Source organism: Sinohyriopsis cumingii, chromosome 4, assembly GCF_028554795.1.
Source record: "Sinohyriopsis cumingii isolate HCF-2022 chromosome 4, ASM2855479v2, whole genome shotgun sequence".
NCBI lineage: Eukaryota > Metazoa > Mollusca > Bivalvia > Unionida > Unionidae > Sinohyriopsis > Sinohyriopsis cumingii.
Genome location: NC_142964.1, coordinates 108,558,233 through 108,830,466, shown reverse-complemented (window position 1 = coordinate 108,830,466; position 272,234 = coordinate 108,558,233). Strand labels below are relative to the sequence as shown.

Here is a 272,234-nt window from a genome sequence, read left to right as displayed (position 1 = left end):
CAACAAACCAAAAACTCAACAAAGTGTTCAGAATTTGTCAGATATTAACAACATGCAAAAAAGTGAATTCAAAACATTTACCTATTCGAGAAAGTTTGCTGAGATGTATTTTGAGATGATGCACTAATAAGAAACATTATTGTACATCTCTCCAACATCCAACACTTTATAAATAATGGAAGGTTATCAGTGGGACTGTATCAGAAATGTACCTTCTTACGGAAAATATATCTAAAAGATTTAATCTATCTGACAAAATAACAACAAAGCCAAAGCTCGAATACTCAGTAAACTTAGACTAATGATAGTACAAGTCGGCCGTATTTGCAACAACTGTGTGATGCCAGAAATAAATATATATGTTTGTGCTCTATACCCATTATATGACAACCAGTGAATAAAAGTGAGAACAGTAAAATGAATACCAATATGGAAAATGCTATTGAAAAGTATATCATCTGAAATAATTCATTATTCTGCCAAAGATGTACACTATTCCATTGAAGCAATAACAAAAAGAAAGATCTTATCGGTTATAGTTACCCAGGGTTGGTTGGAGATATCAAGCATTTTTCATCCAGGAGTATGAACACACTAGATACCGTAGATTGTGAATAATAACGAATTTCCTTCGGAAATTACTATGCACTGATTTTGTTACTAATTCATACTGGTAAAACGTCTGTCGATTGTTTGTTATTTGCTTAAATGTTTATTTCCCCTCAAATTACACATACAGCAATTATCTTTTAAGCCGCATTGTCCTTATGCCAAAATGTACATGTGAATGCCTAACGGCATGCTCTTTGTCATGTGCTAATTATTTCAACCAGTACAATATCCAGTTTTAAAATATCAGCTTCTGATATTATTTGGATAGATTGTCATTTTATCTACTTTGCAGGAAGGAAAAGGCGTTACGTACATAAGTAAATAATGTATAGCTTAGTGTACTTGATATCTTGTCCCCACCTGGAGATCTCGTGAAGAGAAGTTTTTAAAAATATTAACTTCGGTCCAAAATTTCCCATATTTTGTTACGTATGCTACAAACCTGAATATTTTAGGAATACAAAATCTAGATATAATAATTACCTGTTGAAACATTTGCAAGAAGAACAACAGAAGCAGAACTAAGTAACTTAATAATGTTCATCTCGGCTCTGATCCGACTTGGAACTGGAATATCCTCCTGCTGACAGGCTTTACTAAGTCTACATATATACCAAATTTCACTACCAGGAAGTGTTGATTTATTTGCACGGCTGTCTTTAAATGTTAACCAACCATCTCACTTATTCATTGCAATTGAATTTGAGCTGGTCACCAATAACGAAATCAAAACAATGAATGCATATATTGATTGGCATCTATTAAAAAGCTATAAGGCGTGTTGAGGTATTCCACAAGCTCTTAAGTGATTGATTGTCTACAAGATAACGTGCAACTCCTGGTTTTTTTTCGAATGTCTTTTTTGTGCTCACGAAATATCTACCGGGGACCATAAAGTTTTCCCGATAACTGCAATGTTTCACGTCCTGTTCGTGTCACTTTCATTATCGTCTAATACCTTTTTATATAAATGTTAGGATTGAAATAAAGTATTGTATGAAGATTTACTTACAAACACCAAGCTGAAGTTCCATTTTCGTTTCTGTTTGGAAAACGTAAAATAAATTTTGCCAGTTCTTGTCTGTTACATTGCCCTTTAACTGCATGATATGGGTGTATGGACACATTTCTCGTCTGTGCTTGACTTTCACATCGTGCTATTTGCAGGACACCTTCGAATAAACAAATGTGTTAAAACTGAGTGTGGATTTTAAGCCAGTTTCAAACCACAAATATCGAACAAGTTTCTTTGCCCTTTTCAATTTATTGGTGATTCAAAAAGTGTCACAAGGGAGAAAACTACTCAAGCAGGAGGGGTCTCAAATCTGGATACCACTAAATGAAGACGGGAGCTTGGAAATTTAAAATTATTATAGTGTATGCTCCCAACAATTTCTTGCGACACCATCTTTCTCACCATGTTTAACTGATACGTGCGCGTATCTGGGTCATCTTTACATTACCAAGCATCCCATTAGCCAACTTCACTCAGTTGTGCCCTTTTTTTTAAAACGGTTCCACATGGGAACAATAAGTCACACGAAAAGATTAATTTGCAGCTATGATATTGAATCGTAACTAAAAACACAAGTGTTCAACGATATGAGTTATACGACGGGATACTCTCTAGTAGTTTATAGCAAAACTATAATATTTTTTTTTGCCTAATTAAAATAATTTAAACCATGCATCAAAACAAATCAGTCTCTAATTATGCAATTGGTTTACAGTGAGCGGAAGTTCTGCACCCGCAAACTTGAAACGAGAGCATTGATAGATCATTAATTTACATTGTTTCTTGACAGATCTATATTGTATTTTAAGTAACACACACCCACACATACATGCATACATACATACATACATACATACATACATACATACATACATACATACATATTTGAAATTGGTCTTAAAATTGTAGAATCATATCAGATGCTTAATCCTTGAAAATACTGTTGGAAGGATATTGGACCAGTTTTAGACGTGGAGCTTCATTACTTGCATCTGAGACTGGAACGTTTCTAACTATTTAAGACAATTGAATAGCAATGATATAATTAGTAAGCTTGTACATACATTCAAGTACGTTCAGCAGTAAAACCTAGCTGCAACACATCTATCCAAGGTTACTCATCGTTTTATTGATCATTACACATAATTAATTATTCCTCTGATTGAAGGGAAGTGTTGTACTTATTCTGCTGAGTATTAGTATCGTGAAGTTTATGTGATTTTGTCAGACTGACAATTTGGATCTTTGTCACAAATGAATCCGTTATTTATTGTATGATTACAGTGTTGAATATATGTAGAATATAGTTACAGCAAATGTCGGTTGCCATGATACAATTTGGATGTTTGTACTCTACAACCATTATATACATACGAGTAAATAAAGAACTGACCTGAACGTTTAATCCAATTTTGTGAAGAAAATAGAAGTTATTTAAAAGTTTATCTGCGTGTGTGCGATTTTGTTTGATTTGAGTTGACCGCATGCCATAGCTGTGTTTAGCGTGGTAACGACATTGAATATGAATGACAAACTCTTTGCATTTAGTATTGTGCAAAGAATTCCAGTCATGAAGTTTAATCCTGTCTTGCTAAGGTAAGTGTAACTGCAGACAACAGTTCTTCCTGTTCTAACTGCTGAGTAACATGACGCAGACTTTGCCTTGCAATATTGATTTTTCCAGGAAGTTATGACAAAGACTCGAGTCATGGATTTGAAGAAACGAATATATATATATATATATATATATATATATATATATATATATATATATATATATATATATATATATATATATATATATATATATATATATATATATATATATATATATATATATATATATATATATATATATATATATATATATATATATACTCACACACACAGATATGTGCGTGTGTGTGTCTGTGTCTGTGTCTGTGTTTCTACACCACACACTAATTATACTATATTTATTACCATATATTTTGTCTTGTCGGCCAGCAAGGAAGTACCGTGTAGCGTCTCTTCTATCTATATTTCGAAATCCAATAGCATATGAATTTTGACAATTTTATCGCTTTTCTTGGCTATGTCGTTTAACGATACTCCAAAAATGACGTAGATTGCAAACCAAAACCTGCAAATTATGTCGGTAATTACACATTCGCACAAAGGTTCATTGTACAAGTCCTCATTTATTTCTCATAGAAATCATTCCAACAATACACATATCAAGTGTCAATGTCATTAGTAGATATACATTTGGAATTTGATTCGTGAGCAATGTACGATATTTGATTCGGTTATGTACACTAGCCTCACTTTTGGGTTCTACGGAACCCTCACATGCAGCATTTAAGTCCTTGCTTTCCATCTGGTTTATATTTTTAGTATTTAAGGCATTTTACTCCCATCTACCGTGTGTAGCCTTGAGCAAGGCTCATTAACATATTTGCCTAGGTACGACATTGTTCAAATTGCCATTAAAAGCGAATAACCCAAAACATTACGATTTAAGTATGACACCTCGATACGGGAAGACAGACCATGATAGTATTTGCGCAGAATAAAAAATACACGATACAATAGGCAGTCCGGAATAACGACTCTGGATACATTACTAAGTCTTGAAAATATGATACAATATCTAGTCCACAGAAGCGGTCGCAAGCGAAACTCCCATCCAGCGTACGCCTTGGACGAATACCATTTCTTGTCCTTTTGCCGTTATTATTCATATCACAGATTCAAGTATTTTGATCAAATAGGTAGACAGCAAGGGCTACAGAGAACGCAGTTTACTTGCAAAATTCGCTTTTAATGCAAGCCCGATACTCTGCTGCAATTCGTTCCCTTTTTTGCTTTTGTTTTCAAGGGCGAGCTAAAGCTACTTGGAAATCATAACACTACCGTTTTGCGTGTCTATACGTATGTTAAATACAACCTAATGAAGATAAAGACCAGCTACATAAACTTTGATACGCACAGCTTTAATGGCGTGCTTGTGATAGCTTGATTAATCAAACAAATTAAACATTTCATAATTGTCCGTGTTCGATGTGATTTGATATTGCGATTCAGCGGTATACATAAAATTTGAAAATCCTCAAAACCTAAACCTCAATGTACAGGAATTCCCTCCAATTGACATTCAATTTTAGTCCGGAAGTTTTCCTTCTTTAAAAATACCATTTCTCCCCGAAAAACCGAAACCCTTAAACTCCGAGTACCGAAACAAATTTCTATCCCAAATTCCAATTTTACTCTTAAAAAAACCGATGAAACCAAAACCTAATGTAAACTTGGAGTATATATTTTAGCTGCTCGTTTTCTGGCACTCTGGAACAGACCCATTATTGTACATGTATTGACATGTATTGTATTAGTTAATTATGTGAGATTAACCCTTGACAATGCCCAAGTGGCACGCAAGGTTAAAACAATACTTGTTACGCGCGCCGACACATATTACGGCTGACATCAGTCTAATCTGAAGTCTTTGCAGTATACAAAAGAGCTAGCTTTTAAAGCTATTTACTGGAACTGGTTATCACGAAACATTTTACATCACGATATAGAGCAGTATGTTTGAACATACCGCGACACGTAGCATGGTATTCCACGGTATTTCTGAAGATACCTTGATACGTACCATTGTGTACCGCAATTATATTAGGGACATCAATTTAATTATCTGGGGTAGAGGCTTGACACCTTTTAATGAAAAATCTCAGTCTGTAACTAACTGGAGTAAATATCACATGATGATTTGCAGGAAGCTAACAACATATTATATCCATTACATTACTTGAAGAAGGAAATTATTTTGAGATGAAAGAAGAAATATCTCAGCTGAAATGAAAATTGCAACTCACCGACATTACATAATAGTAGATGAATTTGCTATGTGTAACTTAATTGTTGTATAAGTTGTAACCTAAAAGCTATAAATAAAGTGGGGTGATTAAGCTTACATTACAGCTGACTCCCTGTAAAAGACACTGTGCTGACATTAGAGAAGTTGTTGATAAAAGAAGGAATTGTTGACACTGAATCCTACAATTTACAACTATAATATAAAACAGACATGAAAACTTTGAGATGTCAACACCCGGGCAAGATATTTCTAAGAGAGAGAGAGAGAGAGAGAGAGAGAGAGAGAGAGAGAGTCAGGAAACATCCAATAAACATAAAACGCACTTACTCAGCAAACGAGAAAATATTGGTGAACTACAGATCTTGCGTGATTAAACCCGAAAACTAGTCCTCATGTGAAAATCGAATGATGATTCGCAGTTATACAACATAATGCATATCCGTAACACATTTATTTACGTTAATAAATAACTGAAAAGTAACACATTAATTTATTAATCCCTATTTCCTTCTAAATTTGACTTGGCCCTAATATCAGAACATCCATTTAGCACAACCTTATTATATGTGACACGTGGAACTTGTGATTAAAGGATCATAAATATAATTATATTTGTAATATTTAAAATTTGGGGGAAAAACAATTCTGTTTTGTAAAAAAAATATGATTTATGAATCATTTGGTCGAGAACAGCGAAGACAAAATGTTAATAGCACTAATTTGCAACGTGAGTACTGTGGAATTTCATTGCATTCGTTCTTAACGGAAACTACCGTCGTACCGTTATAGTGAAAAGGTACCGTGGTACATATCACCGGAAAAATGGTCGCGGTAAAACAGTATGCAGGTAATACCACGCGCCTGTACTACTTACATGTATTGTAGGTAAGCCAATTGAGTAGAACTATGTTGATCTGCTGGTTATCTAACTGTGATTGATGCCATTCATTTGTTTACATGATCAAAATAATGTTGTTTGCTTGTTTGCTTTTTCATTAAAGATCAGGCATTTATTAACGAGACATACGGCCTCTCTTTTGGTGCTTTGCGGGCGGAGACAGACAAAGCAGTATTCTAAAGGCAAGATTTACTCAATTGATTTTCAATGCAGAAAAATCAATACATGCAGGTATTTAAGAAACAATGGCTGTCTTTTGTCTTTATTCGCATGTCGAGATGTTAGAACAAGCAGCTAAGTGTCGTAGGATTGAACTTTCCTTACAGGATAAAATTAGTCTGATTAGTGAGTATGATTCTGTGCCAAGACCTAAAGTGAAGAGAAAAGAAGAACTATTCGGCAAAGAAACAGCTACAGTTTAAGATATTCTAAAGAAAATAAAAATCTACAATGTTGAATTTGAAAAGAATATTAACGCAAATAAGCGTCGTTTCAAGAATGCCTACACATTATTATCAATAACTGCAATTTAAAGGTAATATAAAAACTTATTTCGGGAGTATCCAGTTACCATCAATATGTTGACGCACTATTCACAAGATGCATATTAAGTTAACGCAAATTTCTACATTTTTTCAAGGAAATTAAATGCTTTCTCATTTATGCATGGTTACACCCATTTATGTGAGTTCTTTGAACAACTTATGAAAAGTTTGCTCATTACATTATGTCCTAATCTAGAACAGCCAATTTTGGCCATAATGAGAAAATGCACAGTATAAACTGATCTACATCACGTTTATTTCACCCATACTTAAATGACCTCGCTACACTGATACGATGATATATGAATTATCGACCACTGTTCACAGAGAAATTTCTGCACCACCCACTTACTTCCTATCAAAATTACAATCTAGATTACATTCTCCCGGGGAAAATTGCTCAAGGATCACCTCTCCTCTAGATAGAGTTTTATTTTGACGCAAGAGTAATAAATACCCCGACCATTACAGTAGCTTGCAAAAAATAAACTGAAACGTAAACTATTCAGCAAAGCATGTCATTTATAAATATGTTAAAACATTTTCTGGTGTTACGTACTGGCTCCGTTGCTCTAAAATGTCTTAAATGTGCCACTGGAGATAAGTTGCATAATCAGGAGCCCCGAGTGAACGAGTGGTCTAAAGCGCTCTCCGTTACAGATCACTGCCATCTCACCTCTGTCTGCGTGGGTTAAAGTCTCAGATTAGGTCAATGTGGGTTTGTGAGACAGCTTCCAGTAGCTCCTCGTGGGTCGGTGGTTCTTTCCCGGGTTCTTCCTCCACCATTAATACTGGCCGCCATGTATAGCCTATCTTGTGCTGATAAATGGCGTTAAACCCTACAACAACAACAACAACAACAGCAACAACAAACTGCATAATCATATTTGCCGGTCTTCTGGAGCTGTTCGTGATTTTTACCTTGCACGTAGGCAAAAATTGAAATAAACCTATATGACTGCTCCAATATATGTGATTACACAAACAACCACTCTGTTGAAATACATACTGATGAGGAAACAGACAATAAATAAACAAAATAATAGCCAGAACTGTAGTGATCATATTTTCTAATCTTCATAGAGTACAACAATTACAAGTCATTGACGGACGTCGAAATTTGAAAACGATTTCCCTTATATAAGCATATAGACCGTGCATCAACTGAAATAAATTGTTCGGCGGCATGGAATTCAAATATGAAGCGGCATGCAAAAAGCAGATACACTTGAATTATTGGGACCAATATTTGCACAGGATCAAGTTGCTATAACAGATAATCCATATGGGATGCTACTATAACCACTTACATGGGTTCATAATATACATATACTAAGAGGTGCAAGAAAAACTGACATATTTGCATTATTGTGATGAACAAAACCGCCGTTGTATAGCATCTGCTAGCTGCAGAGCATGTTCCTGAAAAAGTACAACAATCACAAGTACCTGCATTTAAATTTCATACGCGTAGTAATGAATTAAAAAATCACGCGACAACTATTGCATACACACACATACAAAAACTAACTGAAGACGCTCGACAACTGTTGTCAAATAAATTTTTTGGAATTACATTGGTGTTACAAAGCTCTATCCCCTCTGGAGTTAATCACATATTTTTAATGCACATTTGGTTATGCAACTTTATCGAAAGTCATCAAATAAGGATGTATTTAAAACTACACATCTGTAGATTCACAGAGGTGTCATCACAATCCTGAACCGTACACATACTAAGGTCATTCATGAAGAAAATTGACAAAGGAACTGACAATATTCTCGAGACGTTCTAAAAATATTCTAATGTTCGATCAGAATGGACTTTTGACTGATACTTACAAGTCAAGCAACATATCTCTCCATATCAGCCATTTCGTGGATCCAGTTACATACCAACACCAAAGTCGATTGCACCAAGGTCAGTGATAAAGGTTAAAAACTTTATTGCTCGATGTTTCAATGGGTGATTTTGTCTTCATTGCATCAAGCGAGTGATAATAATAATTAGCCTCAAAATTACCATCAATACTTAGGTTAATTCAACTTTGGTAAAATTGAACGACTTAACCCATCTATTATGCTTAATGTGTTACCTTGGGATAAAGGGTTTAATCTGCTTGAACTATTCCAACATGGACAGAGTGAACGAACCCAGTCAATCTGATTAAAATCAGATCTCTAATATTATTCATGAAGATCTGAGAGCGACCGCTCTGAGGTCATGTTTTGGCAACTTATGTCATTACCATAATCGCTCATTTTATCAGCCAATCCGATGAAGTTTTATATCTCTGGAGACTGCAGTGTTCATGAGGAGCATGTATGTGTACCGAACCATTTAATTCACTTTCATATTATTGGAAGCTGCATTTCCATCTGTTAATTCAAAGGTCACTAGAACATTACCCCATGTAGGATTGCGGATATCTGATTTTAGTCAGATTGCAAGCCAATTAAATTTGTTGCTGAGAAATATGATTGGTACAGAATCGCAATCGCACTACGTATGGATACAAAATCTCGCCTGGTGTCTTAGCTGACACATGCAGAAGTTGCTTGCATCACTCCTAACAACTACTCACTGACAATGCCTTTTACTAGAGTGGGATCAGTGCAAAACCGCAGAGGAATATATTATAACAAACAGGGAAAAAATATATTCAAATTTACTGCCGTGGAACGAACAATGAAAGTCCCTTGTTTCACCGTCATGGACTTTCAGTTACCGCCTCTTAACCCTGAAGTAAAGAGGCGAACGCGCTCAACAACCATACAGTAAATACCACACAAGTTGCTAAACACGTCCAATGCGGGGTTTGTTATACAGCAGTTAGGCGTGATGGGCAAACTAAACCACCAAGATTGTATGGTGACAAGGACTCGGTTGAAGTTTGTCTTAAAACGCTTGATGCTACAGCAAAATCTATTCGACACGCAGCTCGATTGAACCGCTGACATTATTGTGACCTGCGATGATATTAATAAGTTTTCCACAGCCAGTCATCGCAGGATCTGTGAAACAGGTTTTGATGGGATTGAAAGTTCCAAAATCCATTACCATTATCACATCACTGGTGCATACAGTAGAGCTGCACATCACAGAAGGAATTTACGATTGTGAATTGACCCAAACAAAAGAAGACAAAACGCGGTAGAGCTGCAAAATCTGCATGGGTATGATGATTAGTTGATTATATAAACGGTAGTGTCGGTGTCAAGGCACCAATGAGTGTTTTCCCAATAACATGGAAAAATGCATGACATTTCGGCTGTGCCAATTAAAGTTCATCGATTCGTTATAGTTCCAGAAGTCGTTATTTCAAACGTTTGTGACTAATCTGGCAGTGGAAAACTTCAAAATTATCAGTCGATATTGTGCCACCGACACTGACCTGTTAACGAGAAAAGGTGTTTACCCATACTACTAAATGAGAGATTGGGACAAATTTGCTGAGCTCAGTTGCCACCAAAGGAAGCGTATAATTCGCCGCTGTCACGTGAAGAGATTTCAGAAAATGATTATAAACATGCAAAGTTTTGTCGCTATTCGATTGCAAAAACATTGGTGACTGTCACGATCTATATCTGCGCACTGTTGTGCTTTTGCTCACTGATGTGTTTGAGAACTTTTTTTTTACATTGCCATGTACATATATAAGCTCGATCCCGCAAATTAGTTCTCATCACCTGGAATGGCTTAGGATCTGTTTTTGTCAAAGTTCAAGTTACTAACCGATATTAACCAACATCTGATTATCGAACGCTTACTTCTGGATGGAATATCAATATTGAGTCATCGGTAAACAGTCCAAACATAGCGGTGTATGACCCCGTTGCCCTATGACTGGGCGATGACACAGCCGTTACCTGTCTTTGGGTTTCAGTGGATTGATCAGTCACACGTTGACATACAAAATCACGTTCGCGATTACATCAACAGTGACCACGGACACTTTATTGAAGTTAATCTGGGATATCCTGAACGGCTTCACTGTGCTCTTAACGATTTGACAACAACGAGTTTCCAAAAGGACATCCGTTGTATAGAAACACTAATAAAAATATTGTTGGTATGTATAAGGATGAAGATTAGGGTAAACCAATCGAAGAAAATTTGGGACTGTTACTTAAAATGTATTCAATAGTGGTTTGATCTGGTAAAATCACTAAGAAATGTTAAGGAGTCCAACCGTGGTTGCGCAAAAAGTTCGTCCTGATGACATTTACGTACAATGTCTTCGCCAGCGATATGAATTAGGACATACAGAAAATATTATACTGTCTTAGAAAATCGCATGGATGTTTACCGATTTACCAAACTAAGTTTGTCACCTCTTGATACCATGCGATGTATACTTGCTACGAAATCAGCACCTAAGCGTACGGACACCATGCGATTCTGGACCATCTCATGATTTATATTATGCTCTAGTACATTCTGAATCGCAAAGCGATACATTAACTTGTTAAAGTAATTCTTGGTGACACTTCCGTATTCTCTGGAACGACTGCAATTGCTCTAGTAAATATGCTCGATCGTGTGGCTTTTCTGCTCGTTTAGAAATAGGCTCCAAATGGTAAAGTGTTGCTTGTCTTGGGGTATCAATCCGTTCCGACATTGTAATTACACATAAGCGGACGACACAGGGGCTGTAGCACGATGTTGTCCTCGTTCTAACATTCCAGGTTCATACAGGTATCAGACAAAATTATTTCGGGTGGTTCCTACGGTGCTTCCTCTGATATCATCGGTCGGTTGTTACAATGCAGTCGAATATCAAGCCGTTTAGCAGGTCCACAGCTATTGTACTCAGCATATGTTTTTTTACCATTATATTTGCTCCATGGTGTTCCCTGTAGCATTGTTAAGCTGCAAAATCAACGCGGTGAATTGTTTTATACCCTAAAAATCTACGGCTGATGGAGCTGCGTATTCCAATGTATGTAAAACCTTTTGCTCCGCATCGAACAAAAATTTCACTCAGCACGACTTGATCATTACGTGTTTGAACTCTTATTGGTTTAGAAAGCGAGATTTCGTGCGATATCGCAGTCAGCATGAGGATATGATTATGTAATATACCAGTAGTATTATTCAATGGCATCAAGAAAAAGAAAATTTACAGATTTTGGCGTCATGGACTTTTCTATACGAACAACACCTAAACCCTCAAAGCATGGAACCAATTCTGTTTCCACACCCAGATTTTGCGCTGATCATTAGTCCAGCGGGATAAAGGAAAATGCAACTGTTGTTAAATATGATTTTACGATAGTCGGCTGACGAATAACCGTGTTATGATGTTTTGAAAGATTTTCATAAATCGTTGAATGACAATGTCCAACGGAATTAAAGTGTCTTTAAGTGGCAACGCCACTGTTGATTTCTTTTGTATAATCAATGAAGCACATACAATTGATGTTTGGATGTAAGTGAAAATGCTCTTGTAATGTACGACCATATGATATCTGAGCACCAAATCAAACCCGTTAAATATTTTTACAAGGTCTTGCAAATATTTATTGGATTAGACGGGGGATGAATATCTTTATATGTTTGCACGAATCAGTATATTGTTGTTACTATTCATATAACTAGGAGGTCTGGACATGAACGTGTCGCACAAAATATCGTAAGGGTTTGGATAAAACAATCTAAAAATCAGAACAATCATGAACATAAAAATGTACGCCTGTGATTTTATAGTGGAATTTGAAAACCCACGATGTACATTTGCTCGTGAGCACCATAATCTAATTGATACACTTTTTTGCAGGTCGTAAACATGTCAAAGTCATGTTGTAGTCTAGACAAACTGCACGAGAAGACACCCAACGGGCTTTGAACAAACATTTTGCACCGCTAATTAAACTATCAAAATAAATTACTGAACGTGCCGAAGATATTATAAAGACAACAAGCACAGCAAAGATGTTAAACAGCTCACCAAGCAATCTTCACAAAATAATATATACATTGCTCTGAGCAGACACAGCAACTGAAAAGAGTACATGATAAAAAATTACGATCAAAGACACATGATACATACATACATATTGAATGACTTAAATGTTATTCAGAGAGTATACTGGAAAGAAGGAAGCTACATGTGAACAGTGGAATCATTTTGTAAAACCGCATTATTCATTTGCGAGCTGAAGAACGGAAGATGGCGAATCTGTAAGGCAAGAATATATGGATCTTTGTATACCTGGACCAGTAATACCCACGCAACCACGACAAGAATTGCAAGACAACAATATAAATTTCTAAGTCGACAAGACGTTTTTCAGCAAAAACTACGCAACACTAACACATTTTTTTCCTAAAAAGTGAAGATCGCGCGCCTCAAAATATTCTACAAGAACATTAATTGGAAATATTCTCATTTGGCTGAAGCAAATATAACTTAATTGCCTCAATGTTGCTATAATTTTCCAAATCTAGTATGATGCAATTGCACAAGACCAGTGGAACATTTCCAATACTTGCAGCAATTTGAGCGTTTTGTAGCAGAGACTCTGGCGGCTGAAGAAACGGCCGCCTTCGAGGCTGTCGGAACAATGTCTGGGATGACGATGGAAAAGTCAGTTGGCGGAAACAATGCACCATTTTTCTCTAGGTTGAACTGGTAGGTCTATAACAAAGAAAAAGGTCTTTGATTACAAGGATCACGTCGTCAAATGCTATTGGGCAGAGGTCTTCGATTACCTGGTAAGACACTCAGAAGTCCCCGCCGTTAACCAATCTTAATTATTCAGTATGGTAAAATCAGTCAAGTATTTTCGCTGATTCCATATCCGAAATCAACTTGCATCGATTGTGCCACGCACACCTAAAGCTGGGATCGACAACCTAGCTTTGACAACAGGACCTGACACGAATTGGGTTGCATATATGTGACACCTCAGCGTCGCTTGCATTTTGACTTATATGGAATTGCACCACCTGTTGAAGTTGTTAATTATTTAACGCAACGCGGACATAGTTGTCTACCATTATATTATTCGACTATACCTGTACTTAAAGTATACTATAACGGAAATCCCAAACTATTCTTATATTCATCAATGGCATTGTCAGCAAAATATGAAATTCAGTTTGTAGCATTTGAGATCTTTCCACTCAGATACTTAATTGCCTTTTGTGTTTGTGTTTAAGATTAAATTTATCATTACATATAGGTAATGCATTCTGACAATGGTGATGAGGTCAATGAAGTTACTGACGGTGTGTTAAACAGATGGGCAGAGGATACTATCTTTGACGATAGTTTTGTCCCACTTGTCGACAAATATCTGCGTGAGGAGTGTTACCAGACTATCATATACAATGAAATATAATCTTGTTAGGAGTCAAATAAATATTGATTCATTGGACCATCCTGATATGCAAGTACCAGCTCGACGCCTGCTTGAAGTACCTAAAATTGCTCAAGCGTTGACTGTAGCACCAGGTGCAAAATCACTCCAGGATTTTTTCTACCACGATCACGTGGACTTATCAATTTACCTCACATCGGTCACCTTTTCCATCGATTTAGTAAAACCAAACTTTAACTCAACTGAGAAAAAATAGATATCGACTTTTATTCACCAAGGACACACTTGTTCGTGCAACATTCTTCGGACGACGGCGAAAGCGATCGTGTCAAGGACCAGACACGGGTGCAACTAGTATATTTTTAATGATCGTAATTCTATACCCTAAGAGAGTAAAGATGTTGAAAACGTAAATATTCTTCAGACAGAGGTTTTCTATAATTGTATCAACGTGAACAAATAATCGAAGCGGAGCAACAGCTGAAAGATGAAATCGTCAAGAGAACCGCGATGTTCGTGAAATACAAATGCGCTTGTTTGATGGTAGATGCTATTTATGGTCTTGCACCGGCAACAACTGATTGTTCTTGATGTTCATTTTTTTAATGAAGGTACGAGGTTGACGCCGCTGAATTCAATAATCGGAGAAGGATATGAGCTAATATACACTTCAAGATGTCGCAAAGGCAATAACAATGCTAAACAGTCCTTCTAGATTGTAGAATAATTTATCAGGTGGTTGTTAATTGAATTTTTTTAAAAGAGCACACCGGATGAGCCAAATCACTTTCTCTTCCTGAATCAATGCTCCACCAACTGATACATCATTGGCATGAACATGCATGTTAAATAATTGACTGAACTTTGGGTCTGCAAGAACCGGTTCTCCATTGCCTATGGCCTTTAGTTTGTAAAAGGATTTATGACATTTGTCAGACTTATACAACTGTCATTTCTTAGTCTACGAATTTGTCAGGGACTCGGGAAATATGGAAAAATTTGAACAAATTCTTGATAATATTAGCCATACCCAAACATTGCCTTAGTCGCTTTATACTATGAAGCAATGGGAATTCAGATATAGACTTGACCTTAATTTCTACAAGTTCACTTGACTGTGTTCCACGATATGTCCAAAGATATGTCACAAGCACAGCAGAATTCAATTTTACCAAAATTAATTTTCAAATTTGCATCACTGAGTCAATCTATGAATTACCAAATGGTTACCAAATGATTCTTTAGATATCTTTGTGGATAATACCGCGTCAAAATTATCTACACAAAATATAACATGTTTATTAAACACTAGAATGTTGATTGATAAATTTTCATACCGCGCAACATTACTTTATATTGATAAAGTACACACAGAGTTGCAAATGTCGTAATTTTGTTTGTTCTTTACTTGAGTGGAATTTGCCAGAATCCTTTTAAGAGCACAACGTTGGCGACATATTTTGCATTTACACTTGTATCGATTTATTAATTTATTTTTGGCATTGGAAATGGGTCTGTTTTGTGCCACGGTAGACTTTTCTATAGTCAGTCACATACGGAATGTATTGTACGGCTTAGGCACAAGAATACATGGTGAAGTCTAGTTACTTTTACTTGGTCCTATAAACCCATTCCCCGGTAAATACTGAAGTTGTGTTTTCCAGTTTGAGATTATTCATCCTATAAGGATTATGCATAATATACAATCTCCACGTCATGAGAGATTATGTTCGTTCGCTCTGGAACATCTGGAAACATGTGCTCATATTCGATTAATAGTTGCTTTAATTAACCCCGTTCGTGTCATTGCACATGAGAACGTTTGTTATGAAGATTATCCAATATTTCTAAATTTCGAACATTGGTTAAAGGAAAGCAGCAACAGTCAGATTGCATTCCATCATTTAGATCCCCACTGTCTGGGACTGATGTAAATACATTGAGTGAATGATTAATTGTGCTGTCTTTGCTACAATACTCTTTTAACATATTTATATGAAAACGTTGTTTTGTTTTCCTTCTTTCCAGGAGTGCTGATGATATCATTTAGTAATTTTCGTTCTTTCAATTGTAAAAGATCACAAAAGATTTTGAGGTATGGGCAAGTGAGACAGAATTCAATCAAAAGGTTAAAACATCACGTACTTTCTATCTCTCTCATAGCTTAATTTTATTTCAGACTGAGTAGGGTACCTCTCAAGCCTTCGACAACTTGTATTTGAATTCAGAGTCATTGACAAGAAGGTTAATCTTGAAGTCATCATTTGAAAGACTTTTAGCGCGAAAGGATTAAAACCCTATGATTCTTGAACAGATTCCTTAACACCAAACATAGTAAATGAACACCCTCATCCCAATCTATTCTTGTAAGAAACCAATGTGACCAAATTATATTCAAGTTTGATGAAATATTTCCAAAGCCTTTTGACTTTCAGAGTGATAGACGGAATATTTAAACTGTTGATTGCCTTTTTAATGCATAATTTGTTAAACATTTTGAAACATTAATCAGACTGGGCAAATTTAGGATGGCCAAAACATGTAACGTTCTCAAAGCTTTTATTATGGGTTTAGAAATAATATTTCTCAAAGTAACTTATTTTGGAAATTTTGTGGACTCACACATTTAGTTCAACACGTATTTGTTGCCTGACTTGATATTAGGTAAAGACTAGGCACAGTGTATCAATATTCTGCTAAATGGTTCGTCAAATGAGGAAATAGGTTGAACATGATCGTTCGGTATCTTTTAAATGGGTTTTTCTACTATTTGACAAGTATGACAGCATCAGCATCTGCAGTATTTACAATTACCACTTTTAATATTCGGCCAATAAAACTGATTCGAGATCGTGTGATAAATCTTACTGACTCCTAAATGACCAGCAAATGGATTTTCATGCGTTAGAGTTAGAGAGTAATGTCAGTATGATTTCAGAACAACAATTTGATACATATCGGACCACTGGTCACTCGTCATAGGTCCTGAGACTAAGTGTGATGCCAAATTGGCACAATGGAGAGGAATATTAACAAAGTCGTACTCTAATTTCAGAATAAGAGTATTTTCATTAAAAGAGGACTTTACAGAAAATGGCAGATTACCATTTGTAACCTATTTTGGGGCTATGATCACATTTCCATACCTTTCCATCTAACAACCTTTGTTTCCGTCAGCAAACCCTTGTATTTTGAGTTTCTAGCGTGTTACCAGCACCCCCTAGTGGCTTTAAAAGGACAGTATTCGTTGCACTTGTAAACACTTATTAAAAACAACAACAAAAATTATTACTCGTAAAAAAACAAAAATGCTAACTTGTTTGGTATCTAGCAATGCTCAGCCCCATAAGAGCATACCAGGCAAACAAGATTTATCTAAATGCGGACATTCTTTCAATGTTTGAGAAGACTAAAGCATGACAAACTTTTCAGAAATTACCCACTTCAGACCAGATGCTGGTTGTCGCATAATTTATCTCGAAATGATGTATAAGGCTAAATACATCCCTGGATGTCTAGTTTCTTAACATCATGCAACAGTATATCTTTTTTGATGAAAACGATTTCATATTGTTAAAGCTATTAAATTCTAATGTGTATCTGTAATCCCAATTTAACAGACAACGAAATTCCTTATTACATTTTCTTCGTTAATTCTATATCAGTTTAAAATTATCTAGCTTTTATTAAAGTGTATACCAATCATAGGGCCTGTTTCGTGTCACAAGATATTAGCGTCGATTAGAAGTTGTATCATAAGTACTTGTGCGCAGATTGCAGACCAGTATATATTTTTTATGCCTCTTTAAGCAAACACTCGTAAGAATAGCAACAATACCAGCATAATAAAATGGGTGAATGTTACTGCGACATAAGTCGAGTGGGGATATAAAGTTGTTTAGATTAGAATTAATTTTCCAAATCTTGATATTGGTCTTAGTGGAATCAATTTTATTTATTTAAATCATTCATTGGAATTACAACGTGGCCATTCATATTTTTGGACTAAGTCACTATCGTAGAATTACTTTAAAATCGTTTAAAGACATTTTGGATTATATCATTGTGATGCATCAAGACTGTTCGCACATCAACACTATTTAAGGCTATTGGTACATCAGTATATACAAGAATTGAATTAATTCGGAGCATACTGGAATTCATTTGGAATATTCTATACATTTGGACGTCCGATAGAACTCATTAGGGATTTAATGTACACGACTGTAAGTTCCTTTTGAATTTACATTTTTGTATTCTAGGGAAATAAATGCCTTTGCTGAATTTTACTAACTGTGTTGGGTTTCACTCTTTTAAGTTACTTAGTACAAAACTATCAGCTTCAGATGTGGATCATTAAATATAGGCGTTGAGAGCAATAAACATTTTCTAAATATATTATTCAAGAAAACGAAATCTCCAATCAAGGACATTTTAGGCATCCTGTATATAATCTTTAAACCAGACGTTTATGAACATATTGGCTTGTGTAATTTTATACCACGTATTAATTTATGGTAGGCCGTGAGTTACTGGATAATCCAAGTAAACTAATAATGATAATACACTGGAGCAAAAATCACAGTCTTTGTTATATGCTGACGAGGCCGAATTGTACAATGGCTGCCTCGTGTGTACGCAGACTCCAGATGAAATTCATCAAGCCGCGAATGCTTTTTGTTTTTCCAATGCGCTATTATGCTTAGAATAGGGAAGCAAAATTATGTAACTATTTACATTTTCTGTGTGAATAATCACAAAGCACAGCAGAACATAAACGGTAAACCGTGGTCAACGCGGTGGATTCAGTAAGAAATCTGCAACTATCATATGTTATACAGACTACACACGCATTACTTCTTGATAACCAGTGCGTTTAATTGCAAAAGAAAAGGAAACTTGCTTGATATCGAGCGAATAACTTATTCATTTGATATCGTGGGTGAAAAATAAAAGGATTTTCAACAGGTGATTTCGCCACGTGTGAATAAAAAACCCTAGCTTTTCCAACCAATCGATGAAATGTATCCATTATTCACTCGTCGCAAGCAAATATCCTCTATTTACATAATGCTTATAGGTGAATATTTCATGCATGCTTATCTGAATAGCAGACATACAGGAAATAAAAATGTCGAGCTGCTTTGTCATACTATCACGATGTTAGAAACCATGGAAATGATAAAACTAAGAAGAATCATTAAAGCAAATAATTATGCATTACAAGTAATTACTAGTACAACACACCAACTTATTTTAAAATACAGTTCTGTAAAGGATAATAATAGAAGCACTGTGTGTGTGTGTGTGTGTGTTTACACAGTGTAATACTTTTCAAATTTGTTAATAGAGATCCTTAACGACGAGTCTGCCCACATCTACAAAACATAACTTGCAATATCTCATTGTGTCTGTACAATTCTGTAAAACTATTTTTCTATTGCAAACATTCATGCTGTCATTTACAAAAGTTCACTCAGTACACACTATGTACGTATGTCTATTTTTAAGGAGGGTAGTTTTATATTTAAGATTAGCATTTTTTTAAATCGGCTTAGCAGGCAAATGTTTGTATTGTGTCGTTTGGGGAAATGATTCATACCTTTTGGTTTCAATGTCATTGGATTACATACAGATGGCATGAACCTTAGCAGGAAAGATTCGTTGGTTAATGATCTATTCATTTGGATCACACATATGTTTTTAAATTGCATCATTAAAATTAGGGGAGTTTTAACTATAAGAAAATATATGTAATTGACGACGATGTGTTTTCGTATCAACTCTTCCTGGTCCTTATCTCTATCTCGCATGAAAACGTAACATAAAAGATATGCAAAAACACGTGTCTAAACCATATTTTAACGTGAAAAATGTTTGACTAAGAAGCATTTAGTAAATGTCACTATATAGTTGTGTTTAAAGAAAACGGTGCTATACTTGAATAACACTTGGTTTTAATGTCTCGTTGAAAGAAACGTTATTACATGTCTTTTTACAATTTTATTCAACGATTTTGGACGCACGCTAACATGTGCATTTATGCGTTTTGAATGTCTTATGTACTACAGTTTTATGACTAGCCGGGATTCAAATACAGTATCGAGATTCCCTTTTAGGGCCTCAATTGTCTGAGAATAGATTCGAATTTTGCTGCTATAGCTAGTCCATTAACAGACTAAACTAGCAAAGGGCAACACAGTAAAGGCTTTGGGGAATAGTGTGAAGAATAGTAAAGAAAAATAGATCAGTGCATCAGTCTAATGTTGCCAGAAATGGATAAATAATTTGCATTGAGAAATGATGCAGCAAAATACAGGATTAGCGGCAATTTTGCTACGGAACAAGAAATAGCAATGTTACCCATTGCTTATACAATTAGACAATAGCTTCCTCTCGAGCAACTCTACTCCATGATCGAAAAATATTATTTGGCATAGGTGTGGGGAATAGGAATGTTTTGCTCCTAACTTTTAAGGAGTGAATTTGTCCTTCAAACGAACCACCAACCTCTCGAGTATTTAAAATAGCATTTCTAAAAAGGTTTGTCCCTTTTTAGGGTGGGAGGTATTGTCATGGAATTGTGTTGATGTATAATATCACGAGTAACTTAATTCATTTAAATGTTGCATGTATTAAGGATGAAAAAATGTTAGAAATCTTCAAGTTCTATAAGATTATTCTTGTCAAATGCAGATTCACATATCAACAAGATAATAATGATAAACTTGCACAGTAGTTCCGATGAAAGGATTGTATATCTAAGATAAAACTCCACTGTAATGCATTATTAGGGTTTGGACGCGGAAAACGAAAATGCCGCTGTCTAAGTTGATGGTTCCGGAAGCCGTGGCCGATATCTCGCGCGCTGCACTTTTGCACGAGGAAGAAAATGACTCGTCCTTGTGCACGACCGCCGAGAAAATCCTATCCAGTACCCTGAAGAAAAAAATATGGGACAAGAGCTTGAAATTTGTGCGAAAGGAAGTGATTATGTATCGGCAATTTACATATTTTGAGGGGAAAACGTTCCAGCACATAGATCCAATATTTTAGGTTACTTGTGTAGGAAACTGACGAATAACAAGGTAATTGCCGAATTATAAAAGCCCATCGTGAATACCGATGTATCACGCTTCTGTCGATCAAGCGATGTGTACCTCAAACTGTTAAAATGTGCGTTTTGAATTTTTATGTACTACAGTTTTGTGACTAGCCGGAATTCAATCGCAGTATCGAGATTCCCTTTTAAGGCCCAAATTGTCTGAGAATATATTCGAATTTCGCTGCTATAGCTAGTCCGTTAACAGACTAAACTAGCAAAGGGCAACACAATAAAGGCTTTGGGGAATAGTGTGAAGAATCGTAATGAAAAATAGATCAGTGCATCAATCTAATGTTGCCAGATATGGATAAATAATTTGCATTGAGAACTGATGCACCAAATAGAGGATTAGCAGCAGTTTTGCTACGGAGCAAGAAAGAGTAATGTTACCCATTAGGTCACAATTAGTATTTCCTAAAATGAACCATTAACTAATGAAAATAAAACCTTCTAGAATGATCTAATGAGCTTTGTTTATTTACAACACAATAAGCTATAAAATTCACTTAGGAAACTCTAAAAGCCCGACTCAGATAAATATTTGCTCCATCATTTTTACCTGATTAATAATCCTGATATTAAGCTCATGCACAATGCAAATAATGAGGCTATTATTAGTTGAGCAGCAGAGAGGGTGAACAGACCATAGAATTCCGACAAAACAAATAAAACAAACAAATAAAATCATCTCGTAGAAAGGTCAAGATTTTACAAATGAACTTTTCCTTGAGATGTTTTATTTCTGTAATGGACGATTGTACTAATAAAACCTCAGTTCGAAATAGTAGCTAAAAAAATAAAGTACTCTACGTGTTTATTTATTTTTTGTTTATTTTTTTGACGACCAACGTTGGTAGGTACCCTCTCTGCTGCTATTAATTTACCACCATACCAAGTTTGATGAATATTTTTCAACGCGTTCTCGCTGTCGTTTTTCCTCATCTGTTTCATCTTTATTTGTTTTATCTTTATTTGTTCTATGTTTCAAGTAATATTCAAGTTCTGATGGTGGTTTTTCTATTTTTGGATTTATGTTCTTTCTGTGTTTATAATATATCATCAAACTTCGATATCGATCTCCACCGTAATTTTTGCAAATCTGATATAATCCTCTAACACCGTTGTTACAACCAACACAATTTCGTGGACCAGCATGAAGGTTTTTCTTTATAAGATAATTATGTTTCTTGCAATATTCTCCACGGCACCTTTTGTTGCATTTATCTGTTGTTCCTTGACGCAGCCACGCACAGTTGTTCATTATATTAATGATATCTGTTTAATTAAATTTAATTTTATCATCACCCCTGTTACCCAAATATTTTATCAAGACCCACACGATATCTTGTTCTTGGATCATGTAAATTCATTGTTATAAATCCATGCGGAGTAGCTTGCGCTCGTGAGAAGAAATTTTTGAATTTAATTATATCCATGTCACCACCACACCAAGTTTGATGAATATTTCGCAACGTGTGTGTGTCTACGCCATTAAACACAACTAAAATGTTGCAGTTGTCTCTGATCACCTTCGGAATTTGTGTATATCGTTGAGTAACATAGATCACGTCTGTATTTTTATGTCTACCTCGGGAAAATATTCTGGCTGGATTTGATTGTTTATCTAGCATCACATCGTCGTATACAACTAAATTATTAATAAATCCGTCTATGGAATCTACGGATGGTGCTTCATTAATATCGGTTATAAAGTCTATAACATCATTATCTTCATCCAGTAATCGTGCGTTTTCATTGAAATCTTTAAGTACATCATAACATCGTTGATCATCAACGGATGGTGCTTCTAAATATAATTTATCCCATTTCAACCATCTCATTATCAGATTAAGTAATAATTGCGTCTTACCCGATCCAGATGGTCCTATGATAATCATTCTGATGGAGTTCGGTAGCGCAGGATGGTGTTTAACTGGCTCTCGTTGCCGAGTTGCTGAGAAATCAATTATATCCATATATATTATAACATGAATTTATATTGTTTACGCTGTAAAGTTAAAACTCCAACTACTGATTTAGCTACGGTTACAACAAAAAATAAAAAAATAGCGTACGGTGGAAAATGTTCTATATGCGGTAGAAAGAAATTTTCGTTTTTACCTAATAAGCGCGGTGGTGATATTGCTAATTTGATGTCAAAGTTTCCAGGTGCTCCATGGGCTAAATACAGCGGAGAAAAACATCTACCAGGATATAATTATTGCGGTCCTGGTACCAGACTTGATATCAGGCTCGATAATCAGGATCAACCAAAACCAGGCGAGGAACCAATAAATGTTATTGATCGAGCTTGTCATGCTCATGATGTAGCTTATAAAAGTCAAAATCTACAACATAGGCATATTGCAGATGTGAAATTAATTCATGCATTAAATTCTATAAAAAATAAAAATATTAGAGAATCATTAGCTAATTGGTTAGTAAGATCCTCGATGAAAGGTAAATTAGCGCTTGGAGCTGGTAATTAATAATGGAATTAATTTATTATTCACCAAGAGGATACTGGAGAGGCAAAGCAGCAATTGGTAAACTCGCTGATGCAGCAGCGGTTAAACATTCTACTGCTAAAGCGTGGTTGTCCAGGCAGGCAATATGGCAAATTTATCTACCACGTCCTAAACAAATTCAGTACGCGTATTTCGATGTCAGTGTTCCTAATGAAGTTCATCAAGCTGATATTCTGTTTTTACCGCATGATACTGTGCGTGGAAAAACATACAAGTACGCGTTAACCGTAGTTGATGTTGCAAGTAGATATAAAGAAGCAGAGCCGATATCAGCGAAAACATCATCTGAAGTAGCCGATGCGTTTGAACGAATTTATCAACGAGGACTCGGACCACAAGGTGGTCTGCGATGGCCACAGCTACTACAGGTTGATCCTGGTAAGGAATTTCTTGGTCCAGTATCATCGCTGATGAAACGACATAATACCAAAATACGACGAGGTCATACTGCAATTCACCGTGATCAAGCAATTGTTGAGCGATTTAATCGAACACTTGCTGAGCGGTTATTTGGATATCAATACGCGAGGGAATTTATTCAGGATAAAAGATCTCGCGAATGGGTGGCAAGATTACCAGGCGTGATAGCTGCATTAAATAATGAGATCACACGAACAACCAACATGAAACCCATTAGCGCGGTCACAAAAAAAAATATACCAACACAACGAAAAGATGTTGGAAAACAAAAAATATTAGGTGATGTCACAGTCAGATATTTATATGAGCCTGGTGAACTTGAAGGTGGTAAACGAAGAGCGACTGATCCTATTTGGAGTGTTACCACACACAAAATATCTACCGTGACAAGATCCACTGGGAGAAACGCAGGCGTTTCCAGACCTGCAATCTACAGACTAGATTCGGCTGCTCCTCAACGTGGATTTACACGTGAACAACTACAAATAATTCCCGCGGATACACAACTACCACCGCGATCACTTAACTAGCACCCAAGGCGCTAGCGCCTCTACGTCGATTACACTCAAGACAGGTTAACATGGTATTTTCTCGTGTATGACCGCGACTATTATCTTTTCTATCTACGGTGAATTGTCTTGAATCATTACTCGAATATCGCCATAACATTATACAATTACAACTTGCGCAATGATTGTTCTGCTGCTGTTTTAACTCAATAATAAATTCAACATCAAGATCAAAGTCGTGTTTATTTTTTTTATCAGATTGTTTGTATCCGATTAATTTTTTTCTTATTATATCATCATCGATGATGTTAAATTTATCACCGATTTCAGGAATTATAATTCTACGTAATTGAGATATATTTCTGACCCTCGATACCGCTAAATAAACTAAATTTGACCACTCGATGCGATCGTCTACAATCCAGACTCGTGTATCAGAAATAGTTAATCCCTGAGACGAGTGGATTGTCATAGCGTATCCCAACACCCATGGAGATTTGTCAGCGTGTATTGCATCTTCGACCACACTGATATCAACGGCGACAATATCATTTAATACGAGATTCTGTTTCCTTGACTCTGTCAAGGGTCCTGGAATATCGACATTGATATTTTGTTTTCGTGTATCTGATGGCCTATAACACAACGGTACGGGTAGTTCTGAATATTTTTCTTTATGTAGTTGAAATAACTGTTGTTGTAAAGCGTCTCTGATTATTTTTCTACTTGCTACGATCAAATCGGTGGGTCTCCATAATTTCAAAAAATCACTCATTGATGTCTCTGAGATCACTCCACGTATTATTTCACACTGAATTTTGTTTGATTGTAATCTGATTAATTTTTTAAACTCCCTCAAATTTGCATCAAGAGCTCTATGATCATCATCTATTTCTTCGTAATAATCAACGAAATTTTTTAACCAATCATGTGGAGATGGTCCAACAAAAGGCGGCGGTTGACCATGATCGCCACACATTATTATAGCGGTATTTTTCGTCAACAACCAATCAAGAAACGTTTTTAATGTATCCAATGACACCGTGCATATCTCATCCCAAATAATTATTTTAGGTATATATTTTTCTCCCATCCGTTCAGGAGTCCATGTATCTCCGCGCCACCGAAAGAAACTATGATACGTACACGATTGTACTTGCCGCTGTTTCATCTCACGTGCAAGTCTATGTGTGGGTGTCAGCACGATTATATCTGAATTTCTAAAAACATTAATCGTTCGAGTTGTTTTGCCGCATCCACCAGGTCCATTAAGATATACTGTCTTATATCTGGTTATTGGATCACTCAACGATGGTGCTTTCGACATTTCTGATATTTTATTACCCCTACGATAAAAATCTCTCATTGGAACATCTGCTGATTCTGTATAATTGTGTAATAGTTCCTTTTTTATTCTCCACGAACCCCATCGTTCATCATTACTTGTAAATTTCATAACAGATTCTAAATATTTACTTGAAATATAAAACGAATCTGTTGCGACTCTGACTGCGGTCTCAGGAAATCTATTAATCATCGATAATAAATTTATAGAAACATAACCCAACATGGAAGATCTTAGATGAGTATATTGTGGGGATACGTCATTTATGTAACTAACGATCGTACCTAATTTTGTTCCGTCGGATAAATAAACATTTTCTCGATTTACAAATATTTTTTCGCTGTTGTGTCAGCGATTATAAAATCGTACTCGGCATCATCTAAAATTAATCGTGCGTGATGTCTTTTATAATCATATGTACCACCTTGAGTAAATTTACCTATAATTTTTCTACCGAGATCTTTTGCGGTTTTGAGTTTATTAGGAATATCATCTTCGGAAACATCAGGACATTTTTCCTTAAACTCGCTGATAACTTCAGAATCTGACATGGGCAACCAAACTTTGGTCTGTGCATGATATGATATAATTGCCTCACTGACCACCAACGATGTCAGTATCGCACAATCTAGCATATATCGTAACAAAACTATAGGTGCCCAACGTTTTTCACAAAAATGTCTACCAAACCAAACATAACAAATCTTGTGAAGATTTTCGTTAAACTCGAATGATTCAATACAGGCGAATCCAGTCAGATCAAAATCAGGTAATGGTCCATTAATTGCCACTCGCGTCATCTCGTTTGTTGGGTGACCAAATCTTTCAAAGTACACAGAACAATCTCCGTATCCTAGAAAACTTCCTGGATAACATGCAACCATATCAACCGAAATAACATCATTGTAATTGTATTTGGTATTCCATAATCCGCCATGTCCATATTCGACGCAACTTGCGCGTACGTCCTCGAGTAAATCAAATCGTGTTGGTTTCCATGAATTTCGTTCTCTGGCGAAATGAGCCGCAACAGATGGAACGGTAAAACAATTAGTTAGTAATTTGTCAGTATTTTCCGCGTGCTTGCACTGTAAAAACTTCGCGAGATTTTTCATCTCGTCATGGAGGGATTCTGTGCGATATATTTCACCGTTTGGTTTGACAAACTGATCAAATTCACCTTCTTCATTACTTTTAAATAACCATACCGATACAGGATCGGTTTTACTTAATTCGTTGATAAAATCAAACATATCTGTGGGGTAAAATCTAAGAGTTCGATCACGTGGAAATATTGTTACTGCGTTAGTCCATGCGTGCGCGTTATGATCGATAATATTTATTGGAGCTCCTTTCGATTTATATTTCGATTGGTACAGTACTTCTCCCGTTATTGTCGCCACAGTTATTGGAAATTTTAATATCTTTTCTAACTCAGCAACATCTTTTATTGTAGCACGGTATCCTTAACTGAATCAGCCCACGAGTTTATTTTTTCACGCCTTAAATCAGTTAATCCATTTCCACGCATCGCGTTTGTAAAGTGTTCTATTACTCGTTCGGCTACACAATTTAACCTTGAAAATTTCATCGGCGCTAGTTTATCAACGTTGGGTTTTTTATTTATCTCATAGATTCCATAAATAACCGCTGTTACAGGATACGCTCGCTCATAATACGGTTTGTCAATACCCGTCAGTAGACCCGGTCTGGAATTTTTACTTAATATGACAGTTTTATTATTGCCAAGGACAGGATCATATTTGTCACGGATAATCCAACTACCTGTTTCTGTTAATACAATAAATTTTACTCTGAAGAAATATTTTTGATTGCCCTCGTATTCAGCGATGTAGTTAATGATAGTTGCCGCTCGCTTGTCGTTCATTGTGGCGTCCGTGACTTTGTCGACACTGACTTTGTCAGTGTTGCGTATGATCTTGAACGTTGACCACGTATGAGATGCACCATCCGTGTAAAATTCTTTCTTGGCGTCGTGAATTTTCGAGATCAGACTTTTATTTTTCGGATCAACCAAATCTCGCACTGGCAAGTCAGAAGATAATCTGTCAAGGTTGAATTTATATTCAACAGGCCGAGTTTGGGATAATTTCTCAAACTCGTTCATATAATTAAAACAAATATTTAAATAAAGAAAATTATATATATATATATATATATATATATATATATATATATATATATATATATATATATATATATATATATATATATATATATATATATATATATATATATATATATATATATATATATATATATATATATATATATATATATATATATATATATATATATATATATATATATATATATATATATATATATATATATATATATATATATATATATATACAATGTCTCAATGCAGATGGTTGATGATCGGCTCAGTAAATCGATGCAACAAATCCTGCAGAAAGGAATTTTGTTGGATGCACTTACAAAACATACGACGAGGAAGTCTAGGACCAATACCATGTCTGCGGTGTGGTATTGGAGTGCGAGGAAAAACAGAAATATGTGGAAAGTGCGGCGGAAAACGGTTCAGAGAACTTAAAAGATATTATGACAAAAAAATAATAGCGGTGAAAACGCTATAAAATCCGTGGAAGATTATATATCAAGATTTCAGACAAACAATGATTTAAACGAATAATATTATTATAATGGAGCAAAATATATTTCTCCCACATCCTGTCATAACAAACTATGAAACAAATATTAATGGTGTCATCAGACACTGCAAGTTGAAGGGACAAGCTGGTTGTATTAATAATCATGGTTATCTAAGGTTTACTGCTGGGGGGAGAAAACATTATCTATGTCATAGATTTACGTATGAATGTCATAATGGGATGATCAATGACGGTCTTGTTATTGATCATATTGACGGGGATACTCAAAATAACTCCCTACACAACCTTCGTGTTGTCACTCGAAGCGTGAACTCTGCATGTGGTAATACAGGAAGATGTAAGACAATCGGAAAGAGGGCGGTAATTTCCACAAACATAGAAACTGGCGAAAAAGTTATATTTCGTTCAATATCTTCTGCTGCGAAATATTTTGATATTCACCCACAATCAGTACAAAGAGTGGCAGAAAATATATATAAAACCACTTTCTCGAAAAAATATAAACAGAAAATTACCTTTCAGTATCAATAACTATCATCACCACATTGAATTAATTTTTTTAATTTATGTCACAGTATGTCCTCCATACACTACTGAATTTTTGATTATATAAAAGGGAGATTACTTTGTAATATATAGTTTTCTTCGTAGATGTTTGATTTTTTATGATCGTAATTAGTCAGTTTAACTAATTACATCGTAATTAATTACTCGTAGAAGTATTATTTATGGTTTTTAAATATTTCCCATCATACAACATTACGAGAAATCATGATAATGTTATTGATCCGCAAGGAAGCTGTGTAGGTACAGAACAGAAACCGTTGTCATGGTAATCGATCTGCAGGTGTGTTCATGCCACTGTTATTATTGATTCGCAGTCTGCTTAGGAAAAACGCTGTTTTATATTCAGAAACTGTTATTATTCAGAAACCGCTGTTTTATATTCAGAAACTGTTATTATTCAGAAACCGCTGTTTTATATTCAGAAACTGTTATTATTCAGAAACCGCTGTTTTAGTGTAAATATTGGTTCCTTAGCTATATAGCTTAACTATATGTTAACTTCCGAAACATATGTTCGTAACAAGGTTTGATAGCTCAATCAGTATGGTATTGGACTGTGACGCTCGCGGTCCAGGATCGAACCCCCATGGCTGACAATTTGTCGGTGGTGTGCGCATAATTGCGATTTTTATAATAGTGGGAGAACCGCAAACCCCCCCCCCCGCTCAGCAAAATTCAACCACAATATTGACTTGTGGTTGATACATATTTTCGTATCACCCACTGGATTAATTATTGTGGGTGGGATTTTGCTGAGCGTATATGTTTGTACTGTCCTTAGTTAGGTTATATGTTTGTGCCGTCCATGCATAATCTGAGCTCGCTAATACACTCGATAGGGGCTCTTCATTCATAATCTGAGCTCGCTAATACACTCGATAGGGGCTCTTCATTCATTGTATATAACCATTTCATTGTATATATGTTATGTGTATATCCTCTAAACTTGGTAGATTGCGGTGGCAAGCTACGAGTTTAATGAGGATTGTGCCGTCCTTAGTTAGTTATATGTTATGTGTATATCCTCTAAACTTGGTAGATTGCGGTGGCAAGCTACGAGTTTAATGAGGATTGTGCCGTCCTTAGTTAGTTATATGTTATGTGTATATCCTCTAAACTTGGTAGATTGCGGTGGCAAGCTACGAGTTTAATGAGGATTGTGCTGTCCTTGTGCCGTCCTTAGCTAGTTATATGTTATGTGTATATCCTCTAAACTTGGTAGATTGCGGTGGGAAGCTACGAGTTTAATGAGGATTGTGCCGTCCTCCCTCTTGGGCCTTCTAGACCGTTGTTTGGCGGGTTAGGGGCTCTCGTAGAGGGAATATTTGCCTAATGAACTTGGTAGATTGCGGTGGCAAGCTACGAGTTCTTGGTTGTGCTGTCCCTGAAACATCCCGACGAACTCGCTAAACACTCGATAGGGGTTCTAGGGATATTTTTTTTTTTATTTTAAAGATTTATATATTATATAATGAACCATGAAAATATCAATGATGTAATTGTTGCTATTAAAAAATTGAAAAAAGATGGAATTAATATATCTGATGAACTTAATCCTGAAAAAATAGTTTCTGACTTTGAGATTTTACAAGAACGTAAAACCCAGGGGACACACACACTATCATCTGAATACAGGCTCATGAAGCGGATTCAGGCGGCAATGTTTCAGTCGCTAGCTACCGTAGAAGATGATCATGTGAAGGAGTTTGTTCCTCTCTCTGCCGCCGTAGAAAGAATTAAATCGTTATTATCCCACGAGTACGAGGCAAAGAAAACGATTAGTACCCGTATAAGACTATTAAGAAAAATTATGTCAGAGAGTAACTTTGTTACTGGTGAAACGATCCAGAGTAACTTCGTTACTGGTGAAACGATCCAGAGTAGTAATTCCGATGAAGATGACTGAGATCTTTGATCAGAAATATTATTCTGAATTTGATGGGTTAGTTGGTACTTAGAATCGAAGATTCTTATTTATGCAATTTGCAATTTTGATGGGCTACTTGGTACTTAGAATCGAAGATTCTTATTTATTATTTATTTCTGAATTAATTTATTTATTTACTGAATTAATTTGTTTTTTTACTGAAATTTAACAAAATTGTGCAAATTTCTTAATTTTGACTACCATTTACCCCATCAAATTTACAAAATTGTACAAATTTCTTAATTTGACTACCATTTACCCCATCAAAAACATAAAATTGTACAAATTTCTTAATTTTGACTACCATTTACCCCATCAAAAACATAAAATTGTACAAATTTCTTAATTTTACAAATTATTTATTCACTGAATTAATTTATTTATTTCTGAATTAATTTATTTATTTACTGAATTAATTTGTTTTTTTTACTGAAATTTAACAAAATTGTGCAAATTTCTTAATTTTGACTACCATTTACCCCATCAAAAACATAAAATTGTACAAATTTCTTAATTTGAGTACCATTTACCCCATCAAATTTACAAAATTGTACAAATTTCTTAATTTGAGTACCATTTACCCCATCAAATTTACAAAATTGTACAAATTTCTTAATTTTACAAATTATTTATTTCTGAATTATTATTTATTTATAACTCTGATGGGTGAGTTGGTACTTAGAATCGAAGATTCTTATTTATGCAATTTATAACTCTGATGGGTGAGTTGGTACTTAGAATAGACGATTCTTATTTATGCGAAAATGATCAAATTTTCAGAAAAAAATAAAACATTTTAAAAAAGATGAATTACCTCATCAGATATATTTATTCGACTTTGATGCAGGAGTGCGCCGGAGTTCATCTAACTGTTCTTGTGTTAATAAGAAATCCTCGTTTCCGTGTTCATCAATGACTAAATTGTTCTGCTTTGTGAAAACGCGCGTTTTCAAGTGTATAAAGACCCTCACGTGCTGGTACATTACTGGATCTTTAAAATCAAAGATCTACGATAAAGTCTTACGACTTTACATACAGATTTATCACAAGTTCTTCTCCACGTATGTCAATTAAGCGATTAAGGTGGTCTGTGAGTTTAAAATTGATTCGTGTTAACATATTATTGTGACACCGCAGATACACAGGATTAGTTGGTTCTTGCACGATTAAACTTCCAGGGGGAACTTGTGGTGTGAACGTGTACAGGATGTATCCTTGTTGAGCCTGATTTGATCTTCCGAGATCTATTTGATAGCTGCCATCGATTACGTCACAAACTAGATTGACCGCGACCGTCGGTGTTATATTAACGATTCCCGGAGATATGTGTCTTCCGCCGCCATGTGGATCATTATCATATCTAAGAACAACTGCTGGTGGAATTAATTTTCTCCATGCATCGAGTATTTTAGGAAAAAACTCATCAATGACATCACTGACAGATTTTCTTAACTCGGTTACACTATACCCGGGAAATTTAAAATTTGGTACATCGGCTTCTGTTAATTTATATTTTTCTAACCATTTATCTCCAAAAAAATTTTCAGATGGTTCTAAACTAAGCATCGCTTGAACTATTCGGTTATTAATATATTCCATATCTGATATAAGCTGATTTAATATTTCCACACGCGTGATGATTTTTTCACGCGATGACGCTGATATGTCAAAAATATGTTCGTTAAAATATTGATTTAGTTGATCTAGTTGTTGTTTACATTCTTGATTGATTTCCTGAAAATATTTAATAATATCACTCCGATAAATAGCAAAACTATTTGCTCTTTCCCCGGAATTTTTAAAAGCCCATAACTCATCAAAATCGTGAATTAAAACCTTGCTGAGCATTGATTTATTTTTTAAAATACGTAGTTCTTCCCCGTATGATGGATTAATTTCATGATATGATTGCCTATCCTTGACATAATCAGACTTTTTCGGTTCTGGTGGTATCGGTGTTATCGGTGGTGATATTTCAGGCCAACCTAGTACGGATCTTATCGTGGATTGATAAATATCAACGGCATAATCAGGCGAGTTTATTTCAATCGTCGAGGACAGGGTGGGTTCATGAACATTAATTGATATTTTTGCTTCTTTTCCCGTTATTGATTTTATTCTACGCGCAAATTCCTCACTGATCTCTTCAATCTCATAACTGCCAGTTGGTATTCCAACAACAACCCAGTCAGGTGTTTCATCGGGTTTGTTGTTGTTAGCAAATATAAGCGAATTATTTGCTGATTAAATGATTTTGATCTGATATTTGGCCAGCTGTAATATACTCGTAATTGTGCTAGTGCTATTTCTTTTACTGGAATTTCAGTAGGAAAATTAACACTAAATTCAGGATTAATTGAACTTACCGAGATCATCGTTATCTTTGGCGGAGTTGTGTTGGTCACGATCTGCTGGAGTAATTCTGTCATTATTGATACTTGTATCTTTAATACCGATACCTTCGTCGTATATTTTGGTTATCATTGAAAATTCGAAATCAGATATAATTCCATCACTGAGACTCGCTGATAACAACGAGGATAATTTCGAGTATGCTACCGTCGCTGTATGTAATTTTATTTTGTAATCGGATAATTTTTCGTTCGTGCAAGTGCATATTTTTTTTTGTGATGATATTAAGCACACCTGCAATAGTTGTTGCTGCTGAAATACAAATAGTTACAGCTACTGGTGCCATCGTTGTCAACGCTGATAATATTACACCGGTTCCAGCAACAACAGCGGATACTGAATAAACAATCACATCAACGATAACCAATCGTCGTCGATATTTTTTTACTTTTACTGTATATTGATCGACTTGATCTTTTAGCGCCGCCTGCCATTCACGCGCTTGATTGTACCTGTATTGTGCACCATCCATATATTTTTATGCAGTAACCAATTGAGGTGTTTCAGCTACAAATTCCAAACACCACCAGTAAGATGTTGCGGTTAATTCCTTATCAGCTGCTTCCAGAATAAATATTTCTTCGGTTCCGCTATTTAATACAACAGATACAACCCCGGAAAACCTGTCGGTGGAATGACGCCATGGAAACGTTGTAAATATTTCAAATTTTGCAGCACTAAACACAGACAGCCTGTACACGCCAGTGACTGTTGCGGTATATTTGATAGTATTATTTTGCTGCGACCATGTTGCAAATCCCGATGATACCGAGCATACGATGTTTGTGATATGCCCGGGAGTTATTCCAGCTGAAATTTTAATCAAATTTGTTTTGTTGACAATCTCAGGAATTCCCGCTACGATGTCTTGCTGTGTTTGTTTGATCGTGTCTAGGTCAGTTTTGATATCAACGAGTTTCATGTCAATGACGGGAGGAGTTCCAAAGAACTTATTTATGGCATCATCGATTTTCTGAAAATTTCTTCGAAGTCTTATAAAACCGGTTACGTGAACATCATACTCGGCCCGCAGCGTGGATAGTTTTCCATCCACGTCGTCGACGTATAGTTGTTTGCGACGTCGTTGTCAGATTTTGGAGCTGTTACAGCTACTATTTTGTTTCCGTTCATGCTAAGTTCACCTGTCATTGTGTCACCGGTGTTTCTCACGCGATTAGCAACACTTTTTGCAATTTCATCTCTGATGGTTTTAAGTGACATACTTGAATCTCTGATTCTACCACCGTCAGTAAACACGGGAATATTATCTGTAACTGCACCAAGTACTCGTCGAACTATATCATTCCATTTGATATTGCTGGTTTTTAGTTTACCATATCGATCTTGAAAAATAACAACTTCATCTGGGTCAACTCCAGCCAGGTTCATGATATCAGCGAGGTCATCCTTAGTCGCATACTTCGACAGATCAACGTCGGATTTTATTTTCTTACTAGTAGAAGATCTTCCGTAGATGTTAACCATTATAATAAGACCTGTTGTTTAAAACGCCTTACGCGCAACAAATCGGTTGCTTGTATAATCGTGCACGACTTTATGTGGCGGCCTGGATGATTTTGATATAGCGTCGAGTACATTAATTACTTCACGGCCGCATATTGGCGGATCTGTAATTGTTTGTGTGGGTAGCGTTGAATACCAAACTTTATAACCAGAGGTTCCTGCGTGAAGTGGTGCGACATACTTGATAAATTCAACAGGTGGAGCTAACCCGTACGAATCAAAATAAACAATTCCACGTGGATCAACCGCGTATGATACCCAATGAGTACCAGGTCCAGAACGTTCATCGAGATTAATAATACCTGTTTCGAGTTTGTTTGGTTGTTTCGGTAATTGATCTCGCATAAAAACACCTCTAAAGGCAGATATTTTTAATTTTTTAGCGGCATTAAGTAAATCAAAATTTGATGCTGGAACGTCTAACGAAATGATCCTGGAAGCCTTAGGCCTCTTCCCCAACGAGATCCTGGCAATCTTAAGCCGCGTCCCTTTTTTTTGTATCCTTGCCCTGTTGCTTTCTTTAGTGCCATTCCAGCAGCTGTTCCAACAGCACCTAACGCGGCTGCTTTTGCTACGGCTGGAGCAGCTGCAGCTATTAATGCCGGAATGGCCGCGAGAAGTGGGAATATACCACCCGTTTTAACCATGTCTTTGATGGCGCTCGGGGAGAGATGGAATTGAACTCCAGTTTTTGATTCTAGGGCTTTATTGAAATGTTTAATCTGATTATTTGTCAACGATAATTTGTTTGGACCACCACTAATCTGATCTCGTTTTAGTGATATTTTAGTTCCGCATTTGTTGGCGGTTTTTGATTGAAGCTTTTTTACCTGACCGGGAGTCAGAGTAACATTAACATGACCATACGACATTTTTATATAAAATATATTTTTCTAAATAACACGATTAAAGATTTTCCACTGGTGCATCAACAACTCTCATTCGACCACTACCACCTTCAAGTAACATGGCCTTGTCGCTAAGTACGACCGCGATCGCTCTGTAAAAGGCACCACCAGGTGGTGGGTTAGTAACATGAGCTCGAAAGTGTATATCAACAACAGATTGTTTGGATAAATCAAGATGTTCTAGTGAAAAATAATAAATCGGATATAGACCTGTAAAATCTAATTGTGATATTTGCAAACCGGTATCTATATTTTGATCACGTCCCATGAATGACATTAAACGATGATATGCGCGCGCTACATGATTTTGTGCATAATTTAGTTGTATATTTTCTGTTGGTTCTTGATGTCCATTTATCCGTAAGGAAACTTCATTAACTCCAAGGTTATCAAATACCATATGTGATTGTTCTTGATCATTTATCCGGTCAATATTTTGCAGTGCAATAAAAATATGTCGTGGTGCAGAAACACCCTGTTGTGATGCTATATGCCATGTAAATAAACCATTAATATTGCTTTGAGCAGCATCTGTGGTTACTGTTAACCATGATAGCAATGATTTACCACCTTGATCCATAAAAGATAGTAATTTTTGTTCCTCAGTAATAGATGGAGTTATTAATGGCATCCACAATAAAAGTTTTGATATATTTACTTTACCAGCAGCAACAACACCAGCACCTCGCCAGATTGCATCATTATCATCACCTTTTCTTACGAGCACAATTGTGTGTTTAGCTCCAAAGATGACTTTTCTAACATTTCTGCAAAATCCAAAGATGTGAGATAATGGAATTGCACACGAAAAATTTCTATTATCTCCCGACAGAGCTGCTCGGCGTGTTGCAAATCCCAGGTTGTAAGTCGCACTAACACTTTTTATAATATCAAAAGCAGCACCCGGTCTGTCTTCGTGTTCAAAATCAACCGGTTGTGGATTAGATGCAGTAACTTGAGGTGTCTGTAACTTAATATACTGAACATGATCAGCGTTGTTGGTAATATCCTTAGCAAACATCATTGTTGGACCAGCCGATCTTGTAAAGTCGTCAGAATATCTCGCTAGACCAATTATTGTTGTAGCAACGTCGACATCATTCTGAATTGATTCAATATTTTTTCCATCAATCATGTATGTGGCGCCACTAAATAATGCCATAATCCCGTTGTTGACAAAACCAACACGCAAATTAGCAGCATATGGCGTATTAGCTACAACATCCGTTACAAGTCTACCTTCTACTTCAATAAACGCCTCAGCGGGCAAGAAATATCTACTTGTATCATGAACCTGTAATTCGATTCTCCCTCGCTGATTTGGTAGTCTTGCGTCATAGGAATAAAATTGATAATCACGTATACATTCATACTTAAGGACAGGTGCCTCCATATCAAATGCTGGGTCTGATTCGCGCCTGAACATTTTTATTATAGTTACCATTTTTCAAATGATGATCATCGTCGACGAAGACCGCTTCCTGCTATTAAATTTGCTGTTATATTTTTTTCTGCTTCTTCAGATATCGCCGCTAGTTTTTGATTTGCAGCTTGATTTATTATTTTACTAACATCTGCAGGCATCACCTCAGTACTTGCCAGTTTCACCGGTGGTTGGTCGCAATAATCGTGATAGTCTTTCCTTGATCGCCGAGAACGCCTTACCAGCAACATTGACAATTGCACCAGGAGCTTTATCACGAACAATATCAATAGCCTTCATCGATAATTGTTTTGCTACAGGTGCTACTTTTGGAGCTATCCTTGTAAATAATCCCTGAATGACATCACCAAGTCCATTTCCGTAAATAACACTATAGATTGGTAATCGTGAGTTTACCGCTCTAACCTGTGTGGGTTTACGATGATTATCATGCACAATCATCTTATTTTATTTACCATTTATCTAATCGCGGTGACTAATCATCAACGAGCTCATCGATAAGTTCTCGGTAAACGCCAATATCCATGATACCACCTTGAAATAGTCGCCGACAAATACCAGCTGCTTCATTGGTTATTTCTGGTGAATTATTTCCAGCTCGTTTTCCTCCTATGAGAACTTCTAACCGTGACACGTCATTGATGATATTATCAGGACATAAACCAGATCCTGTTTTAGGTTCATCTTGAGGTGTTTTAAATACTGGTGGTTGCATTACCGGAGTAAGTACTTCAGTGGTGGCCGGGGGTGAGTCACCTTCTCGAAATCCATGTGGTGAATCTATCGGTGCAAATGTTATATCCGGTGCAGAAATTTTACGTAAAGGTGAAGGAAGTTTCCGCTGGGGTGATTTAAGTGACTCTTTAGCCCTCTTAATTTCCGACTTCAACCTTTGCTGCGGCGAAGAAGATTGCTGTTGTTCTATTTGTTGCAGAGGTGGAGGAAGCTGATACTGGGAGGACTCCCCCTGTCCTAGTTGTTCTCGTCTCCCTCTAAGTCTTTTTACTTCTTCATTAAGTCTTTCAAATTCTGAACCTCTAGCTTGTTTTTTATTGTAATATACGCGATATATCCATTTAATGAAATTATCATCACCTGTTTTTTTCATAAAAGGGTTTTAAAAAATTAGATTTATTAGATATATTATCTAATATTATCTTAGGTAATTTCTCTCTTTCAGTATTTCTAATATCTTCAACAACTCCTTCGTTAAATCTTGCAATTAATTTTAAGCTCTCTCCTGCTGATTTGGATTTAGATGCAAGTTTTTTTCTCACATCGGCGACTTCAGTACGAAGTTCTCCAATACCTTCAAGTATTTCCTCGCCAACAGGTGGAGGTTGAGCTGCAGCTATGTCAGTTGGAAGGTCTCGTAAAATCTTCTTTGCCTGTTTAGTTCTTCTTGCTATTTTTTCTGATACCGGAAGAAGATCTTCTTTGATGACTGTTGTAACTTTCTCAGTAGCTGCAGTGACGGGCTTAAACAGTTTTTTAGTGTCTTCTTCGTACTCAACTCGTGCTTCTTGCTGCGCTTGTAGATTTTTTCTAAATGAGTCTCTGACAGGAAGAAATTTTTTAATTGTTTCTAATCGTTCTCGTGCTGTTCTTGCAGTATGAGATTCTGGATGTATCATTTTATTATAACATAATAATTTAATTAATATCAGCAGAAGGGGAGCAGCAGAGAGGGTACCTACCAACGTTGGTCGTCAAAAAAATAAACAAAAAATAAATAAACACGTAGAGTACTTTATTTTTTCAGCTACTATTTCGAACTGAGGTTTTATTAGTACAATCGTCCATTACAGAAATAAAACATCTCAAGGAAAAGTTCATTTGTAAAATCTTGACCTTTCTACGAGATGATTTTATTTGTTTGTTTTATTTGTTTTGTCGGAATTCTATGGTCTGTTCACCCTCTCTGCTGCTAGTTGTTTACATAAATGAAATAAAAAAGGTCAAGCAGGTCAAGCAGAAATGAACCCAATTTTGAACAAGGTCAAGTCCAAAATACAATGTTACATTACAATAGCATGTAATGAAAGAAAAATATTTTAAAAGTAACAAACAAACAATTAAATTAAATATACATAAAACAATGTTAGAAAACATGTTACAGAAACTGCAAGGCTGTACAATAGGGCTACAGTGGAAATTATTTCGCGCAGATAACTATATCACTTGTGTTTATCGCTTTGTCGGATTTTAAAATAGACTGCAAGATTGTGGAGAGATTGCCAGATAAAAGAAATAGCCTACAAGTTTCAGAATGCCTTAATTTCTGTAACCTTTTCCATATTGAGTGCTTTGTTTTCTATGTCTTACATAACATCAGCAATATATTGGATTTCAATCTGCATACCTTTAGCTATGTAATAATTGCATATGTCCATATATATAATTGTTTAGAATATTGCTTTGATAGCTGGAGTAATTGCAGTTTCTTGCTGCGATGTTGTGGGCAACATTAGTATTGGAAACGGAGGTATAATAATTAGGATTTAAGAAGTAAAATCATACAGCTTGAAACATGTACAATATCAATCCTTCACAAACTGACAAAAGTTAACTTTCAGGAAACCAGGAAGAATTATATGCCTATTAATAATCATTACATAAATAAATATAACCAAACCCCGCAATAAAACCTTAGAAAACGCGAGAGCTACACTTGAAGAGCTTTGTAATATCAGATAGTATGGAGCACGATAAACCCACTACAAATATCGGATTGGATAAGCTGTATGAACATTTAAAACGTTTGCTTCTCAATCATACATATTTATCATGAATAGAATCACATCCGGGTCTTTTTGAAGGACCAGGATGTATTAGAACTATGTCCAAAACAACGCATCTTTATTACAAGAGGATTCGCAAAGTTCTAAAGGAATTGACTTACAAATACAAATATTGAATCCTATATTATTGACAATTCTACCGCACGTGGTTCGATTGATGGATGGGTTGATGCTTTTTCAAGGACATTAGTATAATTAAACTTTATTGATAAAAAAATATTTTACATCCCTCCTTCTTTGACATTTCAATGTTACTTGAGTTGTGAATTGCACTCGAGAAATGTTCTTTATCAGGTATAATGGTGCTGTTATAATTTATTGGACTAATACATATTTTACATCCTTTTTCGAAACGTTCAATAAATGTTTTATGCCCCCTCCTTTGGGTGGTTAATGTTTTCGATGTTATTTACCTTATCGTGAAGTACTTACAACAACAAACGTCCAAATCTGAGAAAGTGTCTCTTGTATGTTAACCCAAGGTGGGAAAAATCATCCAGGAAGCAAAAGAATCTGATGATAGCATGATACATGCTAACTCTTATTCATGTCGTGGTTTTATATTTGTCAGGGTCGGGTATTGGAAGGGGTCAACACGTGATATCAACTGCCATACAGAGGATCAGATGGAAAATAAACTTGTTTGATGAGCAGTACATGTGGCAACTTTGAGCAGGTTTCAATCCTCATATCGGTTCAGTTAAGTTATTAGGTGATGTGATGTGTATATTTCAGGATTGAAGTTTTTGAAGCTGGCTATAACAGTTTTCCATAGACAAATTGATAAATTGATAATTATAAATGCCCATGATATACAATTGGTCCTAAGTAATATTAGTGCCAAACTTTTATCCACTATTGCTGCAACTACGGCCATCAAGACATTCTTGTCGTTCGTCATCGCTAATCAATTGATGAATGGTCATATTGACGTGGGGTTTAAACCAAAGTACTTAGAGTGTTCTGTAGGTCCTAAATTGAAAGTCACATGAACAACGGTGGAAAGCTTGAAAATCTTGTTATCGCTCCCACAAAAGGAAAAACGGACGTTTTCGATTGTCATTTTGGTGTAATTTGATATTTGCCCATAAATTAAGATATATGCATTTATATGGTTTTGGAGAGATTAATTAATTGGATTTAGAGTCTAATATAAATAAATAAATAAATAAATAAATATATATATATATATATATATATATATATATATATATATATATATATATATATATATATATATATATATATATATATATATATATATATATATATATTCGGTGGAGACTTTTGCAAGAAAAATTAGCAATTGGGTAAGTGGATATGCTTAAGGATTTGAATGTCAAATATACCGCTCCTGTAGCCTAGTGGTTAGAGCATCCATCTTGAATGCAGGATGTCGCGGATTCGAACCCGGCCGACTCATACCAAAAATTTGTACAAATGGTACTAACAGCTACCTCGCTAGACGCTCAGCATTAAGAGGCTGTGTTAGGACTTGTCGGCCTGGTGTCGCGATAATTTGACTGGGCGAGACATAAAGCTACATGTCTGCGCATGGTGACCTAGTGATAGACATCACTATAAACTGCCACAATGCAGACATCATAGCAATATGACTAAATAATTATTAAAGCTCCTTTAAATATCCAAATCACACACACACATATGTCATATATATCTGTATACATACATACATACATACATGCATACATACATATATATATATATATATATATATATATATATATATATATATATATATATATATATATATATATATATATATATATATATATATATATATTCAATCTTTGTCTTCTCAATATCCAATGGACGATCATAGTTCTCTGAATGTAGCATCAATGGTCTTAATCTCTATGATTTAGAAAAGCATTCACGTTCAAGGTCAGTAACAAGGGTGTCTGCATTAGCTAATCCATTGACTATACGTGTAAGAATTTCGAGGCACACTTGTTTGATGCGGCTTGCTCTAGTGGCATGGGAATGGCGGTTAATTGCATACATTAAATAGCTCTTAAACGTATTAATTTACGAGTCGTGCATGCCAATAGGCGGCATAGGACGTAAATGCAATCAGGCATGTAAGAATAGTCTGTCAAATATGGATATCCACCCATCAAATCGTAGCAAGTAGCATGCAATCATCCTCTAAACTCATTTTTTGCTTCGCCTGTGAGGATATATCCTCATTTTGTCACGAGTATGCATAAACCTGATTAACCAGCTACTGCTTTGTAAGAGGCCAATCAAAGTTTCTCTAACACGGGCATCCACATATCGATGGATAATATGGACAGTTTCATTGATGTGTATGAGATTGTTACAATTTGTTGTTGACGACGAATTTTTGTTTATGAGGAATCACGAAAACAAGGAAATCTCAGCACAGACTATATGACAAGATGACAATATCTGACCTGGAAAATGTGTGACTAAGAAGCTTTAGTTTAGATAATGCTAACTCAGTGTAAAGAAAATATTGCTATGTTTGAATGAATGTTTGTTAGTTATTTAAAAGAAAGTTGGCTGAAAGTAACTAAGAAGCCATTTTTGTTATGGGTTTGTGATGGTCGGGGTTTTCTTTGCTTGGTGGTGGTCTTGGGGTTTATAAAACGATGACTCATCCTAAGAATCATCCATTCATATATATACTGTACTTGCTCATAATCTGTGTTGCCCACATTTAGCTATGTATTTGTGTAATACCTTTAAGCGTTTTCAGATACGTGAAGATAATGGACAAAACGGGTCATGCAGTCACTATAGAAACTGCCATATCATACGCAATGCATGCTCCAAGGACTACTCACTGAATGAATTCCGACTCACTGCATAAACGGTGACTTGCACCAGTCAATTTGGTACTTAATTGTTCTTAGCAAGAAACGGCTCAAAACGACGGTGATAGCTTGCTTAAACATTTCTGAGGCTGGAACCGCAGTGTCCGGGAGTAACTTAGAATAGGCTATCACTCACCAAAATTAGGTTATTCACGCGCCACTGTTGAACTTTTACCCTATCTGGAGGTATATTTAGCAATAGTCACAAAACGACAAATTGATACACGGAACAGTCTTACTAAGGATTAAACACTGACAAATACCATGAGTTTATTTTCGCCTTAAATATAAATATATCTATGTTGACGGTTTTTAAAGTACATTGTATAGATAACGTGTTTCCCTTTTTGTTCCATAGGTCGACATGGGGCACTTGCATGCCTGTAGTGCATGCCACTGTTTAATGAGCTTTGCGAAACATGCGAGAACGTGGTGCCACAACATACCGCTGGCTGAATGCCTTGGTCACTGATATTGTCTTTTTGGAGAAATGATTTAATTTATACATCTTGATTTCAATGCCATTAGGTTACTGCCAGCTGGGCATATCATTAACAGACCATTTTCGACTGTTCATTCAGTATTTTGACTTATTCGGATAAATAACTGATAGCAAAGTTTGGTTTTCGTGTGATAGGAAGACCTCCAATTCAGGGCTTTTTTCTGCTTCTAAAGTATACATTTGTCATCGAGGACGATGTGTTTTAAATCAACTCTTCCTGGTCTTTAGCTACGAGATAATTGAGTCATTGATCTTGTGGATAGGTATTTATCATTCACATCAAGCCCTAGCATGTCGAAGAATGTATAACACGAATCTAACCATGTGGTATGGAAAATGCATGACTAAGAAGCTTTAGTTTAGGGAATGCTATCACAGCTCAATTTAAACTAAGCTGTGCTATTTGATTGAGTGTATGATTGGCTTATTCAATAAAAGTAACATTGATTGTATAACGATTTTGTGAAGTTCGTTAATAAAAAATAATAATTCAAAAATGTATCCATTCACGTATTTGTCTTTTTTCTCTATCTGTGTTGCCCACATTTAGGTATGTATTCGTATATTACTCGGAAGTGTTTGAGAACCTTGCTCATCATTGGCCAAAGCAATTATATCGTGCAGAATGTGAAATGAATGAATTCTCCACTGCAAGATGCTAGTCAAAGGTATCGATGGCAATAGTCTGTACCGAATAATTTTGCAGCAAAATAACTTTACCGTCATGCATAACAGTTATATGTTCTTCTTCGGTACCTACACATTAATTAACTGCTTACGTCCGTTCACCAAGGACAAATTCGATTTAATATGTGATTTACATTACAGTTTATGAAAGACACTACTATACCCAATCTCATTTCATAACTGAATCATAAATGAAAAGGAAAAAAGGTGAATGTTTGGGTGGGTAGACGATTTGAGTGGGCTTCTACTAACCGAAGAAACGACTGGAGCCAGAAGTTAGCTACATATAAACTATTCATTACAGAGCCACCAATATTTGCAAGATAAATATAGCCACATATATGTATAGAGGATCAAAATGAATGCAAATGTGTACAACAGTTCATATATCGAGTCATTTGTGATAGCTTTGATTAATTGTTTTTAACACAGACTCTTTCTCTCACCTGACTTACTCCTTATCTCAATGCAAAAAGTACGACACATTATAAGCATTTTGCAAACAGTTTTAGGTAGAGTTTCAAGACTGACACGCCAGATTTATACAAATTCAATATAAATACACATTACATCTATATGAATACTTTAATTTTCATTTCATACGTTTCAGTTTTGTATGCATTGATTTTAACATCCATTATCGTATTCTGTGAAAACATCAAATATATATTTCCCTTGGATTGAGATGCACGCATTACGAAACTGTGCATTTATTTATCATTCACATATAATGACGAAACGACTGCTTATAATGCCAAAACTACTGCAAATAATAAGCAAACAAAAGCATATATGATACAATTACCACATGTAAATAAAAATGCAATAAAAAAGTACGAACGACATAAAACAGTCGTGCCGTTCCATATTTATTAATCCGGATAGTATGTTATATACGTCTCTGTTGTCTCTTTTAGAGAAATAATAAGAATCATGATGCTCTACGTTCTGAATATTCTGCTATAACGTGTTTGCCTCTTTCAACCTGTCAAAACATTGAATGCTCATCGAAAGACATGATAACGTTCAATAGAATTATCACAAGCGATCCTCACTACACAGCACTAACGACAGAAACCTTTGTTAAAAATCCGTCTTCAATATTTTCCACATTCATTATTACATGTACAACCGTGATTTCCTCTCTTACATTATGATTTAATCAAAGTCATTGATAAATAAATAAAACTGACTGTAGATATTCAAATTATATAACGTCTGTGCTTATGTCTGTGTTAATCAAGCTGAGTGAGAAAACCCTCGGTTGGGATGGTCAGTTAATCTTAGACCCATCCAAAATATGGGCAGATGGTATCCGGAATTTCAGAGTTGGCCGGTTGACAGGCTCAAACCTGGCCTAGATTATGATTAATTTTCCCCTGGATACCAATATTCAACTTCCGTCCGCAAATCCCCTAATGGTACACGACTACACGGGGATATATATATATATATATATATATATATATATATATATATATATATATATATATATATATATATATGTATATGGAGCGAATGGTATATCATTGATACATCGTACATACTATACATATATTTTTTTTATCTCGCATACAAATACACATATTTGCACTTTGAATGGAGTTACGATATGCTTCTGGCACCTGTGTTTTGACCGAGTGAATGAACTCCTCACATCCCTGCGAGTGTGTCCGCTACAAAATGTACATCTAAAATTGTTCTTGTTCACAGTCACATATGAAAATTGATAAGTTGATTGTTTTCTTTTTGAGTTTCTTTTTTATTCACATTTACTAAGTCAATACAAGACACACTCATCATCATTTAAACATAAAATGTTTTTTTATGAAGAAAGTAGTTCATTACAAACACGGTTAGCTTCTTGTACACTGAATCTGAATTGTCAGGCATTCACGTACTGACCTATGGAAAATAGCGTGGAATAAAAATAAGCAAACTGACGAACCAACAAGAGGTAATTAAAATATTTTAATATATTGACAGCTCAACTAAGTCATTATTCTGCTTTAATTAACATTTCGAAAGATATTAAAATTCTTTCTCTCTCTTTCCCTCTCTCTCTCTCTCTCTCTCTCTCTCTCTACCGCCTTTTGACAGTTTGACTAAACTTTCCATCATTCATAGGTCCAGATACATTGTCGTATGACACAAGCGAAAATCCTCAACTCTCTTATTTCCATTGCTACGATAATTCAGAGAGAGAGAGAGAGAGAGAGAGAGGGTGGGGTGGGGTGGCGGTGGCGACCATTTGGACATTTTTATATTTAATAATTATAATCGAATTTTAGAACATCATGATAGGTTTAAGAAACAACAACAACAAAGCATTAAATACGCTACATCATGTGTGCCTCGTAACCGACAATTTAACATTTAGACCTAGTGTCGACTGGCTATTGCATTTAGGTGTCATTGAGATAATGAACACAGTAGATAGATCCCAAGGAAAGCGTAAACATACCATTACGACGAACCAGATTAGTGTAGGTTACTTGGTACATTGGTACAAGTAAATATATAATTTCTCATCTTGAGTAATTCTTAGAACAATACAACCATAGTATTTTGAAAAGTTAGCAAACCTGTTGATTCTACTTTCAATGCCTTTTAAAATTTTCAACGCTTAGGAAACACAAGGGCTAATGGGAATCCATTCTTTTGGGCCCTAGGTGCCTTTTGGTTCAACTGGTACAGCTTTCAGGCTGGAAGGATTCTTCTGCAGAACAAATTGAACCCAGTCAAGGACGAGGAGAAAATATTAAACAGGCCGCGTGCGAAGGGGATCGCGTAATATCAACCAAATTTGTGAGAAGCTGGGAGAAAGATTCATTATGCCAAAGAACAATATATTGAATTCTATAAATTTAATATTTCATTGCACTGAAATAGGTTTACAAAAACAGACACCGAGGCAAATTTCTGAAATACAATTACAAAAGCAAGGGCATAAAAACAAACAAACAAATACAAAAAGACACGTATCGTCAATTCATGCAAAAATAAAAAAGCATTTAAAGAATATGAAACAAAAGAAGTTTAATGATGAATCACATTTGCCAGTTCAAGAGATAGCCTTTATTGTTACGTTTCAGTTGTTTTCGTTTTTCAAATCTGTGTTTTTCACAAATAAAATATTTTAGCATATCTATAAAGTACTTTCTTTTCTTCATTTTTTATTTATTATAGTATATATCTTAAATACATGTATCAATTAAACATTTCTTTATTAAAAGTACAGTTAGAGGGTAAACACTATGGTTTGACATATCACTTAACTTAGTCACTTTGACTGTTTTACCTGAAAGCGACAATTTAACGTGTACCTGTTTTTACGGGTCTCTTTATGCATCCGACCGCCCCAGTGGCCTGGCCTAGTGGTTAGAACGCCCGCCTCCGATGCGGGAGGTCGTTGGTTCGATCCCTGGCCGTGTCAAAGCAAAGACTTATACAAATTGTACTAACAGCTGCCTTGCTTGGCGCTCAGCATTGAGAGGTTAGTGTTAGGAATGGTCGGCCTTTTGTCAGAATAATGTGACTGGGTGGGACATCAACTACATGTCTATGGCATGATGTCCCAGTGATAGACATCACTATAAACTACCACACTGCAGACATCGTAGCGATATAACTGTAAAATTGTTAAAGCTACGTTAAAAACCCAAATCACACACACACACACACACACACACACACACACTTATTCATCCGAACTATTTTGGATCCTATCTGTTAATGTTACAATAAACTATTACATGACAAACTGAATTACAAGCCTATTCATTCGCAAATTAATTACGGTGATGTTATTACGATTCTGCACTTTCAAAAATTGGTTTCTACTACTGGCTTCTATTGAGGGTACATATTGATACGAAATTCAACAAGATGAATTTCTAGAGTGAATACCCATATAAAAGTAAAATAAAGTATCCTGAAAAGAATACCCATGTAAAGATAAAGAAAAGCACTCTGAAGAGAATACCCATATCAAGGTAAAATAAAGCATCCTGAAGAGAATAACATACATACATACATACATACATACATACATACATACATACATACGCATACATGCATACATGCATGCGTGTGTGCATGCATGCATGCATGTATACATCCATCCATCCATCCATCCATCCATACATACACACATACATACATACGCACATACATATTTACATACATACATACACACATTGCACATACACATACATACATTCATACATAGATGCATACATACATACAGACAGACGGACGGACGGATGGACATGCATGCATACATACTTACATACATACATACATACATACATACATACATACATACATATATTCATACATACACACACATAAATACATACACACATACATACATACATACATACATACATACATACATACATACATACGTGTATACATAGGCGTTGTCCTGAACATAAGGTTAACATACGGAATATGTTTGAGTATTACAATCGAGGTTAAATGAATAAAGTTGTGAGTGTCATACCTTGTTGTCAGAACGTACAGTAAAATTAACTGAATGAAGTTGCAAATGTCAAAAGCATGGGGAAAGCTGAAGAGCCAGTGTAGTTATGAGAGTGGACAATTTAGTACACTATAATTTCATAGGCTCCAAATATAAACCACATCTTTGACTTTTTAAATATAACCTTTTTTAATCGTCATTGAATATACCACCGTTAAATCGATAGCGTGTCTGGCAAAGGTTTGTATTTGACGTGTGCGTCTGTCATAGTAAGGGGAATAAATCTTGCAGTCACATCTTCTTCACAGACTGCAGTTTTCACCACCAAGTTGTTTTCTCTGCATTAATGAAATATCGTATTTATGATTTTGTCAGTTATTAATTAATAGGAAAATATTCTCTCGACATATTACGTCATTGTATCTGAGGAAGAGAAAGATTCATCCATAATAAAATCAGGCCAAACTCCCTGAAAATAGATGAAAGCGAGGGAAAAATAAGAATGACATATCATAAATTAATTCCTGTTTTACGACACCTCTGCACAATAGTGGATATATGGTGCCCTCTTAAAGTAAAGGTCGAAAAAGGTGAACTGAACTGCACATCAATTAATTTAGACCAAATCTTCTTTATAAATGTATACACGAAGATAAACAATATCAATCAAAACATGCAAGATAAGAAACTTAACATATTGCGACCACCTAATTTCTTTTAGTGTCCGGATTTTTTTCTCCAGTAAATGTATCCGTGTTGACAAAACAGGGAAAGCTGCAATGTTCGACAGTCCGTAGTTGACACAAAATTTATAAATTTCTTTTATGTGTTTAAACATGACTAATGACTTGCTGCTGTAAGTATGTGTTTAAACATGACACAATTGATATAGGTCTTTTTCCAACAATAATGAAACACGAATTGGCGGGTAAATTAAGAATTATAAGTGATAGCTTCTAAATGTGTATCAGCTGCCATTAACTTCTCTCTCTCTCTCTCTCTCTCTCTCTCTCTCTCTAGATGTAGAAGAAAGCATTGCTATTTTCATTCCTATATTTGCCATTCACCAATTGGGCAATGCTTTTAGTGGTAAATATTATCATACTAGGAAAAGTTTTCTGCATATCCTAGTTCTTGTCATTAACTTCAACCACTTCAGGCGATTTCTGACAACGTAATGCCAGTCTGACGATGCCAGGAAAACAAAATACATTAAGTGGATAATTCTATATTCGTTCTTGAAGGTCGGGTGGTACCATAAACTCTTTTCCATTAGCTATACACCCTGGAATTTTTGTCTCTGTGTTCTGTTGATATCACCTCACATTGTACGTCTTGTAAGTAAGTGTCTATTATATTAGTTTCAATACTTTGCGTTGTGTAATAGCTTGCATAGATACTATTTAGCATATCGTCTTTTTCTGTATGGATTATATCGTTTACCCTATAAAATAAATCCAGGATCCCCCCCCCTTCTTAGTTCTTCCCTTTTATACAAACCTTGAGCTTTTATTTTATAATTATCTGTGAACTTTCCAGCTCTGATTAGTCTTCCTTGACTCTCTTCTTCTTCTATCTCTTTAACTCTTTTTGTCATTTGTTTATTAAATTCTTCATTTGTCGATTTACTTAACATGATTTTGATTTCATATTTTTCTCTCTTTAATTTTTACATCCTCATTTTTGAGTAGTGAATGGCTTTTCTTTTTATTATACCTTGTAGGATATCCCATTCTTCGTTAATACATTTTGTTACTTCATTCTTTATAGTATTTGTGAATTATATATCGTTTATAATTTTGTTGTTGAGCTTGCATTGTCCCGATTCCCATTTATTTCTATCTTCTATCTTTATTTCGATATATACCACTTTATGACCCGACAACTTTAAATATGTTATTTTTACATTTTCGTAAGTTCTTACATTATAATTGGTACCTGTCCTTGTTTATAATCGTTGGTAAATTCTCATCTTAATAAGTTTAATTTCTGTTTATATGATGTAATTTATGTTGTTATCATAAATTTGTTATTACTTCTTTGACTAATTTATCATTTGGTGTTAGTTCGGTTGTTCTATCTATTTCATTCTCGATCCTATTATAATCCCCTCCTATGATTACATTTTCCATGCAGTAATTTTGTAAATATACATTCAGGTTCTCAATAAAAGGTTGTTTCCATCCTCTGTTTGCCATTGTTTTATCTTTATGTGTATTGATTTACCTTTGAAAAATTCTCCCTCATCAAACTTTTCCCAGCTCATTCCCCGGTCATATTTCATTATCATCGTTACTCCTCTTCTTATATCATCATTTAGGTAGTTCTTGATAATAATTATTGAATATATGTTTTCTTCTGTAAAGTGTTTTATTTCCGTTTTAATACCATTGCGTGTTTCCTGTATCATTATTATATCCTATTCGTTTATTTGGTTAGTTTTTCTATTTTCGTTTTCACTATCCCGTTGCTGTTTATCCTAGCTATCCGGAAGTTTATTCCTTCCATTTTTCTCACACTAGACCATGTTGTCGCATCACTTAATTCTTTTAAATTTTAATTAATTGATAGATTGCTATTTAAAGTTATTTATTTAGTTATATGTTAGTAGGGCTCCGGACTCCCTCCAGAGCCACTTTTGAGTTTAGGATTTCTTTTTCCGTTATTTCCTCAATTTCCGTGTCAATTTGCTTTCTATTTCTATTTTAGCATTCCTGTCTTGTTTATCTTCACTTTCCATTTCGTTTTTATTTTCTCTTTCAATTTCCTTCTCAGAATCTGTGTCATTGTCATTGTCGTTTGTTTGCGTCTCAGTTTCTTCGGTCCGTCTGTTTTTTTCTCTTTGTTTTCTTATACGGTATCGTTGCCTTTACTTGATGAATTATCGTTTGTGTTCTTTTATTTCTCTTCTATATCTCTTGTGAGCTTAATTATCCGCTCTGGGAGGAACTTTGAATATCTTCCTCATCGTTTTCCGATGAGATATCATCTTCTCCTAAATTTAGGAGATTGAAAGGGTTAAGTGCTAGTACGCCACTTTCATTGTCGCTTAGTACGGGCTCTCCAGTTTTCTTTGGCGTGACAAAGTCTCCCAATTCAAGATCTTTGCCACCCAAAATCCCTGTCAAGTTACTACTTTTTGCTTGTGCACTGTACATTCCTGTCTTGTCCATGTTACTTTTTTTGTACAGTTTACATTTTCACATTTTGGCCATTACGTTCACTCTTTATGCAGTCTTTACTCCGCCACTACGCCAGACCTCAGTAGGAGTGAAGAGAATCTGTCAGATAATTTTGGTCTACTGGCGGCTTCGTTGAACACAATAAGGTCATTTATGTCTATGGTGTCGAAAAGATTTGCGCAATTCAATAGCTCAACATTTCTCACGTACTGAGCAAGGTTCGCCAGAGCGCTTAGGACAGCTTAGTCTATATATGTGCGAGCATGTGAAGCTGTCCACCGGCATGGCCTACATGCCGTGATCCGACCTGTTTCAATTAACAGCTGCGCCGCGGGCAAGGCGGAGGCACGCGACCATCTCCACAAGCAAAAACCATCCAATAGGTCACGCAGTTTTGCGAGTTGCCGTGGTTGAAAATGCTGACCTTTGTACACCTCGCCGTGGCATACGCGTCAGCTCGTCGCGTATGCAGAAAAATTGTTTTCGGGTTGAGCTAGCCGGAGCCTGTTAAAGTTGGAGATGGTGCTCGCCGTTAATCCAGGTCCTTGCCCCCAACGCTGCGGTTGATGAACTTTAGGGCCAGCCCAGCTAGGGCGCATAGTTGCGGCCTTGATGGTAGCTAAATACTCCGTGGTTACCGCTGTCCTAGCAGAAATAGCCAAGGACGTGAGACGAGCAAAAAGGAAAATAGAAAAAGATACCGACTTCTTTGCGATCGAAGACGGCATGGACAATTGCTTTGCGGGCCACCTGTATATGTATGTCCTGGGTGGCCCTAAGCATTATTGGACGTAAGAGCTGGACCGCAGACTGTCACCCCGGCCAATCTTCCTGGTAACAAGTTTCTCCAATTCTTAGAGGGTGAGGACTTTAAAATGTTTTTTTTTTGTAGGGCATCACATGTATATACATGCTATATGTATACATCATTTTTTTATAGAGGTCTTCGCCCCATCATATATTTACCCCCAAATTTCTCACCTTCACAAAGTTTTACGAAAATCTGGTAAAGGACTGTAACACTTCAATACTGCTGGTATTCATAACAACCTTCCTATTTATCCCATTGTTCTCAGATCAATGCTGTCAATACATCTTGTAGGAATCAAACATATCCATATGGACAAACTTTCAAATGAAAGATCGATCCCGATGCATTTAGGCGAGAACCGTAGGATCCACATCAGGACAGAAGAGGCTAGCTCCTAGTGGTCATCATTATAAAGACCGTGTATTAAGCTCTGGATTTATCGAACTCGGCTCAAAAATTTCACATAAAAATTCTACCGTTAAAATGGGCCTCTATCTATATACTGTTTGAGAGAATCCAAAATCAGAAGTTTCTAAGTAGGCGTACAATTAATACAAGGTATAGAGATAATCTATCCTCAATGTCTGTTATTCATATCTGATATCGAAAAAGCGCAACTTATTTCGATGATTCTTCTCGAAGTAATTAGTTAGGACATCCGTCGTGGTTAGACTCTATTCCATATTCATAGAATATCAAAGAAAACACCATGTCAAAGATGCATAAAGAGGGGACGTAAGGGCACAGCTCCATACGTAACATACAATATTCTCACAGCATATGCTGTACCCGGCCACATTTATTTAGCCGTGAATTTCTCAAAAGCGGCTCGACGAATTAATTTTTATGTTTTCCTACAGTTGCAACAGATCCTGAGATAGATTCTGTCCAAGAGGCGTTGAAATTAAATTCCTGTAGTGGTCAAAGTACTACAAATGATTGATATATTTGATGTTCATTGAGCGTGTTTTTCACACCAGATACTCACTGAGTGCTCCGTAATTCGCTGATTTCTCTCGAAGAAATTCCTTCTGGGTCGACGCTGATCCCTAGAGATACGATGTCAAAGATGGGTCCATGTCAAAAATATATAAATATCTTCTTATGTAGCCGACAACTTCGCGAAATCGGTTAAACAAATATTCGTCAGACTTTCCTACAGTTGGAACACATACCTAGCTAGACATTCCCGAAGAGGCGTTGAAATAAAAATATCTCAGTCGGAGTTCAGTTAGTAAACATGTATTCATACAATTGATCCACATTATGTGTGTGTTTCTCATACCTGTACCCGCAGGATGACCCTTATTTCGCTGTTTCGTCTCCACGAAATTCGTCATAACTTCCTTCGTAGTTGAGCTCTACCTCATAGAGACAAAATATTAATGAAGGGTCCAAGTCAAAACTATTCAAAGGGGGGGGGGGGAGGGTACGTAATTTACAAACAGAATACGTAATCTAAAATCGTCTTACAGCATGTGTTCTACCCGACCCTCTTTATACAGCTGCAAATGTTTCTAAATCAGCTCATCCTATTTTCTTCAAACTTTGCCTAATGTTGGAACATAACTACCTAGAAAACAGTTAAGATTAGTTGAAACGTTGAAATAAAAATCCTCTAAGTAGGTTTTCAATTGGGTCAAATTATTGCAGCAGAAACTCCCTCGTCTACAATACACCGAGTCTAGCTGTCTCGGTTTGTTTAGGAAATGTCTTTTTATTTGGATTGATACCCCGTTGAATCTCTCTGAAGATTGGTGCTCCAGCGTGCGACAGATTTGTACCCTAGCGGGATATCGTCTTATTTCTGGCTTCTTGTCGCCGACTGATTTGCTGGGTCGCTGAATCGCTTACTGGGTGTCCAGTGGTTGGCGACTGGGTCGTCAACTGAGACGCTGAATTGTCGACTTGACCGTCGTCTGGATCGCCAGGTCGTTGACTTGATTACAGAGCTCGAACTGGGTCTTGGAGTCGTTGATTGGGTCGCTTAGTCACCGACTATTCGCTGACAGGGACACTGAGTCTCCGACTTGGTTGCTGAGTAGCATACTTGGTCTCTGAGTGAGTCGCAGAATCGTCAACTGTGTTGCTGGCTGTGTCGCAGAGTCGCAGACTGGATTGCAGAGTCGTCAACTGCGTTGCTTGCCCTGTCTCAGAGTCGCCACTGGGTCACCTGTGAGTCGCAGAATCATCGTTGACTGGGTGTCCTGTGGTCGTCGGGTCGCCGACTGAGTCTCAGAGCCGTAGTGACTGTGTTGCTGACTGTGTCGCAGTTTTGGTCGCAGAGGCGCCGACTGGATCGCAATGTCGCCGACTATATCGATGACTATGTCGCAGGTTCGCCGACATATTAATCAGCTTGATCTCAGAGTCGCGACTGGGTCTAAAGACTTGGTCGCAGAGTCGCCGACTGGGTCTCTGAGTGAGTCGCATAATCGTCGACTGTGTTGCTGAGAGTGTCTCAGATCCGCCGACTGGATCATCTGTGAGTAGAAGAGTCGTTGACTGGGTGTCCTGTGGTCGTCGGGTCGCCGACTGGATCTCGGATACACCAACTAGGTCGCAGAGTCGTCGACTGTGTTGCTAACTGTGTCGCAGAGGCGCCGACTGGGTCGCAGATTTGGTCGCAAGGTCGTCAACTGGGTCGCAACATCGCTGACTGTGTCGATGACTATGTCGCAGAGTAACCGACTTGTTCGCCAGCTTAGTCTCATAGTTACTGACAGGGTCTTAAGACTTGGTCGCAGATTCGAAGACTGGATCGTAGAGTCGACAATTATGTCGCTGACTCGGTCGCAAAGTTTCCGATTGGGTCCCCGAGTGAGTCGCAGAGTCATCACCTGTGTCCTTGACTGGGTCGCACAGTCGCTGACTGTTGCCGGTAGGGTCGTGGTAGCGCGTCGTTAGTCGATCAAGATCGACACATAGAGAGACGAAAAAGTACGAAATGTTGAGACAAGAGATATCATCGGTTAAAATATGTATGGTCATCAGATTTCTGCTTTTCTTGGAAAAGCCTTGTAGCGCCTGTATCCTGGTGGACGAAAGTCTTTGTCCTTACACTTGTTAAATTCATCAGCCTAGCCTTTACTTTTCGACGAAGTACAACAAAATGTACTTGCTCCGGCGGGCGGTTATGCTGCTTCACTTGCAAGGGGAATTTTTTGCACAATACCGCTTCATAACACACCAATAAGCAGCAAGAATTGGCACGTATATATATATATATATATATATATATATATATATATATATATATATATATATATATATATATATATATATATATATATATATATATATATATATATATATATATATATATATATATATATATATATATATATATATATATATATATATATATATATATATATATATATATATATATATATATATATATATATATATATATATATATATATATATTCATTGTGCGCCCCTTATATTGCTGTTTCTTGTCGACTAAAGTCGTCAGGACCATACTTCTTTAGTGGTCTTTATCCTTTAGAGACAACATATCACTCGAACTCCTGTCTCTAGCCACGAATTCTCAAAATCGGCTTTTCTTCAAGCATTTCATTCTGTTAGACAGGGTCCCGATTTAGATACTATATAAGAGACGTTGACATTGGAGTTAAATTATTAGACTAATGATACAATCAATTAACTGTTGTCTTTTTATACACGGTTCGTACAGCCTTCTCCAACAGATATCGCTGATCCCTCTCGACGAAATACGTCAGGACTTCCTTCGTAGGTGTACTCTATCCCCTAGAGATAGTATATCATGGAAGGGTCCATGTCAAAACTCAAAACTCTAAAAAGGGGACGTAATGGCCAAACTGTGGTCATAAGATATAATCTTCTTACGAAATTTGTTGTTCACGGCCTCCTTCATCTAGCAATGAACTTCTCAAATGGGCTCGACGAATTTTCTTCAAATTTTTCGTACTGTAAGAACGGGTTCCTAACTAGATAACGTTAAAGATGCGTTGAAATCTAAATCCTCTAAGTAGAAACTCAATTGGTACAAACTATTGATACATTTATATTATGATGTGAGGTTTTTCATACCTAGTACCCAAAGGACGCCCCTTATTTCCATGATTGTTCTCGACGAAATTCGTCAGGACTTCCATCGTGAATGGACTCTATTCCCTAGAGATAACATCTCGAAGAAAGGTCCCATGTCAAAGTAATTAAGAGGAGACATAATAGCCCAACTGGATACGTCAGATATCATCTTCTTACGGCATGTATTGTACTCGACATCCTTCATCTAGTTGCGAATTTCTCGAAATTGGCTATACGAAATTTCTTTTAAGTTTTACTACTTTTAGACTGGATCACTAATTTATTTCGTTGTTTACTCTTGACGAAATTCGTCAAGATATTCTTCGTAGGTGTAATATATCCCATACAGATAGAATATCAAAGAAAGGTCCATGTAAAAACAGTACAAAGTGGTGACGTAATGGCCCAATAGTAAACGTAATATATGATCTTTAGGCGCGTGTTATGCTTGACCTGTCTTATCTAGCCGCTAATTTATCGAAATCGGCTTGACGAATTTTCTGCAAACTTTTCTAACTGTTTTAATGAGTCTTTATTTTGATACTGTAAAAGAGATGCTGAAATCAAAATCCTCTAAACTGGAGTACAATGAGTACAAATTAGTGATACAATCTATTAACATTCGCGTGATTTTATACCAGGTACTTATCGTTTGCCCCTTATTTCGTTCCGATCTCTTGACAAATTCGTCAGGACACCTGTCGTGGATGGATTCTGTCCCCTAAAGATAAATATCAAAGAAAGGTCCATGTCAAAACTCTTAAGAGTGGACGTTATGGCCCAACAATATATTTATGATTTCATCTTTCGAAGGCATTCGTTGTACTCGACTTCCCCTATCTACACGAAAAATTCTCAAAATCAGAGAGATGAATTTTCTTCAAACCTTTCCTACTGTTGGAACTGGTCCCAATTAAAATACCAACCAAGGGACGTAGAAATGAAATTCATTTCTGTTGGATTACTCTTAGTACAATCTAGTGATAGAATGTATTAACATTTTCGTATATTTCATACACAGGACATACAGGGCGCCCCTTATTGCGCTGTTTCGTCTCAGTGAAATACACCAGGACTTTCATCATTGGTGGTCGCTATCGTAAAGAAGTAAAATATCAAAGAATGATCCATATCAAACTGGAGTATAATCAGTACAAAGTAATGATACAATATATTAACATTTCGTAATTTTCATACCCGGTACCCATAGGGCGCCCATTTTCGCTGTTTCCTTTCGACGAAATTCATCAGGACTTCCTTTGTGGGTGGCCTCTATCCCCGAGATATAAAATATCAAAGTAATGTCTATGTCAAGCCTCAATGAAAATGTTACGTAGTGTTCCAAAGGTAACGTAATATAAAATCTTACTGCATGTGTTGTTCTCGATCTCCATTTTTTAGTCGCAGATCTCTCAAATTTAGCTTGAGCAACCTTATCTGTATTTTCCTGCTGTTAGAACGGGTCCACAACTAGATAATGTCCAAGAGGCATTTAAGTCAAAATCAAATAGTACAAACTATTAATACAATCTATGAATATTTTAGTGTTTTTCACAACCGGTACCCGTCGCAAAACTCTTTTTTTCGCTCTTACCACACGAAGAAATTCGTCAAGACTCCTCTAAGGACAAGACGACCGCGCAAGAGAAATCTCCAATTTCACATTTGTATGGTTGTTTGTGGTTTCCGTTTTACTTGAGTCATTAACACAACTAATTAATCCTATATCAAATTACTAAACACGTATTCCTGTCAATATCCTAAACCAGTCCTACATCAGTCTATATTCAGCTTTATATAACGCTCGTATTTCTCCAAGCAGGTTAGAATTACACCAATGCATGCCCTAAACAGCTTTCATCTGCATTAAGTGGTAACCAATAACATACTAAATTGGGAATAATGAAAGAAAACTCGGTGCGAATAAGGAATAAGTAATCAAATGTACGTGAACATTTTTGAATCGGGAATAAGTAACTGGTTAATTATTCCTTATCGAATCGGGAATAAGTACATGTCGGGAGTACATACATGTCGGCCAATACATTTAGAGGAAGAAGCAGGTAAGATAAGAACAAATAAATAAAGGGAAGTCTCTGTCAAGCTTTCGCACATACCTACGCTGGTCTAGCGGAGACTCGAAACCTTGCGTACAGAGATGAGACTTGAGTGATCAATAAAAATGAGCGTCTTATATTACTTGGCCACCCGAGCCTCGTCAGAAACGTAACAATGCAGTATAGGTTTGTTCTTATTATTATGGAGATGATTTTTCAGGCAAACTGAATAAGCACCTTTCACTAGCAAGAAACGATAAAGCCATTTCCAGTTTAGACGCCTTCACATTCACAAGATTAAATCACTTTGGAAATGGCGGTCAATGACTTTAGTTATACCCAGATCTTGCTTGCGTTATCTTCAGAACAGGTGAATCAACGTAGGATAATGCGATTGGATATCTAGCCTAAGTATGAACTAAAACTGATTGAGATGTTCCACCAATCATAAAACGCGATACAAAATTCAGTAAGAGCGTTGGGTCATTCTTCCAATCAGACTAGAGGGAAAGTGTTTTGTCACTATCAATATATATGCGTCTAGCACTCCTACGGCTTATCACTGCGGAACAGTCTGAGTCCAATACCTGAGAAAAAGAATGCATTGTTTTCGGGTGATAGTAAGATGGATACGACTAACACTGCCGCTGTAGCTTGTATTCTTCTTTCAGAAGAGGATGCCTTCAATTTAGCTTAGCTGAGTTGATTTCCTGTCGTCTCCGCAAGACATTTCCCTGCGACTTTTGTACTACTTCAACTCTTCCATCGTTGCCATTGGTAATATATATATATATATATATATATATATATATATATATATATATGTCCTTTTTTCAGCACGTTATCAATCAAAAGCGTACCATGAACGTATCGTGTTTTCGACTTATCATATTGATTTAAAATGCTTGTATTGTTTTTTATATATTTCATGGTAAACTAACTTGCTTTTGATCTTTCAATGAAACCTACTTTTTAGATTGATTTAATCTAACATTCAAATAATTTCAGAATAGCAAAATGTGGCGGAAGATGCATTAGTAATTAATAACTTATATATAATTATAAATGACTATATATAAATTACTATTGCAGATTTAAACATTATAGAGAATATTTTGATGAATTTTTTCAAACCTTTAATGATAATAATGTGTATAATGAGAGATTTTAAATACAACTCGACAACAACATAAGTTGATAATAATATTTAATATTAAAGAAAACACATAATTTAAGACAGTAGTGAAAACACGGTTTAAATATCGCAAAGGAGAGAAGAAAAGAAAAGAAATAATTTTCGATAAGCGGTTGATGTGCAGTTGAAGAAACAAATTAGTTTTAAAAAGTTGCTAAACCTGTTTCCTAATTATCACTTAAATTGTAACCAAGACTAAGATAGTTTCCACTCCTTCATACCAAATTAATTTCAGGGAAATGTGGATAATCATGTGGATACAGAAAACTGACAACCTATAAAATATTTATTTGAACTTACTGTGATACAACTACATTAAATATCCATTAGATCTTACTGTGATGCATGGACAACGTATATCTATTATAAAGTTATGTGATACAACGACAAACAATATCCATTATAATTTGCTGTGATACATTAAAAACCAATATCCATTGAACTTACTGTGATACAAATGCAACACATATCTATTAGATTTTACTGTGATACAAATTCAACACATATCTATTGGCGTTTCTGTGATACAAAGACAACAAATGTCAATAAGAACTTACTGTGATACAAACACAACAAATACAATAAAACATGTGCCATTGCGGATGATGTTTTAAGTGATGTCGATGAAAACAGTGTGAATAAAAAAGCGTTACGGTCACACCTAATTTATATTTGTTTCTTAAATGTGAAAGGAATTGCAAATTAACAGTAAATTCCCACTTGAAGAAAGTCTTAACCTATCAATTAAATAAAGTAGAAAACATTTTCCATTGTTAGTATTGGTATATATATGACATTATCGCGATACAAAGTCATTAGATGATACTGTTAATCGCGGCATACTAATATTTCTATTTGTTCAACCTGTAAAATAATACAACAGCATATTTTTCAGGCATAATTGTTAATATAGTAAGCTCTGTTTTCCTATATGTGGACAGGTTGTTTCTTTCCCAGTTGATCGTGACATTTAACTTCCTAATGTGTTAGTTGCTTTGTTTACAATTGTATGCAAAGGTGTTGCCACATGCACACTCAGTCGCTTAAGGAATTAATAGCCAAAATTATGATAAAGTTAATTTTTTGCCCCAAATTTCAATCTGCCTCTGTTGTTTGCTTCCTAATCTTTGTCTTTGAACGCACATGTATTTGTACTTATAATACGGTCACAACTTGGTCCGTCGTTTCGGCATATTTCTTACTCACCCTTGATTTTTTTTCCTAGCATTTAACGAATTATTTGAGATTGTGCATAAGCTCATGGAATCATATTCTCTCCCTCATCTGTATTTGTATAACGTCATTTGTCTCTTAGCTGGTATAGTGAATAAACAACACATGTCCATCCAATAACTATATTGGTATCATTAGTATTATTGTAAAACAAAGTATGATTTTGTTTTACACCTTACTATATCAACGCAACCAGGTAGAAATGCATTCATACATTTTATAATTCTTGTCTCCTTTAGTCGCATCGATTGATTTTCCTGTACTAATTATTAATTTTAATATGTTCCTCGTGTTGTTTTATCTCCAATCAACACTAGGCGGAATGATACATTTATTATCAATCAGGTATATTGTTTCAGATAAAATTATTTATATTCTAATAATATGCATTAGCATTAATTACAGATACTCTGACGCTGATTTGAATTTGTATATTTCAATGTAGAAGTGAAAGTAACATGTTGATTTGACTAACTCTGGTACATTTATATATATTAGATATGAATAAGATATTTGACATCCAAGGAATAATAGTCCACACTGCCCTTTAAATCTGATTCTGCCTAAATCGAATCTATCATTTTGCTCTCTGTCTGCTAATACAACCAAGTTAGTCATATCTGAAAATGTAATTATAAAAGGAAAAGTTTAATCGTTTTTATGTAAAATAATCTTTTTCAGTGTAATACATTTTTGTTTCTGATAATATTGGTACAATAGCTATTTTAAGCAGAGTGTAAAATTAGCTTTCATGACATGGCTAAGGTGTTGTAATTTGTTATATTGCATAAATATAAAATTCTTTATTTGTAGCAAATGTTTACACTATAATGCATTTAAACTAAACATTTAGAGCGTCTGCGCATTAATTATGTTTAATAAAGACTTATAAATTCATTGATCTAAGTTTGCTTATATTTTACCTGTGTTTTATATCCGTGTTTTATTGTGGGATTTTATCAGGAGTGATTTTTTCATGTTGGAAATGTTTATTTAGGTGAGCTGGACATAATACTAATTCTGTGCAAGGATTTCTTTAACGCAACGCTTTAAAATGAGAATTCTATAACCTGGTTATTCATTTTATGCTTTTCTGAACACTGCAAAGCCTCTTTAATTTATAGAGCTGATGCGTTCTTCAGTCTTATTGAAAGCAATGGCTTAGAAACTATATTATACCTATGTTTGTTTGTAAAATTGTTAAAGAAGTTATTTTCTTAGTTAATATAACATGTCGAAACTGCTTGGAAAATGATTTGCAAATATCGTCTGAAGTTTTCATTTAACTTTTTTCTATAATGATCTATGTTTATTTTACTGAAGAGAAACATATACATACACATGCAGTGGAATAAGTGCTGCTCTAAATAATGGGATCACAAATATAATGAATGATTACTTTGATCAAGTTTTAATTTTATATGAGCTTTTATATAGAATTGTTGACTGAAACAATTTCTAATAATGTGTCAATTTAACTTTGGATAACATGTCTGTGTATTTTGCATGTTCATTATAATTGATTTACACTCATTGCAATTATTACATTTCACCTTAACTTCAATAACAACGAAAACGTACAGCAATGCACTAAATGAATTTGAACATATATACCTACCTGCCAATAAAACATATATCTACCTACCTACCCATATTAAGACTCTTACAAAGTGTGTTAGTACGCATATAAGGGCATACCTTACCTATCTTTATTTACATACTAGTAAAAAAACTCAGGTTTTTCAATTGTGACTGATTGAATTATCTTTTTAACTTCCTTTATGCAAAAAGAATAATATTATGTCTTGTGAACATACTGTTTTGTGTTTATGACCACTGTACATTTAAAAAATTGTATCTTAAACGTGTCATTGTTCAATTGATACAAGGTTGTGATATTTGAGTGAGCGGGAGTTTTTTTCAGTATGTTGAATATAATTCAACTTTGGATAAGATAGATAAACTGCATAATCAAATCAGGTGAATATCATCGACACTGATGACGACGATAATAGGATAACATAGACACATACACTTATACTGTACTTAGAAAGCCATATACGTTAAATGCAATTCGAAGAATCAAAAGGCTATGGTAATATTCATAGACTTGCCAAAGAGTTGAACAACAGTAAAAAGAAAATATGAAAACATCCCAATTAAATATCATTCTTGCTCTTCGATTTCGTTCGCGATATGTCTGCATGATTGCAGAAGGGCACCACGGACAGATTCCAGAAACTGAATATCTGCGGACTGCATTTGTTTGTTGACAGCACGTTTTGGCTTGCCTTGAAGCCACACACCCTTTATTTCCTGAAAAAGAACATTTATAGCTTATTTATCGTGTCAATCTGGTATATAATCATATTATTGTTACACTTTGCAAAGCAACTTATAAAAACAAAGGAGGGAGCATGTTTTGAAAAAGCACTTTTATGGATAGATTCGAACCTCTTCTGGGGATCTTCAATGTGTCATAACGCTACGTTGACAGGAAAAAAAAACTGAACGGATGATACCATTATTTTTCAGGATTATCTGATATAGATCATGAGGTAGATACTAATTTCAGGTCATATCAAGCAAGTGCCACTCGTCAGGCAAATCCCGAATGGTAATAACACTGAAGAAGTACAATATATTAATAAGATTACAGACGGAAAATATGGTTGTTATAGTTGTTGTTGCCATTTTTCAGCACAAGATAGGCTATACATGGCGGCCAGTATTAATGGTGGAGGAAGAACCAACCCAGGAAAACCCCGGAAAGAACCACCGATCCACGAGAAGCTACCGGCAAGCTTTCTCACATATCCACGTTTGCAAAGCCCGAGACTCGAACCCACGCAGACAGACGTGAGATGGCAGTGATCCATGACGGAGAGAGCTTTAGACCACTCGGCCACTCGGGGCCCCGGAAAATATGGTGGCATTGGTGTTATTTTGTGATCTTTTTCAAGGCAGCTAAAAACAATTAAGACCTATCTTAAGATTTGTTTTATATACCATATTTGATCTCAAACACTGTCCGAAGTTGTGAAGAACAGCTGTTTTATTTATCGCATACTTTCACAAAAAGGGAATATAAACATGTCTGTAAATTACAAAGGGGTAAGCCTTTAGCAGTCCTCAGCAGAGTATTTACTTCTCTTTGAAATCAACACAACCAGTTTGTCAGGAGGATGTTTACGTCACTAATGTCTGTCTGACTAACAGAAAGGCTGTGAGGGTAACAAATCTTATAGCGTGATCTGCCAAACCAAACCAGGTATTGGTTGTATATTGAAAAGGACATGTATCAGTAACGTATTTGAAATAAAATAAAAAATAGTTAACTAGTTCATGAAAGTTATGGTGAAACGTAGAAAAGACTTAAATCATAGCACTTTGAAAAGATGATATCTGAGAGGATACAAAAGTTCATATGTTTATGATAGCCTCACTGGTACTTCATCTCATGATAAATATATCGGTTTTATAATTTTGCTTCTACAACCTCGTCGTATATGCAGCATAAGCAGAAAAGACACTTTATAGCCTAAAGAACAGATTCGATCGTTTCGGTAGACTGTCTACAAAAAATATATTCAAAGTATTTGAAACAAATATGGCCAACTTTAAATTATGGGTCAGACGTCTGACGTTGTAAAAAGCAAGCTGTGCTTATGTAACTTTGCAAATATGTTTTTGTTATTACGAAAAACACACCAAAGGTTTTTATCTACACTCATTCAGGTTGAATGCAAATTGCAAGTATTATGATATAGCAGAATTCTTAAGTACTGGTACATGTTAATAAAGGTTACTGTTGAGGATTCCCAATAGAGAAAGTCTATAATATATAGGTGACCGGGCGTTTCCAATACTATATAAATTATTTAGACTCTTTAGTAGTGTTCGCTTACTACGTATTTTCAGAAATAGAAAGTTCCCTTTCATATATCAGTTATATTGAATAAATGTTTCCCTTTCTGCGCAGATAAAGAAGATGAGTTTTAAGTTTTTGCTAAATGTCCCTTTTGAGAAACGATTACTTACTTTCAAACGTTTAATCTAATAAAAATAAATTAAGTTGTATACCCTGATAAGATAATTATTCATATATTAATATCCTACATATTTTTTCTCTCTATCTAGCAAAAATCTTTAAAAGTTACTAAGTCCGTGTATTAGCGCCATAATTATTGTTTCGTGTTTGAATTATAATTTTCATAAATGTATGGAATTTGGGTTGTTGGCCTATAATACAAGAATTCAGATTAATACTACTACTAATATTAATAATAGCAATACTACCACTACTACTACTACTACTACTACTACTAATAATAATAATAATAAAAATAATAACAATAATATTATCTCACGTCATTATCAAGGAAAATCCATATGTTGTCCGTTGTCAGATTGCCGTAGTACATCATTCTTTTGTGCAGGAAATCAACGCGTTCTGCGATTTTCCTTGTAACAAGATCTATCTGGTTGAAGTTCAAGGTACGATTCTCGATGCAAAGTAATGCGCATGTCAGCTTCCTAACATCGTTAGCATGTAGAACATCATAACTGAATATTTCATCAAGTCTTCTAATATCTGGGTTAAACGAGAAGAGGGCATAACAATAACATTTTTAGTTACAATATATATATATATATATATATATATATATATATATATATATATATATATATATATATATAGAGAGAGAGAGAGAGAGAGAGAGAGAGAGAGAGAGAGAGAGGGAGAGACAGAGAGAGAAACACGCACATGGAGTAAGTTGTCGTAGACAAAATGATTAGATGTTGATGACAAGTTGTCATATATCTATCTGGGAACGTTCGATATTTATACAGGTAGATCAATTTTAATGCGAAAAAATAAATATTTACAGTATCTTATCTTCTTTATGGTATGGGATACACACACTTAAAGCAAAGATTTGTATCAACTGAATATCTTTTGTAAGTTAAAAAATGTATTTTGAAAATTTTATTGAACCTTACACCATCTTTTGTTTCGTTATATATGTTACAGCGTTTAAAATTGTACCGTTTTGAGAAACAATATTATAATCATTGTGATTTAGAATGTAATATAAAACTCTTAAAATGATCTAATTAATTGTCGAGAGCTTACCTTCTTTTGAAATCATGTCTTGTTCGGATGTTGGCGGCACAAATTTCTAGAGAATAAGAACATGCAATGTGAGAACGGAATTACGAATATAAGGAAATGTAAAATGACGAAAACATACAGTTACATGGACGCTCCAAGTAGATCACGATACGAACCTAAACAAATGTTTATATAATTTGTTGAGCTTGCAAATAACTGAATCATTATTTTGAGATGAAGAAAAAGAGAAATCTTCATGCCAATTTGTTATAGTTATGTCACAAACAATAAGTGATTTTACCTCTCTCTTGATCACAGCAGAAAGCGTGTATAGGATCGGATTCAGCACAGAATTGATAGGTAGAATAACGACGGATGTCCATGCATACACATCCAAGGGAATGGTGTAGTTCATTAAAGCCAGGATGCCTTCCAAATTAACAGATAAAACAAATTAATAAATACATCAACTGTTTAAAATCATTGGAATGTCTCTACGGAAAACTATTAGTCATCTTTTCAGATGGGACCTTTTCAATTGCACGTACTTACGAAACCAGTTCAGAACTAAGACATGACAACAAACAGTGCAAAGAATATGTATTAACTAGTATAAGCGCTTTCGATTCACGATGAGTTTTTTTTATTAGAGTCACAATTACGAAACAGAGACAAACTAGACAAAGAACTTGCAAAGAAAACGTTGAATTTATACGATTTTAAGTAATTATGGATCTGATATAAGTATTATTTAATATAAGTATTATTTAAAAATTTGTGGATATAACGCCGTATATTTGTAAACCTTCAAACGTTTGAGATAATACTTCTGTCAATTCCATAAACGTGTAAAATTTTGTAACGTCAGTGTTCTTTTTGATGTTTAATGTTTATTTTATTTGTTTCTCTGTCGCAATTTTCCCTTTGACAATGACTCGATGAGAGTCAGTAGCGCTTAGGGTAATTAAAATTAATTAATTAACAATGTTTGCACTTTATGTTGTCAATTTCTTGCAATTATTTTAGTCAATTTCTGACACATAATGCGTCTTGCTGGATCCAGTACACCTGAATGGATGTTATTCGCCATATGATCGGTGTTCTTTGCACACACACACACACACACACACACACACACACAGAGTAAGATAATAATACCTTTGACGATTTTCCATGAATATAAATGTAACATAATAAAGTATGTCAATTAATCATTCCCATAATATGGACACTACATACTTTTTAATATTATAATATTTATTAGTTTCCATGATGTGTAAAGAATTAAATGTGTCTTTGTAACACCGTAATTAACTTAATTGTCCGTTCTTACTTTAAAAAATACTATACTTTGAAACACCCAAGGACCGTTTAGTATAAAATATTGAAAAGCCCTTTTCATTGCCAAGTCTCTTCGTAGTGTTTTATTCACTAAATTACTAAATTTGTATTTTACTTTAAAATATAAAAAGTTATTAATATCTCTTTTAATAAATAAGAAAGTGGGCCTAAAAGTTTAATTTGAGGACAATATCTTCCAATTAATAAAATGACTAGAATTTGATAAGTCTATCTGTTTTGTGTTCATTCTAGAATACAGAAACATTTACCTATTACTCCTATCGGAAACCAGCAGAGAAAGTTCGTAAACACTACCAGTAAGAGATTTCTGGCCACAGTCAAAGTCTGATCACGTGAATGTTTCTGCCTATCTAACATTGGACTCTTTGTTCGCATCGCTTTGAAAATCAGAATCTGTCCAAAGACTAACAGAAACAAAAGGAGGAAGTTTAAAGTGATGACTATTGCAAATAAATATTCCCATCCAGGCGCATCGTCTCTTGTTAGAGGAAGAACAAACCAAATGGATGTTCGAGAATAGAATTTCCCTTTAAAGTACACGTTCAGTCCCATTGGTAACACTGATAATGCAATGGCAATCAACCAAGCAAGAAATGACACAACTTTACAGATACTGGGCGTCAACTTCACTTGTCCGAAAGGGAACTTAACCACTAAAATCCTGTCTAATGTAATCAACATTACGAAGAAGATGGACGCTTCACTTGATAATGTCGATAAAACTCCTGCTGCACTGCAATATGCCCTGATTTGCGAACAATCATTGCTTGAGACAAATTCGTTTCGAAAATATGTATCAGCAACAGCCAAAATCAACAAATATATTCCCATTAGAACGTCTGCGACTATCAAATTTGCTACAAACATTCCATAGCCCATTCTCAACTGCAGGCCTAATTTCCATTTTCTGTATATGAATGAGGTAAGATTGCCTACTAGTGATAAGAGTCCTATTATCCATAACAGTACTCGCAAGCTTACATCCCGCACCAAGTCTTTGCATGAATGAAATTCATATGTTTGTGAAAGAAGACAATTTGCTTCGTTTACACTTCTCGGTTTCAAACAGCATAATTCATATTCGTCCGTTTCTAAATAATGGAGAGATGTCAGTCCACTGAATATTTCACTCTCAAAGATCTTTATTTTATTGTAACTTATCAAAAGACTTTCTAACTTCCCAAGTCCATAAAATGCTTGATTTTCTACATGAGATATTTTGTTGAATCTTAAGTCAAGTTTATTCAGTTTGTTTAGACCTTCAAATGTGTAGCTTTCTAAGAATGAAATATGCAAATGTGTGATGTTGATTTCCGATATGTTTTCTAAATCTCGAAAAGCTCCTCTCTCTATCTTCTTTAGATATATGTTATTGTCCAGTATCAATTCTTGAAGCCTTGCCAATCCCTTGAAAGTATTTTCATGAAGGACTGTAAGTGTGTTGTAAGAAATGTCTAAAGTCCTCAAATTCTTCATGGACTCAAAAATCCCAGGTTGTATTTCTTCGATCCCACTGTCCGATAAATTAACTAAAAACGCCATCGGTAGGATGAAAGGTATACTTATTTTTCCGATAGTGGAGTTGCTGAAGACTATTTTTCTTGACTCTACTGATAGTAAAGCAATTTCTGTAGCATTTATTCGACCATCCCTACAATCTACGAAGGTTCCTTGACAAATGCATGCACCAGGGCAGCTTATATTACAAAATATCTCGTCATCTCCCGCAGGACAATGTTTAAACCCATCACAAACTTGAGACGGAGGAAGGCAAATATTAGACTGATTGCATCGAAAATATCCAGGGCAGTCTCTTCCTTGATGTCCTATATGCAGACAGGAAGATTATAGAAATAAGTGTAATTGGTATATATAAATATCATTGACATGTTACGATTAATTTTAAAAAAATAATTTGCAAAATGCTTTCATCCAAACGTTTTCACAAACTATATAAGTCACAGAAAAACATGTTATACATGAGGAACGAACATAATTGTAGAAAATGTTGCATATATGTTTGTGCCATGAATAAAATTCAACTGAAAATTGTATGCTTTAAAGATAATGTGTTGTGATCAAAGGTGTGAAAATCAATTTTTCAGACGTTTTCATCACTTTAGATGAAAACATTTACCGCCTATCCTCGCTTATAAGTGGTACCCAACTCGAACCGACATAGACTTTGATCTGATGTCACGTAATATGGCGGCATATATAGGTCTGTACAGCTTACACATTTACTGGACGTTTAAGCAAGCATATAAGGTGCTAACTTATCAATTGGCATGAGCTGAACTGTTTGAAACTACTCCTACTTCTTAAAGCAAGCAGCGCACTTTAAATAATTATGATTATAAAAATCAGACCCATAACATCTTATGTTAATGATAGTGATGATCATTATCATGAATATTTCTATATTTGTATTCTAAGACACAAATAAAGACAATTGATTTACCACATTCAGCTTCGTCTTCACCATTTGGACACTGCTGCAAACCGTCACATATGAATCGTACTGCCAAACAATATGATCCTGGGCATTTCACGAAATTGTCTGGACAAATGAACGTTTCTGAAAGAGATTTCTTTGTATAATTTTGAGTTTCCACGAGAATTCGCTACTTACAATATTCTCATTATCAAAAATTATTTTTTAAAATTGTAGCCACTAAATTGATATTGCGAGGAATTGCAAGAAATATTTTTTTTTTCGAATTTAGGATGATTATATTTACCATTGGAAATTAAAGATATGTTAGAACATCATGGTGTAACGATATTATTCCACTATAAACGTTATGATAGCACATATGTCATCCAGTTTAATATTGCGCACCTATAAGGAAATATAGTCATAGCAAAACAATGCAGATGAATAACAAGGAATATCAATAAATAGTGAAATAATAATTTAATAAACAAATATATGTGCATTGACAATTAAATATATGTACTTATGTATGATAATTATATATAAATGTTGATATATCCAACATGTATACTCATTTATAATACTGGTAAGTGTAGAACTAATCACCCACATATGTTATCATTATTACGTGTGGAGCAAAATATAAAACAAATAAATGTGGAAGTAGTTCTTACCACAATGTTTGGTATGAGACATATCAGCGCAACCTACTGGCGAACCAAAACGATCCTCGTCATAAATGCAGCGTGTATTGTTTAATACAGGGTGCCCCTTGTCACACGGTATTCTTGCGTCGTCTGGATAAAATGCTAAATGGAAATTGGTTGTAAACTATCAAACATTTTAGAGGTTAAACATATTCGCTAGGATCATTGAGCCCTGGAAAATCATCAAATTTATATTTTCACATCATTCATAAACTATATTCTTCATTGAAAGATCCTAATGTATCAACATTTCGAGGTCTATGATGTTTAGTTGGGGCCGTTTAATCACATTTCCATGCGTTATGCAACAATCTATATAAATCAGACGCTGTAACAAAATTCAAGATAATTTTAAAAAATACCAAGCTATATGTACTGAAGAAACAACCTTCAAACATATAGAACCTCGATAAAATAGTATCACGAATCAGCACAAACTGCACTCGATTCTTTAAACAAAGGTCTGTTAATTTGGATACTGGCTGGATGAATGCAAGTATTATCAATTATTGCAATGATTATGCTCACATACATATACCTACATATTAAACATGCCATACTTACTTTCATTACAAACCAAAGGTCCCACTGTTATTCTTTGCTGTCTGTAAGAAGAGTTTATCAGAAAATAAATTATGACCCACGGGTATTTAGTGATGTCCTTAATACCCTGTCGAAGACCTCCATATATGACGCGTTGATATCCTTCACCTGAAGAATCTGAACCAGATTCAGAGCAGGGCCCTTCGATTTGTTTCAAACTGAAAAGACATCGATGATAAACCAATCGTTATATTTAGTTAGAGAACGTTGTAAAACACATCGTATAAAATATACGCATACCTTCTATGAAAGAATATGGTTCATATTAATGTGGCTGAATGGCATAACTTGGTTCATTGGTCTTGGGGTGTAATACATAGATACATAGGATATCAAAAATCATTAAGCTGAGAACATTAACTCCCTCACAAACATAAATACAAACATTATTATAATTATGTAGAGGTTCGATAGAAGGGAAACGTCACATAACAATTACAATTGTGTAGACGTTTCCTGCATCTTACTTGAACAACATCAGAATATATTTAATAGTGAGTAAAGGATGGTAACATTAAAATAATTCAATTTTCGTATTGTATATAGAGCCTTGCCTCATGACGTTGGATACAATACTTGTGTAACCTGTCCATTTCCTGCATATGCATTCAGGATACACGGTATTTCCTATGATATCGGCTATTTTTTGTTTTGTTACAGTACAGTCGAGCCGGATCGACTGTGTGCAATTTCTTCCCGTATTCACACTGTATCGAAAAACCTCCGGTTCGTCCGTTGGGTATATAAGTTTGTAGCTGTACGTACGAATTCCAAGTTTTTTGTAGTATTCACGTGCCTGAACAGATGTTGTCCTCACATAGTCTACATTATACACTGTACTTAGGAGAACATTTTCATTTATATGGTTGAAGTTGCACTCCACTATAAATAAAACAAACAAAATCTAGTTATGCCTCAATTATTAATTAATACATTCTTCTAGGTATGAACAATATTCTGTTGGTACATAATATTAACTGCAAACCGTCAATAAAATCGCAAATGGGGAAATTTAATGTGAATAAAAGAGGAAAATACTTGTGTGCATATCAAACGGATTGAATAAGTTCAAGAAATACATTAGATAATCGGACTAAACTTTTCGAAGCGACAATCGATATCCTTGATCAAGACTTGGCTGAATTGTCGATATCTTCATTGCATATGTTACGGAAATAATTAGTTCGTACCGCTTGGTTGACTTGATACAATATTCTAGTTACTTGGTCTGTTTAATATAAAAATAGATCCTTGACAATTATGTAAGCGGAAGTATTGTGTTCATTATTAACCTTTTTTCCGATGTTTCAGAGTTTATAAAAACTTTAAATGAAATAATCTTATGTTTCGTATGTCAAATGGAAGAGTTCATATTTATGTCATGTGAAAAGTACAATGTTTAGCAATCATAAAATCAAAACATTAGGTAAAGCATTCAATATTTAGTTTAACCGACACATTCTAGTGTTTGTAATTTCTTTCTCTTATGAATTTGTTAGATTGCATCTAAATAATTTACCATTCATTGGTGATGATGAATTTTTAAACTTCACTGCGTAAACTCCCGTGACGCGCTTGCCATTTTCCCACCAGTCCTGGCAGCCTATTGCTTCAGTTGTACAATTGTTCTCATCGTCCATGTCAGCGCAGTCATAAAATCCATCGCAGGCCCTCTCCAAGCGTATGCATGTCAAATCAGCACATCTAAACGTTGTTTTGCCTTCCTCGGCACAGTTGCCTGCAACATTAAACATTATGCTTTAAAATCAATGCAAACATGAATCAAACACAAAACACGAAACACTGTTATCAATAAGCAAATATCCATGCTGAATGTTCAATTTATAGATTTTATCAACATTATTATTTTCAATGATAAAACTTTTTTGCACCCTGACAAACTAATTTTAATAAACGGAATAAGAGCCATTACATTTGTTGTTTATCAGAATATAACTTAATAAGGATTAATATATTACTTAAACGAGATTAGAACAAGTAAAGCAATGTATAGTAAGCACGCAAAGTGGTAGAATTCCTAAATAAAAAAGATTGCATGAAAATTCTGGGATCGTCTTGTACATTCTGTAACTATTCAAAGATAGTTACGGTAGAACATGTGTTTTTGCATACTCGAGTAGAGATCATATTTATGGGCTGAAAAAATCCATTGTATTCATAAAAATTCTCAAAAATGACGCAATGGTTCTGAAACGGTTTTTTTATTAGGCAGCCATTTCCGGGATATGGGACAAAGGAAAAAGTAATGTAACAATGATCATTAGTTTAACAATAGCAATCTGAAAACGTACTGTTAGAAGCGTTCACAGGTTTCACATTATAGGCCTTTATGGCGACAAATGAAAAAGTGATATGAATGGGACTCTTAGGGAACAAGATGAGATCCCAACACATAGTTTGAATTGATCAACACTCATTCAACGTCTGACCACAGAGGGTAGGCTTTAGAAGAAGTAGTATAAGCAAGAATTTAAGTATTTTTTAAACATAACTTACTTTCCTATCTCCATTTAACGCTCCTTTGATCCCATTATCAACAAAACAAATCCCTATTAACTGTTAACTTCTCTATCATCCGTCATTGAAAATACTAACACTCCATACCACCCTTATTAGTTCTATAACAATACCTATAATGCACAAAAGAAATAAGAAATGTTTGAAATATACATATACAAAAATATACCTACATCCTGTGTCACCGAATTTCTAGATATCATTCAAAAGTTAGCCTCTATATTTTTATCATGGATAGTTTAAGTGATATTCCTTTTCGATTAGTTTAGAGCGTTAGGAAAACACCTCCAACAATGCATCAACGATTTGGAAAGGAAACACTGCACTCCTTTCCCAATTCGCCATAGAGAACGTACACTTTTCTGTTCTAATTTGGAAACTGCTGAACCAATATACACCGTACATGGAGATTTTGTTCTTGTCAAGAATATAATTTATTCTACCTTTACATTCAACTTTGGGCAGAATTTGTTGTTGTTGTTGTGCCAAAACAATAGATCAAGATAGATATACGGAGAGAAAGAGAGATGAAAATTGAATGTTTCTGTTTGAGTTTGAAAAGGTATAGCTGAAGTATATCGTACATGGAATATTTAGACCTTCTTAAGAAAACACTTTTTTTTCTGTTTCTATAAACGGGATTGTAATTCCATGAAAAGGAACGAGAATTAATATTTTGTAACGTATTACCGTCCCAGCTAGGGTACACTGATTACCCATTTGCTCAATCGGTGCCAGTTTCTTTCGTTACACAATAATCTTTGGATTTAATATTTTGTCGTAAACCATATTTTGGAAGAGGGAGAACGTGTAATTTTATATTCGAGTTTGAAAAATGCAGAACTTAAGCACATCGTACATGGATTGTTTGTACTTGTTGAGAAAGAATTTGTTCTGCCTTTACATTTAACTTTTGATAAGTTTTCATGTGCCAAGCAAAAGCTTGAGAAAGAGAGCGATATATTCAGCAAGTAAGTGAAATTAATGCTGTTATACAAAATACCAAAACAAACTTTACTTCTTAATCAACAATTTTTAATCAGCAGTGCCTACTCTAGCATAAAAAAACAAATGTAAATGGAGGACCAGAGCTAGTCTGTTCCTCTTGCTGTACGAATGATAAACAAAATGAATCTAAAACACAAAATGAATCTAAAACAATGACTAATTTACAAGGCTCACATCGTTGTCGAGTAAGAAATGATCTCAAATGATCTAGTACAGTGTCATCCATACACATTATATCTCTGTGCTAAAAGTAATAGATAGTCATACTGTTCACATGCAGCAAGCTACAGAGGAATGATGATAAAACTGAAGCCATTCTGATCACCACACAACTACATTTTCATTTATATCCTTTACCTCAAACATTATGTATGAGCAACACCAACATCAAGTTCGCACAATTAGTACGAAATCTCTGTTACCCTCAAATAGCTATTATTTCGCTCCAGAATCAAACACAAAATATGTTCTCTATACAACATTTCGTGGACTGCTTCCAGTGCAAAATAGTTATATGACCTTACCCACGAATATACCTATTCTAGATAATTTTGCTCCGCTTCTGACATTATTATTATCATTATTGTTATTATTATTATTATTATTATTAATATTATTATTATTAATACATTGACTAATAATACGACCAACTACAGAGTTATATTTTAGTATCCTTTATGTTTGTGTTTTCCGAATCTCAACAATATTGTCCACTTTTGACAGATTGAAGAGTTTTGATTTATGCCCGATATGATAGTTCGCTGGTGCTGCAATTTATATAATCTATTACGGGTTACCGTTAGACAATATGTAATCCCGCCATTTTAGCCTTATCATCATGTTCGCTTAGATGTTGAAGTCCTACAGGTGTTTTCCCTTTAATGTATTCTACCTTGTCAGACACAATATCTTGCAATCAGGTGTGCACTGACTTAAATGTCTGAAGAAATATCCCGGTATATTGACGAGATTCGTTTGTCTTGTCAATTTCGGTATTCAATCTTCGCATGATTGTTGCATATACTGAGGTAATCTGTTATTACTGAAACCCCTCTTTCTAAATGCACATGAAAACTTTAACTTTGATAGCCTTATATAAATATATTAATTGAAAGAGAATCTATTTTATAAAAGGAATGCATTTTGTTACATAAATCAGTCAATTATTTATATCATATATTGTAATAGTTTTCTAAACAAATGATATTTGACAAATGTTATTACTAATGTGAGCAAACACTTCAATTGAGGAGTTTTGGGAATACGTGTCCGGGCTCTTCCGCCACAGACATATGCGCAATAATCTGTGTAATAAACGTCTTATCCAGTTTGAATTTTATTTACTAGTAATTGACAACTAATTTTTTGATTGGTCAGATCAGTTTTGTAAGACATTGTATACATACTTTCATCTCGTTACCTGGTCTTCGGCTCCCATCAAAAGGTTTTATATCTCATTGTCATTACTTTAACCACTTTTGCCTGCCACTGTGTATCACTGGTGGTTGCTCGCATCTATGTTCTACGAAATTCAAATAGCATGCATCATGTTGTCAAATTGATGCTCCCCACCTTTTCTTCAGCTTCAAAAGTATTTCCTATTTTTTTCTGGCTCCTTTAAAATGCCATCATATTTAATATAACTAGGAATTGATTTTGATACTTTTTATGACGTTCTTTCATTATCACTAGTAGCAGTAGTAGTAGTAGTAGTAGTAGTACTAGTAGTAATATTAGTAATAGTAAAAGGAATATACTCACGGCAAAACTTTTCGTCTGAGCCATCGAGACAATTAAGTTCAGCATTGCACAGTTGTTCTTTTGATATGCATTGTCCGTTCTTGCAGCGAAACTCATTAGTCCCACATATTCTGTAATCTAAATGAAAACAATATTGCATCATGAAAGCTAGTAGATAGACATGTCATATCTTCAATGACTTTTGAGTTATATGAACTGAAGCTGATTATGTCGTAAATTGATCAATAGCTGTTCAAGAAATGGCATAGTGATAAAGTCGCAATATTTTTGTATGCTTGGCAAGTGTTTTGACATTGTCGATATATACATATCATATTACAACAAATTATGCTTAGCGTCTTACGAGTCTTCTTTTGATACGCATAATATATATGTAATAAAATAATTAAAATTATAACAAATTAATCAAATGCACGATGCACATGTGAAGTTGCTGTATAGCGGAATTTTTTCATCACCCTCCATTATAATGCTGTGTGACATTTACCCATGTATTACAGATAACAATTATTATATTTGAATTTACAAAATATCCTTGAATGTTTGAATGATTTACTTCTCGTATGCAGCATATACTCTACAATAGTTGATTCGTTCAATCATTTTCATGTGACATTGCCACTTGAAAGAGAGACATTTTAAATTGTATCCATGATTTTCTATATAATGGTATTACCACAAGATTCATCTGAGGAATCTTCGCAATCTGTAATATGGTCACAAAATTGGCTGGCACTGATACATTTTCCATTTGAACACTGGAAAGCATCGTCAGGACATCGGTGGTCAGCGTCTGCTTAAAAATAGTTTAAAAGGGAAACCGAATTTATACAATTATTACTTTGTGCCGAAAATCATAAAATACACTTCTGAAAAAGATTTTATGTCATTATGTTCTTTTCTTGAACGCCATGACATTTTCTTATTGCATTAATTACATCTGTTTGAATCCGAAAACATTGAGTGCCTTATTTTATTATATTGGTTCAATGTTTAGAAATAAAAATGGATACAATACTTACATGTTGCTTAACATTACTAATAGGTTATTTTATATACTCAAAAATTAATTATTATCTAACAAGTTCTAATTTCACAACTCACAGAATCTTCACGAAAAAAAATTGTGAAGCTATGTCTACAATGTTTATGTCTGAATTGAATTAGAAGAATACATACGAATGAAAATAAACTGTACTTCTTACAGCATTTCTAGCTTATAAAGAGCAATGGAACAATGTTCCTTTCCGATAAAAAAAACAAACAACAAACATGTTCGTCAGATAATGAAACTGCTAAAATTAAGCAATGATTTTCGTGGTATTAGGTAATAATTGTGTTCCAGTTGTCTTCAATGGTAGCCTTACATTTCCAGACCATCACGATTTTAACTGTTCGCTCAGGTTAAACATTCTATTTTAATGGTTACCTCGTTGTTAAATTCTCATTTAGTCAGCAAGGTTTATATACATATATTTGGGGATTCAAATATGTTTTACAGATATCCCATTATTTTGATCAACAGCGAAAACCTTCCATCTTTAAGACTTAAAATATGGATATAATTACATCACATATCACATATCTAAGAAAGATAATTGCCACATAAAGGATAATACAAAGGAAAGATATTACTGTATAAGATTTTATGGAACAACCTGGCCTGGTCTAGTATTCGTTAGCAAGAAATATCTTATGCACATGTTTGTATATTATACCTGTGTTAATACAATCCTGCTCATCACTTGAATCAATGCAATTAGAAATTTCATTACAATGGTAAATCAGAACAATAAATTCTTCGGATTTACATTTCCATACATGTGGTAAATTCATGTCTCTCTCGTTGCCGGGACGAACGTGCTGATTCAATGGTTCTGGCCGCCCTTAGTTTCAAAGAGAAATGATTTTTTAGAAATATTGTATGGTTATTTAAGGTGGTTGATTATTATTACATACTTCTTTCAGTTATTTTAGTATAACAGTTTCTAATACTCCCGGATATAATTATATAAAATATGATCATCTGTTTCTAGCAAAGATTGTCATTTAATAGTTTTTACGGAACTATTAGGGTGAAAACCGTTTCGAAACAGAAAATAGTCAGTTTCAGGTAATATTTAACTTTCATGCAAATGCCTACTTAATAAACGTAATACCTTTCACGATAGAATAATAGTGGGTGTTATGAAAATATTACACTTTAAAGAATACCGTGTATGGCTGCACTTATACATGCTGTAAAGATCATGCATTTAATGCACGCAAAGGACAATTGTCACCTGTTACGGGATGATTTCATGTATGTTGAGATAACTGTTTTTGTTTCAAAATAACCATTGTTAGTCAACAGATACATGTAATTTATTCTAAGTGAAAAATATAAAGCAGAAAATAAAATATAATGCAAATTGCCACATTTGTATTGAAAACATTAAACTTCAGTGTAAACTATGTTGTTGAATATTTGTGCATGAAGATAAACTGAACTATTTTGAAGATTTAAATACATTAGTCTGTGTACTTACCTGCACTGGCATTTGATGAATTGAATTCACAAATAAACATTTCTGTCACAAGTGTAGTGCATAATGTGTTCTCTATATGAGTATTCCCATCAAAGTTTTCTCCATTTAATATTGCACAGTCCCACCTTGGTAACTTGTTTGGGAATCCGTCACCCCTGTATGAAATTCATAAGATCAGATATCTATAAATCAAATTCATAGGATCCATAATATCATCTGTCTCTACCACCACTTTGTCTAAATGCATATATGTTACTTCCTCCTTGGTTGAATGTTTTCTCATATATTTATTGAACTTTGTTGCTTTACTGAAGCATATAGAAAAATAAGTGACAACATAAAAATTGATAATTCGTGTATATCCACGAGTGAAATCATAAACGAAAAGTACAGATACTGGGTCAGGTGCACATTTGCACATTTGTTCGTGATTAGATTACGCTCGTGAATTGTATGCCAGCCGTAATATGTATTATGTTCATATATTGTGACACGCTCAAACGTTCCAAAAGATGGCATTCTCCAACATTCATTGTTCATTCTGCTTGCAATTACACATTTATTGTTTGTACAAGTCAAAAGTAAATCAGCTATATACCAAAGTGAAGACATACCCGTATCTATCTAACTATCTATCTATCTATCTATCTATCTATCTATCTATATATATATATATATATATATATATATATATATATATATATATATATATATATATATATATATATATATATATATATATATATATATATATATATAAGGCAACGATTCAAGCATATTGTGGTTGCTTTTAAAGCCTTATGAAAAGTTTTCTATTTCATATTAACAAATAATAAAAGTATTTTAAAGATAAAGCCTTTAATGAGCAATGTAATTTTATTTGGGAAATTATCTTACCATGCAGAATATGCTAAAGGTTTTCCATCTAGCCAGGTAAAATCGCGTGAATCGCCTTTACTTTGCCCGTCTGTGTTTCTGTGAAAACCTTCAAACATATAAAAGTAAATATGACAACATGAAATTATGATTTGTGATTTGATGAGAAAATCTGATCATTGTTTATATATTTCCTACCCTTGGAATTAAAAGCACCTAAACTGTTTTTCCACAACAGTACCAATTCTTTCTGAAATGGTTTATTTAATAATACTGTTTTTAGCACAAATACTACTAATAGTTTAAATATTATTATAAAAATTATAAAATGTGATTAAATCAAGTAAGTCCCATTATTAAGTAAATATGTTTTCATTGATACAAAATAATAAAATACAAAAGAAAGTAGGGCTCTTTCAGATTGGATGTTTGTTACATTTTGCACCAATAAAGATTTTAAAAAACTGTTTGTAACTTTCAATGACACTATGACGTCGTGATCCTTTCTCCTATATTGTGCGAAAGACAATTATATAGTATGCTTTTGTTTGAAAAATGTTTCCAAAGTATGTTAGAATGGGAATCACCAGGGTTTTTTACTCTGAGTATTTGAAAATGGTAATGTCGTAAATGTATATATTTCATGAGACATTTTGCCTGTACAACAAATTCACGACAGGGAAACGATCGTTAACTCCCTCAAATCTATAAACAGATGAACGTTCCTACGTATTAGTTATTTTTAAATTTGTCTTTTCCAGTCTGACCCTATTATGAATACCTGTATATTACAATAATACATCATTCCATTTTTATGAATTATTTCAAATATGAATCGTTTTCTAAGAATACTTACCAGAAAGAATGGAAAGAACTAAAATGCCATCTGATATCTGCATTTATTGAGTAAAGAATGGTAATCAGTTTCCGGAAAACAACTAATCTGATGCAATGGTATATATATATATATATATATATATATATATATATATATATATATATATATATATATATATATATATATATATATATATATAAAGAATACAAATCATATAACGACTAAAATTCATTTCAAGTGTGCTGGATCCAGCAAAGGATCACGTGTGGCAGGGATTGATTAAAATAAATGCAATAAAATGACAACGAACAGTGCGCAAATATTATCTGCCTATCCAGAGCGCTTTCGACTCTAATGAGTATTTTACTTGTCGTTGTCATTTCCTCGAAACAAACACAGCCACTAAAAGTCTTCAGATTCCTATAAAGCCGCAAATTATTGGCAAGAGATCAAACAGATTCAACAAGAAATGGAATGAAATAACCAACGATTCGTCAACGACACTCACAGCCCTACTTGGGAAAACATAAATCATCAACATCTAGTCAAATCAGCAGCCATCGAATCATTAAAAACAGCAGCTGAATTCAGTTTCCACAGAGGAAAAATTGCAAACGTTTTAGTCTAAAGTAAATAAGGATCAAAAAGGATTCTCTGCAAAACTATACAAAGTCAGAGACAGAAAACTTAGAAGTCATGATCTACAACCAAATCACTTTTGCGAAGAAACTTCAGTTGACGACCTTTCTTCTAAAAACTGATGTAATTAGAAGAATAGTAAGCACTCTATATCACAAACTAATTCGACTTTTACTAACTCAGTGGTCAAAATCTCTAAGTGAGAACTTACGGAGGCAGAAATAAATCTTGTATCGATTGGTTTGAGTTTCTGTTCGCATTCAAGGACATATGACAGAGGGAAGCTGAAAAAGGAATACGAAAAGTTTAGCCGCTGAGTAAGACCCAAGGCCCATTTCGCCAACCAGAAGAAATTATAAGCTGCGACCAACCCATATTCAGAACGAAAAGTAATTGGACACCACGTAAAGTTTAATTGCAGATCTAGACGCCTTTATCAACTCAGCTGTAAACGATACTTCCAGACACATCAGCCATACTAAAAGATACTCTGATTTGACAAAGGAAGAAACATATGCCCTACACTCACTGAAAAGCAGACCTGACATCATAATTAAGCCTGCATACAAGGGTTCCGTTGTGGTCGTTATGAGTAGGGAAAACTACATAAGTGAAGCAAGTAGACAACTAAGTGACGGTAGGTTCTACCAAAAACTAGACCAGGATCCAACCAAAAGCCATCACTAATATTATTAACGAGGCGTACCAAATCGGGCACATAGACCAGCAAAGGAAAAACTATTTAAGCCCAGAAAACCAATCAGGATATCAGAATATTTGGATCATTGTATGATACCACATGTTCACAAAGTACCATCATATCTTCAGGACACGACATATTACCTCATAGAAAGCAAAACAAGCGAACCATTACTGCCAGATACATTGCTTGTTTCTTTAGACGTCACATCTTTATATACTAACATACCGTACAACGAAGGGATACAGTCGTGTAGAGTAGCATGGGAAACTAGAACTTTAGACAATCCACCTACACACTTCCTAGTCCAACTTCTGGAGCATGTCCTGAAGCTTAATAACTTGGAATTCATGGCAGAAATCTTCAACTCAAACCACGTCTTCCTGGACACAACAACCAGATTAGTAGAAAACAAACTCCATACAGACATCTACTCCAAGCCAACCAACAAACACCAGTATCTCCTCCCAAGTAGCTGTCATCCAAAACACTGCATAAGGAACATCCCATTTAGCCAGGCACTGAGGATACGCATAATTTGTTCTGACGATCATAAAAGGTCTGAAGAGCTATGTACATATTTAATTTAACGAGGCTACGACACAGACCTGAATATGGAGGCAACCCAAAGGGCTACACAAACAAACCGCGATGACCTACTAAAATATGGAAAGAAGGAAAAGGTTGATAGGATACCATTTATCATGATCTACCATCCAGACAACCCCAACATAATACAATCATCGGGAAACACTGGCCCATGATGAAATCGTCGGAAGCAATAAAGCTAATCCAACCTAACATACATGTAGGCGCCTACCGGAGACCAAAAAATCTCAAGGACATCCTCGGCAGGGGGAAACGCTAACTTCAGTCACTAATCAAGACCACCCTAGTCAAGCTGGCCCCTGTGGCAATAAAAGATGCAAAACTTGTCAACATATGATAGAGACGATGACATTTTCTAGCACAGTTAGTAGAGAAAGATTAAACATACATGGTCCAAACAAAACGTGCAAAACAGAGAATGTTATTTATCTTATCACATTTAAGATCTGTAGCCTTCAGTATGTCGGAAAAAACTGAAAAGCTTCACAAAAGGATCAGCCTCCACAGATATGATTAGATAACAAAGAAGCTGTACAGAAACCTGGTCGCAGAACACTTCTCCTCCCCTGGACACACTTTCAGTGATATAACTTATTGCTATTGCTCACAACCCCAAATGGAGTCCCAAACCAGGAAAGTAACAGGAATCTTACTGGATACGCCGACTTAAAACATTGAAACCAAGCGGTTTAAACCAAGAAGACTAGAAAAAGACAACCATACACAAATAAAATTATCTTTTGCAGCCGACACATTTTATTTTAAATGATTCTCTATATTTGCTTAATAGCCTATGATTGCAATAGCAATGAAATATCCGGGATATAATCCGTGCTTACATTAATTTACATAAACTAATAGATGTCGCTATGGCTCATTAATGTTTAGGTCAATACAAATATTTTCCAGTATCAGCAGCAAGCTGAAATAAACTAGTTGAAACATAATGTAGTTAAAAGGTTGACTTCCTGTAAAAACAGCCATGTAAAGTTTCGCAAACATAACCGTTTACTGTTTTATTTGTTTGTCTTGTCCATTTTTTGTATTTGACTTTGAAAAAGACTCATTAGAGTCGAAACCGCTAAGGATAGCTAGATACCAGTTTCGCACTGTTCGTTGTCAGTTTATATGCTCTTTAAAAAAGTAACAAAGAGAATGAAAGATGACAAGCTGTGTAAAATTTAACACATAATTTATTTCCATACAGTACACAACTGAAAATGATAACAAATAACTTACGGTATTGCGAATTAAATCCAACAAAACTCAAAATATTACATACACAAGCCCAATTAATTTAAAGGCCTGAATAAAATTCAGTAAAAAACCTGAAGAAATCTTAAAACTGAAGTTGATGACATGTCTGTGGTAGCTATCAAAGTGTTGATGCGTAAACAGTCTTTCGTTGTATCACAGTAATATAATTCAGGTTTGAGTTCAGTATAAATTCCAATGAATGTCTCTAAGAATTAAACTAGTAAACGTTTTATTTCCAGAGAAAATAAACGTTTGAATTCAATGATTTGAACAAAAAAGATTGCAGCTTAAACCTACTGGTCACAACATATAATATAAAATTTGGTATTACTAGATGTTAAAGCACAAATGACAAAGTCCTCATAATTACAAGATTATATAGTGTTCTATTTGAACACAGGTCATAATTAACATTTTCATTAAACAAATTATTATCTAATGGAACATAACCTTTTAGAATGATCCATGTTTACGAAATCAAAACCATAACCTGTGAAATTAACTTAGGAAAGTCGAAAACCCGAACTCAGATAAACATATTTACTTCTTCTATTAACAAAATTCCAGTTAGTAAGCCCATGCTCATAGAGAATAATTCAGCTCTATTAGTTATTTACATCAAATGAAAAAAAGTCAGTCAGGTCAAGCAGAAATAAATTCATTTAAGGACGAGGTTAAATTCAGCATGCAATGTTACAATATAGTAGCGTGTAATGAAATAATCTTTTTTTTGTGAAAAAAAACCAGCATACAAACAATTAATTTATATATCGTTATGGTCTAGTGTTGGCTTCTTCAGCAGAGGCTTTACAATATCAGTTTTGAAAAATGATGGGAATTCCCCGGATGAGAGAGAGGTATCAATAACATCAGTCAGTGAAGGCAATAATGGATCTAAGCACTCAATCAGCAGTGATGCTTGTGTATATATATATATATATATATATATATATATATACCAATTGTTTTCTCTCCCATCTTCTCACCCTGTTTTGCTCTCTCTCTCTCTCTTATATATATATATATATATATATATATATATATATATATATATATATATATATATATATATAATAATAATAATAATAATGAGGACTTTGTATAGCGCCTAATGTTTAGAAGTTCTAAGCGCATGACAACATTAGGCAACACCTTTAAGATAAAAAACACACATATATATATATATGGATCTGAGCACTCAAGCAGCAGTGATGTGTGTGTATATGTATATATATATATATATATATATATATATATATATATATATATATATATATATACACGATGAAGATATGTCAACATACCTATGTAAGCAACGCTAGAAAAACTAGTATGCATATGGAAATATGCCCTTGAGTGGTGAACAAGTTCTTGTGCCATTTGGAATTCTCCCTCAGTATGCAGGGTAGCGAGTCTTCCATCATGTTTACTGCGGCAAATTTCATTCGCCTGAGACCACGTGGGTTTTTGTTTATTAAACTCCATAGATAGACAAAACTTCTTGGTCATGTTATGGTCTAAAAATAAGGATAAACGTAAAGACCTGGAGTCTATCAAACTAATGGGACACTATTTAAATAGGTGACACTTAGCGACCTGACTGACCTGACACAAAGGAATATCAAATATATGCGTATTATTGATATCAATTTATCTGGCGAGTTTCCTTTCTATTCACTAGCGACTCTTAGGTGTGTGCTTCCATACTTTTTCTCTTTTATATAGCAGAATATGGTCATTCATTCGTTCTGTACGAAAAGACCAGTGATCTTCATTGAAAATATATGGTAGGTCTTGTAAATTATGAACAAGAGGTCAAGGGTCAATCATGACATATTAATGAAGAATGCAGGATAAAATATAAGAATTAGTTTTGTATGTTAGTTTGTTGCAAATATTATTCAAGAATCAATTTTCCGTTTTATTTTTATCTTTTATTTTTCTAGCATTTCTTATATTTTTATACATACCACTATTCAGCATCATGCACTGAGGAGTACTGTGATCTGGAAATTAAAATAATTAAGAAAAAAATAAAAGTGTGTGCTTCAATTTATTCTAACTTACAGGAATTAAATCAAAGATTTCTTTAGAGCGATCTAAATTCTTACCCTGACCTAAATGACTTTATTCGCGTCTTAATTCTAGCTTATGGGCGACGCAGATCTTAATAACAATACCCTAATCCTCTACAAGCATGTTATTATTATTCCTACAGCTAGATGTGTCCATTTTTGGTGTTCATTAGATCAAAGATAAATTAATCAGTTAAATACGGTATACTTTTCAACCATTTTTCAACATGCAGCACTTTTGTAATTCGCTTACGCGTCATCTACATCGCTGGAATAAAAGTGGAAGATTCCACTATTAAGCAGTTTTTGCTCTACCCTTTATTTAGATTTCGATTTCCAAAACTTGCAGAATTAAAAACAAATTTATGATCATTATACTAGTACCCACTATATACATATTTCAATTCAAATCCCTCCTGGCGATCACTGAATGGGTTTGGGCGAAATGTGATTTTCAGGTTTCCTCTTGGCATGATCCGTTTGGACTCAGTTATGAGTGGTCTGTTCAAGTTACACCAAGACTCTGTGGATTTCCAGATGTAATTGCTCCTCTCGAATAGTAATGTTGATGAACTGCATACTACGTCCAGGTAGACTGGGTATAAATCTAAGATACAGCCACAAGGAGCAGCATTGTCAAATGTTATAACCTCTTCCATCCGATGATTGAAAAAAACTTGGCTCATATAGTAGAGATTCACTTATGATTAATCCAGGCAAATCATTGAAGTAATTGATCGCATCGACATGTCGTCTGTATCCTGCAAAATATTGTTGAACCGACTGCTTTAATACAAATCTTACAATCACATAACATTAACCAGTGTGTGTCATACTGCTATGAACGTCTTATATGCAATGATCTTCTGCTACGTCCTTTTGTCACGTGTCAACAATACATCACTTGATCTCAATACTATTATTCTACTACTACCTATTGTTCAGACAAATAGCCAATATAATACCAACCCCACCTTGTTCTGATTACATCTAGTACATGTTAATCTCAAGACGTTTTTTGCTATCTAATCTGAGTGGTTGTGACTCAGTATATTGGCATTTTCAAATCTATTCCTTTTTTAATAGAGGTTACTTGTATTGGGTTAATAATGGTATAAGTTATTAACGTATTAAATTACTGAAGCTTAACACGCAAGGCTAGGTACAATCCATAAGTATATATTTTATAGTTTGATTTTGTTATATCGTGAACTTTTGCTCTTCAATATGTTTGTGATATTAAAGTATGAAGTAAAATCTTTGAATATAAAGTACATGTCCCAATTAAAAGGGAAAAATAAATTTGTATTTAATTATATGCTCTTGACATTTGTTATTGAATACTTACGTACATCTCCTAATTAAAGGGAAACAATACATTTGTATTCAATTATATTCTCTTAACATTTAGTGGCGAATACTTGCTAGATGACGTCACAACCGCGATAAAGCCACTTCCATTCCTCGCATTCATGTTTCGGTATGAACGGGTTACAAAGATGATTCTGCAGGAGTGGAAAGGCGAGAGATGCCGAACCTTGTTTCCATTCAAAGAACTGTTGATGATGCGCTGAAAACCTAAACTATTTGTCATAGATGTGTTGTTTTGCATCATATGAATTGTGTCCCCGATATCCTGTGAAAAATATGCCAGACTTAGACAAATCGTAAATTCATGTGATATAAAAACATATAAAGTATAAAGTAGCCCAAAACAGCCAGTACATTTCTTTGCAGAACCTAAATTCAGACTTAAAGAAATTTTGACATGTGATATTTAGATAATAACCATTGATTGTGTCTGCATATTTTTGTTAATTGATATTAATTGTAATCTTCAGGGAATTTCAAAACTACAGATTTATGCAAATGAAGTACAGTAAAGTTTACAATTTCCGATCTGTACGCAAAAAGCTTTATAACAAATCGAAATACATACATTTAAATATGATTGGAATGTTATTCTCACGGTCTTTGGTTAACAAAATGTATCTGATAATCCAAATAGCGTGCATATTGTTATCTTGTCAAAATGAAGTAACACATTTAAAAGAGTCATTGTGATGGTAGATGTAAACTGTAAATGAAACTCCAAAATAAAATCTGTTATGAAAAGAAGAGAAGACGTTAAAACAGAGGCAAGTTGATAATGCTGAATCCGAAAGGTACTATCAAATCAACGAGCGATAACACTGCATATATTTCGACACAGATGTCATAGATAATTGAACAGTTAGCTAGCTCTCGTTTATACATACAATATCATAGTAATAACAAATAATTTCCAAACATTCATGCACACAGAATGCGTGTCCAGGAACACATTACGCCTACATTGGAAATGCAGTTGCTTTAGGAAATCATATTTTGCAATAAAGGTTTATTAAGAAAGAACGGATCAATAAATGCATTTTCGTCTACTTGTTGTACGTACAAGTGATATATGGATGAAATAGATGTCAGGATAGATGTTCGTATCTATCTCTACAGTCCATGTCATACGATCGTATCGGTTGTAAGTGAAGGGATAACCATAACTTGCGAAAATTGTATGACCGTCAATCTGGGAAACTATCCGCTTTTCTAAACTGTTCACAACTGCAATTGAAAAGAAACAATTCCTTAGAGCCACTTAGTTCTTACTAGGTATTCGATTTTTATTTCGAATATTGTTTAGAAAGATTAGGCTATTTCAATTTTTCTTTCCATGAATGTAGCACTTTTTCCTAAAGTTATTCTGATGTAAAAAAAGAGATAAGATTCGGAAACTTGTAAATTTCTTTGCCTCGTAGCAAAAAGGTATTACTGTGATCAGTTTATCCTGCATGAGGATGCTTGATGAAAGAGCGAAAGTGCAAACTAAGAATGAATATTATCATCCAGATTGGAGACTTTTCAATTCGTTCCCAGTGAGGTTTGTACCCCGGTCTGTGGGTATGTCAAACATAATTTACCTTCACCCACTAGCCTTCATCAAATAAAAAGAAAAAGTCTTTGCCAATTTTACCATGAGGCATATATTTTCTATTTTGTCTTTGCTATTACTGATACATATGCACAAATTAATTCTAATTTAACAATATTTCCAAGTGGAAGTTAAAGTAATAGAGCAAAAACATGAATTTAAATATAAATTTCACTACAAAGAAAATAGTCATGATCGCCTTAGAAATTGACAAATCTGTTCTCATTGGTATTGGATTTGCAAATATGTTGAAAGCAGAGTATCCCCTAAAGTTACTGGACTCCCAAGAAAGACAACCTCCTCTTAAGGTCACCTCTCGTTAAATGATAAGTGTATAACATCAATAGCTTCCCCTTCAATGGAGAATACCCCTTTTATTAAGCTTGTTGTTATTGCAAACATGTAGCGTTATAACAAGGAGACCCGTGTACTACCGTCGGCACATATCCGTAGTCTGTAGTCTTGCTTCTGTATCCAAGTCAAGGTAGTCATGTTATCCACTAAAATTATGCATCGCTGTGTCTCATGGATATATTGAAAAGCAACAGCATTTCTGGTGTCGACTTCCGCAGCACATGCTTCGGAAGTCTTTATGCCCTGAATATAAAGTTGAGACGCCCGCACAAACCCGTCAGCATGGGAAGACCAACCTCTGCGGACGCTGTTTGGTTTACACCTGTAATCCACTAAATGTATGAATGAAATATAGATTCAATAAGATACAACAAATGACTGAAAATACAGCTTTATTTTTATTCTGGAAAGCAAACAAAATAACATTTGAGCTGGTGGCTTAAAATGAAATTCGGAAGGCACATGATACGTAATGTACTGTCTTGAATATTTGTAAACTTTGTTACTACGGTAGAAAATATACAGTTCTAAGGGCATATTTATTTATTGCAGTGGCACATATATAATGTTATTTTCATACTATGAATTTGTCGAAGTATATACTTTTTTCCTAATCCGCCATGAATGCAACCACACAGTTGATATTATTTACTCTGTCACTATCACATATTTTCCCACCAAAAATTTATTTGCAAAACATCCCAAAAATAGTAAGTTTAAACTGCTTCTAAGCACGATTAAAACCCGAACCTATGTAATAGGTACGTTTATTGACTTTTTTTAGAATCTTTAAATGCTCCCGCTGTAATATATACCCGCATCGAACCTTCTTTAATAGGTTCTTTGAAAGATTTTCGTCACCTTTATCCAGCATGCAAAAGACACTATTACAAAATGTATATGAAGAAGAAAAAACTGACCAGTTCCAGACAATATCAGATTACATGTTTGTATATTATTAGTTGTTACTTTAGCATTGTTTGTCTTATTTTGCGATGCTATCAAACCTCAGAGTACCCATCACATATCTGTAACATGACAGTACTTCTATAATATCCTGGATGAGTAGATATCAGTTGTAATTTATGTTTTATTTTACTTTGCCTAAATAAAATGGGTTACGTACATGCTCGTGAGAATTAAGATATAGTGTGCTTCAAAATGAATACAATATACGATGCTATTTTTCGCTGTCACCTTGATCACATTTGTGGGACATATTTATGTTAAATCAGAAGCAGCTGGGTTTTGATTTACAAACGATGAACCAAACTATAGTTGAGCAAAAGGAGGATAGCTTGAAATCAAAATGAAAAACATATCATGCTTCTATAGATAAAAAGGAGGAAAAAACAACGTGATTGTACTCAACAAGATGTTCCTTATTGTTATCGACTCTGTAATTAACAATGATGAATCATTACCAACACCAAATGTTCAACATGAAAACAAAACGGCAGAGCCTCAACAAAGTCCATCGGCATTGAATGAGAGAAGTGAAGCTTAATTGCCCATGTCACGACAAATTCTAATAATAAGGTCCGTGGAAAGCTAACCAACTGTGCAATAAATAAACACCCATTGCAGGCCCGAAGTGTTGTTAAATTTGTGTATTTTAAAAATATTCCACAATAAAACAGTTCTAATTGTGAAAGACATTACCGTGATGGCATTTAAAACAAAATGGCAGCTTTTTCAATATGTGTAGATTGTGTATTTTCCATAGTGCAACCTCTATGGAAACCATTCAACTATACAAATATTGCGCTATTTAAATGCCCGTCAATTAGCCGTTATCCGATCCAAATTATCAAATCTCATTTCCTCAGTGTCTTCTAGGTTTTACTTTCTGATAATTGTATGACTGGTCTAGTATATTTTTTTTCATTTAATATAACACTGGTGCATCACTGAGGTCTTTATGTCGATTTAGTTTACATGTACGTTGGTTTGACATGGAGAACAAATACGTCATTGTGTTTGGGTTTATACAATACTGCAGAAAGAATGAAACTCTATACATGTTATGAGTACAAATTTAATATGAACATGATGAAGAAACTAATTTGCATTATGTCATAAACTATTGTGTCTGTTATGAGTGGGTGTTAACTATAAACAATTTTTCATTATGATAAAGTGTCCCAATATGTATGTCTTATGAGCCTATTAAACCCTTCATATTAAAAGGACAAAGTTAGCTTGATGACAATAACTTTTTATCGAGCAAAAAGTTGACAATTTTATCCCACTGTTCTGTAACAAAACTGATGTCCCTAGAAAAGAAGAACCATACCAGTGGACAGCCTAATTTTTTTTGTTTTGATGTTTGTCGAACAATGCAGAAAATTATATAGGTAAGGCAACTTTATATATATATTACTTCTCAATAATATATTTTAGGGAATATTACATTTAAAGAACATCTTAAGTTTTCTGTAAGAATCAAAGAGTTTGCGACATTAAAATTAAAATTTGTGTAATCGAAAGCATCCTATATATTTTCGAGCACTAGCTTCTCAAAAATTATTTTTCAAAATTTTTGATTTAAAGTAACATCCATTCCATATCCTTAACCGAATGTGGTAACATGAATGAGGTGCAACGATTGCACTGGAAGAAAAGCGTATCTTCTCTTATCTATATCCCTAGTTTTCACCTGATTTCCTGCAGCCAATGATCTCCAAACGCAGGCAAGGTTTGTCCCATGTACTCACTAAGTCGATTTTCACATACCGTGAAGCGAATGGTCTAGGAAATAATATAGTATTTGTAGAGCCGTAGTTAGCGAACGAAAATATCTGAAATATATTTAAGAGTTTACATTAAATAATTTGATACTAAATAACTTTCATGTTTCAAACACTCTTTGTACTTGCTCAAACAGATATTTGTTTTGCTTTTGCTTATCCTTAAATATGATATGCTAAATTGTTCAGCTAAATTGTAGCATTACCTATATATATATATATATATATATATATATATATATATATATATATATATATATATATATATATATATATATATTTGAGAGAGAGAGAGAGATAGATAGAAACAGATATAAATATTGCTAGCGGAGCACGTGCAAGCAGTTTGAACTTTCGCTTGTTGAAACGAAAGGTCGATTATCCGAATATAAGTCAAAGAATATAAACATAAAGAAGAACCAGTTAAAAACCAGTCTTCAAATGAGTATGGCAAATATATCTTTTGGTTTGGTGTATGGCTAGCTAAACTGCATAGCATTGATGGTAGATTGGGTAATCTATATAGGCAAAATGTAAGGACTTACTGTAATGAAAACGTAATTGTGAATGTGTGAGGATGTGCGTATTGTTGGAGGATGTGCGTATGTAATTTAATTAGCATTTATGTACTATTGAATGTTCACGTATATAAACCTTTTGTTGACTGCAAACATCAAACATTATTATTATTATTATTATTATTATTATTATTATAATATCGTCGTAGAAGTAATTTTACCTTAGGATCAGTATCATTGTCGTGTTTGTATTTCAGAAGCACTTCTAAATGATTTCCATACGACACGACAAACTTCGTAACACCAGCCTTATTTGATGTATTCCCACATTGTCCCACTCCATCGATAAATAAAAGCCGGTTTTTAACCCGCAGTCCTTCTACAATCGTCTCAATTAATAGGTCGACCTTTAAAAAGCGTTAACCATACAACAGTATTATAGCACTTATATTTTCAATGATTATGGTATCGTGATCAGACCCAGTTTACTTAGATACGTGGGATTGTTTATACGTCAAATGCACGGTTTGCTTGTGTATCGGTTTTTCCTTCTTCCCCCCCCCCCCAATTTTCGCAATATGTGGCATGTCATTTTTGTACAAAGTAACTGGCAATTTACGAATAAGGATCATGCACAGTTGGTGTGTTGAAATGTTTTTCGTGGTACTAAGTAAAGGCTGTAGACCCTGTCATTCATCTCTTTATTCCTAATCCTGAAAATGTTTTCACACACTAAACCATGCATTATCGCTTTACAATACTAAGTGAGCTAATGAAACACTCTAAGTTACAAAATACTATAGTGTTTCAAAATGCACAATGAAGATATTTCATTGTAACTTATACAAAAATCGTTATATGCACTATTACACAAATACTTCACGTCTTGTAAACACTGATCTTTGGGAAATTAATCAATACTAGAACACCTTTGTAAAACTGTCAGCAATCATCAGTTAGTTTGATTTGAATGTTATGATTTAACCATTCCTTAAAATCAGTTGTGGTCACGACTAAGAAAGAAAAGGAAAATCTTTTGCTCTCGATCATACCACACACACACACACACATATATATATATATGTTCAGGAAAATAGCCCAGATAATTTAGAGTCAGTACCCATATTGTTGACTCACATGATTAACATGGCATATATTTTGTGTACTTTTGTGTTGACATATTATAATATAAACTTTTAATTTGCCTATTGTTGCAAAGTATTAGCATGTACAAACGATATGAACAATCTTCTGATAATGCTTCGTTAATGTGTCCGATGAAATGCACTATCCATGACAGATTAAACTGTTTTCAGATCATTTACTTTTAACATTTTTGAACTATATATTTAAAACTACATCTAACAGCTGTAATGGAAATAAACGCTAATAAAACATATATATTATTCAATATTTAATCAGGTCGCATTTTATGCGATGCTACTGTGTGGTTAGTTGTTCTTTTAATCAAGTTTTTAAATTTTATTATATGCTATTAGTAATGTAAATTTGTATCATGGAGATAACCTTTTCCAGAATCAAATTCATTGTGTACCTGACAAAAATCATTGATTTTTTCTAATTCTGTAGACGACTAATACATAGCTAATATTTTCCAAGAGGTTGGGTTAAATATTACAATCATTATCTTTGTCCGAGTCAAGAACATTATGTATATCATCTTCTTTAGTATAATTTTAGTAAAGGATTTTCAAATAATAACCAGGATTCTTCTTGAAAAGATGAACTTTTGTCCGACATACTGAATATTCTTTTGAGTCTTAGATTTACATAAAAATCTTGTTTTTTGGAAAATTAATTATTCATGCTTTTGGATCTGAGTATAATCATTTGTAGTATTGCTGTGTCCAGTATTTCATTTGGCTGGAATGTATTTATTCAAATTATTTAATTCAAGATATTCTTCTCTGGAAATTCAAAGTGTCAGAAATAATATTCTTGGAAATAGAGACTTGGATTTATAGTGAACTGCAAAAGAGGATATGTGCTTTAATTGATTTTTGTAATCCAACTGTTGTTATAACACCACGACTCAAGCCACCACAGGTTCATCAACACTTCTAGCGTTGAATTTATTTTGGAAAACCACAAAAATATGTTCAGAACTTAATAGATTACGACTTGTGTTCGTAATTATAGGATTATTTTAGATTTAATTCGCAATAGCATAAGTTATTTTTCGGTTTACACTTTGTGTTCTATGGAAATAAATTATTTGCTGAATTTTACAAAGCTTGTTGTTTCTCACTTTTTTATATTACTTATTTAAGAGCAAAGACTAGTAATATATGCTATTAAAGTGACGTTCAATGACCTGCACGAATGGATGTGGGTCTCCAGGCAACACACACCACCCGATGTCATTCAGCCCTATACGTCTGAGTGAATAGATGCTATCCTCAGAAGATGAGTTCAGCCCTAAGGTACGAGCGTTACCGTCTGTCAATCCAAGGTACTGATTGCAGCGATCTATCCAAGTATACAAAAGAAAAGTGAACTTAAAAATGTATATAAATTTATTTGGACATGAAATGTACAAACTACTAAATCAAGCTCCCTTTCATCATGTGAAGAAATTATATATATATATATATATATATGTATATATATATATATATATATATATATATATATATATATATATATATATATATGTGTGTGTGTGTGTGTGTGTGCGTGTTTTTCAATTTTCGTATGTGCCTGTGTGCAAGACGTTTAATAATATTGCTATATTAGGAAAGTACATACCAGACTGGGCAGCCACTGGAGCTGATAATATAAAATTAATTCCAAAATTATATGAGGCAGTTTATCATGACTTTCAACCCCATCTATAATCTTACAATTTCTACAAGTCGTCCCAAAACAACCCATAGCAAAGAAAATCCAGGCAAAATTTTTTGCGTAAATTTGCCACATTCTATAAATCATTTTAATAATATACTAAACATTATACAACGTACAAATATATATTGACTGCACGTGTGCATAGACACAAAGGTTTGAACCAGCTTAAACCTCGAAACCGTCACAGGAAGAAATGTCTAATCTTGGCATAGCATAAAAAGGGGAAAATAATGCATTTTAATTAAAATAATTGACAGGAAGTCATCATGCAGGTCAAGGAGAACACGCTTATTAGGACCAAACGTTATGTTAGTAGCAAAATATGCATGTCACAAATTATAAATTTGATGAAAATAAATGACACGAAGTCACCATGTAGGTCGAGAAAAACACGTTGTAAAGGGATCAAACTTTATGCTAAAAGAGTATATTGATTATATAAATTATGGATGATAAATATTTAATATTAAGAAACATTTCAAGCGAGTTAAGGACCAATACAATCGTTTTAGATGCTACGAGTCTAAGTTTTAGGTCTGAGCTTTCAATTGGATTCAGAAGAAGAAACATGGATAATTTGACTATTTAACTCGATCTGATAGACATTATTTGAATTTTGGAGATTCCAGCCTAATATTTACAGATAGGTCTTGAATACGTCGGTGAAATTCCATCTTGAAAAGAAAGACTTGTACTTGAATATATGTTGCCGGAATTCGTTGGTAAGCTATTTTCAAGGTTATCCTTTCTGTAATAACAAGGTTGTAACAGAAATTTTCCTAATCAAACACATAATTTCATACGTTACTAAGCATTTATTTCGTATCGATAATTGTTAAGGTTAGCGAAACAGCTGCATTATAGACTGTTATATACATTTTGAGCTCTGGCTCGTTTACACTCACTTCGCCCTATTTTTCACAACCTAGTCCACTTCACGGGGACTCCAGTATGGACCTTGCTTAGGTAAAATCTTACTTTGATGACATGCTAATTCACTGGTGTGTTTAGTTTAGGATGGCTGATCGCAGATAGGTGTGTCATGTATTAGCCTGATTCTCCAATACAAGCGAAGTATTATCTCTAATACCCTCATGCTTAATCCTGGTGACGCTGATTGTTCATGAACCTTTTAAGGTCCAAAACGTCAATTATGAACGTGAATATAATCAAACTTCATTCATCTAAATGTGAAGTTGTTTATTCCTTTTTCAAAATGATAATAAACTTGCAAATGAAAGTAATAGAAGCATCTAGTAATTCACTCAGATTCCAGGAAAATGTCAATGTAAATATGATTTTACAGGTTGATTTCTTCTCCACTCACGAAACGGCGAGAAACTAACCGGTTAAATTCGAGACTTGCCTCCTTAGTATTGCTTACATCGTGCGTTTGAAAAGGCTTTTAGATAATATTTGTAGTAAAATAACGATAAAAATTATCCCATGATATGGATATCTTTACTACGTGGATCGAAAATATAGAATTATATTTTATATGACGTTCCAGGCACTATTCCAGGCAAATTAATACCAGCTTCTCCACTAGTATATTCATACTGCAACAAATGGAAGCGACATAATTCCGTCACATGGTACTGACACAGTTATTTGATAATATCATGTTTTTTTCAACAGACAAATTCCTTAGAGGGAATCTAATTTGCAACCAATAAGACTAGCAAATCCAGGACTGCAATAAAAAACTAAATGCAAATGTATATGGGACTTTGGTAACGGTGTAATTGTAATACGTTTTCTCATGTTTCGAGTTACCAGAATGCATGTTTGATATTATCTATGACAAGAAGAGCGGCGTATGTTTAATTGAATTACTAATAGGACTTTGGATACTGCTATGAAAAAAATCTTATTTTTATCTCAAAGTGTTATTGTTTAACATCAGGTCATTTTGAAGATGCTAAACTTCATTTTTAGTCTGAAATGATAGATTAAGACGATAGTTACATATATGAGAGGGAATGATGGCTTCCATTTGTATGATGTCATTAGAATATGAGCTGTGATGCAAAGAAAGGCAGGAGTTGATAGATTGCAAAATTATAACATTTACGAACACTATGAAATAGTCATGTCGGAAAAGTGAAAAATGCGATGGACATCATAATTTAATTGTTATGGTAATAGGCACTGTAAAGACATGTCTAGAATTATTGCCTTCAAGAAAAAGTGATATTGCTTAACCAGTGCACGGAATGTCATGAAGGGAAGCTAAATTAACAAAATACAAAAGTCATCACAAAGGAGTGAACTCGAATACCGCTCTCGACATTGACAGTTATGAGATATGATACTCTTTTGATGTGTAATGCCAATTTCTCAAGCTCATATTTAAGGGAAAACAAACTCAACGATAAAGCAAAAATAATTATCGATGACACGATCTTTGAAAAATAACTGTGACCAACATAAGTATAAACGAAGATCTTATTCTAGGCTAATATATTCCGGCAATGCTTTGCCTGGTGGTTATAAAAAACATCTTGTTCATTGGACATTTCATAACTGTTATACCTTCAACTTTTACATGTTTTCTGCTTTGGAAACGATTTATTTGCTTCTAAATGGCTTTAAATATCTAAACCTTCAATTCCTAAACGCCGAATCAAATTTCGATCCCATATTTCACGTTTACTCTAAAAAGACCAATAGAAATTCCCGACACATAACTGAACTTTTCAATTACGGTTAGAATGTGCTGTAGTAGGTTTATCTGTAAGTTGAAGATCCAATAAATATCATATGGACAACGCGAGATTAAAGCTGGCTCCTGATTATCACAATGAGTGTTTTGTATGTCGTTTTATAACACATTGTATCTAGTATTATAGGTATAACATGACCACATGCATGAGAACAGTATATTGGAATCGATACAGACATCAGCGTTACTTTTCTAATCTTTTACGGCACTCAACGGCATCTGAAATTCTAGGAAATGTACATGTAATCCAAACATGTTATGAAAATTATCGATTGATTCACAACGTCATTTATGTTGAAGACTCCTTTTTCAATCCATGTTTCGTTCATTACACCAGAATGTCCAGTAATGATATTATGATTCATCTAAATTTGTATTTGAAAGAATTCTTTTTTGTTTTCAAGAGGAAACTTATTAAAACATCTATTCTACAAAGGAATAAGTATCACTGCTTAATATTGAGTAAGTAAGATGTCTTGGGTTTTTTTTGTTCATTTGTGCTGGAAAGTAATCATTCATCCGGTCCAGGCTATCGTAATATAATCAACATTCCTAGTGAAATCAACCATTTTATGTCAACCCTCGTGAAACTATTTAATAATTAGTATTCTGTATTGTGCATATTGCCCCTCCACAAAAAAAATTGTAAAAAAGAGAATCTGGTTCTTGGAAAGCTCATTAGTATATGAGTAAGTTTTGATAAAGGCAAACCTTTAAACAAATGTAATTTTACCAAATGGGATTAGTAAACTTTGTTACCCATGGAGGGGTACTTTTGTTATTTCCCTTGCATTGCTATTATAGTTTAATGTAACCATATGTTTTATCTATGCAGATGCCTAGGTAAACAAACTGACATAAATCCCATTCTAAATGGTACCCCGAACAGCATTTAGTTTTACTAACTGTTCTACTTCAATTCCAAACTTCCTGTCTGTATTTAAATTTAAAGTATGACCTGAATATTTTGGATCATTTATTAATAAGCTCTAATGCTGATTTAATGAGCTTTTCGGAGCCATCAAGAGTGCAACTAGTGTCATCTGCATACTGTGAGATAAGAAGATGGTTTAGTTGCATTCCATTATTATTTGGAATTTTCCTGATCACGTGGGTCAATTTCTCAACACACGTAAGGAAAATATATGGGGAAATAATTGTTAGAGGTTTTAAACCTTTGTGGAAAAAATCCAATAATTTAATCACTGAGAAGTCTTCTACTGTTATACATGAAACGTATTTCCATTCGTCACCACTCAAGTTAACTTCTAGCAGACGTAATCTCTGATTGACCATTTTTCCAGTTTACTTAATCTATCAATACATAAATACATATATGGAGGGATAGAGAGAGAGAGAGAGGGAGGGAGTTCACAAGTTCGCACAGGTGGATGATAGGTAAGATAATTAACCGTCTCAAAGGTTGTAGTCTCATCACCATGAGACCGGAAGGCAGTACTAACGTGAAACTTGTAATGTCATCATAGCGCCATTCTCTCGGGACTCGCTGTACGAGTGATATGGAAGAATGGGAACAGGTCTAGAAATGACTGAACGTAAAATACAGTATATATGGATTTGGCTGGCCAGTATTAACATATACTGAAAGTAATATTTAAGTATATACATCTTTTGAGAGTTTATCCTATTAGTAAATGACAAAAATAGAGACAATGTTTTATTGATGGAATTTCAATCATTTTACAGACCTGAGCTAGGAAAACTCATTACTGAATTTAGAATTATAATTTATTGAATTTATAATATGGCTTTTGCATAGGTTTAAAATGGGAGACGATATAGTACTCTGAGTGCTACAGAGAAAAATAACACTAAAGTTTTTACCACATATCGATGTAAAAATAAATTTACAATCATTGCAAACGTATGTTTATATTTGTGGATAACAGGCAAATCAATACAGTATGTATACCTGATAGTATCGTTCAGTGGGATATTAAACATGCTTTCAGATATGGCACTGTTTGACGTGAATGAGAAGGGGTGTAGAGTGTGCTGATTTGACCATGCTCGGTGGACCGATTTGCACATTGACATATTTCCTAATTTTGTATTTAAACATTATCATTCAAATAGGTCTTTACCAGCATGCTTAATGGTGATGACCTCTCATGATTTTGTGGCCACAAATAGATTGTCACCTTTACCGTTACCCCAATTATTGCATAATATGATAAGGCTGATAATATATCTGAATCTCAAAATAGATGTATATAAAAAGGCAGCTCGTCCAGATTATGTTTAATATTTGTTCTGATTTTCTGAACTGAAGCTCAAATACTTTAATGTTACCAGAAATGCACCACTGCTCAGTTCGGTGTAGACATTATGTGCAATGTTTACTTAAGCGTTCTACTACAATGTTAAGAATGTCTGGTAAATCATAGGTAGATATAGGACTCATGGTGCTAATGATGTGGAAGAATGAAACCAATCTATAAATTGGTGAACATAAACTACAGTATACATTAGTTTGGGTGGAATCGATTGATTGAAAATGAATGCAATTGAAAAACACGTTGCTGAAATTAGCAGCTGACTCTATGGTGCGGATTTGAAACACACGTAGATCCTGAAACGGCCGCGGTTCAGATGGTTTTCTATACACAGAAGCTGTCAGTAAGGATATTTCTATACTGATAAATATAGGTTTGATTCTGAGCCTTCAAAAATTTAAAGTTACTAAATATTTATTATCATGGTGTTTGCAAAGACTTACTATGGGATCTTTATTAATACTGTGTCCTTCACGATGGAGGCCGTATTGTTAATACTTACTGTGAGCATAGAGCCACATTTGTCAGCAAAATCATTCTCCATTTATCCATCTGGCACTATTTACTTCTATCCATTACCTTTGCAAATCCCCACGCAATTATTATATGTTCTCGGTAACCCAGATCCACAGGCAAAGATACCTCTGGGACAGTGATAAAGTGATCGTATCCCAAATTCGGTAATCACAGTAATATCGTCCTCTAGTTCGAATGCATATACAACGTGTGATTTCACTATTAAAATGTCCCTCTGATTTCAGTTTGTTTTTAATTGGTATTTAACACAATACCATGGACTCCAGAAGAAAGGCTACATATCAATCACATGGACATCATACGTACATGGATCTGTTTAGGAGAAAATTGAGTTACGGAGAGATGGGCAGGCACAAATATATACATAATGACAATGGACATTCTCTGTCACCCCCCCCCCCCCCGTCAAGGTTACGACTCAATCAACTAGCAGATATAATCCTTCTGGAAGCAGAAGTATCATTCCCGCAGACATAATCCTCCAGCAAATACATTTTTATGTTTACCTAATCCTCCAGAATATACATTTTTAGGTTTACCTAATTCCATATATATGTATATATCCACATACGGGGTCTACACCCATATAGCTAACATGGAAGCACGAAGAGAAAAGGAAAAAGAGAGATACAGAAAGGCATACCTCAGGTGGTTGGAAAATGTCGGAATATTTACCTGTCAACATACGTGTAGACCCTTGGACTTGATTTTCTGTCGATTCCTCATAAGAGTTTTCAGTCGTGATGTCTATAAATATACACATATGACGTATCTACATCAAACCATCAATTAGAAATAAGCGGTATTCAATAATAAAATCTATACATAATCAATGTGTCTTGACTTGAAACAAGATTAAGGTGTTCGTCATTGATTGTATCCGTTTAGTCCGTCACTCATAGATACGGGTTTACATGCAAGAAAATTTATTTTCACAAGAAATAGCTCCCTTCTTCCTTTTTTGTTGGCCTGACTATACGAAGGTACGAAGTACGTGAACCAGTGTCTTACATTTTATTAGTTAATGTGGTGTGAAAGTGCTATCGGCATTCTAAAATGTCACATGGGAACTCAGATGAAACTTTCCACTTATCGAGAATGTCGATTTGCTCAGAACTGGCAACACCTAATTTAAATATACTATCGCAATACTTGCAGCGACTGACATTCGTCGCCTAGGTTTAAAAATGTTATGCTTTGCTACTCCCTATAAGAAAAGAATGCTTCTGTTACGATTCTATGGTGACAAACTTAAGTAACAGAAAAGAAGCAAAACCAAGTTCATAGATCTTAACAAACACTTATATTTCAAAATTATACATTAACAATGTGAGAAGAACTTATAGTATTGTAAAGTAAATCCAAACTAGTCCTTATAAAGGTCTATTAAGGTCCTAAATGAATGAAAAGTTCCTTATAACTTTTTATTCCGGAAATGTACTGGTCGTCCAAGAACCGTGACGTTGTCAAGACGGCGCTTTCCAGAACTTCTTGGAATAATTTTCAACAGTTCCAGAATAATACTATAGTCCAGATAACGAGTAGTTTCTATTTCAACTGAACAGTCCAAACAAATGTTTTTTTCCTCTAGAAAAATATCTAAGTACAACATTAAAAAACATATTTGCAGAATTACAACAGGAACACAATAAGCATGACTGATTCAAAAAATCGTAGCGAATCTGATTGCTTAATTTTCTCCTTATATTAACCGTATAGTGCGACTGTACTTCGCAATAGGCTCCACGTAACAGCATACACTATTAATTTTACGTCGAATACAGCATATTCACGTGACCCCGCGCAACCAATTTGAAGCTACATAATTATTCTGAAAACTTAGAATCCCTTCAGTCACTGAAAAACTACGCCATAGGCGCCATTTTGAGTTTTCCTATAACACGTGCGTCTTTTTAAAGATGCAGTGAAATTTGCTTGCTTAACAAAGCCAGGTTATGTACAAAATTTATAACAAACGATATCCTACGCAGTTTTCAACTATGAATAAAATTTAAGAAAATTAAATAAAATCACTTACCAGAAGATACAAAAAGTATAAAACACCTCCCATCATATGGAAAAGAAAGATTTATGCAATAACGATTTCTTTTTCCATATTAATCAAAAACACGCATAAGACAATTTCAATGGAAGACGTCTAATGAGCATAGAAAATACATACAAAATAAAGCAATAGAAAAACCTTATACACGTGAAAGTGCATTCGCAATTAAATTTCTTTTCTCTTGATATACCGAATATCGATGTTGTATTTTTGCAAGATCAAACTCGATCTAAACAACCTCTGGTTTTTGATTTTCATTTTGCTGATGAAAGTAGGCTGGTTGTGATCACTGAATGGAATAACTGGAGTAGGAACAGAATTAATGTACATGTTATAACGCCAAACTAAGAGCCAAACACTCCTTTTCGATAGTGAAATAATTGTTCTGGTGCTTATATGAGAAATAGCACATTGGATGATCCACGTCATCCATATCTTCCTGAATTAATACGCCACCAACCACTCATTACTTGAATCAATAGATGATAGGTTAAAATTTGGAGCTGAAGGACCCGTTTCACTCCGAAGTGTGGCCTTGAGATTTGTCAGGCCAATATAACTTGGTATTCTTACTTAATAAATTAGTCAAGGGCTCAGCAGTTATGGAAACATCTGAGCACACTTTACGATAATATCCAGACATACCCATACATTTCAGCAGTTGCTGTTTATTGATCAGCAAAGGGAATGAAGGTTGCAATGCATTCCAAGGTTGGAAATACTAATCCTTACAAACAACACATTCCATTCTGATGAGTTTTTATTATATTCAGCATGTCGACATAGGGTTATATTTACGTTACTCCTGTTGACTAATGTTCATGATTTCTTGTCGGCAGAAAGTCAGTTTTGTCAGCGTATCGTTCCTCAATATTGATTCTATGGAAGTTTGTAACATTGTAATTTCCATTTCCCCCATACCGTCTGACTATGTTAATTGTATGGACGTATATCGCATTCCGTTTGTCGCCACAACATCCCATTTTTTCCCATGAGGCCAGAGGATCACAAAATGTTGTACTTCGGACAAAATGTTGATTCCCCATGTCAACATTTGATCATACTTTCCAGATGGCAGTCCTAATGTTAATCCATCGTTGTGAACACAAAGTCACACTTGTCAGAATGTACTCCAGTATAGCCATCTGATATTAGTTCTGTACATTACCTTGGCAAAATCTCACATTTTCTATTGACTGCTCTGTCGGACCCAGTTCCACATGCCACCATACTCATAAGTCTCTATGAGTATGTATTGTCCTCTTCTATATATATATATATATATATATATATATATATATATATATATATATATATATATATTGTCTGCTCTCACTATCGAACTGCTACTTTGTATAATTGACCTTTGACATCGTACGAGGAAACCCCCTGCGGGTCCGGGGTTGTAGAATTGGCCCGACGTGCCTCGCTACGTGTCGTAAAAGGCGACTAAGTAGAGGCAACCTGTTTGCCGTGGGTTGCGTCCCGTGTCGGGGGAGGAAAGGATCCTGGTAGTTGAGTAGAGGCTTTCCCTGCAATACACTACTTCGGCCTCTACTTCTCTTAGACGGGTGGTCGGGATGGGCCCGGTTCCGACAAATCGGCTGGTCACGCCGAGCCCTAGGAAGTCTTTATTTACTCTCTCACCTCCTTTATCTTTCTCCTTGTATCTCTCTTGATACCACCATTGCCCCTATATTCTATTCCTTTATCTTTCCCTTTTCCAAGTCTTAGAAAACTTCCTAGGAGGCGGTGGCTTAACGGGTCAATCGGGGGGTAATTTTACCGACCTTAGAAATTGGCGACTTCAGGGTCAATCAAAGGTAATTTTATCAACTGAGTATGGCATCTGTGTATCCCTGACACTTGAAAAGTGTCCCCTTGTTGGGCTCCTTGGTGGGTGGGGAGCACGGGTGCTGAAATGTTATTCAAGCCATCATGGATAATTCCAAAAAAAACCAACACAAACGTACCAAAACAGGATCAGAGTCGGATGATGAGCCATGTAGTGTGGAATCCTTTCCTCGCGTCATGGTCATCCAATGGAAAGACGAGGCTAAACCACTTGCTGCACTATCGCCATTTATAGTCGAAAAGACTATACTTGGATTAGTCGGCAAGCCGAAAAGTGTAAAAAAGCTAAAATCAGGCGGCCTACTTGTAGAGTGTGAGCGCAAAGCGCACACTGAAAATATCCTAAAAATTAAGACCTTTTGCGATATTTCAGTAAGCTGTTTCGCCCACTCTACACTTAACACATCAAAAGGCGTCATTCGTTGCCGTGACCTAGCAGGAGTCACCGACAAAGAAATCGTCGAGGGTATGAAAAATGAAGGTGTCACTGCAGTCCGCAGAATTCGTATCAAACGAAACAACAATCTGCAGGACACCAACACCATTATACTCACCTTTAATAAGCCAACAGTACCTAAAGTGGTCAAGGTTGGATTCCTAGAAGTTAAGGTTCTGGTATACATACCAAATCCCCTCCGATGTTACAAATGTCAAAAATATGGTCATCATGAAGACAGATGCTCTAGAAGTCAAATTTGCGGCCGATGCGGTGACCCCTCCCATCGGGAATCAGAGTGCAAAGCCACTCCGCATTGCGTCAACTGCGGCAAAGAACACCATGCTAGTTCAAAGGAATGCGACACATGGAAACAGGAGAAGGAAATCCAGAGGGTTAAATACACGTCCAACATCCCCTATCCAGAGGCCAGGAAGCTTGTTCAAGCTGGATCACTCCCCGGCCCATCCTTCTCAACTGTAGTGAAGAGCAGCCAAAAAACAATGAAAGACGCTCAAACTCAAACAAACCCACCTGAATCCCATTCCGACTCGAACATCCCGCACTACAAACCCCAGAAAAACTTAACATCGACAGAAACAACACTCAACAATACTCCACCACCAAGATCACCAAATAGCAAGAACAAGTCACAAACAAATAGGCAGCAAAAGGGGTCTGATGACCCCATAAAGCTGCACAATAGGTTTGGAGACTTGGAGGACATGGATGCAGAAGAATCTGCTCCATGTACTCAAGGTAGCTCCAGACCTAACAACAAAAAATACACCCCTGTACTTCCTCCAGATAAATAACCAAACAGATTGCCTCCGCGAAAGGTCTAACCTAGCTCCAGAACCTTCAATATAAAGTTGTAATGAAGAACACCATTTTACAATGGAACTGTAGAGGACTTAAAACCAACTACCATGATATTCTTCTGCTTTTAAATGAACATGATCCTGCTGTACTATGTCTTCAGGAAACATTTTTGAAAAATACAGATAACATCACGCTTAAAAACTACTCCCTGTTTAACAACTACCCTCAAAATGTTGACAGGGCCTCAGGAGGAGTTTCTGTTATTGTGAACAACAGAGCCCCTCATAGCGTCATACCTTTAAACACAAATTTACAAGCCATTGCTGTAAGCGTCACTCTACATCGAGTGATTACATTCTGCTCTATTTACTTACCACCAAACACTAACCTAGTACCAAACGAATTAGACGACCTTGTTCAACAGCTTCCCGCGCCATTTATTTTACTCGGGGATTTTAATGCCCATAACATTTTATGGGGATCGAATCATATAAGTGACAGAGGTCACAAAGTTGAAGACTTTATTTCTAGACACGATCTGTGTGTATATAATACCAAAACACCTACATATTTACACCCAGGCACGGGTACATACACATGCATCGATTTGACAATTTGTTCTCCTTCGCTGCTTTTGGACTATGAATGGAAGGTCGCTGATGACCCTCACAGCAGCGATCACTTCCCAATCTCCATTGTAAATCATAACTCTACAATTGATGAACTAATTCCACAATGGAATTTAAAGAAAGCCGACTGGGCCAAGTTCGAAACACTCTGTAAAACTAGGCTGAATGAGGATACAGTTTTCAATGCTAACGATCCCATTCAGCATTTTACATCTATTTTAACAGACATTGCAGAATAATCTATCCCCAAGTCCTCAACAAACTGTAAAAGAACCCTAAAACCTTGGCTAACTAAGGAATGTAAGGAAGCCATACGGCAACGTCGAGAAGCCTTGAAAAAATTTAACAATCATCCGACGCCCGAGAATTTAAGTAAATATCGTATCCTTCGGGCCAAAGCTCGCCGTACAATCAAAGAGAGTAAACGAACATCATGGAAGAAATATGTTTCCTCTTTAAACTGTCGTTCCTCAGTTAAGAAAGTTTGGGACACTATACGCAAAATAAGCGGAAAGAGAAAACAAAACCCTCTCCAACATCTAATACTGAACAATAACAACTTTACTTCAAAACGTGACATTGCAAATATTCTTGCTGACAGTTTCTCAAAAAATTCCTCATCATCTAATTATTCAGAAGCCTTCCGAAAACTTAAAACTCAAAAAGAAAAGTCACGTTTAAAATTCGCATCCGACAACTCGGAAAGTTATAATCAATTGTTCTCACTATCGGAGCTTAGGGAGGCTTTAGATAAGGCCCATGATACTTCCGCTGGGCCTGACGAAATACATTACCAGTTTTTAAAACACCTTCCAGAATCATCTTTAACATCTCTTTTGAAACTCTTCAATGATTTATGGATTACTGGTAATGTGCCAAAATTCTGGAAAGAAGCAACTGTAATACCAGTCCCCAAACCCGGTAAAGATAGCGAAGACCCCAACAGCTATCGACCAATTGCACTCACAAGCTGTGTGTGCAAAACAATGGAACGAATGATCAATTCTCGGCTTGTCTGGTATTTGGAAACTAACAATTTAATATCTCCTTTCCAAAGTGGCTTTCGATATGGCCGGAGCACCAATGATCATCTGGTTAGACTAGAAACATTCATTCGCGATGCATTTATTAAGAAAGAACATTTAGTAGCGGTTTTCTTTGATTTAGAAAAGGCAAATGACACGACATGGAAGTACGGGATACTAAATGACCTGAACGATCTAGGTCTAAAAGGCCGTCTGCCCTCTTTCATATCCAACTTTCTCTCCGACAGAGAATTCAAAGTACGAGTGGGCTCTACCCTCTCAGATCTGCACGAGCAAGAGATGGGTGTGCCCCAGGGCAGTATTTTATCTGTGACGCTCTTTAACATCAAAATTAATAGCATCACCAAGTGTTTGACTCCTGGTGTGGATTGCTCGTTATACGTTGATGATTTTCTAATATGTTATCGGTCAAAGCACATGCATACAATTGAAAGACAACTGCAGCAAAATATAAACAAAATTCAAAATTGGGCCAATGCAAACGGTTTCAAATTCTCGAAATCAAAAACGGTATGCATGCATTTCTGTCAGTTACGAAAACATCACGATGAACCGAACCTCACGCTGGATGGAACACCTATTCCAGTTGTTGAGGAAACCAAATTTTTAGGTATAATCTTTGACAGAAAACTGACCTTTATTCCACGCCTAAAGAACTTAAAAGCTAACTGCTTAAAAGCACTTAACCTACTTAAAGTAGTAGCGCACACTGACTGGGGTGCTGATAGAAAAGTCATCCTAAATTTATACAGAACGTTTGTTCGCTCCAAACTGGACTATGGTTGCGTTGTGTATGGTTCAGCCAGAAAATTGTATCTTAAAATGCTTGATCCAATTCATCATCAGGGAATAAGACTGGCTCTGGGAGCATTTAAAACATCCCCGTGTGAAAGCCTTCTAGCTGAGGCGAATGAACCACCGTTATCGCATCGTAGAGAAATGCTTTCCGCACAGTATGCTCTGAAATTAAAATCAAACCCTCTGAATCCTGCTTTTTCGGCTGTTTCTCAACCCAAATACAAAACTTTATACGAAAATAAACCAAACGCCATACCTTCCTTTGGCATTAGAATATCATCCAGCCTTGACACTACAAATATAGTTCTTTCTAAAATTCAGAAAACATCCATCTCTGAAACACCACCCTGGCTAATTAAACAACCAAAAGTACGTTTTACGCTACACGATGGAAAAAAATCCGAAACAAACCCTTCTATCTTCCACAACTCTTACCATGAACTCCTCACCGAATTTAAAAACTGCACCAGAATTTACACTGATGGATAAAGGGATGAGGAAAAGGCTGCTGCAGCCTTTGTTTGTGGAAATCACACAACGCAAGTTCGCTTACCAAATGGAGCATCAATTTTTACAGCCGAAATCAGAGCAATAGACCTTGCTCTGCAACATTTAGAAAAGAACCGTATTTTAAACTGTATCATCTTCTCCGACTCGCTATCAGTACTCCAGTCACTACACAATAGAAAACTGGGGAACCCATTATTGAAAAACATACTCGTAAAAAATACCGAGCTGAGTGTTTCCCACAATATAATATACTGTTGGTTACCTAGCCACATTGGTATTAAAGGTAACGAAAAAGCAGATCGCGCTGCTAAAATGGCCCTTTCTCAAGAACCAACTGATTTTAAAATACCGTATACTGATTTTAAACCTTGTATCAGAAAGTTCTTACGTCAGAAGTAGCAGGCATCATGGAATGATGCTGTAAATAACAAACTTCATGCAATCAAACCAACTCTAGGAGAATGGACTCCTTCCTACAGAACCATTCGTAGGGAGGAGGTAGTCATTGCAAGAATCCGAATTGGTCATACTTATATCACCCATACCCACATACTAAAAGGCGAAGACCCTCCAGAGTGCGTTTCTTGCAATGAACCATTCACTGTCAAGCACTTTATGATAGAGTGCTTTGACCTACAGCCTACGCGCGATCGTTATTACATTGTGCATGACATGAAAGAACTTTTTGATAATATAAACATCACTCGTATTATAGAGTTCTTGAAAGCTGTAAATATTTACTCTAAACTCTGACTTTTATGCTATCACCTTGTGCAGTTTTATGCAATATATATACCGTCCCATTTTAATACCTATTCATCTTTTTTACATCTCCCGTTGATCGGGAAGCTTTATTTTGCACCGTTACCATCTTACCGTTTTTAGTTTCAACCATTTGTTCTTTTATATCGCTGGTCGATATAGGACCTTTTATAATTTTTAAAAGATTATACAAATAACACTTTTTATTTGGCGCTAAATAGCCTAAAAGTGCTGATTAGCCGTTAAAAAACAAACAATCAATCAATCAATCGTACCAGGAACCCCAAGACTGAGGCCCCAAAATGGTATCTTTGTGGCGCATGTTTATCACAATGGCAAAATAAGTACGTCTATCTGTTTAGGAGAGGAGTTACGGACATGCAGACATATACAATTATAAACATTTTCACACGAAACATCCCATTTCGTCACAAACAAATCTTATTAACAGACGTAATTCCCCAGTATTAACCATTTTTATGTTTACTTAATTCCGGCATATCCACATACTGTATTTCCCTACCGTTATATCGATGTAGACATTCATAAATAGGTGGAGGCAGAAAGAATGAGGGAGACGGAAATTAAAAGTAGTGAAAAAATTTAGAAGATTTACCCGTCCTGTTGCTTGCAGTCTCTTGGTCATGATTTACTGTTGATTCCTGATAAGAATTTTCGACCGTAAAGCCTATAAATAGACAAAGGTAACATCTTTACATCACACCTTTACATATAAATAATTTGCCGTTAATTCTAAAATATCCATCTCCTGTCATGAATCAAATTTTATGTATAGGTCAACGATTGCAGTCATTAACTCATAGATAAGAATATACATACAAGATCCGTTGATCCGTTATATGCGTTATTATCCATAAGTACATTCCTTATTTCTTCCTATTTTCTTGGCTCTTACCTTACATAAGAAGGTGAGGAGTACATAAACAAGTGTCTCACATCTTAATAGTTAATATAGTGGTAAAGTATCATTTGCATTCTAAAATTCACGATGGGAGTTCAGATGAAATTTTCCACCTATAGATAATTTCGATTTGCTCAGAACATGCAACATCTAACATAAGTATACAATCAAAATACTGGCAGCGACTGACAATCATTGCCTAGATTTTAAAATGTTATAATCTGTTTGAAAATGCACACGTGACGTGCTCTTGATATAAAAAAAATGCCTTTAACTCGCATTGCTCACAAGAAGGGAAATGATACGAAAATAAGTCTGGTAGCTCTCGCAATGTATTGCTACATTATGACAAGCAGCTTATGAAGGGGTGACCGTTTTAAAGATAAGCAATCGATTATAGCTAATGTTTATAAGAAACACAACGTGTCTTTATTGAGCGAATGCATGTGAGTTGAGATCGCCTTGATTCTTTGATTGCCCAATGCATTGTTTGTTCACTATAAATTACCGATAACTGTATTGAACATAAAGATTATCCATTCAATTACTGCAAAGAATGGTTCAAGGGGACATCCTTTCCTTACAAACTGCAATTCGTATGTTTTTTTCTCTCCTTTGTTGCAGTTGTATTCAGAACCTTGAAAGTCCTAACTGCCATTTTCCCTGACATAAGACGATTGTAATCTATATCAAACAGGATAATGAATATGTATAGAACTTGCTAAGCAGATCAAAGAATCATACACATCCTATGGATAAAATTGCTTGTTTTCCGATAGTGTATGTGCGTCCTGCATTGATATGTGACAAGGCAAAAGTGAAATTGGTTCACGTAACGGGACACTCGGATCGCATCTTAAATATTTCAGCAGGAAACAGGGGCAGATTTTTTGTCAAAGCAGAGTGGAGTCAATTATTCCGCTTTATATTGAAAATGATGTCCTTAAAAATGACGTGGCATTATTACACAAATATAACAATATTATGAAACATACTGTCAAAATGAATGCTATGGTGAAGATATCTACTTTCTAGAGAACGTGTTGTCAAGATTGTTGCACTAGAACTATGAAGTTGCAAATGAATCCGTTCTGGTGACAATGTTGAAAGTTCAAGAGTCAGAACACATGCGGAATGTTTTACATTGTTCAGGCAAATAAATCACAGTGAACGCCAATTACTTATACTTCGTTTTCTAACATCATTTTCAATCAGATACTAAATGTCTTTTCTCATGCATTCCTGTTTCATCGGATACATCTTGTACGGATGCTGTTTCACATGGGTTGATTCTATAATATAAACATCATGCCAAATTTTCTTTGGTCGTGTTGGAGCATCAGGAAACAAAAATATCGAATTAATGTAATAGCGATTTTAATTCACTAATGTCCTGTTCTTATAGATGTGTGCATTTCTGGTCCAGATTACTTAATATTTCTAAATTCCGAAGATTGGCCACATTAACGTCATGACAGCCAGATGCTATTCCATCATTTTGTTCCCCATTGAGCGGGATATGTACAAATAAATTGATTGGATAATCAAAGGTGTTATCGCTATCAAAACGCTGATTTGGCATATTTATACGACAATGGTGTTTCTCTTTAACCGTCCCTTAAGTGTTTATGATATACTTTGAGTTATTTGCTTTCTTTTCAATTGTATATGGATCATACATTGTAGCCCGAATACGATTTTGATATATAGGTAAGAGACCTAGAGCATTATCCCCAGGCGGAAACATTCTTTCCTGTGCATTTCTGTCATACCATAATTTCATTTGCCAATGCGTATAGTGAACATTTGTTACTACTTCCCAATTCTTTGACAACATATTTTTAAAATCAGTGACATGGTCAAGAAGATTAATCATTTAATCTAAATTTAATTGTTTTTCTCTTTTAATGAGTTTAATAGTCCACGGACTATATGTCCAAAAATCAGTTCAAAAGGGCTAAAACCCAGTGATTCTTGAAATGATTCTTTAACTGCAAACACCAGTTAATGAACATCCTCATCCTAATTCATATCTGAATCAATTATAACTGAGTCATATTCTGCAAAGTTTGATGAAATCTTACCAAAGCCCATTGACGTTCAGGTTTGAAGTCGAAGTTTTAAACCGTTACTGAGTAATTTATGCAAAGCTTGTTCGAAAATTAAATTGCAGACATAAAATGTGACCCTTATTTACCCTGGACAAATTTGATAGCCCAACGAGTGTAAAATACTTTACGAGAGCTTTTAAAATAGTTTTAGTTTTAATATTTCTCAACGAGACTGACCCTGGAATTCGTGTAGACACACACATCTTTGTCAAAAGGTATCTGTAACACGACTTGATATTAGGTAAGGGAACGATGATGCCAAATATTATTCTGTTAAGTGGTTTGTCGAATGCAGGAATAGGAAGCAGATGAGCCTTAGGTATCTTATGATTGGGCATTTCTATCATTTGACAGGTGTTACAAGATCTACAGTATATGGAAGCATCTCATTTTAAGTTTGAATAATAACATTGACATTTTTTAGATCTTGTTATAGGACTTATTCACTTCTAATTGAGCATATAGTTGCATGGGCTAGACCTAGATTTTTCTGTCGAAATGACCTCGGAAGGACAACTTTATATCACACTAACCACACGTCAACAGAGGGTACCTCGGGTGTTCACCATTTTTACATAAGGACCACATTTTTACAATGTAAAACAAAACTGGAACTTGTGTGGCTTCCGTTTCACTAATAATCCTCTGGAACAAGCAACAGATTTCAAGAGCTTGTTCCCGTTTGACAATGAGTAATTTTTTTTCAAGTCACCCTTATTAAAATAGAGCGAATGAGTAGAACAAAGAGGATCACTCTGAGCAATACATGTTAATTGATCAATACCAGGAGCAAACGTGTCATCATCAAATATTGACCAATTAATGTGTCAGTTAAAGGAATACTTTTCTGATTAAGATCATTCTCAGGAGCTCGTTTTGCCATAGTCATAGTAAATGCACAAGCAGGATAAAAATTCACGTATTTCATACTCAGCATGATCAACGTTAAGATCCAAACAAGGCTTGCCAATTTTTAGTGGATTAACCACAACCTTATCTCCAGCTAAGACATTGCCTAATAATTGATCAATACCTTCAATGGTAAACCAATCACTGCTAAAACACTCCCTGAATAAGAATACGTTCAGCACACGAAGGCTTCCCGGACAAAAGCAGTATACCTGATACCAAAAGACTCGGGGGGTAAATTCGGTGTCCCTTAATAGGCAGGTGTTGCAGAATCCCTAAAATGTGATATAGAACCTTGTGAAGTGAATGGTTCATATGTCTTCAAAACATAATCAGACTGGAGTTTGATTGACACAACTAATGCAACCGTAACTTTGATCTCATTGAAGTAAGATCATTTGGAAGAGCTCTGTCTTTATTATGCTGCTTACTTTTCAGCCTGTACTAATCATAAATGAAATGCCCTTTCTTTTAACAATAAATGCACGTAGGAAGAGATACATATTTCTAGTGAATCTTATCAGATGTTTGATTTATAAACGTTTTTCTGGATTGAGATTTTAAAGGACTTGTATAAGACTGTGATGCCCTTTGATTCAAACTCTGCTTAGAGAACGATTAAATAATAAATGAAACTTTGTGAGTCAAGGTATAATCATCAGCTGAGTGTATATTCCAACGTTTTCACTTTCTGCTCTTTAAGATGTTAACATCACCATTCTATGATTTTCGAAAAGTCTCCTATTAACATGAGTTGTATGAGGTTATCACAATCTGTATCAGTCCTCTTAGCTGAGCACCATCTATCAGTTTTTATTTTTCCTTTGCAATTTCGACTTAGGTTTATGCAGTTTCTTTTTGATATAAGTCTGGAACATTTGTCGATATGATTCAGGTACTAACTCATACAGCTTGAAGATATATTCCTTACCCATATCATAATAATCACTCTATTGTACTGATGGTGAAGTGCAGACTTCACGAGCTTTGCCAGTAAGTACACTTTGTTATCATAAAGTCCAATGTTCTCTTGGACATTTCATTTTTTTGACTAATTATTTCAAAGTGAAGAAAGTCTATCTCTGTTTCTTTTTTCGTGTACTAACCTGATAGTTTTGCTAAGATCAAAACATGAACTTGCGTGTAAAGGGAAGGGGGAGTGCTCCGTCAACAAGTTTTTCTATACTCTATACTGTATTGTTCTTACTTCTCTTTTCAACTGTAATCGTATATCTCTCTCTTGCTGCATCTGCAGTTGCGTTTCAGCTCACTGTATATTTGTATTTTTCTCTCTCTGTGAATTTAAAGTTTTATCATTTCTTTTTGAAGCTAAAGCTTTCTTAATTCCTATTACATTTACATTTTTTTAAAATTGTACTTCCTTTGATATTCTACTAGTACATCCCTCGCTCTCTATCCGAATCTGCATTTTCTTATATACTCACTGATTTTTTTAAAATTTATTATTTGCATTTCAATTATTTCCTTCTGAAGATGAAGTATTCTTAATTCCTATTCCATTTGTTTTTGTTAAGCTGTAATTACTTTAATTTCCTACCAAAACCAAATAGAGAGTTACTGATCAAACCCAAAGAATGATCATCCAAAATTTCCTTTCCCATCAAGTATTGGATCAGAACATTCTTTGTTAAGACGCTTTCGCTTCAGAAAGGTAATACTATATGGAAATTCAAGCAAATCCTTTGTCATAAACACTAACCCTATACGGTGAGCATTGTAAACAAAATTCTCGACATTAGATGACATCGTGAATGCTTGCTGGATTCATTAAAACATTTCCCAGTCTGTGAAATTAAAATCTTTACCATAGACGAGGAAAATTCCGAAGCAAAGTCAATTTAAATGTTAAGGACAATTTTAAATATCTCTAAAACGTTTTTCAGAAATTCAGATTGCAGACGAGCTCAAATATTCTCTTACGACCTGTGGTGTTTAAAAGTATAACAGAAAAATAGTGAAACCAGTAATAGAATCAAAGTCAACAAGCATATTGTGTCTTCAATAGAAAATGCAGGTCCTTTAGACACTTACAGTAGAGTGAATTAAATCCCAAGTAATCCAGAATGTCCTATCACAAGTCAAAAAATACAGAAAGCTCCGAATAATTCTTGACTGTCCTGATATAAAACAATGATGCAATCCAGAATTTTTGTCGTACAAATGTGAAGCAGTTCATTGAAGAAACACACTATCTGTAAAGACAACTGGCCCTATAACATTATGTTTGCCATCTCTAACGTACAACTTAACATCAATGACAAAAGTCAGCTATGTAAACATTCTGTTGAAAACTTATAATCAGGGGCAAAAGTTAAGCACACAATATAAATTAAATAAATAAAAGGATCGATCAGCTAGAATGTTGTCACCTTATCCGATATCTACGATCAACGTTTAGGAGCGTGGACCGAGGATCGTCCCGAAGATACTATTATGAGTCTTGCTTGTGGTGGACACAATTATTCCTGCTACCATTTATAAGTTCAAATATAGTAAGTTGATACCAAATTCAAAGGGAGAGAACTTATTTTGTACTAGCGTTCTAGTCAAGAGGTTACCTTCGACGCGTGATAAGAAGCATCCGAGGCAGGTGAAGATCATGACCTTAACGTAAAAACATGGGAACCATGATTGCATGTATATCAAAGCACCACTTCGTGAGTCATCCTTTGGAGAATGTGCGTCATATCCTATTCGAGAAACGAATGCGACAGCCCGATCATAATACATTACCGCATGGATACTGCCAGGGAAAAAAAACTAAGATCATTTTGACCAGAAACGTCTACCCATAACACCAATTTCTAACTGAACACATGTTATGTTCCCACCTACACTGAAATGAAGTAATGCAAATGTGATGTTGTGTCTCGCGAGAAGAGTGTGCATCACTGCATGTACAGCCTCGCTATGCTATCGATAAGGATGTTTTTCTTGTGCTAAAATATGACCCGTCATCCACATAACCTAAAGTTTAATTATTACGTCATTGATTTGGTAGGGTCACTTATGCATCCAGACAAACATACAAGGTGTTTTACACACATAAGTGTTCTCAAACACATTTTATTTTTCTTCCGGTTTGGTTTGTGTGAAAGTATACACATGACTTACTCCAGATATAAGGACACTTTAACCTCGCATCGGAACAGATTAAAGGTGTGAAAATGATAGTTACAAAAGCAATATATTATCCATGTTAATTTAATCCTACAGCATACACCATACTTGTTGCACTATTCCAACACTCTGAAGGTCACACCTTTTACAAGTTATCACGTAAATCACAATTACAATTGCACATTCAGTATCGTAACGCATCGAATGTGTTTTGCTTGTAGTACTTCTGCTGATATAAGTATGTTTTAATAATTAAAGAATAGTGCGAACATCTATGTCTATTGCATCTATTTCATGAGTCATTCGAATTATAATTGAAATCTTTCATTACAAGATAATTGCAAAAGATCCAAATATGTATTGATAATCTTACCTACGTTAAGACAATTAGCATTATACTCAGTAAGGAAAGGAATGACATTGCAATATTATTCACTAACTGTACATTTCAGTGATTCAAGATGTGTGAGGCATCAATACTATCAATCGGATAAATTATTTCCAAACCAATACTGTTGTAATTCGGTCTGAAGCATATGACACATATTAAAATGTCAGTAGAATCATAATTGTACTTTCAAATTCAATGTAAAACAAATATTGTAAGAAAAAGAAAAAAGAGTATGTGTGATGGTTGGGTGTGAACTTGCGCCGTCTGCACGCCGTTAGTCCACGTACGTCAGGAAATAGTTCTAAATTTATTGGTCAGACTGATAAAAACGAGTGCACTGGAAAACTATATTTTGTATCTCATTCCAATTAATTATCAGAATTATTTCTCTTAGAGAATCTAGTAATTTACGGCTTATCATAAAATAAATAACTGCATTAGATCTAAGCCAGAATGTTCATTTCCGACACGACCAACATAAATTAAATTGTAATTTATTTAAACAGTGAAGAAAATAGTCAGGATCTTTTAAAGATTTACTCCAAATTTGTCGGATTATTTTAGAAGAGAGTTCAAGTTCGTATTCCCGCTCAATTCTGGATATAATTACTGATTTTATTTTTCCCATTGTGAATATTGGAGGGCAACACCAGGGACAAACACGTTTTGGTACCCTGTATTAATACTAACTAGAAGACACACGCATCAGCGTTTAAACTCTCCGCGTATAGAACTGTACGCTGTGAGGATTAACCAATGTCCGTTGTTTCCAGTTTCTCCTTTTTATTGTCAACCTTGTGTGGCCGGTAAAGAAACATGACTAGAGTACCAGAGTAGTGCATGAGACAGGAAAACTAATCTTCAAATTGAATAGTGAATTGCACACTAGATAAATATAATTTATATATGAGTATACGACGATAGTCCAAACCATAGTGGTCACTAATCTTATGAGTGAGTAGCCTCACCTCTATATTGTCATGTTCAAGGGTTAAACTAAAATATTCCTGTATTGGACTTAGTCAAGTTTTGGCAAAGTTATAAAAATTCACCGCACATATTTGTACCATTGAGTAATACTGGCATACCTTATTATCGTCTTACACTCCACCCTGGGTTGTATGTATGTAGGTGCAAGTGCCAAATGTAATTTTTCTCTTTTCTGATTGTTGCCCTGTCTTACTCTACCACTGGTTTTATATCCCCTTTAACACTGGGTACTGGTTAGTAAGACAGAGGGTTGGTCTGAAGGCATGTTTGCTGGTTAGTCGGATTTGTAATGGGTTAGCAGGTGTGGGTGTGGGTGCTGGTCAGCATAGGTCAATTGAGCGACTTATTGGTTAGTAATTGTAGGTGTTAGTCAGTAGGTGTAGGTGATGATCAATATATTTTTGTGTTAGGTTTTCACGTATAATGTTTCTGTTTTCAGCATTGTTACAAGAATGCAATACTAATATTAAGCCTACGGACGTATTTGTCATGTCGTCAGCTTGTCATTTTTCAAAATGAAAGGCAATGTTAATTCCCATTATTTGCCGGAATGCTTACCTAATCTCTGAAAAGGTTAAGGGTTCAAATTAGTCCATTTTCTGCTTTTAGGCTATATTAGAAAAATGTTTCTTTGACTTTAATTGAATTAATGCAACATTATGTAAAAAATATTTTGCTTACTTTTCTGTGTTAGTAATTGTTATGTATTTGTGTCGTTTATCTTAAGAAAGTAATCCCTAAATCCAGAAAACAATTGACCAGTTTCCCAGACTTGCAGGGCCAAGCTTTTTCATCTGTCTCTTCTTTGCGCTTTTTATTTGACAAAAATGATCTGTGAACGACTGTGTGCGTTTAGAAAATCGTTGATTGTAGCAAGATATATCTCTTGTAATATACATACATGCACACTTACACACACACACACACACACACACACACACACACATATATATATATATATTGTCCCCATATTACACCTCTATAGATCGTATGATTTTTTTAAAATCCAGGTGGAGGACGATATGAATACCTTAGCTTTAAAAAAGTTTCTTGGGGTGTACTCCTGCAAATGATACTTTGTTTTTGGATATCTAAGGCATTTTATCATACTTGTTAGATGTCATGAAACTTTGTTGAGTATTTTATTGAAGTATATTTATTCCATTTTATAAAACGAATATATGTTTCCTTACGTTTGCATTAAAAAACCTCATTTCTAAGTCGAAACGATTACCTATTTCACAGCTATCTCCTCCGAATCCCTCTGCGCAGTCACATATGCACTCGTCCCCTAAACGGGCTCGCCTACCTCCGTTAACAGAGCTTGGTCTGTTACAAACTACAAGAAACAGAACATTGCAAGTTATTCGATGATTCATCGGCTACAGGGAGTGCGAGGCACACGGTGACAAGATATAAGTAATAGTCAACGACATATCTCATTTTCTTTCAGGATACACCACGGGCAATATTTGCAACAGTTGCATCATGCCAAGAACAGGAGAGGTACGAATTGATGTTAACCGTGATGCTATGCATAGTTTGGTGTTGCTGCTTCATTGCGAGAAGCATTAAGTATAGCATTAGTGGGTGTAGTAGTAGCAGTAGTTGTAGTAGGAGTCGTAAAAGTAGTGGATGTAGTCATGGTTTGAGTGGGCTAAACCCTCTCTGATATGTACGAGCAAACAATGTGTTTACCCATGGGCAGTATTTTTTAAGTTACTCTTTTTAACATCAAAATTTATAACAATATCAAGCGTTTGGCTGCTGGTGTCGATTGCTCTCTATATGATGATGTTTTCCTAATTTTCTATCGATCGAAACATATGTATACCAATGAACCACGATCGCTGCGAAATATAAACAAGACCCAAACTCTTGGCTTTAAATTCTCAAACTTCAAAAACAATGGGCGTCCATTGTCAGCTATGAAGACAACATGATTATCCAAAATTCACACAAGACGTTAAGCATATAACGATTGTTGAGGAAACACAGTTTTAAGGTATTGTCTGCGACATAAAACTTGTCTTCATTCCACACATTAAGAAATTGAAAGTAAATACTCGAAAGCTCTTGCTCTATCAAAGTAGGGGCGCACATTAAATGGGGTGCTGATAGAAATGTCTTTCATAACCTATATAGAACCCTAATTAGATCCAAACTTGACTATAGTGATGTTGAATGGCTAAGCGAGAAAGTCATACTTTAAGATCCCTGACCCAATTCACCATCTTTTGGATAGTTTAGGTCATCCCCATGTGAAAGCCTTTTGGCTGAAGCTAACGAACCACATTTGCCTCACCTCAGAGAAACAGTATCTTTACATTGTGCCTTAAAACTGAGATCTAACCCTTTAAATGTTGCGTATACATCTATTTTCCAACCCAGCAACAAATATTTATGCAAATCCAAATGCAATTCCTACGTTAAAGATTAGAAAATCTCCTCGTTAAGATGATACAAAACTGAGATGTTAAAAATCAAAAAAGTATTTTGCACCTGAAACACCTCCGTCGCTTCTAAAACAACACAAAGTACGTTTTACTCTGCATGATTGAAACAAGTCGGAGACAAATCCTTCCGTTTTTCATAATGCTTGAAACGTCTTGCCTCTTGATATTTGTTTAGTTAAATAAGAATTATAAACAATACATTACAAGGAGAACTATATGATATTATTTGCACAAATCCGAGTTAACATAATAGCATCGAACTTTCAAAACATAACATATAGGCCAAGTGATCTAAAACAAGATTGAATCATGCGCGTATTAATCACCGTTTATAATAGTACTTATAATAACAACAATGGGCAATGCGTTGTAAGTCTTGTTTGTAATGCAACATTATCAGTGCAACACTTGATACACAAATATGACATTACGCTTATCCGCTCGTTGTGTTCATAAATACCGAATTTGTTTTCATGAAGAACATGGCAGGCGACCAGTCAATGAAGGAGACAGTGTATTCAGTATGCCATGAAAGAGTCCGAAAACAATCAAAACGAATTAAACCAACACAGCTCTGTACGTATTAGTTTAAGTTCGTATGAAATATATTTGTTCTAACTCAATATTGAATATACTAGTCTTAAAAAATATAAATGTATCTTCTTATTTCACAACAAGAAAGTGATCAATTGAAGATGCAAGAAAACTATAAATATTTTGTGACTATGTTTCAGTTAGGTAATGGAAACATTAATTTGTAAACTATATGATGGAAATAAAAAAAGATCTTAATAGTTAAGCTTTTGAAACAAATATGTCAAAAATTTACCAGTATGATCTTCTCTGACTTTAGAAAAAATTTCACATATAACCTGGGCTACAATGGACTTTGTAATAAGTCCTCTTGGCTTAAAAGAGTGTTTTAACTCTAGTTTCCTAATTAATGGACGGTGATGAGTTCTCATGTGTTGTTTATTTTTCATGTATGCTACACTTTTTAAAATCACTGATGTACTTACCAATAACTTCGCAGGACTCCGGCAGACATTTCTCCCATTCTACGTAAGGATCGGAAACAAAACACCACAAGTACCCACTCCTAGACGGATCTCGACAGTAGTTGGCAGCAGCATCCACGCTTCCATCCGGGAACATATTGTCGCCAATGCAAACGTTAAAATGAGTCGTAACATTTGACCAAGCTAGGCATTTTTTTCCCCGGACAGTAATGTTCATGTTGCCGGTATAGTCGGTGTAGCAGTCGTTTTTGAAAGAAATCATAAAATAAAATTAACTAGTATTTCAATGAGGTTTAATAACACTGTAAGAAATATAATATCATACATGCAACATCCATTCATGCATTCATGAATACATTCATATCTGTGTATGCAATTACATACAGACATGCATGCATACATACATTCATACTTACAGTTCATTCATCGTATTTTTAGGAAAATCCACTTTTCCACGGTGAACCTTAATCCTTTATTCGATGTGCCCGTCGCGGACATGACATCGTGGAAGTCTTGGATTGCCCATTTCGTGGAATTTAGTGGACGTCACAGCAGTTAGAAGTCACAGCAATATAATTGCCTAATCGTGAACACCCGCTACAGCGCTTGGAACTTACCTGTTGGCTCAGCTGCAGTAGGTAATGCAGGTGGTTAATATAAGTTGTATACAAAACTGTTTATTATTGAAAGACTCGCCCGCTAAATCGCATACACGTATTGCGAGATATGAAGGACTTCCGAGCAACGAATGCTGAGACAGATGTTTCACAAAATATACAAAGTTTAATCAAGGTAATTGTTTTATGAGAGAAAGAGAGAGAAAGGGACGGAGAAGAACAATAAATCACGCGTAAGCACTAGAGGGTTTCATTGTGTGCGTGTGTGATTTAGATTTTAAACGTAGTTTTAACAATTGTTCAGTCATATCGCTACGATGTCTAAAGTATGACAGTTAATAGGGATGCCTAGCACTGGGGTATCATGCCGCAGACATGTAACATGATGTCCCACACAGTCACATCAGCTTGACACCGGGCTGGCTAGTCCTAGCACTAACTTCTTAATGCTGGTCGCCCAGCGAGGCAGCTGCTAGTGCCATTTTTATAAGTCTTTGGTATGACTGTGTCGCGGTATGAACCCGCGTCCTCCCACATGCGGGGCGGACATTCTAACCACTAGGCCACCGGAGCGGTCTGGTTTCATTTTGGCAGTAAATTTTTAATTGTATGCTTAACATGTTCCGACACCATAAAATATCTACAGCGCTATCCAACTTGCAACTTCTGCCAGGCCAACCTGTTGAGTACTTGCGACCTAATTATACATGTCCATGTGACACATTTTCTCAGGAACTATACAGGTGTTTGCTTTTACAATTTTCCTACTGTTTTATGCAGACTCCATGAACATCATGACGCCACATTCTATAACCATCAGTTTAATAAATATTCTAAAGATTGCTGGTTTAGTCATCAGATGAGTTTACATGTCATATTACAGATTGGACGGGTGAAAATTATGAAAGGTGAAAGCACTTAAATACTTTCATTAGGAGATAAACTTGTATGCATTATTTTCAATTAATGCAGTTGAAAATTTGGTACACTGCATTCTCTTTCAATCTGCAGGACAATTACTACAATAGCAGTTATTATCTAAAGTGCTTTATACCTGTAGCATAGAATCCACCCTCTATACAAGCGTGGTTTAAATGTTAACTTCCAGAAGTAAATAAAATCACCTCTGTTAACAGAAAAATATGGGAATAAACCGGTTTCCAAACTGACGAGTTTATCCAACCACTGCTTACGCGGTAAATATATGATGCAATTCCGAATCAAAATTAAATGTGTTTACATATTCTGCATTCTGCTGTTCCAAATCAAATACTGCAATTGTGAGGTTACTAATACCTTACAGCAAATTTTGGAATTTCTGCATCATGTAAGCCTTCTTTCACATTATCCTAATATCATACGAGCATTGTTTGTCACTTTAGTTACTAATTTGTTACATTTTGACCCAATTATCCTTTCAACTAGTTTACGTGAATACAAAATAAAACATTTTATCGTCAGATAACTTGGATCGAACTGCGTATTGATAAAGGATTTAGCAATTAGGCAAACAAAATGAAATTAATGAAATAATGCACATAATTGCCAAAATGGTACTGAAATTTTGGAAACCAAAATTTAGATTCGAGTCACGTTAACAAATTTTGTACTACTACAAATAAAAGCAATAGTAATCGAAGGTAAAAAGGGTTTGGCCAGTTAGTATGTGCTTCTGCGAAAAAAAAATGTTTTCCTCATGTTGCAGCAGTAATTAATTTCACCATGCATCCATCATATAATCCTCTTTAGCAATTCAGTATAAATGTTTACTCTTAAGCACATTTAGTTGTGAGCTGGGTATCTGCGGTAGATACGACTATAACTGATGCACAATTAAAAGCAAATCCCCAATTATATACGTTGGTTTGGTTTATCTAAATGACATTGTTTCTCCTCCTTCTTACTTCTCGCCACCCCCAACCCTCCATCATGTTGTTCAAGTTGTATGGTATTAGGCATAAGCCGAATACATCGTATATATCAATTATGTCATGTAGATCGTCAGGAATGGCAAGGCCAGGTGTTTGTCAAGTTTCTAGAATCTATCTCTAATGGTTCTGATTGCTTTTAACGATGGGCTTCTTTTTGCACGGCTTTAATCAGATATCCCTGGTATAACTTCGTAAACTATATATACACAGAACTGAAGATGGATGAGGTTTCGGCTTCAGTGGTTGTAAATCTCTATCATTTCTTGTTATCTTGCATAAGTTCAACTGTATTCTAAGGTCGTCTCGAGTATCGTCACATTATTCACTTTGATTATTGAAGTATTATTCATGCATTCATATTTCAATCTATTACATTTCATGATAGTTATGTTCTTTTATGTTAATTTTGGCCAGATTCGACAATAGATACTACGAAAATAAGTAAAGGAGACTAATAAGCTAAATATCACAACTGATACATGTTATAAGTTTTAAAATTCGTTTTTATATGATCAACATCAAACATCTGCATTCGAAATTTAATGTTCCTTTTGAAATATCGCTGCTAAAAGTAACATCGAGTCTCAACGCCTTCCCGACTGGCCATTCTTAGAAAGGGTAGGGGCAGACTCCAAAGTAAAATGTCGCGTCTCGGCTAGTGTTTGATGATGGATTGATGGAAAACAAACCACGAATACAACAGTTACCTTGTTAATAAATATCACTACACTTATGGCATGAATAGCCATTGATATAGAGAAGACTTCGATACTGTGTAGACGAATTAGGCGCTGTGAAAACTTATCATACTCTGAAATAATCGGCCATATTCAAAGTCGACTGATAAAGGTATTACTGCATTCATTAACTTCAAAACTGAAATTTGGAAATAGCATGGAAACACACACAACACTTTTATGAATATCATTTATTGAGAAAGAACAAAATGAAATTACCGCTTGATGCAGAACAGGATGTAAATGTCAACTTTAACTGGCAATTTCTCGTGATGTGCGCTACATTAATGACAGGGTGGGAAAATATTGATGGAATTTAGAACGTCATGTTTGTCTTTATGTATCCCTAGCTAATCCACTGATAAATATAACTAGAAATGGTACGACTGTAGAGGTTATACAGGTAACGGTGTAAAATTGACATCTACCATCGTCGGGTTTAAGCTGTAGTGGTTTCTTCGATCTGTTTGTTTACTGTGTCGACACGAGGAGAGAATAAAATAGAATCAGCGAGGAGTGCCATAAAATTCACTAGAGCTGCAATAAAATCCGTTGCGAACGTTCACTAGATTGAATAGATTTCCACTAGAATGGGTGGAAAATCCACAAGACTGAATAGAATTGCACTACTCATAGTGGGCACGTAATCTACTGCCACTCTGTCCACGTCTCCAGATTGAGTGGACGATCCGTAAAACACGATGCGTATACTGCAATACATACATACATACATACATACACACACACACACACACACACACACACACATACATACATACATACATACATACATACATACATACATACATACATACCTGTGGTGAGATAGAGCTTTGCAGAAAAATAGAGAAACCGAGGGAGAATTTGCAAATGCTAGTGGACACATTTCTCGAAATTTACCTTTGGAAATACGTCCATCGTTTACCATTCTTCCACCATAGTGCTTCGCTGGGACTTTTTTATTGATGTCTGTAGATAGATGCAAATTATATACTTATTACAACACCATGGAGAAATAAACCGCCTTTAATCATAAATCCCCATATATTCAAGACATCCTATAGCAAAACAAATTTAGGTTCTTCTCATTGATACATGCATGGTAACATAAATGTGTACGTACAAAATATCGGATGCACACATGATACACACATACATTCACATACATACATACATACATACATACATACATACGTACGTACGTACGTACGTGCGAGCGTGCGTGCATCCGTACGTGCGTGCGTGGAGAGGGAGGCAGAGACAGTGATAGACAGATATAAATAGATGCACTGGATCCATCATAGGGTCAGTGAAAACTAGTTTTAACTAGCCTGGGCCCTTTCGATTCTCATTGCTTGTTTCTTTTGCTTTATAATATTGATGCATACAATAGTTACAGCGATTTGTGGGTGAGGATATTTGCAGATAAGTAAATAATGTTTAGGGTTGGGGTTATTTGGTGATAATACGATTTTACTTAAATATGTTTGCGCATGAGCACTTATAAGAATGCAGTTTATATATCGCAAGCAGTTAGAGTTGTATCAGTAGATGTTGATCTCAGTCCGTATCTGATGTCGATCCTAGTGTCATGGTCACGAAAACCATCTGTAAGTATGGCAAAGACATCATACTCAAGAGGGATGGGGTCAACACACAACCATGCTTGAATTTATTGGCAAGTTGGAGTGATTAGATGACTCACCGTCATCCACAACGGAACGATCATGCTATCATTGTATTGGAGTTCTGCTCATAGCATTTCTTCTGGAGTTGACGAGATGCAAACACAATAAGTATTGTCCCTCGTCCATTCCAGAAGCCACGATGAATCGGAGGTTGCAACAATTCTTGCTAGTTGGTATAACATTTCTTCAATAAAGAACTATTTCACATTATCCTTTTTTAAATTGAAGACCGCTCTTTTGCCTTGTAGTTGTCTGCTAGACTGAATCCGGATATTGAGCTTAGAGACTTTGAGTATGTTGTCAGTCCAGCATTTTGCACTTGTCATGGCCTTCGTCACTCGGACATCAAGCCTGTCTCTTTTCAAGAAGATGATGCACTTAATGAGATGCCAGTGCTTGGATTACTGGTCTTTCCCCAGTTTAGCATGCAGATGACTGTGTTGGTGATACGGATAACTTGGTCAGGGCACTTCCTCGTTAGGACGTTCCTTCTGCATTTCCCAGAGCCGTTGTTGTCAATGACGCCTGGCCATGTCTGGTTATCTGTGCAAACTTTAACCTACAAAAAATGATGAGCTTATCTGCCTTTACCACTTCCGGAATAATAGACTCCAGGGTTTTATATGAATCTTCATTGCTCTCATCTTGGTTACGCATTGTGTTTTAATAGGCAATGATGATAATTGCATGTCTATATCAAGACAGTGGGAATATCATTTAGATGACTCTGTTATCACACATTTTGGGAGATTTGTGAGCTTGCTGACTATCTATTATTTGATGGCAAACGAAATATCAGTTTCACGTTACTCCTTTTAACTGTGACCACTACAAAAGAAGGTATAACCGACTCTTAATTCACTGAGTTTTCTTTCCTCAGATAGGCAAGTTTCACTCAGGACTGCTCTCTGATTTTGAATGCGGCCAGTTCTCTACCAAATATAGCTGTTCTTCTCTGTGATCTATCTGACGTCCACAGTTTCGTTTGATGTGATTTGTCACCGCTAAGATGGGATACCCATCAGCCGTGGTAAAATTACCAGGATTAAGGTTAAGCAGACAATATAGGGGCACCTTTTCTTAACCCTTTCTCATGCGATAGAGGTGAGCATTGTGATCCTAAGGAGGGTATGCCCTGTTCCACTGCTGCTTCGGTCCAGAGAAACGCGACCGCATGCTCTGAGCTGCCATTGTGCGTGTCTCCAGCTCCACCTCTCGGTATTTTTTGTTGTTGAGTTTAATTATAGTGGCGTGCGCACAATTGTGCATGTGCCACTTTTTTCTGACTGCACCGCAGCCTGCTTGTTGTTCCTGGGGAAGGGGATAGTGCCACCTCCCCCAGACTTTTATGGATTCAAGGAACCCTGATAGTTTGGCCTCAATCTGTGGGTCCATAAAGGTCCCTACAGTTGAATGGTTGGCTGTCATTAGTGGGAAGGAGAGCTCGGGAACGGTCCTTCTTGCTTTACATCGCTGGTTTTTTGTTGCATTTGCCTGGTGTGTGCTTTTTTTCTTTTTTTTTCTTCAAAATGTTCTAAAAGGAGGGGGATGTTCTATGTTTATAGAGGTTCTTAGTAGATATCATGTATGAAGAGAGATTTTCAAGGTTATTATGGTATTACTAGTGGAGGTGTTTAGGGTGTGTTTCCTACGTTATGTTATTTATAAGTTTTTAGATATTACCTCTTTAAGTTATTTATTAATTGATGTTTTTAGAGATTGAATGTTATTTATACTTTATTTAGCAAGAGACCGGAGTCGTAGCCGATTACACGGTTCGTTAAGGACATCTAGGACCGGAATCCTAGCTGATTACTCGGTTCGTTAAGGACATCTAGGACATCCGATTTTGCGGTTTCCTTAGTATTTTATAGGTGCTTCGTAAGTGAATTATTTATTAATACTTTTATAAAATTGAATAATATGTTATGGGTTTTTATGTGGTGGCTTCTAAATTTATTTAGGTAACCTCTCAGTACATCCACCCATGATACTCTGCCACTCTCTCATTGTAACAGAACTTGAAGTATCTGCGGGGGAAAAGGGTGATCTCATGTCTTGTTCGTGAGCTGGATTTTAGTGAAGGAATGTTATGCATAGTCAAGGCCTGTCTGAATCTGTAGGACGACAACATCGAACAGTTCTGTGAAGAGTCTACATGAAACGAAATGTCATCAGGACCTACTGCACCTGAGCTCATCCAGTCAAGGGCTGTGAATACATAGCTGTCCAGGTGAGCTTATCTGTCTGATCCAACAGTGTGGACGTTCCAGAGAGATTCATGTGTAGCTGGCCACTCTGAGTCAACAGTCAAAGCTTGTACCGTCTACTGTTACTTAATGTACCAAATGTAGCTTGATCTGACCCATACATACATGGATCATACTGACAGTTTTTCGATACGTATCACACATTGATATGGTCCCTGAATAATGTTCAGCTAAAACTCCAAAAGTGTATGCATTTCTTTCATGTTATTCTCGTCATATATTAAATTCATTTTACTACTAATGCATGTATGTTTAATTTCATCTTATTTACTATTTATACATATATTCATCGAATTATGAACAGAAGTGTAGAGATATTCTTAACAGCCAAGGTTATCAAATAAATATGTAATATTTAAATTAATCAAGGAATTCGAGGGTGCTGGTTGTGCCGACAAATGTTGTGGTATAACTTTCCCAATTAACTTAATATCATTGACACTGAATAATATTCAAAGCATCGTGTCGGGAATATTAGTCATTATAGCTTCACTTAAATGACACAAGTACATTTTCCTCTAGAGAGAGCTTTAAATATTTACATCATTCAAGTTTTAGAATTATTTAATCATTGCAGAGAACATATAATACATGATTTTATTATCATTTGAGTATATATTAAACAAAGGCTCTATTTAATAATTTAAAAGCTATTTTTCTCCAGTTTATTTTGCATTGTCATTTGATTCCTTGTAGGAAACACCTAATTAGAATTAAACTCAAAACATTCCAAATGGTTCATGACATTATTAGCCGCATATGCATCATAACCATTTTAATCACATTAGTTTGATATGCGTCATTACCTAATTCGTTACATCATTAATCTTAATTGCAGCATTGCAAGTTTATGACATCACTACTCTGAATGCTTCTTTTCGTTTTTCATTACATCATTAGCCTAATATACGTTATTATCAATTTCATGACATCATTAACATAATATACTTGATTATCTAGTTCATTACGCCGTTGACTTATATTGTAAACTGTCAAAAGAAGAGCATTGCGTTCAGTATATTATTAAACATAGGACAAACATAATGTGTCCCTGAAAAGTGCTCTGCTACAATCACTGTCACATATCTAAATTGTCTTATCGTGTAAATTTTCCAACATTCAAAACCTTGAAGACAAAATCTTATCATTGGAAGAAATATTAACAAAATGATGTACTTCTAAGAAAATCTAATCAGGGTATTTATATGTAAATAGAAGGAGCTTGAACTGTTTCATCGCTTTGCCACATGTGACTTTGGTTTTTGTGGACTAAATATTTGTTCATAAAAGGACAAGGTCCAAAAAGTTCAAAAATGCGTCAGTGAAACGTCCAAATATATGAGTTGAAATACACACATATAACCATCATAAAGTCTTTCAATTCTCAAAATTTCCATTCAACAGTTACTGCATTAAATGGATTGAGGAGATACCAATCAACAGGAGCAAGTTACAATCCGTTCTCCTAAAAGCGAGACCTTTCTTAATACCTCCCAATCTTGAAATGCTGACAAGACCGTTGAAACGTACCACATTCTCTCTCATCAGATTCGTCAGGGCAATCTTTATGAAGGTTGCATCGATATGATGCAGGTATGCATTGACCAATGTCACATCGAAACTTATCTGTAGGGCAAGTATGGTCAGCTGAAATAAATGAAAAGAAGATTATTATTCGAACTTTATTTACGTTTTTGTTTTTGTAAAACATGACGTTTTGGGGATACAACTAATTTTGATTAGCTCATACTTACTTATTATTATTAAATATTGTCGCATTTCTTGCCACTTGTCTAAATTAAAGGTAAATTCCCAGTAAATAAATAATTAGAGCAATTGTAGAATAGTTAAGATTCCTCCATCTTGAGTTTTCATTTAATGCCTTAACGTTTCTAAAATGCGAGCGAATCCGTATATCCGAAAAATTAGTGGGACTCACAATTTGTTTCTCTTTTGAGTCTTTTTCACATTTGAAAAGAAGTCGCTTTCTGACTGATTATGTAAGAGAAGAGTTAGACACACAGAGAGAATGAAAATAGAAAGAATGTGTGGTCATGAGTGCATAGATGACAGTGTGTGTAATAATGGATAAAGTTAAGAAAGATGTTATTGTACTATATATTATCATGACTACACGCATTTTATGAAGAATTACCTGACCAATATATGTTTAAGACCATCAGCTAAAGACCAATATATTATTTTACTTTAAATGCCGTCTTTATTGCCATTTTGGCCACAATTGAAAGATGTTTTCAGTTCCAGATATCATTCTCTTAGTTATTTCAATCGCTAGTATGTGGCATGGATCACAAATTTCATAAACGTAATTTTATCAACTGAGTATGGCATCTGTGTATCCCTGGCACTTGAAAAGTGTCCCCTTGTTGGGCTTCTTGGTGGGTGGGGAGCACGGGTGCTGAATTTTTATTCAAGCCATCATGGATAATTCAAAAAAAAACCATAAACGTACCAAAACTGGATCAGAGTCGGATGATGAGCCATGTAGTGTGGAATCCTTTCCTCGCTTCATGGTCATCCAATCGAAAGACGAGGCTAAACAACTTGCTGCACTATCGCCATTTATAGTCGAAAAGACTATACTTGGATAAGTCGGCAAGCCGAAAAGTGTCAAAAAACTAAAATCTGGCGGCCTACTTGTAGAGTGTGAGCGAAAACACATACTGAAAATATCTTAAAAATTAAAACCTTTCACGATATTCCAGTAACCTGTTTCGCCCACTCTGCACGTAATACATCAAAAGTCGTCATTCGTTGCCGTGACCTAGCTGGTGTCAGCGACAAAGAAATCGTCGAGGGCATGAAAAATGAAGGTGTCACTGCAGTCCGCAGAATTCGTATCAAACGAAACAACAATCTGCAGGACACCAACCGCATCGGCCACATATTTGGCTCTTGGAGCAGCGGTCTTCGTGATGGCCGTATTTTTGACACTTATAACACCGAAGGGGGTTGGGAATGTAAATCTCTACCTTTACTTGCAAAAAGCCAACTTTCACCACTTTGGGTACAGTTGGCCTGTTGAAGGTGAGTACAATGGTGTTGGTGTCCTGCAGATTGTTATTACGTTTAATACGTATTCGTCGGACTGCAGTGACACCTTCATCTTTCATTCCTTCGATGATGTCAGCGTCGGTGACTCCAGCCAAGTCACGGCAGCGAATCACGCCTTTGGACGTATTCAGTGTGGTGTGAGCGAATGAGGTTACTGGGATATCAAAGAACGTTTTCATTTTCCTGATATTGTCTGATTGACCTCGTCGCTCACACTCAATAAGAAGACAACCCGATTTCAACTTTTTAACACTTTTAGGTGTGCCAATCGATCCTGTGATAGTCTTTTCGATGACAAATGGAGATAGTGCGGCAAGCGGTTTCGTGGCATCTTTTGACTGTATGACCATGAAGCGTGGAAATGACTCCACACTACATGGTTCATCGTCAGACTCTGATAAGGGTTTCGATCTTTTATTTTGATTTTTTTTGGAATTATCCATGATGGCTAGATTAAAAATTCAGCACCCGTGCTCCCCACCCACCAAGGAGCCCAACAAGGGGACACTTTTCAAGTGTCAGGGATACACAGATGCCATACTCAGTTGATAAAATTACCTTTGAATGACCCTGAAGTCGCCAATTTCTAAGGTCGGTAAAATTACCCCCCGATTGACCCGTTAAGCCACCGCCTTCTAGGAAGCCTTCTAAGACTTGGAAAAGTGAAATATAAAGGAAAAGAATATAGGGGCAACGGTGGTATCAAGAGAGATACAAGGAGAGAGAGAAAGAAGGTGAGAAAGTTAATAAAGACCTCCTAGGGCTCGGCGTGACCAGCCGATTTGTCGGAACCGGGCCCATCCCGACCACCCGTCTAAGAGAAGTAGAGGCCAAAGTAGTGTATTGCAGGGAACTGCTCAACTACCAGGATCCTTTCCTCCCCCGACACGGGACGCAACCCACGGCAAACAGGTTGCCTCTACTTAGTCGCCTTTTACGACACGTAGCGAGGCACGTCGGGCCAATTCTACAACCCCGGACCCGCAGGGGGAATGTGGTTAGGTAACCAACAGTATATTATATTGTGGGAGATACTCAGCTCGGTATTTTTGACGAGTATGTTTTTTAATAATGGGTTCTCCAGTTTTCTATTGTGTAGTGACTGGAGTACTGATAGCGAGTCGGAGAAGATGATACTGTTTAAAATGTGTTTCTTTTCTATATGTTGCAGAGCAAGGTCTATTGCTCTGATTTCGGCTGTAAAAATTGATGCTCCGTTTGGTAAACGAACTTGCGTTGTGTGATTTCCACAAACAAAGGCTGCAGCAGCCTTTTCCTCATCCTTTGATCCATCCGTATAAATTCTGGTGTAGTTTTTAAATTTGTGGAAGACAGAACGGTTTGTTTCGGATTTTTTGCCATCGTGTAGCGTGAAAAGAACTTTTGTTTGTTTAATTAGCCAGGGTGGTGTTTCGGAGATGGACGTTTTCTGAAGTTTAGAAAGATCTATATTTGTAGTGTCAAGGCTGGATGATATTCTAATGCCAAAGGAAGGTATGACGTTTGGTTTATTTCCGTATAAAGTTTTGTATTTGGGTTGAAAAACAGCCGAAAAAGCAGGATTCAGAGGGTTTGATTTTAATTTCAGAGCATACTGTGCGGAAAGCATTTGTCTGCGATGCGATAACGGTGGTTCATTCGCCTCAGCTAGAAGGCTTTCACACGGGGATGTTTTAAATGCTCCCAGAGCCAGTCTTATTCCCTGATGATGAATTGGATCAAGCATTTTAAGATATGACTTTCGGGCTGAACCATACACAACGCAACCATAGTCTAGTTTGGAGCGAATAAACGTTCTATATAAATTCAGGATGACTTTTCTATCAGCACCCCAGTCAGTGTGCGCTACTACTTTAAGTAGGTCAAGTGCTTTTAAGCATTTGGCTTTCAAGTGTTTTAGGTGTGGAATAAAAGTCAGTTTTCTGTCAAAGATAATACCCAAAAATTTTGTTGCCTCAACAACTGGAATAGGTGTTCCATCCAGCGTGAGATTCGGTTCATCGTGATGTTTTCGTAACTGACAGAAATGCATGCATACCGTTTTTGATTTCGAGAATTTGATACCGTTTGCATTGGCCCAATTTTGAATTTTGTTTATATTTTGCTGCAGTTGTCTTTCAATTGTATGCATGTGCTTTGACCGATAACATATTAGAAAATCATCAACGTATAACGAACAATCCACACCAGGAGTCAAACACTTGGTGATGCTATTCATTTTGATGTTAAAGAGCGTCACAGATAAAATACTGCCCTGGGGCACACCCATCTCTTGCTCGTGCAGATCTGAGAGGATAGAGCCCACTCGTACTTTGAATTCTCTGTCGGAGAGAAAGTTGGATATGAAAGAGGGCAGACGGCCTTTTAGACCTAGATCGTACAGGTCATTTAGTATCCCGTACTTCCATGTCGTGTCATAGGCCTTTTCTAAATCAAAGAAAACCGCTACTAAGTGTTCTTTCTTGATAAATGCATCTCCAATAAATGTTTCTAGTCTAACCAGATGATCGTTGGTGCTCCGGCCATATCGAAAGCCACTTTGGAGAGGAGATATTAAATTATTAGTTTCCAAGTACCAGACAAGCCGAGAATTGATCATTCGTTCCATTGTTTTGCACACACAGCTTGTGAGTGCAATTGGTCGATAGCTGTTAGGATCTGCGCTATCTTTACCGGGTTTGGGAACTGGTATTACTGTTGCCTCTTTCCAGATTTTAGGTACATTACCAGTAATCCATAAATTGTTGAAAATTTCTAGAAGGGTTGTTAATGAAGGTTCTGGGAGGTGTTTCAAAAACTGGTAATGTATTTCGTCAGGCCCAGTGGATGTATCGTGGGTCTTATTCAGAGATTCCTTCAGCTCATACATTGTAAACGGTTGATTATAACTTTCTGAGTTATTCGATGTGAATTTCAACCGTGTCTTTTCTTTGTGAGTTTTTAATCTTCTGAACGCTTCTGAGTAATTAGAGGATGAGGAATTTTTTGAGAAGCTATCAGCAAGTATGTTAACAATGTCATATTTGGAATTGATATTCTTGTTGTTTACTTTGAGATGTCGAAAGGAATTGTATTTCCTATTTCCATTGATTTTGCGGATCGTGTCCCAAACTTTCTTTATAGAGGAACGAGAGTTTAGAGTTGAAACATATTTTTTCCATGATGTTCTTTTACTTTGTGTAATCGTGCGGCGAGCATTGGCCCGAACAATACGGTACTTAGTTAAATTTTCGGGTGTTGGACGATTATTAAAATTTTTCAGTGCTTCTCGGCGTTGTCTAATGGCCTCTTTACATTCTTTTGTGAACCATGGTTTTGAGAGTTTTTTACCGTTTGGTGAGGAGACAATGCTCATCAGGAATCTGATTGTAGAGCAACTCCGCATTGTGTCAACTGCGGAAAAGAGCACCACGCAAATTCCAAGGATTGCGATACCTGGAAACAGGAGAAGGAAATTCAGAGGGTAAAATACACAAATAATATTCCCTATCCAGAAGCCAGAAAAATTGTACAGGCAAAAACAGCCCATCCTGGCCCATCCTTCTCCACTGTAGTGAAGAGCAATCCTAAAACAACGAAGGACGCTCAAACACAAACAGAAGCACCCGATTCAACACCAAATTCAAACACCCCCCATTACCAAGCACAGAAAAACACGGCATCTACTCAGACTACATTTAACAATACCCAACAACCTAAATCACCAAAGAATAAAAAATCTCACGGAAACAGGCAACAAAAGGGGTCAGATGACCCCATCAAACTTTATAACAGGTTTGGAGACATCGAGAGCATGGATGCAGAAGAATCTGCTCCATCCGCCCAAGGGAACTCCAGACCTACAAACAAAAAATTCACCCCCGTACTTCCTCCAGAGAAATAACAAAACAAATTCCGTCTGCGAAAGGTCTAACCTAGCTCCACAATCTTTAATTTAAATTTACAATGAAAAACACTATCATACAATGGAATTGTCGAGGACTTAAAGCAAATTACAATGATATTCTCCTGCTTTTAAACGAACATGATCCTGCGGTACTATGCCTTCAAGAAACCTTCTTGAAAGATACAGACAATATCACATTTAAAAACTACTCCCTGTTTAACACCTGCTCTCCAAATGTTGACAGGGCATCAGGAGGAGTTTCTGTTATTGTGAACAACAGAGCTCCTCATAGTTTCATTACTTTAAACACCAATTTACAAGCCATTGCTGTAAGCGTCACTCTACATCGAGTGATTACATTTTGCTCTATTTATTTACCACCAAACACTAACCTAGTACCAAACGAACTCGATAATCTTGTTCAACAGCTTCCCGCACCCTTTGTTTTACTCGGGGATTTTAATGCCCATAACATTTTATGGGGATCGAATCATGTAAGTGACAGAGGTCACAAAGTTGAAGACTTTATTTCTAGACACGATCTGTGTCTATATAATACCAAAACACCTACATATTTACACCCAGGCACGGGTACATACACATGCATCGATTTGACAATTTGTTCTCCTTCGCTGCTTTTGGACTATGAATGGAAGGTCGCTGATGACCTTCACAGCAGCGATCACTTCCCAATCTCCCTTGTAAATCATAACTCTACAATTGATGAAGTAATTCCACAATGGAATTTAAAGAAGGCCGACTGGGCCAAATTCGAAACACTCTGTAAAACCAGGCTGAATGAGGATACAGTTTTCAATGTTAACGACCCCATTCAGCATTTTACATCTATTTTAACCGACATTGCAGAAGAATCTATCCCCAAGTCCTCAGCAAACTGTAAAAGAACCCTAAAACCTTGGCTCACTAAGGAATGTAAGGAAGCCATACGGCAACGCCGAGAAGCCTTGAAAAAATTTAACAATCATCCGACGCCCGAGAATTTAAGTAAATATCGTATTCTCCGGGCCAAAGCTCGCCGCACAATCAAAGAAAGTAAACGAGCATCATGGATGAAATATGTTTCCTCTTTAAACTCTCGTTCCTCAATTAAGAAAGTTTGGGACACGATCCGAAAAATAAACGGAAAGAGAAAACTCAATTCTTTCCGACATCTAAAAGTGAACAATAACAATCTTAGCTCAAAACGTGACATAGCAAATGTTCTTGCTGATACATTCTCTAAAAATTCGTCATCATCTAATTATTCCGAAGCCTTCCAAAAATTGAAAACTCAAAAAGAAAAGTCACGTTTAAAATTCACATCCAACAACTCGGAAAGCTACAACCAGCTGTTTTCACTATCAGAACTTATGGAGGCTTTAGACAAGGCCCATGATACTTCCGCTGGGCCTGACAAAATACATTACCAGTTTTTAAAACATCTTCCAGAATCATCTTTAACATCTCTTTTAAAACTCTTCAATGATTTATGGATTACTGGTAACCTACCTAAAATATGGAAAGAAGCAACAGTAATACCATTTCCCAAACCCGGTAAAGATAGTGAAGATCCTACCAACTATCGACCTATTGCACTCACAAGCTGCATGTGCAAAACAATGGAACGAATGATCAATTCTCGGCTTGTATGGTACCTGGAAACTAACAATTTAATATCTCCTTTCCAAAGTGGCTTTCGTTATGGACGGAGCACCAACGATCATCTGGTTAGACTAGAAACATTCATTCGCGATGCATTTATCAAGAAAGAACATTTAGTAGCGGTTTTCTTTGATTTAGAAAAGGCCTATGACACAACATGGAAGTACGGGATACTAAAAGACCTGCACGATCTAGGTCTAAAAGGCCGTCTGCCCTCTTTCATATCCAACTTCCTCTCCGACAGAGAATTCAAGGTACGAGTGGGCTGTACTCTCTCAGATTTGCACGAGCAAGAGATGGGTGTGCCCCAGGGCAGTATTTTATCTGTGACACTTTTCAATATCAAAATTAATAACATCACCAAGTGTTTGACTCCTGGTGTGGATTGCTCACTATATGTTGATGATTTTCTCATATGTTATCGGTCAAAGCACATGCATACAATTGAAAGACAACTACAGCAAAATATCAACAAGATTCAAAATTGGCCTAGTACGAACGGTTTCAAATTCTCGAAATCAAAAACTGTATGTATGCATTTCTGTCAATTACGACGACACCACGATGAACCTAAACTCACGCTGGACGGAACACCTATTCCAGTTGTTGAGGAAACAAAATTTTTGGGTATTATCTTTGACAGAAAACTGACCTTTATTCCACACCTAAAAAACTTGAAAGCCAAATGCTTAAAAGCACTTGACCTACTTAAAGTAGTAGCACACACTGACTGGGGTGCTGATAGAAAAGTCATCCTGAATTTATATAGAACGTTTATTCGCTCCAAACTAGACTATGGTTGCGTTGTGTATGGTTCTGCCAGAAAATCGTATCTTAAAATGCTTGATCCAATTCATCATCAGGGAATAAGACTGGCTCTGGGAGCATTTAAAACATCCCCGTGTGAAAGCCTTCTAGCTGAGGCGAATGAACCACCGTTATCGCATCGTAGAGAAATGCTTTCAGCACAGTATGCTCTCAAATTAAAATCAAACCCTCTGAATCCTGCTTTTTCGGCTGTTTTTCAACCCAAATACAAAACTTTATACGAAAATAAACCAAACGCCATACCTTCCTTTGGCATTAGAATATCATCCAGCCTTGACACTACAAATATAGATCTTTCAAAAATTCAGAAAACATCCATCTCCGAAATACCACCCGGGCTAATTAAACAACCAAAAGTACGTTTTACGCTACACGATGGAAAAAAATCCGAAACAAACCCTTCTATCTTCCACAACTCTTACCATGAACTCCTCACCGAATTTAAAAACTACACGAGAATTTACACTGATGGATCAAAGGATGAGGAAAAGGCTGCTGCAGCCTTTGTTTGTGGAAATCACACAACGCAAGTTCGCTTACCAAATGGAGCATCAATTTTTACAGCCGAAATCAGAGCAATAGACCTTGCTCTGCAACATATAGAAAAGAATCGTATTTCAAACTGTATCATCTTCTCCGACTCGCTATCAGTACTTCAGTCACTACACAATAGAAAACTGGAGAACCCATTATTGAAAAACATACTCTTCAAAAATACCGAGCTGAGTGTCTCCCACAATAAAATATACTGTTGGTTACCTAGCCACATTGGTATTAAAGGTAACGAAAAAGCAGATCGCGCTGCTAAAATGGCCCTTTCTCAAGAACCATCTGATTTTAAAATACCATATACTGATTTTAAACCTTGTATCAGAAAGTTCTTACGTCAGAAGTGGCAGGCATCATGGAATGATGCTGTAAATAACAAACTTCACGCAATCAAACCAACTCTAGGAGAATGGACTCCTTCCTACAGAACCATTCGTAGGGAGGAGGTAGTCATTGCAAGAATCCGAATTGGTCACACTTATATCACCCACACCCACATACTAAAAGGTGAAGACCCACCAGAGTGCGTTTCTTGCAATGAACCATTCACTGTCAAGCACTTTATGATAGAGTGCTTTGACCTACAACCTACGCGCGATCGTTATTATGTTGTGCATGATATGAAAGAACTTTTTGATAATATAAACATCACTCGTATTATCGAGTTCTTGAAAGCCGTAAATATTTACTCTAAACTCTGACTTTTATGCAATCACCTTGTGCAGTTTTATGCAATATACATTCCGTCCCATTTTAATACCTATTCATCTTTTTTACATCTCCCGTTGATCGGGAAGCTTTATTTTGCACCGTTACCATCTTACCGTTTTTAATTTCAACCATTTGTTCTTTTATATCGCTGGTCGATGTAGAACCTTTTATAAGTTTTAAAAGATTATACAAGTAACACTTTGTTTGGCGCTAAATAGCCTAAGAGTGCTGATGCGCCGTTAAAAAAAAACAATCAATCAATCAATCAATCAACCTAGCCACATTGGCATTAAAGGTAACGAAAAAGCAGATCGCGCTGCTAAAATGGCCCTTACTCAAGAACCATCTGATTTTAAAATACCATATACTGATTTTAAACCTTGTATCAGAAAGTTCTTTCGTCAGAAGTGGCAGGCATCATGGAATGATGCTGTAAATAACAAACTTCATGCCATCAAGCCATCTCTAGGAGAATGGACTCCTTCCTACAGAACCATTCGTAGGGAGGAGATAGTCATTGCAAGAATCCGAATTGGTCATACTTATATCACCCACACCCACATACTAAAAGTGAAGACCCTCCAGAGTGCGTTTCTTGCAATGAACCATTCACTGTCAAGCACTTTATGATAGAGTGCTTTGACCTACAACCTACGCGCGATCGTTATTACATTGTGCATGACATGAAAGAACTTTTTGATACTATAAAAATCACTCGTATTATAGAGTTCCTGAAAGCCGTAAATATTTACCCTAAACTCTGACTTTTATGCTATCACCTTGTGCAGTTTTATGCAATATACATATACCGTCCCATTTTAATAACTATTCATCATTTTTACATCTCCCGTTGATCGGGAAGCTTTATTTTGCACGGTTATCATCTTACCGTTTTTAATTTCTACCATTTGTTCTTTTATATCGCTGGCCGATATAGGACCTTTTATACGTTTTAAAAGATTATAGAAATAACACTTTGTTTGGCGCTAAATAGCCTAACAGTGCCGATGCGCCGTTAAAAATAAATCAATCAATCAATCAATCATACTTACTTATTATTATTAAATATTGTCGCATTTCTTGCCACTTGTCTAAATTAAAGGTAAATTCCCAGTAAATAAATAATTAGAGCAATTGTAGAATAGTTAAGATTCCTCCATCTGGAGTTTTCATTTAATGCCTTAACGTTTCTAAAATGCGAGCGAATCCGTATATCCGAAAAATTAGTGGGACTCACAATTTGTTTCTCTTTTGAGTCTTTTTCACATTTGAAAAGAAGTCGCTTTCTGACTGATTATGTAAGAGAAGAGTTAGACACACAGAGAGAATGAAAATAGAAAGAATGTGTGGTCATGAGTGCATAGATGACAGTGTGTGTAATAATGGATAAAGTTAAGAAAGATGTTATTGTACTATATATTATCATGACTACACGCATTTTATGAAGAATTACCTGACCAATATATGTTTAAGACCATCAGCTAAAGACCAATATATTATTTTACTTTAAATGCCGTCTTTATTGCCATTTTGGCCACAATTGAAAGATGTTTTCAGTTCCAGATATCATTCTCTTAGTTATTTCAATCGCTAGTATGTGGCATGGATCACAAATTTCATAAACGGAATTTTATCAACTGAGTATGGCATCTGTGTATCCCTGGCACTTGAAAAGTGTCCCCTTGTTGGGCTTCTTGGTGGGTGGGGAGCACGGGTGCTGAATTTTTATTCAAGCCATCATGGATAATTCAAAAAAAAACCATAAACGTACCAAAACTGGATCAGAGTCGGATGATGAGCCATGTAGTGTGGAATCCTTTCCTCGCTTCATGGTCATCCAATCGAAAGACGAGGCTAAACAACTTGCTGCACTATCGCCATTTATAGTCGAAAAGACTATACTTGGATAAGTCGGCAAGCCGCAAAGTGTCAAAAAACTAAAATCTGGCGGCCTACTTGTAGAGTGTGAGCGAAAAGCACATACTGAAAATATCTTAAAAATTAAAACCTTTCACGATATTCCAGTAACCTGTTTCGCCCACTCTGCACGTAATACATCAAAAGGCGTCATTCGTTGCCGTGACCTAGCTGGTGTCAGCGACAAAGAAATCGTCGAGGGCATGAAAAATGAAGGTGTCACTGCAGTCCGCAGAATTCGTATCAAACGAAACAACAATCTGCAGGACACCAACACTATTATACTCACCTTCAATAAGCCAACATTACCTAAAGTGGTCAAAGTTGGCTTCCTACAAGTTAAGGTTCAGATATACATACCCAATCCCCTCTGATGCTACAAATGTCAAAAGTACGGTTATCATGAAGACCGATGCTCCAGAAGCCAAATATGTGGCCGATGTGGAGACCCCTCTCAACGGGAATCCGAGTGTAAAGCCAGTCCACATTGCGTAAACTGCGGAAAGGAACACCATGCTAATCAAAAGATTGCGATACATGGAAACAGGAGAAGGAAATCCAAAGGATTAAATACACATCCACCATTCCTTATCCAGAGGCCAGGAAGCTTGTTCAAGCTAGATCACTCCCCGGGCCATCCTTCTCAACTGTAGTGAAGAGCAGCCAAAAAGCAACGAAAGACGCACAAACTCAAACAAACCCACCTGAATCCCATTCCGACTAGAACATCCCGCACTACAAACCCCAGAAAAACTCAACATCGACACAAACAACATTCAACAATACTGCACCACCAAGATCACCAAACAGTAAGAAAAAGTTGCAAACAAATAGGCAGCAAAAGGGGTCTAATGACCCCATAAAGCTGCACAATAGGTTTGGAGACTTGGAGGACATGGATGCAGAAGAATCTGCTCCATGTCTTCAAGGTGGCTCCAGACCTAACAACAAAAAATACACCCCCGTACTTCCTTCAGATAAATGACCAGATTGCTTCCGCGAAAGGTCTAACCTAGCTCCAGAATCTTCAATATAAACTTGTAATGAAGAACACCATCATACAATGGAACTATAGAGGACTTAAAGCCAACTACAATGATATTCTTTTGCTCTTAAACGAACGTGTTCCTGCAGTACTATGTCTTCAGAAAACATTTTTGAAAGATATAGATAACATCACATAAAAACTACTCCCTGTTTAACAACTACTCTCATAATGTTGACATAGCCTCAGGAGGAGTCTCTGTTATTGTGAACAACAGAGCCCCTCATAGCGTCATCCCTCTAAACACAAATTTACAAGCCACTGCTGTGAGCGTCACTCTGCATCGGGTGATTACCTTTTGTTCTATCTACATACCACCAAACACCAATTTAGTAACAAATGAATTAGACGACCTTGTTCAACAACTCCCCGCACCCTTTATTCTACTCGGTGATTTTAATGCCCATAACATTTTATGGGGTTCAAATCACATAAGTGACAGAGGTCACAAAATAGAAGACTTCATTTCCAGACACGATTTGTGTCTATATAATACCAAATCACCGACATATTTACACCCAGGAACTGGTACATACACGTGTATTGATTTGACAATTTGTACCCCATCGCTGCTTTTGGACTATGAATGGAAGGTCGCTGATGACCTTCACAGCACTGATCACTTTCCAATCTCTCTTAACAATACCAACGTTACAATTGACGAAGCAGTTCCACATTGGAATTTAAAGAAGGCCGACTGGGCCAAATTTGAAACACTTTGTACAACTAGACTTAATAGGGATACTGTCTTAAACGACAATAACCCTTTTCAATATTTTACTTCTGTTTTAATCGACAATGCAGAAGAATCCATTCCCAAGTCCTCACCAAACGGTAAAAAACTCTCAAAACCATGGTTCACAAAAGAATGTAAAGAAGCAATTAGACAACGCCGAGAAGCACTGAAAAATTTTAATAATCGTCCAACACCCGAAAATTTAACTAAGTACCGTATTGTTCGGGCCAATGCTCGCCGCACGATTACACAAAGTAAAAGAACATCATGGAAAAAATATGTTTCAACTCTAAACTCTCGTTCCTCTATAAAGAAAGTTTGGGACACGATCCGCAAAATCAATGGAAATAGGAAATACAATTCCTTTCGACATCTCAAAGTAAACAACAAGAATATCAATTCCAAATATGACATTGTTAACATACTTGCTGATAGCTTCTCAAAAAATTCCTCATCCTCTAATTACTCAGAAGCATTCAGAAGATTAAAAACTCACAAAGAAAAGACACGGTTGAAATTCACATCGAATAACTCAGAAAGTTATAATCAACCGTTTACAATGTATGAGCTGAAGGAATCTCTGAATAAGACCCACGATACATCCACTGGGCCTGACGAAATACATTACCAGTTTTTGAAACACCTCCCAGAACCTTCATTAACAGCCCTTCTAGAAATTTTCAACAATTTATGGATTACTGGTAATGTACCTAAAATCTGGAAAGAGGCAACAGTAATACCAGTTCCCAAACCCGGTAAAGATAGCGCAGATCCTAACAGCTATCGACCAATTGCACTCACAAGCTGTGTGTGCAAAACAATGGAACGAATGATCAATTCTCGGCTTGTCTGGTACTTGGAAACTAATAATTTAATATCTCCTCTCCAAAGTGGCTTTCGATATGGCCGGAGCACCAACGATCATCTGGTTAGACTAGAAACATTTATTGGAGATGCATTTATCAAGAAAGAACACTTAGTAGCGGTTTTCTTTGATTTAGAAAAGGCCTATGACACGACATGGAAGTACGGGATACTAAATGACCTGTACGATCTAGGTCTAAAAGGCCGTCTGCCCTCTTTCATATCCAACTTTCTCTCCGACAGAGAATTCAAAGTACGAGTGGGCTCTACCCTCTCAGATCTGCACGAGCAAGAGATGGGTGTGCCCCAGGGCAGTATTTTATCTGTGACGCTCTTTAACATCAAAATGAATAGCATCACCAAGTGTTTGACTCCTGGTGTGGATTGTTCGTTATACGTTGATGATTTTCTAATATGTTATCGGTCAAAGCACATGCATACAATTGAAAGACAACTGCAGCAAAATATAAACAAAATTCAAAATTGGGCCAATGCAAACGGTATCAAATTCTCGAAATCAAAAACGGTATGCATGCATTTCTGTCAGTTACGAAAACATCACGATGAACCGAATCTCACGCTGGATGGAACACCTATTCCAGTTGTTGAGGCAACAAAATTTTTGGGTATTATCTTTGACAGAAAACTGACTTTTATTCCACACCTAAAACACTTGAAAGCCAAATGCTTAAAAGCACTTGACCTACTTAAAGTAGTAGCGCACACTGACTGGGGTGCTGATAGAAAAGTCATCCTGAATTTATATAGAACGTTTATTCGCTCCAAACTAGACTATGGTTGCGTTGTGTATGGTTCAGCCCGAAAGTCATATCTTAAAATGCTTGATCCAATTCATCATCAGGGAATAAGACTGGCTCTGGGAGCATTTAAAACATCCCCGTGTGAAAGCCTTCTAGCTGAGGCGAATGAACCACCGTTATCGCATCGCAGACAAATGCTTTCCGCACAGTATGCTCTGAAATTAAAATCAAACCCTCTGAATCCTGCTTTTTCGGCTGTTTTTCAACCCAAATACAAAACTTTATACGGAAATAAACCAAACGTCATACCTTCCTTTGGCATTAGAATATCATCCAGCCTTGACACTACAAATATAGATCTTTCTAAAATTCAGAAAACGTCCATCTCCGAAACACCACCCTGGCTAATTAAACAAACAAAAGTTCTTTTCACGCTACACGATGGCAAAAAATCCGAAACAAACCGTTCTGTCTTCCACAACTCTTACCATGAACTCCTCACCGAATTTAAAAACTACACCAGAATTTATACGGATGGATCAAAGGATGAGGAAAAGGCTGCTGCAGCCTTTGTTTGTGGAAATCACACAACGCAAGTTCGTTTACCAAACGGAGCATCAATTTTTACAGCCGAAATCAGAGCAATAGACCTTGCTCTGCAACATATAGAAAAGAAACACATTTTAAACAGTATCATCTTCTCCGACTCGCTATCAGTACTCCAGTCACTACACAATAGAAAACTGGAGAACCCATTATTAAAAAACATACTCGTCAAAAATACCGAGCTGAGTATCTCCCACAATATAATATACTGTTGGTTACCTAGCCACATTGGCATTAAAGGTAACGAAAAAGCAGATCGCGCTGCTAAAATGGCCCTTACTCAAGAACCATCTGATTTTAAAATACCATATACTGATTTTAAACCTTGTATCAGAAAGTTCTTTCGTCAGAAGTGGCAGGCATCATGGAATGATGCTGTAAATAACAAACTTCATGCCATCAAGCCATCTCTAGGAGAATGGACTCCTTCCTACAGAACCATTCGTAGGGAGGAGATAGTCATTGCAAGAATCCGAATTGGTCATACTTATATCACCCACACCCACATACTAAAAGTGAAGACCCTCCAGAGTGCGTTTCTTGCAATGAACCATTCACTGTCAAGCACTTTATGATAGAGTGCTTTGACCTACAACCTACGCGCGATCGTTATTACATTGTGCATGACATGAAAGAACTTTTTGATACTATAAAAATCACTCGTATTATAGAGTTCCTGAAAGCCGTAAATATTTACCCTAAACTCTGACTTTTATGCAATCACCTTGTGCAGTTTTATGCAATATACATATACCGTCCCATTTTAATAACTATTCATCATTTTTACATCTCCCGTTGATCGGGAAGCTTTATTTTGCACGGTTATCATCTTACCGTTTTTAATTTCTACCATTTGTTCTTTTATATCGCTGGCCGATATAGGACCTTTTATACGTTTTAAAAGATTATAGAAATAACACTTTGTTTGGCGCTAAATAGCCTAACAGTGCCGATGCGCCGTTAAAAATAAATCAATCAATCAATCAATCATACTTACTTATTATTATTAAATATTGTCGCATTTCTTGCCACTTGTCTAAATTAAAGGTAAATTCCCAGTAAATAAATAATTAGAGCAATTGTAGAATAGTTAAGATTCCTCCATCTGGAGTTTTCATTTAATGCCTTAACGTTTCTAAAATGCGAGCGAATCCGTATATCCGAAAAATTAGTGGGACTCACAATTTGTTTCTCTTTTGAGTCTTTTTCACATTTGAAAAGAAGTCGCTTTCTGACTGATTATGTAAGAGAAGAGTTAGACACACAGAGAGAATGAAAATAGAAAGAATGTGTGGTCATGAGTGCATAGATGACAGTGTGTGTAATAATGGATAAAGTTAAGAAAGATGTTATTGTACTATATATTATCATGACTACACGCATTTTATGAAGAATTACCTGACCAATATATGTTTAAGACCATCAGCTAAAGACCAATATATTATTTTACTTTAAATGCCGTCTTTATTGCCATTTTGGCCACAATTGAAAGATGTTTTCAGTTCCAGATATCATTCTCTTAGTTATTTCAATCGCTAGTATGTGGCATGGATCACAAATTTCATAAACGTAATTTTATCAACTGAGTATGGCATCTGTGTATCCCTGGCACTTGAAAAGTGTCCCCTTGTTGGGCTTCTTGGTGGGTGGGGAGCACGGGTGCTGAATTTTTATTCAAGCCATCATGGATAATTCAAAAAAAAACCATAAACGTACCAAAACTGGATCAGAGTCGGATGATGAGCCATGTAGTGTGGAATCCTTTCCTCGCTTCATGGTCATCCAATCGAAAGACGAGGCTAAACAACTTGCTGCACTATCGCCATTTATAGTCGAAAAGACTATACTTGGATAAGTCGGCAAGCCGCAAAGTGTCAAAAAACTAAAATCTGGCGGCCTACTTGTAGAGTGTGAGCGAAAAGCACATACTGAAAATATCTTAAAAATTAAAACCTTTCACGATATTCCAGTAACCTGTTTCGCCCACTCTGCACGTAATACATCAAAAGGCGTCATTCGTTGCCGTGACCTAGCTGGTGTCAGCGACAAAGAAATCGTCGAGGGCATGAAAAATGAAGGTGTCACTGCAGTCCGCAGAATTTGTATCAAACGAAACAACAATCTGCAGGACACCAACACTATTATACTCACCTTCAATAAGCCAACATTACCTAAAGTGGTCAAAGTTGGCTTCCTACAAGTTAAGGTTCAGATATACATACCCAATCCCCTCTGATGCTACAAATGTCAAAAGTACGGTTATCATGAAGACCGATGCTCCAGAAGCCAAATATGTGGCCGATGTGGAGACCCCTCTCAACGGGAATCCGAGTGTAAAGCCAGTCCACATTGCGTAAACTGCGGAAAGGAACACCATGCTAATCAAAAGATTGCGATACATGGAAACAGGAGAAGGAAATCCAAAGGATTAAATACACATCCACCATTCCTTATCCAGAGGCCAGGAAGCTTGTTCAAGCTAGATCACTCCCCGGGCCATCCTTCTCAACTGTAGTGAAGAGCAGCCAAAAAGCAACGAAAGACGCACAAACTCAAACAAACCCACCTGAATCCCATTCCGACTAGAACATCCCGCACTACAAACCCCAGAAAAACTCAACATCGACACAAACAACATTCAACAATACTGCACCACCAAGATCACCAAACAGTAAGAAAAAGTTGCAAACAAATAGGCAGCAAAAGGGGTCTAATGACCCCATAAAGCTGCACAATAGGTTTGGAGACTTGGAGGACATGGATGCAGAAGAATCTGCTCCATGTCTTCAAGGTGGCTCCAGACCTAACAACAAAAAATACACCCCCGTACTTCCTTCACATAAATGACCAGATTGCTTCCGCGAAAGGTCTAACCTAGCTCCAGAATCTTCAATATAAACTTGTAATGAAGAACACCATCATACAATGGAACTATAGAGGACTTAAAGCCAACTACAATGATATTCTTTTGCTCTTAAACGAACGTGTTCCTGCAGTACTATGTCTTCAGGAAACATTTTTGAAAGATATAGATAACATCACATAAAAACTACTCCCTGTTTAACAACTACTCTCATAATGTTGACATAGCCTCAGGAGGAGTCTCTGTTATTGTGAACAACAGAGCCCTTCATAGCGTCATCCCTCTAAACACAAATTTACAAGCCACTGCTGTGAGCGTCACTCTGCATCGGGTGATTACCTTTTGTTCTATCTACATACCACCAAACACCAATTTAGTAACAAATGAATTAGACGACCTTGTTCAACAACTCCCCGCACCCTTTATTCTACTCGGTGATTTTAATGCCCATAACATTTTATGGGGTTCAAATCACATAAGTGACAGAGGTCACAAAATAGAAGACTTCATTTCCAGACACGATTTGTGTCTATATAATACCAAATCACCGACATATTTACACCCAGGAACTGGTACATACACGTGTATTGATTTGACAATTTGTACCCCATCGCTGCTTTTGGACTATGAATGGAAGGTCGCTGATGACCTTCACAGCACTGATCACTTTCCAATCTCTCTTAACAATACCAACGTTACAATTGACGAAGCAGTTCCACATTGGAATTTAAAGAAGGCCGACTGGGCCAAATTTGAAACACTTTGTACAACTAGACTTAATAGGGATACTGTCTTAAACGACAATAACCCTTTTCAATATTTTACTTCTGTTTTAATCGACAATGCAGAAGAATCCATTCCCAAGTCCTCACCAAACGGTAAAAAACTCTCAAAACCATGGTTCACAAAAGAATGTAAAGAAGCAATTAGACAACGCCGAGAAGCACTGAAAAATTTTAATAATCGTCCAACACCCGAAAATTTAACTAAGTACCGTATTGTTCGGGCCAATGCTCGCCGCACGATTATACAAAGTAAAAGAACATCATGGAAAAAATATGTTTCAACTCTAAACTCTCGTTCCTCTATAAAGAAAGTTTGGGACACGATCCGCAAAATCAATGGAAATAGGAAATACAATTCCTTTCGACATCTCAAAGTAAACAACAAGAATATCAATTCCAAATATGACATTGTTAACATACTTGCTGATAGCTTCTCAAAAAATTCCTCATCCTCTAATTACTCAGAAGCATTCAGAAGATTAAAAACTCACAAAGAAAAGACACGGTTGAAATTCACATCGAATAACTCAGAAAGTTATAATCAACCGTTTACAATGTATGAGCTGAAGGAATCTCTGAATAAGACCCACGATACATCCACTGGGCCTGACGAAATACATTACCAGTTTTTGAAACACCTCCCAGAACCTTCATTAACAGCCCTTCTAGAAATTTTCAACAATTTATGGATTACTGGTAATGTACCTAAAATCTGGAAAGAGGCAACAGTAATACCAGTTCCCAAATCCGGTAAAGATAGCGCAGATCCTAACAGCTATCGACCAATTGCACTCACAAGCTGTGTGTGCAAAACAATGGAACGAATGATCAATTCTCGGCTTGTCTGGTACTTGGAAACTAATAATTTAATATCTCCTCTCCAAAGTGGCTTTCGATATGGCCGGAGCACCAACGATCATCTGGTTAGACTAGAAACATTTATTGGAGATGCATTTATCAAGAAAGAACACTTAGTAGCGGTTTTCTTTGATTTAGAAAAGGCCTATGACACGACATGGAAGTACGGGATACTAAATGACCTGTACGATCTAGGTCTAAAAGGCCGTCTGCCCTCTTTCATATCCAACTTTCTCTCCGACAGAGAATTCAAAGTACGAGTGGGCTCTACCCTCTCAGATCTGCACGAGCAAGAGATGGGTGTGCCCCAGGGCAGTATTTTATCTGTGACGCTCTTTAACATCAAAATGAATAGCATCACCAAGTGTTTGACTCCTGGTGTGGATTGTTCGTTATACGTTGATGATTTTCTAATATGTTATCGGTCAAAGCACATGCATACAATTGAAAGACAACTGCAGCAAAATATAAACAAAATTCAAAATTGGGCCAATGCAAACGGTATCAAATTCTCGAAATCAAAAACGGTATGCATGCATTTCTGTCAGTTACGAAAACATCACGATGAACCGAATCTCACGCTGGATGGAACACCTATTCCAGTTGTTGAGGCAACAAAATTTTTGGGTATTATCTTTGACAGAAAACTGACTTTTATTCCACACCTAAAACACTTGAAAGCCAAATGCTTAAAAGCACTTGACCTACTTAAAGTAGTAGCGCACACTGACTGGGGTGCTGATAGAAAAGTCATCCTGAATTTATATAGAACGTTTATTCGCTCCAAACTAGACTATGGTTGCGTTGTGTATGGTTCAGCCCGAAAGTCATATCTTAAAATGCTTGATCCAATTCATCATCAGGGAATAAGACTGGCTCTGGGAGCATTTAAAACATCCCCGTGTGAAAGCCTTCTAGCTGAGGCGAATGAACCACCGTTATCGCATCGCAGACAAATGCTTTCCGCACAGTATGCTCTGAAATTAAAATCAAACCCTCTGAATCCTGCTTTTTCGGCTGTTTTTCAACCCAAATACAAAACTTTATACGGAAATAAACCAAACGTCATACCTTCCTTTGGCATTAGAATATCATCCAGCCTTGACACTACAAATATAGATCTTTCTAAAATTCAGAAAACGTCCATCTCCGAAACACCACCCTGGCTAATTAAACAAACAAAAGTTCTTTTCACGCTACACGATGGCAAAAAATCCGAAACAAACCGTTCTGTCTTCCACAACTCTTACCATGAACTCCTCACCGAATTTAAAAACTACACCAGAATTTATACGGATGGATCAAAGGATGAGGAAAAGGCTGCTGCAGCCTTTGTTTGTGGAAATCACACAACGCAAGTTCGTTTACCAAACGGAGCATCAATTTTTACAGCCGAAATCAGAGCAATAGACCTTGCTCTGCAACATATAGAAAAGAAACACATTTTAAACAGTATCATCTTCTCCGACTCGCTATCAGTACTCCAGTCACTACACAATAGAAAACTGGAGAACCCATTATTAAAAAACATACTCGTCAAAAATACCGAGCTGAGTATCTCCCACAATATAATATACTGTTGGTTACCTAGCCACATTGGCATTAAAGGTAACGAAAAAGCAGATCGCGCTGCTAAAATGGCCCTTACTCAAGAACCATCTGATTTTAAAATACCATATACTGATTTTAAACCTTGTATCAGAAAGTTCTTTCGTCAGAAGTGGCAGGCATCATGGAATGATGCTGTAAATAACAAACTTCATGCCATCAAGCCATCTCTAGGAGAATGGACTCCTTCCTACAGAACCATTCGTAGGGAGGAGATAGTCATTGCAAGAATCCGAATTGGTCATACTTATATCACCCACACCCACATACTAAAAGTGAAGACCCTCCAGAGTGCGTTTCTTGCAATGAACCATTCACTGTCAAGCACTTTATGATAGAGTGCTTTGACCTACAACCTACGCGCGATCGTTATTACATTGTGCATGACATGAAAGAACTTTTTGATACTATAAAAATCACTCGTATTATAGAGTTCCTGAAAGCCGTAAATATTTACCCTAAACTCTGACTTTTATGCTATCACCTTGTGCAGTTTTATGCAATATACATATACCGTCCCATTTTAATAACTATTCATCATTTTTACATCTCCCGTTGATCGGGAAGCTTTATTTTGCACGGTTATCATCTTACCGTTTTTAATTTCTACCATTTGTTCTTTTATATCGCTGGCCGATATAGGACCTTTTATACGTTTTAAAAGATTATAGAAATAACACTTTGTTTGGCGCTAAATAGCCTAACAGTGCCGATGCGCCGTTAAAAATAAATCAATCAATCAATCAATCATACTTACTTATTATTATTAAATATTGTCGCATTTCTTGCCACTTGTCTAAATTAAAGGTAAATTCCCAGTAAATAAATAATTAGAGCAATTGTAGAATAGTTAAGATTCCTCCATCTGGAGTTTTCATTTAATGCCTTAACGTTTCTAAAATGCGAGCGAATCCGTATATCCGAAAAATTAGTGGGACTCACAATTTGTTTCTCTTTTGAGTCTTTTTCACATTTGAAAAGAAGTCGCTTTCTGACTGATTATGTAAGAGAAGAGTTAGACACACAGAGAGAATGAAAATAGAAAGAATGTGTGGTCATGAGTGCATAGATGACAGTGTGTGTAATAATGGATAAAGTTAAGAAAGATGTTATTGTACTATATATTATCATGACTACACGCATTTTATGAAGAATTACCTGACCAATATATGTTTAAGACCATCAGCTAAAGACCAATATATTATTTTACTTTAAATGCCGTCTTTATTGCCATTTTGGCCACAATTGAAAGATGTTTTCAGTTCCAGATATCATTCTCTTAGTTATTTCAATCGCTAGTATGTGGCATGGATCACAAATTTCATAAACGTAATTTTATCAACTGAGTATGGCATCTGTGTATCCCTGGCACTTGAAAAGTGTCCCCTTGTTGGGCTTCTTGGTGGGTGGGGAGCACGGGTGCTGAATTTTTATTCAAGCCATCATGGATAATTCAAAAAAAAACCATAAACGTACCAAAACTGGATCAGAGTCGGATGATGAGCCATGTAGTGTGGAATCCTTTCCTCGCTTCATGGTCATCCAATCGAAAGACGAGGCTAAACAACTTGCTGCACTATCGCCATTTATAGTCGAAAAGACTATACTTGGATAAGTCGGCAAGCCGAAAAGTGTCAAAAAACTAAAATCTAGCGGCCTACTTGTAGAGTGTGAGCGAAAAGCACATACTGAAAATATCTTAAAAATTAAAACCTTTCACGATATTCCAGTAACCTGTTTCGCCCACTCTGCACGTAATACATCAAAAGGCGTCATTCGTTGCCGTGACCTAGCTGGTGTCAGCGACAAAGAAATCGTCGAGGGCATGAAAAATGAAGGTGTCACTGCAGTCCGCAGAATTTGTATCAAACGAAACAACAATCTGCAGGACACCAACACTATTATACTCACCTTCAATAAGCCAACATTACCTAAAGTGGTCAAAGTTGGCTTCCTACAAGTTAAGGTTCAGATATACATACCCAATCCCCTCTGATGCTACAAATGTCAAAAGTACGGTTATCATGAAGACCGATGCTCCAGAAGCCAAATATGTGGCCGATGTGGAGACCCCTCTCAACGGGAATCCGAGTGTAAAGCCAGTCCACATTGCGTAAACTGCGGAAAGGAACACCATGCTAATCAAAAGATTGCGATACATGGAAACAGGAGAAGGAAATCCAAAGGATTAAATACACATCCACCATTCCTTATCCAGAGGCCAGGAAGCTTGTTCAAGCTAGATCACTCCCCGGGCCATCCTTCTCAACTGTAGTGAAGAGCAGCCAAAAAGCAACGAAAGACGCACAAACTCAAACAAACCCACCTGAATCCCATTCCGACTAGAACATCCCGCACTACAAACCCCAGAAAAACTCAACATCGACACAAACAACATTCAACAATACTGCACCACCAAGATCACCAAACAGTAAGAAAAAGTTGCAAACAAATAGGCAGCAAAAGGGGTCTAATGACCCCATAAAGCTGCACAATAGGTTTGGAGACTTGGAGGACATGGATGCAGAAGAATCTGCTCCATGTCTTCAAGGTGGCTCCAGACCTAACAACAAAAAATACACCCCCGTACTTCCTTCAGATAAATGACCAGATTGCTTCCGCGAAAGGTCTAACCTAGCTCCAGAATCTTCAATATAAACTTGTAATGAAGAACACCATCATACAATGGAACTATAGAGGACTTAAAGCCAACTACAATGATATTCTTTTGCTCTTAAACGAACGTGTTCCTGCAGTACTATGTCTTCAGGAAACATTTTTGAAAGATATAGATAACATCACATAAAAACTACTCCCTGTTTAACAACTACTCTCATAATGTTGACATAGCCTCAGGAGGAGTCTCTGTTATTGTGAACAACAGAGCCCCTCATAGCGTCATCCCTCTAAACACAAATTTACAAGCCACTGCTGTGAGCGTCACTCTGCATCGGGTGATTACCTTTTGTTCTATCTACATACCACCAAACACCAATTTAGTAACAAATGAATTAGACGACCTTGTTCAACAACTCCCCGCACCCTTTATTCTACTCGGTGATTTTAATGCCCATAACATTTTATGGGGTTCAAATCACATAAGTGACAGAGGTCACAAAATAGAAGACTTCATTTCCAGACACGATTTGTGTCTATATAATACCAAATCACCGACATATTTACACCCAGGAACTGGTACATACACGTGTATTGATTTGACAATTTGTACCCCATCGCTGCTTTTGGACTATGAATGGAAGGTCGCTGATGACCTTCACAGCACTGATCACTTTCCAATCTCTCTTAACAATACCAACGTTACAATTGACGAAGCAGTTCCACATTGGAATTTAAAGAAGGCCGACTGGGCCAAATTTGAAACACTTTGTACAACTAGACTTAATAGGGATACTGTCTTAAACGACAATAACCCTTTTCAATATTTTACTTCTGTTTTAATCGACAATGCAGAAGAATCCATTCCCAAGTCCTCACCAAACGGTAAAAAACTCTCAAAACCATGGTTCACAAAAGAATGTAAAGAAGCAATTAGACAACGCCGAGAAGCACTGAAAAATTTTAATAATCGTCCAACACCCGAAAATTTAACTAAGTACCGTATTCTTCGGGCCAATGCTCGCCGCACGATTACACAAAGTAAAAGAACATCATGGAAAAAATATGTTTCAACTCTAAACTCTCGTTCCTCTATAAAGAAAGTTTGGGACACGATCCGCAAAATCAATGGAAATAGGAAATACAATTCCTTTCGACATCTCAAAGTAAACAACAAGAATATCAATTCCAAATATGACATTGTTAACATACTTGCTGATAGCTTCTCAAAAAATTCCTCATCCTCTAATTACTCAGAAGCATTCAGAAGATTAAAAACTCACAAAGAAAAGACACGGTTGAAATTCACATCGAATAACTCAGAAAGTTATAATCAACCGTTTACAATGTATGAGCTGAAGGAATCTCTGAATAAGACCCACGATACATCCACTGGGCCTGACGAAATACATTACCAGTTTTTGAAACACCTCCCAGAACCTTCATTAACAGCCCTTCTAGAAATTTTCAACAATTTATGGATTACTGGTAATGTACCTAAAATCTGGAAAGAGGCAACAGTAATACCAGTTCCCAAACCCGGTAAAGATAGCGCAGATCCTAACAGCTATCGACCAATTGCACTCACAAGCTGTGTGTGCAAAACAATGGAACGAATGATCAATTCTCGGCTTGTCTGGTACTTGGAAACTAATAATTTAATATCTCCTCTCCAAAGTGGCTTTCGATATGGCCGGAGCACCAACGATCATCTGGTTAGACTAGAAACATTTATTGGAGATGCATTTATCAAGAAAGAACACTTAGTAGCGGTTTTCTTTGATTTAGAAAAGGCCTATGACACGACATGGAAGTACGGGATACTAAATGACCTGTACGATCTAGGTCTAAAAGGCCGTCTGCCCTCTTTCATATCCAACTTTCTCTCCGACAGAGAATTCAAAGTACGAGTGGGCTCTACCCTCTCAGATCTGCACGAGCAAGAGATGGGTGTGCCCCAGGGCAGTATTTTATCTGTGACGCTCTTTAACATCAAAATGAATAGCATCACCAAGTGTTTGACTCCTGGTGTGGATTGTTCGTTATACGTTGATGATTTTCTAATATGTTATCGGTCAAAGCACATGCATACAATTGAAAGACAACTGCAGCAAAATATAAACAAAATTCAAAATTGGGCCAATGCAAACGGTATCAAATTCTCGAAATCAAAAACGGTATGCATGCATTTCTGTCAGTTACGAAAACATCACGATGAACCGAATCTCACGCTGGATGGAACACCTATTCCAGTTGTTGAGGCAACAAAATTTTTGGGTATTATCTTTGACAGAAAACTGACTTTTATTCCACACCTAAAACACTTGAAAGCCAAATGCTTAAAAGCACTTGACCTACTTAAAGTAGTAGCGCACACTGACTGGGGTGCTGATAGAAAAGTCATCCTGAATTTATATAGAACGTTTATTCGCTCCAAACTAGACTATGGTTGCGTTGTGTATGGTTCAGCCCGAAAGTCATATCTTAAAATGCTTGATCCAATTCATCATCAGGGAATAAGACTGGCTCTGGGAGCATTTAAAACATCCCCGTGTGAAAGCCTTCTAGCTGAGGCGAATGAACCACCGTTATCGCATCGCAGACAAATGCTTTCCGCACAGTATGCTCTGAAATTAAAATCAAACCCTCTGAATCCTGCTTTTTCGGCTGTTTTTCAACCCAAATACAAAACTTTATACGGAAATAAACCAAACGTCATACCTTCCTTTGGCATTAGAATATCATCCAGCCTTGACACTACAAATATAGATCTTTCTAAAATTCAGAAAACGTCCATCTCCGAAACACCACCCTGGCTAATTAAACAAACAAAAGTTCTTTTCACGCTACACGATGGCAAAAAATCCGAAACAAACCGTTCTGTCTTCCACAACTCTTACCATGAACTCCTCACCGAATTTAAAAACTACACCAGAATTTATACGGATGGATCAAAGGATGAGGAAAAGGCTGCTGCAGCCTTTGTTTGTGGAAATCACACAACGCAAGTTCGTTTACCAAACGGAGCATCAATTTTTACAGCCGAAATCAGAGCAATAGACCTTGCTCTGCAACATATAGAAAAGAAACACATTTTAAACAGTATCATCTTCTCCGACTCGCTATCAGTACTCCAGTCACTACACAATAGAAAACTGGAGAACCCATTATTAAAAAACATACTCGTCAAAAATACCGAGCTGAGTATCTCCCACAATATAATATACTGTTGGTTACCTAGCCACATTGGCATTAAAGGTAACGAAAAAGCAGATCGCGCTGCTAAAATGGCCCTTACTCAAGAACCATCTGATTTTAAAATACCATATACTGATTTTAAACCTTGTATCAGAAAGTTCTTTCGTCAGAAGTGGCAGGCATCATGGAATGATGCTGTAAATAACAAACTTCATGCCATCAAGCCATCTCTAGGAGAATGGACTCCTTCCTACAGAACCATTCGTAGGGAGGAGATAGTCATTGCAAGAATCCGAATTGGTCATACTTATATCACCCACACCCACATACTAAAAGTGAAGACCCTCCAGAGTGCGTTTCTTGCAATGAACCATTCACTGTCAAGCACTTTATGATAGAGTGCTTTGACCTACAACCTACGCGCGATCGTTATTACATTGTGCATGACATGAAAGAACTTTTTGATACTATAAAAATCACTCGTATTATAGAGTTCCTGAAAGCCGTAAATATTTACCCTAAACTCTGACTTTTATGCAATCACCTTGTGCAGTTTTATGCAATATACATATACCGTCCCATTTTAATAACTATTCATCATTTTTACATCTCCCGTTGATCGGGAAGCTTTATTTTGCACGGTTATCATCTTACCGTTTTTAATTTCTACCATTTGTTCTTTTATATCGCTGGCCGATATAGGACCTTTTATACGTTTTAAAAGATTATAGAAATAACACTTTGTTTGGCGCTAAATAGCCTAACAGTGCCGATGCGCCGTTAAAAATAAATCAATCAATCAATCAATCATACTTACTTATTATTATTAAATATTGTCGCATTTCTTGCCACTTGTCTAAATTAAAGGTAAATTCCCAGTAAATAAATAATTAGAGCAATTGTAGAATAGTTAAGATTCCTCCATCTGGAGTTTTCATTTAATGCCTTAACGTTTCTAAAATGCGAGCGAATCCGTATATCCGAAAAATTAGTGGGACTCACAATTTGTTTCTCTTTTGAGTCTTTTTCACATTTGAAAAGAAGTCGCTTTCTGACTGATTATGTAAGAGAAGATTTAGACACACAGAGAGAATGAAAATAGAAAGAATGTGTGGTCATGAGTGCATAGATGACAGTGTGTGTAATAATGGATAAAGTTAAGAAAGATGTTATTGTACTATATATTATCATGACTACACGCATTTTATGAAGAATTACCTGACCAATATATGTTTAAGACCATCAGCTAAAGACCAATATATTATTTTACTTTAAATGCCGTCTTTATTGCCATTTTGGCCACAATTGAAAGATGTTTTCAGTTCCAGATATCATTCTCTTAGTTATTTCAATCGCTAGTATGTGGCATGGATCACAAATTTCATAAACGTAATTTTATCAACTGAGTATGGCATCTGTGTATCCCTGGCACTTGAAAAGTGTCCCCTTGTTGGGCTTCTTGGTGGGTGGGGAGCACGGGTGCTGAATTTTTATTCAAGCCATCATGGATAATTCAAAAAAAAACCATAAACGTACCAAAACTGGATCAGAGTCGGATGATGAGCCATGTAGTGTGGAATCCTTTCCTCGCTTCATGGTCATCCAATCGAAAGACGAGGCTAAACAACTTGCTGCACTATCGCCATTTATAGTCGAAAAGACTATACTTGGATAAGTCGGCAAGCCGAAAAGTGTCAAAAAACTAAAATCTAGCGGCCTACTTGTAGAGTGTGAGCGAAAAGCACATACTGAAAATATCTTAAAAATTAAAACCTTTCACGATATTCCAGTAACCTGTTTCGCCCACTCTGCACGTAATACATCAAAAGGCGTCATTCGTTGCCGTGACCTAGCTGGTGTCAGCGACAAAGAAATCGTCGAGGGCATGAAAAATGAAGGTGTCACTGCAGTCCGCAGAATTTGTATCAAACGAAACAACAATCTGCAGGACACCAACACTATTATACTCACCTTCAATAAGCCAACATTACCTAAAGTGGTCAAAGTTGGCTTCCTACAAGTTAAGGTTCAGATATACATACCCAATCCCCTCTGATGCTACAAATGTCAAAAGTACGGTTATCATGAAGACCGATGCTCCAGAAGCCAAATATGTGGCCGATGTGGAGACCCCTCTCAACGGGAATCCGAGTGTAAAGCCAGTCCACATTGCGTAAACTGCGGAAAGGAACACCATGCTAATCAAAAGATTGCGATACATGGAAACAGGAGAAGGAAATCCAAAGGATTAAATACACATCCACCATTCCTTATCCAGAGGCCAGGAAGCTTGTTCAAGCTAGATCACTCCCCGGGCCATCCTTCTCAACTGTAGTGAAGAGCAGCCAAAAAGCAACGAAAGACGCACAAACTCAAACAAACCCACCTGAATCCCATTCCGACTAGAACATCCCGCACTACAAACCCCAGAAAAACTCAACATCGACACAAACAACATTCAACAATACTGCACCACCAAGATCACCAAACAGTAAGAAAAAGTTGCAAACAAATAGGCAGCAAAAGGGGTCTAATGACCCCATAAAGCTGCACAATAGGTTTGGAGACTTGGAGGACATGGATGCAGAAGAATCTGCTCCATGTCTTCAAGGTGGCTCCAGACCTAACAACAAAAAATACACCCCCGTACTTCCTTCAGATAAATGACCAGATTGCTTCCGCGAAAGGTCTAACCTAGCTCCAGAATCTTCAATATAAACTTGTAATGAAGAACACCATCATACAATGGAACTATAGAGGACTTAAAGCCAACTACAATGATATTCTTTTGCTCTTAAACGAACGTGTTCCTGCAGTACTATGTCTTCAGGAAACATTTTTGAAAGATATAGATAACATCACATAAAAACTACTCCCTGTTTAACAACTACTCTCATAATGTTGACATAGCCTCAGGAGGAGTCTCTGTTATTGTGAACAACAGAGCCCCTCATAGCGTCATCCCTCTAAACACAAATTTACAAGCCACTGCTGTGAGCGTCACTCTGCATCGGGTGATTACCTTTTGTTCTATCTACATACCACCAAACACCAATTTAGTAACAAATGAATTAGACGACCTTGTTCAACAACTCCCCGCGCCCTTTATTCTACTCGGTGATTTTAATGCCCATAACATTTTATGGGGTTCAAATCACATAAGTGACAGAGGTCACAAAATAGAAGACTTCATTTCCAGACACGATTTGTGTCTATATAATACCAAATCACCGACATATTTACACCCAGGAACTGGTACATACACGTGTATTGATTTGACAATTTGTACCCCATCGCTGCTTTTGGACTATGAATGGAAGGTCGCTGATGACCTTCACAGCACTGATCACTTTCCAATCTCTCTTAACAATACCAACGTTACAATTGACGAAGCAGTTCCACATTGGAATTTAAAGAAGGCCGACTGGGCCAAATTTGAAACACTTTGTACAACTAGACTTAATAGGGATACTGTCTTAAACGACAATAACCCTTTTCAATATTTTACTTCTGTTTTAATCGACAATGCAGAAGAATCCATTCCCAAGTCCTCACCAAACGGTAAAAAACTCTCAAAACCATGGTTCACAAAAGAATGTAAAGAAGCAATTAGACAACGCCGAGAAGCACTGAAAAATTTTAATAATCGTCCAACACCCGAAAATTTAACTAAGTACCGTATTGTTCGGGCCAATGCTCGCCGCACGATTATACAAAGTAAAAGAACATCATGGAAAAAATATGTTTCAACTCTAAACTCTCGTTCCTCTATAAAGAAAGTTTGGGACACGATCCGCAAAATCAATGGAAATAGGAAATACAATTCCTTTCGACATCTCAAAGTAAACAACAAGAATATCAATTCCAAATATGACATTGTTAACATACTTGCTGATAGCTTCTCAAAAAATTCCTCATCCTCTAATTACTCAGAAGCATTCAGAAGATTAAAAACTCACAAAGAAAAGACACGGTTGAAATTCACATCGAATAACTCAGAAAGTTATAATCAACCGTTTACAATGTATGAGCTGAAGGAATCTCTGAATAAGACCCACGATACATCCACTGGGCCTGACGAAATACATTACCAGTTTTTGAAACACCTCCCAGAACCTTCATTAACAGCCCTTCTAGAAATTTTCAACAATTTATGGATTACTGGTAATGTACCTAAAATCTGGAAAGAGGCAACAGTAATACCAGTTCCCAAACCCGGTAAAGATAGCGCAGATCCTAACAGCTATCGACCAATTGCACTCACAAGCTGTGTGTGCAAAACAATGGAACGAATGATCAATTCTCGGCTTGTCTGGTACTTGGAAACTAATAATTTAATATCTCCTCTCCAAAGTGGCTTTCGATATGGCCGGAGCACCAACGATCATCTGGTTAGACTAGAAACATTTATTGGAGATGCATTTATCAAGAAAGAACACTTAGTAGCGGTTTTCTTTGATTTAGAAAAGGCCTATGACACGACATGGAAGTACGGGATACTAAATGACCTGTACGATCTAGGTCTAAAAGGCCGTCTGCCCTCTTTCATATCCAACTTTCTCTCCGACAGAGAATTCAAAGTACGAGTGGGCTCTACCCTCTCAGATCTGCACGAGCAAGAGATGGGTGTGCCCCAGGGCAGTATTTTATCTGTGACGCTCTTTAACATCAAAATGAATAGCATCACCAAGTGTTTGACTCCTGGTGTGGATTGTTCGTTATACGTTGATGATTTTCTAATATGTTATCGGTCAAAGCACATGCATACAATTGAAAGACAACTGCAGCAAAATATAAACAAAATTCAAAATTGGGCCAATGCAAACGGTATCAAATTCTCGAAATCAAAAACGGTATGCATGCATTTCTGTCAGTTACGAAAACATCACGATGAACCGAATCTCACGCTGGATGGAACACCTATTCCAGTTGTTGAGGCAACAAAATTTTTGGGTATTATCTTTGACAGAAAACTGACTTTTATTCCACACCTAAAACACTTGAAAGCCAAATGCTTAAAAGCACTTGACCTACTTAAAGTAGTAGCGCACACTGACTGGGGTGCTGATAGAAAAGTCATCCTGAATTTATATAGAACGTTTATTCGCTCCAAACTAGACTATGGTTGCGTTGTGTATGGTTCAGCCCGAAAGTCATATCTTAAAATGCTTGATCCAATTCATCATCAGGGAATAAGACTGGCTCTGGGAGCATTTAAAACATCCCCGTGTGAAAGCCTTCTAGCTGAGGCGAATGAACCACCGTTATCGCATCGCAGACAAATGCTTTCCGCACAGTATGCTCTGAAATTAAAATCAAACCCTCTGAATCCTGCTTTTTCGGCTGTTTTTCAACCCAAATACAAAACTTTATACGGAAATAAACCAAACGTCATACCTTCCTTTGGCATTAGAATATCATCCAGCCTTGACACTACAAATATAGATCTTTCTAAAATTCAGAAAACGTCCATCTCCGAAACACCACCCTGGCTAATTAAACAAACAAAAGTTCTTTTCACGCTACACGATGGCAAAAAATCCGAAACAAACCGTTCTGTCTTCCACAACTCTTACCATGAACTCCTCACCGAATTTAAAAACTACACCAGAATTTATACGGATGGATCAAAGGATGAGGAAAAGGCTGCTGCAGCCTTTGTTTGTGGAAATCACACAACGCAAGTTCGTTTACCAAACGGAGCATCAATTTTTACAGCCGAAATCAGAGCAATAGACCTTGCTCTGCAACATATAGAAAAGAAACACATTTTAAACAGTATCATCTTCTCCGACTCGCTATCAGTACTCCAGTCACTACACAATAGAAAACTGGAGAACCCATTATTAAAAAACATACTCGTCAAAAATACCGAGCTGAGTATCTCCCACAATATAATATACTGTTGGTTACCTAGCCACATTGGCATTAAAGGTAACGAAAAAGCAGATCGCGCTGCTAAAATGGCCCTTACTCAAGAACCATCTGATTTTAAAATACCATATACTGATTTTAAACCTTGTATCAGAAAGTTCTTTCGTCAGAAGTGGCAGGCATCATGGAATGATGCTGTAAATAACAAACTTCATGCCATCAAGCCATCTCTAGGAGAATGGACTCCTTCCTACAGAACCATTCGTAGGGAGGAGATAGTCATTGCAAGAATCCGAATTGGTCATACTTATATCACCCACACCCACATACTAAAAGTGAAGACCCTCCAGAGTGCGTTTCTTGCAATGAACCATTCACTGTCAAGCACTTTATGATAGAGTGCTTTGACCTACAACCTACGCGCGATCGTTATTACATTGTGCATGACATGAAAGAACTTTTTGATACTATAAAAATCACTCGTATTATAGAGTTCCTGAAAGCCGTAAATATTTACCCTAAACTCTGACTTTTATGCTATCACCTTGTGCAGTTTTATGCAATATACATATACCGTCCCATTTTAATAACTATTCATCATTTTTACATCTCCCGTTGATCGGGAAGCTTTATTTTGCACGGTTATCATCTTACCGTTTTTAATTTCTACCATTTGTTCTTTTATATCGCTGGCCGATATAGGACCTTTTATACGTTTTAAAAGATTATAGAAATAACACTTTGTTTGGCGCTAAATAGCCTAACAGTGCCGATGCGCCGTTAAAAATAAATCAATCAATCAATCAATCATACTTACTTATTATTATTAAATATTGTCGCATTTCTTGCCACTTGTCTAAATTAAAGGTAAATTCCCAGTAAATAAATAATTAGAGCAATTGTAGAATAGTTAAGATTCCTCCATCTGGAGTTTTCATTTAATGCCTTAACGTTTCTAAAATGCGAGCGAATCCGTATATCCGAAAAATTAGTGGGACTCACAATTTGTTTCTCTTTTGAGTCTTTTTCACATTTGAAAAGAAGTCGCTTTCTGACTGATTATGTAAGAGAAGAGTTAGACACACAGAGAGAATGAAAATAGAAAGAATGTGTGGTCATGAGTGCATAGATGACAGTGTGTGTAATAATGGATAAAGTTAAGAAAGATGTTATTGTACTATATATTATCATGACTACACGCATTTTATGAAGAATTACCTGACCAATATATGTTTAAGACCATCAGCTAAAGACCAATATATTATTTTACTTTAAATGCCGTCTTTATTGCCATTTTGGCCACAATTGAAAGATGTTTTCAGTTCCAGATATCATTCTCTTAGTTATTTCAATCGCTAGTATGTGGCATGGATCACAAATTTCATAAACGTAATTTTATCAACTGAGTATGGCATCTGTGTATCCCTGGCACTTGAAAAGTGTCCCCTTGTTGGGCTCCTTGGTGGGTGGGGAGCACGGGTGCTGAATTTTTATTCAAGCCATCATGGATAATTCAAAAAAAAACCATAAACGTACCAAAACTGGATCAGAGTCGGATGATGAGCCATGTAGTGTGGAATCCTTTCCTCGCTTCATGGTCATCCAATCGAAAGACGAGGCTAAACAACTTGCTGCACTATCGCCATTTATAGTCGAAAAGACTATACTTGGATAAGTCGGCAAGCCGAAAAGTGTCAAAAAACTAAAATCTGGCGGCCTACTTGTAGAGTGTGAGCGAAAAGCACATACTGAAAATAGCTTAAAAATTAACACCTTTCACCATATTCCAGTAACCTGTTTCGCCCACTCTACACGTAATACATCAAAAGGCGTCATTCGTTGCCGTGACCTAGCTGGTGTCAGCGACAAAGAAATCGTCGAGGGCATGAAAAATGAAGGTGTCACTGCAGTCCGCAGAATTCGTATCAAACGAAACAACAATCTGCAGGACACCAACACTATTATACTCACCTTTAATAAGCCAACATTACCTAAAGTGGTCAAAGTTGGCTTCCTACAAGTTAAGGCTGAGATATACATACCCAATCCCCTCTGATCCTACAAATGTCAAAAGTACGGTTATCATGAAGACCGATGCTCCAGAAGCCAAATATGTGGCCGATGTGGAGACCCCTCTCAACGGGAATCCGAGTGTAAAGCCAGTCCACATTGCGTAAACTGCGGAAAGGAACACCATGCTAATCAAAAGATTGCGATACATGGAAACAGGAGAAGGAAATCCAAAGGATTAAATACACATCCACCATTCCTTATCCAGAGGCCAGGAAGCTTGTTCAAGCTAGATCACTCCCCGGGTCATCCTTCTCAACTGTAGTGAAGAGCAGCCAAAAAGCAACGAAAGACACACAAACTCAAACAAACCCACCTGAATCCCATTCCGACTCGAACATCCCGCACTACAAACCTCAGAAAAACTCAACATCGACACAAACAACAGTCAACAATACTGCACCACGAAGATCACCAAACAGTAAGAAAAAGTTGCAAACAAATAGGCAGCAAAAGGGGTCTGATGACCCCATAAAGCTGCACAATAGGTTTGGAGACTTGGAGGACATAGATGCAGAAGAATCTGCTCCATGTCTTCAAGGTGGCTCCAGACCTAACAACAAAAAATACACCCCCGTACTTCCTTCAGATAAATAACCAGATTGCCTCCGCGAAAGGTCTAACCTAGCTCCAGAATCTTTAATATAAAGTTGTAATGAAGAACACTATCTTACAATGGAACTGTAGAGGACTTAAAGTCAACTACCATGATATTCTTTAGCTTTTAAACGAACATGATCCTGCTGTACTATGTCTTCAGGAAACATTTTTGAAAAATACGGATAACATCACACTTAAAACCTACTATCTGTTTAACAACTACTCCAAAATGTTGACAGGGCCTCAGGAGGAGTCTCTGTTATTGTAAACAACAGAGCCCCTCATAGCATCATAACTTTAAACACAAATTTACAAGCCATTGCTGTAAGCGTCACTCTACATCGAGTGATTACATTTTGCTCTATTTACTTACCACCAAACACTAACCTAGTAAAAACGAATTAGACGTCCTTGTTCAACAGCTTCCCGCGACATTTGTTTTACTTGGGGATGTTAATGCCCATAACATTTTATGGGGATCGAATCATATAAGTGACAGAGGTCACAAAGTTGAAGACTTTATTTCTAGACACGATCTGTGTGTATATAATACCAAAACACCTACATATTTACACCCAGGCACGGGTACATACACATGCATCGATTTGACGATTTGTTCTCTTTCGCTGCTTTTGGACTATGAATGGAAGTTCGCTGATGACCTTCACAGCAGCGATCACTTCCCAGTCTCCCTTGTAAATCATAACTCTACAACTGATGAAGTAATTCCACAATGGAATTTAAAGAAGGCTGACTGGGCCAAGTTCGAAACACTCTGTACAACTAGGCTGAATGAGGATACAGTTTTCAAATTTAAGGATCCCATTCAGCATTTTACATCTATTTTAACAGACATTGCAGAAGAATCTATCCCCAAGTCCTCAACAAACTGTAAAAGAACCCTAAAACCTTGGCTCACTAAGGAATGTAAGGAAGCCATACGGCAACGCCGAGAAGCATTAAAAAATTTAATAATCACCCGACGCCCGAAAACTTAAATATATATCGCATTGTCCGGCCCAAAGCTCGCCGCACAATCAAAGAAAGTAAAAGAGCATCATGGAAGAAATATTTTTCTTCTTTAAACTCTCGTTCCTCTGTTAAGAAAGTTTGGGACACTATACGCTAAATAAACGGAAAGAGAAAACAAGACCCTCTCCGACATCTGACACTGAACGATAACAACTTTAGTTCAAAACGTGACATTGCAAATATTCTTGCTGACAGTTTCTCAAAAAATTCCTCATTATCTAATTATTCAGAAGCCTTCCGAAAACTTTAAACTCAAAAAGAAAAGTCACGTTTAAAATTCGCATCTAACAACTTGGAAAGTTATAATCAATTGTTCTCACTATCGGAGCTTAGGGAGGCTTTAGATAAGGCCCATGATACTTCCGCTGGGCCTGACGAAATACATTACCAGTTTTTAAAACACCTTCCAGAATCATCTTTAACATCTCTTTTGAAACTCTTCAATGATCTATGGATTACTGGTAATGTACCAAACATCTGGAAAGAAGCAACTGTAATACCAGTCCCCAAACCCTGTAAAGATAGCGAAGACCCCAACAGCTATCGACCAATTGCACTCACAAGCCGTGTGTGCAAAACAATGGAACGAATGATCAATTCTCGGCTTGTATGGTACCTGGAAGCTAACAATTTAATATCTCCTTTCCAAAGTGGCTTTCGATATGGCCGGAGCACCAATGATCATCTCGTTAGACTGGAAACATTTATTCGCGATGCATTTATTAAGAAAGAACATTTAGTAGCGGTTTTCTTTGATTTAGAAAAGGCCTATGACACGACATGGAAGTACGGGATACTAAATGACCTGAACGATCTAGGTCTAAAAGGCCGTCTGCCCTCTTTCATATCCAACTTTCTCTCCGAAAGAGAATTCAAAGTACGAGTGGGTTCTACCCTCTCAGATCTGCACGAACAAGAGATGGGTGTTCCCCAGGGCAGTATTTTATCTGTGACGCTCTTTAACATCAAAATCAATAGCATCACCAAGTGTTTGATTCCTGGTGTGGATTGCTCGTTATACGTTGATGATTTTCTAATATGTTATCGGTCAAAGCACATGCATACAATTGAAAGACAACTGCAGCAAAATATAAACAAAATTCAAAATTGGGCCAATGCAAACGGTTTCAAATTCTCGAAATCAAAAACGGTATGCATGCATTTCTGTCAGTTACGAAAACATCACGATGAACCGAACCTCACGCTGGATGGAACACCTATTCCAGTTGTTGAGGAAACCAAATTTTTAGGTATAATCTTTGACAGAAAACTGACCTTTATTCCACACCTAAAGAATATAAATGCTAAATGCTTAAAAGCACTTAACCTACTTAAAGTAGTAGCGCACACTGAATGGGGTGCTGATAGAAAAGTCATCCTAAATTTATACAGAACGTTTATTCGCTCCAAACTGGACTATGGTTGCGTTGTGTATGGTTCAGCCAGAAAATCGTATCTTAAAATGCTTGATCCAATTCATCATCAGGGAATAAGACTGGCTCTGGGAGCATTTAAAACATCCCCGTGTGAAAGCCTTCTAGCTGAGGCGAATGAACCACCGTTATCGCATCGTAGAGAAATGCTTGCCGCACAGTATGCTCTCAAATTAAAATCAAACCCTCTGAATCCTGCTTTTTCGGCTGTTTTTCAACCCAAATACAAAACTTTATACGAAAATAAACCAAACGCCATACCTTCCTTTGGCATTAGAATATCATCCAGCCTTGACACTACAAATATAGATCTTTCTAAAATTCAGAAAACGTCCATCTCCGAAACACCACCCAGGCTATTTAAACAACCAAAAGTACGTTTTACGCTACACGATGGAAAAAAATCCGAAACAAACCCTTCCGTCTTCCACAACTCTTACCATGAACTCCTCATCGAAGTTAAAAACTGCACCAGAATTTACACTGATGGATCAAAGGATGAGGAAAAGGCTGCTGCAGCCTTTGTTTGTGGAAATCACACAACGCAAGTTCGCTTACCAAATGGAGCATCAATGTTTACAGCCGAAATCAGAGCAATAGACCTTGCTCTGCAACATATAGAAAAGAACCATATTTTAAACAGTATCATCTTCTCCGACTCGCTATCAGTAATCCAGTCTCTACACAATAGAAAACTGGAGAACCCATTATTAAAAAACATACTCTTCAAAACTACCGAGCTGAGTGTCTCCCACAATATAATATACTGTTGGTTACCTAGCCACATTGGTATTAAAGGTAACGAAAAAGCAGATCGCGCTGCTAAAATGGCCCTTACTCAGGAACCATCTGATTTTAAAATACCGTATACTGATTTTAAACCTTGTATCAGAAAGTTCTTTCGTCAGAAGTGGCAGGCATCATGGAATGATGCCGTGAATAACAAACTTCATGCAATCAAGCCAACTCTAGGAGAATGGACTCCTTCCTACAGAACCATTCGTAGGGAGGAGGTAGTCATTGCAAGAATCCGAATTGGTCATACTTATATCACCCACACCCACATACATAATGGTGGAGATCCACCAAAGTGCGTTTCTTGCAATGAACCATTCACTGTCAAGCGCTTCATGATAGAGTGCTATGACCTGCAACCTACTCGCGATCGTTATTACATTGTGCATGACATGAAAGAACTTTTTGATATTATAAACATCACTCGTAGTATAGAGTTCCTGAAAGCCGTAAATATTTACTCAAAACTCTGACTTTTATGCTATCACCTTCTGCAGTTTTATACAATATATATACCGTCCCATTTTAATACCTACTCATCGTTTTTACATCTCCCGTTGATCGGGAAGCTTTATTTTGCACCGTTACCATCTTACGGTTTTTAGTTTCAACCAATTCTTCTTTTATATCGCTGGTTGATATAGGGCCTTTATAATTTTTTAAAAAGTATACAAATTACATTTTGTTTGGCGCTAAATAGCCTAACAGTGCTAATGCGCCGTTAAAAAATCAATCAATCAATCTATGAATTATCTAGTTCATAACGCCGTAGACTTATATTGTAAACTGTCAAAAGAAGAGCATTGCGTTCAGTATGTTATTTCTCATAGGACGAACATAATGTGTCCCAGAAAAGCGCTCTGCTACAATTACTGTTACATATCTAAATTGTCTTATCGTGTAAATTTTCCAACATTGAAAACCTTGAAGTCAAAATCTTATCATTGGAAGAAATATTAACAAAGTGATGTAATTCTAAGAAAATCTAATCAGGGTATTTATTTGTAAATAGAAGGAGCTTGAACTGTTTCACCGCTTTGCCACATGTGACTTTGGTTTCTTTTGGTTAAATATTTGTTCATAAAAGGACAAGGTCCAAAAGGTTAAAAAATGCGTCAGTGAAGCGTCCAAATATATGAATCTGAAATATACACATATAATCATGATAAAGTCTTTCAATTCTCAAAATTTCCATTCAACAGTTACTGCATTAAATGTATTCAGGAGATATCAATCAACAGGAGCAAGTTACAATCCGTTCTCCTAAAGAGAGACCTTTCCTAATACCTCCCAATCTTCAAATGCTGACAAGACCGTTGAAACGTACCACATTCTCTCTCATCAGAGTCGTCAGGGCAATCTTTATCAAGGTCGCATCGATATGACGCAGGTATGCATTGACCACTGTCACACCGAAACTTATCTGTAGGGCAAGTATGGTCATCTGAAATAAATGATAAGAAGATTATTATTCGAACTTTATTTACGTTTTTGTTTTTGTAAAACATGACCTTTTGGGGATACAACTAATTTTGAATTAGCTCAAATTTACTTATTATTATTAAATATTGTCGCATTTCCTGCCACTTGTTTAAATTAAAGGTAAATTCCCAGTAAATAAATAATTAGAGCTGTTATAGAATAGTTAAGATTCCTCCAGCTTGAATTTTCATTTAATGCCTTAACGTTTCTAAAATGCGAGCGAATCCGTATATCCCAAAAACTATTGGGACTCACAATTTGTTTCTCTTTTGAGAGCCTTTTTCACATTTGAAAAGAAGAGTCTTTCTGACTGATTATGTAAGAGAAGGGTTAGATACACAGAGATAATGAAAATAGAAAGAATGTGTGGTTATGAGTGCATATATGTAAGTGTGTGTAATAGTGGATAAAGTTAAGAAAGATGTTATTGTACTATATATTATTTTGACTACATGCATTTTATGAAGAATTACCTGAACAATATATGTTTAAGACCATCAGCTAAAGACCAATATATTCTTTTACTTTAAATGCCGTCTTTATTGCCATTTCGGCCACAATTCAAAGATGTTTTCAGTTCCAGATATCATTCTCTTAGTTATTTCAATCGCTAGTATGTGGCATGTATCACAAATTTCATAAACGTTTATATTTGCATCAGACCGAGTTTAAAACTTTTTAATGTCCTCGATGTATAAAAGTCGCGATTGTATCGAACCAAAGACGGTAACTTTATAAGTCGTAATAGGATCGTTGTCTGTTTTGGATTCTTCAATATAGTATCTCAAACGTCACACCACTCAAAAGAAATAGAATATTGGAACAATTCTGATTACTTTGACAGACACACACACACACACACACACACACACACACACATACACACACACATTTTTTGCGTCCTTGTTTGACAGATCAGGCCACTACAGCACTGGTTAATTGTCATTAATCTAGTATATAGTGTGTCAGGAATTTCTTAAACAAATATATTTCAAAATTTCTACTGAGCTTCCCTTTCTTATCAGCATTTTTCAAGGTAAAATCTTCCCCCTGCGGGTCCGGTGTTGTAGAATTGGCGCAACGTACCTCGCTACGTGTCGTAAAAGGTGACTAAGTAGAGGCAACCTGTTTACCGTGGGTTGCGTCCCGTGTCGGGGGAGGAAAAGATCCTGGTAGTTGAGCAGAGGCTTTCAATGCAATACACTACTTTGGCCTCTACTTCTCTGAGACGGGTGGTCGGAATGGGCCCGGTTCCGACAAATCGGCTCTTCACGCCGAGCCCTAGGAAGTCTTTATTTACTCTCTCACCTTCTTTACCTTTCTCCTTGTATCTCTCTTTATAGCACCGTTGCCCTTATATTCTATTCCTTTATCTTTCCCTTTCCCAAGTCTTAGAAGACTTCCTAGAAGGCTGTGGCTTAACCGGTCAAATGGGGATTAATTTTACCGACCTTAGAAATTGGCGACTTCAGGGTCAATCAAAGGTAATTTTATCAACTGGGTATGGCATCTGTGTATCCCTGGCACTTGAAAAGTGTCCCCTTGTTGGGCTCCTTGGTGGGTGGGGAGCACGGGTGCTCAATTTTAATAAAGCCAAGATGGAAAATAAAAAAAATCAAAACAAACGAACCAAAACTGGAACTGATTCAGATGATGAACCATATTGTGTGGAATTCTTTCCTCGCTTCATGGTCATCCAAGCAAAAGACGAAACGAAATCCCTAGACACACTATCGCCATTTATAGTCGAAAAGACTATACTTGGATTAGTCGGCAGACCCCAAAGCGTTAAAAAACTAAGATCAGGTGGTCTGCTTGTGGAATGCGAAAGTAAAGCACATACTGAGAACATCCAAAAAATTAAAATATTTCATGACATTCCAGTGTTTCGCACACACATCACTTAATACATCAAAAGGCGTCAAAAGGCGTCATTCGTTGCCGTGACCTAGCTGGTGTCAGCGACAAAGAAATCGTCGAGGGCATGAAAAATGAAAGTGTCACTGCAGTCCGTAGAATTCGTATCAAACGAAACAACCATCTGCAGGACACCAACACCATTATTCTCACCTTTAACAAACCAACGGTATCTAAAGTTGTCAAAGTTGGCTTCCTACAAGTTAAGGTTGAGATAAATATACCCAATCCTCTCCGATTCTACAAATGTCAAAAATACGGTCATCATGAAGACCGATGCTCCAGAAGCCAAATATGCGGCCGATGTGGAGACCCCTCTCACCGGGAATCCGAGTGTAAAGCCAGTCCACATTGCGTAAACTGCGGAAAGGAACACCATGCTAATCCAAAGGAATGTGACACATGTAAACAGGAGAAGGAAATTCAGAGGGTTAAATACACATCCAACATCCTCTATCCAGAGGCTAGGAAGCTTGTACAAGTTAGAACATCACTTCCATTCCCATCCTTCTCGGCTGTAGTGAAAGGCAGCCAAAGAGCAACCAAAGACGCCCAAACTCAAACAGACCAACCTGAATCCCATTCCGACTCAAACATCCCGTACTACAAACCCCTGAAAAATTCAACATCGACGCAAACAACATTCAACAATACTCCACCACCAAGATCACCAAATAGTAAGAAAAAGTTGCAAACAAATAGGCAGCAAAAGGGGTCCGATGACCCCATAAAGCTGCACAATAGGTTTGGGGACTTAGAGGACATGGATGGAGAAGAATCCGCTCCATGTCTTCAAGGTGGCTCCAGACCTAACAACAAAAAATATACCCCGTGCTTCCTCCAGAGAAATAACCAAACAGATTGCCTCCGCGAAAGGTCTAACCTAGCTCCAGAATCTTTAATATAAAGTTGTAATGAAGAACACCATCTTACAATGGAACTGTAGAAGACTTAAAGCCAACTACCATGCTATTCCTCTGCTTTTAAACGAACATGATCCTGCTGTACTATGTCTTCAGGAAATATTTTTAAAAAATACGGATAACATCACACTTAAAACCTACTCCCTGTTTAACAACTACTCACAAAATGTTGACAGGGCCTCAGGAGAAGTCTCTGTTATTGTGAACAACAGAGTCCCTCATAGCATCATCCCTTTAAACACAAATGTACAAGCCATTGCTGTAAGCATCACTCTTCATCGAGTGATTACATTTTGCTCTATTTACTTACCACCAAACACTAACCTAGTACCAAACGAACTCGACAATCTTGTTCAACAGCTTCCCGCATCCTTTGTTTTACTCGGGGATTTTAATGCCCATAACATTTTATGGGGATCAAATCATATAAGTGACAGAGGTCACAAAGTTGAAGACTTTATTTCTAGACACGATCTGTGTCTATATAACACCAAAACACCGACATATTTACACCCAGCTACGGGTACATTCACATGCATCGATTTGACAATTTGTTCTCCTACGCCGCTTTTGAACTATGAATGGAAGGTCGCTAATGACCTTTAGAGCAGCGATCACTTCCCAATCTCCCTTATAAAGAATAATTCTACAATTGAAGAAGTAATTCCACAATGGAATTTAAAGAAGGCCGACTTGGCCAAGTTCGAAACACTCTGTACAACTAGGCTGAATGAGGATACAGTTTTCAAATTTAAGGATCCCATTCAGCATTTTACATCTATTTTAACAGACATTGCAGAAGAATCTATCCCCATGTCCTCAACAAACTGTAAAAGAACCCTAAAACCTTGGCTCACTAAGGAATGTAAGGAAGCCATACAGCAACGCCGAGAGGCCTTAAAAAAATTTAACAATCATCCGACGCCCGAAAATTTAAGTAAATATCGTATTCTCTGGGCCAAAGCTCGCCGCACAATCAAAGAAAGTAAACGAGCATCATGGGTGAAACATGTTTCCTCTTTAAACTCTCGATCCTCAGTTAAGAAAGTTTGGGACACGATCCGCAAAATAAACGGAAAGAGAAAACACAATTCTTTCCGACATCTGAAACTGAACAATAACAATTTTAGCTCAATATGTGACATAGCAAATGTACTTCCTGATACATTCTCTAAACATTCCTCATCATCTAATTATTCCGAAGCCTTCCAAAAATTGAAAACTTAAAAAGAAAAGTCACGTTTGAAATTCACATCCAACAACTCGGAAAGCTACAACCAACTGTTTTCATTATCAGAAGTTATGGAGGCTTTAGACAAGGCCCATGATAGTTGCGCTGGGCCTGACAAAATACATTACCAGTTTTTAAAACATCTTCCAGAATCATCTTTAACATCTCTGTTGAAACTCTTCAATGATTTATTGATTACTGGTAACCTACCTAAAATATGGAAAGAAGCAACAGTAATACCAGTTCCCAAACCCGGTAAAGATAGCGAAGATCCTACCAACTATCGACCTATTGCACTCACAAGCTGCATGTGCAAAACAATAGAACGTATCATCAATTCTCGGCTTGTATGGTACCTGGAAACTAACAATTTAATATCTCCTTTCCAAAGTGGCTTTCGTTATGGACGGAGCACCAGCGATCATCTGGTTAGACTAGAAACATTCATCCGCGATGCATTTGTCAAAAAAGAAAATTTATTAGCAGTTTTCTTTGATTTAGAAAAGGCCTATGACACAACATGGAAGTACGGGATACTAAAAGACCTGCACGATCTAGGTCTAAAAGGCCGTCTGCCCTCTTTCATATCCAACTTTCTCTCCGAGAGAGAATTCAAGGTACGTGTGGGCTCTATTCTCTCAGATGTGCACGAGCAAGAGATGCGTGTGCCCCAGGGCAGTATTTTATCTGTGACACTTTTCAATATCAAAATTAATAACATCACCAAGTGTTTGACTCCTGGTGTGGATTGCTCACTATATGTTGAAGATTTTCTCATATGTTATCGGTCAAAGCACATGCATACAAATGAAAGACAACTACAGCAAAATATCAACAAGATTCAGAATTGGGCTAGTACGAACGGCTTCAAATTCTCGAAATCAAAAACGGTATGCATGCATTTCTGTCAATTACGAAGACTCCACGATGAACCTAAACTCACGCTGGACGGAACACCTATTCCAGTTGTTGAGGAAACAAAATTTTGGGGTATTATCTTTGACAGAAAACTGACTTTTATTCCACACCTAAAAAACTTGAAAGCCAAATGCTTAAAAGCACTTGACCTACTTAAAGTAGTAGCGCACACTGACTGGGGTGCTGATACAAAAGTCATCCTGAATTTATTTAGGACGTTTATTTGCTCCAAACTAGGCTATGGTTGCGTTGTGTATGGTTCGGCCCGAAAGTCATATCTTAAACTGCTTGATCCAATTCATCATCAGGGAATAAGACTGGCTCTGGGAGCATATAAAACATTACCGTGTGAAAGCCTTCTAGCTGAGGCGAATGAACCACACCGTTATCGCGTCGTCGAGAAATGCTTTCCGCACAGTATGCTCTCAAATTAAAATCAAACCCTCTGAATCCTGCTTTTTCGGCTGTTTCTCAACCCAAATACAAAACTTTAAACGAAAATAAACCAAACGCCATACCTTCCTTTTGCATTAGAATATCATCCAGCTTTGACACTATAAATATAGATCGTTCTAAAATTCAGAAAACTTCTATCTCCGAAATACCACCCTGGCTAATTAAACAACCAAAAGTACGTTTTACTCTTCACGATGGAAAAAAAATCCGAAACAAACCCTTCTGTCTTCCACAACTCTTACCATGAACTCCTCACCGAATTTAAAAACATCACCAGAATTTACATGATGGATCAAAGGATGAGGAAAAGGCTGCTGCAGCCTTTGTTTGTGGAAATCACAGAACGCAAGTTCGCTTACCAAATGGAGCATCAATTTTTACAGCCGAAATCAGAGCAATAGGCCTTGCTCTGCAACATATAGAAAAGAAACATATTTTAAACAGTATCATCTTCTGCGACTCGCTATCAGTACTCCAGTCACTACACAATAGAAAACTGGAGAACCCATTATTGAAAAACATACTCGTCAAAAATACCGAGCTGAGTGTCTCCCACAATATAATATACTGTTGGTTACCTAGCCACATTGGTATTAAAGGTAACGAAAAAGTAGATCGCACTGCTAAAAAGGCCCTTACTCAAGAACCATCCGATGTTAAAATACCATATACTGATTTGAAACCTTGTATCAGAAAGTTCTTTCGTCAGAAGTGGCAGGCATCATGGAATGATGCCGTGAATAACAAACTTCATGCAATCAAGCCAACTCTAGGAGAATGGACTCCTTCCTACAGAACCATTCGTAGGGAGGAGGTAGTCATTGCAAGAATCCGAATTAGTCATACTTTAAATCACCCACACACTAAAAGGTGAAGACCCACCAGAGTGCGTTTCTTGCAATGAACCATTCACTGTCAAGCACTTTATGATAGAGAGCTTTGACCTACATTCTTCGCGCGATCGTTATTATATATACCGTCCCATTTTAATACCTTTTCATCTTTTTTCATTAACATAGAATATTTACATCTGCCGTTGATCGGGAAGCTTTATTTTGCACCGTTACCATCTTACCCTTTTTAATTTCAACCATTTGTTCTTTTATATCGCTGGTCGATATAGGACCTTTTATAAGTTTTAAAAGATTATACAAATAACACTTTGTTTGGCGCTAAACAGCCTAGCAGTGCTAATGCGCCGTTAAAAATCAATCAATCAAGGTAAAATCCTGTTTCGGTGTACAGAGGTGAGGCTTTGAATTTGCAGCATTAAAGAAAGTAAGTATCGGGAGTAAAATCAAATTTGGTCCTGCATGTATGCCAGTGTTTTGAGGTTTTGGTTGTGAGGGGTTTCACTATATTGTCGTTATATCTCTCTGAAAAAGACTAAAATGACCATAAGATCAAGGATTGAGGATGGAAAGACTCAGTTGTAAAATTCAGCTACTAAGGATATGATTGGAATAGTTCTTATACAATAATTATGTTTTCATGGAAGAAGGAAAAACCTGCAGACAGTAAAATGAGGAACAATTCCAGACAATAAGAACCACCAAAGGAATTTTGGAAGACTTGGTATGTTTAATGAATGAAAAATGGACTAAGACCATCAGTTACGGAGTAATATATTCTTTTACCGTAAGTGCCGTCTTTATAGCCATTTGGCCACCATTCAAAAACTGATTTCATGTCCAGATATGATGATATCAATGATTTCAATCGTTATTATGTGGCATGGATCACAAATTTCATACATGTTTCTATTTGCATCATACCGAGTTTAAATTGTTTTGATGTCCTTCATGCCACCCATCAAGAAATAGAATATTGAAACAATATTGATTAGTTTGACACACACACACACACACAAACACACACACACACACATATCAAATTATATATATATATATATATATATATATATATATATATATATATATATATATATATATATATATATATATATATATATATATATATATATATATATTAACATGCATGGATTTAATAATAAATCCATTTCTACTTCATTTCGTTTGTATACTATTTATGTTCTCATTAATCTTCCCTCACTGACGCTTCTTTAGTTCAACATATTTCAACAGGTTTACAAATTCAACTTAAACTGAGCCAATTATGGAATTGCACCAAATTTCATGACATCATTAAGATAATATACTTGATTATCTAGTTCATTACGCCGTTGACTTATGTTGTAAACTGTCAAAAGAAGAGCATTGCGTTCAGTATTGTATTTCCCATAGGACGAACATAATGTGTCCCTGAAAAGCGCTCTGCTACAATCACTGTTACATATCTAAATTGTCTTATCGTGTAAATTATCCAACATTCAAAACCTTGAAGACAAAATCTTATCATTGTAAGAAATATTAACAAAATGATATAATTCCAAGAAAATCTAATATGGGTATTTATATGTAAATAGAAGGAACTTGAACTGTTTCACCGCTTTGCCACATGTGACTTTGGTTTCTTTTGACTAAATATTTGTTCATAAAAGGACAAGGTCCAAAAAGTTCAAAAATGCGTCAGTGAAACGTCCAAAGATATGGGTCTGAAATACGCACATATAACCATGATAAAGTCTTTCAATTCTCAAAATTTCCATTCAACAGTTACCGCATTAAATGGATTCAGGAGATATCAATCAACAGGAGCAAGTTACAATCCGTTCTCCTAAAAGCGAGACCTTTCTTAATACCTCCCAATTTATAAATGCTGAAAAGACCGTTGAATCGTACCACATTCTCTCTCATCAGAGGAGTCATCGCAATCGTCATAAAAGTTGCATCGATGTGACGCAGGTATGCATTGACCACTGTCACACCGAAACTTATCTGCAGGGCAAATATGGTCAGCTGAAATAAATGAAAAGAAGATTACTATTCGAACTTCATTTACTTTTGTGTTTTGTAAAACATGACCTTTCGGGGATACAACTAATTTTAATTAGCTAATACTTACTTATTATTATTAAATATTTTCGCATTTCCTGCCACTTGTCTAAATTAAAGGTAAATTTCCAGTAAATAAACAATTAGAGCAATTGTAGAATAATTAAGATTCCTCCAGCTTGAGTTGTTATTTAATGCCTTAACGTTTCTAAAATGCGAGCAAACCGGTATATCCCAAAAATTATTGGGACTCACAATTTGCTTCTCTTTCGAGAGTCTTTTTCACATTTGAAAAGAAGTCTCTTTCGGACTGCTTATTTAAGAGGAGAGTCAGACACACAGATAGAATGAAAATAGAAAGAAGGTTTGGTTATGAGTGCATATATGTCAGTGTGTCTAATAATGGATAAAGTTAAGAAATATGTGATTGTACTATATATTATGTTGACTACACGCATTTTATGAAGAATTACCTGAACAATATATGGTAAAGACCATCAGCTAAAAGCAATATATTCTTTTACTTTAAATGCCGTCTTTAATGCCATTTTCTCCACAATTCACAACTATTTTCAGGTCCTGATATCATTATCTCAGTTATTTCAATCGCTAGTTTGTGGCATGGATCACAAATTTCATAAACGTTTATATCTGCATCAGACCGAGTTTAAATCTTTAGAATATCCTCGATATATAAAAGTCGCGATTGTCCTCGATGTATAAAAGTCGCGATTATATCGAACCAAAGACGGTAAGTGTATAAATTGTAATAGGATCGTTGTCTGTATTGGAGTTTCGGTTGTGAGTGGTTTCACTATATTTTCGTTATATGTCTCTGAAAAAGACTAAAATCGTATGTTTAATGAATGAAGAAGAGACTAAGACCATCAGTTACGGAGCAATATATTATTTTACTTTAAGTGCTGTCTTTATAGCCAATTTCCACCATTCAAAAAATGAATTCATGTCCTGATATCATTATCTCAGTGATTTAAATCGTTATTATGTGGCATGCATCAGGAATTTCATACTAGTTTATATTTGTATCATACCGAGTTTAAATTTTTTGGTGTCCTTGATTTATAAAATTCACGAATATATCGAACAAAAGCCGATAACTGTCTAAATTGTAATAGGATCGTTGTCTGTTTTGGATTATTCAATATAGTATCTCAAACGTCATGCCACTCTAAAGAAATAGAATATTGAAACAATATTGATTACTTTGAAACACACACACACACACACATTTTTCGAAACCTTGTTTCGCAGATCAGGCCACTACAGCACCGGTTAATTGTCATTAATCTGTTATAGAGTGTGTCAGGAATTTCTTAAAGAAATATATTTGCAATTTTCAACTGAGCGTCCGTTTTGTATGAGTATTTTTCAAGGTAAAATCTTATTTCGGTGTACAGAGGTGAGGCTTTCAACTTACAGCAGCGGAAAAGGATGATATTAAAGAAGGAAAGTATCGGGAGTTAAATCAAATTCGGTCTTGCGTGTATGCCAGTGTTTTCAGGTTTCGGTTTTGAGTGGTTTCACTATATTTTCGTTATATGTCTCTCAAAAAGACTAAAAAGGACCATAGGATCAGGGATTTAGGATGGAAAGACTCAGGTGGAAAAATCAGCTACGAATGATATGAGTGGAATGGTTCGTATGCAGTATATATGTTTTCATGCAAGAAGGAAAAACAACAGACAATACAATGAGGAACTATTCCAGACAATAAGCACCACCAACGGAATTTTGGAAGACTTGTGTTGGTATGTTTAATGAATGAAGAAGAGACTAAAACCATCAGTTACGGAGCAATATATTATTTTACTTTAAGTGCTGTCTTTATAACCATTTTCCACCATTCAAAAAATGATTTCATGTCCTGATATCATTATCTCAGTGATTTCTATCGTTATTATGTGGCATGGATCAGAATATTCATACAAGTTTATATTAGCATCATATCGAGTTTCAAATTTTTTAACATCCTCGATTTATAAAATTCGCGAATATATCGAAACAATGACGGTAACTGTCTAAATTGCAATCTTGCAATTGGATCGCTGTCTGTTTTGGATTCTTCAGTATAGTATCTGAAACTTCATGCCACCCATCAACAAATATAATATGGAAACAATATTGATTACTTTGATACACACAGACATATAGACACACACACACACACACACACACACACACATATATATATATATATATATATATATATATATATATATATATATATATATATATATATATATATACAGGTATATGTATGAACATTCATGGATTTAATAATACATCCAATTATAGTTCATTTCGTTTGTATGCTATTTATGTTCTCATTAATTTTCCCACACTGACGCTTCTTTAGTTCAGCATATATTAACAGGTTTACAAATTCAACTTGAAATGCGCCAAGTATGGAATGGTACCAAATTTAGAATAGTTATTATATCACTGAAGAAACAATAAATATTGTCTCAGGCTGTGAATCATTTTGTCACAAAAAACAACTAATGTGATATCTGCCATTGCACATATCAAATCTTGATTTTATTAGCATTTGAGTATATATTACAAAAGACGGCTCTATTTCATAATTTAAAGCTATTTTTCTCCATTTTATTTTGCATTGTCATTTGATTCCTTGTAGGAAACACCTAATTGGAATTAGACTCGAAAGATTACAAATGGTTCATGACATTATTAGCCGCATATGCATAATAACCTTTTTAATTACATTAGTTTTATATGCGTCATTACCTAATTCGTTACATCATTAATCTTAATTGCAGCATTGCAAGTTTATGACATCACTACTCTGAATGCTTCTTTTCCTTTTTCATTACATCATTAGACTAATATACGTTATTACCAATTTCATGACATCATTAACGTAATATACTTCATTATCTAGTTCATAACGCCGTTGACGTATATTGTAAACTGTCGTAAGCAGAGCATTGCCTTCAGAATGTTATTGCTCATAGGACGAACATAATGTGTCCCTCAAAAGTACTCTGTTCCAATCACTGTTACATATCTAAATTGTCTTATCGTGTAAATTTTCCAACATTCAAAACATCACGATGAACCGAACCTCACGCTGGACGGAACACCTATTCCAGTTGTTGAGGAAACCAAATTTTTAGGTATAATCTTTGACAGAAAACTGACCTTTATTCCACACCTAAAGAATTTAAATGCTAAATGCTTAAAAGCACTTGACCTACTTAAAGTTGTAGCGCACACTGACTGGGGTGCTGATAGAAAAGTCATCCTGAATTTATACAGAACGTTTATTCGCTCCAAACTGGACTATGGTTGCGTTGTGTATGGTTCAGCCAGAAAATCGTATCTTAAAATGCTTGATCCAATTCATCATCAGGGAATAAGACTGGCTCTGGGAGCATTTAAAACATCCCGTGTTAAAGCCTTCTAGCTGAGGCGAATGAACCACCGTTATCGTATCGTAGAGAAATGCTTGCCGCACAGTATGCCCTCAAATTAAAATCAAACCCTCTGAATCCTGCTTTTTCGGCTGTTTCTCAACCCAAATACAAAACTTTATACGAAAATAAACCAAATGCCATACCTTCCTTTGGCATTAGAATATCATCCAGCCTTGACACTACAAATATAGATCTTTCTAAAATTCAGAAAACGTCCATCTCCGAAACACCACCCTGGCTAATTGAACAACCAAAAGTACGTTTTACGCTACACGATGGAAAAAAATCCGAAACAAACCCTTCCGTATTCCACAACTCTTACCATGAACTCCTCACCGAAGTTAAAAACTGCACCAGAATTTACACTGATGGATCAAAGGATGAGGAAAAGGCTGCTGCAGCCTTTGTTTGTGGAAATCACACAACGCAAGTTCGCTTACCAAACAGAGCATCAATTTTTACAGCCGAAATCAGAGCAATAGACCTTGCTCTGCAACATATAGAAAAGAACCATATTTTAAACAGTATCATCTTCTCCGACTCGCTATCAGTAATCCAGTCTCTACACAATATAAAACTGGAGAACCCATTATTAAAATACATACTCTTCAAAAATACCGTAAATATTTACTCTAAACTCTGACTTTTATGCTATCACCTTGTGCAGTTTTATGCAATATATATACCATCCCATTTTAATACCTATTGATCATTTTTACATCTCCCGTTGAGCGGGAACCTTTATTTTGCACCGTTATCATCTTACCGTTTTTTAATTTCAACCATTTGTTCTTTTATATCGCTGGTCGATATAGGACCTTTTATAAGTTTTAAAAGATTATAGAAATAACACTTTGTTTGGCGCTAAATAGCCTAACAGTGCCGATGCGCCGTTAAAAATAAATCAATCAATCAATCAATCAATCTTTCGTCAGAAGTGGCAGGCATCATGGAATGATGCCGTGAATAACAAACTTCATGCAATCAAGCCAACTCTAGGAGAATGGACTCCTTCATACAGAGCCATGCGTAGGGAGGAGGTAGTCATTGCAAGAATCCGAATTGGTCATACTTATATCACCCACACCCACATACATAAAGGTGAAGACCCACCAAAGTGCGTTTCTTGCAATGAACCATTCACTGTCAAGCACTTCATGATAGAGTGCTATGACCTGCATCCTACTCGCGATCGTTATTACATTGTGCATGACATGAAATAACTTTTTGATATTATAAACATCACTCGTAATATAGACTTCCTGAAAGCCGTAAATATTTACTCAAAACTCTGACTTTTATGCTATCACCTTCTGCAGTTTTATACAATATATATACCGTCCCATTTTAATACCTACTCATCGTTTTTACATCTCCCGTTGATCGGGAAGCTTTATTTTGCACAGTTACCATCTTACGGTTTTTAGTTTCAACCAATTCTTCTTTTATATCGCTGGTTGATATAGGACCTTTATAATTTTTTAAAAAGTATACAAATTACATTTTGTTTGGCGCTAAATAGCCTAACAGTGTTGATGCGCCGTTAAAAAAATCAATCAACCAATCAATGAATTATCTAGTTCATAACGCCGTAGACTTATATTGTAAACTGTCAAAAGAAGAGCATTGCGTTCAGTGTGTTATTTCTCATAGGACGAACATAATGTGTCCCAGAAAAGCGCTCTGTTCCAATCACTGTTACATATCTAAATTGTCTTATCGTGTAAATTTTCCAACATTGAAAACCTTGAAGTCAAAATCTTATCATTGGAAGAAATATTAACAAAGTGATGTAATTCTAAGAAAATCTAATCAGGGTATTTATTTGTAAATAGAAGGAGCTTGAACTTTTTCACCGCTTTGCCACATGTGACTTTGGTTTCTTTTGGCTAAATATTTGTTCATAAAAGGACAAGGTCCAAAAGGTTTAAAAATGCGTCAGTGAAGCGTCCAAATATATGAATCTGAAATATACACATATAATCATGATAAAGTCTTTCAATTCTCAAAATTTCCATTCAACAGTTACTGCATTAAATGGATTCAGGAGATATCAATCAACAGGAGCAAGTTACAATCCGTTCTCCTAAAAGCGAGACCTTTCCTAATACCTCCCAATCTTGAAATGCTGACAAGACCGTTGAAACGTACCACATTCTCTCTCATCAGAGTCGTCAGGGCAATGTTTGTCAAGGTCGCATCGATATGACGCAGGTATGCATTGACCACTGTCACACCGAAACTTATATGTAGGGCAAGTATGGTCATCTGAAATAAATGAAAAGAAGATTATTATTCGAACTTTATTTACGTTTTTGTTTTTGTAAAACATGACCTTTTGGGGATACAACTAATTTTGAATTAGCTCAGATTTACTTATTATTATTAAATATTGTCGCATTTCCTGCCACTTGTTTAAATTAAAGGTAAATTCCCAGTAAATAAATAATTAGAGCTGTTATAGAATAGTTAAGATTCCTCCAGCTTGAATTTTCATTTAATGCCTTAACGTTTCTAAAATGCGAGCGAATCCGTATATCCCAAAAACTATTGGGACTCACAATTTGTTTCTCTTTTGAGAGCCTTTTTCACATTTGAAAAGAAGAGTCTTTCTGACTGATTATGTAAGAGAAGGGTTAGATACACAGAGATAATGAAAATAGAAAGAATGTGTGGTTATGAGTGCATATATGTAAGTGTGTGTAATAGTGGATAAAGTTAAGAAAGATGTTATTGTACTATATATTATTTTGACTACATGCATTTTATGAAGAATTACCTGAACAATATATGTTTAAGACCATCAGCTAAAGACCAATATATTCTTTTACTTTAAATGCCGTCTTTATTGCCATTTCGGCCACAATTCAAAGATGTTTTCAGTTCCAGATATCATTCTCTTAGTTATTTCAATCGCTAGTATGTGGCATGTATCACAAATTTCATAAACGTTTATATTTGCATCAGACCGAGTTTAAAACTTTTTAATGTCCTCGATGTATAAAAGTCGCGATTGTATCGAACCAAAGACGGTAACTTTATAAGTCGTAATAGGATCGTTGTCTGTTTTGGATTCTTCAATATAGTATCTCAAACGTCATACCACTCAAAAGAAATAGAATATTGGAACAATTCTGATTACTTTGACAGGCACACACACACACACACACACACATATACGCACACATTTTTTGCGTCCTTGTTTGACAGATCAGGCCACTACAGCACTGGTTAATTGTCATTAATCTAGTATATAGTGTGTCAGGAATTTCTTAAACAAATATATTTCAAAATTTCTACTGAGCTTCCCTTTCTTATCAGCATTTTTCAAGGTAAAATCTTCCCCCTGCGGGTCCGGTGTTGTAGAATTGGCGCGACGTACCTCGCTACGTGTCGTAAAAGGTGACTAAGTAGAGGCAACCTGTTTACCGTGGGTTGCGTCCCGTGTCGGGGGAGGAAAAGATCCTGGTAGTTGAGCAGAGGCTTTCAATGCAATACACTACTTTAGCCTCTACTTCTCTTAGACGGGTGGTCGGGATGGGCCCGGTTCCGACAAATCGGCTCTTCACGCCGAGCCCTAGGAAGTCTTTATTTACTCTCTCACCTTCTTTACCTCTCTCCTTGTATCTCTCTTTATAGCACCGTTGCCTTTATATTCTCTTCCTTTATCTTTCCCTTTCCCAAGTCTTAGAAGACTTCCTAGAAGGCTGTGGCTTAACCGGTCAAATGGGGATTAATTTTACCGACCTTAGAAATTGGCGACTTCAGGGTCAATCAAAGGTAATTTTATCAACTGGGTATGGCATCTGTGTATTCCTGGCACTTGAAAAGTGTCCCCTTGTTGGGCTCCTTGGTGGGTGGGGAGCACGGGTGCTCAATTTTAATAAAGCCAAGATGGAAAATCAAAAAAATCAAAACAAACGAACCAAAACTGGAACTGATTCAGATGATGAACCATATTGTGTGGAATTCTTTCCTCGCTTCATGGTCATCCAAGCAAAAGACGAAACAAAATCCCTAGACACACTATCGCCACTTATAGTCGAAAAGACTATACTTGGATTAGTCGGCAGACCCCAAAGCGTTAAAAAACTAAGATCAGGTGGTCTGCTTGTGGAATGCGAAAGTAAAGCACATACTGAGAACATCCAAAAAATTAAAATATTTCATGACATTCCAGTGTTTCGCACACACATCACTTAATACATCAAAAGGCGTCAAAAGGCGTCATTTGTTGCCGTGACCTAGCTGGTGTCAGCGACAAAGAAATCGTCGAGGGCATGAAAAATGAAAGTGTCACTGCAGTCCGTAGAATTCGTATCAAACGAAACAACCATCTGCAGGACACCAACACCATTATTCTCACCTTTAACAAACCAACGGTATCTAAAGTTGTCAAAGTTGGCTTCCTACAAGTTAAGGTTGAGATAAATATACCCAATCCTCTCCGATTCTACAAATGTCAAAAATACGGTCATCATGAAGACCGATGCTCCAGAAGCCAAATATGCGGCCGATGTGGAGACCCCTCTCACCGGGAATCCGAGTGTAAAGCCAGTCCACATTGCGTAAACTGCGGAAAGGAACACCATGCTAATCCAAAGGAATGTGACACATGTAAACAGGAGAAGGAAATTCAGAGGGTTAAATACACATCCAACATCCTCTATCCAGAGGCTAGGAAGCTTGTACAAGTTAGAACATCACTTCCATTCCCATCCTTCTCGGCTGTAGTGAAAGGCAGCCAAAGAGCAACCAAAGACGCCCAAACTCAAACAGATCAAGCTGAATCCCATTCCGCAGCCAAAGAGCAACCAAAGACGCCCAAACTCAAACAGACCAACCTGAATCCCATTCCGACTCAAACATCCCGTACTACAAACCCCAGAAAAATTCAACATCGATGCAAACAACATTCAACAATACTCCACCACCAAGATCACCAAACAGTAAGAAAAAGTTGCAAACAAATAGGCAGCAAAAGGGGTCTGATGACCCCATAAAGCTGCACAATAGGTTTGGAGACTTAGAGGACATGGATGGAGAAGAATCCGCTCCATGTCTTCAAGGTGGCTCCAGATCTAACAACAAAAAATACACCCCCGTACTTCCTCCAGAGAAATAACCAAACAGATTGCCTCCGCGAAAGGTCTAACCTAGCTCCAGAATCTTTAATATAAAGTTGTAATGAAGAACACCATCTTACAATGGAACTGTAGAGGACTTAAAGCCAACTACCATGCTATTCTTCTGCTTTTAAACGAACATGATCCTGCTGTACTATGTCTTCAGGAAACATTTTTAAAACATACGGATAACATCACACTTAAAACCTACTCCCTGTTTAACAACTACTCACAAAATGTTGACAGGGCCTCAGGAGGAGTCTGTTATTGTGAACAACAGCGTCCCTCATAGCATCATCCCTTTAAACACAAATTTACAAGCCATTGCTGTAAGCATCACTCTTCATCGAGTGATTACATTTTGCTCTATTTACTTACCACCAAACACTAACCTAGTACCAAACGAACTCGACAATCTTGTTCAACAGCTTCCCGCACCCTTTGTTTTACTCGGGGATTTTAATGCCCATAACATTTTATGGGGATCAAATCATATAAGTGACAGAGGTCACAAAGTTGAAGACTTTATTTCTAGACACGATCTGTGTCTATATAACACCAAAACACCGACATATTTACACCCAGCAACGGGTACATTCACATGCATCGATTTGACAATTTGTTTTCCTTCGCTGCTTTTGGACTATGAATGGAAGGTCGCTGATGACCTTCACAGCAGCGATCACTTCCCAATCTCCCTTATAAAGAATAATTCTACAATTGAAGAAGTAATTCCACAATGGAATTTAAAGAAGGCCGACTGGGCCAAGTTCGAAACACTCTGTACAACTAGGCTGAATGAGGATACAGTTTTCAATGTTGACGACCCCATTCAGAACTTTACATCTATTTTAACAGACATTGCAGAAGAATCTATCCCCAAGTCCTCAACAAACTGTAAAAGAACCCTAAAACCTTGGCTCACTAAGGAATGTAAGGAAGCCATACAGCAACGCCGAGAAGCCTTAAAAAAATTTAACAATCATCCGACGCCCGAACATTTAAGTAAATATCGTGTTCTCCGGGCCAAAGCTCGCCGCACAATCAAAGAAAGTAAACGAGCATCATGGATGAAATATGTTTCCTCTTTAAACTCTCGATCCTCAGTTAAGAAAGTTTGGGACACGATCCGCAAAATAAACGGAAAGAGAAAACAGAATTCTTTCCGATATCTGAAACTGAACAATAACAATTTTAGCTGAAAACGTGACATAGCACATGTACTTCCTGATACATTCTCTAAACATTCCTCATCATCTAATTATTCCGAAGCCTTCCAAAAATTGAAAACTCAAAAAGAAAAGTCACGTTTTAAATACACATCCAACAACTCGGAAAGCTACAACCAACTGTTTTCACTATCAGAAGTTATGGAGGCTTTAGACAAGGCCCATGATAGTTGCGCTGGGCCTGACAAAATACATTACCAGTTTTTAAAACATCTTCCAGAATCATCTTTAACATCTCTGTTGAAACTCTTCAATGATTTATTGATTACTGGTAACCTACCTAAAATATGGAAAGAAGCAAAAGTAATACCATTTCCCAAACCCGGTAAAGATAGCGAACATCCTACCAACTATCGACCTATTGCACTCACAAGCTGCATGTGCAAAACAACAGAACGTATGATCAATTCTCGGCTTGTATGGTACCTGGAAACTAACAATTTAATATCTCCTTTCCAAAGTGGCTTTCGTTATGGACGGAGCACCAGCGATCATCTGGTTAGACTAGAAACATTCATCCGCGATGCATTTGTCAAAAAAGAACATTTATTAGCAGTTTTCTTTGATTTAGAAAAGGCCTATGACACAACATGGAAGTACGGGATACTAAAAGACCTGCACGATCTAGGTCTAAAAGGCCGTCTGCCCTCTTTCATATCCAACTTTCTCTCCGACAGAGAATTCAAGGTACGTGTGGGCTCTATTCTCTCAGATGTGCACGAGCAAGAGATGGGTGTGCCCCAGGGCAGTATTTTATCTATGACACTTTTCAATATCAAAATTAATAACATCACCAAGTGTTTGACTCCTGGTGTGGATTGTTCACTATATGTTGATGATTTTCTCATATGTTATCGGTCAAAGCACATGCATACAAATGAAAGACAACTACAGCAAAATATCAACAAGATTCAGAATTGGGCTAGTAGAACGGCTTCAAATTCTCGAAATCAAGAACGGTATGCATGCATTTCTGTCAATTACGAAGACTCCACGATGAACCTAAACTCACGCTGGACGGAACACTTATTCCAGTTGTTGAGGAAACAAAATTTTGGGGTATTATCTTTGACAGAAAACTGACTTTTATTCCACACCTAAAAAACGTGAAAGCCATATGCTTAAAAGCACTTGACCTACTTAAAGTAGTAGCGCACACTGACTGGGGTGCTGATACAAAAGTCATCCTGAATTTATTTACGACGATTATTTGCTCCAAACTAGACTATGGTTGCGTTGTGTATGGTTCAGCCCGAAAGTCATATCTTAAAATCTTGATCCAATTCATCATCAGGGAATAAGACTGGCTCTGGGAGCATATAAAACATTACCGTGTGAAAGCCTTCTAGCTGAGACGAATGAGCCACACCGTTATCGCGTCGTAGAGAAATGCTTTCCGCACAGTATGCTCTCAAATTAAAATCAAACCCTCTGAATCCTGCTTTTTCGGCTGTTTCTCAACCCAAATACAAAACTTTATACGAAAATAAACCAAACGCCATACCTTCCTTTTGCATTAGAATATCATCCAGCTTTGACACTATAAATATAGATCGTTCTAAAATTCAGAAAACGTCTATCTTCGAAACACCACCCTGGCTAATTAAACAACAGAAAGTACGTATTACGCTTCACGATGGAAAAAAAAATCTGAAACAAACCCTTTTGTCTGCCACACTTCTTACCATGAACTCCTCACCGAATTTAAAAACATCACTAGAATTTACATGATGGATCAAAGGATGAGGAAAAGGCTGCTGCAGCCTTTGTTTGTGGAAACCACAGAACGCAAGTTCGCTTACCAAATGGAGCATCAATTTTTACAGCCGAAATCAGAACAATAGACCTTGCTCTGCAACATATAGAAAAGAAACATATTTTAAACAGTATCATCTTCTGCGACTCGCTATCAGTACTCCAGTCACTACACAATAGAAAACTGGAGAACCCATTATTGAAAAACATACTCGTCAAAAATACCGAGCTGAGTGTCTCCCACAATATAATATACTGTTGGTTACCTAGCCACATTGGTATTAAAGGTAACGAAAAAGCAGATCGCACTGCTAAAAAGGCCCTTACTCAAGAACCATCCGATGTTAAAATACCATATACTGATTTGAAACCTAGTATCAGAAAGTTCTTTCGTCAGAAGTGGCAGGCATCATGGAATGATGCCGTGAATAACAAACTTCATGCAATCAAGCCAACTCTAGGAGAATGGACTCCTTCCTACAGAACCATTCGTAGGGAGGAGGTAGTCATTGCAAGAATCCGAATTGGTCATACTTATATCACCCACACCCACATACTAAAAGGTGAAGACCCACCAGAGTGCGTTTCTTGCAATGAACCATTCACTGTCAAGCACTTTATGATAGAGAGCTTTGACCTACATTCTTCGCGCGATCGTTATTACATTGTGCATGACATGAAAGAACTTTTCGATACTATAAATATCACTCGTAGTATAGAGTTCCTGAAAGCCGTTCATATTTACTCTAAACTCTGACTTTTATGCTATCACCTTGCGCAGTTTTAAGCAATATATATACCGTCCCATTTTAATACCTTTTCATCTTTTTTCATTAACATAGAACATTTACATCTCCCGTTGATCGCGAAGCTTTATTTTGCACCGTTACCATCTTACCCTTTTTAATTTCAACCATTTGTTCTTTTATATCGCTGGTCGATATAGGACCTTTTATAAGTTTTAAAAGATTATACAAATAACACTTTGTTTGGCGCTAAACAACCTAACAGTGCTAATGCGCCGTTAAAAATCAATCAATCAATCAATCAATCAAGGTAAAATCATGTTTCGGTGTACAGAGATGAGGCTTTGAATTTGCAGCATTAAAGAAAGAAAGTATCGGGAGTTAAATCAAATTTGGTCCTGCATGTATGCCAGTGTTTTGAGGTTTTGGTTGTGAGGGGTTTCACTATATTGTCGTTATATCTCTCTGAAAAAGACTAAAATGACCATAAGATCAAGGATTGAGGATGGAAAGACTCAGTTGTAAAATTCAGCTACTAAGGATATGATTGGAATAGTTCGTATGAAATAATTATGTTTTCATGGAAGAAGGAAAAACTTGCAGACAGTGAAATGAGGAACAATTCCAAACAATAAGAACCACCAAAGGAATTTTGGGAGACTTGTGTTGGTATGTTTAATGAATGAAAAATGGACTAAGACCATCAGTTACGGAGCAATATATACTTTTACCGTAAGTGCCGTCTTTATAGCCATTTCGCCACCATTCAAAAACTGATTTCATGTCCTGATATCATAATGTCAGTGATTTCAATCGTTATTATGTGGCATGGATCACAAATTTCATACATGTTTATATTTGCATCATACCGAGTTTAAATTGTTTTAATGTCCTTCATGCCACCCATCAAGAAATAGAATATTGAAACAATATTGATTAGTTGGACACACACGCACACACAAACACACACAGACACACACACACATATAAAATTATATATATATATATATATATATATATATATATATATATATATATATATATATATATATATATATATATATATATATATTTATATATATGAACATGCATGGATTTAATAATAAATCCAGTTCTACTTCGTTTCGTTTGTCTACTATTTATTTTCTCATTAATCTTCGCTCACTGACGCTTCTTTAGTTCAACATATATCAACAGGTTTACAAATTCAACTTAAACTCAGCCAATTATGGAATGGCACCAAATTTCATGACATCATTAACATAATATACTTGATTATCTAGTTCATAACGCCGTTGACGTATATTGTAAACTGTCATAAGCAGAGCATTGCGTTCAGAATGTTATTTCTCATAGGACGAACATAATGTGTCCCTCAAAAGAATTATGCTACAATCCTGTTACATATCTAAATTGACTTATCGTGCAAATTTTCCAACATTCAAAACTTTGAAGAGAAAATCTTATCATTGTTAAAAATATTAACAAAGTGCTGTAATTCTATGAAAATCTAATCACGGTATTTATATGTAAATAGAAGGAGCTTTTGCTGTTTCACCGCTCTGCCACATGTGACTTTGGTTTCTGTTGACTAAATATTTGTTCATGAAAGGACAAGGTCCAAAACGTTCAAAAATGCGTCAGTGAAACGTCCAAAGATATGAATCTGAAATACACACATATATCCATGATAAAGTCTTTCAATTCTCAAAATTTCCATTCAATAGTTGCTGCATTAAATGGATTCAGGAGATATCAATCAACAGGAGCAAGTTACAATCCGTTCTCCTAAAAGCGAGACCTTTCCTAATACCTCCCAATCTTGAAATGCTGACAAGACCGTTGAAACGTACCACATTCTCTCTCATCAGAGTCGTCAGGGCAATGTTTGTCAAGGTCGCATCGATATGACGCAGGTATGCATTGACCACTGTCACACCGAAACTTATCTGTAGGGCAAGTATGGTCATCTGGAATAAATGATAAGAAGATTATTATTCGAACTTCATTTACGTTTTTGTTTTTGTAAAACATGACCTTTTGGGGATACAACTAATTTTGAATTAGCTCAGACTTACTTATTATTATTAAATATTGTCGCAATTCCTGCCACTTGTCTAAATTAAAGGTAAATTCCCAGTAAATAAATAATTAGAGCAATTGTAGAATAGTTAAGATTCCTTCAGCTTAAGTTTTCATTTAATGTCTTAACGTTTCTAAAATGCGAGCGAATCCGTATATCCCAAAAATTATTGGGATTCACAATTTGTTTCTCTTTCGAGAGTCTTTATCACAGTTGAAAAGAAGTCTCTTTCTGACTGCTTATTTAAGGGGAGAGTGAGACACACAGAGATAATGAAAATACAAAGAAGGTGTGGTTATAAGTGCTTATATGTCAGTGTGTCTAATAATGGATAAAGTTAAGAAATATGTTATTGTACTTTATATTATGTTGACTACACGCATTTTATGAAGAATTACCTGAACAATATATGGTAAAGACCATCAGCTAAAAGCAATATATTCTTTTACTTTAAATGCCGTCTTTAATGCCGTTTTCTCCACAATTCACAACTGTTTTCAGGTCCTGATATCATTATCTCAGTTATTTCAATCGCTAGTATGTGGCATGGTTCACAAATTTCATAAACGTTTATATTTGCATCAGACCGAGTTTAAAACTTTTGAATATCCTCGATATATACAAGTCGCGATTGTATCGAACCAAAAACGGTAAGTGTATAAATTGTAATAGGATCGTTGTCTGTATTGGATTCTTCAATATAGTATCTCAAACGTCATACCACTCAAAAGAAATAGAATGTTGCAACAATATTGATTACTTTGACACACACACACACACATTTTCCGCGTCCTTGTCTCACAGATCAGGCCACTACAGCACCGGTTAATTGACATTAATCTGTTATAGAGTGTGCCAGGAATTTCTTAAACAAATTTATTTCCAAATTTCAACTGTTGTTCACTTTTTATAAGTATTTTTCTAGGTTAGAGCTTGTTTAGATGTACAGAGGTGAAAATTTGACTTTGTAGCAGAGGAAAAGGATTATATTAAAGAAGGAAAGCATCGGGAGTTAAATCAAATTCGGTCCTGCGTGTATGCTAGTGTTTTGAGGTTTCGGTTGTGAGGGGTTTCACTATATTGTCGTTATATCTCTCTGAGAAAGACAAAAAGGACCATAAGATAAGGCTTGGAAGATCGACAGACTGAGTTGTAAAATTCAGCTACCAATGATATGATTGGAGTGGTTCTTATACAATATTTATGTTTTCATGCAAGAAGGAAAAACTTGCAGACAATAAAATGAGGAACTATTCCAGACAATAAGCACCACCAAAGGAATTTTGGAAGACTTGTGTTGGTATGTTTAATGAATGAAGAAGAGACTAAAACCATCAGTTACGGAGCAATATATTATTTTGCTTTAAGTGCTGTCTCTATAGCCATTTTTTACCATTCAATAAATGATTTCATGTCCTGATATCATTATGTCAGCGACTTCAATCGTTATTATGTGGTATGGATCACAAATTTCATACAAGTTTATATTTGCATCATACCGAGTTTAAACTTTTTAATGTCCTCGATTTATTAAAATTCGCGAATATATCGAACCAAAGCCGGTAACTGTCTAAATTGCAATAGGATCGTTGTCTGTTTTGGTTTCTTCAATATAGTATTTCAAACTTCATGCCACCCATCAAGAAATAGAATATTGAAACAATATTGATTACTTTGACACACACACAAACACCACATATATAAATGTATGAACATGCATGGATTTAATAATAAATCTATTTCTGCTTCGGTTTGTTTGTATGCTACTATGTTCTCGTTGGTCGTCCCTCACTGACGCTTCCTTAGTTCAACATATATAAACAGGTTTACAATTTCAACTTGAAATGCGCCAAGTATGGAATGGCACCAAATTTAGAATAATTAGTATATCACTGAAGAAACAATAACATTGTCTCTTGCTCTGAATCATTTTGTCACAAAAAAGACAATTGTGATATCTGCCATTGCACATATCAAAGCTTGATTGTATTATCATTTGAGTATATATTATAAAAAACGGCTCTATTTCATAATTTAAAAGCTATTGTTCTCCATTTGAGTTTGCATTGCCATTTGATTCCTTGTAGGAAACACCTAAGTGGAATTAAACTCAAAATATTCATACGGTTCATAACATCATTAGCCGCATATGCAACATAACCTTTTCATTACATTAGTTTGATATGCGTCATTACCTAATTCGTTACATCATTAATCTTAATTGCAGCATTGCAAGTTTATGACATCACTACTCTGAATGCTTCTTTTCATTTTTCATTACATCTTTAGACTAATATACGTTATTACCAATTTCATGACATCATTAACATCATATTTTTGATTATCCAGTTCATTACGCCGTTGACTTATATTGTAAACTGTCATAAGAAGAGCATTGCGTTCAGAATGCTATTTCTCATAGGACGAACATAATGTGTTTCTGAAAAGTACTATGCTACAGTCACTGTCACATTTCTAAATTGTCTTATCGTGTAAATTAAGCAACATTGAAAACCTTGAAGACAGAATCTTATCATTGTAAGAAATATTAACAAAGTGATGTAATTCCAAGAAAATCTAATCAAGGTATTTATATGTAAATAGAAGGAGCTTGAATTGTTTCACAGCTTTGCACATGTGACTTTGGTTTCTTTTGACTAAATATTTGTTCATTAAAGAACAAGGTCCAATAAGTTCAAAAATTCGTCAGTGAAACGTCCAAAGATATGAATCTGAAATACACACATATATCCATGATAAAGTCTTTCAATTCTCAAAATTTCCATTCAACAGTTGCTGCATTAAATGGATTCAGGAGATATCAATCAACAGGAGCAAGTTACAATCCGTTCTCCTAAAAGCGAGACCTTTCCTAATACCTCCCAATCTTGAAATGCTGACAAGACCGTTGAAACGTACCACATTCTCTCTCATCAGAGTCGTCAGGGCAATCTTTGTGAAGGTCGCATCGATATGACGCAGGTATGCATTGACCACTGTCACACCGAAACTTATCTGTAGGGCAAGTATGGTCATCTGGAATAAATGATAAGAAGATTATTATTCGAACTTCATTTACGTTTTTGTTTTTGTAAAACATGACCTTTTGGGGATACAACTAATTTTGAATTAGCTCAGACTTACTTATTATTATTAAATATTGTCGCATTTCCTGCCACTTGTCTAAATTAAAGGTAAATTCCCAGTAAATAAATAATTAGAGCAATTGTAGAATAGTTAAGATTCCTTCAGCTTAAGTTTTCATTTAATGCCTTAACGTTTCTAAAATGCGAGCGAATCCGTATATCCCAAAAATTATTGGGATTCACAATTTGTTTCTCTTTCGAGAGTCTTTATCACATTTGAAAAGAAGTCTCTTTCTGACTGCTTATTTAAGGGGAGAGTGAGACACACAGAGATAATGAAAATACAAAGAAGGTGTGGTTATAAGTGCTTATATGTCAGTGTGTCTAATAATGGATAAAGTTAAGAAATATGTTATTGTACTTTATATTATGTTGACTACACGCATTTTATGAAGAATTACCTGAACAATATATGGTAAAGACCATCAGCTAAAAGCAATATATTCTTTTACTTTAAATGCCGTCTTTAATGCCGTTTTCTCCACAATTCACAACTGTTTTCAGGTCCTGATATCATTATCTCAGTTATTTCAATCGCTAGTATGTGGCATGGTTCACAAATTTCATAAACGTTTATATTTGCATCAGACCGAGTTTAAAACTTTTGAATATCCTCGATATATACAAGTCGCGATTGTATCGAACCAAAAACGGTAAGTGTATAAATTGTAATAGGATCGTTGTCTGTATTGGATTCTTCAATATAGTATCTCAAACGTCATACCACTCAAAAGAAATAGAATATTGCAACAATATTGATTACCTTGACACACACACACACACACACACACACACATTTTCCGCGTCCTTGTCTCACAGATCAGGCCACTACAGCACCGGTTAATTGACATTAATCTGTTATAGAGTGTGCCAGGAATTTCTTAAACAAATTTATTTCCAAATTTCAACTGAGGTTCCCTTTTTATAAGTATTTTTCTAGGTTAGAGCTTGTTTAGATGTACAGAGTTGAAAATTTGACTTTGTAGCAGAGGAAAAGGATTATATTAAAGAAGGAAAGCATCGGGAGTTAAATCAAATTCGGTCCTGCGTGTATGCTAGTGTTTTGAGGTTTCGGTTGTGAGGGGTTTCACTATATTGTCGTTATATCTCTCTGAAAAAGACAAAAAGGACCATAAGATAAGGGGTGGAGGATCGACAGACTCAGTTGTAAAATTCAGCTACCAATGATATGATTGGAGTGGTTCTTATACAATATTTATGTTTTCATGCAAGAAGGAAAAACTTGCAGACAATAAAATGAGGAACTATTCCAGACAATAAGCACCACCAAAGGAATTTTGGAAGACTTGTGTTGGTATGTTTAATGAATGAAGAAGAGACTAAAACCATCAGTTACGGAGCAATATATTATTTTACTTTAAGTGCTGTCTCTATAGCCATTTTCCACCATTCAATAAATGATTTCATGTCCTGATATCATTATCTCAGCGATTTCAATCGTTATTATGTGGTATGGATCACAAATTTCATACAAGTTTATATTTGCATCATACCGAGTTTAAACTTTTTAATGTCCTCGATTTATTAAAATTCGCGAATATATCGAACCAAAGCCGGTAACTGTCTAAATTGCAATAGGATCGTTGTCTGTTTTGGTTTCTTCAATATAGTATTTCAAACTTCATGCCACCCATCAAGAAATAGAATATTGAAACAATATTGATTACTTTGACACACACACACACACCACATATATAAATGTATGAACATGCATGGATTTAATAATAAATCTATTTCTGCTTCGGTTTGTTTGTATGCTACTATGTTCTCGTTGGTCGTCCCTCACTGACGCTTCCTTAGTTCAACATATATAAACAGGTTTACAATTTCAACTTGAAATGCGCCAAGTATGGAATGGCACCAAATTTAGAATAATTAGTATATCACTGAAGAAACAATAACATTGTCTCTTGCTCTGAATCATTTTGTCACAAAAAAAACAATTGTGATATCTGCCATTGCACATATCAAAGCTTGATTGTATTATCATTTGAGTATATATTATAAAAAACGGCTCTATTTCATAATTTAAAAGCTATTGTTCTCCATTTGATTTTGCATTGCCATTTGATTCCTTGTAGGAAACACCTAAGTGGAATTAAACTCAAAATATTCATACGGTTCATAACATCATTAGCCGCATATGCAACATAACCTTTTCATTACATTAGTTTGATATGCGTCATTACCTAATTCGTTACATCATTAATCTTAATTGCAGCATTGCAAGTTTATGACATCACTACTCTGAATGCTTCTTTTCATTTTTCATTACATCTTTAGACTAATATACGTTATTACCAATTTCATGACATCATTAACATCATATTTTTGATTATCCAGTTCATTACGCCGTTGACTTATATTGTAAACTGTCATAAGAAGAGCATTGCGTTCAGAATGCTATTTCTCATAGGACGAACATAATGTGTCCCTGAAAAGTACTATGCTACAGTCACTGTCACATTTCTAAATTGTCTTATCGTGTAAATTAAGCAACATTGAAAACCTTGAAGACAGAATCTTATCATTGTAAGAAATATTAACAAAGTGATGTAATTCCAAGAAAATCTAATCAAGGTATTTATATGTAAATAGAAGGAGCTTGAATTGTTTCACAGCTTTGCACATGTGACTTTGGTTTCTTTTGACTAAATATTTGTTCATTAAAGAACAAGGTCCAATAAGTTCAAAAATTCGTCAGTGAAACGTCCAAAGATATGAATCTGAAATACACACATATATCCATGATAAAGTCTTTCAATTCTCAAAATTTCCATTCAACAGTTGCTGCATTAAATGGATTCAGGAGATATCAATCAACAGGAGCAAGTTACAATCCGTTCTCCTAAAAGCGAGACCTTTCCTAATACCTCCCAATCTTGAAATGCTGACAAGACCGTTGAAACGTACCACATTCTCTCTCATCAGAGTCGTCAGGGCAATGTTTGTCAAGGTCGCATCGATATGACGCAGGTATGCATTGACCACTGTCACACCGAAACTTATCTGTAGGGCAAGTATGGTCATCTGGAATAAATGATAAGAAGATTATTATTCGAACTTCATTTACGTTTTTGTTTTTGTAAAACATGACCTTTTGGGGATACAACTAATTTTGAATTAGCTCAGACTTACTTATTATTATTAAATATTGTCGCATTTCCTGCCACTTGTCTAAATTAAAGGTAAGTTCCCAGTAAATAAATAATTAGAGCAATTGTAGAATAGTTAAGATTCCTTCAGCTTAAGTTTTCATTTAATGCCTTAACGTTTCTAAAATGCGAGCGAATCCGTATATCCCAAAAATTATTGGGATTCACAATTTGTTTCTCTTTCGAGAGTCTTTATCACATTTGAAAAGAAGTCTCTTTCTGACTGCTTATTTAAGGGGAGAGTGAGACACACAGAGATAATGAAAATACAAAGAAGGTGTGGTTATAAGTGCTTATATGTCAGTGTGTCTAATAATGGATAAAGTTAAGAAATATGTTATTGTACTTTATATTATGTTGACTACACGCATTTTATGAAGAATTACCTGAACAATATATGGTAAAGACCATCAGCTAAAAGCAATATATTCTTTTACTTTAAATGCCGTCTTTAATGCCGTTTTCTCCACAATTCACAACTGTTTTCAGGTCCTGATATCATTATCTCAGTTATTTCAATCGCTAGTATGTGGCATGGTTCACAAATTTCATAAACGTTTATATTTGCATCAGACCGAGTTTAAAACTTTTGAATATCCTCGATATATACAAGTCGCGATAGTATCGAACCAAAAACGGTAAGTGTATAAATTGTAATAGGATCGTTGTCTGTATTGGATTCTTCAATATAGTATCTCAAACGTCATACCACTCAAAAGAAATAGAATATTGCAACAATATTGATTACTTTGACACACACACACACACACACACACACATTTTCCGCGTCCTTGTCTCACAGATCAGGCCACTACAGCACCGGTTAATTGACATTAATCTGTTATAGAGTGTGCCAGGAATTTCTTAAACAAATTTATTTCCAAATTTCAACTGAGGTTCCCTTTTTATAAGTATTTTTCTAGGTTAGAGCTTGTTTAGATGTACAGAGTTGAAAATTTGACTTTGTAGCAGAGGAAAAGGATTATATTAAAGAAGGAAAGCATCGGGAGTTAAATCAAATTCGGTCCTGCGTGTATGCTAGTGTTTTGAGGTTTCGGTTGTGAGTGGTTTCACTATATTTTCGTTATATGTCTCTGAAAAAGACTAAAAAGGACCATAGGATCAGGGATGGAGGATGGAAAGACTCAGGTGGAAAAATCAGCTACCAATGATATGAGTGGAATGGTTCGTATGCAGTATATATGTTTTCATGCAAGAAGGAAAACTTGCAGACAATACAATGAGGAACTATTACAGACAATAAGCACCACCAAAGGAATTTTGGAAGACTTGTGTTGGTATGTTTAATGAATGAAGAAGAGACTAAGACCATCATTTATGGAGCAATATATTATTTTACTTTAAGTGCCGTCCTCATAGCCATGTTGGCCACCCTTCCAAAAATGATTTAATGTCCTGATATCATTATCTCAGCGATTTCAATCGTTATTATGTGGTATGGATCACAAATTTCATACAAGTTTATATTTGCATCATACCGAGTTTAAACTTTTTAATGTCCTCGATTTATTAAAATTCGCGAATATATCGAACCAAAGCCGGTAACTGTCTAAATTGCAATAGGATCGTTGTCTGTTTTGGTTTCTTCAATATAGTATTTCAAACTTCATGCCACCCATCAAGAAATAGAATATTGAAACAATATTGATTACTTTGACACACACACACACACACACCACATATATAAATGTATGAACATGCATGGATTTAATAATAAATCTATTTCTGCTTCGGTTTGTTTGTATGCTACTATGTTCTCGTTGGTCGTCCCTCACTGACGCTTCCTTAGTTCAACATATATAAACAGGTTTACAATTTCAACTTGAAATGCGCCAAGTATGGAATGGCACCAAATTTAGAATAATTAGTATATCACTGAAGAAACAATAACATTGTCTCTTGCTCTGAATCATTTTGTCACAAAAAAAAAACAATTGTGATATCTGCCATTGCACATATCAAAGCTTGATTGTATTATCATTTGAGTATATATTATAAAAAACGGCTCTATTTCATAATTTAAAAGCTATTGTTCTCCATTTGATTTTGCATTGCCATTTGATTCCTTGTAGGAAACACCTAAGTGGAATTAAACTCAAAATATTCATACGGTTCATAACATCATTAGCCGCATATGCAACATAACCTTTTCATTACATTAGTTTGATATGCGTCATTACCTAATTCGTTACATCATTAATCTTAATTGCAGCATTGCAAGTTTATGACATCACTACTCTGAATGCTTCTTTTCATTTTTCATTACATCTTTAGACTAATATACGTTATTACCAATTTCATGACATCATTAACATCATATTTTTGATTATCCAGTTCATTACGCCGTTGACTTATATTGTAAACTGTCATAAGAAGAGCATTGCGTTCAGAATGCTATTTCTCATAGGACGAACATAATGTGTCCCTGAAAAGTACTATGCTACAGTCACTGTCACATTTCTAAATTGTCTTATCGTGTAAATTAAGCAACATTGAAAACCTTGAAGACAGAATCTTATCATTGTAAGAAATATTAACAAAGTGATGTAATTCCAAGAAAATCTAATCAAGGTATTTATATGTAAATAGAAGGAGCTTGAATTGTTTCACAGCTTTGCACATGTGACTTTGGTTTCTTTTGACTAAATATTTGTTCATTAAAGAACAAGGTCCAATAAGTTCAAAAATTCGTCAGTGAAACGTCCAAAGATATGAATCTGAAATACACACATATATCCATGATAAAGTCTTTCAATTCTCAAAATTTCCATTCAACAGTTGCTGCATTAAATGGATTCAGGAGATATCAATCAACAGGAGCAAGTTACAATCCGTTCTCCTAAAAGCGAGACCTTTCCTAATACCTCCCAATCTTGAAATGCTGACAAGACCGTTGAAACGTACCACATTTTCTCTCATCAGAGTCGTCAGGGCAATGTTTGTCAAGGTCGCATCGATATGACGCAGGTATGCATTGACCGATGTCACACTGAAACTTATCTGCAGGGCAAATATGTTCAGCTGAAATAAATGAAAAGAAGATTAATATTCGAACTTCATTTACTTTTTGTGTTTTGTAAAACATGACCTTTCGGGGATACAACTAATTTTAATTAGCTAATACTTACTTATTATTATTAAATATTGTCGCATTTCCTGCCACTTGTCTAAATTAAAGGTAAATTCCCAGTAAATAAATAATTAGAGCAATTGTAGAATAATTAAGATTCCTCCAGCTTGAGTTTTCATTTAATGCCTTTACGTTTCTAAAATGCGAGCAAACCGGTATATCCCAAAAATTATTGGGACTCACAATTTGTTTCTCTTTTGAGAGTCTTTTTCACATTTGAAAAGAAGTCGTTTTCGGACTGCGTATTTAAGAGGAGAGTCAGACACACAGATAGAATGAAAATAGAAAGAAGGTGTGGTTATAAGTGCATATATGTCAGTGTGTCTAATAATGGATAAAGTTAAGAAATATGTGATTGTACTATATATTATGTTGACTACTCGCATTTTATGAAGAATTACCTGAACAATATATGATAAAGACCATCAGCTAAAAGCAATATATTCTTTTACTTTAAATGCCGTCTTTAATGCCGTTTTCTCCACAATTCACAACTGTTTTCAGGTCCTGATATCATTATCTCAGTTATTTCAATCGCTAGTATGTGGCATGGTTCACAAATTTCATAAACGTTTATATTTGCATCAGACCGAGTTTAAAACTTTTGAATATCCTCGATATATACGAGTCTATTGTATCGAACGAAAAACGGTAAGTGTATAAATTGTAATAGGATCGTTGTCTGTAATGGATTCTTCAATATAGTATCTCAAACGTCATACCACTCAAAAGAAATAGAATATTGCAACAATATTGATTACTTTGACACACACACACACACAGACACACACACACACATTTTCCGCGTCCTTGTCTCACAGATCAGGCCACTACAGCACCGGTTAATTGACATTAATCTGTTATAGAGTGTGCCAGGAATTTCTTAAACAAATTTATTTCCAAATTTCAACTGAGGTTCCCTTTTTATAAGTATTTTTCTAGGTTAGAGCTTGTTTAGATGTACAGAGTTGAAAATTTGACTTTGTAGCAGAGGAAAAGGATTATATTAAAGAAGGAAAGCATCGGGAGTTAAATCAAATTCGGTCCTGCGTGTATGCTAGTGTTTTGAGGTTTCGGTTGTGAGGGGTTTCACTATATTGTCGTTATATCTCTCTGAAATAGACAAAAAGGACCATAAGATAAGGGTTGGAAGATCGACAGACTTAGTTGTAAAATTCAGCTACCAATGATATGATTGGAATGATTCGAATACAATATTCATGTTTTCATTCAAGAAGGAAAAACTTGCAAACAATTAAATGAGGAACTATTCCAGACAATAAGCACCACCAAAGGAATTTTGGAAGACTTGTGTTGGTATGTTTAATGAATGAAGAAGAGACTAAAACCATCAGTTACGGAGCAATATATTATTTTCCTTTAAGTGCTGTCTTTATAACCATTTTCCACCATTCAAAAAATGATTTCATGTCCTGATATCATTATCTCAGCGATTTCAATCGTTATTATGTGGTATGCATCACAAATTTCATACAAGTTTATATTTGCATCATACCGAGTTTAAACTTTTTAATGTCCTCGATTTATTAAAATTCGCGAATATATCGAACCAAAGCCGGTAACTGTCTAAATTGCAATAGGATCGTTGTCTGTTTTGGTTTCTTCAATATAGTATTTCAAACTTCATGCCACCCATCAAGAAATAGAATATTGAAACAATATTGATTACTTTGACACACACACACACACACACACACACACACACACACACACACACACACACACCACATATATAAATGTATGAACATGCATGGATTTAATAATAAATCTATTTCTGCTTCGGTTTGTTTGTATGCTACTATGTTCTCGTTGGTCGTCCCTCACTGACGCTTCCTTAGTTCAACATATATAAACAGGTTTACAATTTCAACTTGAAATGCGCCAAGTATGGAATGGCACCAAATTTAGAATAATTAGTATATCACTGAAGAAACAATAACATTGTCTCTTGCTCTGAATCATTTTGTCACAAAAAAAAAAACAATTGTGATATCTGCCATTGCACATATCAAAGCTTGATTGTATTATCATTTGAGTATATATTATAAAAAACGGCTCTATTTCATAATTTAAAAGCTATTGTTCTCCATTTGATTTTGCATTGCCATTTGATTCCTTGTAGGAAACACCTAAGTGGAATTAAACTCAAAATATTCATACGGTTCATAACATCATTAGCCGCATATGCAACATAACCTTTTCATTACATTAGTTTGATATGCGTCATTACCTAATTCGTTACATCATTAATCTTAATTGCAGCATTGCAAGTTTATGACATCACTACTCTGAATGCTTCTTTTCATTTTTCATTACATCTTTAGACTAATATACGTTATTACCAATTTCATGACATCATTAACATCATATTTTTGATTATCCAGTTCATTACGCCGTTGACTTATATTGTAAACTGTCATAAGAAGAGCATTGCGTTCAGAATGCTATTTCTCATAGGACGAACATAATGTGTCCCTGAAAAGTACTATGCTATAGTCACTGTCACATTTCTAAATTGTCTTATCGTGTAAATTAAGCAACATTGAAAACCTTGAAGACAGAATCTTATCATTGTAAGAAATATTAACAAAGTGATGTAATTCCAAGAAAATCTAATCAAGGTATTTATATGTAAATAGAAGGAGCTTGAATTGTTTCACAGCTTTGCACATGTGACTTTGGTTTCTTTTGACTAAATATTTGTTCATTAAAGAACAAGGTCCAATAAGTTCAAAAATTCGTCAGTGAAACGTCCAAAGATATGAATCTGAAATACACACATATATCCATGACAAAGTCTTTCAATTCTCAAAATTTCCATTCAACAGTTGCTGCATTAAATGGATTCAGGAGATATCAATCAACAGGAGCAAGTTACAATCCGTTCTCCTAAAAGCGAGACCTTTCCTAATACCTCCCAATCTTGAAGTGCTGACAAGACCGTTGAAACGTACCACATTCTCTCTCATCAGAGTCGTCAGGGCAATGTTTGTCAAGGTCGCATCGATATGACGCAGGTATGCATTGACCACTGTCACACCGAAACTTATCTGTAGGGCAAGTATGGTCATCTGGAATAAATGATAAGAAGATTATTATTCGAACTTCATTTACGTTTTTGTTTTTGTAAAACATGACCTTTTGGGGATACAACTAATTTTGAATTAGCTCAGACTTACTTATTATTATTAAATATTGTCGCATTTCCTGCCACTTGTCTAAATTAAAGGTAAGTTCCCAGTAAATAAATAATTAGAGCAATTGTAGAATAGTTAAGATTCCTTCAGCTTAAGTTTTCATTTAATGCCTTAACGTTTCTAAAATGCGAGCGAATCCGTATATCCCAAAAATTATTGGGATTCACAATTTGTTTCTCTTTCGAGAGTCTTTATCACATTTGAAAAGAAGTCTCTTTCTGACTGCTTATTTAAAGGGAGAGTGAGACACACAGAGATAATGAAAATACAAAGAAGGTGTGGTTATAAGTGCTTATATGTCAGTGTGTCTAATAATGGATAAAGTTAAGAAATATGTTATTGTACTTTATATTATGTTGACTACACGCATTTTATGAAGAATTACCTGAACAATATATGGTAAAGACCATCAGCTAAAAGCAATATATTCTTTTACTTTAAATGCCGTCTTTAATGCCGTTTTCTCCACAATTCACAACTGTTTTCAGGTCCTGATATCATTATCTCAGTTATTTCAATCGCTAGTATGTGGCATGGTTCACAAATTTCATAAACGTTTATATTTGCATCAGACCGAGTTTAAAACTTTTGAATATCCTCGATATATACAAGTCGCGATAGTATCGAACCAAAAACGGTAAGTGTATAAATTGTAATAGGATCGTTGTCTGTATTGGATTCTTCAATATAGTATCTCAAACGTCATACCACTCAAAAGAAATAGAATATTGCAACAATATTGATTACTTTGACACACACACACACACACACACACACACACACACACATTTTCCGCGTCCTTGTCTCACAGATCAGGCCACTACAGCACCGGTTAATTGACATTAATCTGTTATAGAGTGTGCCAGGAATTTCTTAAACAAATTTATTTCCAAATTTCAACTGAGGTTCCCTTTTTATAAGTATTTTTCTAGGTTAGAGCTTGTTTAGATGTACAGAGTTGAAAATTTGACTTTGTAGCAGAGGAAAAGGATTATATTAAAGAAGGAAAGCATCGGGAGTTAAATCAAATTCGGTCCTGCGTGTATGCTAGTGTTTTGAGGTTTCGGTTGTGAGTGGTTTCACTATATTGTCGTTATATCTCTCTGAAAAAGACAAAAAGGATCATAAGATAAGGGGTGGAGGATCGACAGACTCAGTTGTAAAATTCAGCTACCAATGATATGATTGGAGTGGTTCTTATACAATATTTATGTTTTCATGCAAGAAGGAAAAACTTGCAGACAATAAAATGAGGAACTATTCCAGACAATAAGCACCACCAAAGGAATTTTGGAAGACTTGTGTTGGTATGTTTAATGAATGAAGAAGAGACTAAAACCATCAGTTACGGAGCAATATATTATTTTACTTTAAGTGCTGTCTCTATAGCCATTTTCCACCATTCAATAAATGATTTCATGTCCTGATATCATTATGTCAGCGATTTCAATCGTTATTATGTGGTATGGATCACAAATTTCATACAAGTTTATATTTGCATCATACCGAGTTTAAACTTTTTAATGTCCTCGATTTATTAAAATTCGCGAATATATCGAACCAAAGCCGGTAACTGTCTAAATTGCAATAGGATCGTTGTCTGTTTTGGTTTCTTCAATATAGTATTTCAAACTTCATGCCACCCATCAAGAAATAGAATATTAAAACAATATTGATTACTTTGACACACACACACACACACCACATATATAAATGTATGAACATGCATGGATTTAATAATAAATCTATTTCTGCTTCGGTTTGTTTGTATGCTACTATGTTCTCGTTGGTCGTCCCTCACTGACGCTTCCTTAGTTCAACATATATAAACAGGTTTACAATTTCAACTTGAAATGCGCCAAGTATGGAATGGCACCAAATTTAGAATAATTAGTATATCACTGAAGAAACAATAACATTGTCTCTTGCTCTGAATCATTTTGTCACAAAAAAGACAATTGTGATATCTGCCATTGCACATATCAAAGCTTGATTGTATTATCATTTGAGTATATATTATAAAAAACGGCTCTATTTCATAATTTAAAAGCTATTGTTCTCCATTTGATTTTGCATTGCCATTTGATTCCTTGTAGGAAACACCTAAGTGGAATTAAACTCAAAATATTCATACGGTTCATAACATCATTAGCCGCATATGCAACATAACCTTTTCATTACATTAGTTTGATATGCGTCATTACCTAATTCGTTACATCATTAATCTTAATTGCAGCATTGCAAGTTTATGACATCACTACTCTGAATGCTTCTTTTCATTTTTCATTACATCTTTAGACTAATATACGTTATTACCAATTTCATGACATCATTAACATCATATTTTTGATTATCCAGTTCATTACGCCGTTGACTTATATTGTAAACTGTCATAAGAAGAGCATTGCGTTCAGAATGCTATTTCTCATAGGACGAACATAATGTGTCTCTGAAAAGTACTATGCTACAGTCACTGTCACATTTCTAAATTGTCTTATCGTGTAAATTAAGCAACATTGAAAACCTTGAAGACAGAATCTTATCATTGTAAGAAATATTAACAAAGTGATGTAATTCCAAGAAAATCTAATCAAGGTATTTATATGTAAATAGAAGGAGCTTGAATTGTTTCACAGCTTTGCACATGTGACTTTGGTTTCTTTTGACTAAATATTTGTTCATTAAAGAACAAGGTCCAATAAGTTCAAAAATTCGTCAGTGAAACGTCCAAAGATATGAATCTGAAATACACACATATATCCATGATAAAGTCTTTCAATTCTCAAAATTTCCATTCAACAGTTGCTGCATTAAATGGATTCAGGAGATATCAATCAACAGGAGCAAGTTACAATCCGTTCTCCTAAAAGCGAGACCTTTCCTAATACCTCCCAATCTTGAAATGCTGACAAGACCGTTGAAACGTACCACATTCTCTCTCATCAGAGTCGTCAGGGCAATCTTTGTGAAGGTCGCATCGATATGACGCAGGTATGCATTGACCACTGTCACACCGAAACTTATCTGTAGGGCAAGTATGGTCATCTGGAATAAATGATAAGAAGATTATTATTCGAACTTCATTTACGTTTTTGTTTTTGTAAAACATGACCTTTTGGGGATACAACTAATTTTGAATTAGCTCAGACTTACTTATTATTATTAAATATTGTCGCATTTCCTGCCACTTGTCTAAATTAAAGGTAAATTCCCAGTAAATAAATAATTAGAGCAATTGTAGAATAGTTAAGATTCCTTCAGCTTAAGTTTTCATTTAATGCCTTAACGTTTCTAAAATGCGAGCGAATCCGTATATCCCAAAAATTATTGGGATTCACAATTTGTTTCTCTTTCGAGAGTCTTTATCACATTTGAAAAGAAGTCTCTTTCTGACTGCTTATTTAAAGGGAGAGTGAGACACACAGAGATAATGAAAATACAAAGAAGGTGTGGTTATAAGTGCTTATATGTCAGTGTGTCTAATAATGGATAAAGTTAAGAAATATGTTATTGTACTTTATATTATGTTGACTACACGCATTTTATGAAGAATTACCTGAACAATATATGGTAAAGACCATCAGCTAAAAGCAATATATTCTTTTACTTTAAATGCCGTCTTTAATGCCGTTTTCTCCACAATTCACAACTGTTTTCAGGTCCTGATATCATTATCTCAGTTATTTCAATCGCTAGTATGTGGCATGGTTCACAAATTTCATAAACGTTTATATTTGCATCAGACCGAGTTTAAAACTTTTGAATATCCTCGATATATACAAGTCGCGATTGTATCGAACCAATATCGGTAAGTGTATAAATTGTAATAGGATCGTTGTCTGTATTGGATTCTTCAATATAGTATCTCAAACGTCATACCACTCAAAAGAAATAGAATATTGCAACAATATTGATTACCTTGACACACACACACACACACACACACACACACATTTTCCGCGTCCTTGTCTCACATATCAGGCCACTACAGCACCGGTTAATTGACATTAATCTGTTATAGAGTGTGCCAGGAATTTCTTAAACAAATTTATTTCCAAATTTCAACTGAGGTTCCCTTTTTATAAGTATTTTTCTAGGTTAGAGCTTGTTTAGATGTACAGAGTTGAAAATTTGACTTTGTAGCAGAGGAAAAGGATTATATTAAAGAAGGAAAGCATCGGGAGTTAAATCAAATTCGGTCCTGCGTGTATGCTAGTGTTTTGAGGTTTCGGTTGTGAGTGGTTTCACTATATTGTCGTTATATCTCTCTGAAAAAGACAAAAAGGACCATAAGATAAGGGGTGGAGGATCGACAGACTCAGTTGTAAAATTCAGCTACCAATGATATGATTGGAGTGGTTCTTATACAATATTTATGTTTTCATGCAAGAAGGAAAAACTTGCAGACAATAAAGTGAGGAACTATTACAGACAATAAGCACCACCAAAGGAATTTTGGAAGACTTGTGTTGGTATGTTTAATGAATGAAGAAGAGACTAAAACCATCAGTTACGGAGCAATATATTATTTTACTTTAAGTGCTGTCTCTATAGCCATTTTCCACCATTCAATAAATTATTTCATGTCCTGATATCATTATGTCAGCGATTTCAATCGTTATTATGTGGTATGGATCACAAATTTCATACAAGTTTATATTTGCATCATACCGAGTTTAAACTTTTTAATGTCCTCGATTTATTAAAATTCGCGAATATATCGAACCAAAGCCGGTAACTGTCTAAATTGCAATAGGATCGTTGTCTGTTTTGGTTTCTTCAATATAGTATTTCAAACTTCATGCCACCCATCAAGAAATAGAATATTGAAACAATATTGATTACTTTGACACACACACACACACACACCACATATATAAATGTATGAACATGCATGGATTTAATAATAAATCTATTTCTGCTTCGGTTTGTTTGTATGCTACTATGTTCTCGTTGGTCGTCCCTCACTGACGCTTCCTTAGTTCAACATATATAAACAGGTTTACAATTTCAACTTGAAATGCGCCAAGTATGGAATGGCACCAAATTTAGAATAATTAGTATATCACTGAAGAAACAATAACATTGTCTCTTGCTCTGAATCATTTTGTCACAAAAAAAAACAATTGTGATATCTGCCATTGCACATATCAAAGCTTGATTGTATTATCATTTGAGTATATATTATAAAAAACGGCTCTATTTCATAATTTAAAAGCTATTGTTCTCCATTTGATTTTGCATTGCCATTTGATTCCTTGTAGGAAACACCTAAGTGGAATTAAACTCAAAATATTCATACGGTTCATAACATCATTAGCCGCATATGCAACATAACCTTTTCATTACATTAGTTTGATATGCGTCATTACCTAATTCGTTACATCATTAATCTTAATTGCAGCATTGCAAGTTTATGACATCACTACTCTGAATGCTTCTTTTCATTTTTCATTACATCTTTAGACTAATATACGTTATTACCAATTTCATGACATCATTAACATCATATTTTTGATTATCCAGTTCATTACGCCGTTGACTTATATTGTAAACTGTCATAAGAAGAGCATTGCGTTCAGAATGCTATTTCTCATAGGACGAACATAATGTGTCCCTGAAAAGTACTATGCTACAGTCACTGTCACATTTCAAAATTGTCTTATCGTGTAAATTAAGCAACATTGAAAACCTTGAAGACAGAATCTTATCATTGTAAGAAATATTAACAAAGTGATGTAATTCCAAGAAAATCTAATCAAGGTATTTATATGTAAATAGAAGGAGCTTGAATTGTTTCACAGCTTTGCACATGTGACTTTGGTTTCTTTTGACTAAATATTTGTTCATTAAAGAACAAGGTCCAATAAGTTCAAAAATTCGTCAGTGAAACGTCCAAAGATATGAATCTGAAATACACACATATATCCATGATAAAGTCTTTCAATTCTCAAAATTTCCATTCAACAGTTGCTGCATTAAATGGATTCAGGAGATATCAATCAACAGGAGCAAGTTACAATCCGTTCTCCTAAAAGCGAGACCTTTCCTAATACCTCCCAATCTTGAAATGCTGACAAGACCGTTGAAACGTACCACATTCTCTCTCATCAGAGTCGTCAGGGCAATCTTTGTGAAGGTCGCATCGATATGACGCAGGTATGCATTGACCACTGTCACACCGAAACTTATCTGTAGGGCAAGTATGGTCATCTGGAATAAATGATAAGAAGATTATTATTCGAACTTCATTTACGTTTTTGTTTTTGTAAAACATGACCTTTTGGGGATACAACTAATTTTGAATTAGCTCAGACTTACTTATTATTATTAAATATTGTCGCATTTCCTGCCACTTGTCTAAATTAAAGGTAAATTCCCAGTAAATAAATAATTAGAGCAATTGTAGAATAGTTAAGATTCCTTCAGCTTAAGTTTTCATTTAATGCCTTAACGTTTCTAAAATGCGAGCGAATCCGTATATCCCAAAAATTATTGGGATTCACAATTTGTTTCTCTTTCGAGAGTCTTTATCACATTTGAAAAGAAGTCTCTTTCTGACTGCTTATTTAAAGGGAGAGTGAGACACACAGAGATAATGAAAATACAAAGAAGGTGTGGTTATAAGTGCTTATATGTCAGTGTGTCTAATAATGGATAAAGTTAAGAAATATGTTATTGTACTTTATATTATGTTGACTACACGCATTTTATGAAGAATTACCTGAACAATATATGGTAAAGACCATCAGCTAAAAGCAATATATTCTTTTACTTTAAATGCCGTCTTTAATGCCGTTTTCTCCACAATTCACAACTGTTTTCAGGTCCTGATATCATTATCTCAGTTATTTCAATCGCTAGTATGTGGCATGGTTCACAAATTTCATAAACGTTTATATTTGCATCAGACCGAGTTTAAAACTTTTGAATATCCTCGATATATACAAGTCGCGATTGTATCGAACCAAAAACGGTAAGTGTATAAATTGTAATAGGATCGTTGTCTGTATTGGATTCTTCAATATAGTATCTCAAACGTCATACCACTCAAAAGAAATAGAATATTGCAACAATATTGATTACCTTGACACACACACACACACACACACACACACACACACATTTTCCGCGTCCTTGTCTCACATATCAGGCCACTACAGCACCGGTTAATTGACATTAATCTGTTATAGAGTGTGCCAGGAATTTCTTAAACAAATTTATTTCCAAATTTCAACTGAGGTTCCCTTTTTATAAGTATTTTTCTAGGTTAGAGCTTGTTTAGATGTACAGAGTTGAAAATTTGACTTTGTAGCAGAGGAAAAGGATTATATTAAAGAAGGAAAGCATCGGGAGTTAAATCAAATTCGGTCCTGCGTGTATGCTAGTGTTTTGAGGTTTCGGTTGTGAGTGGTTTCACTATATTGTCGTTATATCTCTCTGAAAAAGACAAAAAGGACCATAAGATAAGGGGTGGAGGATCGACAGACTCAGTTGTAAAATTCAGCTACCAATGATATGATTGGAGTGGTTCTTATACAATATTTATGTTTTCATGCAAGAAGGAAAAACTTGCAGACAATAAAGTGAGGAACTATTACAGACAATAAGCACCACCAAAGGAATTTTGGAAGACTTGTGTTGGTATGTTTAATGAATGAAGAAGAGACTAAAACCATCAGTTACGGAGCAATATATTATTTTACTTTAAGTGCTGTCTCTATAGCCATTTTCCACCATTCAATAAATTATTTCATGTCCTGATATCATTATGTCAGCGATTTCAATCGTTATTATGTGGTATGGATCACAAATTTCATACAAGTTTATATTTGCATCATACCGAGTTTAAACTTTTTAATGTCCTCGATTTATTAAAATTCGCGAATATATCGAACCAAAGCCGGTAACTGTCTAAATTGCAATAGGATCGTTGTCTGTTTTGGTTTCTTCAATATAGTATTTCAAACTTCATGCCACCCATCAAGAAATAGAATATTGAAACAATATTGATTACTTTGACACACACACACACCCCACATATATAAATGTATGAACATGCATGGATTTAATAATAAATCTATTTCTGCTTCGGTTTGTTTGTATGCTACTATGTTCTCGTTGGTCGTCCCTCACTGACGCTTCCTTAGTTCAACATATATAAACAGGTTTACAATTTCAACTTGAAATGCGCCAAGTATGGAATGGCACCAAATTTAGAATAATTAGTATATCACTGAAGAAACAATAACATTGTCTCTTGCTCTGAATCATTTTGTCACAAAAAAAAACAATTGTGATATCTGCCATTGCACATATCAAAGCTTGATTGTATTATCATTTGAGTATATATTATAAAAAACGGCTCTATTTCATAATTTAAAAGCTATTGTTCTCCATTTGATTTTGCATTGCCATTTGATTCCTTGTAGGAAACACCTAAGTGGAATTAAACTCAAAATATTCATACGGTTCATAACATCATTAGCCGCATATGCAACATAACCTTTTCATTACATTAGTTTGATATGCGTCATTACCTAATTCGTTACATCATTAATCTTAATTGCAGCATTGCAAGTTTATGACATCACTACTCTGAATGCTTCTTTTCATTTTTCATTACATCTTTAGACTAATATACGTTATTACCAATTTCATGACATCATTAACATCATATTTTTGATTATCCAGTTCATTACGCCGTTGACTTATATTGTAAACTGTCATAAGAAGAGCATTGCGTTCAGAATGCTATTTCTCATAGGACGAACATAATGTGTCCCTGAAAAGTACTATGCTACAGTCACTGTCACATTTCAAAATTGTCTTATCGTGTAAATTAAGCAACATTGAAAACCTTGAAGACAGAATCTTATCATTGTAAGAAATATTAACAAAGTGATGTAATTCCAAGAAAATCTAATCAAGGTATTTATATGTAAATAGAAGGAGCTTGAATTGTTTCACAGCTTTGCACATGTGACTTTGGTTTCTTTTGACTAAATATTTGTTCATTAAAGAACAAGGTCCAATAAGTTCAAAAATTCGTCAGTGAAACGTCCAAAGATATGAATCTGAAATACACACATATATCCATGATAAAGTCTTTCAATTCTCAAAATTTCCATTCAACAGTTGCTGCATTAAATGGATTCAGGAGATATCAATCAACAAGAGCAAGTTACAATCCGTTCTCCTAAAAGCGAGACCTTTCCTAATACCTCCCAATCTTGAAATGCTGACAAGACCGTTGAAACGTACCACATTCTGTCTCATCAGAGTCGTCAGGGCAATCTTTGTCAAGGTCGCATCGATATGACGCAGGTATGCATTGACCCCTGTCACACCGAAACTTATCTGTAGGGCAAGTATGGTCATCTGGAATAAATGATAAGAAGATTATTATTCGAACTTCATTTACGTTTTTGTTTTTGTAAAACATGACCTTTTGGGGATACAACTAATTTTGAATTAGCTCAGACTTACTTATTATTATTAAATATTGTCGCATTTCCTGCCACTTGTCTAAATTAAAGGTAAATTCCCAGTAAATAAATAATTAGAGCAATTGTAGAATAGTTAAGATTCCTTCAGCTTAAGTTTTCATTTAATGCCTTAACGTTTCTAAAATGCGAGCGAATCCGTATATCCCAAAAATTATTGGGATTCACAATTTGTTTCTCTTTCGAGAGTCTTTATCACATTTGAAAAGAAGTCTCTTTCTGACTGCTTATTTAAGGGGAGAGTGAGACACACAGAGATAATGAAAATACAAAGAAGGTGTGGTTATAAGTGCTTATATGTCAGTGTGTCTAATAATGGATAAAGTTAAGAAATATGTTATTGTACTTTATATTATGTTGACTACACGCATTTTATGAAGAATTACCTGAACAATATATGGTAAAGACCATCAGCTAAAAGCAATATATTCTTTTACTTTAAATGCTGTCTTTAATGCCGTTTTCTCCACAATTCACAACTGTTTTCAGGTCCTGATATCATTATCTCAGTTATTTCAATCGCTAGTATGTGGCATGGTTCACAAATTTCATAAACGTTTATATTTGCATCAGACCGAGTTTAAAACTTTTGAATATCCTCGATATATACAAGTCGCGATTGTATCGAACCAAAAACGGTAAGTGTATAAATTGTAATAGGATCGTTGTCTGTATTGGATTCTTCAATATAGTATCTCAAACGTCATACCACTCAAAAGAAATAGAATATTGCAACAATATTGATTACTTTGACACACACACACACAGACACACACACACATTTTCCGCGTCCTTGTCTCACAGATCAGGCCACTACAGCACCGGTTAATTGACATTAATCTGTTATAGAGTGTGAAAGAAATTTCTTAAACAAATTTATTTCCAAATTTCAACTGAGGTTCCCTTTTTATAAGTATTTTTCTAGGTTAGAGCTTGTTTAGATGTACAGAGTTGAAAATTTGACTTTGTAGCAGAGGAAAAGGATTATATTAAAGAAGGAAAGCATCGGGAGTTAAATCAAATTCGGTCCTGCGTGTATGCTAGTGTTTTGAGGTTTCGGTTGTGAGGGGTTTCACTATATTGTCGTTATATCCCTCTGAAAAAGACAAAAAGGACCATAAGATAAGGGTTGGAAGATCGACAGACTGAGTTGTAAAATTCAGCTACCAATGATATGATTGGAATGATTCGAATACAATATTCATGTTTTCATGCAAGAAGGAAAAACTTGCAGACAATTAAATGAGGAACTATTCCAGACAATATGCACCACCAACGGAATTTTGGAAGACTTGTGTTGGTATGTTTAATGAATGAAGAAGAGACTAAAACCATCAGTTACGGAGCAATATATTATTTTACTTTAAGTGCTGTCTTTATAACCATTTTCCACCATTCAAAAAATGATTTCATGTCCTGATATCATCATCTCAGCGATTTCAATCGTTATTATGTGGTATGGATCACAAATTTCATACAAGTTTATATTTGCATCATACCGAGTTTAAACTTTTTAATGTCCTCGATTTATTAAAATTCGCGAATATATCGAACCAAAGCCGGTAACTGTCTAAATTGCAATAGGATCGTTGTCTGTTTTGGTTTCTTCAATATAGTATTTCAAACTTCATGCCACCCATCAAGAAATAGAATATTGAAACAATATTGATTACTTTGACACACACACACACACCCCACATATATAAATGTATGAACATGCATGGATTTAATAATAAATCTATTTCTGCTTCGGTTTGTTTGTATGCTACTATGTTCTCGTTGGTCGTCCCTCACTGACGCTTCCTTAGTTCAACATATATAAACAGGTTTACAATTTCAACTTGAAATGCGCCAAGTATGGAATGGCACCACATTTAGAATAATTAGTATATCACTGAAGAAACAATAACATTGTCTCTTGCTCTGAATCATTTTGTCACAAAAAAAAACAATTGTGATATCTGCCATTGCACATATCAAAGCTTGATTGTATTATCATTTGAGGATATATTATAAAAAACGGCTCTATTTCATAATTTAAAAACTACTGTTCTCCATTTCATTTTGCATTGCCATTTGATTCCTTGTAGGAAACACCTAAGTGGAATTAAACTCAAAATATTCATACGGTTCATAACATCATTAGCCGCATATGCAACATAACCTTTTCATTACATTAGTTTGATATGCGTCATTACCTAATTCGTTACATCATTAATCTTAATTGCAGCATTGCAAGTTTATGACATCACTACTCTGAATGCTTCTTTTCATTTTTCATTACATCTTTAGACTAATATACGTTATTACCAATTTCATGACATCATTAACATCATATTTTTGATTATCCAGTTCATTACGCCGTTGACTTATATTGTAAACTGTCATAAGAAGAGCATTGCGTTCAGAATGCTATTTCTCATAGGACGAACATAATGTGTTTAAGTACTATGCTACAGTCACTGTCACATTTCTAAATTGTCTTATCGTGTAAATTAAGCAACATTCAAAACCTTGAAGACAGAATCTTATCATTGTAAGAAATATTAACAAAGTGATGTAGTTCCAAGAAAATCTAATCAAGGTATTTATATGTAAATAGAAGGAGCTTGAATTGTTTCACAGCTTTGCACATGTGACTTTGGTTTCTTTTGACTAAATATTTGTTCATTAAAGAACAAGGTCCAATAAGTTCAAAAATGCGTCAGTGAAACGTCCAAAGATATGATTCTGAAATACGCACATATAACCATGATAAAGTATTTCAATTCTCAAAAATTTCCATTCAAAAGTTACTGCATTAAATGGATTCAGGAGATATCAATCAACAGTGGCAAGTAACAATCCGTTCTCCTAAAAGCGAGACCTTTCTTAATTCCTCCCAATTTACAAATGCTGAAAGGACCGTTGAATCGTACCACATTCTGTCTCATCAGAGTAGTCATCGCAATCGATATTAATGTCGCATCGATGTGACGTAGGTATGCATTGACCGCTGTCACACTGAAACTTATCTGCAGGGCAAATATGTTCAGCTGAAATAAATGAAAAGAAGATTAATATTCGAACTTCATTTACTTTTTGTGTTTTGTAAAACATGACCTTTCGGGGATACAACTAATTTTAATTAGCTAATACTTACTTATTATTATTAAATATTTTCGCATTTCCTGCCACTTGTCTAAATTAAAGGTAAATTCCCAGTAAATAAATAATTAGAGCAATTGTAGAATAATTAAGATTCCTCCAGCTTGAGTTGTCATTTAATGCCTTAACGTTTCTAAAATGCGAGCAAACCGGTATATCCCAAAAGTTATTGGGACTCACAATGTGTTTCTCTTTTGAGAGTCTTTTTCACATTTGAAAAGAAGTCGCTTTCGGACTGCTTACACTGGACAACAAATTTTTACAAAAGTCATGTTACTGAAATTAAATTAGTCAATTCTTATCAATTTTTATGTGCTGAACACGAATATGACAGTCAAATTGCAAAATTGGCTCTAGTTTTTTTGTAATCTGCAAGAAATTAATGTTTACATAACGAAATGCATTCCAATAGTAAAAGGTCAACTGTAATAGCCTACCTATAAAAAATCAAGTCATTGACTACATCTTAGATTTCTTCGCCTGTCTCTTGTACAGCTGTTCGGGAGCATCTCTGAGGAGTGTCCAGCAGTAGTCAGCCAGCATTGTAGTGGACCATTTTCCCTGGTATCTTTGTTCCATTGTTGCGATATCTTGATGAAAACGTTCGCCGTGTTCATCACTAACAATACCACAGTTGCTAGGAAAGAAATCCAAATGGGAATGAAGGAAGTGAATCTTTAGAGACATATTGCAGCCAAGTTTCTTATACTTCATCAACATGTCTTCTACTAGTTCCTTATAGTTTTCTGCCCTAACATTTCCGAGGAAGTTTGTAGAAACTAGGCGAAAAGCATTCCATGCTTGTTTCGCGTCACCTTCCAGCAAGTTGTTGAACCGGTCATCTTTGAAAAGCTCTCGAATCTGAGGACCCACAAAAACTCCCTCTTTAATCTTTGCTTCGCTGAGTCGAGGGAATTTTTCATGCAGGTATCGGAATGCTGGCAAAGTCCGGTCAATGGCTTTCACGAAGTTCTTCATCAAACCTAGTTTGATGTGAAGGGGTGGTAGCAAGATTTTCTGAGCCTCAACCAGAGCTGGGTGTTGGATATTCTTCTCTCCAATGGCTACATTCTGCCTGTGAGTCCATTCCTTCCTCATGTAGTGCATTTCCCTTGCTCGGCTATCCCACTCGCATAAGAAACACATGTATTTTGTATATCCTTGCTGCAGTCCCATTAAAAGGGCAACTACCTTCAAATCACCACAGAGGTGCCAGCTGTACTTGTTATACTCAATGGAATTCAGTAGCTGCCTTAAGTTATCGTATGTCTCTTTCATGTGGACAGCATACGCTACTGGAATAGATGGAAGAATGTTTCCATTGTGCAAAAGCACAGCCTTGAGACTCAGTTTCGAAGAGTCCACAAATAGTCTCCATTCTTGTGGGTCATGAGTGATTTTTAAAGCATTCATGAGGCCCTCAATATCGGAACAGAATATCAGATTACTTTCCTTTCTGAAGAAAGGCTCCAATTGCTGGTGGCGCTTTCGATATGCAGTAATTGTGACATCTTCTTCTAGAAGATTCCATTGTTGGAGTCTTGATCCTAGCAATTCTGCCTTGTTCTTTGATAAGTCCAAATCACGAATCAGGTCATTTAGTTCTTCCTGTGTTATTCTGTGTGGGGTTGATGATGCACCACAGTGAAAATCTGGATCACTGCATGCTGATGGACCAGGAGAAGAACAGGTCGACTCACCTTTGTCTTCGTCAGATGAATCAAGAGAATATTCTGCTGGAGGTTCTGGAATAGGAAGTCCCTCACCATGTGGAACTGGTCTCAATGCAGACGGAATGTTTGGGTAGACTATTCTCGACTTCTTTCGCTTCGTTATTCCGCCGGAAAGAGGAGGAACCAAGCAGAAGTAACAGTCATTTAGGTGGTTGCTTGGCTCTCTCCACACCATTGGGACTGCAAACGGCATTGATGACCTTTTGCAATTCAACCACTGTGAAAGCTGTGTTGTACATGTAGCACAGCATATATGCGGAGCCCAAGGCTTGTCTTGGTCACCAACCTTGCATCCGAAGTAAAGATGATATGCCTTCTTCACTTGAGAATTGATACTTTTCTTCTGGTTGGCAAATGTCACTTCCCCACAAATATAGCAAAAATTGTCCGCGGTATTAACACACTTTCGAGGCATTACTGTTCTTTATTGTACGTAAATGGATAAAATAATAAGTTTTATGTAACAGTAGCTTGAACTGTCTCGCACAACGTCTAAAATATTTTAAATGCTGAACCTATCTGATTGGGCTTTATATAGTACACTGCTTACGTCAGCTTCAGCAGCCGCCTGGCATTAGTATAATAGGCCTACACATGTATAGTACACTGCTGACGTCAACTTACTTCAGCAGCCGCATGGCATTAGTATTGCATTGCATCAGAAAATGATGCAGTCAACTGTGGATGATGTGAGCATGATGGTATTATGCAATGTTACATCATTATTCCGGATGTTGCTGCAGTCCTACTGGAGAAATTTACACAGTGAAACATAGAAAATGAGGTATATGAATATCTTCAAAACGAGAGCCAATACAAATTTTTCACGGTTATATTCGTGTTCGGCACACCAAAATACTACAGATTAGGGCCTTTTCAAGTCAGTAATGATTTCACTGTTGACCAGTGTTATTTAAGAGGAGAGTCAGACACACAGATAGAATGAAAATAGAAAGAAGGTGTGGTTATAAGTGCATATATGTCAGTGTGTCTAATAATGGATAAAGTTAAGAAATATGTGATTGTACTATATATTATGTTGACTACTCGCATTTTATGAAGAATTACCTGAACAATATATGATAAAGACCATCAGCTAAAAGCAATATATTCTTTTACTTTAAATGCCGTCTTTAATGCCGTTTTCTCCACAATTCACAAATGTTTTCAGGTCCTGATATAATTATCTCAATTATTTCAATCGCTAGCATGCGGCATGGATCACAAATTTCATAAACGTTTATATTTGCATCAGACCGCGTTTAAAACTTTTGAATATCCTCGATGTATAAAAGTCGCGATTGTATCGAACCAAAAACGGTAAGTGTATAAATTGTAATAGGATCGTTGCCTGTATTGGAATATTCAATATAGTATCTCAAACGTCATACCACTCAAAAGAAATAGAATATTGCAACAATATTGATTACTTTGACACACACACACACACATTTTCCGCGTCCTTGTCTGACAGATCAGGCCACTACAGCACTGGTTAATTGTCATTAATCTGTTATAGAGAGTGTCAAAAATTTATTAAACAAATTTATTTCCAAATTTCAACTGAGCTTGCCTTTTCTATGAATATTTATCAAGGTAAGAGCTTGTTCAGGTGTACATCATTAATCTGAATTGCATCATTGCATGTTTATGACATCGCAACTCTGAATTCTTCTTTTCCTTTTTCATTACATCATTAGCATAATATACGTTATTACCAATTTCATGAAAACATTAACATAATATACCTGATTATCTAGTTCATTACGTCGTTGACTTCTAAAGCCAATTGCCTTAAAATGAATAGAATGTATGAGATTACCTCGGTGCCAAAAACTAATTCCATGAACGTGGATGTTCGAAAAGAAACATCTCACAGATTATCTTTCAACATGAGTGCTGCTAAACATTGTGCCTATAATGTTAACTATTATAGGATGAGCATTATGTCCATTAAGTTATTTTTTATATGATGAACACAATATGTCCCTGAAATGTGCGATTCTATAATGACAAATTTGTTTACCAAACTGCTTTATACACACACCTCAATTTTCCTGCGACGCAATATAATTTCGGAAGAACTAATGGAATATTTCACTAACTCTAAAGGAAGTTTAGGTCCTGAGCTTATATTTAACTAAACATATGAAGCTAAACAATACAATAGTCCAGTAGGCACTAACTGTACAGTCAATAATAACAAAGGTCAAGCACACAATATAAATTAAACATACATAACACCCCCACTCGTACAGGAAAATAAAGATGACAAAATAAATCTTTCTTTCACATATGAGTCAAATAAACTTATAACTTATAATTCTATAATAATTACAATTGCATAGGAAGGTGTTTTAGGAAAGACGAAACATATAGACAAGATAAAGCAATATAGTAATGTTATATGCAAACACATTATCTATTCTTCAGATCAGTCTAACGTAAATATTATATTACAGCATCAACAAACTCCATCACAATCATCTCTAATATTTGTTTTTTATTTTGTTAATGAAATTGAGGGTGTTTTGATCACGGAATACACTAACCAGAGATAAAGTGATACTAACATACACTTCAAAATCTTCCAAAGTCAGTATCAAAGCCTACCGTCCCATCTCGGATGTGACATAAGTTATCTGGTGCGTGTTTCTTTTTTTCTTCGGAAAATAGCACACTGTATAATCCACAATATTTATATCTTTATCAATCATTACCCCTCAAATCCCTACACACCTTGCATCAATATACAATTGATTTAATTGATTGAAATGTGGAGCTTAAAGAACTGATGCACGTTTTGAAGCGAGGCCTTTAATTTGTCAAATATCTATGTAACTTGTCAGAACAATGAAACTTGGATTTCGTACCAACAGTTTTCAGAGTCTCTTCTTTAGAAATTTGAACAAAATTTCTGATACAGTACGACCCAAATATGGCATTAGTTGTGTTTTACTAACAGGCTCTTGGAGATAGCATTGATTTTAACTATTTCACTCTACCGCGTACCACACTATGTCCCAAAATTGTAAAACAACACTGCAAAACTCAAATTTGCCAAAATGAATGGTCAAATTTGCATTAATGTGTTGATCAAGTAATTTGCAATTGCAGTCCTCTTATCATGGTATGGGAAATTAATCCGTTGTGATGACTTTGCTATAGTAAAGAAATAAGCGGAATGTATTATCTGGTTTAGGCACAAGAATAAATGGTGAACTCCAATTACATTTACTTGGCTATATGAAATCATTCTTCAGCATACCTTGAATTTCTTCTTTCAGGTATTCCTGCATGAGAACTTTGAGTCTGTTATGATGCTTTTCCTCAGGTACAAGTTCTACAATCTCAGCATCATGATTGATTTTATGTGTTTGTGGAGGAACATCAGAAATAAGTACTCGTATTCACATAATACCCGTTTCAATTCACTCCTTTCTTGTGGTTGTAGATGGGAACGTTTCGGGTCTAGGTTGTTTCAGTATCGGGGGCTGGTTAAACCAAAGTCACTACCGTAAAGATTATATGCCGTTGTTTACATCCTCACTGTGTGGTACATGTACAACTTAATTGATTGAATAATTAACCTTGCTACCTCTACCAAATACTGTTTGACCATTTTTAAATTACAAAGTTATTTCACTTTCTACATCCTAGGGATGATAATGATGCAATTTAAGTCATTTACTTTATGTTCAACTGTATGATGACCATAAAATGTTCCCGGAAGAGGATTTTGAAGTACGTGCCAGAGATCTAGAACTCAGTATATTGTTTGACAGATACTAAGAGCAAACGATACTTCATTGCAATACTGATCAGCAATTGTATCAGCTAAATGAATAATTTCCTGATTAACATCATTCTCAAGTGCTCATTTTGCAACAGCTCTTATAACTACACTAGCATCATATATGTAAGGGATTTCATTCTATATTGAATACCCATTTTTATCCAGTCGAGGCCGGTCAGTAACGAATGGATTAACCATAATCTTATATCCAGCTACGTCATTGTCTAGTAATAAATGAATGCCATCGATAGGTAAAGAATCATCGTTCCATTTTTACGGGTCCTACGACTGAGTCTAATGCCAAGTTGACACAATGGAGAAGAACATTAACTCTACTCCCTTAATAGCACTACTTTCACTAGATGAAGACTTTCCAGGCAAAGGCAAAGTAGCTGATAACAAAAGACTCTGAGAAGATCCTGCGCCTCAATATCTCAATTGGGAAAGGCTTGGCAGAATCTCAGTTAAGTGATATAGAACATTTCGACATGAAGGGTTGGTTCATCATTCTCCTAAATAAAATCAAACTAGCTTGTTTGACCCAACCAATGAATTGCATTCAAGAAAAGACACATTTGAAATAAGAACTTTTGAAATAGATCTTTCTATAGACTTTTGATAATATTTCGACTTTAATAAATCAGAAATGACGTTCTCAAATAAGTGCACATAGGAAGAGATAAAGAACTTTGATCAATCATATCATATACATGATTTCTGACATTTATGCCAGATCGAGATTTGGAAGTACTTATGAGACTTAGAAACTGCTGAGAGGAAGAGTTATTGACATTTAAATTGTGTGAGTCAAGGAATAATTATCAGCTGCTCGAGCAGCATTTTCTTACATTTTTACCTCTTTGCTCATCAAGATAGGTATTGGCGTCACTATCCATGCAATATTTGAACTCTTCAATTGCAATGAGCTTTCGGAGGTTATCGTAATATGTATCAACCTTCTTGGATGAGCACCACCTATCAAATAGTTGTTGTTTTTTTCCCATGCAATTCCGACATCGGTTTGTCCAGTTTCTCTTCTTCAATTCCTAAAGCCTTGTCGATATATCCAAGGAAACAAACCCAAAGCGCCTCAAGATATATTCCTTAACCACATTATTATCAACACATTGTTTTGCAGAAAGTGAAATATAAATATCATGGTCCCTGCCATTAAGTACACTTTGTAGAAACAAAGTAAAATTCTCTTGTCCATTTCAAGTTTTCAACATTTTCTTATCTTTTTATCTTCTTTTTCCTCTAAAGGAATACTAACCTAATATTTCTGATAACATTAAAACATGAATATGTGTGTAAAGAAAAAAGTGTTCCATTTATAGTTTCTAATTTGTTTAAATCTATATTGCATTTACCTTTCTTCTCTATGCATCAACATTTGCGTCCCTTCTCTCAGCATCTACATTTGTACTTCCCGCTTTTTTTTTATTCTGCCTCATACTTAGTTCTCTTTGCATGTTTTTTCTCTGTATTTCTTTTCTCGTCCTCTACATTTCCTTCTCTGCATTTGTAGTTCTCTTTCATATTTCTCTCTTTCTACTTGATATGATTCTCATTTTCCTCTTTCTGAATTTTCATTTCCTTCTGAAGCTGAAACTTTGTTAATTCTAATTACATCTGGTCCTATAATTTCCTATCAAAACTAAAGACAGACTTTTATCAATCAATCCCAAAGCATTATCATCCAAACTTTTCTTTCCCACCAAATACTGAATCATAATAGTCTTTATCTCCAGCTCCGGTTTTCTTAATCATGCTTTCGCTTCAGAGAGATCATAATGCAAGTTCAAACAGCTCTTCTTTTTATATACTCTGACCCCTTCTAGGTAGGATATGAAACAAAGACCACTACGTTAGATGACATTGTGAATATCTGCTGGTTTCAGTAAAACTTATAAAATGTGTGAAATTAAAATATTTACCAGAGATAATGAAAATTCCGAACGAAAGTTAATTTAAGTTTCAAAGACAATTTTTAATATCTTAAAATTTTTATAAAAAAAATTAGATCCACGACGAGCCCAAATTTATGTTAATCCTTAAAGTCTTGAACTATGTAAAAGAAAGAGCGAAATCAAAATCATTATTAAAAACACACGACCTATTTATCAACGTTACAACGTTAAATCCAATGACACGTTTAAAGCATTTCGGACCAACCTCCAAACTCTCCTAAATCTCATATTACAAGTCCAAAAGGATAGCGAGTCCAAAAGTATACAATAATAACATGTTCCGAACGATTCCTGACTTAAAACATTGGAATAATCTAAAATGTCCTTTTAATGAGTCAACCATAATTCCAAGGTAGTGTTTTAGTGTGGAAAGTCAATGATCTATTTGTATTTCCAGAGTGTAATTTAAAAAAGTAACTCCTTTTAAACTGTATCTGAACCTAAGTATAAGTGATTCCAATGGCTGATCAGGACACAGGAGTGAATAATTGTTTAGCATACCTTTTTATATTCAAGCCCATCTTGACGTGTCCCGTAATATATTTCCTAGGGAAAAACCTAGTTGAACTGTAAAACAAGGTCAGGTCTTAAGCTCATATTCAAGTTAACAACGTTGTTATTTCTTCGAGTCACCACAAAAACCAGGTAAGACAAACCTCTACCCTCAATCAAGGACAAAAAATTAAGCACACCGCTAAATATTTCATCTTTGGGTGTGTCATGGAATTTGCTTGCGCTTCGTACCGAAAATTGACGAGATATAATTTTCCCAGCTCAGTAATATTCAGTATGATCAATACAGAAGAATTTTCAGAGCATCGCATACAGAAGATTAGACATTGTTGTTCCATTACACACGTAGTGCTCAGTAGGAAGCTTTGAATTTCATATCATTTCAAATCTTTGCAACTTATTCATGTTTGAAGAGAAAATGATTGTGTTAAGTACAAGTAATGCTGCTAATGAAAGATTGAAAACTCTGCAGTGTTTACTTTATTTTTTGGTTTGGAAAGAGAAACACTTCAACAGCAAATTATACTGGCATTTTGCATGAGGAGTTTGCGATTTAATACTTTTGAATCAAGATTAACGGTTTTCATGTTAGGCAGGTGTGGAATAATTTGAAGGTTGGATATTTCTGTCATGTGATCGTAGAGCCATGACAAAAAAATTACTTTTATTTTGAAATAACAGTGCACGTTTTGGTTTACTACTCAAGGGGAACATTTCTCAATGTAACTACAATCATATACGTGCGCGTTTGATCGGACGCAATCATTGTGTTTTGCTGATGGCTCTCAATATATGCCATACATAAAATAAATCATAGCTTGTTTTGTTTTAACGCGTGCCACAAAGCAAGGAATGACGTTATGCGTTTATAAATATGTTCATGTTTAGCGTGTATTAATATGACTTTATAGCGGCATTAGCACCTGACTAGCTATTCAATAATGAATATTGATTTTTTTCAATAAAGTGGTGTACGATTTCACTGCTAGTATCATGTTTGTATGAATTTCTTTACGGTGAAACATTTCAATTTATTAATCGGCACCACATTGCGAGTATTGTGCTAAACTGTGGTGAAACTTTGTACATACATACATACATACATACATACATACATGCATACAAACTCATTAAAGATACGAACAATAAAGAAAGAAATTTTAATACCTTTTTCCTATTTCTTAAGTATGTAACTTATATATATATGTCAGAGACTGAATTCTTAAGGTTAGGTAAGACTGTAATATGACAGGTTAGTAGAATCGCACCTTGCTCTCCCTACGCGCGTATTGGACGTTACATGACTATTGACTTTTGATTACACATTGCCAACATTCCACAATGCAGATCTTGTCAAATTAATAATAATAATAATAATAATAATAGTAATACTAATAATATAAATAATAATGATAATAATAATAATAATATTATTATTATTATTATTATTATTATTATTGAAATTATTATTATCATTATTATTATTATTATTATTATTATTATTATCATCATTATTATTATCATTATTGTCTTTAAATTAAGAGGATGATATGTATAGTATCAAAGCGAATATCTCATAAGGTCATCGTATACAAAACGGCATACGTATACATATCGTGTGTGTGTGTATGCATGTGTGTGTGTCTGCGTGCGTGGTTTGGATTGTTAACGTAGCTTAAAAAAATTGCATTCATATCGCTACTATGTCTGCCCTGTGGCAGTTTATGTTGATGTCTTGCACTGGGACGTCATGCTGCAGACACGTTGCATGATGTCCCACCCAGTCTCATTAGGCTGACGCCAGACCAACCAGTCCTAACACTAATATTTTAATGCTGAGCGCCTAGCGAGGCAGCTGTCATTGTCATTTTTATAAATCTTTCTCTCGCATCCGATCCGGACGCTCTATGTACATCACATTAAGTCACCTAATCCTACTGAAAGAGCCGACAAGAATGTCACAGAAAATAACAGAGAATGGTTATTAAAGAATAGGAAGATATGTGTATACAGTTAAATCGGAATATAATTCACGGGAACATTAGTTTTAAACCAACACGTAGTCGTTATTCACGGACTAGAATTTACTGTAAGAACTTAACTTTCTAGTATCGATGCGAATAGTTTTGCAAAAATTTGGACTCGATACAGAAATAGATCTTTTCAGAATAGATCATGGAATAACGAGATAATATTTGGCAAATAATAGATGTCAAATCAACCGTTTCTTCGGTAATATAAATAATAGGGTAAAACGGACGTAGAGCTGCCCGAACGGTGCATAGCTGTATCATAAGTGAAAATGTTGGAATTATAGCATTTAAGACAAACAAGTGGTCCAAATATGGAAGCCATATCTTACTGGTTTTAATGTTGATGAGTGTGCTCCAGTACGGAGTATTTGAGTCCTGTTTAATCGGTAACATTTGAGCAAATTGTGTAACAGTTCAAGAATTAGAGACTGCTAGATTCTTCAAGGCAATACCATGGTGAATAATAGCTAAAGTCTTCTCGAATTCCATAAAAACAATACAAGTTATCTTACCGGATTAATTAAAGAGCCGTTCGTCTATTATTCCCGCCAGTATGATTTGAAAGGGTGATTTTGTCTTAATCCCGATTTCGATCGATGTAGAATATTATATTTGTTTAAGAAAGAGAAATAGGTTTAAATATGGTACTCAATTAGTTTTAAAATGATGGGCAAGATTTTAAAAAAATCTTTATAATTTGATGGGTTATTCTTTATGTCCTCCTTTTTAAATAGAACACACTGTTTTTCGCCTAAAAATTAAACTATGAGGAAAGGTCATGTTGGGTTTTAATAACATTTGTATTCCAGTGATTGCTGATTAATACAAAAAATTAATTCATTCTATTTTCAGCTTCGTGTTCATCGTGTACAGTTATTATTTACAGTAATTTCGGGCGGATTAGAGAAAAGCTTTGATGTGTTAATTTTTTTAAATGCTTCCAGATCAATTGTATGTCCTTTTCGAAAGACACTGATCTACGGTATTATTTTCTTCATTATTGCTTGATAAGGGACATAGTGCTGTTTTGTCTATTGTTATAAGGACAACTAGCCGACATACCAAACTTCTAATACCTTGTCCGTATCGAGTAATAAAAATGGTGGACTCACAGGTGTTAATGATCAAAATGATTTAATGATCTGTACTGTATATGATGTACTGGTTTTGCGAAAAGCAGACCTGCTAATGGTCACTTACATCCTCTTATTGTACAATGGTTTCTGATGTGTGAGTAAGTGATGTCCATGTCGTCAATCGAATTAGATGCTGCCTAGGTTACTCATGTTGGTTTATAGGAAATTAAGGAAGATTATGAAAGTTCATCAAATCTAACCACCTTGTTATGATTTTGATTCAACATATATATTTTAAAATCGCCAATGATGATCCAATCCATATAACACGAGGATAGAGTGACATGTTTAATCTCACGTTCGATATGCCAATACAACTAGCATGTGAGTTTAAAGGACGGTACAAATTTACAAAAGAAAAAGTTTTTTTTTATAAAGGATAATTTCTACCCATATAGATTATAAGGTATCACTTTCAAGATTTAATCTACAGCTGGACTTTAAAAGAATGGGAACGTAAATAACAATCTCACCCCAGATATGGTGAACTTTCTCGCCCACTCTGTAAATTTCAATAGTAATTAAGTAATCATCGTAGCATTGTCTTAAAAAGTTTCACATTGACCAGATATATCGATAATGCTAAATATGACAATTGTTGATTAAAGTTTTTCAATGTTTAGAAGAATATTTCCGATATTTTGGTTTACAACGTTTAAACCCTGATCCCAAATCTCAAAACCGCATGGCGAGCCGACGAATGTAGTCTTAACAGAAACAATCAAGGGCGTCCGTTGTACATATATCTCTCCGAAGGAAATGCCTGGCGAAGTGTTAGATGTGAAGTAATGAAAGTTGATAAATTTATCAATGGTGGGGGATGAATGTTACACTTAAATTTTACTGCAGTTGTTTCTAAACAATGTTTTCTTACTGACCTGATGAATAGTATTAATATTGCTTGCTTTGTATCTTATTTCAATGCAGGTGTCGTATATCGTGATGATCGACTTTAATCTCGGTCTCTACGGACATATGCTATCCGAGGCTAGGTCCCCGAAGACAATCATACATTGTACAAATGTAATGCATACAGGACTGAAAAGAAGTATTCTCGAACTAATAAACTATGTCTTCATTTGTTGTTATGAAACGAAACTTAAAACTTACACATTCAAAACATTGTACTGCTCTTTCCTACTATCATTTCTATCAAACATTTTATGCAAAGAGAAATTCATTTTTAGCAGGGAGTGCAAACAATATTTAGTCAATTACTTTTTAATAATAATAATAATAATAATAATAATAATAATAATAATAATAACATTGTTACATATTGATCTCTAAGAAATTGTTAATATCAGGATGAAGGTAAAACGTGTTAATGTCACACGAATGTTGCTACAAGTTGAGAAAAAGAGTTCTACAGCGGCGAATTTAATACTGTTTGATAAAAATGCATGTTTTATTATGTTCCGTTTATAAAGGCGACAACCCACCATCCCTACGGATATAGATAAATCGTGTTGGAAATCATGTGGATTATATATATATAGGTTATTGATGAAAGTTCGCGAACACTATACTCAACGACTTATAAAAACGCCACAATTACTACATTACACAAGCTATTTTGTTTTTCAGCAAGTACGTTTTCCAAATAGGAAGAAAATTAGTTACAGTTAAAAATAATAATGGTCACAGGAACTATTAACTGATTACGGCACATACAAGTAATAATGTGTACACGTACGTCTGACCTACTGACGATTTCGAAAAACGCATTTACAAATTTGACATGAAAAGGAAACGTTTTACAGATTGGGGGTGATTTCGGAGATCATATTCGATTACGGAGGTGATATTTAATAGATGTTATCGATGCTTATAGAAAATACTGGGTTTCATTTGATCCATCATTATGTGTAGCCTTCGTAGGTTGCTCCATTGCTGTTTATTGCTCACTGACACTACGATAGATAGTAGTGTACGGAAGGCGATATCATTAACCAAACTGCGGTTCAGCAATAGGTTTGGGATAAATTTTCAATAAAGTATTTTCCCCTGGTGATAATTTCAATAAATACATATTTTTAGTTGTTGGAAATAATAATTATGTTTGCGTCGATTTATAGTCTCAAGACGAGCTAGGTTTTACTGATAATTTTCCAAATTCTACATCCAGCACTTTTCCAACAGCCTTGCAGCTTTCAGCGGTTTTCCAGCGAAATTCCAACTATACGGTATTTAAGACCCGGAAAAGTTAGAGTCGGCAGCCAGAAAAGCCAGAAAGAAACTTCACAACAGAGCGAGTGAAGCCCATATTCACTGGGTATGTACAGCAGCATGCAACAGTCAGGATTAGGAGTCAATATAGCAATACATGGGTGTCTACTTTAATTCTAGATTTAAGTTACTTCTATAATTTACTTAACATTTGTTTTCGCAATTAATTTTGTCTCATTAACAATTTCGCTAGTTAAAAAGTTTTTAGATACATATAGCTAATGCTGTAATTTCGGTATTTAAATTAAAACTTCAGTTTCTCGTATTATTATCAAATAACAATTTCTTCACTTCTATTATTTTAAATCTTGGATCCATTTCATGTGTTTGAGATATTTATATATGTGGCATTTAGTTCCTGTTCTTTGAGAATGTTTATTTTGCAAGTTCCAGCTAAATAAATGAAAATGAGTTCGTCTTGACGTCCATATAAACTGCAGCTATAAAACTTCGTTTGGGTAATCATTGGTGATGTTTTCTCACTATATACCATCCCCTTCGTATTAATTGTGTGTGGTTATTGAATGTGACAGGTTTCTCTTCACATACCACGCTTTTACTATAAAACATTGTATGATCATTGGAAAAAAAAATTGTCTCCTCTTATCACAATTTTACAATTCTATTAGTGCATGTGTGTTCATTGAATGTGTATATTTATCTTCAAATATAACACTTTTTTAGACTGAATTCTCGATCTGATCAACTTATTTGCCTGCGTCGGGCAAACATACTATTCCCCCTGATACCATACCCAACTTCAAGTAGTCGTCGGTTAGGACGCTGTCTAAGGGTCACAATTCTTTTATGGTTTAGAAAACAGTCAAGGGACAAGTTGTCTCCCCTGATTAATTGCAGTCCGATAGACTCCAATCAACATTATTTACGAGAATTCTAAGTCATGAAGTCCTTTTCTGACAAAGACTGTACATTATATAAATAAAGATTATCTTCTCTATAGAGCCCCTCCCCCTTTCACAATCAGTACACAATAATAAACAATAACAAATTAGGAGTCAAGTCACACAGATACAGATATTTGGCGATATTTTCTCCTACATCTCAGTGAATTCATGCAAGTACACAAACCAACTGTTAAAGAAATATACTCGAATGTCTTATCTGATGGAATCTAAAACACCGTGCCATATTTTCGTGAATCTAGGTGGCTGCTGAAAATTCATTTTATTGCTGTTACTTTATTTGAATCTTGCATCTTGAATAATTGTGTATAGTATGAATAAACAGGTTCGACTGTCATGCTTTTAGTCCATTTTATTGCATACTGTGTCTTCAAAAGCAAAAGTCAGTAATGTCTTGCGTTATTGTTTCAAAAAGTGAACTAGACTTAGTTAACAGCCTTGACGTTTTAGAATGTTCCTTTTTAATTCAAATTTAATATGATCGATACTAACAAATATTTAACACATCCCATCGAGAATATTAATCATAATAGCCCCAGTAAAATTACACAAGAAACGTTTCCTCTAGATTAAGCTTTCAGAACTACTAACAATATTTTGGGAGCAAAGGAGGGGTATTTGTCACAGCATTAATTTGCCTTTATTCACAATCATGAATCCCATGTATATAGTGAACACACCAAAACGGAATATAAGCAACGCTTCAAACACAATTAAAAGGCAAAGTTTATCGGACCGTGATCACAACCCCACTTTCAAACGGATGAATGATTTTTTTTAGCTGAATAGATTGAATTTGCATCATGATGACATACAATAATACTTTTAGCAGTTAAGGAAGTTTCAGCAAATTAAAACATCGTTTGTTCAAAATTCAGAGGAAAGTCTCAAACCCGAAAACATTTGCGACTAAATTTCGATTTTCGGTTTTGAAAGATTTTTGTTTTACTGAGTACATCATAGATGTAAACAAATATATATTTTTTATATATCACTTGATTGTATCACTTTCCATCTTTAATAGCCATTAGTATCGCCATTTGAAATATATTTAACATGTCCTTGTTTCTCTGTCGGAGTTCTTCTAAGGTGATTTATGTAGCATGGTTCACCTATTTCGTAAATATTCACATATATATTTTTTCATATTCAGCTATTCCAATATCGTCTTTTTATTTTAATCTCGAATATATCAAACCAATAGAGAGAGTGGTGGTATCTCACTTTTTAGTTTTGGTGGTGGGGTGTAGTAACATATCAAATTACCAAGTGTATATATTCATTTATTTCAATATATTTGCCTCTTATTTGTAAAGATGCAAATATTAAGTGAACATTGTAGTCTTTCGGTACGTCTCTACTGCATAAATAGAATCCACGTGTGTCCGAAGTTAGTTAAAACAGAACAAAGTAGTTATTTTTCTTGTGTTTGAAATGGAATTAATAGGGTGGATAATTTGTCATACTCTATCGTCAAGGTATTTTCTTTCAAAATCTGGTTCGTATTTTTTTCTACTTTTATTTTCCTTTACAAGGACTAACTTGTCCTCATCCACATATTTACAGAACTTGAACAGTTTGACTTGTGTTTCAAAATAGTGCTACTTTAATACATAGTAAGGCAATGACTTCTAGATTCTTTCTTCGAAATCAGCACATTTCCATGTAGCGTATACTGGTGGTAAGGGTCATGTCTGACGGGTTCAAGCTTATATCATTGCTGTAAACATTGTACCTTTGAATGTACGTGGTCAAATTGAACGAGTGTTATATAGAACAAATTGTCTTTTCTTCGTATATAAAATATCCAAAACCCATTATGTAATATTTCTATATATTTTACCCTGACCCAAGGGCGCAGAAATGTATCACATAATGCATTTTGGTTTTGTATTCTCTCTCTCTCTCTCTCTCTCGGAATCAGACATTCGTAGAAATTAAATATTATATTCATTGTTGACATGTTCTCTCTTTGTTGTCACACACACACACACACACACACACACGCACGCACACACCCCCCACACACACACGTGTCACGTGTAGACGTACACACTGTTGTAATAAGGGTCTATTAAAAAATAGGAACACTACCCTAATACTATAGCTATTTGTTTAATATTGAAGCAGATCACAAGTAAAAGGTTTCCTCAGCTAATTTCTAGGTATTGTCTTTTTACGAACTCTTGCATAAATACGCCGATATAGCGGAGCAACATCTGTTTTCACCCCTACCTGGAAAATTATTATTTCACTGAAACACGATACATTTATCAACAGTTGAAAAAAGAAGGAAATTGTTAGCTTAAATAACGAGATTTAATGCCTTTTGTCTGCAGACAATGCATTATTGTCATGATGTATATTATGAATAGTAAGTATTTTTTTAACGCACAAGGTAAAAAAAATCAAATAATTGCAAACATATATCCACACAGTCCGTTAGAAAGGTATCAAGAATCTACATTAACATCTATCTTCGGTCTACAACATGTTTTTGGATTAGTAGACGTATAGTATTAACTGTATCCAGGCATATATAATCCGATGCATATTTAGCTCTATTCAGAAGATCAAATTCTGTACATTTTTGGTGCAAGCTATACATCAAAATGTATTTCCCACGAGTGAAAATGAAAAAGATTTTGTTGTATCTAGGGTGAACACTATCTCGGTCAAATTTGTAGTTCATATGTTTCAAGGATTTTACATTTAGTAGCTTTGTATTTTTTGAAGACGTTAAAATTCTGTGCAAGTTGTATAAAAAAAGAAAAAGGTAAACATGTAAAAACCTTAAATGATATGTCAATTTGGTAATTTAAAATACCAGAGAAGGTGGATACATTGATACCTACAAGGATACATATATACATACATAAATATATAGATATATACATACATGGGGAAATTACACTGTTATCTATCCATCTATCTATCTATATATCTATCTATCTATATCTATATCTACATATATATATATATATATATATATATATATATATATATATATATATATATATATATATATATATGAAGAGGTAAATATGAATGCAAAGCAATGAAAGCATTACTCACGTGATGTAACCACCATTTTCGGGTACCATATTGCAATAACTGTAAAAATAAGTGTCTTCTTCTGGAATATCATTCTTTCAGTGATGCCGAATAGAATGCCGAACTCCAAACCCCATCGAAACCTGTTTCACATAGATCAATTGAATTTTGCTAGTTTTCTTCAAAGTATTTCTCTGCTATGATAAACCTTGAATACAGTGGTGCTGCTGACAGTGACTTATATACCGGCTGCATATCAGATAGGTCAATTTTGATTGGCTAAAGAAATATTTGGCAATAGTCCCAGAGATCTTGTACAACTGACCACGGCTCCATACTCACACTATGTATATATCCAGACAATTGCTAAGTTAAATGGCAATGTATTGTGGGATGGGGGTTTGCAATAGCTAATTAGAAATTAATTTATAACTCACTGTCTAAGCAACAGATATAAAACTTATTTAATTCCCATGGAAAATAATTATACTATTTTGCAAAATTATTATTGTTTCGTGATAAGAGGGGGAATAAAATATGTGACAACAGGCTCGATTTTAAGAATTACATTTAAATTGTGCATTGTCGATGATGAAATCACACTTTGTACACAGCTTTGTACATAGACGTCTTCTGAAAGAGACTGTAATTTCAGTAATTGCTTTCAGTCTATCAGAGATTTATATTAATTTAAATGCTAATTAATTAAATGTGGTATTTAATATTTCTCTGTAGTTTGTAAAATAGTTAGCTGTTAGATACAATCAACAGATTATTATCCAATACATGATATTATTCAACCTTTTCACTGCCTCTCTCTTTATCGATGCATATACAGTACATATGACAACATTTCTGTTTTCAAGATCAAAATTAAAAAACACATAAACAATAAACAGTTTTAGGTGTACTAACTCACAGTGTCCATGTTTCGTTGAATTTTAGTGTGCTTAATGGAACATCATACGCATTTGTTCCAAACGAATTCAAGTAGAAATTAATCTTAAAGCACATTTTAAAGCATAATGAAATATTAACTCCTGTAATGAATGAGATAAACAACTTTAATGACAAGATAACCAAAACGTTTAAATACAATCAACCGTGAATAGTTTTATTATCATCAATATGTAGAACGGATATAAGGAAATACAAAATTTGGGAAACAAGAACAATACAGACGGCCAGCAGATAGATAAATGAGAAAACATCTTTCTACTAGACAGAATAATTGACTAAAAATAGTTTGATGAAATTTATTTCAGTAATGAAAGGCCTGTTTACAAAACGAATACTCCATTTGAGTCTGGCGACGGACTCCACGCTAAAGAAATATAACTTAAAAATCCAGTTGACAACAAAACTGATAAACCTCTTCATTGCAACACTGTCTTTTTCTGCGTTAATTACAATAACCGAAGAAATGTTCAGGCATCTGCTGAATCTCACTGTTTGTTAGGATTGAAAACCAGCATTGTATATATTTACCTTGATTAATTTAGTAATATTTAAACTTATTTGAGGCTCTTAAAACTGTTTCCATCAGATTGTTTTTCTTTCAATAGACACGTTCTCAAGAAGTGATTGCAGAATAGTAGAATTATAACGCTGCATATCAGCAAGAAAGATATGAATGGGAATGAAATAAGGTCACGGAATGCTTGTAATGTATGTACTGCATACCATGTCGTGTTTCAGACACGTGTGATTTCAGCACAATAAAGAGGAAGCATGACTTTTTGGTCGCGGCCGTTTTGGCGTTAGGTTACTGTACTATGCCTTTCTGAGGATGTCCTAAACGTTAAACGTAACTCAGCTTTCCGAGTTTAACAGTGTCCGAAATAATGCAGTGAAAACAAAATATGCGAGAGAATAAGATTCACTTAGATTTTTTCTTAAAACGATTGCACATCGACATTTGATAACATGCCTTTGTGTACATTATGGTAAAGTTACCTCAAATAAACAAGTTCGTTATCAAACACGAACATGCTGTATAATTCGTGCATCAAACAATTATGTGATAGTTCTCGTAGGAAAAAAGTAACAACAATATATTGTTACGCTTTTAATGCATTATTCATAGAATTGATAATAATTTTGCTAACAACATTTTGTGCAGATGCTGTTAATGTTTCATCAAATGAATAAAATCTTTCGAGATACGACAAGTATTACAATCAGTTAATCACCAAATTAAGTGATAATCCTCGTACATACTCAGTAACATTTCGCACGTTGCACTTCTCGACATGCTTTGATTCTTAAGTCAGTATCTCCCCCTGCGGGTCCGGGGTTGTAGAATTGGCCCGACGTGCCTCGCTACGTGTCGTGAAAGGCGACTAAGTAGAGGCAACCTGTTTGCCGTGGGTTGCGTCCCGTGTCGGAGGAGGAAAGGATCCTGGTAGTTGAGCAGAGGCTTTCCATGCAATACACTACTTTGGCCTCTACTTCTCTTAGACGGGTGGACGGGATGGGCCCGGTTCCGACAAATCGGCTGGTCACGCCGAGCCCTAGGAAGTCTTTATTTACTTTCTCACCTTCTTTATCTGTCTCCTTGTATCTCTCTTGATACCACCGTTGCCCCTATATTATATTCCTTTATCTTTCCCTTTTCCAAGTCTTAGAAGACTTCCTAGAAGGCGGTGGCTCAACGGGTCAATCGGGGGGTAATTTTACCAACCTTAGAAATTGGCGACTTCAAGGTCAATCAAAGGTAATTTTATCAACTGAGTATGGCATCTGTGTATCCCTGGCACTTGCAAAGTGTCCCCTTGTTGGGCTCCTTGGTAGGCGGGCAGCACGGGTGCTGAATTTTTAATCTAGCCATCATGGATAATTCAAAAAAAAATCAAAACAAGAGAACTAAACCTTTGTCTGACTCTGATGACGAACCATGTGGTGTGGAGTCATTTCCACGCTTCATGGTCATACAGTCAAAAGATGCCACGAAACCGCTTACCTCACTCTCTCTGTTCGTGATCGAGAAGACAATTACAGGTCTGATTGGAACACCAAAAAGCGTCAAAAAAATGAAATCGGGTTGCCTTCTTGTGGAATGTGAACGACGAGGTCAGACAGACAATATCAAGAAAATAAAAACTTTCTTCGATATTCCAGTGACCTCATTCGCTCACACCACACTGAATATGTCCAAAGGCGTGATTCGCTGTCGTGACTTGGCTGGAGTCACCGACGCTGATATCATTGAAGGAATGAAAAATGAAGATGTCACTGCAGTACGCAGAATACCTATAGGACACCAACACCATTGTTCTCATCTTCAACAAGCCAACAGTACCCAAAGTGGTCAAGGTTGGCTTCTTGCAAGTGAAGGTTGAGATCTACATTCCCAACCCCCTTCGATGTTATAAGTGTCAAAAATACGGCCATCACGAAGACCGCTGCTCTAAAACCCAAATATGTGGCCGATGAGGAGAAAATTCTAATCAGGAAGCTGACTGTAGAGCAACTCCGCATTGTGTCAACTGTGGAAAAGCGCACCACACCAATTCCAAGGATTGCGATACCTGGAAACAGGAGAAGGAAATTCAGAGGGTAAAATACACAAATAATATTCCCTATCCAGAAGCCAGAAAACTTGTACAGGCGGAAACAGCCCATCCTGGCCCATCCTTCTCCACCGTAGTGAAGAACAATCCTAAAACAACGAAGGACGCTCAGACACAAACAGAAGCACCCGATTCAACACCAAATTCAAACACCCCCATTACCAAGCTCAGAAGAACACGGCATCTGCTCAGACTACATTTAATAATACCCAACCACCAAAATCACCAAAAAGTAAACAATCTCACGGAAATAGACAACAAAAGGGGCCAGATGACCCCATCAAACTATATAACAGGTTTGGAGACATTGAGAGCATGGATGCAGAAGAATCTGCTCCATGCGCTCAAGGTAGCTCCAGACCTAACAACAAAAAATTCACCCCCGTACTTCCTCCAGAGAAATAACCAAACAAATTCCCTCTGCGAAAGGTCTAACCTAGCTCCACAATCTTTAATTTAAATTTATAATGAAAACACTATCATACAATGGAATTGTCGAGGACTTAAAGCAAATTACAATGATATTCTCCTGCTTTTAAACGAACATGATCCTGCGGTACTATGCCTTCAAGAAACATTCTTGAAAGATATGGACACTATCACATTTAAAAACTACTCCCTGTTTAACACCTGCTCTCCAAATGTTGATAGGGCATCAGGAGGAGTTTCCGTTATTGTGAACAACAGAGCTCCTCATAGCTTCATTCATTTAAACACCAATTTACAAGCCATTGCTGTAAGCGTCACTCTACATCGAGTGACTACATTTTGCTCTATTTATTTACCACCAAACACTAACCTAGTACCAAACGAACTCGTCAATCTTGTTCAACAGCTTCCCGCACCCTTTGTTTTACTCGGGGATTTTAATGCCCATAACATTTTATGGGGATCAAATCATATAAATGACAGAGGTCACAAAGTTGAAGACTTTATTTCTAGACACGATCTGTGTCTATATAATACCAAAACACCTACATATTTACACCCAGGTTCGGGTACATATACATGCATCGATTTGACAATATGTTCTCCTTCGCTGCTTTTGGACTATGAATGGAAGGTCGCTGATGACCTTCACAGCAGCGATCACTTCCCAATCTCCCTTGTAAATCATAACTCTACAATTGATGAAGTAATTCCACACTGGAATTTAAAAAAGGCCGACTGGGCCAAGTTCGAAACACCCTGTAAAGCAAGGCTGAATGAGGATATAGTTTTCAATGTTAACGACCCCATTCAGCTTTTTACATCTATTTTAACCGACATTGCAGAAGAATCTATCCCCAAGTCCTCAACAAACTATAAAAGAACCCTAAAAGCTTGGCTCACTAAGGAATGTAAGGAAGCCATACGGCAACGCCGAGAAGCCTTGAAAAAATTTAACAATCATCCGACGCCCGAACATTTAAGTAAATATCGTATTCTCCGGGCCAAAGCTCGCCGGACAATCAAAGAAAGTAAACGAGCATCATGGATGAAATATGTTTCCTCTTTAAACTCTCGTTCCTCAATTAAGAAAGTTTGGGACACGATCCGCAAAATAAACGGAAAGAGAAAACACAATTCTTTCCGACATCTGACACTGAAAAATAACAATTTTAGCTCAAAACGTGACATAGCAAATGTTCTTGCTGATACATTCTCTAAAAATTCCTCATCATCTAATTATTCCGAAGCCTTCCAAAAATTGAAAACTCAGAAAGAAAAGTCACGTTTAAAATTCACATCCAAAAACTCGGAAAGCTACAACCAACTGTTTTCACTATCGGAACTTATGGAGGCTTTAGACAAGGCCCATGATACTTCCGCTGGGCCTGACACAATACATTACCAGTTTTTAAAACATCTTCCAGAATCATCTTTAACATCTCTGTTAAAACTCTTCAATGATTTATGGATTACTGGTAACCTTCCTAAAAAATGGAAAGAAGCAACAGTAATACCAGTTCCCAAACCAGGTAAAGATAGCAAAGATCCTACCAACTATCGACCTATTGCACTCACAAGCTGCATATGCAAAACAATGAAACGAATGATCAATTATCGGCTTGTATGGTACCTGGAAACGAACAATTTAATATATCCTTTCCAAAGTGGCTTTCGTTGTGGACGGAGCACCAACGATCATCTGGTTAGACTAGAAACATTCATTCGCGATGCATTTATCAAGAAAGAACATTTAGTAGCGGTTTTCTTTGATTTAGAAAAGGCCTATGACACAACATGGAAGTACGGGACACTAAAAGACCTGCACGATCTAGGTCTAAAAGGCCGTCTGCCCTCTTTCATATCCAACTTCCTCTCCGACAGAGAATTCAAGGTACGAGTGGACTCTCCTCTCTCAGATTTGCACGAGCAAGAGATGGGTGTGCCCCAGGGCAGTATTTTATCTGTGACACTTTTCAATATCAAAATTAATAACATCACCAAGTGTTTGACTCCTGGTGTGGATTGTTCACTATATGTTGATGATTTTCTCATATGTTATCGGTCAAAGCACATGCATACAATTGAAAGACAACTACAGCTAAATATCAACAAGATTCAAAATTGGGCTAGTACGAACGGCTTCAAATTCTCGAAATCAAAAACGGTATGCATGCATTTCTGTCAATTACGACGACACCACGAAGAACCTAAACTCACGCTGGACGGAACACCTATTCCAGTTGTTGAGGAAACAAAATTTTGGGGTATTATCTTTGACAGAAAACTGACTTTTATTCCACACCTAAAAAACTTGAAAGCCAAATGCTTAAAAGCACTTGACCTACTTAAAGTAGTAGCGCACACTGACTGGGGTGCTGATAGAAAAGTCATCCTGAATTTATATAGAACGTTTATTCGCTCCAAACTAGACTATGGTTGTGTTGTGTATGGTTCAGCCCGAAAGTCATTTCTAAAAATGCTTGATCCAATTCATCATCAGGGAATAAGACTGGCTCTGGGAGCATTTAAAACATCCCCGTGTGAAAGCCTTCTAGCTGAGGCGAATGAACCACCGTTATCACATCGTAGATAAATGCTTTCCGCACAGTATGCTCTCAAATTAAAATCAAACTCTTTGAATCCTGCTTTTTTTGGCTGTTTTCAACCCAAATACAAAACTTTATACGAAAATACCTTCCTTTGGCATTAGAATATCAACCAGCCTTGACACTACAAATATAGATCTTTCTGAATTTCAGAAAACGTCCATCTCCGAAACACCACCCTGGCTAATTAAACAAACAAAAGTTCTTTTTACTCTATACGATGGCAAAAAATCCGAAACAAACCCCTCTGTCTTCTACAACTCTTACCATGAACTCCTCACCGAATTTAAAAACATCACCAGAATTTATACTGATGGATCAAAGGATGAGGAAAAGGCTGCTGCAGCCTTTGTTTGTGGAAATCACACAACGCAAGTTCGCTTACCAAATGGAGCATCAATTTTTACAGCCGAAATCAGAGCAATAGACCCTGCTCTGCAACATATAGAAAAGAAACACATTTTAAACAGTTTCATCTTCTCCGACTCGCTATCAGTACTCCAGTCACTACACAATAGAAAACTGGAGAACCCATTATTAAAAAACATACTCTTCAAAAATACCGAGCTGAATGTCTCCCACAATATCATATACTGTTGGTTACCTAGCCACATTGGCATTAAAGGTAACGAAAAAGCAGATCGCGCTGCTAAAATGGCCCTTACTCAAGAACCATCTGATTTTAAAGTACCATATACTGATTTTAAACCTTGTATCAGAAAGTTCTTTCGTCAGAAGTGGCAGGCATCATGGAATGATGCCGTAAATAACAAACTTCATGCAATCAAGCCAACTCTAGGAGAATGGACTCCTTCCTACAGAACCATTCGTAGGGAGGAGATAGTCATTGCAAGAATCCGAATTGGTCATACTTATATCACCCACACCCACATACTAAAAGGTGAAGACCCACCAGAGTGCGTTACTTGCAATGAACCATTCACTGTCAAGCACTTTATGATAGAGTGCTTTGACCTACAACCTACGCGCGATCGTTATTACATTGTGCATGATATGAAAGAACTTTCTGATACTACAAACATCACTCGTATTATAGAGTTCCTGAAAGCCGTAAATATTTACTCTAAACTCTGACTTTTATGCTATCACCTTGTGCAGTTTTAAGCAATATATATACCGTCCCATTTTAATACCTTTTCATCTTTTTTACATCTCCCGTTTATCGGGAAGCTTTATTTTGCACCGTTACCATCTTACCGTTTTTAATTACAACCATTTGTTCTTTTATATCGCTGGTCGATATAGGACCGTTTATAAGTTTTAAAAGATTATACAAATAACTCTTTGTTTGGCGCTAAATAGCCTAACAGTGCTGATGCGCCGTTAAAAATCAGTCAATCAGTCTTAAGTCATTATCAAAATATTTCCTGCGTTTGGTTGTTTATTGGTCCCCACAGATAAATTGCTTATATACTCCGTCGTGCATTTTGAATGACATTGTTTTCATCAACATATTTCTATATATTAGGTTGATCCGTCCCAAATTCTGCTTGCAATCCCTCACTGGCAGCTTCAGCGTAATTTTTCCATTCAGGGTCCTCTCGTGGATTTGCGGAAGGAAAGATGCATATCGTTAACTTCGAAGGCGATTAGGGAGACTCAAATAGAAGTCCTCAGACCAGTTGACGATCGACATAAGATCTTCTGTACCTTCCTTTGTCGGTGTTTCAAGCACAATAGCCAGCTCTGCCGGAAATATCGAAATCAGGATCAGTGGGTATCTGCGCAACAGGCCTACTCTGCGAGTTTTGCGCAGGTTCCTGGTCAAGTGGAAGAAGCATCCATTCATTTCGGAAGACAGAAACGTCAACCTTACTGCGCTTATTGAATGCTGGACGAAATCAATGACCACAACTGTTTGAGAGCTTCAAACGTTCGTCGATATTTCTTTTCTTTGTTGGGCAGTAAAGCATAGACTACAGGTATTACGAATGTCCTCTATCTGCCATAATTTACATATATCGGAGCCAGACTGAATTTTCCATCCGCTCAGAGTCCTTCCACTTGATATTCGACTCTTGACCAAAAATCATAATGCGATTTTCGTCTTGTTTGCAGGAATCGTATGGTAGAATCGTCTTGTTTGCATGAATCGTAGTAGTAAATTTGATAACGGTCTGCCCCTCAGTTGAAGTATCTGTGAAATTAATGCAGAAGACGTTTGTGAAAAGAGGGAAATTAAAGCGAATAAACTTTTGAAACAGTTACAAGAAAACAGATGATGTAAAAAATTAATTAAAGTATCTTGAGAGGCTCAGTTCTTGAAAACTTGAAAACTCTGATGATGCATGTGCTCGTCATGCATCGACTTTAGCCAGTAGTTAATGTACTCAACACCAAATCTAATGTAAACCATTTGTAAAATCTGGGCAGAATAACTTAATTCTGTTCTAAGATTCCTGCTAAGTTGATGAAGTATGAGTACTTGTTCATTACTATGTGTTAAGTGTATGTGTTGTATTGCTTAAATGTTTCTTTGAGCGATTATGCCGTTTAACAGTATAATAAAAATATTACAAATGTTTACGCATGATAAACAGCTAACTCCTCCCAAGCAGGAAAAGATACCAGAAGGAGATCAATCCAGCAAATCACCGTAGTAATTAAATCCCAAATAAATTTAACCCAAACTAACTTTTCAACTTAATACAACCAGAAATATTATTTATTCCGTGTATGCTATATGCATCTTTCAATATGAAGGGAAGGGAAATGCTGAGAATACATTGCTAAACAGATTAGGTACAATGCTTGTAAAAGACGTCACCAAATAATGTGGAAGTGATGATTTTATCAACTTGAGTATCATCAAAATTTTCATAATTCGGGTAGAAAAAATAGGTCATATGAAGGCAATACTACCAATACATTGATATAGATACAATCAGGAGATGATAATCCCTAAAAATACAATTAGCAAAGAACCTATCCATTTTACCCGGTATTGTACAAAGTTTCAAATAACGTATAACTTTTATCTACTAAAGTATCTTGCCAACTTAAAGCTTCTTCCAAAGCTCCTGACTTTGAACATTGAGTACTTGCAATAGTGAGTACTTAGATATCTAGGTAATGGAACTGGGAAACATTTGTTTGTCGAATGATACAATTACGGCAGAATCAATTGTACATTTAATAAATGACAACCATATACACGAAATAGGTTTGTATGATGACATCTCCAGGAAGATAATTATCGACATAGTACTCAATCCAAATCTAAGAGAACATAATGTTGGTTCACCTATAATCAGTTTAAATGGTGTGAAACAACGAGATAAAGTGACTCAGAAATGTTTTTCTCAATCCAGCGACACAGCCTCAAATATCAGTGACTATAGAATGACTGATATATATGTTATATATAAGAATATTCAATTTAGGCAACATTTTTTAAGACGCCACCATGTATATTTGCTGAAAAACAAAAATAAATTAGTGTCGTATGCGTTAACAATTTCACAATGATCACAATTCATATTGACTAGGTACTATATGAAATAATGTACATACTATTGTGTAGCCATGATAGCTTTCAAAATGTAGCATTTTGCAGATTTTATTGTGAGATAAGAATACCTCGGAACTTAAACCGCGTTGAAATGTATCAGACAGTGTTTAAAGTCTAGTTTTAATCACAATGTAGCTTTGCTTCATATTTTGTTTTGTCTGATAATTTTGAATTTATTTGTCATCTGATTTTTAAATACCACACTTGTAGCATATTTTCTACACCATTAAAGGTATTGGTAAAAATTATAGAGTAAGGTACTGTTTTAGTAGGAATGTTTAGGAGCATTTCAGAGTTATGTTTTTATCGACTAGATGAGCAACTGCTCCAGTACTAATGTCCGGATAACATTGGCATATTGTGGGATGTTTCTGTGGTATAGTTTTTAATGCCAGACCGGTACTTTGAATCCGTCAGTGAATCATTCCATTTTATTTTCTGTGAGAAAAGGATTATACTACTGTAAGTTTAATTAGTGTTGTAACTTCCATATATTAAGTTATTGCAGAGATACATCCACCCATGATACGTAGTAAAAGACATAACAATATCTGTTATACTTTAAAGTGGTCCCAAAACATTTCTATAATTGAACTAAAAACGTTAATGCACAGTTGAAGATTGTCATTCATGTTATTCGGGTCATTTATTTATGTCGAATTTTTAACTGAGTTCTAATTCACACGAACTTAATTACCTGCAGCGGTGTGTTTGATTAAACTTCCGATATTCAACATTCTGACGATTTCATCAATATAGCACTTTTTTTTAAATGCGGGAAATATCAAAATGTAGGTTAAATGGTAGACCGGTTGCAGACTTTGTTTCAAAAGAAAAAAGTACATGTTCATATCGGGATCTTATTATTTTCAAGTAACTCTAAATAAGTGTTTTACTCTGAAGCTAGTTTTATGTATAATGTCTTACTCCTACCTGTTGTGTGCATATAGGTACCCTTAATCATCTCAGCCATTATATTGGAATGGTTTCTAGTTTTACAAATTTATTTGTGAAGGAAATACACGGTGAAGCATTAGATATAATTTAATGAAAGTTAATAAATTTATCAAAAATGGGATGTGAAGGTTAAGATTAAAGTTTTTTGTCTGCAAGTTTTGTATTTTTATCTTGCTGAATATAACCATCATTGCTTAAGGGGTAAGCGGGTTACAATCTACCTTTAGTCTAATGGTGCTATTAGGCTTTGATCGCAATACAAATGAAAACCTCTGAGGAGATATGTTATGCTGGAAAGAGTAGAAACTCGCTGAAAATCAATTATTGTACAGTTGGAGTGTATAGACTACAAAATATTATTTTCAGCGAGTAAAGGAGTGGAATGGGCCAGGTTAGACATTTAACTTAGGTACCCATCTCAACATAGCGAAACAAAAGTTAAGAGATGTTCGATCCAAAGAAATTCACTCTTCCTTCAAACACTTTAATCAAATACTTAATGCCTAGAGGTATTCCTTTTAAAAAATGGTGTAAATAACATTTCAACAGTGTTAACAATCCTGTTATTATTATTATTATTATTATTACTATCATTATTAATTTTTGCTTTGCTATGTGTGAATTACTATGAATGTTGTTGAATCATAATCTGGGTGAGGATAATATCTTAATGTCACACTAACCGGAATATAAGCTACTATCAATGTAAAATACATTTCCGCAGCGAAGATATTAATACTATTTGATACCAATACTTTCATCCCTAAACCGATTTAGGTAATTCATTTCGGAAATCGAGCGCATTAACATCGCATACATATGTAAAGCACAGCAACGTAAAGGTCATGCCCAGTCTGGTCAGTATACGAATAGAGGCTTTGATAACAGCCAAGTTTATCTGCTGGATATTTAATCTTCGGATGCATTAAGGTAACATATGTGACCGATAGTGGAAAATATCAACACATCCATAGAGAATATTAGCCATTGTATATCACCGAAACCTACATAATTATCTTTCCCCCTAGAGGAAGCTGTTAGATTCACATCATTTCACTTGTTCCCAACTAATAAATATTTGAGTATGTGCTGTTCTATGAGTCACGTTCAACTGCAAACTGCATTGAGCCAGAACTGCCGGCGCATTATGTGAAAGAAGATTAGGGTCAATGCAGTTTGTTATTAAAAATGAATAAAGCAAACAACATAGACCAGGATGTAGAAGCGCATTCTGCAGAAGAGGAACTAGTTTCATTTACACTGACAATACCGGATGAACTTAGGCAATTTTTAAAATCATATGCATTAACACAGTCTACATATTGATATCGAGATTACTTAGAACAAAATTAAAGTATACATACATACAACCATACATACAACCATACATACATACATACATACATGCACACACATACATACATACATACATACATACATACGTACGTATGTATGTATGCATGTATGTACGTATGTATGGTATGTATGTATGTAGGCATGTATGTATGTATGCATGCATGTATGTATGTATGTATGTATGTATGTATGTTTGTATGTATGCATGCATGTATGTGTGTATGCATGTATGTATGTATGTATGTATGTATGTATGTATGCATTTATATATGTACGTATGTATGTATGCATGCATGGATGTGTGTATGTATGTATTTTATATATGCATATGTGTATGTATGTATGTATGTATGTGTGTATGTATGTATGTATGTTTGTATGTATGTATGTATGTATGTATGTATGGTATGTATGTATGTACGTATGTATGGTATGTATATATGTATGTACATATGTCTATATGTATGTATTGCATTTTTTTCAGTTTTTTGTTCTATTTTATCATCTTGTATTATCATGAATTTGTTTAATATGATGTAATCTCTTTTTAAGAAGAAATAAAGTGAGTCAGTCAGTCAGTCAGTCATACATACATGCATACATACATACGTACATACATAAATGCATACATACATACGTACATACATACATACATACATACATATAGACATACATACATACATACATACACACATACATACATACATACATACATACATTCATACAGACAGACAGACATAGACAGAGACACACATACACATATATAAATACATACATACATACATACATACACAGAATGATCAATATCTAGGCTTAAAATATAATAACAGACATGCTTTTAGGAAGTATTTCAAAAATTTAACCTTATCGTCGTGTATTCTCGTTATTAAAATTTAATATGATTGATATTGAAAAATATTGAAAGTGCCGCACCGGGAATATTATTCTTTGTCGTTGAACTAAAATTACGCAAGTACCTTTTAATTAGAAATCCCCTGGGCTCAAGCTCAGGTTTCGATGTATTATCATCTTGCTGACATTTTATATCAGTGGTGGAAAATCTCATAAATGCCACATTTCAGAAGAATGTAACTTTTAGGGTCAGTTGGACTTCATTTCCATAAATAAAAAGGGTCAACGGGTCGTATCTCTCAAAAGTAAGGGCATTTGTTGCAGAAACATATCGGTTTCATCGATACTGATAGCCCAAGGTTTAGAACACCAGTCCCAAGCTATGCAGTTCATGAATTTTGAGCACCATTCCACCCGATTCTAGCCTGTGACACGGGGATAGGTTTATTGACTTTCTCACAAAAGGAAAATGCGTTTGTCAATTTTATTGTAAAAGAAAAGCATAAATGAAGACCTTTTGCAAGCACATCTCAATGGAAAACTGTCTGTCGTTCTATAGTTCTTTGTATGTCTTTTTATATCACACACACACACACACACACACACACGAATTTGAGCCCCATTTCTAGCCTGTGACACGGTGATAGGTTTATTGAATTTCTCACAAAATGAACATGCGTTTGTCAATTTTATAGTAAAAGAAAAGCAGAAATGTAAACCTTTTGCAAGCATATCTCAATGGAAACTGTCTGTTGTTCTTTAGTTCTTTGTATGTCTTTCTATATCAATCTTTATCTTTTCAACATCTAATGGTCGATCATAGTCCTCTGAGCGTAGAATCAATCGGCCAAAGCTATATGATGAAGAGAAGTATTCAGTCTCAAGGTCAACAATAAAATTGCATCTGCATTAGCTAGTCCATTCACTATGCATGTAACAAGTTAGGGGCAGACATGGTTTCTAAGGTGTGCTCCGTTAGCATGGGAACGGCTCGATTAATCGCATACATTAAATAGCACGCAAACGCGTTCATTTGCGATTCGTACATGCCAATAGGAGGCACACGGCCTAAATCCAATCAAGCATGTAAGAATAGGCTGTCAAATTTGGATATCCACCAATAAAATTGTAACAAACGACATGCAATAATCCTCTAAACTCCTTTTTGTGTCGCCTGCGAGGGTATTTTCTCATCTTGTCATGAGTATGCATAAACCTGATTAACCTGCGACGGTTGTGTAAATTGGCAATCAAAGTTTCTCTAACATTGGCAGCCACTTATCGATGGATAAGATGGACAGTTTCATTGATGTGTAGGAGATTGTTACAATTTGTTGTTGATGACGCATTTTTGTTTATGATAAATCATGAAAACAAGGAAATCTCAGCACATATTGTTTGACACAAAATGTATGACTAAGACGCTTTAGTTTACATAATGCAAACTCAGTGTAAAGAAAAAGTTGCTACGTTTGAATGAATGTTTGATAGTTCTTTAAAAGGAAAGTTTGCTGAAAGTAACTGAAGAGCCATTTCTGTTACGGGTTTGTGATGGTCGGGTTTTTCTTTTGTTTTGTGATGGTGGTGGTGTGGTTTATGAAAAGAAGACTCATCCTAAGAATTATCCATTCATCTATGTACCTGCACTTGTTCCTAATCTGCGTTGCCCACATTTAGGTATGTATTTGTGTAATACCTTTAAGCGTTTTCAGATACGTGAACATAATGGGCAAAACTGATGATGCAGTCACTATAAAAACTGCCATATCATTCGCAATTCAAGGCCTACTCACTCAATGAATCGCGACACACTTACTGCATAAACGGTTACATGCACCGGCCATCTTGGTACTTATTTATGTTTAGCAAGAAACGGTTCAAAACGACGGTGATAATTTGCTTAAACATTTCTGAGACTGGAACCTCAGTGTTCGGGATTAACTTAGAATAGACTATCACTCACCAGAATTACCCAAAATAACTTAAATATAAAAAACATATCTTTTAAATCACTGGTAATCATTGCCGTTCACGCACCACTGTTTAAATTTGATCGTATCTGTGCGTGTACTTTGCAGTAATGACTAAACGACAAATAGATACACGAGACAATTTTACTAAGGATTAAACAATGACAAATACCATGAGTGTATTTTAGCCTTAAAAATTAATATACCTATGTCGACACAGTTCTTTAAAGTAAATTGTATAAATAACTTGTTTCCCTTTTTGTTCCACATGTCGAGGTGGGGTACTTGATGCCTATAGTGCGTGCCAGTGTTTTATGAACTTTGTGAAACATGCAAGAACATGGTGCCACAATATACCGCTGGCTACTTGCCTTAATAACAGATATTGTTATTTTGGATAAATGATTTATACACCTTGATTTCAATGCCATTAGATCACTGCTGGGAATACCCTTAACAGTCCATGTTCGACTGTTCGTTCAGGTCTTTGAATTATTCGGATTAATAACTGATAACAAAGTTTGATTTTCGTGTGATTGGCAGTCCTCCAATTCAGGGATTTTTTCTAAACTATATATATTTCTCATCAAGGACGATGTGTATTTAAATCATCTCTTCCTGGTATTTAGCTTCTAGATAATTGGGTCACTGATATTATGGATAGGTATTTATCATACACATCAAGACCTAGCATGTGGAAGATTGTATAACACGTATTTAAACACGTGGCGTGGAAAATGCATGACTAAGGAGCTTTAGTTTAGTGAATGATATCACAGCTCAGTTTAAACTAAGCTGTGTTATGTTAGAATGAGTGTATGATTGGCTTATTTAATAAATATGCCATTGATAATATAACGATTTTGTGAAGTTCGCTATTGTTTTATATTAAAAAAAATATTCATTCAAGAATGTATCGATTTACGTAGTTATCATTTTTCTCTATTTGTGGTTTCAATATGTAGGTATGTATTCCTATATTACTCGGAAGTGTTTGGGAAACTTGAACGTCTTGGCCAAAACAGATCAAGCAGTCACTATATCATGCATAATGTGAAAGGGAAGAACTCTCTACTGCAAGGTGCTAGTCAAAGGTACCAACGGTAATAGTCTGTACCAAATAATTTTGAAGTAAAATAACTTTGCCGTCAAGTATAAGTTATATTTCTAAGTCGATACCTAAACGCTTATTAATTGCTTACGTCCGTGCACCAAGGACAAATTCGATTTAATATTTGATTTACATTACAATTTATAAAAGACACTACCATAGAAAATCTTGTCTCATAAATGAATCAACAAAAAAAAGGAAAAAGTAAATGTTTGCGTAGGTAGATGATTTGAACGAGAATGGTGAGCTACTGCTGGAGATGTGCTTCTCCCACAACCTTTGTGTGACCAACAACTTCTTCAAATGCAAGGACATCGAACAGGTGTCATGGTGACACCCACGATCCCGCCACTGGCAAAACCTAGACCTTGTCATCACCAGGCTTGCGGAACTGGCCAGTGTCCTTCTCTGCCGCAACTATCACAGTGCCGACTGCGACACGGACCACTTCCAAGAAGCTGCAACACGCCAAGAAGAAGGGTCACCCACGCATCAACACCTACTGTGCAAGCAGCCCAGAGAAGACACAGCAGTTCATCAGCAAACTGCATGATGCTCTCACCAAAGAGACACCTGATGACACCATCGACTCCAAGTGGTCTCACCCACGTAACGCTGTGTACAATTCATCCATCACTGCCTACGGGAAGAAGGAGCGCAAAAATGCCGACTGGTATGAGACCAACTGGGAGGAGACGGAGCCCGTGACTGAGGCGAAGAGAAATGCCCTCCAGGCATACAAGGCTGCACCTAGCCCTAGTACACTACAAGCCCTCAGGACTGCCAGGAACATCGCCAATCAGACCCCCTGCCGCTTCGTCAACACCTGCTGGTTGAACTTCTGCACCAGTATAGAGACCGCTACCAACACCGGGGATGTAAGAGGGATGTACGAATATATCAAGAAGACGACAGCCCCCCCCCCACCTCCAATACCGCACTCCTCTAACCCAGGACGGGCAAAGTCATCACAGACCAGGAGAAACAGCTACAGCGATGGGTTGAGCACTATCTCGAGCTGTATGCAATCCAAAATGTCGTCACCGACATCGCCCTGGACACCATCCCAGACCTGCCAGTCATGCAAGAACTAGACACACTGTCCACCCTAGAAGAGCTCGGAAAAGCCATCGGTTTCCTGAAGTCCTCAAGAACGGGAAATCAGCACTGCTCCAGCCTCTGCACGTACTCCTCTGCCACTGCTGGGAACAGGGCCATATCCGCCAGGACATAAGAGATGCAAACACTGTCACTTTGTACAACAACAAAGGAGACCGTAGCGACTGCAACAAGTAACGAGGCATCTCCCTCGTCAACATCGTCGGAAAGTCTTTCGCCCGTGTCGCCCTGGTGCGTTTGCAGACCCTAGTCTTCCGCGTTTACCCAAAGTCCCAGTGTGGCTTCCGAGCCCGCCGGTCAACTCTAGACATGATTTTCTCACTACGCCAGCTGCAGGAGAAGTGTCGTGAGCAGCAGATGCCCCTCCACAACGCCTTCATACACCTGACGAATGCGTTTGACTTGATCAGTCGGAGCGGACTCTTCAGACTCCTGCAGTACATCGGCTGCCCCCACGACTGCTCGCTGGCGTTACGTCGTTCCACGAGAACAAAGCACAGTGTGCTTCAGTGGCGCAACATTGGAGGCCTTCCCATTCAGCAGAGCAGTGAAGCAAGGTTGCTTCCTTACGCCGACACTCTTTGTCATCTTCTGCTCCATGCTCCTTCAATACACCTTCAAGGACTTCAGCGAGGGAGTGTACATCCATACCAGGGCTGACGGCAAGCTGTTCAACAGCGCCCTTCTCCGTGCTTAGACTAAAGTCATAGAGGTTCTCATCCGTGAATTTCTCTTTGCCGACGATGCAGCCTTGACATCACACACGAAAGATGGACTCCAGCAAATGTTATGCCGCCTCTCCCACGCCGTTAAGGAGTTTGGACTAGCCATCAGTGTGAAGAAAACGAACGTCATGGCGCAGGATGCAGAATCTCCTCCCACCATTGCCATCGATGGGTACAACCTAGAAGTTGTTGAGAACTTCACATTATTCGGGTCCACCATCTCCAGCTTGCTTTTCATTGTAACTGAGGTCAACGGCTGGATTGCCAAGGCAGCAGCGGTTATGGGAAGACTGAACTAAAGGATCTGGAACAACCCCAATTTCACTGAGAAGACTAAATTGCGCGTCTACCAGGCATGCGTACTCAGCATACTCTACAACAGCGAGGCATGGACCACCTATGCAAGCCACGAGAGGGCACTCATCAGCTCCCACCCGAGATGCATTATGCACATCCGATGGCAGGACAAAGTACTTAACACAGAGGTTCTTGAATGCGCCAACATAAACAGCATGTTTTCCATTCTCAGTCAGAGGCGCCTTGGCTGGATCGGCTACGTCAAGAGAATGGACCCAGGCCGAATTTCCCAAGGACCTGCTATACGGCGAGCTAGCAGAAGGCGCATGACTGACTGGACGGCCACGTCTTCGTTACAAAGATGTCTGCAAGAAGGACATGAATACGGCAAACATCAACGTCAACGACTGAGAGAGCCTTGCTGACAACCTCTCCACCTGGTGTCTAGCTGTCAGACATGGCGTTCAGAATGATGAAGAACACAAACCTCTCTGCAAAGAGAGCCAGGATGAAGGCGAAACAACAACAGCCTCAATAAGCATCGATGTTCACCTGCAGAAAGTGCAACAGACACTTTCACTCTAGGGTCGGGCTTCTCAGACACTTACAAAGGTGAAAATAGGACACCCAACCAGTAGATACGTCATCGTCTCCGGAAGACGAATGGGTGCCGAGTGATGCAGCGATGTTAACATTCATTATCATATTCTTTGAAAACATCATATTTCTTTCCATTGTTTTGAGATGCACGCCTTGCAAAACTGTGTATTTATTTATCAATCACATATCATGTCGCAGCCGCCGCTTATAATGCTGCAAATAATAAGCAATCAAAAGCATATATGATACAGTCACCGCATGTTATACATAAGACAGCCCTGCGGTTCCATACTTATTAATCCGGATAGTATGTATGTACGTCTCTGTTGTCTCTTTTGGAGAAATAATACGATGCATGATGATCTACGTTCTGAATATTTTGCTTTACGTGTTTGCGTCCTTCAACCTGTGAAAACATTGAATGCTGATCGAAAGACATGGTAAAGTTCTATAGAATCACTACAAGCGTTACTCCTCACTACACAGCATTACCTACAGAATCCTTTGTTATAAATCCATCTTTAATATTTTCCACATTCATTAATACACATACAACTGTGATTTCCTCTGCAATACGACTGTTATATCATGATATAATCAAAACCATTGATAGGTAAATAAAACTGACTGCAGATATTATATATCTCATCTTCATTAACACATACGATATATATATATATATATATATATATATATATATATATATATATATATATATATATATATATATATATATATATATATATATATATATATATGTATGTATTGGATGTGCATGTGTTTGTGTTAATCATGCTGAGAGAGATAACTCCCTGTTGGAATGGTAAGTTGAACTACGGCCCAGCCAAAACATGACCATATAGAATCCGGAATGTCAGTGCTGGCCTGTTGATTGGCACAAACCTAGCCGAGATTATGATGGATTTTGCCGTGGATAACAATATCCAACTTCCCCAATCAACAAAGGACTACACGTTGCAATCAGTCGATTGATTCTACTGTAAGTAACTAACATTAATTGTAAAACTATTATTTTCATTATTCTGTACTGCATGTGCTCATAATAATGCCCGCTACAAGAGTATTTTAAGGTTAATACATTTTTTTTTGCAGAAGAAAAGAAAATGAACTGTTATAATTCAAATCAAAGATATATATATATATATATATATATATATATATATATATATATATATATATATATATATATATATATATATATGTGTGTGTGTGTGTGTGTGTATATATATATATATGTATATATATATATATATATAGATATATAGATATATATATATATATATATATATATATATATATATATGATTTGTTTACAACACACACAAACATACACACACACATTGTAATTTCGTATCTTGATATAATTAATTCTTTGAACAATACAACCATAATAATTTTAAAACTTAGCATACCTGTTGATTCTACATTCAATGCTACTTAACATTTTCAACTTTTTGGAAATCCAAGGGCTGATGAGAATCCATTCTTTCTGGCCCTCTGTGTTTTTTGGCTCAGTTGGCACAACTTTCAGACTGGAAAAATTCTTCTGCAGAACAAATGGGACACAGTCAAGGACGAAGAGAAAATATTCAACAGGCCGTGTGCGAAGGTGAGCGCGTAATATCAAGCAAATTTGTCAGAATTGGGGAGAAAGATTCATTCTGCCAAAGAAAAATATCATGAATTCTATTAATTTTACATTTTATAGCCCGAAATAGGTTTACAAGAACATACTCCGAGGCAAATCTCTGAAATACATTTAGAAAAGCATGCGCAAAAACCAAACAAACAAATAATAAAGACAAGATGAATCGTCAATTCACGTAAACATCAAAAGCATTGAAAACAATATTAAACAAAAGTAATTCAAACCACACTTTTCCGGTTCAAGAGATATCCTTTGTTGTTACGTTTCAGTTGTTTTCATTTTTCAAAACTATGTTATTTACAAACTAAATCTTTTCGCATGCCTATAAATTACTTTATTTTCTTCATTCTTTATTTATTATAGTATATATCTTAAATACATTTATTAGGACAGAACGTATAAGTAAAAGTATTAACATTGAAATTTAATCTAAAATGTATTAAAAGTAATTTTCCGCTAAATTATATTGAAAGTAATTTTCCACTAGAATATATTGAGATAAATGTTATATATTTGTGTAATATAAATGTATGCTATTTTATAAAGATCGCGCTATACCAGCAGGTGCAGAAATCCATAAAATGCATTTCGCTCGTAACTAAATGTCAACAGTTGTCACCACAAAATACATTTGGCTCGTATCTAAGTGTCAGCAATTTAGATTTGGGGGTAAGCTGCTGAACAGACAAAGTATTAGATCAATAATGGTTGAGCTGCGCAGATGGTTAACACGATGGCCCTGGGAACAGGTCAAAGGTCTGACTGGACTGAACGAAGGCAAAAAACTGTATGAATAAAGTAGCGGTCTTACGAAGGGTCTTACGAACCATATCATAACAGTTGATGGAGAATAAACAATAAACCATATCATAACACATTTATCCATTAAACATTTCTTTAATAAAAGTAAATTCAGAGGTTAGATAATATGGTGTGACATATCAGTAACTTAGACACTATAGCTGTTTACCTGACCGCGAAGATTTAACGTGTACCTGATTTGACTGCTCTCTTTATGCATCTGAATTTATTTTGGATCTTATATGTTAAAGTTACTATAAACTAGTACATGACAAACTGAATTGCAAGCATATTCTTTCCTAAATTAATTATGGTGATGCTATTACTATTCTGCACTTTCCATACAATTTTTTTCTGCTACTGGCTTCTATTGAGGTTACGTTTTAATACGAAATTCAGGAAGATGAATTTCTGGTGTGAAATTCCATATAAAGGTATAATAATGCACCTTGAAGTGAATGCCAATATAAAAGTAAAATTAAAGCACTTTGAAGAAAATACTCATGTGAAGGTAAAGTAAAGCATACTGAAGAGAATACCAATATAAAGGTAAAATAAAGCACGCTGAAGAGAGTACCCATGTAAACATAAAATAAAAGACTATTAAGAGAATATCTACGGAGCCCCAGAGAGGACACGATATAAAAAATATTATTTCGTTCCCTCAAATTAATATTTCGTTCCCTCAAAATAATGATTCGTTCCCTCAAATTAACATTTCGTTCCCGCAGATTCCTAATTCGTTCGCACAAATTATTATTTTGTTCCCTCAAGTTAATATTCGTTCCCTCAAATTAATAATTTGTTCCCTCAAGTTAGCATTTCGTTCCCTCAAAATAATAATTCGTTCCCACAAATTGATATTACGTTCCCTCAAGTTAATATTTTGTTCCCTCAAGATAATAATTCGTTCCCTCAAATTAACATGTCGTTACCTCAAATTGCGAATTCGTTCGCACAAGTTATTATTTTGTTCCCTCAAGTTATTATTCGTTCCCTCAAATTAATAATTTGTTCCCTCAAGTTAGCATTTCGTTCCCTCAAAATAATAATTCGTTCCCTCAAATTGATATTACGTTCCATCAAGTTAATATTTCGTTCCCTCAAAATAATAATTCGTTCCCTCAAATTAACATTTCGTTCCCTCAAATTGCGAATTCGTTCGCACAAGTTATTATTTTGTTCCCTCAAGATAATGATTTGTTCCCTCAAAATAAGAATTCGTTTCATCAAGTTAATAATTCGTTCCCTCAAAACCTCTAGTGGCTTAACAATTTGTTCCCTCGGTATACATTGTGTACTTGATTATTGCATTACAATGGCGGATGCTGGCGTCAGAACTGAGCTTATTAAGTTCTACTTCAAACTAGGACTTCTTTATAAAGACATCATCACTGTTCTTTCACTTCAACATGGGATTACCATCAGTGAACGTCATCTAAGACGCATACTAAAATTTAGAGGTCTTTCAAGGCATAAAGAGTACAGCGATGTAGCAAATGTCGTATTCTTTATATCCAATGAAATCAATCGTTCAGGTCAATTACATGGATATCGATGGATGCACGCAAAATGTGTGGCTAATGGTTTAAAAGTGAGAAAAGAAGACGTGCGACTCATTCTATCCGCGTTGGATCCTAATGGGTGCCAGGCTAGAAGAGCACGACGTCTCAATAGACGGGAATATTTTGCCAAAGGACCCAGTTATATCTGGCACATTGATTCGTACGATAAGTTGAAGCCGTATGGATTCTGTATAAATGGATGTATCGACGGATATTCAAGAAATATTGTATGGCTTTATGTGTATCATAATTGCAGCGATCCAAGAATCATAGGTGGTTATTTTATAAGTACTGTTGGAAAATTAGGTGGAGTACCCACTCTCGTAAGAGGCGACCTTGGAACTGAAAATTGTTACGTCAAGAGTTTCCAGCGTTTTCTGAGGAGAAACAGGCAAAATGAACACATTAATGAGAATGCATTCTTAGAAGGTGATAGTACCCATAACCAGAGGATCGAGTGTTGGTGGGGACATTTTCGAAAACAATGTGCATAATTCTGGATTGATCTCTTTCAACGTATTCAAAATGATGGTCACTTTGGTGGAGACATTTTGGACAAAAGCATTCTACAATTTTGCTTCATGGGAATGATCCAGGTATAAAATTAATTACCTTTTCTGAAACAAAAATTAGGATATAGATGACTGAACATGATCATAAATGATCGGAAGTGAAGTGAAATGCTAAATCCCATGAGGTCAGCACTTATCCCTTCGCATATTTCAGCTGGGGCTATTTTTTTTTACTGCACTTAAGCTGTGTACCCTCACTGCGATCTCTTTGCATGTTTTAAAGCGGATATTCGAGATAAGTTGTTCTTTGGTATTGGTATGGTTAACATTACATCTAATTTCAACGTTGGTACGAACATTTGCACCAGAAAACCAAAGATATTGTTGGGAGAGATATTTTATTCTCACATATTGTTTCAAGTTTCAAAGCTGTGCTGACCGCTCCAGTGGCCTAAGCGGTTAGAGCGTCCGCTTTGAATGCGGGAGATCGCGGGTTTTAACCCCAGCCGAGTCATAAAGACTTACAAAAGTTGTAGTAGCAGCTGCCTCGCTTGGTGCTCAGCATTAAGAGGTTAGGACTGGTCGTCCTAATGTCAGGATAATGTGACCTGGTGGGACATGATGCCACGTGTCTTAGGCATGATGCCTCTGTACTAGAATCACTATAAACTGCCACACTGCAGACATCGAAGGAATATGACTGAAAAATTTTTTTAAAGTTACGTTAAAAATCCAAAACAAACACACACATACACACACTCAAGGTTGTGCGTACTTTTTGAGCAACTAAATAACCGACTTAAACAGCACAAAGTATTTTGCAAGTAAATACTGTCAGTTTTCAGAATTAGCACGAAAACTAATCATCTTAACAATGTCATAGTGGCTATAACCAATTGTATAGGATCGCGTGTATATATTGCTCTCTGGCTTTTCTGCGCATGTAAGGTTTCTGTCAACAATACTGGCGCAAACCGCATAACGAATTCGACCGATTGACGAAAATAAAATACTGCAATGCTTACCATTTGAAAAGTTGCAATTGTTACCAGAACATTATGTTCAGCATAAGACAAATTTTTGACATACAGGATACCACCCCTGTGTTTTCGTGATTCGCGATATATCAGCCTATTCTGCACATGGCTTTGAAAAGATGTAATGTTTATGCGTCAGGGTATGGAAATGAAATGCATTACTTTAGACTCTTTCCGTCTGCATTTTAGCCGATGAACTAGGTCAGGTTTATAGCTGGTTTTTACAAAATTCAACGTAACAATGCCACTAAACGGCAAGAGATATTAAGCCAACTAAACCAATTTTGAAAAAGAAAATTTGTAAAAGTTCAACATTTTATAAATAAGCAATTATGTTGAAGAGAAACAATAATGAAAATGATGTAATGTGTTTACGTCTCTTTTATGGGAAAAAAATATTAAAGAATTTAGAATGTTAAGTATATCTGATTTAATATATATATATGTATATATATATATATATATATATATATATATATATATATATATATATATATATATATATATATATATATATATATATATATACTATTATTTAAGGCGGGTATTGGGCAGTTTTGTCGTCCTCAGACGGTTTCGTGGGCAGATAAAAGTTCGTGGGCAGATTTCCATCTGCCCACGAAGCACGTCGTCCTTTTCTGCACTCTTGCCACAAATATCAATAAAATAAATGCATATTTACGCTGCTGAATGTTAAATATTCGATAAATATTCATCTGCAAAATAAATAATTGCCTTTTTACTTATTTATTTCCATTTTTTCATTAATGAATTGAATTGAATAGCACAACTTGAGTTACCTCCCATTATGTACTAGTATATATTGCACCTTAAAAATAGATTGACCCGGAAGTAGTATGTTTCAAATTTACTGCCCATGATGACAGGGGGTTGTTACAAAGAAAATCAAGGGATGGGGTTCTAACCTGTAACAATATAATATGTTAATAGTTTTACAGGTTAGAACCCAAATCTGTTGATTTTCTTTGTAACGAGCCACTGTGCCCGTGATTATTATTGTGAGAGATCAAAACTGCCCGGGAACCAGGATGTGGAGTGAACAATCTGCCAATGTCGCCAACAAGCACCATACATATATACTATTTATTTTGATATCTAAGAAGTTTTCAATAATGCTAATTAGTAACATTGTAATGAGTGAGCTGTTATATGTCTTTCGAAATACCTCTATTCACTATTGCTGGTCTTGAGCCCAAACTAAGAGGATTGTGGCTGTCATTAGAAATACAAGTGATACCATTTATTTAAATCCAGGCTTAGTAAGTTCATAACTTCACTTAAGTTCATATTATATGCTGCTGCATTTTCTTCTCTCAGTCTACCATTAACAACGACAACAAAAGAAAAATGGTGTTTACTCAGAATTTGTTCCTATATTTATCAAAAAATTTGTTTTGGAACAGATATTTTGTTGGAAAAGCTGAAAGAATAAAATTGGGGGAAAATCATGATGGTATAATAATACAATTGTTTACTTATAATAAAAGAATACTGGATTTAGTGTACAACATCCTTGCAATAATTAAATGGCATTGTGAATATGCAGAACCCCAATTCTTTAATGTACATGTACTGTTTAAGGTACAAAACTGTTTTGCATACTTCATAACTTATTTCTCTAATAGTGCAAATAATAGGAGACAGAAGACATTTAGAAAGAATTAATTTGTCAAAATAAGTTAAATATCAAGATTAGTTTAATGGACGTTTGAAAATTTACTATTAAAGTAAAATTGCCTATTTTTGAGAGAAAAATCCTAATAGTAATACACGTAATTTTATTTAAATTAGCAGTAATGTAGAGGATGCTGATTTATTTATGAAATATACCATAAACGTGTGTTTCATGTTCATTACTCCAAAGTAAAATACCCAAGAACCACCTCAGAAAATCAGTAATGACATATTCACGTAAAACACAAAACACAATTCTAAAAAAGTGATGGAGATGCAGTTATCAGCTGTGAGTCACATAGCTAACACATGTTGAGTAGCAGACTGGATGATTGGTATGGAACGAATTGTATTTGCCTTGTCAGAATAGTTGGTAAAGATTTTAAGAGGACTTCCTGGTTGGAAAAAAGTGAATTGGAGAAATGTATTATTTATTTCATCGTATGTGTCCTTGTTTCACTTCATTAATAATAATGATATGACTTTTGACAAATCTTTTTGTCCGAGTGACTCAATGCTGATAAGTGTAAAAAAATGTCGAGGCTGCGACAGATGTGTCCTCTGTAGAAATGGGTGTTTATTAAACTAGGTCAAAATTAGGTAGTGTAAAAATAGGAAGTGGAACAATACACAATATGGAAAACGCTCGCTGTGGAAGACATTGGGCGGACATACAGACACATCAAGATGTATTTAATAAGATTCATACACATATTATATACTGTTGTATAGCTCTCCTTGTATGCTTCAGATTTATACTATAAACATTGAAGTTTGTGATACCGAGACAAACGGCAATGGAAGATGCACGTATCAAGGTTATGAAGATTGTTAAATTCACAAGCGATACAGAGTCAAATATACCAAAACTTTCATATTGCATTTTCTTACATTTCTACTATCACATATCGATTTAGACTGATGCGAAACCTATCAATTTATATCAAATTTGTCAAAATCGGGGTTTATTTACTATTGTTATGAGTTATTCACCTGTATGGAAAACGATCGTATAGGAAGACATTAGGCGAAATGACAGACAAAGGAAGATATACTTAATAAGATACATACACATACTATTTACAGTTGTACGGCTTTAATTATATGCTTTAGATATATAGCAATAGCATCGAAATATGTAGTACGATCGCAAAACGGCAATGGTAGATTCACGTAGCAAGGATATGCAGATCGGTAAAGTCGCACCCGATATTCAGTAAAAAGAACAAAACCTTCTATTTTGCATTTTCACACATGTCTATTGGCACAGATCGATTTAGTATGATTAGAAACATATCAATTAAAATCAAATTTGTCATCTGATATCAAATGTGTCAAAACCGTTGTTTTTGCGATTGTTATGACTTATTCGCCCATATGAAAAACTTTCGTATAGGTCGGATCTAGGCGCACGGACAGACAAATAAAGACGTGCTTATTAAGATATATACACACATTTTATAATATTGTATAGTTTTAATTCTATACTTCAGATCTCTAATATTAGCATCGAAGTATGTGCTACAATCACAAAACGGGAAGGGTGTATTAAAGTAGCAAGCATATGAAGATCGGTAAAGTCGCACCCGATATTCCGTAAAAAGTGGAACTTTTTTATTTTGTATTTTCACACACGTCTATTGGCACAAATCGATTTAGGCAGATGAGAACCTATATATTAATATGAAATTTGTCAAAAGCTGTGTTTGTTTACTATTGGTATAAATTATTCACCTATATGGAAACCGTTCGGATAGGAAGGCATCGGGTGCACAAACAGACATATGAAACCGTACTTAATAAGATACATACACATATTATTTAATGTTGTACATCTTAAATTATATGCTTCAAATCTATAGTATTAGCATCCAAGTATGTGCTACTATCGCAAAACGGGAAGGGTAGATGCACATATCAAGGATATGAAGATCGGTAAAGTCGCAAGCAATAATGAGTCATAAATACCAACTTTTTTATTATTAATTTTCTCGACTTTTTTTGGCACAGATCGATTTAAACTGATGAGAAACCTATACATTGATATTATATATGTCGAAATATATGGTTGTTTAAGATTGGTACAACTAATTTACCTATATGGAAAATCTTTGTGTTGGAAGGTATTTGGCGCACGGAAAGACAAATGAAGACGTACTTAATAATATATGTAAACATGTTATATGCTGTTGTTTAGCTTTAATTTTATGCTTGAAATCAGTAGTATTAGCATCGAAGTATGTTGTAACCCCCCTCCCCTTAGTACGCTACTGCAAGCAGACTTTGTCAAATGCTAAGAGACACTAATTGCTCGAAAATTATAATTTAAAAAATATTTATGTATTTATGGACTCGTATATTATAACCTTATAATGCGCCTTCATTTTCCATAAGGTAGGTCTCCAGGTCGAGTTGTCATGAAAAACAGGAACCAGTATCGTACATTCTTTACTAAGCGACTTCTCCGATGGTGCAATGTGTCTATAGAGCGTCCGCCTCGGATGCGAGGGGTCGCGTATTCAAACCCCGGCCGAATCATACTAAAGAGATAAAAATGGTACTAGCAGCTGCCTCTTTTGGTGCCGATCATTAAGAGGTTAGTGTTCGGATTAGTCGGCCTGGTGTCAGGATAGTGTGACTGGGTGGGACAAGTTTGTCTTATGTCCGCTAAAATGCAAAAGCCTACTGAACCAAGTCGAACAGGTTACGTATTATACAACTTATTTTCGAGGTTTCAGCGCCCCCCCCCCCTTAAATGCGTACATATATTATCAGTATACCTCCATGCTCAAGCCTATGCATTTGGGTTACCCCCCACCCCACCCCTCTATGCGTACATACTAAATGGACGGCCCCTAACCATTCATGAGATGGTATTGATTCAAATTTACGAGTGCGATTGTGATGTACGCATTTCCCTACACAAACACGGGATGGTATTATTCAACCGTACATGTCCACAAAACTATATATATTTATAGATATATGTATACAACCATGGTACATCAATTAGGTATCTAATTACATAATGACAGTGTAGTGGTTAGCAAATTTGAGAAATATACTTTTTTATTCAGACACCATGCCAAAAGGAAAGAACTAACTTACAGTTTACGCTGAACTAAATTAAATTTACTATTTTTGTTTCCAGCATGGTCGGAATATGTTTACATGTTTCATATTAGGAAACAATTTGCATTATGGCTAAGTATATCTAAGAAGGAAATAAGATGTTCTTACAAACTCTTATTTTGTTGGTGTATTGGTTACCTCTCAACATATGAACCATTCTTTGCCATCTCACGATTATAATCCGTATGTACTTAAGCGTTGTCTCATTTGTAGTGTTAATTTTTAAATGTATACTTTGCTTGTAAAATGATCCCACTTTATATAAATGTACAAACACCGCAATCGTGATGTGCTTACAGGAATACATTCTTCTGAGTTCTACTGAAGTCAGTTATTCAGTATAATTTGTAAAACGATATGGACTGATTGATAAAAGTGACTGTTTTCTTTACTTTGGTTTGTCGCAATATTTTTCTAACACAGTACTAATATACACTGGTCACACATGACGCCCCAAAGAAGCAGTTGTAGTTAATTCTTTTTTACCTGTAGTAATGGGATTTTTACAATATATGGCTGTGGCAGATGTACGTCGATTATCAGACAATGGTCGGCTTTTGCACTATTCGCTTATTTCCCTACTTCGAGTGCGGACTGATTGACCGTTAAGCAAAATCTCAATTAATCTCTGCGATTTATGTGCAACGTACGATATTGTCCCCAGTGTTTATTTAATTCCATCATCGTTTAACAAAACTTCTTTTCTTATCCTCTCTAAATCAACTTTTGTTGACCAAAGACAATACATTTTATAAGCAAGGCAGAACGCAAAATCACATTACCCATCCACGAGTACAATGAAAATATGTAAACAAAAATAGTTAATAAAATTCCAAGGTATGTATAATATTGTAATATATTTTGGAGTATGCGCATTTGTTTACCGCTCTCCATTTTAAGGATTCCTTATATACTTGCTTGAATATGGGAAGTCGGTGCTGGGATTATAGTCTTTAGACCAAAATAATTAGCCAATTACTAGGGGCAAACGTTACGGAGTGAAGTGTAAGTGAGTTTCAAGATGACATGGTTTACTTTTGGTGAATTCAGGTAAGAGCCGCATGAGTATCCCTGTCACTCAGTAGTCCCTATTCAAATCTAATTGCGTGAATTGATCGTGTGACTCCAGGTGCAGTATTTATGACTGGAGATTGGTAAATTATACAATGGAATCAACAGAAAAGGACTGTTCCGCCGTCGGCGGGCGCCATTTATTGTTGCTGTGGTGGTAAATATGTTACAAAGTTACAGGCGAAATGAAGCTAAAAATCATGATTTAAAAGGCCTAAGGTGGCGTAGTAAAAACGGTTCCCTGTATTAGGTTGTTGAGTTGTATAGTTTCACGGCGTGAAATACTGGCGGTAAGTTACGGAAAGTTAACGAAGAGAAGCTTTGCAGTTGTGACATTGACATACAATTGGGAAGTTGGGATTTGTGGTCATGTATTAATTAGAGTAACATTACTGATAGATTGGACGCGTTGGATTTTTTCCAGTTTGCAGAAGTAGTTGTACAGGATTCCTTTGAATCGGGGAAACCTATGACTCGTAGCAGGATTCGCGCAAGGGCTTGACATCGCTCGGTCAAGAAACCCATTTGGTTGATACAATATTTCTTGCGTGAGCATAATGCAAATGTGTATATTGGCTTGCACTGTTTTCAGCTATGATGTACGATGTTAAGATCTCAGTCGGTCAGGATATTCTTTAACAACGGTATCTTTTATCCTAACACGTCTTTCAATACGGTACCATTTACCCCTTGCAATAAAGTATATCAGTTGGAGGTTGAGGATGAACTAATCGATATTGAATTTCTCTAAGTACTGTTTGGTCAATGTTCGGATCTCATTATCTTGTTATTGCAAAAAATATATATTGGTTATAATCAATTACACCTTTAGTTTTATGATTATTTAGACATTCTATATAAATCCAGCATGGTATCAGTTAATATTTCGACGATATTGTTATATGTGACCAGTACATTTGAACATGTATGATTATAAACAGTAAAATTAGGCATTTAAACTGTAGGAAAAAAAATTCTACTGAAAAATGTTTCATCAGCATAAAAAACTAAGGATTGTCAAATCCGAGACTAGCAATATTTTATAGTACCTATATTTGCTCTTTTCAGGCCAAGTTCTCACGTAATGGCTTGTTTTAGTAGATTGCTTGTTTTTGTGTGGGTTTTTTTTTTGGTGCTCCCACACAAAATGCGCATGCGCGGAATTTATTTTCCGTTGCCATGACGTATAAAAGTTACCGGCCATGCACCAACATTTTTCTTTATACATCAGATTTGCATAACATGATTAAAAGTAGTTATACTTGAACAAAAAGAACCAAAAAAAACCTATAAAGTGTACAGAAAAAATAATTTAATTTCTCGAAATAAAAGTATACATCACTGTTACTTAGATACGATTTTCCACCTATAGAGGACGCCAGCAGGAAATGACGTACATTTATCCCCACAAGACGAAGTACTGGGGGGGGGGGCCGGCACCAGACAGACCCCCCACCCCACTTTTCCAAAAAATTATAGTGTTTTATGTGTATTTATCCCCCCCCCCATGTGTTGTATGTTTTATATTATGCAAAAGAATTTAGGTCAAAAAAATTTAATTCTCCTTTTTAACGGGGTATTTCTTTTAAAACCTAGTTTTATCTATAGGGTTGTTTTTCCGAATAGGTTTCCATCTTTCCATCACCTGACTTGAAATCCCTTCCCTATACTCTTGGTTGACCTTGGCTAGAGGTCGCCTATATCCCGTGTGTGCTATATATATATATGCTATAGTTTGTGTATGCTATATTTTGCTTCCATGTTGGGATAGCCTTTATTTTTTCCCAAATCTCCCCAGTAATCTTAGGACCTTATAATCGGATCAAGAAAAGGTTTATTTTTATTTATTTAATATATTTTTGAATTTTGGCTAAGTAACGGTGTATTATAATTTAATTAAGAAAAAAAAAACTTAATGTGTTCTGTGTGCAAATATATTGTGTCATTATTCACATATTGGATTTGTAAATTGAAATCCGCTGTACTCGAGTTGGAGTCCATACACTTTTTTATTTGCTTGTATTTCTCCCACCTAGAGTTAGGCCGTCTCAAATTATTTATTGGATTTCTGCCAAAATCTCTAAAAATGGTTGTTCTTCCCACACACACACACACACACACACACACACATACACACACACACAGTGGGGATTTACCGTGCAGTGCGAGAGCTGCACATTTTGAGCAAATATAATTAGAAGAGAGACTTATTAGATCCTTTGTTTTCGTGTATGTATGTAAAGTTTCCTATATGAGGTGTTTTTCCCGACTCTTTCATAGCCCCATGACGTCATTATCTCGTACTTTTCCCATATAGTTTCTCTGTCCCGATAATTAGGATTTGTGATAGTTTACGTAATATAATTAAAGTCTATTTAATTATTTAATTTTAATTGTAATGGATAATAAAAAGAAACTGAAGCTGTTTAGGAAAATTTATAAGAAATTAAAAGGGTGGCGGCTACAGCAGATTCCAATCCGGGGTGGGGGTATGAGGGCAAGGGTTCACTTTGTGATGGTCCCCTTTAAGGGGAGATTATCCATTGCCCCATCTCCCTCCCCTTCTTTTCACCCTTTGCAGCCCCGTCCCTCCCATTCACAAATCTTCCTAGAAGTTCTTTTTTCTAATTAATTTGAAAGGATTACAAAAAAATTTGCCTATTCATTTTTTTTATGTTTATGACTTGGTCACACGCCATCATGGTTTTAGTTATGTTATCTGTTATTTTTCCTATTAAAGTTTTGTTAAAGTTGCCGTCTTGATATAAAACTTGGTTTCTTCTGTATTTTTATTTCTTGGATATCTCCATAATTAATTGTATCCTGTCTTGTTTCCTAAACTCGCACTGTGCCATCGCATGATATTTTGTGAAGTTCGCACATTTGCACATGAGATAATTTACATGTATGCATATGTCGTGTAGATATTTGAATATCAAGCTTTGTAGTTTTGGAGAGCCGATGTTGGTCCAGTATCTCTAAGGTCTGTCCCAATTAACCGAGATATTTCCTCCTCTACTTTATTTTTAAATTTTAGAGGTTAAATTTTCCCTTATCCAATTATATGTTTCCTTAGTTTCAATTCCCCAAAGTTCCTCATTTTCCCTATATTTACATAAAAGTTCCTTTATACTTCTAAAGGTCCTTGTTGTTTCTAGTCTTTTTACCAGCTTATTATTTTTGTAGATGTCACTTATGTTTTTCATGCTAAAACCAAACCAGTAAATGTATAAAGCTTCCTAAGGGGTTTTGGGTTGGATATTTACTTCTTTTACATTATAAATTAAATACTAGAGAGGAGGCCTAACTCGAATCGGGAGAAACACAAATAAATAAAGAAAGAAAGTGCGGACCCTGACTCGAATACAGCCAACCTCATTTTGAAAATAGACTTCAATGTGAGAAACACCACACCATAGTCAATCACATAAAACAAAAGGTTTTATTTTAATTTCAAATGGTAGTATACCGTTCATCTCGCCGGAATTCTAAATTGCAAATTAATTCAAAAGCAACTAAATTTATACCAGGACAAACAAATAAATTTGAAAAGTCCATAGAAAAATATATATTAAGACAACAGAGACAAATTTGACATAGTATTGCTGTCCCTACACACAGACTATATAGCATACACACACCATAGCATTGATACACATAGCATACACGGAACATAGAAAATTCTTGACAAAGATCACTAAAAATCAAGGATATGAAATCTGAAAATGGGAATAAGACCCATGTTTCAGACTACTACCCTTTAGAAAACACTAGGACTAATTATAAACTAAAAGTTTGATCAAAATTCCTTTTTTAAACTTTAAACAAGCACACACATCTTGGGGTATACAAGAATACATGAAAACACTTTATTTTTTGTGGGGGGGGGTCATCTGTCTGGTGCCCCCCCCCCCCCCATGATACTTTCTTAACTCATACTAGCGAAAGATTATCATTTGCACTCACATTGTATGTTCTTTAAAATAATGATTTTTTTTTTATTTGCGAGATATCGTCGTATAGTTAACCTGGATACAATATAATCTTGGTCCGTTTGCACCTTGAAACTTATCATGCGTGAATGGCAGGCGCCTTCAAGCAATCTGGTGATATTTTCGTCTCTTTTGCGATATTTTTTTTATCTGACATTAGCGATACACACACAGTAAGGATGCATACGCATGCCGGCATCCGCTACATTTACGGAGTTCGTTGATATATTTTGTTCTGTAAATTTCGCATGATGAAAAAAGAAGGAATACATTATAACAATGCAAGGTTAGTTTCTTTTATTTTATTTTCAATCAAGTGTTTGTTTATTGTACCGTGCCGGGGCGGAGTGGGATGGGGGGGGGGGGGGGGGGGGGGCACAAATTCAACACAAAATTAGTTCCTTTCTTATCTGCATGGAATAATGGAGCAAATATGATTGACGATATTGACTAGTAATAACAAGCTTTCAATTTACGCGCGCACACACGAAGACAACTTGAAAAATAGAAACAAACAATAAAATTAACTGGTAACTTCGCACTTGCTCAAGGCTTTGTAGTTACAATGGGGGGGGGGGTCTGTGCTATTATCTGGTTAGGCATGACTATTTCGCAGAAATA

At 35.8% G+C, this 272,234-nt stretch overlaps 1 protein-coding gene and 1 pseudogene across 1 annotated transcript; both read right to left on the bottom strand.

The window, feature by feature from the left end:
- Positions 1–11,798, bottom strand: part of LOC149801856 (dual oxidase 2-like) — a 67,795-nt pseudogene extending 55,997 nt beyond the window's left edge.
- Positions 11,799–63,453: 51,655 nt separating this feature from the next.
- Positions 63,454–216,351, bottom strand: LOC149801855 (uncharacterized). The gene is made up of 27 exons (XM_089956860.1): positions 216,235–216,351; positions 213,067–213,183; positions 209,899–210,015; positions 206,728–206,844; positions 203,527–203,643; positions 200,360–200,476; positions 197,199–197,315; positions 194,050–194,166; positions 185,492–185,608; positions 179,730–179,846; positions 171,368–171,484; positions 131,199–131,315; positions 127,804–127,957; positions 123,043–123,054; positions 120,185–120,289; positions 80,454–80,541; positions 79,557–79,711; positions 77,029–77,145; positions 73,241–73,459; positions 72,487–72,603; positions 71,086–71,220; positions 70,436–70,552; positions 68,223–69,800; positions 66,914–67,041; positions 66,634–66,679; positions 65,867–66,090; positions 63,454–63,812 (listed from the first exon to the last, which is right to left on the bottom strand). The coding sequence occupies exons 1-27, from the start codon at positions 216,349–216,351 to the stop codon at positions 63,663–63,665; spliced, it is 4,749 nt and encodes a 1,582-aa protein (XP_089812986.1). The 3' UTR covers positions 63,454–63,662.
- Positions 216,352–272,234: the final 55,883 nt, after the last annotated feature.

Bases quoted from the DNA above. Each gene is read 5' to 3' on its own strand.
- LOC149801855 (XM_089956860.1), bottom strand. From the start codon at position 216,351: ATGACCATACTTGCCCTACAGATAAGTTTCGGTGTGACAGGGGTCAAT. The intron at 70,553-71,085 runs GTAAGAACTACT...AATCTCTTTCAG, and splicing joins GTCTCATACCAAACATTGTG to AAACGTTCATTTGTCCAGAC. The intron at 66,680-66,913 runs GTAAAATCACTT...CTTATTCTCTAG, and splicing joins CTGCTGTGATCAAGAGAGAG to AAATTTGTGCCGCCAACATC.